The following is a 288,358-nucleotide window of genomic DNA, read 5'->3' as shown; positions in this document are numbered from 1 at the left end:
CAACACTCACAGTTAGGTTTTCAAGTGTCTCTGAGCAAACTCCCTGTCTGCTCTCCCAGGTGAGACACTCGGCCCTAAACACACAAGGCTTATATTGGCCACTCTCAGGTGGGAACCCTAACAAACCTGTTACCAGGCTGCGAGAACCAAAACCTGGAGTGGCCGTGGGTGGAGCCCTCCCTCTCCTCTCACCCGCAACCCCCAGGTCCCAAACCGGCTTTTCAAAAAGCCGAGACTCAAGCCTGCTACACTGCAGACTTTCTCCTGGGGGTTTAGAACACATAAGACAGGAATCTAGGACAAATGTACCTGCCACAGACCACTTTACCAGTGATCCTATCACAATACACAGATATATATATATATATATATATATATATAAAAGCACTGTACACATACACACACAATTCATTTTATGTGTGTAATCAAAAGTCAGGTTAGGGGTGCACTTGGTGTCAGAGTGTCAGGAATTGCAAAGCAGGAGCATTAGACAGTTTGCAGTGGACCTACCTTGGTTCCTGACGCTCTGCTGGATCTCATCAGTTGGACAGGTAATGGCCATAGATGATGAGCTGGCGGGGCTGAGCTACTCAGTGATTCAGTGCTGGCGGCATACCTGTTAATTTAGGCACAGAGGGGCGGCCGCTGCACATAGGTGACGTCGCACAGCGTGACGTCACGCGGCGCGGAAGAAGCGCTGATATCCTATGTGGCGCAGGGAGGGCTTGTGAAGTCCTTCACTGCGCCGCCATTTGTATTATTCTCAAAATTCTCGGAGCTCCTGTCGAATGGGCAGGAAAGGATGGGGGATGGTGGCGGGAATGTTGCTGCTGGCCGGTGGGGATTAAACACGCAGTGCCTTGAACGGCCGCTTAGAGGCTGTGTAAGGAATTTTTTTTTTCTTTCACCAGCTGATTATGTAGACGATGGGCTTATTTTCATTGGAGGCCTGGAGCTGAAGCTCCGTCCGCCCCATTGTTAATCCGGCCCTGGGAGCGGTAGTGTGAGGATGGAGTGTAGGGAGGCAGTGTAGTGATGTAGTGTGGATGGTAGTAAGTGTACAATGTATTGTGATTCAGTGTGGGGAGCTAGTATAGTGATGTAGTGTGGGGAGGTAGTAAGTGTATGATGTAGTGTGGGGAGGCAGTGTAGTAGTGTAGTGATGTAGTGTGGGGAGGTAGTAAGTGTATGATGTAGTGTGATGCAGTGTGGGGAGATAGTATAGTGATGTAGTGTGGGGAGGTAGTGAGTAGAGATGAGCGGGTTCGGTTCCCTGAGAACCGAACCCACCCATAATTTGGAATACAAGCTGAGATCAGAGTCGGCTCAGGTTTTCCTGCCTGACTCAGATCTCAAAACGAGGCAAAATGTCATCATCCCGCTGTCGGATTCTCACGGGTTTTGGATTGTATAAAAAGGTCCTGCGATTGCCGCCATTTTCATTCTGGCTGTGGACAGTGAACAGGAAGGAGGGGGCTGTGATCACCATGCTGAGGAGCTAGGAAGCTAGAGTGGACACTGTGAAGGAGGGGGCTGCCTGTGATCGCTGTGGGGGCTGGCTAGGCTAGTTGACACACTCAGTGAAGAGGGAGGAGGGGGCTGTGATTGTTGTGCAGATAGGGCTGGCTACTGTTGTCACTTGTGTCAGGGGCTGGCTGCTTAATGTCCATAGGGGCTGGCTGTCTGTTATACAACAATAAGGATGTGACACTCTGGGCGCACAACTCTGCTGCAGATGGAATAAATCTCGTCAGTATCACCAACCGACTACTAATAAATAATGTATAATAAAATTTGAAAAGAATTCCACCACTGCGCTGAGTACTGATAAAATATAGGTAGTGATGATAAACTATAACAATTTAATCAGACAATAAACAGTAAAATCACATAAGTACCATAAAGAAATGGATAAAAGTAAAGTGCAAATGCAATTGCACATAAATACAATGAAGTGCAAATGTAACTGCATACAAATAAAACACCACCCAAGAATGGAATAAGGAGTGTTCAATGAAATGCAGAATAGAGCATGCCGTCACATACCCAGTGAGTAAGCACTGGGACCCCTAGGTAACCGGTCCTGGGATCATCCGGAATCTCCTAAGGGGTCAGACACAGGGTCCCAATGCTTTCAAGTGAGGATATTTCTTGCTTCCAAGGCGAAGAATTATGCAGGCATCCAGTACCAACGTGTTTCGACCAGTAAGGGACTTTTTGAAGGCATATGGATGCATGCATAAAATAGAGTATTTATAGGGCAAAGATAATGTGCTTCCTGTTACACCCATGAAGGGCGGAAGTGTCAAAAATAATTCAATTACATAGATAATAACATAAACAATAATCCCAAAAACAATACTAATAATATATCCCATCAAATGACATAGAATCCATGATAAATCTCAGCCTCAGACACAATAAATGTTGTTCATATTTCACACACTCGCATACAATTCACAGGCATCGGAGATATTAATTCCTCTACATTTCCTGGCTGTCTGTTGTCCATAGGAGCTGGCTGGCTGTGCTGCTATGTTGTCCAGTGGGTGCTCACTGCTCTGTCCATCAGGGGTGCTCTTCATCTTCACCCCCAGTGTGAAAAAATGTGTGTGCGCTTTAGCCACACTTATATCAGCAACATAGCTGTGCAGGGGTGCTGCCTGTGTCATTTATCAAGGGGCTGGTGCCTTGTTCGGGGGTGCTCTCTCCTCAAGTGCCAAAAAAAAATGAATGAATAAAAAAATAAAACTTTTTTTTTCTGTGTGTGCATGCATGCGTTAGCCACAATTATTAGCAACATAGCTGTGCACAAGTGCTGCCTCTGTCGTTTATCAAGGGGCTGCTGACTCATTCAGGGATGCTCTACCCCCCAAGTGCCCAACAATTTTTGAATAAATAAAAAAAATAATTAAAGTTGTTTTTTCTGAATGTGTGTGAGCACGTTAGCCACACTTATTAGCAACATAGCTGAGCAGAAGTGCTGTCAGAAAAGTAGCTGCACAGGAGACAGTGCTGCCTGTGTCCATTATCAAGAGGCTGCTGCCTGGTTCGGGTGCTCTCCCTCCCAAGTGCCAAAAAAATGAATTAATCTATCAATCAATGTGTTTTTTTTCTGTGTGTGTGTGCATTAGGCACACTTATCACCAGCAACATAGCTGTGCAGGGGTGCTGGCAGTGTTGTTTATCAAGAGGCTGCTGCCTTGTTCGGGTGCTCTCCCCCCAAGTGCCAAAAAAAAAATCAATCAATCACTCCATTAGCATATGAAGCACACCAATAGTGTAAGAAGATCTGTTGGCTCAATGGGCTAGTCCACATGTTCAATAGGTTTACCGTGGGGCAGTCATAGATCATAATCCAATAAAATATATGTTTTTTATATATTGCTTTGTGTCTATTCACAGAAGTAGTAGTCAAGTGTTTTAATAGACTTGACAGTGAAACCCTATAGATTGTTTTTTTTATTATATTGAATTTTGCAGCATAATGGCTTAAAAAAATGACAAACTACCACATCATCATAAGAAGATCCTGTGGTTCAATGGGCTAGAGCATGTGTTTTGTATATTTGAGTGGTCCGGTCATAGGTTCTAATCCAGTGTTGGCTAACCTTGACACTACAGCTGTTGTGGAACTATATATCCCAGCATGCCCTGCCACAGTTTTAGCATACCCTAATAGCAAAACTGTAGCAGTGCATGCTGGGTTATGTAGTTCCATAACAGCTGGAGTGTCAAGGTTAGCCAACACTGCTCTAATCCAATGACCGATGTGTTCTGTGCACATTAACAGCAGCAGTAGTAGTCAAGTATTTTAATGGACTTGACAGTGAAACCCTATAGATTGTTTTTTTAAGTATATTGAATTTTGCAGAATAATACCTTAGAACTATGGCAAACTACCTTTCTATCATAAAAATATCCTGTGGCTCAATGGGCTAGTGCACATGTCCAATATATTTGGTGTGGGACAGTCATAAATTCTAATCCAATGATTGATATGTTTTTTGTATATTGCTTTGTGTCTTTTCACTTATGTAATGCATAGTACACATTAACAGCAGTAGTAGTCAAGTGTTTTAGTGGACTTGACAGTGAAACCCTATAGATTGTTTTTTTAAGTATATTGAATTATTCAGCATAATAGCTTAAAAGTATGACAAACTAACTTTTGTTCATAGAGAGGTTCTGTGGCTCAGTGGGTTTGTGCACATCTCCAATAGATTTTGAGAGGGACAGTCATAGGTTCTAATCCGGTGACAGATGTGTTTATTTTTTATATTTCTTTGTGTCTATTCACTTATGTAATGCATAGTACATATTAACAGCAGTAGTATTAAAGTGTTTTAATGGACTTGACAGTGAACCCTATAGATTGTTTATCTAATCTAATTAAATTGAATTTTGAAGCATAATGGATTAAATCTATGACAAACTACCTTTTTATCATAAGAAGATCCTGTGGTTCAATGGGTTAGTGCACATGTCCAATAGATTTGGAGCAGGGTTGGACTGGCCGACAGGGGTACAGGGGAAATCCCCGGTGGGCCCCACTGCCTGTGGGCCCACCCTCCTCCTCTAGGTGTCAGATTCCAGACCTCAAAATATAGATTGTTACTATATTGTTACTATCGTGACTGACCATCTACTATACTAGATGGTCCGTCACGAGGTGGAGCAGGACTACCGATCAACATGGGGGCTTGGTTCCCTTCAATAGTAACTACATCAAGATTTGTCTAACTTTAAGCTATTATTCTGTGGTGGCTGACCACTCCCCTTAAGCATGGACCCCTAGAACTGCATTCCCCCGGTGGGCCCTTGTCCCAGTCCGACACTGATTTGGAGTGGGACAGTTACAGATTCTAATCCGATGACAGATATGTTTTTTTGTATATTTCTTTGTGTTTATTCACTTATGTAATGCATAGTACACATTAACAGTAGTAGTATTCAAGTGTTTCAATGGACTTGACAGTGAAACCCTATAGAATGTTTTTTTAATTATATTGAATTTTGAAACTTAAAACTATGACAAACTACCTCTTTGTTATAAGAAGGTCATGTTGCTCAGTGGGTTTAGAGTGGTGCAATCATAGGTTCTAATCCAATGACATATATATTTTGTACACATTAACAGCAGTAGTAGTAGTGTTTTAATGGACTTGACAGTGAAACCCTATAGATTGCTTTTTTTACGTATATTGAATTTTGCAGCATAATATCTTAAAACTATGGCAAACTACCTTTTTAGCATAGATAGTTCCTGTGGCTCAATGAGCTAGTGCACATGTCCAATAGATTTGGCGTGGTGCTGTCATAGGTTCTAATGCAATGACAGATGAGATTTTTGCATATGGCTTTTTGTCTATTCACTTATGTAATGCATAGTATTCAAGTGTTTCAATGGACTTGACAGTGAAACCCTAAAGACAAATTTTTTAATTATATTGAATTTTGCAGCATAATAACTTAAAACTATGGCAAACTACCACTTTGCCAGAAGATGATCCTGTAGCTCAATGGGCTAGTGCACATGGCCAATAGATTTAGAGTGGGACAGTCATAGGTTCTAATCCGATGACAGGTAAATTTTTTGCATCTTGTTTGTGTCTTTTCACTTATACAAAGAAAAAAATAGGAACCGCACTGAAACAAAATTACTGCTAATGTATCTATAGAAAGTTATATATGTATCTCAATGAACCTATAGATGGACTTCATGAATGAACACGTGTATATCCTAAATATCCCAAATTGTTTATAAGACCTCAGTCTGAAAAAACTATTATATGGTGAGTCTGTGGTGCTCCCCAGAGTCAATATACAATATATGAGCTAACAAAAGAGAAAGAGAAAAGGACTCTGGGCCTGATTCAGAGCTGGACGCTATTTGCGCTCGCTCGTTCAGAAAAAGGGGCCGGCTATTTAAATTGAGCGCTCGCTCTTTGCGGTCCGTTGACGCCTCTATGTCTGAGCGAGCGAACGAAATATGCGCTCGCTACTTTGTAAAGACGCCCCCTGGCCGCTCGCATCCTACGTCATCTCCGCTATTTATTAGATTAATCGAGTACATCGAAAGGCGTCTGAACTGCTCGCAGTGCTTGTGGTTGGAATTTCCTACCGCAATCATGCGAACAGTTCAGGCTAAGAAACAACCAAGTGATGTGGCCGATGACGCTGCTTTGTTAATTATGGACACCCTTAAAACGCCCAATTTGACCGTTTGGCATGCCTGCGTTCGGATCTCCACTCCCCGTTTTCAAGAACCTTCCCCTGTTACCACCCACAAACGCCTCATTCTGTCACTCAAATTAGCAGGCATTCGCTATTTTGCAAGCACTCGATTTCCGACCACAATGACTGGTTCGCGCATGCGTATTACAACCCATACGCATGCGCAGTTGTGCGAACATCGCTCGGAGCGAACGAGCGGCCGCTTACGAGCGGCTCTGAATCAGGCCCTCTGTATGGGGGCACACAATAGGTGTAGAGATTATATGGTCAAATGACAAGAGCTAAAATGTAACTTTTATTACATAATATTTAAAAGAGGTAATCGGCGTGAATTCAACATATAGACAAACACACAATTAAACATAGATAAGAGAAAAATTAATTAGGATTGGTGGAGAAATTGCTGTCCAGAGAGAAATATGTTATTCTCCTAATAATAAACAATAGGGCGAATAAATCGATAATCGATCAAAATAAGTATCACATTGTATCATTGAATCCTCAGATTTCTCATATCGCCAAAATTCACAATTTTTGTCAGAAACAATGGAGATATACTCTCCAGAAAGAGATGTATTTTCTCCTAAATGGTGAAAAATAAATAACCAGGCGAATAAATCGATACTCAATCTAAATATAGCTGTGTATTATTACATCCACAGATGCATCATATTGTCACAGAATCACAGTCTGGGCATGTTAAGACATCCAAATCCAAAGCCTTATAAGCGGTGCCTAGAATCCAATATGGTGACCGCACCTGTCTCGCCGGAGTCTCAGACGGAGATGAGCTGCACTATACCACAAACCAGCGACATTCTTCCTGTAAACACCCAGTCTTCCTTAACATCAACGATTAAAACAGCCACAGTGAGTACACCTATTACTTATGAAATCATGGTGAAAGCCATACAAGACACCATGAAACCCCTGTTACAGGAGCAAACTGCACATTTTACACAAGCCATCAAGGACATTAAAAATCAAGTGCAGCAGCTTTCCAACAGAGTGGAGACTTCTGAATGTAGAGTGGGAGAAATATATCAGGATGTTTATACCTTGAAAAATACTGTTTCTCAAACCACAAAAGCACAGTACCAGATTATTAGTAAACTAGATGACCTGGAGAATATATCTAGGAGAAACAACCTGAGAATTCTAGGGTTACCAGAATCCCTTAAAGGGACAGAGGTATACTCCTTCCAGGGGTGTATCTAGGGGTCCGAGCACCCCTGGCAAACTAAGGGATTGGCACCCCCCTCCAATGACTGCTTCTACTAAAAAAAAAAAAAAAAAACACACACTGGGAGTAGTTTAATTCACACATGTGAAGATATAGGGAGAGTATAATTTTTATTTCTCTTTGTAATATATATATCTTTTATAGAACTTACTCCTTTGCAAACCACTATATATAAATTTATTTATGCAAAAAACATAGGAAAAGCTTAAAAACATTGAATCAAAACAAACAAAATGCATTATGGGTAACATAATTTACATATATTCAAATTGAGCTATCTATACTGCATTATGCTTTTTAACAACTGATATTTACACTCCACCTTTAATTTACTGGGATGATAGATCTTTCATATTTTCCCACATAAGAAGACAGTCCATATGGATCATGTCTTATTTCCAACATGGGGTTAACCACCACCTAAAAAGATCATAACCAATCCCCCAAAATGAGGAAAACATACATTTATTACACTTATACTGGGGGTAGTTCAATTTACATGCCTGTAGAAATAGGGAGACTATATATATATATATATATATATATATATGTATATATATATATATATATATATATATATATTTATATTTATTTTTTTCAGTTATAACACTTACTACATGAAAAGCACTGTTTATTAATTTCTATATGTCAACAACACAGGAAAAGAGGGCATCAATAACAAACAAGATGCATTGTGGGCAAGATAATTTGCATATATGCAAATTACCTTGCGAGTGGAGCCTTGTGATTGATGTGGTGCTTGCAATCTTTTCCTGCACATTTGACATATTGGAATTAGTGAGTGGTGATTGGTATGTGCTGGGTATTGTGGGGGATGAAATATTTTAGGGATAAAAATAAAAAAAAATTACTCTCCCTAATCTTAAATGTTTCTGATATAAAGGGACATATAAGAAGGCTAATATATAGTAACAATGAACGGAGAACACTGGTAAGAGCAGAGGTGACAGAAGAAGACAACACTGGTAAGAGCAGAGGTGACAGAAGGAGACCAGTGATCTTTGTTGCAGGACACTGCTAAGAGCAAAGAGAACAGGAAACCATGTGCTAGTGATGTCAGGCTGAAACAGCACCCCCACTTGGCTGGTGCCCCTGGCGAGGGGCCCTCCATTCCAATAGGAAAATACACCCCTGACTCCTTCCTCCAGTCATCACTCCCTGAGCTGTTGAAAATATCTGACACTCACCCGAAGGTCATTGTGGAACGTGCACATAGAGTGGGCCTACTTTGAGATAAGACCACGGGTTGTGATTTTTCGCTGCTTAAATTATGCACATAAGGATGCACTGTGGCTAGCATCTAGGAAAACCAGAAATTTGATGTGGAACGACAACAGACTCCTCATCTTCCAGGATTTTTCTGTTGAAGTTACTAAAGCACGCAAAGCTCTTTCATCTGTGTGTTCTAGACTTGTCAAAATAAATCGCAAGTTTGCATTGATGTTCCCGGCATGTCTTAACACTGGGCGATAAAGTGGACGACTGAACGATAACGATATCGTTATCGTTAAGTCGTCCACTTTATCGTCCATTTTTAAGCCCAAAAAGATGAACGATGACGACGACGCGCGTTCCCGCGGGTCGTTCGTCATCATCGTTCATCGGGCTGACATGCAGGCCAACCTGACGATCTCTTCAGGTTGCTGCATGTCAGGGAATGGGGGAGAGAGCCCAGCGCTGAACGATATCGTTAATGTCATGAACGACATTGAGCACAGCCTGCCGGGGACACACTAGATGATATCGCTCAGGGAGCATATCGTCTAGTGTGTATGCACCTTAAGAGTCTACAATGGCTCCTTGTTTATGGATTTTACAAGAGCTATAGACGCAGAGGCATACGTAGATGAGGAGCAAATGGCTGAAGAGGTAAACGAATCCCATGATGACTCTATACTAGCCTGCTCGTAATTCCTCTACAGTTACGTGTGCTGTTCATTATTGCAACTCGCCTTGTTGTGCGACACAAATGACAGAAGTCAGCGTTTTCTATCTTTCTCCCTGGGACTTTTGTCATCAACTTTTGACACCATATACCAGTTTGTATTGTTGTATTATTGTATAGTTATCTTACTAAAGCACCTGTGGTGTGCAACTCAACACAGTAAAATGTATTTTCTATTATACTATTTTTTGCATTAACTAGCACTGTTCATGACAATATCGCTTTTGATAATGTTATTTGTTTCCACAAGTGGAAAATTTTCTTATAACACTTAATATTTCCATGTAATATTTTTAAAAATGGAGTTGGATATAGTTTAGGAGTAGATGGCGCAGTTGTAGATATTACCCTACAAAATAACTTACTTCTATATTGGAAGTTCTTTATCTAGATAATCTCAATGTGGTTTTCTCCTTCAGAAACCATATCTCTATTGCTGTTTTTCTTTCACAATTTTATATTTTTTATGTTTATTACCATGGTATTTTTATGTTATTCAAACCCATTTTTATGTAACAGTCATGTATTTTTGCAAGAATTAATACGTGATCGAGAGGTTAATTTATCTATGCTTTGGTATTATCAATGTCACAAATTAAAATAGGAACCCTAAATGTAGGAGACATTCACTCACCCATCAAGAGGAAGAGAATCCTGACATATTTAAATAAGATGAAAATGGATATTGTGTGCCTACAAGAAACCCATTTATTAGATATAGAAATTCGTAAACTCAATATGCTGAGATGGTCGGTGATAGCTTCAGCTCCTTACTCGACAAAATCGAGAAGAGTGTTAATATTGGCACAACGACATCTAAATGTCCAATTGCAAAACTCAATCAGTGACCCAGCGGGTCGATTTGTAATAGCTGACATTAAAATAAATGACACACCCATTGTTTTGTGTAATGTTTATGCCCCCAATACATATGAGAAAACTTTTATGATGTCTTTACTAACGAAATTATACCCTTACTCCTCTACTTCTCTCATTTTGTGCGGAGACTTTAATATGGTATCTTCTGCGAAACTAGATCAAAAATCTCAGACCAAGAGTTGTTTACAAATACCAAAATACCGAACAACTTAATCTTATTGACACATGGCGTGCTAAACACCCAATTGATATGGAATACACTTGTCTATCGGCTGCGCTTGAATCTTTGTCCAGAATAGACTATGTTTTAATCTCGGAACACCTATTTCCACGGATTGAATCGGCGGAGATAGAGCCTATCTCTGTCTCCGATCATGCATTAGTATCGATCTCATTGTCAATGGCTGTCAACCTAGGATCGCACAGACAATAGAGATTTCCGTCCTATCTAGCATGCTCACTTTTGGGATGATTATAAGATGAACAATTCAACTCATGAATCTGACAATCCACTCCTGTTTTGGCAGGCTTCCAAATCTGTATTACAAGGAAATATATTATCAAACTCCACTTATACACGAAAGGAATTTTCTAAATCCTTTATAGCAACTCAGAGGGAATTAACTGAAGCTTACCAAAATTACAAAGACACTCCCACATCCAATCATAAAACTGAATATCTTCAGAAGAAAACACAATTTGATGAGGTCCTTAATTAGTTGGGAGATCGATCATCATTTAACTGAGATTTCCAATTTCAGAAGTTGGGAAACAAGTCAGGAAAATTATTATCCAATTTAATACGAGGCTCCCTTCCTTCCACTGTTATTAAACATATAAGCCAACCTAATGGCTCTATTACTTCAGATAGCCCACAAATTCTATCAGTTTTCTCCTCATTTTATGAATCTTTATATACCCAAAAACCCTTTTGACACTGCTAGCCAAACTTCTTTTTGGTCCAATATTAACATACCCCAAATACCTGATTCTTTAGCAGAAGAACTGTTAATACCAATCTCAGCCGAAGAAATTCAAAAAGCCATAAAATCTTTAAAACCAGGAAAAGCGCCTGGGCCCGACGGGCTTACAGGTGATTATTACAAAATCTTAGAAGCAAAGATCATAGATACTCTTGTCAAAGTTTTTAATTATATTTTGAAACATAAAACTATACCTGAACACTTTAACTCAGATATTATTAAACTTCTCCCTAAACCAGGAAGTGATGCCACTTTACCCGGGTCATATAGACCGATATCTTTGTTAAATATTGACTACAAACTATTCACAAAAATAGTAGCCGAACGTATTAAATCTTTAATGCCACAGTTAATTCATAAAGACCAATCCGGTTTTATTTGGCAGCGCCACTCCGTAGTCAACGTCCGTAAGATATTATCTGCGATTCATTATATAAAGTCTCATGCCTCTGAGGACCCCAATGTTCTTCTCTCATTAGATGCAGAGAAGGCATTCGACCTTGTGTTGTGGGACCACCTATTTGACACAATGACACGATTTGGCTTTCCCTCTACATTTGTCAATATTCTTCGATCTTTATACTCATCTTCATCCTCTGAAATTCTATGCAATGGTTTCTTATCCTCCCCTTTTCCAATTTCATGCGGAACGCGTCAAAAATGTCCATTATCACCTTTGCTATTTGCTTTGGCGTTGGAGCCCCTGGCGGTGGCCTTACGCCAATCTAAATTATTTAGTGGTATTAAAATTGGACAATTGGAACTAAAAGACAGCCTATTTGCCGACGACATGATGTTACTTATTTCCAAACCCTCACAATCTATCCCAAGTATTATTGACATGGTCTCTAAGTTTGGTTCCTTCGCCGGCTATAAAATTAATATTGATAAATCAGAAATTCTTACAATCTCTGGCTTTTCAATTCGCAACCCTTTACCCACCCCCCTCTCATCATTTAAGCGAGCTATCTCAAAATTCAAATATATAGGTACTTTTATAACGTCAGATGTTAAACATTTATATGCAGCTAATTTCACCCCACTACTCAAAAACATTTACCATCTTTTTTAATTATGGAAGCATCTTCCTCTCTCATTGTTGGGATGAATTGCCTTGATAAAGAGTATAATCTTCCCCAAAATAACATATATCATGCAAATGATACCCATATCACTTACCAAAGCAGACATTATATTATGCACACAAGCATTTACCAAATTTATTTGGCAGGGGAAAAAGCCGGGATAAACATGAATAAATTATGCCTGTCACGAATAAACGGAGGATTGGGAGTCCCAAATTTAAAAGTTTTTTTCACAGACAATTTTTTTCAGGTATATTTCAGACTGGCTTTTAGATAGAGATACTTACACCACTGTTTCTATTGACAAGGCCATATTAGCCCCCTTCTCACCTGCAGCACTATTACATACTCCCCATACACTAATTCCTAATGACATACTCCAGAATCCTTTGTTTCTTGATACGTACAATGCTTGGTTATCTATTAACCGCAAACTCAATAGAAAATACAGTAGTTCTCACTATACTACATTTTGGGGAAATCCTGCTTTCGCACCTGCCTTAGAAAACTTCAGATTCTTACAATGGAGAGATAAAGGAATAATGAAAATAAAAGACATTTTTGATCCTGGGGGGAATTTGAGATCTTTTAATGAGCTTCAGATTACCTCACACCCAATTTTTCATGTATTTACAAGCTCGCCATTTTGTAAATTCCCTTCCCTCGCCAATGTTGTCTACTGACTCTACAGATGTCTTACAAGACTTACTCACTTTTATTAGATACAACTCGTGTCATACCAGACTACTTTATGGAGATTTACTATATAGAGACTCGAAGAAGATGTGGAAAGTCACCACACCAAGATGGGCATCTGATATGACATGTAATTCAGAATCTTTAGATATATTATCACGCTTTGATTCTACTATGAAATATGTCCAATCGGCTCTGCTTCAAGAAGTCCACTTTAAATTTATAAACAGGGCATATATAACACAACAGCAACGTAAACATATGATACAGGAAGAATCCGGAATTTGCCCTAAATGCCATTATTATTCAGCTTCCTATTACCATAATTTTTGGGAATGTACAAAGATTAAACGGTTCTGGAACAAAATTGTGACATATATTGATTCGCTATTCTCTATTAATGTCCATCTTGACCCTCTGGCACTCCTATTTGCTATATTTAAAATTGGGATTTAGGCCCCAATAAGCGTGATATAATCCCTCTTCTTACAGTTATAGTAACATTAGCGAAAAAGATTATATTAAAGAAATGGACTTCTAAAGGCTCTCCACTTCTCATTCAACTAAAGACATGGCTTCTGAAATTACTATATTTTGATAGGAGATCCACACTACCTAATATAGAAAAGGAGTTAAAAAGTTCTATAAAAAATGGTCCTTCTTTATAGATCAGCTGGACAACAGTACTCAACAATCGGTTATGAAAATGTTTGAAGGTACCGAATGTTATTCAATACACCATCTTATTAATTAATCGTAGAGGATGTCATAATAATGTGTGTTACAATATAGTAGTTTCTAAACAAATTATTATCTCCACCTTCCGGGATGGGGTTGCCCTACCTAACTACCTCTTTTTCTCCCTTCATAAACTCTATATGTTTAGACATGCCATTCATATGACTATATATGATAATTTATGTCTTCTTAGTCAAAAAATTACTGTTAAGCATTGGATTTAGTGAATATATGACTGTTCTATTATAATTTTTCCCCTCTATTCCCCCTTATTAGTTCTCCCATTTTTATTTTCTTTATCATTATTATTACTATTATCCTTATTACTGGTATCTTCTTTTCTTTTTCCTATACCCTTGATGTAAAATGAAAATAATTATTTAATGGAATGACTACGATGAAGATTGATCTTGTACCATTTAATAAATTTCTTATTTATTGATGTCCGAAAAATTTAATGTTTGTATCTGTTTGAAATCTTGTCATCCATTAATAAAGAGATTTAAAAAAAAAAAAAAAAACGAAGGTCCTGCGGCTCAATGGGATTGTGCACATGTTCAATAGATTTGGAGTGGTAAAATCACTGGTTCTAATCCAATGGCGGATATGTTTTGGACACATTTGAAGAAATAGTAGTCAAGTGTTTTAATGGACTTGACAGTGAAACCCTATAGATTATTTTTTTAATTATATTGAATTTTGCAGAATAATGGCTTAAAACTATGATAAACTACCCTTGTATTTTAAGAAGATCCTTTGGCTCAAATGGGTTTGTGCCCATGTTCAGTAGGTTTGGAGAGGTGCAGTCCTAGGTTCTAATCCAATGACAGATGTGTTTTGTACGCAGTAGTAGTCAAGTGTTATAATGGACTTGACAGTGAAACCCTATAAATGTTTTTTTAGTTATATTTAATTTTGTAGCATGATGGCTTAAAACAGTGGCAAACTACCCCGTTGTTATAGGAAGATCCTGTTTCATTGGGCTTGTGCACATTTTCTATAGGTTTGCAGTGGTAAAATCATAGGCTCTAATCCAATGACAGATATGTTTTGTACACATTAACAACAGTAATAGTCATGTGTTGTAATGGACTTGACAGTGAAACCCTATAAAATGTTTTTTTAAGTATTTTGAATTTTGCAGCATAATGGCTTAAAACTATGACAAACTATCATTTTGTCATAAGAAGATCCTGTGGTTCAATGGGCTTGTGCTCATGTTTAATATATTTGGACTGGTGCAGTCATAGGTTCTAATCCAATGACAGGTATATTGCTTTTTGTCTATTCACTTATGTAATGCATAGTACACATTAATAGCAGTAGTATTCAAGTGTTTAATGGACTTAACAGTGAAAAGCTAGATTGTTTTTTAAGTACATTGAATTTTGCAGCATAATAGCTTAAAATTATGACAAACTACCCTGTTGTCGTAAGAAGGTCATGTGGGGCAATGGCTAGTGCATATTTTCTGTAGATTTTGAGTGGTACAGTCATAGGTTCTAATCCTATGACAGATATATTTTTTGTCTATTCACTTATGTAATGCATAATATGCATTAACAGCAGTAGTATACAAGTGTTTCAGTGGACTTGACAGTTAAACCCTATAGATTGTTTTTTTTAAGTATATTGCATTTTGAAGCATAATAGCTTAAAACTATGACAAACTTCTCATAAGAAGTTCCTGTGGCTCAATGGGGTTGTGCACATGATCAGTAGTTTTAGTGTGGGGCAGACATAAGTTCTAATCTAATAACATATTTGTTGTTTTTGTGTGTATTCAGTTATGTAATGCATAGTGCACATTAACAGCAGTAGTAGTCAAGTGTTTTAATGGACTCGACAGTGAAACCCTATAGATTGTTTTTTTAATTAGTTTGAATTTTGCAGCATAATAGCTTAAAACGATGACATACTATCTTCTTATCGTAAGAAGATACTGTGGTTCAATGGGTTTGGAGTGTTCCTGTCATAGGTTCTAATGCAATGACAGACGTGCTCTTTGCATGTGGCTTTTTGTCTTTTCACTTATGTAATGCATAGTGCACATTAACAGCAGTAGTAGTCAAGTGTTTCAATGGACTTGACAGTGAAACCCTATAGATTGTTTTTTTATTTTTATTGAATTTTTCAGCAAAATAACTTAAAAAAATAACAAACTACCAGCTTTGTCATATGAAGGTCCTGTGGCTCAATGGGCTTGTGCGCATGTTCATTAGATTTGGAGAGGTACAGTCCTAGGTTCTAATCCAATAACAGATATGTTTTGGACACAATAACAGCAGTAGTAGTCAAGTGTTTTAATGGATTTGACCTCTGAAACCCAATAGATGGTTTTTTACTTATATTAAATTTTTGTAGCATAATGGCTTAAATCTATTGCAAACTATCTTTTTACTGTAAGAAGATCCTGTGGCTCAATGGGGTTGTGCACAAGTTCAATAGATTTAGAGTGGGGCAGTCATAAGTTCTAATCTAATGAAAGATATGTAATTTTTGTATAATTCTTTGTGTTTATTCAGTTATGTAATGCATAGTGCACATTAACAGCAGTAGTAGTCAAGTGTTTAATGGACTTGACAGTGAAACCCTATAGATTGTTTTTTTAATTAGATTGAATTTTGCAGTATAATAGCTTAAAATAAAACTATGACAAACTACCTCTTTGTCATAAGAGGATACTATGGCTCAATGGGAGTCTGCACGTTCAATTGGTTTGTTGTGGTGCAGTCATAGGTTCGAATTCAATGACAGATATGTTTTGTAGACATTAACAGTAGTAGTATTCAAGTGTTTCAATGGACTTGACAGTTAAACCCTATTTTTTAAGTATATTGAATTTTGCAGCATTATAGATTAAAACTATGACAAACTACCCATTTATCATAAGAAGGTCCTGTGGCCCAATAGGGTTCTGCACATGTTCAATAAATTTGGAGTGTTTTGGTCATAGGTTCTAATTCAATGACAGATATGTTTTGTACACATTAACAGCAGTAGTAGTAAAGTGTTTTAATGGACTTGACAGTGAAACACTATAGATTATTTTTCTTAATTATATTGACTTTTGCTGCATAATGGCTTAAAACTATGACAAACTACCTCTTTATCATAAGAAGATCTTGTGGCTCTATGGGCTTGTGTGCATGTTCAACAGATTTGGTGTGGTCCTATCATAGGTTCTAATGCAATAACAGATGTTCTTTTTGCATCTGGCTTTTTGTCTATTCACTTATGTAATGCATAGTGCACATTAACAGCAGTAGTATTCAAGTGTTTCAATGGACTTGACAGTGAAACCCTATAGATTGTTTTTTTAAGTATATAGAATTTTGCAGCCTAATAGCTTACAACTATGACAAACTGCCCCTTTGTCATAAGGTCTTGTGGCTCAATGGGCTTGCACGCATGTGCAATAGACTTGGCATGGTGCAATCATAGGTTCTAATCCAATGAGAGATAAGTTTTTTATTTTGCTTTGTGTCTATTCACTTATGTAATGTATGGTACTCATTAACAGCAGTAGTAGTCAAGTGTTTTAATGGACTTGACAGTGAAACCCTATAGATTGTTTTTTTTAATTATACTGAATTTTGCAGCATAATGGCTTAAAACATGGAGACAAACTACCCACTATCATAAGAAGATCATATGGCTCAATAGACTAGTGCACATTTTCAGTAGATTTGGTGTGTTAACAGTCATAGATTCTAATCCAGTGACAGTAATGTTTCTTTTGTATATTTCTTTGTGTCTATTCACTTATGTAATGCATAGTACACATTAACAGCAGTAGTATTCAAATGTTTCAATGAACATGACAGTGAAACCCTAAAGATTGTTTTTGTTAGTTATATTGCATTTTGCAGCATAATGGCTTAAAACAATGACAAACTACCCCCTCGCTGTAAGACGACCCTGTGGCTCAATGGGCTTCTGCATGTTTTCCATAGATTTGGCGTGGTACAGTCATAGGTTCTAATTCAATAACATATACATTATGCAGATGTGCTCTTTGCATGTGGCTTTTTGTCTTTTCACTTATGTAATGCATAGTACACATTAACAGCAGCAGTATGCAAGTGTTTTAATGGACTTGACAGTGAAACCCTATAGATTGGTTTTTTAATAATATTGAATTTTGCAGCATAATGGCTTAAAACTATGACAAACTGACCAGTTATTGTAAGAAGATCCTGTGGATTGATGAGATTGTGCACATGTCCAATAGATTTGGAATGGTGGAGCCTTACGTTCTAATCCGACGACAGATATGTTTTGTACACATTAACAGCCGTAGTAGTCAAGTGTTTTAATGGACTTGGCAGTGAAAACCTATAGATTGTTTTTTTAATTATATTGAATTTCGCAGCATAATGGCTTAAAACTATGACAACTATCAATAATCCAATGACAGATATGTTTTGTAAATATTAACAACAATAGTAGTCAAGTGTTTTAATGGACTTGACAGTGAAACCCTATATAATTTTTTTTTTATTATATTGAATGTTGAAGCATATTGGCTTAAAACCACCCACTTATCGTAAGAAGATTCTGTGGCTCAATGGGATTGTGCACATGTTCAATAGATTTGGAGTGGTGTAGTCTTAGGTTCTAATCCAATGAGCGGTATGTTTTTTGCATATTGCTTTGTGTCTATGCATTTATGTAATGCATAGTACACATTAACAGCAGTAGTAGTCAAGTGTTTCAATGGACTTGACATTAAAACCATATAGATTATTTTTTACAAATATTGAATTTTTGCATCTTAATGGCTTAAAGCTATGGCAAACTACCTCTTTATCCAATGAAGTTCAAATAGCTCAATTGGCTAGTGCACATGTCCAATAGTTTTGCAGTGGCACAGTCATAGGTCATAACAGATAACAGATTTTTTTTTTGCATATTGCTTTGTGTCTCTTCAGGTGTGTAATGCTTAGTACCCATTAACAGAAGTAGTAGTCAAATGTTTCAATGGATTTGACAATGAAACCCTATAGATTGTTTTTATGAATATTGAATTTCACGACATACGGTATTGGCATAAAACTATGAAAAACTTATTTTTCATGCAAAGAAGGTCATGGTTCAATGGGCTAGTGCACATGTTAAATACATATGGAATAGGACAGTCATAGGTTCTTATCCTATAACAGATATGTTTTTTGCAAATTGCTTTGTGTCTCTTCATTTATGTAATGCTTAGTACCCATTAACAGCAGTAGTAGTCAAGTGTTTCAATAGACTTCAGTGAAACCCTATAGATTATTTTTAAAGAATATTGAATTTTTGTAGTCTAATGGCTTAAAGCTATGACAAACTTCCTCTTTTATCCAAAAGAATTTCACGAGGATTAATTAGCAAATGCACACATCCAATAGATTTGGAGTGGTATAGTCATAGGTTCTAATCCTATGACAGTTATGTTTTTTGCATATTGCATTGTGTCTCTTCAGTTGTGTAATGCTTAATTGCCAATTAACAGAAGTAGTAGTCAAGTGTTTCAATGGACTTAACAGTGAAACCCCATAGATGTTATTTTGAAAATATTGAATTTTGCGACATAATGGCTTAAAACTATGAAAAACTACTTTTTTGTCTAAAGAAGTTTATATGGCTCTATGGGCTAGTGTTTTATTCATATTGCTTAATGTCTCTTCACTTATGTAATGCATAGTACACATTAACAGCAGTAGTAGTCAAGTGTTTCAATGGACTTGACAGTGAAACCCTATAGATTGTTTTTAAAGAATTTTGAAACTTGCAACATAATGGCTTAAAACTATGACAAACTACCGCTTTATTCAAAGAAGTTTATGTGGGCTTAATGGGCTAGTACACATGTCCCATTTATTTGGATTGGTACAGTCATAGGTTCTAATCCTATGGCAGATATGGTTTATTGCTTTGTGTCTCTTCAGTTGTGTAATGCATAGTACACATTAACAGTAGTAGTATTCAAGTGTTTCAATGGACTTGACATTGAAACACTATAGATTGTTTTTTAAGAATATTGAATTTTGCGACATAATGGCTTAAAACTATGACAAATTTCCTCTTTAGCCAAGGAAGCTGATGTGGCTCAATGGGCTAGTGCACATGTCCCATAGATTTGGATTGGTATAGTCGTAGGTTCTAATACTATGACAGATATGTTTTTTGCATATTGCTTTGTGTAGTACCCATTAACAGCAGTAGTAGTCAAATGTTTCAATGGACTTGACAGTGAAACCCTATAGATTGTTTTTTAAGAATATGAATTTTGTAACATAATGGCTTAAAATTATGACAAACTACCTCTTTATCCAAACAAGGTCACATGGCTCAATGGGCTAGTGCACATATCCAATAGGTTTGGAGTGAGACAGTTATAGGTTCTCACCATCTCAGAGCAATGAAAAGTTGTGCAAAATCCCTAGGGGTCTATTTACTAAACCTTGATATAATGTAAGTAGAGACAAAGTTCCAGCCCCTAACTGTCATGTTGCAAACCAAGCCTGTTAGGAGCTGATTGGCTGGTACTTTATCTCCGTTCACTTTATCTCAATCCAAGGCTTAGTTAAAAAAAGACCCCCTATTTTTGGCTAAAAATGTCAGAGCTTAGTTCAGAAGCCCTTGGACTAATTAGGCAAAAAAATAATAATAATAATTAGCTTAATTTGGCCAATAATGACAGTATCATTATTGGGGTGAAAAAAAAAATTGTTAGGAAATGGGTTTAAAGTAGTGGGATTGCTATTTTTTAGGGGCTAATGGACACAATTTAAAACCCCCCAAACCCTTGGATTTTGGCCACTAATACACTGGTGCACTATTACCCTATCTAAGTTTTCCTTTGTTTGGGGTACAGGCAGATTTCCCCATTTTCACATGCACTTTTTGCCGTAAACGCCAAGGAAATTTTGTGAGCGAATGCTACATCCCGTCTTTTGCAATAGGATTGTGTGAAAAATGGCAGACACGATACTCGCAAAGTGACACATTTGGGAGCACAGTGCGCAAAGTTTTCACATGTGAAAAGAACATTTTTACGTCTAATTGGATACGGTCCCAAGTGTACTGATAGGGACAGTCCCGCTGCAGGGATGGCACATATATGCTAGTTTGTGTTTCCATGGCAATGATATCACCAATTTGCTTTCAACTCTATATCAGCTCTATTGTCTTATATTCAAAATATGTTTGAATCTTCATCCAGCTGCTTGGTACAACCGATCCCACAGATATAACATTGTCATTTAAGAGTTTGACTATCAGCAACTGAGCTGTAGAAAATGTGGGTCAATTGGCTTCTACAGAAGTGCTAGTCCTCATCGGGTATAAATCCTACTGCTTGGCCTCATATTTATCAGCATGAACTCCTGACCACCAGTATATGTATTTTCTGCAATTAACTTGTATTTGTTCATTGTGACAACACTGCCATCTAAAGGCTAAATTCATAGCTGTTTTGTTTTAGTTATTCATGATGTAAGAGGCAGAACTATTGGTATAATAACAGATGTTAGCCTGAGACAGATAAAATAAATGACCACATCTGTATTTTTTGTTCTTTGTTCTGAAAAATTGGTTAAGTAAATATGTTATCTTTGTGTCGAGTTTCTACTGTACTTGTAATAATGTATTCCTTCACATTTAGAAGGATAAAGCCTGCACCTTCAAACCTCACATCCCAAATCACAACAGGACCCCTGCAGTGTCTGGCTCCCGGAAGTCTGTATGGCAATAATGTAAAACAATGGATTGTTTCCCAGACAAAGGAGCCACTCCTGGTATCTGGGCATCTTAAACTGCCCTGGTTTAACCCTTTAACTAGGTGACATCTAAGAACTGTGCATCACCTAACATAAAATATACATTGTTTATATATTAATAATGCCATCAGCATAACACATACTGGTACGCTGCTCTGACCACATATACTAATTTACTATTTTTTACACTATAACTTATTACCGCATCAGTCACCACTCGGGTTGTAAAGGAATTGGTAGTAAAGGAATTGGTAGTAGTTCAAGTGCTAACAGCACAGGGCTGGTTTTCCATAGTGGGCTGCATTTCTTTTCAGGCCTGATTCCTCTGGGGACTTCAGACCCACACTGACCAGGCTGTCAGTTGAGCTGTGCCCAAATTTGTCAGGGGGACCCAACATTGCTAGTTCTCCTGTTACAGTTGGACCAGCCTAACTTGGTGTAGCGTGGTGGTGGTTGCAGTTCATGCTATGAACTCTGGTGCCGGATTCTTTTATAAGGGATGGCATGTTGTATTCACATTTTATATTACTTCTTTATTTCACTTTGTAAAGACCCTTGGTGCTTATCATCATCATCATCATCAGTACCTATCTGTGCACCATAGTTTGATAATGAGAGTTGGCCTTTCATTAAATTCTAGATCACGCCCGAACATTTTCCTGATTTGCTTTCAAGTGGAAAAATCATTCCTTAAAATATAATATGTCGGCTACAATACTTTACAGAGGTCCAGAACTGTTTGTTTTTTTAAATTATAATAGATAATACATTCCTCATGGACAACATAGCTAACAGCACACTAGTGGCAAGCATCAGAAAACATTGTCCCTCTGGTCACAGATTATTCAGGCCCTATTATGCTGCATAACTGGAACAGCAAGTCATATTCTGGCAAAGGGGACTAGGGGGAAAGCATAGAGACCACTGTGTGGGTGTATCATTAACTCTGGGGCATTATTATGGGGGTGGGGGCATATGGGGCACTATTGTAATATTTCACTTATATTCTTGAGACAGCTTCGTATTTATTTGTTTCTCTTTTGTGAATTTTAATTTAGACAAACAAATATTTTTTTCTGTTGCTAATAAAAGCATTATTTATAAACATAGTTGGATGGAGGGAAATGTGGGAGAAGCGATCCTAAAACTATTGCACAAGATGCGAGTAGTCCTGGGGCCGGCCGTGTTCCCAATAGCAGAGTGAAGCCCAAAATAAGGAACAGCTTGTATGTTCTGTAAACGAACGCTGGGGGGAAATGTGTGATCTGTTGAAGTTTGGAACAAATACACTTCTTATCATGTACTATGTGTATTACCTTGTAGAGAATAGAGGAGGGCTAGTCATAGTCAAGTTAAATAATTTGATATTTTTAATACTTTATTAACAGGAGGAGCTGCATAGTGTACTGTACTGTGTATTTTAGGCCTGTACATAGTAAACTACACACATTGGACCTCATTCAGAGTCGGTCGTTGCGGCCGCACGGTCGTACGGCCAACGACCGCAAATTGCGATCGTACGACAGGTCGATCGTTAACAAAGTGACGCCCATTCGTTAGCACTGCACCTCCTCTAGCTACCGACTGATCTGATCGAACGAACGAAACAATCGTAGTCAGGCGCTGTCATTCGTATGCTAATTATGTTCTGATGTTTGTGGCCGTATGTGCTGTTTTGATGGTCACATGTCATGTTTTCATGGACTATCGATCAGCTTGTTATGAGCTTGTTGTCAATTATCTAATTAATAGTATTTAACTCTTGCTGTTCTTTAAAACGAGTTTTTTATCATGTGTCAATAAACTTTATTGTTCATTTCGTGGTTGTTTTCTCCGTTCTCTTTTTTTTCACACAATTTAAAAAACAAAGTAAGATTTATTATCTGTGAATGTACTGTTGATAAGTGTGTTATCTTTATAAATGCATGTGCATTTTGCGTTAGGATCATTTGCACTCTTATGTTTGCAATTGCAGACTGCGTGTTGTAGCCAATCAAATGTGACCTTATTTTTCGAGCCACATGATTAAAGGATTGGCCAATAGTGGTTTTTTTTGGAAACTGTGTAAATATTTTAGCCAATCATCTTTTTTTTAGCCCATGTATATTTAATGTTTTCTTAAAAATCGGCCATTGCCATCATGAGAGCCGCGGCCTTTACCAGGAGAGAACTGCTTGTCCCGGTGAATATCCTGGACAGGCGGATTTCGTACGCTGTGCCGCCCATTTCCAACCGCATAAAGCGGGCGGCCTATGCGGAGGTGAGGCGAGCCCTCAGATCTGCGGGTTACAGGCGCAATATTGCGCAATTAGAAAGGCGCTGGTCTGACCTGCGCCGCCGGTCGCCTGCACTCCTGATGAATTTGTGGACGACACTACGCAGACGTAAGTATGCGTTTGTTTAAAAGTCATAATTAGTGGACGGTTAAAAATGTATGTTCCTTTGCCAATTATTTTAGTCAATGTTAAAAAACCCTCCTGTATGTTGTCCCTATTGTCCTGAATGTGTAAAGTGTACTTGTATTGTGTAGCCGAAATTCAAAACTAATCTTTTTTTTTGGTTTTATGTTTACATTTTAGAAGCACAGCAGAGACAGAGAAGGGCACGCAGAATGCAAAGAAATGCAGGTGCCAACCTGCAGCCCTCACCTTCACCATCTCCTCAACCCAGCCCTCCCTCCCCACCACCATACTCCCCCAGTAACCCTCCCTCCCTCTTCCAATCCTCCCCCGAGTATTCCTCCCTCCCCTGCCAACTCATCCCAAATTTCCCAAATATCCCCTCCCTTGGATCTTTCCTGCTCGATTTCCCCTTCCACCATTCCCCCAACTCCAGAATATTCCCCTTCTCCGGAAGCATCTCCGGCGACATCTGTGGTTGTGCCTGACCACTCTGAGGGTATGTGTTTGGTTTTTTGGGGGGTTTTTTTGGGTGTTGTTGTTATCCATACATTTGTACAACTTTATTACCGTTTTTTTTTTTTTGGTGTAATTTCAGTATGGGTGTCAAAATCCTTGCGCAGTAATGCTGTTTTTCACAATTGCGACCTTAGGTTTTGTGCCTGGGCCTTTTTTTTTATTGTGGACCACAAAAATATAGGCTTTTTGGGCTTTTAAAAATGTTTTGTATTTTTAGGAAATAATGATTACATTCGGATTAGTATTTTACAATGTAAAAAAACATGTCACACAACTTGACAAGGTGCTAGGAACCAGACTACCCTTGTTGATGTTGTGTACACTGTGTTTAAAATGTACTAAGATGTAACTTCATTAGGAAAAGTGATGTTTGCCATAGCAAATAAACACATTGTATTTTAGGATTATCAAGAACATTCTAGAAGTGAATACGTGCATTGTCTTTTAAGGATATGGCCATCATGACTTAAGAATACACCTCCCATTATTTTTAACATCATCAAAGTGGTTTTTGGCTTATGCCACATAGTTAGGGTTTCCAATTATTTTTACAATATAAAAGTATAAACCTATTAATAATGTAGTGTGGCTGATACTTTCAAACACACCGTAACATCATTGTGTTTAACCACTTTTTGGTACATTGAATAATGTGTAATGTTCAAATGTTTGGAATTTTAATGAAGTTTTTAATCCCCCCAAAAAAATTTCTGTCCACAGATCTAACCCACATCCTGAGGCAAATAAGGGAGGAGCTACGAGACACAAGTGGCTATTTAATGCAGGCCTACTGCTGCCTCCAAAGAATTGTGGGGACTTTGGAGCATTTAGAATTATTTTGTTTTCCTATTTTTCCATTATTCAGAAAATAAAAAAATAAATTTTTTGAGGTTCAAACATTTGTCCTCTGTTTTGCCAAACATTAAAGGGTGTAATTCTGCATTTTTAAAACTTGGTGAACAAAGGTGGGTGCCTTTCCTTAGTGTAAGACTGCAAAAATGATTAGTAAACCTTAAGAACATTTGCAGTAATGTTGTATATTTATTTTTTTAGGGGTTGGCATACATTATCCACCTCAAAATGGATATTATTTTTATAAAAAAAAACACCATTTGTATTTCATTGAAAACATTTATTAAATAACAAACATGTTGCCAACAGGCTTTTACTCGTAAAAATAATTTCATAACAGATTCACACGTAACAAATGTCCTCAGGGTTTGGCCAAATAAAACATCTGGCTTAGTAAGACATAAACAACTATAGTAAAAAACAAACAGATTTTTGAATGGGAAACATACAAATTAATAAAACAAAAGGCAAATTAAGTAAACCTGTTGGGGTATATCCGTGCAAAATGTGTTAGTTGTCCAAAAACATACAGGGTATTGCCAATGGGTTCCATTATTTTTGCAGGTTTTGGAAAGTGTTGTGATTTGGTTGGTAGGAAAAGAAAACAAAAGAAAAAGGTACACATTAAAATACATTTGCAAAAAGTGTTTTGTTTAAAAAAAAAATACATTCCTACCTAAAAAAACATGAAACAACATAATCGCGTCTGGCCCCCCCCGACAGCATCACAACACCTTCCTCCGGGGGGCCATCCTCTGGCAAGGCCTCCTCTGGCTGCATGGGTACTCGACTCCTTATTGCAATGTTGTGTAAAATCCCACACAGGACCACAATGCGAGAAACCATATCCGGCGAGTACATGAGTGCACCACCAGAGTGATGGAGACACCGGAACCGGTCCTTTAAAAGGCCGATAAAGCACTCCACCACCTGCCTGGTGGCAGTAAATGCGGCATTATAGTGAGTTTGGGGGCCTGGTGTGGGAATCAAATAAGGAGTCAGCAGCCAGGGCGTGCAAGGATATCCACTGTCACCTGATGGAAATGGGACACCAAAAGATACATACATTTACCATGAAAACATGTTTACACTATTACTAGAGATACATAGTGGATTTTTACTTACCAAGAAGCCACGCGTCACCAGCTTGCAGTGTGCTTAATTTTGGCCAAATCCCTGAATGCTGGATCACATACGCATCATGGCTGCAGCCTGGGAATTTGGCATTCAGGGAGAGGATCTGGAGGGAGGCATCACATAGCACCATTACATTTAGGGAATGGAAATGTTTTCGGTTCCTATATATTTGTTCCCTGCATGCAGAGGGCTGAAGTGCTATGTGAGTGCCATCCACTACGCCTATGATGTGTGGAAAGCCTGCAATTTTAAAAAACTTCTGCTTTACCACTTCAAGGGCTTCCGTATTCAAAGGCATACTAATAAAATGTGCTAGATGATTGAAAAATGCATCTAGCACACACCTCAGGATCCGTGAAAATGAGGGCTGGGAGAGGCCACCCACCAGCCCCACAGTGGTTTGGAAGGACCCTGAGGCGCAGAAATGTAACACCGCCAACAACTGTGTAAGTGGTGAGATTGCTGTTGGAATGTGAATCTGACTTTCTAGATCATTCTTTATTATTGAAAGAGTGTCTAGGATAATATTTGGAGGCAGGCGATAAGTGGTTACAACCACATCATCAGGCATTCCAAAAAGGGTGACACATGTTCTATATATCTTGGCCCTGCACACTTCCTATGCCTACGCCCAGGAGGAGGCTGAGGAAGGTTGGTGGGGGTCAACATGGCCACTATTAGCTGTCCAACATCGCTCTGTAAAGTTAAATTTATTTTTAAAATTGGTTCTACAGAGTGTTTTTTGATAATTTGTTAAAAAATACAGCTTTATAATAATGGTGCATATTCTTACAGGGTCGGGCAGTGCCATCTTCGGAAATCCCTACATGTGTATTTGTTGTACGGTTGTTTTTTTTATGGAAGAAAAAAATTTATAAGATTTTTTTAGTCCAAACCAATATTACTACTATTATTGTTAAAATAAAGCTTAACTTTTAAATTGGCCAATATGAATTGTTGTTAAATGTACGAATTTACATTTACCAAATAGATAAAAAAACATTATTAAAATAAAAAAAATATTAAAATAAAAAATAAAAACATAATTGTAGGTTTAAATAAATAGACACTTACCTGATTCAAGTACAAAATGGACTGTTAAACACCTTTAAGAAATTATAAATTAAAAAAAAAAAATAGTACCAAAAAATTTAATTTTTTTATGATTGTAGAACAAAAATAAAATAAACAAAAAATACAGTAGGCTGGCACACTTACTTGAGTCTTCTAATAACATAGTTTTTTTAAGGCTACAAAAGCCTGGCCACCCAAACAGAACAAGTAACCGGCTCAAACACAACAATTAACGGGGTTTGGTAAATGTCTGCACCAAACAAATTTGAAAAACAAAAACCACCACCAAAAAAAACCACCACCCAAAATAAAAGAAACACAAAAACCACCACCAAAAAAAATAAATAAAAAAAAAACCCCCACCAAAAATAAAGGAACAAAAAAAAAAACACCAAAAATAAAGGAACACAAAAAACACCCACCCAAAATAAAGGAACACAAAAAAAAGCAACAAAAATAAAGGAACTAAAAAAAAATAAAAATAAATATAGAACAAAAAAAACCCCACAACCAAAATAAAAAAAAAATAAAAAAAAAAACAACACACAAAAGCACCTTTCAAACAACTCACACAAGCACCTCTCAAAAAACTCACACAATCACCTCTCAAACAACTTCAAACAATGTAACTACTATCAAACACTTCCTACACCACAAATCACTCCAACTACAACCCACAAGTAAGGGAACATTTGGCTTTGCCTTAAGTAAAGAAAACAAACCCCAATTATTGAAACATGCAGGAAAGGTGTGCATTTGTAGTTAGGTAAATAAGGATGCACGGGTAACCAATCCAGGGATGCGTCACATCTAGCACAACCCACGCAGTGATTACGGAATGCAGGAAAGGTGTGCATTTGTAGTTAGGCAAATAAGGATGCACGGGTAACCAATCCAGGGATGCGCTCACATCTAGCACAACCCACGCAGTGATTATGGAATGCAGGAAAGGTGTGCATTTGTAGTTAGGCAAATAAGGATGCACGGGTAACCAATCCAGGGATGCGCTCACATCTAGCACAACTCACGCAGTGATTACGGAATGCAGGAAAGGTGTGCATTTGTAGTTAGGCAAATGAGGATGCACGGGTAACCAATCCAGGGATGCGCTCACATCTAGCACAACCCACGCAGTGATTACGGAATGCAGGAAAGGTGTGCATTTGTAGTTAGGCAAATAAGGATGCACGGGTAACCAATCCAGGGATGCGCTCACATCTAGCACAACCCACGCAGTGATTATGGAATGCAGGAAAGGTGTGCATTTGTAGTTAGGCAAATAAGGATGCACGGGTAACCAATCCAGGGATGCGCTCACATCTAGCACAACCCACGCAGTGATTACGGAATGCAGGAAAGGTGTGCATTTGTAGTTAGGCAAATAAGGATGCACGGGTAACCAATCCAGGGATGCGCTGACATCTAGCCCAACCCACGCAGTGATTACGGAATGCAGGAAAGGTGTGCATTTGTAGTTAGGCAAATAAGGATGCTCGGGTAACCAATCCAGGGATGCGCTCACATCTCTTAAAAAGTCTGCACAAGCAGTATTCTTCATGCTCTCTCACAGGTTAGCAAAATGTCAAGCGAGGAGCATGGTGAGCAGAGGCCAACTGAGGCAGGTAAGTGCGAATCACATTTTTTCAACAACACAAGAACTGTTCAGATTTGCACAAAAAAAAAATAATTATCTAATTTCAACAATTTTGTAGGTGCTGGGAATCCAATTCCACCAGTAGAGGAGGAGGAGGCGGGCCCAAGCAGGCCAAGGCCAAGAAACCATCCGTTTTCACGGATCGAGCTTGAGACATTGGTGACCAATGTTAATGCTGTGGGGACAACCTACAGAACCATGAAAGTCGTTAACAAACGGTAAGAAAATTATATTTTGAGTGTACTGAAGTCAAAAGCTTGGTCTAATTTAAATAAACTAACCGTTAAAATTTCAAAATTCACATTGACAGATGGACGGATTTCAAGTACCAACTGAAGAGGAAGCTACGGAGTAGGGTGGACCATGCTTTGGGGACAGATGGTGGTCCCATCCCTGAGGAGCTGGCCTTGACGAGGTTGGAGACGTTGGCTCAGGGATGTGTGACGGAAGAGGAGATAGTCGGCGTGTCCACTATGGACACTGACATGGCCGACTTCAACGCTCCACATGTGCAAGAAGGTAATTTTATTTTGGTAGCCAAAAAGTATAAAGCTCAAACGTCTTTGCGATTTTTTTTTTATGAAAACAAATAAAAAATTTGTTTTTTATATTCCAGACTCAGAGGAGGTAGTGCCTGCTCCTGAGGTCAGGTCTGGGTCCAGCACAGATGGGGACTCTGCAGGGGAGGATCCAAGTACTCCATCTGGGGACCCTGTGGAGTCTACTCCAGGGCAAACATCAGACCGAGCAGTGCCTCTCCTCACCAGGTTGGTCTCCCAAACTCAGGAGAACATGTGTGTTCTTCTGAGGATGGAGACCACTCTGGTGAGGGTGGCGGTGGCCCTGAAGACCATTGCTGGGGCCCTAGATCGTTTGGCCAATACCCAACCCACCTGCCATGATGGAGCAAGACTCTCTTCCTCCCAGGACCACCACCTCTGGCAGTCCAACAGCCACCCTCGCGAGTATGGAGAGCCCTATGCCTAGGCCAGAGGAAATCCCATCTATCTCTGGCCAGGCCAGTCGGCGTGTTACACGCCAGTCGGCTGTCCATAGCTTACCTCCTCCTCTGAGCCGGCCCAAACGATGAAAGTAGCCCTGGATATCTCCTCCCTCACCTGTTGTCCAGTCCCCATATTTCTTGTCAGCAATGTCTCAAGCTCTTTTTTTTTTGGGAAAAAAAAACAAACCTTTTTTTTTGTTATATTTTTATTTTAATTATATGCAAATGTTGTGGTCACAATTAATATTTTACTTGTGCTGAAAGGCAAATTACAAATAAAAAAAAAAATATTTACAACAAAAATGTCTATCTTTAACTATATCAATGTATACAAGGTTTAAAAAGTATGGTATCTGAAAAGGCTGCTACGCAAAACACAATGCTAGATGTTTTCAAAACTGTTTTCCCCAAAAAATGTTTAAAAGCACAAATCAACATTTGTGTGACGAATTCCCTAATGCACATGCAAGTGAAATGAGTTACAAGGTAATTAGCAGTGTTAATAGTTACAATGCAGCAATCTTAGCTGCTTGGTTTGTGTGGTTCAAAATAGAAACATCGCAGGTAACATCAGATTAACGATTGTACTGTTGTGGCTTACGGACGCTTCTTGCTTACCTTAGCCTGGACGATCATCCTGTTCGTAGAGTGACGTTGTCATGCATCCGCAATTCTTGGTCGTACGAAGCAGGTAATTTATGCACTCCCCTAAATTGCCTGGAAATGCTGAAGAACCTCTCCGTTTGCAGACCACCACCCCCGTATACTCCCACAAACGGTCTTACCTGTCAATCAACTTTAGCAATCCACTTCCGTGTCGGAAGCCCTACGACCGTCAGTATTTTTCATTGGTAGAGCTCGTACGCACATGCACACTGCTAGCCGTGCGCAGGTGCAGAAAGAAAAACATCGTATGCGTATGACCGTGCGGCCGCAACGTCCGACTCTGAATGAGGTCCTTTATGTGGTGTAGAATTGGGTGAAAATTTATGAACCATAGATTTTTTGGCAGGTATCAAACCACCTCACATCCCCAGGCGGTTTTCACTTTTAAATCCATATTATTTACTATCCAGCAGTTTGGAGGGTTCAAACTCAAACCGCCCACAAAAGCTGTCAGAAAAAAGGCATTTTTGTTAGATGAGATAGTTAAAACGAAATTATGTGTTAGATATCTGCCCATTCAGAATATAAGAGCAGGCAGAATACACTTATTATTTTTTAGGGCAATAATTACTTATTGATTAAGACAGCACAAATAATTAATGATTATCATCAGCAAAATTTTATAATTCTATTAAGGGGGCAATACCATTTGATCGTTAATGATTTTATGAACGGAAAAACACTTATTTCATGATGGGGACCCCATGTGAATACTGACATTTGTTGTGAAAAACCATTGATTACACTTAGGCCCACTTTAGTAAATGTCCCCCTGGTATGGCATTTGTGTCATATGTGCACATGTATAACCAATGTCAAAGAATTCCCTAGTCAAGCACACATGAAAAAACAGCTTGTACTTGGATGCAAAAATGTAAAATTTTATAAATATAATGAGCTTTGCCCTAATGTGAGAATGTTTTTATATGTATTTGTGAATGCCATATTATACTTTTATATCAATTTAAAAGTAAGGCATGTTAGTACTGTAATCCTATACTGTATATTCAAACTCATAAATCTTTTCAAAATTGGCACAAATGTACCAACAGTGCTAGATGACATATAAATCAAAATAAATTAAACATAGTTATTATAAAAGATTGATTTTAATCTCATACAATAGACAGATATTAACATATCAAACAGTGATAAAAGATGTATATAAAATGGCACACCACAAATTCCTTGAACTTGTACCTGAACCTGAGTCAGATGGGCACTTTGACACTACCACTTTAACTCCAGAGATTCTGTGCACCTACAGTATTGTGGATTTTCATATTTCCTGGTTAGCACCTTAAAAAGCACCAGCACCTTTCTATGCCATCTAAAGGAATATTCCAGCACTTTGGAGCACCAGCTCTTTCAACCTTGCATCGGAGGGGAATCCTCCATCTACGCTGTTAATTCACCGCTAATTACACCGGATTAACCCATTTTGGATTAGTAAATATCATCATGTTAATTATTGTAGCAGCTGCCTATATAAATAAATAGACTATCCTAAACTGAACAGTATACTCTAATACTTATGTTGTTTTGTCCACTAAACATAAACAATTACCCACATATAAGTTCAAGGAATTTGTGGTGTGTCAGTTAATATAGATTCTTTTTATCACCATTTGAAATGTTAATATCTGTCTATTTTATGAGATTAAAATCAATATTTTATTATAACTAGGTTTAATTTATATTGATTTATATGTCATCTAGTGCTGTTAATACATTTTGTGCCAATTTTGTTTAACTATCTTGGAGAGTGTCTTCATTTTTATACAGCCGCTTTTAGAGAAATACCCTAGGCAGCACCTGGCAAGTGATCTTGCATAAACCCTCTCTTTTTACTGATAAATCTTTTCACCATTCCTTCTCTTCTGTCATTTTCCCTTCCTCCTTCAAACATGCCCTTCTGTTCCCATCCTCAAGAAACGTATCTTGACCCCACCTCTCTCCTTCCCTTTACCTCTAAACTTTTGAGAGTTGTGTCTTCACCAACATCTTTTGCTCAGCTAACTCCCCTCCTTAACCCTCTCCAACCCAGATTTCACTCCTCCACCCTATAGAATCCACCATTACTCTAGTCAACAATGACCTCCTCAATGCTAACTCCAAGGGTCAGTATTCTACCCTCATACTTTTTGACATCTCTGCAGCTTTTGACACGGTTGACTTCCACTTCTTCTATTGTATCTTCACTCACTTGGTCTTAGTGACATGGTACTCTCTTGGTTTTCTTCCTATCTCTCAAATTGATCATTCTTTACCTCCTCTTCACCTCCCCTCTAGCTCCCTGTTGGGATTTCTCAATGCTCATTTCATGGCCCTTTATACTTCCTCACTTTGCAAACTTGTCAGCTCTTTTTAGTCTACAGAATCATCTTTATGATGGTGATACTCAAATTTACCTGTCCTTTTCGGACCTATGCCCTTCTTCTCATATATTTCAAACTGTCCACATTTTCTTTTTTTTCTTTTGGTTGTCTAAATGTTTTCTTAAGCTTAATATGTCCCAGACTGTGCTTTTTGTCTTTGATCTTTCTTGTGTCTCAAGTCCTCATCATCTCTCCCTAACTGTCGACAAACCAAAGTTTGTCAAGTCTGATGCTTAGATGTCACCCTTCATTCCACTCTCTCAATCAACCCCCACGTCTCTAACCCAGAGTTTCTCAAACTCCGCCATTATAGTCCACATTTTAAGGCTATCTTAATTAATACCTCAGTCAATTTGATATCCTTAAAACCTGGACTGTAATGGCGGAGTTTGGGAAACTCTGCTCTAATCAATTCCTGTTAGTTCCAACTGTGGAACATTGACAGAATTTGCACCTTCCTCTCCATTGATGCTATGAAAACTCTTAACCGCTCCCTCATTATCTCTCATCTCAATTATTACGATCTTCATAGCGGAGCATCATGGAAGAAATATGAGTCTAGCAGCAATGTTAAGGAGAGATTGCAGAGGAAAGAGGTGGCTGAGTGGAAAACCAGGTAATAATTAAGATTGGTGCACTACAGGTCCTCCTTTTTCTGCCAATCCCTCTGCATGCACCAAGACCGTTTTAAGAGAGAAGGGGGCCCATGTGCAGCATCCATCCTCTCCGACAGCACAGTAGACTTTGGCTTTGAGTTACAGTCTACTGAGGCCCACCTGGCAAAAAAAAAAAAAAAAGCAGCTGCTCATGGGCCAATTATCATGAGCAACCTAAAGCTTTAGCTAGCTCCAATCTCCCCATATTTAATCTTGATCTTTGAAGGGACTATATTGATATGTGGGCCTGAGCTGCAGTCCCATCAGCCCAATTGTTAATCCAGACCTGCTGCACTCTCTTGTCATCCGGTGACCACTTCCTCTACTCCCCGATTATAACCATCCACCCCTTACTACAGCCTACAAGACTCCTCATTCATTTTCCTAATCTATGGAACGCTCTCCCTTGCTCTATTAGAATCTCTCCCAACCTCTATTGCTTCACACACTCTGACGAAATTCACCTATTCACCCCAGCCTACCAGATCTTTCTTCATTCATACATTTTTAACCCTCCTGTAACTACCCACTCCTTCCCCTTACCTTCTAGACAGAATGTAAGCCTTTGCAAACAGGGCCCTCCCTTCACTTGTTTCATTCATCACCTCAAACTCGCTAAAGTTGGGTACACAGTATGCAATCCATCTTACGATTAGGGATGAGCGGTTCAGATTCTGTGGAATCCGTACCGCTCTGAACTTCGGGGATCCGAGGTCTGGCTCAGGTGTTCCCGCCTGACCCGTATCCCACTGCAAGGCCGAACGTCATCCTCCTGACGTCGGATTCTTGCGAAAGTGAATGAATAAACCTGTGTAAAAAATAAAAAAAAGGTGTGACCCCGTCCCCAAAAGAGTAACCATCCCCGGGCTTTAGTGACCCAGTGCTGGTTGTGCAAAATACGGGGGACAAACAATGTAGGGGTCCCCCGTACTTAAGCACAACCAGCACCGGGCTAGTCAGAACCAGCCCTGGTTGCCAAAATACGGGGGACAAACGACATAGGTGTCCCCAGTACTTTGAGCAACCAGCACTGGACTCTGATCCGGTTTCTGGTTCTGGAAATACAGGGGAAAAAAATGCGTAGGATCTGACTTTCTCTAGCGGGGGGGACTAATTCCACAGCCAGGGGAGCTCTTTCACCGGGCCCCCCAGCCGAAGCATCCATGACTGCTAGTCAGCCCAGGCCAAGGATCCCTGAGGCGCTGGGGACCCCCCAATAAAGGGGTTCCCCTCTCCGTGGCACCGCAGGCCTAGGCTCTGGGCGGTGGTTGGTGGGTTGATAGTGTAAGTGTAGTGTAAAAAAAGAAGAGTATAAACATTGTCTTTACAGTAGAACTGCAGGTCCCAGCAAGCCTCCCCTGCATGCTTGTACTTGGAGAACCACAAGTACCAGCATGCGGGGCATTAAGGGCCTGCTGGTACCTGTAGTTCATCTGTAAAGAAATGTTAGAATAAACACAATACACACATACACTGTGATAGTAAAGTTGTAATACATACTTACATACACACTCACACATACTCACCTACTGTACAATACCTGGAGTGGTCCCCTTCTCCCTGTAGGCATCCATGGTCTTGGTAAAACAACAAACTAAAAAAAGAGCTGGTTGCTCTTTTGGGGGAGGAGTCACAACTTTTTTGGGGGGGGTTTACACAGGTTTTCATTTTTTAAACACAGCAGCATGGACGGGTCTCACTGTCCCCGTCCGTGCATCTCTGTTTATTTTTTCACAGACAGATGCATGCATCACAGATATCACTGATCCATGCAGCATCTGTCTGCTATCCTGTTTGATCTAAAAATCGGCAAATCTTTAGATCATGCACAATAGATTTTGTGACACATCGTGCAGCTTTGCTGCACATCGTATCCTGGAGTGCCAGGGAGAGTTCAAGGGAAATTGCTCATGATATCGCATCGTGAGCACATCGCGTAGTGGGTAGTCAACTTCGCAAGTGGCTGTGCTGGCAAAGTGACTGTGTATAAGGGGCACACTGCACACTGATGTATGCTGCGCTATACTCTGCTGATTAAAGTGTCGAGACTCACAAGTGGCTGTGTGTACAGAAAAAAAGTTTTATAAAGTAAAAAAAAACTTTCAAGAAAGTTAAAAGTTTAAAAAGGTAAAAAAAACCCTTCTTTTTTGGTGCTGTACCCATACCTCCCAACTGTCCCGCATCCAGTGGGACAGTCTCGTTTTTCTGGGACTGTCCCACCCGCGGGCCGCAGCGTCCCGCGGTGGGGGGGAAGTTGGGGAGAGCACAAACTTGTTATCTTCAAATATTGGGAGGTATGGTTGTACTCCACAGTGTATACAAGTACTGTGACTCAATTGACCAATAGCCCTCTGTGTGTATAAGCACCGTGACTCTTTAGGCTGTAGCCTTCTGTGTGTATAAGCACCGTGACTCCTTGGGCAATAGCCCTCTGTGTGTATAAGCACCGTGACTCCTTGGGCAATAGCCCTCTGTGTGTATAAGCACCGTGACTCCTTGGGCAATAGCCCTCTGTGTTTATAAGCACTGTGACTCCTTGGGCCTTAGGGGCCGATTCAGACCCAGACGCTAAGCCACGTTCGCTCGTTTTGGGCGATTGTCGTCGGTCTGCGCATGCATATGTGGCAAAATACACATGCGTGAAACAGTCTGTGCGATGGGGAAGTGCTCGCTCAAAGCCCGCAGATGGGCCGCTCCTTTAAGTGACAGATAGTGCCATTTGTGGGTGGTAACGGGAATGTCCGGGAAAATGGGGGAGTGGATGTGCGAACGCAGGTGTGTCTAAGCATCAAAACGGCGTTCTTTGGGCATGCGCAGGCGGGCGACAATTTTTTCTAGCATGTCAGCGTCATTGTATAATTAGCATGTCAGCGTCATTGTACACGTCATCTGGTTGTATTTCAGCCTGCAGTGATCACAGTGCTTGCGGCGGGGTAGGGCCTTCCTTAAGGGCTGCGAGCAGCTCCGATGGCTCTCGATGTTACTGAATAATCATACGCTTCCTGGAGATGACGTGTGCTAAGAAAGAAAAATGGGCATCATTACACAGGTGAGCGTTCACTCTGCCGTCGCTCTCTAAGACAAAAATGGCATCCATTAGCCTGGCTGTGCGATCGCGGCATTTGCATATCTGCCCCCTGATGGCTGCGAGAGAGCGTCCGGGTCTGAATCAGCCCCTGAGCCCTCTGTGTGTCCATAACACACAAGTACTGTGACTCAGTAGTGAATGGCAGTGAGTGGCAATGTTTCATGGATGTGCTTTAAACTGCAGTGTCTGTCGCTTAGTAACCAGCCAGCTCATTGCAGCCTTTGGCCAATAATAGTGAAAACAATATTGTGAGCTGTGAGCAGGGCCGGATTAACAGGGGGGGCGACAGGGGCGGGCATCCCTGGGCCCCTATACGTAAAGGGCCCCTACACCCATCGGGGTTAAAGTGGGCCGGAGGAGACGGAATCAGTTCCGCCTCCTCCGGCCCACCTTAGTCCAGCGCCACAGGGAGGCTCTATTTGCCAGGTGCCCGCTGTGATTGTAACTAGCGAGCGCCCGGCTCCCCCCCACAGCGGCAGCCGGAGCCGGAGGCTGGAGCTCACTCCTGAGCTCCGGATTCTGGCTCCCGCAGTGCACTATGGGAGAGACGTCATGACGTCTCTCCCTTAGTGTAGAAGAGTAGCCGAGCGGACAAGAGTCGGATGGCAGCGGATGCGGGGCTTAAGGTAAGTACAGTATTCAATTTTTGTCATTTTTTTGTGCTTCACTACTGGGGGCAGTACTCGGGGGACATTACTACTGGGGGCAATATTCGGGGGGCATTACAACTGGGGGCAATACTCTGGGGCATTACCTTTGGGGGCTCTACTACTTTTGGCATTACTACAGGGAGAATTACTATTGTGAGCACTACTACAGGGGGCATTTCTACTGGGGCATTACAACAGGGTGCATAACTACTGTGGACATGACTACAGGGGGCACTAGCAATAGGGGTATTGCATAGGGGGCACTGCATAAAGGGCACCACTCCTGGGGGCACTGCATACGGGACACTACCACTGTGGGCATTGACACTACTGTGGGCTCTGCATAAGTTCCCCATTGGCATACCCCTAGTTCGTCCAAATTTAATAGGGGCCCCCACATGTTTGTTGCCCAGGGGCCCCCACAGACCTTAATCTGGCCCTGGCTGTGAGGTTGTCTGAATTGACTGTAAATGACTGGAAATGAATGTTATTGGGGTTAATAATATTCTAGGAACAAAAAATGCCCAAATTATGTGATTTTAGCTTTTTTTGTAAATTTTTGTAAAAAAAATCCAAATCCAAAACCAGTCACAGAAGGTTTGGCAAATCCAAATCCACCAAAAATGGTCCAGCGCACATCCCTACTTATGAACATATAGTATGCACGTCCAATCGCGCAAGCATGGTGGTCATTCATGGCACCGTCCCATATGCTGTACCAATGCAATGACTGATGCCATGCTACTAAATGCAGCATGGAATGATCTATCTTCTGATCGCACACTGGATCGAGTAGTGTACACTGCAGGGGCGATATATCATTCCATAGTGTCATGCCGTCGCTGGGTAGACACATCATGTAGTGTGTACCCAGCTTAACACAACCAATAAGTATTTATTGTGCCTACCTATGTAATTATGTATATATGTTATTTTCTTACATTGTTTACCCTGTTTTGTAAATCTGTAAGGTGCTGTGGAAATTTGTGTTGCGTAATAAATAAATAAACACTAATAATAATAATTAATAATAATAATATATTTTTACAATTCACTGGAGTCAATCCTATTTAGGTGCGAATTGTGAGGTGTGAGTTGCTATTTTCTCTTTGAATCGCACAGCGAATTCATTTTGCAATCCAATTAGCAACTTGCACTGAACCAGTGAGACTGAATTCACATTTTTCCATTCGCAACTCCCTGAGGGTGAGAGATGGAAAGGAAACTCTTTATTTTAAGGATAAAATGTCGGGACACTGTGCTGAATCCCTTGGACACCCCCTAATGACAAATTAGGCAATTAAATTAGCTTAATTAGTCCAATAATTACATGTAATTTTTGAGGGTAAAAAAATAAATGTCCTCAAATTACCCCCAGATCAACTTTTTCGTTAGTTTAAACATCCCAAATTTAATTACAATATTTTTTTAATTGAAAAACAATAGTTTATAATTTTTTTTCAAGGTGCCCTCATACCCCAAAATCACCTTTTTTCCTACTTTTTTTTGCATTTTTCATTTAATCTCAAACGAATTAAACAAAAATTTTTAGCTTTTTATAATTTTTTTGCATTTATTTAAAGCACAAATCAGCCATTTGACACCATTTAAAAACCTACAGTACCTTCCTAATGCCCACAAACAATCTTGTATATGGCCCTGCTACCGAAATTATCAATTTTGGGGGTCCAGGATGGCCTCCCCACTTTTTTATGCACTTTTTTATGCACTTCTCTCACATCTCATTTGGCAGTCAGTTTGCACCCCTCCGCTGCGAGTACTGCGAATAGGCATTTTTAATTGAATTGGAGAGTTCTCGGGAGCGCGCAATAGTGCAAAGTCTGCGAGTTTCAAGAAACAAACTCGCTGCTCGCAATTCGCACCTAATTGGATTGACCCTTAAATTTAAAAGATAATTGTATAATTGTTGCTTAAACTGGACAATTGAAACATTTGGGGTACTAGTCACATTAGTTTCAGGCTGCAGATTAGGTAAATATACCTATGCATTTATTCATATTTTAATAAACTACTCCCACTACTAAAACTTTGCACTTAGCTGAGTTGTCTTTTCTTTTATTATAGTGTAAACATAAGGATCCATTTTAACTTGGAAAGATATGGGTAGTTTAGTCATTCAGCTCCACTCCTGCTTGTTTGTACATGTAGTGTTCAAACATCTGTGAATTGAGGTCACATTTTTGTATTCCTTCCTCTAACTTCAAACATGGTTTGCCAAAGCCAGAGTGCAGCTAACAACACACAACACAGCAAATAACCTGCATTCTTTAATGTCCCTCCCTCTTTGCTTGGTGACAGGGCTGGTTTAAAGTTTTTCGTCACCCTCAGCAAAGCTTCAGCCTAACAATTCCCCCCACCCCTACAATACAGACTTACCTCCTCCAGGGCGGCTAATGAGGCTGTAGTCTAGAATGCTTTCCAGGTTCAGACGCAGGAATAGATAGGATACATAGGATCCTTAGAGAAGTTGAGCTGCATCTGCTGTGTGAGATAGAGGGGATCATAACTCGTGAGATGAAGGGAGAGATTGCAGGATATTTGGTCAGAGATGAACTGAGACATGCTTGGTGAGCAGGGGTATAGTGAGGGCATATGCTCTGGGCACCAGAGTGGACAGAGGGTGCCATCTAGGGTGCCAGAATTTGTGGGGCACTGCTCTGAATGGCGGCCACCTGTTAGTTTAACGGTATGCTCTATATCCTACATAAAGGATCAGCGATCCGTTTCTTTCTACCTTCCAGGCTCCCTCTAGCTGCCCAGATTGCCTCCCTTCCAGCCCCCCCTCCTCTGTGATCATCTCCTTTCACCTCACCTTTCCTCTCGGATAAGTTCCTTTCACTTCTCTCCTCTTAAGCCACATACACACGTAATGATATGCTCCATGAGCGAAATCATTAAGTGTTTCCCTGCATTTCCGGGCTCAATGTCGTTCCGGGCATAACGACATTGAGCATACACACTGAATGATATTTTTAGCGATATCATTCAGTGGCGGCACCCTCCCTTATCCCCGTACCATATCGTCAGGTTGCCCTGCAAGTATGGGCAATGAAAGACATCATTAACAATCCGTGGGAGCGCGCATCATTGACGATGATTTGAATACACACTGGATGATATTGAACTCGACGAACGATAACTATATCGTTATCATTCATATCGTCCAACTTATTATGTAGTGTGTATGTGGCTTAAGATTCCCTCCCCTCTCTACCCTGTGATCGGCTCTTTGCCCCTCCCCTCTCCATTCTTATTGGCTTCTGTCACCTACCAGGCTCCCCTCTCTTATCGGCTCTTTTCTCCCCCCACTTCTCTGTGATATCCTCTCCTTCTGCCTTCTCTCTACATTCAATGTGCTTCCATGGACATGTGATACATCTGAGGTAAAGTTCTAAACTATATGTAACTTCAATTATAAAGTATGAGATACATTTTTTTTTACTGATTTGTTTATTAAAGTAAGGCGGTGGTCCCAAGCATGACCACAAAGTGTTTGTCACCATCGTGGGATTTAGGAGCTGTGTTCCCGGACTGGGCATTGGATCTGTATTACTTGGCGCATACGCTCGCTGGAGGAGACTTGGCTTAATGAAGTTTCTCCGCATGAGAGGGTGCAGCGAACTGACAGGAGTTTGAGGAATGCGGCAGTAGCGTGGTAGCTAGGAAGCTACTTGGAGCGGCTGGATAGCCGTGGGTAGACGTTGGTAGCTGAGTGGCTACGTGGAGCGGCTGGATAGCCGTGGGTAGACGTTGGTAGCTGAGTGGCTACGTGGAGCGGCTGGAGCACAGTGGGAAGGCTTGCTTAGTTAAACTAAGAAACTAGTTGCACTGGCAACTTGTGTGAGCATTGGGGATCCTTTTGTAGTGGACACTGGGAGCTGACAGGCTGAGAGAGAAGGAGAAGGATCCTCATTGGTGGTAGTGGGGTCACATGGGCAATCCAAGATGGCCACGTCCATGGACCGGAGGACAGCGCTTCCTGGAGGTAGTCAGCGGGGACCAGCGGTCAGCAGGAACCGGCGTGGGAGCAGCACAGCAGCGGGACCCTCCAGAGGACAACAGCGGAGACTGCCTTGAGAGATGAGGAAGGAGCGTACAGCGCGGGAGCCGGAAGACAGCGCGGGTCAGCGCCCGCACAGGTAAGCGACGGGGTCTGATTCTGGGGTCTCCAGGCCGGCGTGTGACAGTGTTATTTGGGGGCTGTGAAACAGACCATTACATACTGTAATAGTGGTGGGTTAATATTAGGAGGCAGATAGTGTTTTGGGGAAGAGGCTCAAAGAAAGATACTGACAGTATTATAGGTTAATATGGGTTAAGACAGATAATAATTTTGGATTAAAAACTGTAAGGGCTCTATTTATTAACATTATTTTTACTAAAATAAAGTGAAAAAGGATGTTTTCACACCGTTTTCACATTATTTTAGTATCACCTATAGTTATTACAGGGCAATTGGAGTAGAATTCGTAAAATTCTACTCCAATTCCTAAGTATCACTTATTTTTAGCAAGCAGATCGCATTTCCCATAATTGTAATGGGAAATGTGATCCGACCAAAGTTAAAAAAATAAATTGTAAAAAAATACTGGGGAAAGCCCTGTGATAATAACGCCACCTGGAGGTTACCGGCCTCCTACCCTGCTATAAAAGGCAGAGCAGAGGCTGGAGCCGGTCCCAGTGATCAGCTGTGTGGTCTAAACAGCCCGCAAGCTGATACACTGAAAAAAAAAATGAAATAGTAAAAAAAAAAAAAATTAACTTACCTGACTCCAGGGACCGGTGGTCGGGGCTCCGGTGATGACTCCCCTCCGGTCAGATGGTCTCCCATGCTGCACTGCGGCCCGGTCATCAGGTGATCGGGTCCCAGTGCAGTATGGGATATCAGCTGACTGGAGGCATGGAAGACATCACCGGAGCACCGATGACTGCAGATAAGTGCTATTAAGGGAGGGGGGGTCGCGGGGGGTCCGCGATTGTGGGGGGCGCTAGTCACTGTATTTTAAAAAAAATAAATAAATATCGTGACTAGAGTGCGGAGGGGATTCGCAGGGACAGAGCTTTCTCGCAAGCTCTGTCCCTGCAAGGGATTTGTAGTAAATCCCTGCAATGCGAATTCAGTCGATAATATCACACTACAATCTGCATTACAAATGCGGATTGTAGTAAATAGAGCCCTAACAGAGATAATTATAGGGGCCTATTTATCAAGCTTTTTTTCATAAAATTACGTAGAAAGTGCAGTTTCTGCATAATTTTAAGAATTACTGCTATGTACTAATAGCCTAATGCAGGAGATTTCAACAAACAACAAAGTGCTAATTAGCGCTGCAGATCGCAGTCCCCATTATTATCAATGGGAACAATGATCTAACCCCGGTATACCCTTTTGGTCCCGTTAATTTACACCATCTTCAGATGGAGGCTTAGAAGCAGGAGAGAGATCTTCCGATCTCTGGACCTCATTCAGAGTCTCTCGCTAGCACTGTGCACTCGCAAGCGGCCCGATGGGTTGCGTATGCGCATGCTTCGTTCTGCGCGTGCGCGAAATACTCTGTTTGATCGCAGGCCGCTCACTTGCCCAGCAAAGACAGCCCAGTGAAATGAGTGACAGGAGAGGCCGTTTGTGGGTGGTAACGGGCAGGACACTAATGACGGGGAGTGAAGGTGCAAACGCAGGCGTGCCTGAGTGTTTCAACGCCGTTTTAGAGGCGTGCATAATTAACACGCAGCATCATAGTACACGTCACATGCCTGTTTTTACACTGAAGTCCACGCAGTGCTTGCGGTAGGGTAAGGCAACCACAAACACTGCGATCACTTCCGATTGTCCTCGATGTACCAATGTTTTAATACACTTCCTGGAGATGGTGTGTGCTGGTGGGCGGCTCTGCCTGTTGGTGGGCGTGCTTATGCCTTGACGAGCGATCGCTTCCCATGGCGTCACTTTCACAAATTTGCATACGCTGGATGCGAGCGATCGCATCTAGCGAGAGACTCTGAATGAGGTCCTTCTGTCCGCTGTCTCCGGACGGAGGCAGGAAGTGACCATTGTGCACATGTGCAGTATCAGCTTCCCCTGTAGAAGTCTTTCACAAGACTTTTACAAAATGCCGGGGATATAACTCGGAGGGACAGCAGTTACTGCAACCACTGTCCCTGCAAGTTTCCCTTAGTACATAGCAGGGATATTTTCATAAAAAATTTAAATATCCGCTGCAAAATGGATCCTTAATTATCACGGCAGTTCCACAATTATTAGTACATAGGCCCTATAGTGTGGTGGGTTAGTATTAGGAGACCTAATGATTTGGGGTTAGTGGCAGGGAGAGACAGTGACATAGGGGCATATTTCTTTATTATCAGGTTTTAGACCCTATAATTATATCTTGTTATTGCGGCAATAATAAATAAAGTAACGCCCAAGTGTATTAATGATCATACACAGGCATAGGGTCTCCAATAGGACCCCATCCCTGCAGTGTGTTAGAAGTGAAGTGATCGCAATGCCATCACTTCATTTCTCCTTCAGGACCTGAGTGCCATTCTGCAAATGCACTGTCTATTGACTACACATATGTGGGTGGAGAATGCCGGGGAGTGACCCATAATGCTGTGTACAGCATTATGGGTGCTTTAGTTACCGGGAACAAACTCCTGAATGCTTTACGTCCCAGGGAACAAACTCCTGAATGCTTTACATCCCAGAGCTTACTAAATCCGGCAGTAAAGCAGCCCCCATTGAAACCTATGGGGGACGCTTTTGCAATTGAAAACTGGGAACTGCATATCTGCTGTGGTCTCCTGTACATACATCCCGGGGAGACTTAATATTGCGAGAACCTCCGAAAACAGATGTTGTCTGTGGATATCCTGCACATATTACTTGATAAATAGGCCCCATAGTGTGGTTCGTTAGTATTACGATGCAGACAAAGTTTTGGAGTAAGAGGGTCAGAGAGAGAGACAATGATATATTATCATGAGTTTGTATTAGGAGGCAGGCAGTTTATGGCTGGAGGCTGGGAGAGATACAGTGACATAGCATGGTGGGTTAATGTAAAGGGAAAGTAGTTACTGCGTCAACATTAATGCTGTCAACAGTCAAAGTGTTGACAGCATTATGTAGATGGGGCAATGCCTATGTGGTTTTAATGTGCTGTGTACTTGCCCCCAGTGCCAGATTAAGGTTCACAAGGGCCTGGAGCTGAAATTTATGAAGGGCCTTTTGTGTGCCGCCGCAAGAGGTGTGTTCAGCACTGCGGTTGGGGGATGTAGTCAAAATACCGACGGACGCATGGGCAGAACTTTGGGAGACAATGGAGGCGCCTCCCACCGGGCACCAGCATTGAAGGGGCACCTCCTCCATTGCCTACAATATATTCCCCCCTCTTAGGGCTGTAGCTATGTACCCGGAGTGTACTGTCTCAGCCGCCCAATACATGACACCCCTTCCCGGCACCTGAGAAGCCACCATACACTAGTGGAGAGCTCCATGTCCGACCATCAGCTGCCGCCTTCATCTATCTATAGTCTGTCCCTACTCATTGGTGTCGCTGCTCCTCAGCAGATTTTTATGTCAGTGAGACACGTCCAGTGCCTCCCCTCACCCACAATTTCCATCGCAGTCCTCCCTGGCAGCCGCCCTAGCCTCAGATTTGTGCAGCAGTCCCGGTGCACCCCCTTACCTACAACTCCCCATCCCACTCCATATAGCTATGCTCCATGCGCTACAAGTCGCGTTACACATAACTTGTGAGCGCAGAGTATTTCCCTTCAAATGTGTCTTATTTGCACAGCAATGCAAATATGATGCACAAACAGCTTCTGCTGGTTAAAATGATATGTGGCATGCCTATATTCTGTGTGTAATTGCGGGTGCATCTGCATGCAAAATGCTACATTACAATGTCAGGGGCTGTGACGGGGGGCACCAAATTATAACTTGCCTCCGGGCATCTGGGATGAATTTACGCCACTGGACAGACGGGATTCCATCTGTTGAAATCCCAGCGTCGTAATCCCAACTCGGGACTAAACAAAGGCGGCTAAATCCCAAAGCCAGCCTACACATCGACGCCGGAATCCTGACTAGGGGTGAGCGGGTTCGGATTTCTGAAATCCGAACCCCCCCCGATCCGAATCCAATCCGAGTCAGGCTCGACTTTTCCCGCCTGACTCGGATCTGAAATCGAGGCAAAACGTCATCATCCCGCCTTCCGAGTCTCGCGGGTTTTGGATCCTATATAAGGTACCCGCGTCGGCGCCATTTTCTCACTCGGCTGTGGACAGTGAAGAGGGAGGGTGGGAGTTAGGGCTGGCTGGGCTGTGTAGTGTAGTGCTGCTGTTGTCCACTACTTCAAAGTCCATAGGGGCTGGCTGTGTTGTGCTGTGCTGCTGTTGTTAATAGGGGCTGTGTCCACTACTTCAAAGTCCATAGAGGCTGGCTGGACTGTGTTGTGCAGTCAGTTCTCCATAGGGGCTGTGTCCACTCCAAAGTCCTGTGCAGTGTCCCAGTCCTAAAGGGGTGCTGTAGTGTTGTCCAGGGGGTGCTCTGTCCATCAGGGGTGCTCCCCCCAAGTGCTAAAAAAATAATATATTTTCTGTGTTTGTGAATTGTGTGCGCAGTAGCCGCACGTGCATCAACAAAGTAGTGCCAAGCGTGCGCCTGTGTCATAAGTAAAGGGCCGGCTGGCTTGACCGTTAAAGGGTGCTGTAACCCCCAAAGTACACTCCAGTCCAAACCAAAAAAAAAATTATTTTCTGTGTTTGTGAATTGTGTGCGCAGTAGCCTCACGTGCATCAACAAAGTAGTGCCAAGCGGGCGCCTGTGTCATAAGTAAAGGGCCGTCTGGCTTGACCGTTAAAGGGTGCTGTAACCCCCAAAGTACACTCCAAACCAAAAAATATATATTTTCTGTGTTTGTGAATTGTGTGCGCAGTAGCCGCACGTGCATCAACAAAGTAGTGCCAAGCGTGCGCCTGTGTCATAAGTAAAGGGCCGGCTGGCTTGACCGTTAAAGGGTGCTGTAACCCCCAAAGTACACTCCAGTCCAAACCAAAAAAAAATTATTTTCTGTGTTTGTGAATTGTGTGCACTGTGGCTGCACTGTGGCTGCACATGCATCAACAGTGCACTACTCTCCAGCAAAAATAAAAAAATATTTTCTGTGTTTGTGTGCGCCTTAGCCGCACTTATATATCAATATAACATAAATGGAGGACCAAACTTTCTCCGATAAAAATAAAATAGGGAAAGATCAAGAACCACTTCCTCCTAGTGCTGTTGCTGCTGCTGGGAGTTGTTCATCATCCCAGAGAGGAAGTAGGAACATCACTACTTTTACTAAACAATTGACCCTCCAACAGTCCCTAGCGATGAGGATGAAGTACGACAGCAGTCATCCTGAAGCAAAACGTATAACTGAGGCCTTGACTGCTATGTTGGTGTTAGACGTGCGTCCGGTATCCGCCATTAGTGCAGTGGGATTTAGACAATTGATGGAGGTAGTGTGTCCCCGGTTCCAAATCCCGTCTAGATTCCACCTGCATCCTCAAAGCAGCAGCGACAAGCGTGCGTCTGTCTGTTAAAGGGTGGTGACACCCTCAAAGTGTGCTACACAAACAATGAAAATATTGTTTTTTTTTTTGGTCTTTGTGAAATGTGTGGGCTGTAGCCACACCTGCATCCTTAAAGCAGCAGCGACAAGCGTGCGTCTGTCTGTTAAAGGGTGGTGTCACCCTCAAAGTGTGCTACACAAACAATTAAAATATTGTTCTTTTTTTTTCTGTCTTTGTGAAATGTGCGGGCTGTAGCCGCACCTGCATCCTTAAAGCAGCAGCGACAAGCGTGCGTCTGTCTGTTAAAGGGTGGTGACACCCTCAAAGTGTGCTACACAAACAATTAAAATATTGTTCTTTTTTTTCTGTCTTTGTGAAATGTGTGGGCTGTAGCCGCACCTGCATCCTTAAAGCAGCAGCGACAAGCGTGCGTCTGTCTGTTAAAGGGTGGTGACACCCTCAAAGTGTGTATACACAAACAATTAAAATATTGTTCTTTTTTTTTCTGTCTTTGTGAATTGTGTGGGCTGTAGCCGCACTTGCATCCTCAAAGCAGCAGCGACAAGCGTGCGTCTGTCTGTTAAAGGGTGGTGACACCCTCAAAGTGTGCTACACAAACAATAAAAATATTGTTCTTTTTTTTTCTGTCTTTGTGAATTGTGTGGGCTGTAGCCGCACTTGCATCCTCAAAGCAGCAGCGACAAGCGTGTGTCTGTCTGTTAAAGGGTGGTGTAACTCTCAAAGTGCTCCAAAAAATAAAAAACTATTTTTTTAATGTGTTTGTGACTTGTGTGCGATGTAGCCGCACTTGCATCCTCAAAGCAGCAGCGACAAGCGTGCGTCTGTCTGTTAAAGGGTGGTGACACCCTCAAAGTGTGCTACACAAACAATAAAAATATTCTTCTTCTTTTTTCTGTCTTTGTGAATTGTGTGGGCTGTAGCCGCACCTGCATCCTTAAAGCAGCAGCGACAAGCGTGCGTCTGTCTGTTAAAGGGTGGTGACACCCTCAAAGTGTGCTACACAAACAATTAAAATATTGTTCTTTTTTTTTCTGTCTTTGTGAATTGTGTGGGCTGTAGCCGCACTTGCATCCTCAAAGCAGCAGCGACAAGCGTGCGTCTGTCTGTTAAAGGGTGGTGTAACTCTCAAAGTGCTCCAAAAAATAAAAAACTATTTTTTTTATGTGTTTGTGACTTGTGTGCGATGTAGCCGCACTTGCATCCTCAAAGCAGCAGCAACAAGCGTGCGTCTGTCTGTTAAAGGGTAGTGACACCCTCAAAGTGTGCTACACAAACAATAAAAATATTCTTCTTCTTTTTTCTGTCTTTGTGAATTGTGTGGGCTGTAGCCGCACTTGCATCCTCAAAGCAGCAGCGACAAGCGTGCGTCTGTCTGTTAAAGGATTACATCGGTGACAGCATCCAAGTAGGCATGTCAGACAGTCCGTACCTGTACTGGCAGGAAAAAGAAGCAATTTGGAGGTCCCTGTACAAACTGGCTCTATTTTACCTGAGTTGCCCCCCCTCCAGTGTGTACTCCGAAAGAGTGTTTAGTGCAGCCGGGAACCTTGTCAGCGAAAGGCGTAGGAGGTTGCTACCACAAAATGTGGAGAAGATGATGTTCATAAAATGAATTATCAACTCTTCCAGGGAGACCAGCCTCCAGAACGTACAGAGGGACCTGTGGTTCCAGCGGGGACGAATTAATACTCTGTGAGGATGAGAATGTACACACTGAAGAGGGTGAGGAATCGGTGGATGAGGAGGATGAGGATGAGATCTTGCCTCCGTAGAGCCAGTTTGTGCAGGGACAGATTAATTGCCAGCTTGTTTTGTGGGGGCCCAAACGAACCAATCATTTCAGCCACAGTTGTGTGGCAGACCCTGGCGCTGAAATGATTGGTTTGTTAAAGTGTGCATGTCCTGTTTATACAACATAAGGGTGGGTGGGAGGGCCCAAGGACAATTCCATCTTGCACCTCTTTTTTTTCTTTGCATTATGTACAGTTTGGGGCCTAGTTTTTCAAACTGCCATCCTGTCTGCCACTGCAGTTTCACGCCTAGATGGGTCACGTGTTTGTGCCGCCCACTCGTGTCGCTTAGCATAGTCATCCAGCTACCTCGGTGCAACCTTTTGGACATAAAAACACTATTGTGAGGTGTGAGGTGTTCAGAATAGACTGGAAATGAGTGGAAATTAAGGTTATTGAGGTTAATAATAGCATAGGAGCAGAAAAACCTACAAATTCTGTGATTTTAGCTGTTTTTATGCTTTTTTAAAAAAAAATACAGATCCAAAACACAAAACCCAGAACCCAAAACACGGAAGGGTGGTTTTGGCAAAACCAATCCAGATCCAAAACACGAAGAAAGATCCAGATCCAAAACACAAAACACGAAAAGTGGCCGGTGCACACCCCTAATCCTGACATATGACATTCAGATCAAAGGCAAGCGGGGTGCCCTTAGCTGTTAGTCACGGGAGGGGGGGGTTTAGGGTTAGGTGCCACTGGGGGTTAGGCACCACTGGGGGGAGTTATGGTTAGGCACTAAGGGGGGACGGTTAGGTTTAGGCACCAAGAGGGGTGGGTAAAGGTTAGGCACTAACTGTTAGGGTACAAGAAGGGAGAGTTAGGAAGAGAAGGGGGGAGGGTTTGTATACTTACCCCACCCCCTTCGGAAATCTGAGCATCGGTATGCCGCTGTCTGCATTTTGACAGCAGGCATCACGACTGCCAGGTAATCATACCCAACCCCTGCAGGTGTGACTAGTGATGTGGGGGTGTAACCAGTATTGTGGGGGTGTTGTCTGCACAGGGATGTGGCCTGTCCTGTGTGGTGTGACCAGCCCCTACCTTTAAAAACCTCAATCTCTTTTCCCTTTTCAATTATATCAATAGTGTAAAGCGAGATTCAGCAAAGGAACAACTTAAAATGGCACATGGTGATGACGTAAATCTGAAAGTATCTCTATTAAAGAGGACATGGGTCACTTAGAGATGTCATTAATGTAAGTTATAAGTGGGAATTCAATTCAATGCAAAGCTGAATAGCGGCGGGAGAGAGCTCCTGCAGCTATTCAATACACTGCGCTGTTTGGGCGGCTAAAGGATTTTTTCTCCCACCCCCCTGGGGATGCGAGGAGAAATCCGTCAAAAGTGCCGGGCATGCAGCTGTTTGCCGGCTTAGCACGATGCTAATAGCCGCGCGCCTGCCACTTTAGTTGGAGAATGTCGGTTGCAGCACCTTAACACCCAGGTTAAGTCGCGAGAACCGGCATTCTCTGACTTACCTGCTTCCCTACAAGGCATACAGCGATTGAATAGCTGTGGGAGCTCCCTCCCGCGGCTATTCATCATCGCGCTGAATTGAATTCCCCCCATACTGAGGTGTTAGATCTAGAAACCATGGTTAGATCCAAAACAGAGGGTCTGATTCAGACACGGTCGCAAGCGCTGTGCGCTCGCAACCGGGTCGATGGTGGGCCAGTGCACACGACGGGGCCGGCTCCGTCGTGCGCATGTGCGAGACCCGGATAGCGACGGGCACTCCATCGCTCCGGGTCTCGCAACAAAAGGGGCGTGCTGTCGATGTTCAGTGACAGCAAGCCCCCTTTGGTGGGTGGGCCAGGGGAGTGGCTGCCCAAACTGAGGCGTTCCCATGTGCTGCCCCACTGACATCGCTCCAATCGCCCCCCCCTGGATCTGCCAGTGCCTCCCTGCACACTAACCCTAACCCTTCCCCCTTAGTGCCTAACCCTAACCCTCCCCCTAGTACCTTACCCTCCCCCTAACCCCGCTAATTATCTTCGGGATTCCAGATGTCGGGTTGCCAGCACCAGGATTCTGACAGGTGTCAGGATTCCAGCGGCGGCATTCTGACCCCAGGAATCCCCGCAGCCAGGATATTTACCGCATCCCATTGCTTGTGCTGTGTGTAAACTGTGTATGCCCTGGACTGACCTCAAAAGATATTATATAATAGATCCTTAATTTAGTGGGAGAAAGGCCTCTCAATCCTCTACACTATATATAGAGAGAGAGAGGTAGGGGGGAGAAAGAGAGGGAGGGGGGGAGAGAGAGAGAGAGAGGAAGGGGGGAGAGAGAGTGGGGGGAGATAGGGGGGAGAGAGAGCGGGGGGAGAGAAGAGAGGGGGAGAGAGAAAGAAGGGGAGGGGGAGAGAGAAGGGGGGAGGGAGGAGAGAGGGGGAGGGGGGGAGGGAGGAGAGAGAGGTAGAGGGAGGGACAGGGGGAGGGGGAGAGAGACAGGGGAGGGGGAGAGAGAGAGGGGAGAGGGAGGAGAGAGAGAGGGGGAGGGGGGAGAGAGAAAAAAGAGAGGGGGGAGGGGGGAGAGAGAAAAAAGAGAGGGGGGAGGTGGGGAAGGGAGAGAGAGAGGGGGGAGGGAGAGAGAGAGAGAGAGGGGAAGAATCACCCTTATTTAGTAATATATGGCAACACCACAAATATGAGGAAAGAAAGGTAGCACTCTCCAATGTAAAGGTGAAAAAAAATTTTTGAATGTAAATTAACATCGGTACAGATAAGTCAACGTTTCAAATCCTACCGTCTTTTTCATCAGGACTGTACATACTTAAACAAACATCTGCGGGGTGTGCGCTGGCAGCGCAGTGCTGTGACGTCAATCTGGCATTGGAGCTCCCTTGAGTAATCCATGATGAGCAGGCAGACTGTGGACACTGCCCGCCGAGCCATGCTCCAGCCCTGATTCCCCCCTTCCTGGTGTGATCCACGGCAGGGGGAGGGGCGGAGCATCGGACAGCAACTGAAGACGGCCACTCGCAGCCTGCTGGGGTGGATGGGGGGCGTGTCCTAATGCTCCCTTCCTAGTGTGATATGCCGCAGGGGAGGGGCGGAGCATTGGACGGCCACTCGCAGCCTGCCGGGAGGGGGGGGGGGAGAGTGCCCTGACGCCCCTTTCCTGGTGTGATCTGCCGCGTGGGGAGGGGCAGAGCATCGGACAGCCACACACAGCCTGATTGGGGGGGGTGCTCGTGTCCCGCGGTCAGGGGGGGCGTGGCATCGGACGGCCACTCGCAACCTGGTAAGAAAAATCCTGATTACAACAGTCAACAGCGCAAGATGCTATGGGCCTATTTTGACAGGGGGCCTGGAGCTGTAGCTCCATCCGCTCCATTGCTAATCCGGCCCTGCTTGCCCCCAGCATAGAATTTGAGAGCCATTCACTATTGCCTAAATGCTGTCTTCACTGTGCTCTTTAATGACCTAATTGGACTGGCCATACGAAGCGGCAAACGCAGGATTTCTATAGAGGGGTTTCCAAATACTTGATTTTAGAGTGAGTGTGGCCAGTCCATGGGTAGAATTAGCACTTAACCAGCTTTAATATGCCTCAAACAAATTGTATTGTGTGTCATAATTCCAGCATATACAGGACCAGCGATCACAGTAAGACATTAATGCGGCAGTAGGCCATTCTGCCTGAGCTGAATGTTTTTATTTTAGATGTGAGCACCATTCCAGAGTATTAAAGCAAGCCCAGGAGTCTGGGGGAGCAGCAGAATAACCAAGCACTGCCCTGGACATATATGTACATATTGGGCTCTATAGCAGGACATCCCTAACAGAGGATGTTTTCCAGATCTCCTAGTTGGTGCACAGGTTATTTATTACTGACTGATGCATGTTAAAAGATCCACAGGTGGTGCTAATTATTTCATTTGTGATACTGTGAAGAGCATGAAGCATTAGTGAAATTCTATTACATTACTATTTATATTGTGGTTATGGTGTGGGCTGGGGAGGGGGGTTTCCAGGCAGACGGAAACCCCCCCTGTGTTTGCCTATGACACACCCTCTTGCGGCTGGATATGATCCTTCAGTGGCAGCACGCACACACACCATTTTGATGGCCCCTACCATTCCATTCCCCCCAAAGGGCCCTCCATGCCCAAGGGGTCTATTTACTAAGACACTGCGTTAATGCCACTCCTGCTTCGCCTGCTACTGCTGCGAAGCAGGAGCTGGCTAACGTAGTTACTAAAAGTAGACCAGCCGAGGAGGGTGAACGTTAAGTCACCCCCTCGGCGGTAACAGCTAATACTCCCTTCCCCTGAAAGCCCTGTGTTACTCACCATCTCCAGACTCCCTCCAGCAGCGGCAGCAGCAGCAGCAGTGACTTTTTTTTTTTTTTCAACAAACTTTATTTAAAAACGGCCAACCTGACACAGCTAAAGTCCTGCTTCTCCAGTGAGGAGAAGCAGATACCGGCAGCTACAGAAGGCGATATCGGCGCTGGAGAAGTCAGCAGACGGTAAGTGACATCTCCTCTTAGTAATACCTGGGACACTTAGCTCTGCCATTGGTGTATATGGCAGCGCTAAGTGCCCCAGGTGCAGTGTGATATTGTAGCCAGCACTTAGCACTGGCAGGCTGCAGGCAGAGAAAATCCCTTTAGTACATACTGAGAACCTGTATGTACAGGGATTTTCTCTGCCTTTAGCGTTTTTCCCCCCTTTTCTCCACTTTGTAAATAGACCCCCAAGTGTGATACTGCCACTGTTGCTGTTTTTCATTTCAAATTTCCACCACATGCATGGCATGCACTTGCTCCGGGAGCCATGGCTTCACACTACACCTCTGTTGGGGGAGGTGTACTAAGCACTGAAAAGTGATAAACTGAAGAGTGATAACTGACCAACCACTCAGCTCCCAACTGTCATGTTACAGGCTGTATTTGAAAAATTATAGTTGGGAACTGATTGGCTGGTGATTTATCACTCTCCAGTTTATCACTTTTCAGGGCTTAGGGCCTGATTCAGAGCCGCTTGCTAGATGCTATCGTTCGCACGATGTGTATGCAAATTGCGTAGGCAGTGGTACTGCACAACAATGTATTAGCATGCCCAATATTTCTTACACAGTGATCACATAGTGTATGCAGACGCCCACCAGCCTGTTTTAAGATACTTACTTGTGCACGTCATGTCCAGGAAGTGTATGCAACCATCAGTACATCTGATGCTATCGCAACGTTGAGGTTGACCATACCCTTCTGCAAGTACTGCGAGCACTTCAGTGTAAAAACAAGCCAGGTGATGTGTACTATGATGCGGTGTTTTACTTATGCACACCTCTAAAACGCCGTTGAGATGCTCAGGCACGCCTGCATTTGCACCTCCACTCCCCCATTTTTAATGGCCAGTCCCGGTTACCACCTACAAACGGCTTCCCCTGTCACTCACTCTGCTGGGCTGTCTATGTGCAGCGAGCGAATGCATTGTGAACATTCGCTAAGGTATGCGCATGCGCACAATGCATACACACTGCATACCATCGGCAGCAGCGAGAGTATGCATCTTAGCGAGCGGGTCTGAATGAGCTCCTTAGTACATTGGTGAGAAAGTATTGGTGAGACAGGACATGCTTGGTGGGAAAGTATGGGTGAGATGGGGGAGGGATGGTCTGGATGATAAAATATATAATGGAAATAAGTAAAATTGTTAACTGGGGAGGTAGAGAAAAACATATGATGGGAGAGATGGCGATGGGAGTGAGAGTATAATTAAGAGTAACTTAATTATTTAATGCAGATTTGAGGTTATTGTATAGACACCTCAAAACCTCTGTACCCACACTACGCTACAATATATATTTTCTGCATCCCTGTGGAATCGATAGTCAGTCACGCCTGGCACATCAACAACAGGAAAACTAAGAGGATAAGGTGGGCTGGGTCAGCAGAAAGGGACAACCCAAGATGCAGTGACATTGATGTCACCAGCACCATACCAAGCTGTGGGATTTTGTGGACACCACCCATCCGGCATGAGCAAGCCTCACACATTTCTCATAAGTACACATGATGGTACTTACCCTGTTCCTACTGTGCTGCCTCTACCCTGTTCCTACTGTGCTGCCTCCAGCCAGGAACACATTGGGCAGTACAGATTTCCCAGGAATGGGCCTCTGTAGGGACAAGGTAGGGGGAGGCATAACCATGCACCTGTGATGCCATGATGTAGGCCCCCATTGTGTGCACTGCCATAAGATGAGGATACATAACTGCGCCTCCTCTGTGACCAGCTTCCATATCTGTTCCACCACCTAATGCTAGTTTTATACAGTGTGTGCAGTAGGGCCAGATGGGGATGCCCTTGTGATGTCTCCCAAATATCTGAATCAGAGGTGTGGGCAATACTGATACTGACACAGAATCAGAGGTGTACGCAATACCAATACTTACACAGAATCAGAGGTGTACGCACTACCGATACTTACACAGAATCTGAGGTGTACGCAATACCTATACTTACACAGAATCAGAGGTGTACACAATACCGATGCTTCCACAGAATCAGAGGTGTACGCAATACTGATACTTACACAGAATCAGAGGTGTACGCAATACCGATACTTACACATAATCAGAGGTGTACGCAATACAGATACTTACACAGAATCAGAGGTGTACGCAATACAGATACTTACACAGAATCAGAGGTATACGCAATACCGATGCTTACACAGAATCAGAGGTGTACGCAATACTGATGCTTACACAGAATCAGAGGTGTACGCAATACTGATTCTTACACAGAATCAGAGGTTTACGCAATACCGATACTTACACAGAATCAGAGGTGTACGCAATACCTATACTTACACAGAATCAGAGGTGTACGCAATACCAATACTTACACAGAATCAGAGGTGTACGCACTACCGATACTTACACAGAATCTGAGGTGTACGCAATACCTATACTTACACAGAATCAGAGGTGTACACAATACCGATGCTTCCACAGAATCAGAGGTGTACGCAATACTGATACTTACACAGAATCAGAGGTGTACGCAATACCGATACTTACACATAATCAGAGGTGTACGCAATACAGATACTTACACAGAATCAGAGGTGTACGCAATACAGATACTTACACAGAATCAGAGGTATACGCAATACCGATGCTTACACAGAATCAGAGGTGTACGCAATACTGATGCTTACACAGAATCAGAGGTGTACGCAATACTGATTCTTACACAGAATCAGAGGTTTACGCAATACCGATACTTACACAGAATCAGAGGTGTACGCAATACCTATACTTACACAGAATCAGAGGTGTACGCAATACCAATACTTACACAGAATCAGAGGTGTACGCACTACCGATACTTACACAGAATCTGAGGTGTACGCAATACCTATACTTACACAGAATCAGAGGTGTACACAATACCGATGCTTCCACAGAATCAGAGGTGTACGCAATACTGATACTTACACAGAATCAGAGGTGTACGCAATACCGATACTTACACATAATCAGAGGTGTACGCAATACAGATACTTACACAGAATCAGAGGTGTACGCAATACAGATACTTACACAGAATCAGAGGTATACGCAATACCGATGCTTACACAGAATCAGAGGTGTACGCAATACTGATGCTTACACAGAATCAGAGGTGTACGCAATACTGATTCTTACACAGAATCAGAGGTTTACGCAATACCGATACTTACACAGAATCAGAGGTGTACGCAATACCTATACTTACACAGAATCAGAGGTGTACGCAATACCAATACTTACACAGAATCAGAGGTGTACGCACTACCGATACTTACACAGAATCTGAGGTGTACGCAATACCTATACTTACACAGAATCAGAGGTGTACACAATACCGATGCTTCCACAGAATCAGAGGTGTACGCAATACTGATACTTACACAGAATCAGAGGTGTACGCAATACCGATACTTACACATAATCAGAGGTGTACACAATACAGATACTTACACAGAATCAGAGGTGTACGCAATACAGATACTTACACAGAATCAGAGGTATACGCAATACCGATGCTTACACAGAATCAGAGGTGTACGCAATACTGATGCTTACACAGAATCAGAGGTGTACGCAATACTGATTCTTACACAGAATCAGAGGTTTACGCAATACCGATACTTACACAGAATCAGAGGTGTACGCAATACCTATACTTACACAGAATCAGAGGTGTACGCAATACCGATGCTTCCACAGAATCAGAGGTGTACGCAATACTGATACTTACACAGAATCAGAGGTGGGGTGTACGCAATACCGATGCTTATACAGAATCAGTGGTGTACGCAATACCGATACTTACACAGAATCAGAGGTGTACACAATACTGATGTTTACGCAGCTTGAAGGGAGGTGGCAACTCAATCGCAGATGTGTTGCGACTGTTTTCAGGCATGTCTATGCCTGCGACTGTGATCCCGTACACAGTAGATATTGCTCTGGCAATTAAATTCCCAAACCCATTCTATGCGACCATAGGGTTACTCAGAGTCTGATAATCGACTGATCTACGTCCGATTTGCATCTTTGTCCGCACTCCGCAGTCACTTGGATTTGCTAAGCTGACTGTGGGTGTCTCAATACAAATCTAGGAGGCTGTGACACAGCCACTGCGTACAAATTGGTGGCAGTCGCGGCATTAGAGCACATCTCTGTATCAGGTCCTTCGGTTTAAGCTGCCAACGATAGAGCTGGAGCTGGGTTGTAGCATATTTCTCAATTGCAGCTTCCTATGTGACACTCTTGGATTGGCCACCTGGTTCTAGCTAGGCCATTCTCACCTCAAGTCTCCATTTCTAAACAGCAAACAGTAAAGTACATAGTGGCATATTATCACAATCCGCATTTTTAATGCAGATGTGATAAATATTTTTTATGTAAATTTGCAAACTGAAGATGAGCATCTTCACGCAAATTTACTAAAATCCTTTTGCCAGGAGAAGGGCTCCAATAAGAGACCACCCTGGCGAAGAGCTGGAAGTAGTGTGATAGCGTAACCTTATCACGCTTCTTCCACGCCAGTCAGCTCCCTCTCAAATATAGCAAATTAGTAGCCCATAAGCTACTACAGAGTAACGCAATGTGAAGATGGTATTATTCTACTGGGGCCAAGTAGAGCAGTAACTAGACTTTTTGATGCCCTGTGCCAGAAAGAGCATTGGCACCCCCCCTTTATTTTTTAAATAGGGACATAAGAAACGCACCCAAAAAGGGCTATGGCCTCATGGGGAAGGGCCAGAGAAGAGATAGGTGAGGCCAGGAGCTGCTGGGGATAAAAGAAGAGGAAGCTACAGGTGAGAGTGATAATAAACAAAAATCTGACAGGCCCAAACAGCGCCGCCTGCCCTGCGGTGCCCTGTGCCATTGCACAGATCGCACTACCCTAGTTACAGCCCTGGGGCCAAGCTCCGGAATGTTTTCTACGCAATTGCTTGGATTTGCAAAACCGCCAATGGGTGTCTCAATACAAATGCATTTTTCGGTAACTCTGGCAGCTTATGGGGACTGTGGCTGCTGCCGGAATGGAGGCACCGCAGCAGATATTGGAGAAGGAAAATACAAGTAACCAGTCTTGTAATAAATGGATTCCAGATCATCTCTCATTATGAAAATAAATGAGGTAGACTTTATTTACATCTTCTAACTTCACACTCCAGCACAGATCATTAGTTACTTTAGGCAGTGTAGTTTCTTGACTTGAGAGCTAACACACTCTCAGATCTCTGTAATCCAGAGGTTTATGGGGAGGGGATTGGCTTCAAATCCATAAAACTCACAACATGCCCCTTTGAGTTGTGACACAGACCTATATTTTATAATGGTCATGGCACTGGGGATGTAGTTTGCCGGCAAACAGTAGGTGGACCCGGGAAGTAAGTGCCAGGATGTTGGCCAGTACAACTGCAAACATTATGAATTACCATCATGTTTATAGTTGTACTGTACTGCTGGCACACGTAAAATGCTTTAAGTTGCTTATCAACTCTGTGCCCGGAGTCTACCGCGGTGGCCATTTTTTAGGCATTTTGTGTAGTGCCTCTCCAGCCGACGTGGGACTTCTGATGTAAGTATTAAAAAGTATGAGTGCAGGGTGTACGGTGTGGGCCCCCCCTGACCCATGGGCCCGTGTGCACCGCATACCCTGCACCCATTATAGATATGCCACTGCCTCTTTCCAGTGTGCCATGCTGTCTGCTCTGTTGCTTCTTGATCACAACATCCACTAGCGTCCCTCGATCAGCCAACCAGCACTTTTCAGCGTGAGGTCAGTCCCAGGAATAATCCTGGTATCGACCAGAGTCGAGGATCCTGGACTTTGGACCCAGGTAGACCCTTTCACATAGAGAAAGGACCTGGCTTGCCCCGGCAATGTCCCGGGTCCAAATCTCTGTCTGAAAGGGGTATGAGTGGAAGTAAAAGAAATGCTAAAATATTCAATAAAACAGTGATCTACACAAAATATTGTTTTTCTTCTGTTCTCTAGATTCTACTTTCCTTTTGTGATCTCTTTGGAGACAGATAGCTGGCCTCAAATTATACACATACAGAGGAGTTACAGGGAGATGCATGCACCCCTATGCCAGTAATAAGACCATACGCTTCTTGCTGATAGTCTGTTCTGTTAAGTGAAGCACAAACCTAAAAGAATGTGAAAGTATTTTAGTACATGAATTTGATTGTATCTGAAAATACAAACACTCAAAGCTTCAACATAATCATTTAGAACTTTTATTAACCATCAACAGCATGGAGTGCCCAGAACAAGTGAATACAAAAAGTGTGTTGCACTATTTGGCTGTTAGAATAGGAAACCAAGCTTCTGGCACCAGTGTGTTTTCTATTCCCCCTTGTATAAAACAGGTCACCCAAGTAACTTTTCTGAGGTTCGGTATGAGCATGTCGACAGGTATGCCATGTTGAAAGAGTAGATATAAACATGTTCAAAATGTCGACACATGTCAACTTGGAACATGTTGAAATGTTGACACCTAGCACTAACACTTACAATAACACTAACATCCTAACACTAACACCCAAACACTAACCCTAACATCCTAACAATAACACCCTAACATAACCCTAACTTTAATATCCTAACACTGACATCCTAACACTAATACCCAAATACTAACCATAGTATCCTAACACTAACATCCTAAAACTAATATCCTAACATAACACTAACCCTAACATCCTAACACTAACATCCTAACCCTAACACTTACATTTGTACTGTCAATATTTTGATAGTGTGGACATGTCATACGTAACAGTATGTTCACATTTTGCCATGTCAATATTTTGCAGACAAGGACATGTTGAATGTTAACATGTTTACCATGTCCAGTGGGTAAAATTTGAAATTCTGGTGTCGACATATTGACAGTCTACATTGTGACTGCAGACATGCTGACTACATCCCCTTCTCAGATACCAAGATTATTGCGATAGACATATTAGGGGCCCATTCCATTTTCTCAGAAAGGGCACCCAACCATTGTTCTTGTCAGGATGCGGCCTGGGATCGGCCGCTACTCACCTCTGCGCTGGTGTCCTTGGGCTTAGGTGTCCAGACGCTGGGAGTAGAGGTGAGTGGTGACTGAGTATTCTCCCTGGGGTCCGTTAGGGCTTCCATGCATGCGTCCTGGTTTCCGGGGTGCCGGACATGGGCGCAGCCATGTTGGCTCATATCACCTGACTAGTCTCTCCCAGTGATAGTCCTGTGGTCACTCAGCTGATCCTCTGATCCAATGATCAGCTACCCAGGGGTAATATAGTCTGACTCCAGGAACAGGAAGCTGCTGTTCAACTTCGTTATTCCAGTGCCTGTGATACTCCCACTGTTGCTCTGTGCTAATTCCTTCAGCGTGTTGCTTCAGCCTGCTCAGTTTTCCAGTTTCCTGTATTAGCTTCCATGCTAACCCTTAGTCTGAGACTTTAGCTTTCTCACAGTACTTCAGTGTTTCATGTCTCTTTCCTTTGTGTCTTTGTATATGTGCTGCTAATTCTATTGCAGCTTTCTTGTGGCTATTACCCTGTGTCACTGAGGTGTCAGATTACCTGCTATTACTATTAGCTCCCAGCTGCACCTTTTAGCATTCCCATCCTGTCTACATCTCTGTGTTTCCTGTGCAAATCTGCACCTGCATATGTAACTATTGCCAATATATGCATGTGCCCAGTCTGCTCTGTTTGTCTGTGTAAGCCAGCACCTGCACATTTAGCAATCACCAGTACTTGCCAGTGTCCACATCTCCCTGTGTTGCTGTGCGAATCAGCACCAGCATTTCTAGATTTCCCAGAATAAGCATTTGTCCACTCTGCTCTGTGTTTGTCTGTGCAGCCAGCACCTGCATATTTAGCAAACTCCAGTACCTGCCAGTGTCCACATCTCCCTGAGCTACTGTGCTAATCAGCACCTGGATTTCTCAGCAATTCTCAGTACATTTCTCAGTAATCTCATGCAAGCCTGTGATCAGGATTTCTAATTGTGTTCCAGTATTATGTTCCTTTCTAATATTCAAGCATCCAGTTTACCTCCTGTACTCTAGCATTTGCTTCATTTAATATAGTTTCCGGTCTTCTGCCATTCCCAGGTACCTGTCCAGAGGGCCTGCGACCTGCTCACTTGGTGCAGCGGAAAACCAAATCCCAATTGGAGGGGTCACTGGAGAAAACCACCAAGTGATTTAGACTCTGCGCCTCTGGGCAGGTCTAGCCAAACCTGGGTTCGGCCGCAATTAGGAGACCTAGCTACAGTCACTTCCCTAGTCACCCGAACCCCCTGGCTCACCGTCCTCCACAGAGGAACACTTGCACCGGATCGTGACAGTTCTGTTCTGGGTGCCAGAACATTAGCTTGTACTGTGAATGACCTGCTCCAGCTTGTTCAACTGGCAAAAGATTTTCCGTGACATGTGAAACCTGGGATGTACTAGGTGCAGGAGCAGGTATCTAATGGTCTAGACACCTGAGGGTATATTTAGAAGTGGATTCTACCTAACATTTAACTAGCACCTCCTGGAAGATAACTAGAATCTGATTGGTTGCTATGGGCATCATCTCCACTTCTAAAAACACGCACTTTAGTAAATATACGCCCTGGTATTGATTTGGATTATATTTTTGTAACCGACAAGTGTTGTGTCTTGTGTACCCCATTCAGGAGTTTGACTTGTTCTGAATGCAGGAATGGGTTCCATATCAGACAGTTTGCACTGTGTATTACCATATCTGAGGCTTGGAATGGGAATAACACACATAACATACACTGGGTACCCAAAACCAGACGAGAGACAAAGATATTTCCATCATATTCCATTGCCCAGTTTTGGTTGCGGGTGACCTGTCACTGGAGGTGAAGCAGGCAAAACACAGGTTCCAGGAACTTGGTATACTTTTCCAGGTGCAAGGAAAGATCATTTACTCTGTGCGTGCTTTGGGCCTGATTCAGAGCCGGACGCTCTTTAAGAGCTGTCAATCACAATCGACAGCCGCCCCGTTTTGGTGCGAGACCTGTAGCGACGGAGTGCCCCCGGCGCTGGCCGGGTCTGGAGGCAGCGCATGTGCAGGGGGCAAACATCGACCCGCTTAAGAGCGCATAACGCTCGCGAGCGGGTCTGCATCAGCCCCTTTGTTCGGTGCAGGAAAAGGGACTTCATGCTGTTGTAACATTTAGCACCAATGGTGGCCTCTGCCAGGTGGTGTATTGGAGAAAACACTTAACACTGATTTTTGGTTTCAGAAAATGGTTTTGGAACATTTTTGTATTGTTCAAGTGACCTGATGCATTTGATGGGACACTCAAAACACAGGAGCTTGAAACATCTCTCCAGAGAGCAGAACATTCTGTTTACACTGTGACAGCCCTGTTCTAGTTAATTGAACAGTAATTTTATACTGCTGTCATTGTACTGTACCTGACCTATTTCTGCCTTCATATCAGATCAAAAATAACCTCAGTACCCCATTCCAGACACCAGCATGAGTAGTCAACATTGATTTTGCCCTGTTCTGGGTGCTGGAATGGGTACTTGGCCTCTTGGGTGACTTAATTCAGGTTATTTAACACATGGTAAAGCTTTTGCAGTATTTATATGTATATGTAATTATTTTGAACATGCAGGTACTTGTAGTTCAACAACAAGTATTGTCAAATAATTGGCTATGATCGTTGTACAATTATTATCTGACGATATAGTAGTCTATGGTCAGATGACGTGATACTAGGACGCTACTTTGCGTCGGTGCAATCCAATGCACACAAATGCAAATCCACAATACACACACACTGAAGCACATAACTCACACACATATATATATATATATACACACATAGACGTTCGTATGTATATTCACATACAAACACGTAGACGCTCATGCGTATGCACAAATTTACAGACACATAGTTGCTATTTCAATACACAGACGCACATATGCGAACGCATACATGTAGAATGGTTCCCACACATTATAGTTAATAACCAGAGTTATTAAAGGTATTTGTTAGCTACTAGTTATGATGTAATATGTACTTAAAAGAGATCTAAGGTTCAGAATACAGTGGACATGTCATGTTTGGTATCATACTAAATCCCTGTTTATTTGCAGACATCTGTTTCTATCGGCAAAGGAGTCGCATCATGCGTCCCTTAGTTATGGATGATAGGGAGTTATTGTATAGAATGTTATTACTAGTATGTAGTGTTGTAGCCAGTTGTAACCAGTTGTTCGGCGGGAAGCTACACAATGTGACCGTTAGAGGATTGAGCATACCCCTGATGACACCATATGAGCTGACCAAAGACCATATTGACCAGAAGCAAGAACCAATAACAACCTATCAATTTGTCGCTTTGTTAACTCTGAAACCTGTAAGGTATATAAGCTGTGTGCTGACCTCAGTGTACAGGTATCTTCTTGCGACCGCAGACATCCGGATTGATGACTGTATACTGGGACCAATGTGCATGCATATGTATCGGGCCGTACTATTTTCATTGCTTTTTACTCTAATTGTTAAATCTTACATCATGTTACCCCTCTATACATAAATAACTTTTTGTGCTTTGGAACCACATGATTGGACTGGAAAGCAATTCTTTCTTAAGCGACCTGCAGCGCTAAATAGCGACTTATAGGTATTAATAGATGGGGGCTTGCGTCTGATATCACGTTACCGGAGATCACGCAAAGCTTACGGATTTCGATTCCTCAACAAAGGGTGGACGCGTCATACACTGGTAAAAACACAATCTGTTTAAAGCCTGTTTAGCACTTTATGTTGTGAAACCAAATGTCCGTTTTTGTGTAATCTAAGGAGCGCTGATTAGAATCCAGGGACAAGAGAGAAAAGTCAGTTTCTTTTATTGTCACTTTTGCGCTGCAATAGGCGATTCGCAAATAGCATATGCGTCTTCCCTGCAATACTGCCACATGTTTAAGCAATTGTTTTGATAGATAGTCTTGTATTGCTTGTTAAAACCTCTGAATAGATATTGTCACAGAGGGAAAGCATTTTTCTGGCCAGAAAACAAAGGCATATGAGTGTGAACATGTGCTTGTGATGTGAAAAGGAAAAAGAAAAACGGAGAAGGTTTTTGCTTTTTGAACTGTTGAAATAGACAGGGCCGATAAGGTGTGCAAGAGGCGGGTAGGGCAGCCGAAGCAGTATACATAGCAGGTATAACTGGGCGAGAAAACGGAGGTTGTTTTCTCGGCCGAACCCCCAATAGTAATCGCAAAGTCCATTGTTAAGTTTTAGTGTCTCTGGGCCATGCGAATGGACCGCATGGTGGTGTAAACCGTGATTGTGACTTGGGAGTCGTGGGAGGAAATCACTGGCAAGGGTAAGTGTTATTGGAATACTTAAATTTTACCAGTGGAGAGTAACTCAAAGTAGGAAGCGGTCGGACAAAGCATGGTATAATTTGTCCGGAAAGCAGAATAATTGCATAGGCTATTTTCTGTTTCCTCGTTGTGCACACTAACGGAAAAACGCTTAGCGGTTGGCTGTGCACGGCGGGTGGAAATGAGTGGACGCAGCTTGTTTAATTGGACCGGTCGAAATCTCTAGCGAAAGTAGCCAAAGCGTTGTCCCAGATGGGTGCTAAGCAGTCGCTAGGTATGGTCGATGAGGTGCCTCTATAATGATATTTGTTCCTGGATCCCAGTACACTAGTTCTTATTCTGTGACTGTGACGCTCCTTGAGTACTAGAGCTACTATTCTCTCCCAGTACCTGTGTCTTCCTGTGTTTTTGTTTTTTTCCCACTAATACCAGATACCTGACCAAAGGGCCGAGACCTGCTTGCCGGCTGCAGCTAAGCCCAAATCCTGCTTGGAGGGATCACTGGCTAAGTTAGACTCCGCGCCTTTGGTCAGGTCTCATCAACATCCGGAACTAGTATATGAGGAGACATATATACATCTCCTGCTATCCCCTTTCCCCAGGGCCAAGGCTTCAAGCCCTGCGGCTGAGGATCCTGAGAACACAAGCGTGACACAGGGGCATGCTGGCGAAATAGACGATGGTTATTACCCCCCCTTACCCATCCCGGTGCCTCGACTTGCGCAAGCCAGTAAACCTGCCTGTTGTGTGTATTGCGACTTGCAATAAGCAAAAAAAATGTATTACCCCAGCTGCTGGCCGGCAGTGCCGGAAGACAAGAGACAGTGGTACCCTGGACCCACAAATAGATCCATCTTTAACCACCGCCTCGGCTGCTGCAGTGATCAGCAGGGCACAGGCACTGGATATAAATGGATTTATCTGTGTGCCCCTTATACCCCCGCTGTCGCCGGGCTTGCTCCTTGGTGCCCCTCTGACAGTTGGCACTTGGAGGAAAATTACTCCACTGCCTCCGGGAATTCCGCCACTGCACCAAGCGTCTCATCCCACATGGCGAAAAGACACTAGGGGGTAAATTTACTAAGAATTGTCTTTGGGCGAGATTGCATTCTCATGCGAGTTTAGCATGTTTTCCCAACTCACAAATTTACTAAGGGCAAACACGTGTGAACTTGCAGGAAATGAACATCAAAACTCACAAGAATTTACAAAACACGACCATACACCATCGGTCAAACTCGCAAATACTTTCCATAATACAACACAAATTTGCCAAGGATCGAGTTTTGAAACTCGCATGAGAAATTACCAAGCTCACACCTAAATATACTTTTTAAATAGACTACTGTACATCCTGAGGTGAATGTTTGAATGTGTTCACAGGTGCTTTAAAGGGCTAAATGAGCTGCATTGATTTGTTGACGCAAAAATGGCAGAATATACTATCATTGTATGTGGCTAGAATTTCAGAGGCTCTACTGCCAGGCTGGAAGGACCCAGGAGCAAGAAACTGAGCAAAAAATGAGGTAATGCAGGTATCACAAAGGCTGCTCAGGCCACGTTTTTTTTAGAAGGTGTTTGACTTGAACGCATTGGCTGATGGCGAGGTCATACAGATGTTCCGGATGAACTGTAACATCATATTTCATTTGTATAACCAAGTCATACTGGACCTAGACCCTGGCAGAGCACGTCCCCACTCTGTCTCAGGCCTGCATAAGCTTCTGTGTGCATTTCACTTTCTAGCTAGTAATAATTTTTAGTCTGTGACCGGTAGAGTTATTGTTATATCCCAGTCAACATTCTCACGGTACCGAAAGCAACTCTGGTAATGGCGGCATTTCAGCCAATAATGGATACCGGCATCTGCTTCCCTAGCCAGGAGTCACAGTGCTTCCCTAGCCATGCAGTCTGGGTAGCTTTTTTTTAACATTGCAGACATGCCAAATGTCCTGGGTGATATGGCGTTCTTGTGGCTGGTCAATGTACTGGCAACCTTTCGTCCAAACAGCACGTGGTGGGATTTCATGACCTACTGCACAAGGGCCATGTTCTTCTCCACAGAGAATTTCACATTGTGCCCCGTCTTGGTCTTGCCCCTCTGCCTGGGTGCCTCATCACTGCTGCCTGTACTGCTTAATAGGACCTCTTGAGATGCAACCTCCTCCACCTCACTCTCTACCTGCCTCTCCTCTGCCCTGGACATATTCCTGTCCCCCTCCCTATACAAACACAAAACACACAGAACACAATCAAGAAAGACAGAAAAATTTGACAAAAAGATATATGATAAGACAATAAATAAGCACAAAACAACTTCCACATACCAAGCAGCAATCAATTCCACTAGCCAAAACCTCTCCTCTCTGTCCCTCTGTAACTTCCAACCAACAAAACCCTCAAATGTTGGGCTGTTTGTGGCGTGTTTACATGCTTGGGCAGTGTGTACATGACGTGACTGCTTCAATCAGACCATGTTTCTAGGATAATGCATACATTGTTGTGTGTGCTTTATAAAACACATCCATTCTCGCACGTGTTTTGCCAAAAACTCGCACGACAAAACACGTTTGCATTCAACATTGAAAAACACGATTTTGCAGAACTCACTTCTTGGTAAACTTGCGGGTTTGGTCTGGAAAACTCGTGCGTGTTCGTGGGAAGCTGCTTAAGTTTAATCGCACCCAAACACGATTCTTAGTAAATTTACCCCTAGGTGTATGAGAACACATCTGTATACTCGACTATGCTATACATCGATGGGCTCTAAAATGTCATAAGAGCAGGTTTTCTATACAAGGAAAATATATTTACACTGTAGAGATGATTTGCAGAAAGTTATTTGCCGTTAACTAAAATGATTGTAAAACATTCTCAGCAGATATGGGCGAGACAAAGTATATTTTATTATGTTTCTAGCAGTCCTGTAAATAAAGGAGGAAAAGAGAGAGTAGGATAGGCAGTGGAAAGCCTGTCACTACTGAATATTCCTTTAGGGCAGTGGCAGCCATGCAAGTATATTTCCATGTCGGAATAATTTACAATAATATGGGTGGGCAGTGGAAACAATATAAAATTCCACATTTTGCAAACAATGAATACGCTTCAAGATGCAATTTTTACAAGTTAGAAGGGCAGTGGGTGTTTATTTTCTCACTACAGAATAAGATACTCCTTGTTCTTCTATGGTGGAGGCTTGGGGCGGCCTCACAATCACTGATTCTTGCATGTTATTGGTAAAGAGTGCAGCCAGCTGTAGGAGGGACAGGCCCCCTCTTCCCAGATGGGACAGTGAGTCTTCTGTCTGCTCACAGCTGCCTGCATTCTACCCCTGGATTCTGTGTAGACGTGGTACAGGGAGGGGGAGAGCAGAGGCTGCAAGTCTGTACATCAGAAGGTAATTGGGCCTGCTTTATCTCTACCTTATGAGCGTGTAGGGGGATAATATACACTTGTCATTTGGGAATTTATTCTGAATGCTTCTACTCTGTTACTTGTACCCTCTAGTACATTGTTTTATTTGTTTAATGGGAAAACTGTACTATCAACAGTGCACTTACAGTAATAAGTTATTGTGTTATATTTCCATATAGTTTGGAATGCAGATGGGTGTGTGATATAGTCACTGTTTGTATATATACAGTATATATTTGCTAGCTGTACTGGTCAACTGGTCATATATATGAGAACTACCAAATAGTTTTTGAGTGGACGTAGACATGTATATAATGTTGCCAATCCATGGCATAACTTTAGTGCATGGGTCTGGGAGGCAGGTCACTTTTTTGGATATTTTACCTGATCATTTTCTTCACATCCCTTTGTTCTTTGCCACGTTAACTCTGCATTCCTCCACCCAAATTCTTGTTAGATATTTGTGTACGCTACACTCAAATCAGAGCGTTAGTCACCAAGACAGCAGATTGCTTCACATTTTTCTATAACAAAGATATATATATATATATATATATATATATATATATTTAGCAAGCTAGCAGTATGTTACAGTACAGGGCACCTAAACCTAAAATACAACTTGATGGATATGTAAAAGTTTTTATATCATGAACAGATTTAGGGTGTTTGAATAAGAAATCCTGTTCCCTGCAAGCTGTTACAGTAGGGATAGTCATGTACTGAAAATGCAGCTTAAAGGACAAGTCCCTTTTAGGGACTTCTCTTTTTGTCTAGATAATCATTGTGATAGGATGGGCTTACACTGCCACAAGGTTTTATCTCCACAGATGAGACTACCAGCTATAAACTGTGGTGTTACTGTTTTTTTATTTGGGTTCCTTTCCATCAGTAACCTGCCGTTATTGGCCACTACTACTGTACAAGTGAGCACCAACTGCATACTAGTTGTAGGGGAGTAAGATGTGGCCAATAGGCTTTTACACAAGCACCTAGAGCTGATTGCTTCTGAGTTTTTGGTATACCTGCTGCAGCACCTCTTTTCTGGCCACTATGGTTGGTTCCTCCTGACCACTTACCTTGGATCAGGACTGCAGGGTAGCAGGCCGTGCTTTGACTCTGTTCATGTGGTTCAACACAGGGCAGACAGGGGAATGGATGAGAGTTAAGCTCTTATCTGGAGGTTACAACAGGGAATAGGCACCAGGCAGATTCTTGCAAGCAGAATGTTTATTTGCTTGAAAAGAGTCCTTACAAGGGCTGTTACGCACCAGTTTGTGGTGCTGGTGATTCAACCAGATGTTCAAGATGGTAAACACACATGGGCTGTTTTTATATAGTTTTTCCACAGAGATAAATCATCCCCTAGCACCACTAAACCTGCACTGGGATTTTACATATTTGTATTAAATAATGCATCAGTGGGCAGCATAAGAAGCAATCCATATATGTTTGGATCTAACCAGCAATCTACAATTCATTACAATAACTTCATCAATGGGATATTTCCAGTGGAACTGGAACACTCAGACACGCAGAACACACATCTGGCTTCATACCCTTCAAACAAGGTGCCAATGTCACACAATAGGGCTCATTTGTGGTTATCTATTAAATATATTATATATTTTCTTAATAAGACATGGGGGACCCGGCCACAACCACCATTAACCATTACAGTGCCAGAGCCTTACCCTCCAGGTGAAGGTTCTTGGTTAAACCAGGTTCAGAGCACATACAGGTGTAGGGGGACTGGCTACAGTGTGAGATAGTTTCACATTTGTTTGTTTTCTTTTCTGGAGAAAGTTGAATGTCTGGCCTCACATGTCCAATGGTATATCCAGGTCTGCATGGTCTACATGCTTCATAGACACAAATATATGCTTCATTTGGACTCCTGACACTTTGTAAGTATTCTAGGCAGAGGAAGATAGAGATATAGCAAACGACTGGAATTTATGCATTATGATGTGTTACATTTGCTACATCTGTATGACTATTTCTCTAGAAGATTGTATCATGTTCAGCCATAGGTGCGGATGCATCTATAACTTGGACAATGAGAGACAGAAAAATTAAAACAGCTCCAAGGTAAAGAAAAAGTTTTAAACATGATTCTAATTTAATATAAAGGTGCGGTGGCATCACAGTGATCCTAGATCCTTGGATATATGTAATTACTTCTCTAATTTTTAATTCTTAAATTTGACTTACGACACGATGTGGGGTCACTTTTCCTGAGCAACTGAACTTTGCCATTCCTGTGGTACAGGCATTATCATTTACCATCAGTAACCTGCTGTTACTGACTCCTCCTACTGCACCATAAGGGGTTAGTCACTGCCATCACCAGGCTCCTACACCGGTCCCTGAAACCACTTACTTCTGGGTATGTGTAGTTATGCTGCTGTAGCACCTCCTGGATAGTGATAGCTATTTCACCACCAGAAGCTTATGGAGAACCATTGGATATCTGTCATCGATGGCAAAACCATCAGCCATTGGTAGTTTACAATGCAGTACAGGCACACAGCATGGGGTCAGCCAGCGCAGTACAGGCACACAACATGGGGTCAGCCAGCGCAGTACAGGCACACAACATGGGGTCAGCCAGCGCAGCACAGGCACACAACATGGGGTCAGCCAGCGCAGCACAGGCACACAACATGCGGTCAGCCAGCGCAGCACAGCATGGGGTCAGCCAGCCCCCTGACTCTTTAGCCCCTTCACTGCTATCTTACCCTTGAGTGTTTTCTTGTGCTGAGATCATTTTCTGACGTTAGTGCTCATCACATTCCAACATCAATATGACTGATTTTCTTATACGGTACCCAAACAAATTATACCTTGTTTTTTTTCAGAAGATTTAGGGCTCTATTTACTACAATCCGCATTGGTAATGCAGATTGTAGTGTGATATTACCGAGTGAATTCGCATTGCGAATTCAGGCAATATCACAGGGATTTACTACAAATCCCTTGCAGGGACAGAGCTTGCGATAAAGCTCTGTCCCTGCTAATCCACTTCGGAGCCTTATCACTGTATTTTCACAAAAAATACCGTGATTAAGTGCCCGCACATGCGCCGACCGGTCGCCGCTGCTACCCCCCCCTCCGGCGCTAAGCCCCGTCCCCCGGCACTAAGGCCCACCCCCGCGATTGCGGACCCCCGTGACCCCCACCCCTCTCCCCCCCCGCAACCCCCCTCTCCCTTACTTACACTTACCTGCATGCTCCAGGCCTCCAGTGATGTTCTCCATTCCTCCGGTCAGGTGATCTCCCATACTGCACTGGGGCCCGATCACCTGATGACCGGGCAGCAGTGCACTGTGGGAGACCAGCTGACCGGAGGGGAGTCATCACCGGAGGCCCGATCACTGGTCCCTGGAGTCAGGTAAGTAATTTTTTTTTTTACAATTTTTTTTTCTTTTTTCGTTTTTTTTACAGTAATCAGCTTGCGGTCTGTTTAGACCACACAGCTGATTACAGGGACCGACTCCCGGCTCTGCTCTCCCCGTTAGAGCAGGCCAGGAGTCCGGTAACCGGGGAAGACCCTGGATAACGCCACCTCCAGTTGGCGTTATTATCACAGGGCTTTCTCCGGTATTTTTTTCACATTTATTTTTAGTAACTATGGTCAGATCACATTTCCCATTACAGTTATGGGAAATGTGATCTGCTTTACTAAAAAATAAGTGATACTTAGGGCTTGGAGTAGAATTTTACGAATTCTACTCCAATTGCCCTGTAATAACTATAGGTGATACTAAAATAATGTTTCACATTATTTTAGTAAAAATAATGTTGATAAATACTTAAATAGAGCCCTTAGTATTTTCAGAAAATTACCTATTCTAAAGGCTCATACACACTAGACTATGTGCTGTATGAAAGATATTGGTGAAAGATTTCCCTTGAACTTCCTGTAGTGCAGGTCAAACGATATTCGGTGTACACCAGTGGTTTCCAAACTGTGGGCCTGATTCAGACACGCTCGCGAGCGCTGAGTGCTCGCAAGCGGGTCGATGGTGCCCTAGTGCACATGCGCACGACGGAGGGAGCTCCGTCGTGCGCATGCGCGAGACCAGAATAGCGACGGCCAAGCCGTCGCTATGGGTCTCGCACCAAAGGGGGCATGCTGTCGATGGTGAGTAACAGCACGCCCCCTTTGGTGGGCGTGCCGGGGGCGTGGCTGCCCAGATGGAGGCGTTCCCATGGGAACGCCTACCGTCTGGGACCAATGACATCACTAGGGTCTCGTCGCAAGCCCGATGGTCGCGATGTCTTGACCATCGCGACCATCTTTTTGGCTGCTCGCATAAGCTGTGGGTGGTCACCCACAGCTATGCGAGCGGCCAGGAGGCCGCTCCAATATTAGGTAGGAGGGCCCAGATTCAGAGCGAGTGCTCTTGTCAGAGCGTCCGGGTCTGAATCAGGCCCAGTGTGTCGTGGCACCCTGGGGTGCCTCAGGACACTTGCAGGGGTGCCTCAGGTTGGTGGTCCAGCACTGAATCAAATTATTTATGGTCAATGTAATGTAAATATGTGGACAAACAAAAGCACAAACCTGTCCACCAACAAACAGCTGAACCTAAGAATGACAGGTCAGCACAATTTACTCCAATTTACTTATTTACTACATTTTTGAATTTCTCAAGAACACATTTTTGGCAGTGGGGTGCCATGAAAACAATGCTGATACTCTACAATAAAGTTTGGGAACCGCTAGTGTACACACTGAAAGATATCTTTCAGTGAAGTCATCCTGCCACATCTCTGAACAGGCAATTCTTGACGATATCATCAGATTGGCCTGCATGTATGGATGACAAGACATCGTTAACGACCCGCAGGAGCGTGCATCATTGGTCGTTCACTGCATACACACTGAATGATATGAACCATATATCGTTGAACGATATCTTTATTGTCCATATCCTTCATAAAAATTGTTGTTTTTGTTTGTTTACTGATTCAGTTATTATCTGGTGATCACCAAACAATGGGTCAAGTGTACTAAGCTCTCTAAGTGATAAAGTGGAAAGTGACAGCTGACCAACCAATCCTAACTGTCATTTTTCAAACACAACTGTAACATGACAGTTAGTAGCTGAGTGGCTGGTCGTTTATCACTCTCCACTATATCACTTTCCAGAGCTTTAACTACTAAAGGGGCACATTGTTTAATGACAGGGTGCCCCCATGTGTGTGCGGGCCAATATGAGGGAGATAGCGAACAACATGTCCTTCCTTCATCTACGGAAAAAAGAATTCCATAGCTCTGGGCCCTATTGTCTGCTGATCACAGGTGCTAAGGGGCCCACATAATTTGAAAGAGGGGACTCCCCTCATTGACCCCTCCATATTCACCACTACCTATCTGCACTATTACCTTGACCCTTCCATACCAAACACTATCGCTCTGCTGTTTGTACTATGCCCCTGGCCCCTCCATACCAAGAACTGCACTGCCTATATGACCCCTTCATGCCCCCCACAACCTCCCTTGCCCACATAACTGACTGTCATGCACAGGAGTAGATCACTGATCCCTCCCACTAGTATATATATTGGTTATTGGCCACACACCTCCAGTGACTGGCCACACCCCTTTGTGGGCCTATATTATTGCGTTGCCATGTGGGCCCTCCATGCTTCAGTCTGCCACTGGTGCTGGACATTAACTATTCCAGCACAGAAGTGCCAATCATTATATCTAACATATTCAAATACATTTTCCAACGTTTAAGAATTATTTCTAAAATATGAATTCTCTAGTCTCAATGCTCAATGATGGGACTTAACTCCTTTGGTGCTGCAGTTACAGTGTCACAGCTAACAGGTATTACAAATGTACATACTACAACATTATATTTCCAGTGCACATTAGGCGCATAGTGCTGGCATCTCAAATTGTTGGCCCACAGCAGTGGAAGTTTCTCTTTTCTGTACAGTAGTGGCCATCTTAGCCACATGGCTCGGGTCCACAACCATAAATATTAATATTTTCATTTGCTTTTATGTTGATAATTCAGCATCTACCTTTCCTCAACTACTTCTACACCTCTACACTAAACAATTAAGATTATTTATGTTTTTTTTTATTATGTGACTTACCTATTAGTGTTTCTTCACAATCCTTGGCTTTTTGTTCACTAGTGTCTCTTTTTTTTGTTCATCGTGTTACATCTCTCCTCATGTTCCCTTGCAGAATTCTCCAGCTCTCTTTCATATTAAGTCAGTCCAACAATGAGTTATCTGTTATGGATAAAATTCCTGACATTTTTAAGATTTTGTGATTTCATCTGCAACAGTCAGAGCCTGGAAAGAGGGTATGTGCGGTTGGAACAGAGACATTATTGATTAGGGGCCTGATTCATTACCGATCGCAACTGCAATTACGTACGCAATTGGCCGATTATTGCGTTCTGCACATTCGTATGCATCGCAATGCGCGAACTGGCCACTGCAATCGCAGCAACTGTGCAGACCCATCCAAGAGTGATTGACAGGAAGCGCCGTTTGTGGGAAGAGACAGGGGGCTAATCGGCGAAACGCAGGCGTGCCAGTGCATTTGAACGCTGTTGCATGGGCGTGCAAATATCCACTGCGATGCCTAGTGCAGCTTGAGTACTCATAGCGTGCAATGAAGTTATCAATTCCTGAGTAAGGTCAGAGCTTGTGCAAGTGTGCATGTGGCTGTGATTGTACTCAATGTTACCAATGGTTTCACAGTCTTGCTAAGGATTACAGATGTGTGCAGGGCCGTAGAGAGCGCCACCGGGCCCAGGTAAAGAGGGGGCGTGGCCTAATCGTGTGAGGCTTGGCCACGCCCCCTTGAGAGAAAAAAACCACTTTTGCGGCGCTGCGCACTGGGGAGGGGGCGGAGTGAGCCCCTCATCCCGGAGCAAAGCCAGGGGGGGCGCGATCAGTGTGATCGCTACCCCTCTCAGGGATAGGAGATTGCTCGCGGCTGCTAAGCAGCAGCCACAGCAATCTCCCACTGCATCCCAGGACACGCTGTGTGCTGGGCTGCTGCGAGGGAAAGAGGAGGGAGGGGGGGCGGCACCGGACCCGGATCCCACTGGAAGCCCGGGCTCGGGTAAATTGTACCCGCTCCCCCCCCGTCTCGGCGCCCCTGGATTTGTGTAAGGTAAAGTGGGCAGCCTTATGTTGTGCTGCGACGGTATAGCGATTGCAATGAATTAGCATACTATCGCAGTGAGACTGCGTACATAATTGCTTTTGCAATCGCAGTTGCGGTCCTCAATGAATCAGGCCCTAGGGTAGATAAAATGGCAGGAAGGAAGGGAAAGCAGACAAAACATGACAAAAAGGAGAAACGGTGCATTAAACAGAGAAAGGGTCCATAAAATTATATAAGCGGGAAGTGAGCAACTACTACTAATAATAATCACATTTATAAATACTGTAAAAACTGAAGTGCTGGGATTGAGCAAAAGAACTTAAAGTCTGGCACCCGGAAGCAAGCCCCTTCCCCCAGAGACAAGATCACCCCCATTAGCATAAAAAATTAGAGTTCTTGACCATTTCCCCAGTATCATGGTAGGGCACACTCATCATAATAATTTTGTCTCTTCTCAGGCGATGTGCGTCTCTTTGCCACTAACCCCATGGTCTGATTAGCTGACATCAAGGCAGTTCTCCAGGATTATTCTGCAGCCTCTTACTATAAGTTAAACATTTGAAAGTGTGAAGCTCTAGCAGTTGGGGTTGCACAGGACACTCTCCTTTCTCTTAAATCTGTTTATCCTTACAACTGGTAAGAAAACCTCTATAAACTGCTTTGATATTAGGATTCCCTGATATTTATAAATCGTCAACGAATACAACTGTACTACCCTATTCAAGCAGTTTGTTAATCTAACTAAAACGGGGGTCAATTATTAGGTCTCGTGGTTCATTCTGAGTATGTCGACATTTCACATGTCAACATTGTGGACATTCTGAGGATGTTGACATGGTGCCTGTTGATATGTAGGACCATGTCAACATTGGTGTGGACATTGTCACTGTCGACCATGTTATGCGATGCCTTTCCAAAAATATATATATACTAGAAACCCCCCGTTAAAAATCCTGCGTTTTCCCCTATGGTGTGTGTGTGGTAATGCTGTTGCAGCACCTCCTGGTTTGTGACAGCTAATTCCTCTGGATTGCTTAGTGCACAGGTTCTCAAACTCGGTCCTCAGGACCCCAAACAGTGCATGTTTTCCAGATCCCCTCGCAGCATCGCAAGTGAAATAATTAGCTGCACCTGTGGATCTTTTAAAATGTGTCAGTGAGTAATGAATACACCTGTGCACCTGCTGGGTTACATGCAAAACGAGATCTGTGTGGGGTCCTGAGGACAGAGTTTGAGAACCACTGGCTTAGTGTGGATCAGCACTGCTTTGGTAGGAGAAGAGGGTGGACTCCACTCAGGACTCTCAGAAAAAGGTTTGCACTTATTTGGTGGTCACAGGTCACAAAGCAGTCGTTTTGTTGAAGAAAAATTATGTTTAGCGGCTCCAGTCTAATGTCCTGAGAAGTAAAGTGTTCTCAGGTGAAGATACCAAGAGTGCAAACACCAAATCAAGATCATGCACTCAGGGCCGGATTAAGAGCCACATGGGCCTGGGGCTGAAAATTATCAAGGGCCTATTGATGACCAGTGCTGTGTGAGTGTGGCCAGTGCTGGGTGGGTGTGGCCAGTGCTGGGTGGGTGTGGCCGTGTACCACTCATCCCCCTACACTGTCAGCCCCAATGCTTCCCTAAATATGTAAACGTAGAAAAATTGCATCATTTTGTGAGAAAAAACAGAAACACAGTTTCAGTATATATGATTTCTGGCCAACAATGTGGCTAGCTGGGCGGCTGGTTATCAATCATCACCATGCTGTCATGGTGATGGGCCTATTATTACTTGGGGGCCTGGAGCTGTAGTCCCATCTGCCCCATTGTTAATCTGGCCCTGCATGCACTTTACATAGCGCTCTATATACAATTTTATAATGACTCTCTATTTTACTGTATAATTGCATGCATGGGGATTTCATTCTAGATCTTAATTAAGTTATTATTTTTATAGAATACTATTCTATAATAAGAATAATTTAAGATCTGGAATATTCAATATTGTTTTAGAATGTTCAATTCTGTAGATTTGTCCTAGTGAGGATTGTATTTATTGGCACCATGACAACCAGTATAAAAAATTACATTTTCATATTTAAATTCCCGTTGTTATGTTGGTACTGGGTCCCAATATATACTTTAGGGGAGCTTAGTATTATCCATAGTCAACTTATTAAAGTGCAGTGGAACTTTAGTTCCTAATATTTAGGACTGATGTGGCCAGCTATTATGGTGTGCTGATAATACTTCTGGTTTTGCATTTGGATTTGCAAATATCACTTCCAGTTACACAAGGAAAGGGGAAATTGCTTCACTTTTACAGTTTACATCTCCTTAGTAACTGTAATTATTCACTTCTCAAGGACGCCATCTGATTGGACAAGGGTATGAATTCCATTTTAGGGGAGATGTATAAGAAGAATGCTATTTTAAAAATTAACTATTTTATCAGCCCTACAAATGTGAAGCATGTGTTTTAATGTGGAATTTGTAAAACATTATTAATAAAGGGACAAGGATATGTTCCAACAGGCTCATTAAAAGGTGGCAGATTTTACTTGAGGATGCGACAACTCTGAAGCCCTTAGGTAAAATCTGCCCACTGCTCGTGAGAAACTCATATTAGCAGACAAAGTAATAAATGATCCTCTCTGATAATAATGTTCAGCATCAAAGAAGTTGTATATGGCAAACTGTCATTTCAAAACAGATGAGACCACTACATTAGATATAATAACATATAGGCATTTTAAATACTTCAAGAAGACTGAAACTTTAAAAGTGCAAATAGCGAGTATTTACTCTGTTTTTATCTTTGTTTTTATGGTTTATTTTTCTTTTTTCCCCACGTTTAAAGCCACTAAAGTCAGTTTTTCTAAAGCGTTTAAAATGCCTATATGTTATTATGTTTTAGGCAGTGGTCTCATCTGTTTTTAAATGACAGTTTGTCCTATTACAATTCTTTGATACTGAGCCTCCAGTGTTACATCATTGTCAGAAAGGGTAATTTACTACTCTGTTTGTCTGCTAATAGGAGTTATTATTTCTCCTCTCTTCATTGTAGTCTGTCATACATAAATGGCATGCTGTATATTGTATTTCTGTCTATAAATTAGGAGTTTTTGCTCCAGGACACAATCCTGTTTTTGTTGTATGAAACAAAAAAAAACTATTTTTTTCCGAAGGCGGGAAGCTGACACCCACCTGGCCAACTATGTGCCATTTACACCTGAATGGGTCGTTCTGGAAGATCAGAGACTTACCTAGGGCAGTAGGACATTATTGCTTCCTATAAGTGCTGCGGTAAAAAAGACCATTTTACAAGAGTGGATACACCCAACCCCTATTTATTTTCAACTATATGGGGAGAAACTAACCTTTATTTTTCGAATGGACTGGGTGGAGACGATGTTTGCTAAAGAAAAAAAAGGCCTCTTCCTTTTTTGATACATGGGAAAGTTTTATAGCAACGTTGTCAAGTTCAACACAATCCCAAATCCACCATAACATGCGTCTGAAACTCAAATTCTATTGGGTAATCCGCCCATTATGCTGCTCGACTAGTGAGTGCCAGACACCCATTTTTTTTTTTTTTTACTTTTGTTTTTAATTCTATCACTCACTTGCATTTATATCCAAGCATTATATATGTGTCTGTATTACACAAGTCTTGGGCTATATGAACGCCAATACTTTGCAAAGGATGTCAACGGAAATGAGCTGGGATATGTTTATTATGTATTGCTTATTAATGTGTGTAATCGTTTTTTTATGCTTGACTTACTTGCCTATGTCTTGCAGATTTGTCTGTGATGTTTTTACTTAAATAAAAAATATATATTTTTTCAAACTAAATACTAGTTAACATTAGGAATTTTGTACGAGTAACAAAGATGTTCCATATTGTATCCATATACATTAGATAATGTTTGTCTACACTATATTCTACCTTGATGAAAACCCATGGATCAATACACGTTGGAGGAGGGATTCTCTGAGAATAAAACAGTTTTTCTACTACCCAGACCTTGTTTCCTTGTTGTCTGGAGAGACTATTCCATGCAATCTATTATTATTATCCTTTATTTATATGGAACCAAAAGGTGCCTGCAGCGCCTTACATAGTACATAAACAGAAGCAGTGCTAACAAAATAAAAAAAAAACAGTGCAACAGACTTACAGTACTGCTGCATATACAGTCATAATACCTACAAAAGCTGTGCCGGCTGGGCCCAGAGGTTTAGTGCCATTGATGGTAATGAGGATGAGATGATGGCATACGTGAGGGAAGAGGGCCCTGCTCGTGAGAGCTTACTATCTAGATTGTAAGGCATGAAGGAGTGAGTTAGGAAGAGAGCTGGAAAGCTTTAATAAAGAAGTGGGTTTTGAGACCCCGTTTAAAGCTTCAAAGATAGGCTGAGTGTCTGAAAGGGAGGGAGAGAGAGTTCCAGAGGTGAAGAGCAGCACGTGTCAAATCTTGTAGGTGGGAGTGGTAAGAGGTTATCAGTTGGGAGAAGAGGTGGCAGTGGTAAGCAGAGAGAAGTGGGATTGTGGAGGGAGATGAGGTTTGAGATATAGGGGGAGAGGATTGGATGAGGTTTTTATAGGTGCATGTGCAGAGTTTGAATTCTGAATGGCAAGGGGAACTAGTGTAGGGCCTGGTGGAAAGAGGAGACAGAATCAGTACATCTGGAGAGAAAGATGAACCTAGCAGCAGCATTGAGGACAGGTTGGATTGGAGAAAGTGCCCAGATTCAACCTATTCTGTAGGCAGCCACTTTGGTTAATTGTAGGATATGCTTTGTGCAAAGTTTTCTGTGATTGCATTATTTAATATCTTCTTTACTTCTGGACAACATAGTTTGGCCTGAGAGCTATTGAGGAAGGATTATACTATCTACGCAGGGGCATATTTATAATATGTGCAGAGTGTGCGTTGCACACGGGCCCCTTGGTCCGCACCGCACACCCTGCACCCATATTATACTTACCTCTCCGGAGTTCCACGTCGGTTACGGTGTCTGCACTGTAAAAAACGGCTGGAAAATGGCCGCCGTGACCATTTTCCTGTCACTTGCGCATGTACAGTACATGGAAAATGGCCGCCGCCGTGACCATGCGCTATAGACTTCTGCATGCGCTATAGACTCTGTGCATGCGCTATAGACTCTGTGCACACTCTAGTGCCCAGAGTCTATAAGTGCGGCACTGGCCACGCACCGCTCAGTGCGCTACTGGCCGCCGGACGGAGAGGAGGGGGCCCGTAACGGAGAATGCACACGGGCCCCCTTCTTTCTAGAAACGCCCCTGTATCTATGCATTCAATAGCATCCAAATGAGACTCAGATACCAAGTTACCTGAGATATGCCTATTTGATGTACACATCTTGCAAGTTTATTACCTTATTGGATTATCCCAATCCAGATTTCTTTCTCACATTGGTAGTACCTGCTATTATTGGGTCTTTTGGTCCAGCTGCCGTCATTCGATTGGAGAACTTTTTGAAATTAATCACTATTGATGCTATTACATTAATGTGGTTTCTCCCCTTTATGTTATCCAAATGACGAGTTACTGGTTTTAAGAAAAATTTTCTGACTGTTAGAATTCATCCATCCATCCATCTACATATTGTATACTGACATTTAAGAACTTTTGAGTGCCAGGAGATGCTAATTTTAATTTTCTTACTTCAGCAACTGATAGAGTTGAATGTACGCCGTCTAGCTGTCTTGTGTGAATTTGTACTGGTTATGTGCCAAAAATGGGCACACTTAGAAGAATCAAATGCATTTAGATCGCAGCTATACTGAAGTGGCAGAATTCGGGTGTGATGGGGCATTCTCACGTAGATCAGTGAGGACGTTTTCATGCAAATGGATACTATGCAGGCCTGGAATAAGTGAAATAAGTGACTTAGGGGAAGATGTACTAGCAAATGTGGACCTTACACAATATGTGTCCCCAGTACAATTCTTAGTCATCACAGTGAATTCTTGCTTTCATTAATTTTGGATTTGTACACAGTAGTCAAAGTATTGTTTAGCATTGGGGGCACAGGATGACTCATAAATGGACGATGCATACCCAGGACAGCCGTGCCATATCAGAAGAGTGCCAAGAAAGAAGAGCCATATAATCAGCCACATCTGGGCTTTTTTGTAAGAATTCCTTAAAGGTGGATTACTCTCTATATATAGATCACCAATTGAATTGTGTCCAAGCTGAAGGCAATAGAAATGTTTATACATCTCTCAATTTTAGGGCTATACATGAATTGTGGTAGCAAATGTTTTCCTTGTGCATACAGGGCCTGATTCAGACCCGCTCGCTAAGATGCATACTCTCGCTGCTGCCGATGGTATGCATTGTGTATGCATTGTGTGCATGTGCATACCTTAGTGAAAGTTCACAATGCGTTCGCTCGCTGTACATAGACAGCCCAGCAGAGTGAGTGACAGGGGAAGCCGTCTGTAGGTGGTAACAGGGGCTGGCCACTAAAAACGGGGGAGTGGAGCTGTAAACGCAGGCGTGCCTGAGCATCTCAACAGCGTTTTAGAGGTGTGCATAATTATAAGACAGCGTCATAGTACATGTCACCTGGCTGGTTTATACACTGAAGTGCTCGCAGTGCTTGCGGCAGGGTATGGTCAACCTCAAGTGCTGCGATCGCATCAGATCTACCAATGGTAGATGTCCTCCTGGACATGACGTGCACAAGTGGGCGTCTTAAAACAGGCTGGTGGGTGTCTGCATACACTATGTGATCGCGTGCTAATGCATTGCTGTGCGGGAGTACTGCCTACGCAATTTGCATACACATCATGCGAGCGACCGCATCTAACGAGCGGCTCTTAATCAGGCCCACAGTATGCACATTACAGTACAGAAGTTGTAATGTGACCCCATTTCATATTTTTTTAAATTTTGCTTACAGATGGATGCCAAATACCCAGTAAACAACAGCAGACCAAAAGATCACCAGGAGAGCCAAGAGCAATATAAATAATCAGGCAAGTTTAAACTCGCTACATTGCGGTCCCTAAGTGTAATACTTATGTGTTGTATATTATTTAATGTTATAGGTCCCCAATTTATCCTTTCTTCATAATGAAAACAAGCTCATGTATGTCTTTATGACTAAATAACGTGTTGGAAAAGTGAGAAACTTTTATCCCTGTTCCATCCAGTTGCCTGATTGAAGTCTTGAAGACATCACATTTATGTCATCTGTTTATATATTGATATTCTTTTTCAGGGGAATTATTTTTCTGATATATTTATTGTTAACAATATAAAAATATCAGCAGTGTGTCAACCTCAGGGCCGTAACTAGGGGTGTGCAACCGGTGCGGCCGCACAGAGCGTAGTGCTCTTTGGGCAGCACCACTGCTAACCCACAGCTCCTGCATTTGGCTAACAGGGTCACTGTAATGGCACCCTGCTGCCAAAATCTCTGCAGCAGTGCCTCCTGGAGCGTCCACACCGCTGCCCTTACAGCCCCCTGGAGCATCCTGAGGATGCTCCGGGCATTGCTCTAATCGACTGCTCCCGGTGCCACGCCCCCCCGGCCACGTGACGTCATGCGGTGGGGCGTGGCCTGCCCCAGGCGCTGTGAGCGCTAGCTACGGCACTGGTTAACCTTAATAAACATGCTACACACATTGAGCCTGATTCTGAGTTGGATCTATGGTGGCCATGTGTGCGTCTTTTGCCCCTCCCTGGTTTACACTCTTGCGTCCAAATGTGTAAGGACTGAGACGACCACTTTGAGAAACATTAGATGCTCAAAAACCGCTTGGCACATCTTTAGACTCCACCATCGGTCACACCATCAAAACTTGCACCACCCCTATGCTAAGTGCAGATTCTCCATCTGGCTACGGCCTCCAGTGTTTAGCGATGAAGCGTCTTTGGGCCTGGTTCAGAGATGTAAGCAAACCCAATGGTATGCGTACATCTCCGATATTTTGGGGTCTGCGTATGTGCAGAACAGGTACTGAGATCTCGCTCACAGATCCCCCAAAAGGCAGCATGATTAATATGCTGCTGCGTTTGGGGGGCTGAGCAGGGGGATGTCCAGCATTCCTGGAAACGGGTGTGGCAGGCTGCCAGGAACTGGCCAGGATGAGTAAGTCTCAGGTTATGCAGCCTGGCCAAAGAAGCAACCATAACGGGTTGCGATAGTGATCTGAGGAAACGTCTACGAATGCTGCACTCGGATCGCAGCAAGGAGGTTTCTATTTCCTACAGACCTGAATTGGTTTGCGGGTTGAAGACTGGACCCTGATGTACACCTGCAGCCGTTATTTGTTTACATTATCCTCGCCTATAACCCCATTCCATTGAACCAGAAATGGACCCCACCGTTTGCTAACATGCATTCAAACAGTGGTGTAACTACTGTGGGTGCAAGGGGTGTGGCTGCTATGGTCCCCGAGTTGCCTCTGTGACCCGACACTCCCCCTGCACTCTAATGTACACAAGGTGGACCGGTCCAGTCAGGGCCAGTAAGGGATCCCCGGGTGTCAGCAATGTTGATTTGGTGGTGGCTGATTACAGTGGCGCACTGGCAGACAGTCATGGGAAGACAGCACTGACTGTCGCAAAGCAATCAGAGCTCGCGGACAGGCAGCCAATCAGCAGTTGCGACTTCTGATTGGCTCCCAGTCTGCAAGCTCCAATTGGCTTGAGACCGGAGCCAGATTCAAATTGCACCAGCACTCTCTGTCCATGTCTGTCGCTGCTTGCCGATGTGCCAGCTGTAATTAGCTGGAGGCCCGGCCCCAAATCCACTCCTGCTGGTTGTTGATGGCAGACGGGGAGGTGAGAGGCTGCTGGAGGGACATGGGAAGGTTAGTTGCTGTGGAGGCATAATGTGTAAGGGGCACTACTATTGTGTGGAATAATGTGTTAGTTGAGGCACTACTACTATGTGGCATAATCTGTATAGGTCATTACTGTGTGGTATAATGTGTAAGGGGCACTACTACTGTGTGGCATAATTGTGTAAGGGATACTACTATGTGGCATAACTTGAATGGGCTCTGTGTGGTATAATCTGAATGAGGTCTGTTTGGCATAACGTGAATGGGCTCTGTGTGGCATAATCCAAATGAGGTATGTGTGGCATAACATGAATGGGCTCTGCGTGGCATAATCTGAATGAGGTCTCTTTGGCATAACATGAATGGGCTCTGTGTGGGGGCAAATGTACTGTATGTGGGTTTTTTTTTACCACTAAAGGGCCCTTTTAAGATCTTGCTATATGGCCCACAAAGCTCCAGTTATGCCCAAGGGAGTTGAGAAAGGGGGGGGGGTGTGTACCAATTAGCCAGGCCCGGGCTTGTTGGGGGCCGCTCCCCCCTCCCTCTTACCTGTCAGCAGCCCAGCACATGCTGCTGTGTGCTGGGCTGCAATGCATACATGCCTACCCTCCCGCATCCCACGGGAGCCTCCCCCTTTGAGGTTATGAGGGTAGTAGCACAGCTCCCATCACACATATGTGGTATTATTAATATTATGTAGAGAAGAGGAAACTACACAATAATATATGACACATCCTGCACCACTACAACAGGAGTGAGACACCAGCCCACACAGCAACTGGACAGCAGTGACTCTTACCCACAACCCCCAGAACCTACATTCAGCAGTATACAATAGCGTTCCCGCTAGACTGTTTTAGCGGGGCACGGCGCCCTGCGCTCCTTCTGGAGGGCAAAAAACGCCCTGCCCTCACAGCCTGCGGGTGCCTGCTTCACCCGCGGGTCGCAGTGTCCCGCTGGTGGGGAAATTTGTGGTGACCCGTCACCACCGGTGAACAGATGCTGGGCGCATGCGCCCGGCATCTATTCTCCCCGTCAGCGGCGCTTGGGGGCTGTCCAGTGTGTCCGTAAGTGCCGGGCACGCCCCCAAGAATGACGAAAAGGGGACGTGTCTTATAGACATGCCCACTTTTCAATGATCACGCCCCCTTTTTGGGTGCGCGCGCCGAAGCGGCGCACAGGAGGATACCCTCTCTAGCTCCGGCGCCCTGCCTGCCCTGGAGCTAGAGTGAACACTAATCCAGTATCCAATGCCGATATCCCATTATTTCTGGCGCCCCACCCCTGAGTAGCAATAGATACGCCCATGGGTAAGGCTAGACACGCCCTTTGGGCAGAGCATGGTACGCCCCCTCGGTGGCACATACTACCATTGACTATAATCTCCTTGAAACTAATTTTCAAAAGTAGGCAAGTATGCTGTAATGGGAGACTGCTTGCCGCTGCAGAGCAGCAACAGCAGTAGTCTCCCCTGCCTGTGGGTGGGTGGCAGCGATCACACTGATCGTACCCCCCTTGATTTGCACCGGGCTGAGGGGCTCACAGCACCCCCTCCTCAGTGCGCATCACCGCAAAAAAAGTTGTTGTTTTTCCTAAGGGGACGTGGCTAATGAGGGTAAGAAATAACAGACATGTCTTATTTATTTATTTATTTTATTTGTAAATGTTTAAATTATATGTGTCACACTGTAGAGAGAATATGATAATTCCAGGAGCTGTGCACCTGATGTAGGAATATATATATGTGTGTGTGTGTGTACGAAAAATGTATCTTTATTACAGGTATTTTGAGAGGGTCACATTGTAAGACATTGGAATGACATTCCATATGAATCAATCATTTACATTGAGGCTAGCTAGGTGTTACACCAGAGCAAACACATTTTGTTAGCTTGAATGCACACCTGGGGGTTCACATGTCTCTGTGTGAGTTTCCTGTAAAATATCCCTACTTTGATGGAGAATTCAAATAGTTCTTTGTAAATGACAGAACCCCCACATTGTTAATCCTTCTGCAGTATTGCAGGTTTGCGCTGCCAAAGTCATAATGGCAAACTGACAAAGGTACTGTATACTAGCCTACTTTTGAAAAAGCATTTCAGGATGACTGTGAAAGCAACATCTATGAGCTTGGCTCTGAAGAGGGCTTGTTCTGCTCCATCTGAGAGGTGTCATAAAATTGACTTACGTCTTAAGCCAGGTACACACTGGAGCGATGTTGGCACGATATGTCGTTCCCGGAATCATATCGGCCGCATCGCTCAGTGTGGACGGCCAATATGCTCGCTTCTGCGAACGCTTGCGACATTGTCCGGTCGGCCATGCTGCATGTCAAACCAGATGATATCGCAAGCAGCCCCATTGCAGGTAATGAAGGACGGAACGAGGTATCGTTCTGTCGTTCATGACCTCGTTCTGATGTGTACCCAGGAACAGACATGTCGGCGCGTTGGGCACACATAAAGGACAGGGATGCCGAGAGGGAGGAGTGGGTACTAATTACCTGGGCTTGCTAGAGGGGCCTGGCGGTGGTTCGGATCCAACACCGCCCCCCTCCCTCTTATCACATAGCAGCCCAGCACACGCTGCTGTGTGCTGGACTACAGTGGGAGACTGCTTGCTGCTGCTGAGCAGTTTCCTATTCATGTGGAGGGGAGCAATCACACTGATCACAGCACCCCCTCCCCAGCGCGCAGCGCGCAGCGCTGGTGCTGCAAAAAATTAGAATTATTTTTTTTTTAAATAAGTATAATTGGGCGTGGCTACGCTGCCCGCGATTAAGCCAGACGTCTTTACCCGGGCCCGGCGAGGTTACACAGCACCTTAGTACGTAAAAAGAAAGTGCAAACAAAACAAGAAAAAGAAAACTTACAAGAACACTGATGTTTCTTAATTTTCTAAGTTGTATAACTGATCGATAATGTGGATGAATCAAAGCCAGTTTAAAAGGGAGGGCACAGGGGGCATGTGTCCCAGGCCCCCTTCCTCAGAGGGTCCGCAGGCCAAATATTCATGTTCTTACCACTACTGACTTTCTGATCTATTAGCAGCACAATCTACTTGCATTTTTCCATTTATGCTTAATAGGAGATGGATTACTATGGGGTGGGGGATGAGGCCGTGGGGACTGTCCCCATTCTTCCTTAATTCTACAACCACCAACTTTACATAGGGACTGCAGCATTGACATGTTGACCACCTCACTACTCTTCCTCCACTGAGCCATGTGCCTGTGGCCAGATTTAGAGATGGATGCAACGCCGATGTTTACGCAGTTGAGCGATTATTTGTGGTCTGTGCATGCATAAGACTCGCATTGCACATGCATCAAGTATCATTACAAATGTCACTCGCAGTGAGGATTTATTCCGACAGGTCGAGTCCATTAGCGACGTGTTGCAACTGTTTTCGGGGCATATCTACTGCAGTACAAATGGCTCCAGCATCTCAGTGCCCACGCTCATTCTGCATGACCATAGGGTTACTCAGAAGTCCGATAACTAACTGATCTGCGACCGAGCTGCATCTTTCTACGCAGTCGCTTGAATTTGCGGAGCCGCCAGTTTGCTCACAATACAAATCCCAACAGCTGTGACATTTGCATCTTTTCCCACAGCCTCTGCGTACTTTGCAGCTGCGACGCCATTAGACTACATCTCTTAGTCCGGCCCTGTGTCTCTACACAGACGACTGATTATGCGGTCTGCCTTTCCCTCTGGTGAAGGGGAAGGATGATGGATCAGACTGCAGACTTGCCAGGAATGCCAGGAATGTCTGGCTGCCACTGATTTACAGGTCATGCCATCAGATTGGAGACACTCACTCTGAGAATGCAAGAATCAGATTCATGACAGTGGATACCAGGTACTATAATAATATAATATATGTATACATGAAATTTTTTATTTTCTATCAAGTCAGCCAGCAGAAGAAGTCATCAGAATAGGGTATGTTCTCTCGTTCTTGCTCCACAAGGATAGTGTAATATTATTATTATTATCCTTTATTTATATGGCGCCACAAGGGTTCCGCAGCACCTTACAATGTACATAAACAAATGAGCACACAAGAAAACAGTTATTAACAGTACAAACAACGCAGGACAGATACATGATTAATACATTGCTGCATAACACTTAAATAAGCAGCATGGTGTCAGCAACCAAGGGTCAGATGTTGTTGTAAATGAAAGTATAATTAAGTGAAGGAGAAGCACATGAGGGAAGAGGGCCCTGCTTGTGAGAGCTTACATACTAAAGGGGAGGGGGCAGACAGACAGGGGTGACACAGATGGGCTGGATACAAGCAGGCCCGCCGAGAGCCGCGGCGGGCCCGGATAATAGGGGGCATGGCCTAATTGCGGGCTGCGTGGCGACGCCCCCTTCCCAGAATTTTTTTTACAAAAAAGCTTGCCCGCTGGGGAAAGGGGAGAGGGGGGGGCTGTGTGCTGGGCTGCTGTGAGGAGGGAGGGGGGGGCGGCGGCAAAAAAAGTTCTAATTACACTTTAAACTAAGCACTTAAAATCGAAGCACTCTTGCAAAAGCAGCCTCGGCTATAACAGCCTTATAGATAAGTGTATGTGTATATCTGGTCAAATAAATTAGGTATTTTGTCTGGTTGCTTTATAAAGGATGTGCCTAGCAATGACCGGCATCATATAGTGTGAATTTTGCAACCTTATTGAGAATTTATAAAATGGCCCATGGAATAACTGGGAACATGTTTACTTGTTTACCCAGATGTGGCACCTTCCTGGGTTTTTTTCTTTTGTGTATTCATTTATTTCTACATCTGTTCTTTGCTTGGATCACCCAGGAGGAGCAGCAGCTTATATATTCGGTATTGTTGAAATACTGTAAGTGACATTCTCACTAGTGCAAATTTAAGTTCTTTATATTATATAAGTCCTATTGATCTGGCACCAGTGCCAGATTAAGGCTCACAAGGGCCTGGAGCTGAAAACTATGAAAGGCCTATTGTGTGACGCCACAGGTAGTATGACCAAAGACGGGAGTGTGTGACTAGTGATGTGAGGGTGTGGCCTGTACAAGGATTGTGGGGCGTGGCTACCACCATGGAGTGCATAGCTAGCTCCTACCTTCAACCCACCTAATTTCCCTCGCCTCTTCACTTATAGCAATAGTGTATTGTGAGGGTCTACCAATGAACAAAGGGAAACACCCCTGGGTAAGGTGAACATAGTATAACTAAATAATAAGTGCACTTAGTGAAGTGATGACGTAAATGTGAATCCCTTCTATTAAAGACCATAAGAGTCACTTAGTGATGTTGTAAATATGAAATCTCCAGACTCAACATTATTGATAACTATAAAAAGATTTCATATATATATATATATATATATATATAATATATATATGTATATATAGTATATAAAAAAGGACACTGTACCCCTCACAGAACATAACCTCATAACTGACCTACTGAATTACCTCTCATCCACCATCACTCCTTGGAACCATACTTTACCCACAGACAGTAAATATCCTTTCCAAAATTGGTCAATTAAGGAAAACCACAAAACAAAATTGCATAGCATTTGTCCTACCTCTCATAGGCACTCGTCAACATTCATTCCTCTTTCCAATAGCTGTATTACTCACAAGCTTCTTCTCAAACTAAAGCTGCTATAATTCATCATTGGGGGGCTTAGGAGGGTTTAAGAAAGAAAAAAAACAAAAACAGAAAATAACGCAAATATAAAAATATTTACTCAAAGGTAAATACTATATATATATTAATATTGCAAGAGCAATGTTAGTATAAAGACTATTGCCTAAATATATCTATAGTTTATAATCCTTAAAATATTATATACAGTATATATATATATTTATGCCAATATTAATTTTACAATAATAATATATATTGTGTTTAGATAATTTTTTCCATTTTCCTTTTTTTTTGTTTTGACTTAAATCCTTCTATATGTCTGTATGTGTCCCTTTATCTGTCAGCATGACCATTATATCTGCATTTGTTGTACTAAGCCTGCCTTATATGTTTTGTATTGCGCTAGCCTATCATCTGTATGTATATTCTGTACTTAGGGCCTGATTCAGACCCACTCGCGAGCGGCTGTCCGCTCGCAAGTGGGTCGATGTTATGGACTGAGCATGCGCACGACGGAGGGAGCTCCGTCGTGCGCATGCGCCAGACGTGACGAGCGAAGGAAAGTCCTTCGCTCGTTGTGTCTGATCAAAGGGGGCGTGCTGCCGATGTTGATTGACAGCACGCCCCCTTTGGTAGGCGTGCCGGGGGCGTGCCTCCCTGACGGGGGCGTTCCCACGGGAACGCCTCCCGTCAGAAGCCGGCCCACTGACATCACTAGTGATGTCAGTGGGAGTGATTTTGGCTCTGATAGAGCCAAAATCACTCCGGAGCTTGCGGTTGAAAACCTCAACCGCAGGCTCCGGCTCGCAATTTCGATGGTCGCGATGGTCTCGACCATCACGGCCATCAAAATGCACGCTCGTATAGCCTGTGGGTGGTGACCCACAGCTATACGAGCGTCCAGAAGGACGCTCCATTTTTCATGCTCAGAGCGTACGGCTCTGAATGAGGGCCTTTGCCTTTTGTCTCCTTTCACCTACAGTATATGTCCATAATTGTGCTGTCTGTCCCTCTTCCCATATGTATATCCTGTACTGTCCACCCCCTTTTCATCCGTATGTCCAGCATTGTGCTGTCTGTCTCCGCAATGTGTATGTCTTGCATTGTGCTGTCTGGCCCTCCCCATCTGTAAACATTGCGTTGTGTTGTCCGCCCCTAGGAGTATGTCCTACATTGTACTGTCCCACCATCTGTGTGGCCCGCCCTCTCCCAATGTGTATGTCCTGCATTGTGCTGTTTATCCATCCTCATATATATGTCCTGCTTTGTGCTGACCTCCCCCTCCCCATTTGTATATCCTGCATAATGCTGTCCCCACATCTGTATGTCCTGTGTTATGCTATCTGTCCTTATCTGTATGTCCTGCATTGCTTTCCGCCCCCTCCCCATCTGTATGTCCTGCATTGTGCTGTGTGCCCCCTCCCCATCTGTATGTCCTGCATTGTGCTGTGTGCCCCCTCCCCATCTGTATGTCCTGCATTGCGCTCTCCATCCCTCCCCATCTGTATGTCCTGCATTGTGCTGTGTGCCCCCTCCCCATCTGTATGTCCTGCATTGTGCTGTGTGACCCCTCACCATCTGTATGTCCTGCATTGTGCTGTGTGCCCCCTCCCCATCTGTATGTCCTGCATTGTGCTGTGTGCCCCCTCCCCATCTGTATGTCCTGCATTGTGCTGTGTGCCCCCTCCCCATCTGTATGTCCTGCATTGTGCTGTTTATCCATCCTCATATATATGTCCTGCTTTGTGCTGACCTCCCCCTCCCCATGTGTATATCTTGCATAATGCTGTCCCCACATCTGTATGTCCTGCGTTATGCTATCTGTCCTTATCTGTATGTCCTGCATTGCACTTTCCGCCCCCTCCCCATCTGTATGTCCTGCATTGTGCTGTGTGCCCCCTCCCCATCTGTATGTCCTGCATTGCGCTCTCCATCCCTCCCCATCTGTATGTCCTGCATTGTGCTGTGTGCCCCCTCCCCATCTGTATGTCCTGCATTGTGCTGTGTGCCCCCTCCCCATCTGTATGTCCTGCATTGTGCTGTGTGCCCCCTCCCCATCTGTATTTCCTGCATTGTGCTGTGTGCCCCCTCCCCATCTGTATGTCCTGCATTGCGCTCTCCATCCCTCCCCATCTGTATGTCCTGCACTGTGCTGTGTGCCCCCTCCCCATCTGTATGTCCTGCATTGTGCTGTGTGCCCCCTCCCCATCTGTATGTCCTGCATTGTGCTGTGTGCCCCCTCCCCATCTGTATGTCCTGCATTGTGCTGTGTGCCCCCTCCCCATCTGTATGTCCAGCATTGTGCTGTGTGTCCCCTCCCCATCTGTATGTCCTGCATTGTGCTGCCCATATCTATATGTTATACATTGTGCCGTTCAACCCATCTGTATAATCAGTATTATGCACTACATCCCCCCTTCAATCTGTAGGCTATGTCCTGAAGTGTGTACTCCCAATTTTCAATGTATTATATATTGTGCTCCCCACCCTTATGTTTTGTATTGTCCTCTCACCCCTTTGTCTTGTGTTGTTCCCCCCTTTGTCTTCTATTGTCTTCAACATATGTCTTTTATTTAGGAGAGTATTTCTTTTATTGTCCTTGTTCCTCCCCATGTCCTCTATGTCTTGCCTTTTCTCCTATGTCTGTCTTCTCTTGTCCTCTTGCGCTCCCAAGTATAAAGCAGAAAAAAAAACAATATTGAAGGGGTGGGTGATTCTTTCCATTTGGAAGTAAGCAGCACTTTTTTCTTATCAAGTAACACAGCGTTAGCCTTCATTTATCTTTAGCCCTTCTACTCCGTCCTCTGCACTGCCGCTCCTCCAGGGTCCGTCTTTGCAGAATCACAGACAGCGGCTTCATGACGTCATCGCCTACCGTCTGCACCGCGGCTCTACAGATGGGAGATTTTGACAGGCGAGAGGGGAGACTGTCAGGATCCGGGGTGAGCACCTAGCTGGGGCACGCACTGCACTGTGGGAGGAGGATGGGATCAGTGTGTCCTACATGACCCACTACCTAGTGCTAGATGATGCGGCTCAGCTTACTGTCACTGACAGGCAGTGACTCGTACTGTGGGACAGCAGTCACCTAAGTGGGTAGTAAGAAAGGTGGTACGGCCGCTGGCCCGTACCACCATACTTGTAACAATGTTCTCCAGGAAATCCTGTGGGCCTATTTTATATGGAAGGCCTGGAGCTGAAGCTCCACCCGCCCCATTGTTAATCTGGCCCTGTCTGGCACCCTCAGGAATATTAGTAATTAGAAAATTAGTAATATAAAAGGTTTACGAACATAGCCGCCCCTCTCTACCACTCTTCCTATGTTAAGTGCCCCAGGTCCCCCAAAGCCTTAATCCTGGTCTGGGGTAAAGTGCAAATGTACAGGAGTCAGTGTTTTGACCCATGTAATTAAGTTTTGCAAACCATGTGCATTTGTCACAGTAAATTATAATTTTGTGTCCGGGAGATAGTCAGGGAAATCACCAATATTTCGAGGAGATTCTGAGAGAGTTGACATGTAAGCTGCAAGGCAAGTGCCCATGGCGAGAGTATGTTTTCACTGGGGAACTGGCAAGGACGTTCCAGAATGTAAATTATCCAAACTGATCTCGATGAGGATTTCACCTATAGCAACTCCCATTTCCCATGTAACTCAATATGTTCGCTGTACTTGGCTGTCCCCAGGACTTAGGACCTCATTCAGAGTCGGTCGTTGCGGCCGCACGGTCGTACGCCACCGATGTTCGCTATACTGCGCATGCGTAAAGTTTGCAATGCGCGTGCGCAAACTAGCCGCTACGATCAGAAATTTCTCTCTCCTTGAACACAGCCAGGTCGGTAGTTTGAGTGACAGATGGAGGCGTTTGTGGGTGGTAACAGGGGAAGGTGCTTGAAAACGGGGGAGTGGAGATCCGAACGCAGGCGTGCCTCATTATGCGAACGGCGTTTTATGGGAGTGCATACGGATTATGGGAGTGCATAATTAACAAAGTAGCGTCATGGCACATGTGACATGGGTGGTTTGTACACTGACATGATCGTAGAGCTTAAGAGAGGGTATGGTCAACCTTAAGCTCTACGACCAGTTCCGATGGTTCCCGATGGTCTCGATTAATCCTTATATGCCCGGAGATGACGTGCAATGTGTACGAGAAGGGGGCGTATTTTTTTGACTTCCGACCGCTTCCTCCCCTTGGTCGGCAAACTACCGATCCGAACTTAGGGACGCAACTTGCGAGGGAATCATTTGAATATCCAGCCCCTTTTCCGTACGACCGTGCAGCCGCTTCGACCGACTCTGAATGAGGTCCTTAATCTCAAGTACTGATAACTTAAGTGATATTTAGGACAATTAATTACAGGTTGAGTCTCCCATATCAAAAATATTCAGAAATACGGAATATTTCGAAATACTGAATATTTTTAGCATGACTGCGATAGTGAAACCTTTGCTTTTTGTGATTCAGTGTACACAAACTTCATTTAAGGCACAAAATTATTAAAAATATTCTATAAAATTACCTTCAGGCTGTGTGTATAAGGTGTATATGAAACATAAATGAATTTCATGTTTGTACACAAACTTTGTTTGAGCCACAAAATATTAAAAATATTGCATAAAATTACCTTCAGGCAGGTGTATATAACACATAAATTCATTCTGTGTTTAGATTTGGGTCCCTTTCCCAAGATATTTGATAATGGTATGCAAATATTCCAAAATCCAGAATATTCCGTTATCCAAAATACCCCTGGTCCCAAGCATTTTAGATATGGGAGACTCAACCTGTACTAGTAAATATTACAGACTGACCTGAGAGTGAGTACTACTTCCATATACAAACAGCAGGCATGGGTGTAACTAGAACTTTGTGGGCACCCCAAAGCGTCTAGAGAGACGCCTCCACAGTGCTCCCCTGAGTGGGCATGCATAGTGCTGCCCAGGGGATTTGCTTACTGCCGCATATACTTATAATACAAGCATTAAGCAGGTCCTACTTGAAACTGAATAACCCCATTAGTTGAACATATAGCTTTACACCCCAAGGGATAAACTAACTCACTGACCCCCTCCAAGCATTTACTGAACCACTCCCAACACACACTTGACCCCCTTATACACTCACCAACCCTCTCCCAGCACTCACCAACACCCTTCCAGCACACACTGACCCCCTCCCAGCACACACACACCCCTCCCAGTATGCAACGACCCCCTCCCAGAACGCACTGACCCTCTCCCAATACTCTCCAAGCCCCTCCCAGAACTCATAGACCACCTTCCAGAACGCATAGACCCCCCCCCGGCATGTACTCCCAGCTCTCACCGACACCCTCACAGCGCACACTGACCCCTTTTCAGCATGTACTGACCCCCACTCTGCAAATACAGATTCTTTCCCAGCATGTACTGAACCCCTCCCAGCACTCACTAGCTCCCTCCTAGGACTCACTGACCCACTCTCAGGATGCACAGACCCCAAGCCAGCACGTACTGAACCCCTCCCAGTACTCACTAACTCCTTCCCAGGACTCATTGACCCCTTCCAAGTACATACTGAACCCAACCCATCAGGCACTGATCCCATCCTAGCACACACTGAGCCCCTCCCAGCACTTACTAATTAGCTTCCAGGATTCATTGATCTCCTCCTAGTCATGCACTGAGCCCTTTCAAACTCTACTGACCCCTTCCATAGAAATGAATTGAATTGCATTAATTTTCATATGTATCAAAATCTGACTTTTTTTTTTCCCGCCTCATGGGTTCTGTAATTATCGGCATGATCTAAAGGGGTAAACTGGTCACAGAAGTGGGTTTTTTGTAACCTTATCCAGTATTATGAATGTAATTATTAATGTACAAAAATTGTAATATTGTTAAATGTATTGTGTATTAATTAAATTTGCATTTAATTTACTTTTTTGGTATTTTTGAAATTTATGTATTTATTGTTTATTTAATTTTTCCTTTACAATCAGTAATGGAGGAAATTTAAAAAATAAAATATATAAAATATCAGAGAGGACTAGAAATTTGAACAACTGCTTAAACCTGCCTAGCTTAGTACATGTGCAGAAATCAAAGTGTTGCATTTGCCTAAAGTGAGATGCGATAAAAATGCGGAAAAAATTGAAAAATACGCAAAATATATCATATTTTTATTTAAGCCAGCTCAACAATTATACATATGGCAAATAAAATCAAATTCAAAGGCGTTAAAAGTCTGAAAACTACAGGTCTCTCGCGAATAATGATACATATGCCCTGAAGGGGGAGATGTACTAAGCCTTGGAAAGAGATGAAGTGGAGAGAGATAAAGTAGCAACCAATCAGCTCCTGTCATTTTACAGGCTGTTTGAAAAATGACAGTTATGAGCTGATTGGTTGGTACATTATCTCTCTCCGAGATTTTATACATCTCCCCTCAGGTGTATTAATGTATCAAACTGCATAATCCTCCACTGTCAGTTTGTGCTGATGTTGGCAGTGGGGAGGTTAAATGCAGCTGCCACAGTTGTGGGGTGATTTGATTAGCGGTTACAATCTGAAGAGCTGTCAGGAAAGGTTAAGTCACCCATACTTTTATTATCTTACCATACTTAAATTAAACTTATCACTAAAATAAAGACACTGACAACGATATAGATTGCAAAAAAGAGGTCGCAGCCAAATTTATTGAGATCAGATTATGAATTAAGATTGTAATGATTGAGCATGGTGGCGAAAAAGCAGTGCTACCTCGGCTACAGCCCATCTAAGAGTATTACTAAGAAGGAGGTGGATAATCCACCACCCGATGTGAGCTGCCTTGAGTAGTACCATCCCCCCTTAATCTAGCACAGTGCTGATCCCTCCATAAGATGGAGACCTGGTCCTCCCCTAAGGCAGCAACCGACTCGCCTCTCTCAAAGGGGGGATGCTAGCCAAGTTCAGCTGCACTAAATTGAGCCGTCGAGGAGCACTGCTTTCCGCCAGCTGCGCCTCCCCTGTTGGAAGAAAAACATATAAAACAACATTCCAACGAAACACATCGGCCCAAGCCGATTCAATAAACCTAGGGTGGGTGGGTGGGATCACAACTGGAAAAGAGAAAGCTGACTCCTCCCAGCGCCCTAATATTCATAAACAGAGCCCGCCCAAACAGGTCACTGATAGGCTGACACAACTGATTGACCCACTAACCTAACCTATAACGAAACTGCAACCCCCCAAACCAGTTTTAACCAGTATTAGCACAATAAAAAACAGGGTGCTTATGTCCTCTCATGCTTATTCTAGCATTCGCGTGCTTTAAGTCACCCATAGTTTTATTATCTTACCATACTTAAATTAAACTTATCACTAAAATAAAGACACTGACAACGATATAGATTGCAAAAAAGAGGTCGCAGCCAAATTTATTGAGATCAGATTATGAATTAAGATTGTAATGATCGAGCATGGTGGCGAAAAAGCAGTGCTACCTCGGCTACAGCCCATCTAAGAGTATTACTAAGAAGGAGGTGGATAATCCACCACCCGATGTGAGCTGCCTTGAGTAGTACCATCCCCCCTTAATCTAGCACAGTGCTGATCCCTCCATAAGGTGGAGACCTGGTCCTCCCCTAAGGCAGCAACCGACTCGCCTCTCTCAAAGGGGGGATGCTAGCCAAGTTCAGCTGCACTAAATTGAGCCGTCGAGGAGCACTGCTTTCCGCCAAATGGTGTCCCTAGACAACGAACCGCCACCAGCTAACAGGACCACTAACCTCTAGCAATGCCCGACAAAAGAGCCGAAACAAACAATGTCAAACCTTCCCCTGCCAAATGCACTCCATCATCCCTGTAAAATTCAACCTCCTCGAAATGAATACGGGGGTGTTTAATGACGCGCCCCCCCAAACCCTCTACAAGACGAGACACTGCGGCATTCAATTTCCTCCTCACCCTATCCAAAGCCGCGCCACCCTGCTCCCCTCGCCAAAACCTACGAGGGATAACTTCCGACCACACCAAAAGCACCTGCGGCCAACGGTCGGCAATTACTTGGAAATCCTTTTTAATGGCCAGGATAACCTCAACGCCCTTACAAGTGCCCAAATCATTGCCGCCTAGATGTATAACTAAGAAATCCGGGGCACCCCATTTCCTCTCTGAGTCCCAAAGAAGAGACAAAAGACCACTCCAACGAAGTCCTCGCACCCCTATCCATCGCACATTACCGTGGCCAACACGAGCAAGGGGGTGCCTGCAAGCCCAAAAAACATACGAATGGCCTACGATCCACACCCTATCAAACACCCTACCACCACCTGTAAGGGGAAATTATTAAAAAGAACATTAGTATTTAAATTGCATCTCAAATAACCAACAACAGGTCGGGGAAACTGAGTTAGTTGAGTGACCCAGATGGAGGTGAACAACACCAAAACCTCAATGGAGGGCAAAAGGTGAAAAGAACTCCAATCCCCCCTAGCGGCGGGTAGCATAAGGCACTCGGTTTCCCAAACAACAAACTCGCCAGAAGCGCTGTCTAAGTTGGCAGCATGTCGCCTCTCACATAACCTTTATAAGCGGAAGACCTCCAACGACCAAACCGTTTGATTGCGTCGCTGGAAGAACCCGCTGCTGCCGCACAAGTAGCCGCGCCAATCCTAAACGAGTGTGTGCCGTAAAGCTCAACCGGCAGATCCAACGCCACCAAACATCGCTTAAAAATTGCAGCAAACTGAAAACGCGTCAGTGGCGAAAGGTCCTTATGAACAAGCCATTGCAAACCGCCCTGCGGCCGCTGTAAGTTGTATTGCCTAGCTATGCTTACTGGACATATACTCGGGTCCGGATGCGCAGGGATCGACAGCCAATGCCCCCTACCTAACTGGTCGGTCTTTGATCTTTGTACTTTTAGCAAGATCAAATCCGACTTAACCATCACGTTCTTAAGCAGAATCTCCGAGCCTGTTGCCCTCTTGCTAGCGGCCACTAACTCGCCTACCCGCAGCGCTCCGAAGAAAGCCAAAACAAAAGCTAATTGAAACAAAAATGCCTCATACTGTCCTAATGCTACTCCCGATACTGCCACCAGTAGATTTCCCAACAAACCGGTGTCAACCGGCCTCCGAGAATCACCCGGCCCTGCCTGTTCTCTAGCCCATCCTTTCAAAGCCTTGGTCAAAAGGAACGACTTAGTTGGGTCTACCAAACCCCGCAAGCGTGAAAAATATGAGATGCCGGCTAATGCGCCAGACATTGAGGCCCTAGACCGTCCCCTCTCATGCCACATCCAAACAAATTGCAACATGCTATCGACGATGTTCTTACCCCGCTCTACTTCGGCTAAGAAAGCCAGCCACGAATCCCACGCTGCCGTATACGACTTTAAGGTGCTTGGTGCCAAAGCTCTCAATGCGAGTCCATCGATGCCGGCCCGATGATCTGCCAGACATGAGCGGGACAAGGTAAGCCATTAACGCTAGCTGCAGGCGCCAATAACCTAAACCTAGTCCATTGAAAACGAGATAAAGCATCCGCTATCTCGTTGTCAACGCCCGGGACGTGCCGCGCCCTGAAATCGATGTTCCCCTGGAGATACAAGAGTATCAGATGCCTCAGTAAACTGAGAGCCTGAGGGCAGACTGACCTCTGATTGTTAATGGCCTGGACTACCCCCAAGTTATCGCACCAAAAACTTATGCTCCGATTGCTAAGCTGCGCAGCCCAAATCTCCACTGCCACCACGATCGGGAAAAGCTCCAAAAGGAGCATATTAGCTGTCCAACCGGCATCCTGCCAGCTTTTTGGCCATAGCTCGGCGCACCACTGCCCCTCGAATAAGGCCCCAAAGCCACAAGCCCCGGACGCATCAGTGTAAAGCTGGAGCTCGGAGTTGGCCACCAATTTGGGTAACCAAATCCTAACACCATTGAAATCCCGTAAAAAGGCACACCACAACCGTACGTCCTCCTTAAGGTCCCTGGTCAAACGAATTAAATGGTGTGCCTTTTTAACGCCCGCCGTGGCCCTCTCCAACCGACGGCAGAAGATCCTACCCATAGGGATCACTCGGCAAGAGAAATTAAGAAGGCCGAGCAATGACTGCAACTGCCTCAATGAAATTTTCTTTGTAGAGAGGCATAGCCCTAAGTACTCACGCGTCTTAATGACTTTATCCTGGGGCAACCGACATAAACCCGACGCGGTATCGATCTCGATACCTAAATAGGACAAAACTGTGGTAGGCCCCTCCGTCTTTTCCGAAGCAATGGGTACGCCCATGACGCGAAAAAGAGCCTGCACCGATAAAAGCAGCTCCCCGCAAACAATGCTATCAGCTGGCCCAACTAACAAAAAATCATCTAAGTAATGAGCTATCCCAGTTTCTCCCGAACCCGCTCGAATGCACCATTGCAGGAATGAACTAAAGCATTCGAAAAAGGCACAGGAATTTTTGCCAGTAGCGCTCCCCTACCAAACCCCTGCACCATCCGGAGGGCGTCCTCAAAAGACTGGTAAACGACGCTTCAGTCCTTTGGGTCCAAAGCGTCATTAACCGATCCTTCCTCCGGGTAGGACAGGTGCTGAATCAACCGGAATTTGCCCACCTCCTTCTTGGGAACAACTCCCAAGGGAGCAATGCACAAATCCGCCAGAGGAGGAGATGCAAAAGGGCCGGCCATGCGGCCCAAGTCCACCTCCGCCATTACTTTGGCCCTCACGATATCAGGATAGTCCCTAGCCGATTTAAGGTTCCTTTTTGCCAATGCCGCAACTGACCTAACTATTGGCAAACGAAAACCTTCCCGAAAACCTTGCAACAAAAAGGCTGCTTCCGTCCTAAACGGATAGCGGCCCAACCAACGCTCCAACACATCTAACTGTATTGGCGAAAGGGCTCTATTTAGCATTTCGCTGCTCGCCCTGTCCAGCTGCCTGTCCACCCGTGCGCTTGCACTCTATAACAGCGTGATTGCTTCCACACGACAGACAGATGTGCTTAAAACGGCAATTGGCACCTCTGTTACATTGCCCGTTATTAAAGGCAAAGCACTTTCCCTTTCCTGCCGTGTTAAAACCTGGACGTGCAACAAAGGGCTGCTTACGGCCCACTGGTGCCTCTGTGGTGGGTTTGTTCTGCTGAGTGACCTCAAGCCAGACCTCCACATCCTTAAAGCCGAGGCTAAGAATTTTCTGGCCGTCCTGTTTTTTACGGAAAGCCTCGTCGTACTGACGCAACACGTTATGCCTAGCGGACAACTGGATGCTGTGCACTAGGTGTAAATACTTCAGGACGTTCAGAAACTCTGCAGGCCTAGTTTCGGTATAGCAAGCCGCGAAAATATACATCCCGCAAAGCCAATTGGCGTAGCTGCGCCGCGCTTCCTCCGCTGCCACCCCCCCGGATTTAGCTGTATCCAACGCTTTTTTGGCGTCATGCGTAATGGCAAACATGTCTACGTATTTGCCTTTTCTGATACGCTCCCTCACTTTCGACCTAACTCCTCTTAAAATGGCCGTGTTAGAGCAGTGGACTGCGTCACCCGTCGCGTCCGGAACCGAGCTGCTTGCAGAACTACGCGTTCTATTCGGGCTTTTACGCTTCCCTTTCAACTGCTGAACGAAATAGCGCATTAGCTTACGCGGTTTATCAGCTGAACTGGAGGAGTCGGAGGAATCTTCCGAGTGTGACAACTCAATGTGGCTGTGGTGCAATGGTATCTCACCTGCTCCTGAAGTCGACGGGGTAGCTGACACCACGGCGGAAACCGCCTCCTGACTTGCGTTGCCCGTTCGATCCATCACGTTCGGGGTTGACGACGGCTGGGCATCCTCTGTAGGCACAGCGTCACCAGCAATCACGGCCGAGGTAGATGAACCCTGTGGACTTGGGACGACAGCGTTAGACACAATGTTGTGCGCAATCGCGGCCGCTGCAGGGGCTTGGGTTGGGACCACAGCTAACGGGGAAGCCCTCGCCTGCGCGTGGTTTACGAAAGGGGGGGTGGGTGGCCTAACCGGAGGGGGGGCCGCCGGCAGAGGGGGCTGCTGCATTGGTTCCCGCCGTACAACATAGTCCGGCGCCTGGTGTGAAACCGGATGTTGCAATTGGAACCATGAGGGGGCAGAATAAAAATGGTGCCCCGCATAGGGCGGCATCACCTGATGCGTGAACTGACCCGCGGCCTGGGACAGCCGCGGGTTGAAACCTTGCTGCGTAAACGCTGGCGGGATGGTTGGAAGCACCTGCTGCGCTAGGCCCTGAGCAAAATAAGGGGACCACTGCGTCCCCAATGCCGGGCTGTGCAAAGTCAAATTCTGCCGCGCCGTGCCATAAAACGCTACGCTGGGAGCCTGCGGTAATGGCGCAGCGAGAGGTAACCCATATTGTTGATTTATGGGGGTGCTGCGAGTGGAGACACCACCGCGTCCATCCGCCGCAGCACCACGCCTAATAGAAGGCGCCTACAGCCCAGCCGGGCTGGAAAAAAGCACCATACCTGAGGGGGTTAGCGCTCTGCCAGGGGTGCTGTGCTCTGTCCTCCCTGCCCCTAAAGCAATGGAGGTCGCGAAAACAGGGGTGCACAAATGATGTGGCGCCGCGGACGCTTGCGAACGAAAACCTGCGGGGCCGGGAAGTGGGGTCAGCGATCCCGCCCTCCCCACATCCTGACAGCCGGCGGCAATGAACTGCGGGCTCTGCTGTCCCCGCCTATCTAAAATGGCCGCTGCTGCAATGTGGGCGGGGCCAACGACGGGAGCCGCGGCTACCGCGATTGCGCTCCCGCCGCCAGCCCCTGGTGCATTAATAACTTGGGGGGAAGGGCCCTCCCGTCGGAACAGCCAGCCATGCGGGCCCGGCGGTGAGGGCGCAAATCCCCCTATTCCGGCGCTGCCAGCCGGGTCCTGTCGGCCGGCGGCCATTAACGCAGGGCTCTGCGAGCCCTGCGCACCTAAAATGGCCGCCGCCTCCACCAGGGCGGGGCCAGCGACGGGAGCCGCGGCCTCCGCAGCGACGCTCCCGCCGCCAACCCCTGAAGCCTGTGATGAGCTCGGGGAAGGCCCCCCACCGCGGGCCAGCCATGCCTGCAGGCCTGACGGTGAGGGCGCCAATACACCGCTGTCTACGGTGATAGCGGGCGGCAGAAGCTAAGGCAAGCGGCCTGGCTGCATCTGCCAGCCGCTGGGGGGGGGCATTGCGGCGCGGGCGCGGCATGGCAGATGGGACACAGGAGTGGGGATATCAAGAGCTGGCAAGGCCAAGGGCAGGCAGGGGGAGCTGACAAGCGTGTGGGGGGGAGGATACAGAGGAAAGATGAAAGGTAGAGGGGAATACAGGATAGGCAGAATATATAGGATAGCAAAAGAAGGTAGGCAGAATATATAGGATAGCAAAGGGAGGTAAACACAACAGTAGCAAGAATTACTGATAATTATTAAGACACTGAGGTACTTATCCAGAGGAGATCACAACTGGAAAAGAGAAAGCTGACTCCTCCCGGCGCCCTAATATTCATAAACAGAGCCCGCCCAAACAGGTCTCTGATAGGCTGACACAACTGATTGACCCACTAACCTAACCTATAACGAAACTGCAACCCCCCAAACCAGTTTTAACCAGTATTAGCACAATAAAAAACAGGGTGCTTATGTCCTCTCATGCTTATTCTAGCATTCGCGTGCTTTTAGTAGAGTTCTCTGGCTGTGGTGGGTTAGTGAGCAGCAGGACTGCAATCAGAAATTGTAGGGCCTGGTACTGACAAAATAGGCAGGGCCCCCTTAGTGGGGTGGGGACAGAGGGGGTGGAGCTGCGAATAATGGGGGTGGAGCTTCAGCAGGGGTGGGGCAATTGATGCATAAACCAGTTTAAAAATTCTCCAAGATTCTCCAAGAATGGGCTGTGGGTGTTATTGTACGAACATCTGCACCCATAAGGGAGATAAGGCCACTCACCATTTGTAGCACCCCTCTGTCACCTCTACAGTAAAGTTGATTTAGGTCCCCAGGGTGAGAGGCAGGGTATGTTCAGTTTGGAGGAGGATGAGATGTGCAGCTCACTCAGGATAAAACTCGGCACCCACAGAGCCAGGTGCCCCATTTCTGCCAGCAGGACTTTCCTGGTGTCTCCTCAGTCTTCCAATTGCCAGAAGCGCTGCAAGTACCTACTGAAATTTGTTATATACAATTTTCCGCACTCAGGACCTGATTCAGAGCCGGACGCTATTTGCGCTCGCTCGTTCAGAAAAAGGGGCCGGCTATTTAAATTGAACGCTCGCTCTTTGCGGTCTGTTGACGCCTCTATGTCTGAACGAGCGAACAAAACATGCGCTCGCTATTTTGTAAGGACGCCCCCTGGCCGCTCGCATCCTACGTCATCTCCGCTATTTATTTGATTAATCGAGTACATCGAAAGGTGTCTGAACTGCTCGCAGTGCTTGTGGTTGGATTTTCCTACCGCAATCATGCGAACAGTTCAGGCTAAGAGACAACCAAGTGATGTGGTCGATGGCGCTGCTTTGTTAATTATGCACGCCCTTAAAACGCCCGTTTTGACCGTTTGCCACGCCTGCGTTCGGATCACCACTCCCCGTTTTCAAGCACCTTCCCCTGTTACCACCCACAAATGCCTCATCCTGTCACTCAAATTAGCAGGCACTCGCTATTTTGCGAACACACGTTTTCCGACCGCAATGACTGGTTGGCGCATGCGCATTACGACCCATACGCATGCGCAGATGTGCGAACATCGCTCGGAGCGAACGAGCGGCCGCTTACGAGCGGCTCTGAATCAGGCCCTCAGTCAGTATGCGTAATTTCACTCAAAAGTAGAGTGACTCTGCGATGATCTCAGTAGCCGGCATCAAGTCAGTATGTGAGTGATCCGTGGCTGCCCGCCTGGACGGACTCTGGACAGCGCCCTACACTGCTGCTGGCGCCCAGGTGCTCCGCCCTCCCTACGCCCCTGCCTGAAATTACCCCCTCCCCAGTTGCTTACCCAGGCACAAAGCAGCACGAGTGCAGGAAGAGTGGGCATCTGATCTGATATCTGATATGCACCTGGTGCATCAGCAGCCCAGACATAAGAAACAACGCCGGAAGTATTTTGAATATGGCGCTGGCCGTGAGCCAATCAGAGCTCGCTGCTGCTCCTGAATGGCTCACAGCTGGCCCCATACTCGAAATGCAGCCAGTGCTGTGCCTGTCACTTTCTCCATGTCTGGGCTGCCGATGTGCCAGCTGCAAGATCTAAACTGCTGCCACCCGGGTCCCTCTATCTCCAGTCCTGGCAGTCCCCCCATGATGGCGGCCCTGGTGAGCAGCCTGAAATAATGGACAGGTGGAGAAGGTACTGTCATCTCTCCTACATGTGGTGAATGAAGTGTCCGAAGAGATCGTGTCCGTAGCTGTTGCTTCCAGCTGATTAATATATATCTGTGTTACAGCAGCTACATCGCTGTCAGTACCTGGTGAGTAGTTACTATAGCTCATATACTGTACACGTGTACACCCAGGGACACATACAGATGCCATACCCCATGTATCAGTGGCCCCTTGTTGCCCACATGATATCTATGACATGTCACGGTCTATATAATCCCCTGGTTACTCTGGAAGCCACCCTTTTGCTGCGATTCCCGGAGAGCAGACAGGGCTTCAGACAGATTCCCCAACTACAGGGTGCTCCGATAACGTGTTCGTTTTGCAGGGTGCATGCCCACAGTTACACACCGCCTGGGATAGGCCAAGCTGCCTGGCTCTTTCATTGATGCTCGCTTCTGATTGGTAGGAGGCTGCTCCCGATGCTGCCCTGGGTGGTATCCATAATCTAAAAAGTGACTGTCCTTAATCAATTTCGAAACAGAAACAGTTTGTTTCAAGGAATAATATACTTTCAGATTATTTTAGGAAAGTGATACATTTTCCCATGAACTGGTGTAATGATGTTGGAAATTGATGCAGACTTGGGGTGTATCCCATAAACACAGAAAAGTGGATAATTTCCAGAGGTTGAATGTGGTGAATTATTCTAAGCAAATTTGGCCTACGAAAGATGATCTACCCATTTGTCATGAGCTTCTTAGATTTAAGACCTTACATATTGTTCAAGAGACTTAAGCCGGGTACACACTACATGATGTATAGTGTGCCCGACATCGCCGGTGGCTGGGGAGCTGGCATCAGTGCATAAAATGACAGCAGAGCACCGGCGGGGACCATGCTGCATTTGGTTTTTAGAAGTGGAGATGTTGCCCATAGCAACCAATCAGATTCTAGATATTATCTTCTAGAAGGTGCTAGATAAATAAGTAGAATCTGATTGGTTGATTATGGGCAACATCTTCACTTGGTTGATTATGGGCAACATCTCCACTCCACACTTTAGTAAATATACCCCTTAGGGTGGGAATGTTTCATGCATCGCATATTGCATGTGATACATACAGCAACTTATCGCATGCATAACGACGTTTATTAATGCCGTATGCATGAATAACTGAGAATATAAAGACAAATGTCAGTTCTACCAATAAGAGCTGTCCTTTGCGTTGTGAGGAATTCCCGGTTTATGACCTGGGTGTTCAACTGCGCATATTCAGCCATCGGCCGCAGTGTGGTCAGAGAGGTTTCAGTTCTCACTCGGGAATTCTGCCTAAAAAAGTCCCTAGGCTCTTATAGGCAATGCCATCTATAGACGACGTGGCCTATCGGGTACAAGCTTTGTTTGATACATTTGGGGAATGTAGCGAACCTCTCTAAACTGCAGTTTTCCGAGTTTTGACTCCATTTTAACCTTAATACTTCCAGACTTAAATCACCCTTTCAGTTTGAACAATAATTTAAGGCTGATAAGCAGACGATCAGCAATTGTATGTCCGAATACCTACAGAATTATTTCCATAACAAGGCCAAACACTGATTTCCAGAATGACATTACAGAGTATTTCGTGCAATCTGAATATGAGCTGAGTGGATATCTGAGACAGAGCTTTCACTGATGGTTATTTGGAAAATGGAATAAAATTTGTAATTTTACTGAAACGGTTCCCTGTCACCCAAATACAGTCACAACCTTTCAACAAGGTTAATTCAGTTATAGATCCATGGACATTTGAATCATATGGGCACTTGGAATTGACAGAGAAACCAATTTACCCATGCGTTCCTCTCTCTGTATTCTGGAGCAAGTTTCACAAGTCTTTATGAATTCTTTCATTTCATTCTTTGATGAAAGCTACGAAGCAGAACAAGAGAGTAGAGTTATAGACTGAAGCTGGCCACACACTAGACCAACTTACATCCAACCGTCCAAGTAGTTGATTGGTTGGAATGAAAATCTGGTAAGGTATGAAAGCAAATGACAATCAGCAATCTGCTCCCAAACGCCGGAAATGGACAAAAACTGTTGTTTGAACAAATTGTTTAGATCAAATATTTAACAAACTTGTCTGATGACCATTTTCATCAGTTTTCTGGCATTTAGGAGCAAATTGCTGATTGTCATTTACTCCCATATGTTACCAGATTTTCATTCCAACCAATCAACTAGTTGGCTGGTTGGATGAAAGTTGGTCTAGTGTGTGGCCTGCTTTAGTGATACTAGGATGCCCTGACTCATGAATTGCAGACAAAATGGATTACTCAGTGACACAGGCACAAAGAGCAAGGGGGAGATGTACTGTATAAAAGCCTTGGAGAGAGATACAGTGGAGAAGTTGAGCAAAGCAACCGAGCAGCTTCTAACTGTCATTTATCTAGCAAAGTCTTTGAAATGACAGACGCTGATTGGTTGCTTTGGGCAACTACTGAACTTGATCTCTCTCCAAGCTTGATACATCTCTCCTCAGATGGGAGGCACGGAGGCAGGTGCTTGATGCTAAACAGCCTGCAGTTGACCTGACAAATACTGAGTAAAGCTGGGTACACACTATTCAATATATTGGCCAATCTTGCAGTCTGTGATGGATAGCAATGACCATTGTATAGTGTGTACCTACAAATTCACCCAATTCCTTGTTTGATGAATTGGGTGGTCTCATCTTCCCATGTGATGTGCTGCACATCAGATGGAACGTTGTGACGGATGACATGGTGTCGTTACATAAAGCATATAACAATATATTGTGTCATTGTACTGTGGATCGTGCAGTGTGTACGGTGATGTGATATATCGTTACATTGCATTGTCGTGTCTCTGGGTCGGCACATAGTTGAGACGTGTGTTTGGCTTAAGCTCAGACACAAAGGTTTCGGAAGGAATGATGGATGTATCGTAGAAAGGATCCATATGCTTTTGCATAATGCTTCTGGATAAGGCATCAGCCATAATATCCTTAGAAGCAGGATGTTACTTACTTAAATAATAATAAAATCAAAATAAAGAACAATATGGGTCAGCAGGCTTGTCTAGGTTTTAGTCTTTACACTGCTACAATATATTGAAGGTTCTAATGATAAGTATATTCAGTGACTGTATGTTTAGCTCCTTCTGTCCAAAACCTCTATTCTTAAAACGCCCATTTTACAACAAGTAGTTCCCGATTATTCATGATAAAGTTGATCTTGGCAAAAGATATTTTTTGTAAGAAGAAGCACAAAGGTGCAAGTTGGCATCACTTGACTGACACTTGTTCCATACGGTGCCCTCTATGCCACCCACCACTCCAGCATGTAGGTCCAAAATAAATGCGGCAGCGCTGATGGATTTTTTTTTTGTTTGGAGGAGCTTTATGGCTCCTACTTTATATGTCCTGTTGGCCAATCTTGCTGGATAACTTATTCAAAATGTCAATATTATTCCTATAATCAATACTAACAGCTTCTTTGTTGATCTACAATATCTCTCTATATATTCCTAAATGTTTCAGTGTGGTATTTTCCTGTTACGTCATAGAGAGTGCTTGCTTTACTCTTCCACTCCCAGTTTCCTGAGCATACAATGGCTCTCTCCTCCTTCTCTTCCTTTATCCATATCCTGTACTAGTCACAGGGAGAGGCAAGTGGCCACTCACAGGCATTGCAGCAGTTTAGTGACTTGCTATTCCTGCCTAGGAGAGGCATGGTGAGTGGCCCATCATACCTCCACACCTTGGTGGGGGAGATATGGAGAGGTGCTGCGGTTCATTGACTCAACTGTGCCGCAGAATTGTCCCTGCCTGCTGGCATCAGGGGGGCAACGAAGGACTGGTGAGTACAGCGCATAGGAATGAAGGGTTCTGAAAGGAAATGCTCATAGATGTTATTTCTGGCTGTGGGGATGCAGTTTTTGGCCTTTTTTACAGTCTCAGCACTATTTTTTTACAGTTATTTATGTGTCATTTAATGTTCTATGCCAGAATGTACAATATGCTGTGGGCTACAGTTGCTGTTTTATATGTAAATACTGAGAAAGTAAATTGCTTTGTTGTTAAATAAGAAAATAAAGTTAAAAGTACATTGAGGTCTAGTTAATACTATATAATAAACTATAACTTTATCCTGGCACACTTTGTAAGAGCCCCTATGCCATCTCCAACTGGAGAATAAGACACTAATTGCACCCTGGCTTCAGCTCACATTGTACGTAGTTGCTAATTGAAGGTTAAGAAGACTGCAGCTGAAAATACTAATTGCGTCCCAGTATATCTATGCAACTGTTCTAATGATTCACTGTTTTTCTTCCCTTTAGCAAAACCTTTTATACATTTGCTTGTTTTTACCTGTGAGTACAAAATGACATTGTAGTCATAAGAGTGCATCCCTGTTTTGAAAAGTATGATCCTTGTACTGTAAGTACAGTATGCACAGAAGCTTTGTATGCATTATTGTTCTACATTAGTGCAGGTCACAAAGTTCATTGGAGAACATTTAAATTACAGTGCTGTGCTGCACAGCAAAAGCGTGTACTTATTGTGCTATGTGTGGCATGACAAAATAATTATATAATATTGAAATCTGTGGTATGTGTGCTATGGTAGACAGGATATACTTAGTGCACTGCACATATTAAGGCAAAATTACAGCAAATTCATATGCATATTGACACAGTGGGCAGTAAAAGAAGAAAAAAAAATAGCATCCCCACTTCCCTTCAGTCATACCCCCTTTAAACCAGAGCAAAAACCTGTGTTTTTGCTGGGTCTACCAGGGTTGCAGCTCAGTGTAAAAGGTCCCTGAAAAATAACCCGGGTCAAGTGACCTGTCAATCCAACCCAGGTAGCTACCAGGGTCGGACCTGGGTAATGGTGCACTGTAAACGGCACAATCTGGGTTATCCGACCTGGGTTATGCCTAAAATGAGCTGATTGGTGGTTGGGGAGCAGTCACCTCCAACTTTTTATGACCTCATAAGTTTAGCAGGGCAGACCCAGGTTCAGTGTGAACGGGGCTGACCTGAAAATAACCCAGATCGATGGTGCTGTGTAAACAGTATCTGACCTGGGTCGGAACCATGTCTAAAAACCCAGGTCGAACCCGGGTTTTTGGTGGAAAAGAGGTATAACAGGCCCATGCCAGGTCTGGTCTGCTCTGGGGTGTGAGAGTGAACAGATATGAGGCTCCCTACCTAGATCCCGGACCAATGATGAATATCATTGTGCCCTTCCTTGTACCTGCGGCTACGAGGGTAATAAGGAATAATCTAGTCTACCCTTTTTAATTGGCTCATTTTTGTTTTACAATTTAGTGGCGTCACTGGGGTTGATGTCACTACTGGCTACTGAGGACTTTTTCTGTGCGCGCAAAAGTTAGCATGCCCTTGTGTTTGTGAAGCCACGCCCTTTAGCAAATTACATTTTGGGGTCGTGACCACGTGTACAATGTATAGAACATAGATTGTATGACCTTTATACAATGTATAGAACATACCGTTGACCTACCTATAATACGCAGAGCATTCTAGTGACCAATATACAATACAGGGAGCTATCTAGAGAAACCTATGCAATACAGAGAACATTATAGTAACCTCTATACAATACACATTAAATTACTGTAACCTCAATACAATTCAGAGATCGTTCTAGTATCATCAGTACAAAGAGCATTCTAGTATCATCTGTGCAAACAAAGAGCATGCTAGTGGCCATTATTTAATGCAGGGGGAATTTCAGTGATTGGCATACAATACATTGTATGCAGTCAGTTAGTCAACAGTCACTCTGTCGACAGCCATTATGTCGATACGCGATTGACAACAGTTATAATGTCGACATAGTAAAACATTTCGTTATCTAACAAGTCAATAGCTGGAAAATATCGACACGTATAGAATGTGAACACATGAAAAGTCGACATTAACATTAGGGTTAGGCTTAGGTGATAAGGTTTGGGTTAAGGGTTAGCGTTAGGCATACTTCTAAACTACATTGTTGACATTTCATCAGTTTCAACATTATGAATGTCGGCATGGTCAATGTCGACCTAATATACCCAGCCCACAGTTCACAGAGCATTCTAGACCAATTTACAATCCCAAAAACAATTCTAGTGACCTCTATACAAAATGCACAGCATTATTTTCAATGAGCATTCTAGTATCATCAACAGAAAACCGACTACATTCTAGGAACCGTTTTACTCTGAGTATTCTGTTGACCAATTTACAAAACAAAGAGCATTCTACTTGATATGCTATTAATCAGGCAATATTGCAATCCTCATATATCCATTAGAGAGGTATTTTTATTCAAATCAACCAATGATTTAAGTGTAGACAGAACCAAATGGACTTTATCTTACCTTATTTCTGGTGTAGCGGACATTAATACTGTTATGGTTATTGTTTGATTTGATCATTAGATGCATAGTATTGTCTACATTCAGTCTGCATACACAGGATTATAGTTTATATATACAGGGTCTTAGTGGGGATGGGCCCGGGTACTGGAGGGGTCATGGCCAAATAATGGAGGAGTGGACATGTCCCCTACAAAAAGCAGCCTCCCTGGATTCTCCGCAGACTACAGAAAGAGGCAGGTATGGTTACCGGCGAGGAGCTGCAGACCGGGTCCCTCCAACAAGCCAGGGCCTGGGTACCAACTACCCCCCCTTCTCGGTGCCCCAGTATATATACAAGATTAATCTACTTTTTTATATATTAAAAAGATTCAGCATGCATACACAGGATTATAGTATATATATATATATATATATATATATATGTACTGTATAAGTAATAATGTATACATGAAAAAGATTTAGTCTGCATACAGAGCATCATAGTTGATATACAAATAATAATGTACAGATCAACATGGTTCAGTCTACATACACAGGCCTATAATCCATATACAGATAATAAATTATACTCTGCATACACAGGATTGTAGTAGTTATATACAAATAATAATGTATAGTTGACAACAATCCAGTCTGCATAAACAGGATTATAGTTTTTAAACTATACATGTAATAATGTACACGTGACAGTTATTCTGTCTGCAAACACAGGATTATAATTTAAATACAAGCAACAATATTTTGTGACGATTCAGTCTGCTTTACCAGAATTATAGTTTATATAAAAGTAATAATATAAACATAACAACAATATTATAATAATTTAGTACAGATGACCTGAGAGAAAGGAAACTATTATGGCAGAAAGCAGGTCTTCAGTGGTTTTAAAATGCATAACCCCTTCCACTCTAAACCCCATAGGAACAAAACACGAGAACCCGGATCTCTGGTGGGATTATTATACACAGAGATCTCTGGTGGGATTTTTATACACAGACATTTTGGTGCCCTGTGCCAGAAAGAGCATTGGCGCCCCCTCATTTTTCAAAGGGACATAATGCACCCAAAAAAGGGCCATGGCTTCATGGGGAAGTGCCAGGGAAGAGATAGGGGAGGCCAGGAGATGCTGGGGATGAATTAAGAGGAAGCTACAAGCAAGAATGATAATAAACAGAAATTTGACAGGCCCAAACAGTGCCCCCTGACCTGTGGTGCCCTGTGCGATGGCACCGGCCACACTACCCTAGCTACAGCCCTGATTATACAGCCCCACTCCCGCCCAAAAATATTTTGAGCACAGGAGCAAAGTTTTCAAAATGTTTGGAGGTGATGGAAAAATGCAATACTAGACATGGATAGTGGCAGCACAAATATTAGTAGGACTCAAACACCCACACAGCTAGTTCCTATGATCTATAGCACAGGTTCTCAAACTCAGTCCTCAGAACCCCAAACACTGCATGTTTTCCAGGTCTCCTCACAGAATCACAAGTGAAATAATTAGCTCCACCTGTGGATCTTCAGACGGTGTAATGGTTAGCATTACTGCCTCACAGCACTGAGGTTGTGGGTTCGATTCCCACCACAGCCCTAACTGTGTGGAGTTTGTATATTCTTCCTGTGCTTGCGTGGGTTTCCTTCGGGTGCTCCGGTTTCCTCCCACACTCCAAAAAATATACTGGTAGGTTGATTTGGCTCCCAACAAAAAATTAACCCTAGTGTGGATGTGTATGTGTGTGAGCATGTGGTAAGGAACATAGATTGTAAGCTCCACTGGGGCAGGGACTGATGTGAATGGCCAAATATTATCTGTAAAGCGCTGCGGAATATGTGTGCGCTATATAAATAATAATAATAAATAATATTTTACAATGTGTCAGTGAGTAATGTATACACCTGTTTACCTGCTGGGTGGCCTGGAAAATGTGAACTGTTTTGGGTCCTGAGAACCAAGTTTGAGAACCTATTATCTATAGTAATAAGGAATCAGAATCTAATGCTGGGTACACACAGGACGATCTGCACAACCAATGATATCGCTGAACGATTTCCCTGTAGTGCAGGACAAACGATATTGGGTGTACACGCTGAAAGATATCTTCCAGTGAAGTCATCCTGCCACATCCCTCAACAGGCAATTCTTGACAATATCGTCCAAATTGGCCTGCATGTACGGATGAAAAAAGATATCGTTATCGTCCAGCGGGAGAGCGCATCGTTGGACGTTCATTGCATACACACGGAATGAAATAAACGATATAACGTTGAACGATATCATTATCGTTCATAGCGTTCAAAGATATCATCTTGTGTGTATGCACCTTAAATCTCCTCTGGCATTATAATGTATAAGCCCCCCCTCACACACACTACCTAATGTATGCAATGATCAGATCCTAATTCTAAGCTTGCATCACATGCATGTGATACAAGCATGTAATATCTATGTTTAAAAAAAAAAAAAGACTCACATCTCTGGTGACATAATTACACTCCCCTCCCCCAAGGTCTGCAGCAATAATAAATCATGGTGCGTCTGGCCTCTGTAAATCTCTCACTGGGACTTTGTAACTATGGGCCGCCTGGTTTGGAGTGATACGTTATTTACACAGCAGATGCCTCTTTGGACGTAACTGCTGTATGTAAATATGTTAATGCCACAGGAGGGGTCTTGTGTAAATAGACGCCTCCTGCAAGTTTCTGTGATTCGCTCCAAGGATGCAGTATCGGATCATTTGCGAAAACATCAGCCATCCGAGTAACCCTCAGGTAATGCAGGGTAGCCAGTGTTTTCATTCTGCAGGGGCCAGGAGATCTGTGTCGGAAGACGCAGACACTGGTTTCGGCATGCCTTGAAAATGATACCGAACCATTTTTCAAGAACGCTGCCCATCATTGCCTGTCCCCAAATGGTCACAGCATGTAAATCATGCTGCGGTTTAGGGGGGCTGAGACCGCCATTGCAGTACAGATCACGTGCATGCGATGATCATTAAACTTTCTTGTGTGTAAACATATATGTTGTTGATCATTGTTATCATACAGGTATATATTGCTCTTATGGAGCCAGTCAGGTTGTGGGTAAACCCCAGAGAGTGAGAGAGGAGGTCTTGCTTACATCTAAGGCCAACCCTGACCGAGCCCCTTAAGCATGAGAAAACTACTAGGATAAAGGGAGAAGAGACCCAGGGAGTTGTTGCTGTTTTTGTTTCATCTTGTAAATTACTCCAGCCTTGAAGTCTAGGCTTCTGCTGCACTGTGCATGCTGTTGTTACCTCTGCAGCTCACAGTAACTCAATGTGTTGTTACTCAAGGGCCTATGTATAAAGCAATTTGGTCCTGGAGATCATGCATAAATATCAGTCTATAATTCTCTATAAATTAACTATGGTTCCTATTTATCAATTGTCTAATGCAGGAGTTATCACAGACCGTATTGGACTGCCCCATACAATGTATGGAGAAAATGAGTTGGTGCAATTTATCAAGCTCCAAAAACCTAGAAATGTTGCAACTTGTCTACTGATAGCTAACATCAATCCTCAGAAGGCATTAGCTTGTTCTTTGCTATGGAAAGAGCCTATCAGGGTGTGAATAGGGATACCTCCAGCTCCCACTGGCTCTTTTAGTGTGCATGCATGACCTAATGCATGCTCAGGAACACTGCTGGGACAAAAGCTGACAATGTAAAATTTTCCACTGCTGTCAGTGGACTTTTCCATAGCTGTTTTCTGATTGATAAAACATTTTCCCTCTGTGTAAATATAAATGTTATTGACAAATGTAATCATACCGGTTTTCATTGTTCTTAAATGAAGCTAGTGTGTTGTGAACCCCAGGGGTAGGAGAGATGATAAATACCCATGAAAAAACTTCCACAATCACCACAATATATGGCAATAATTAGTGTTACTTTTTGGGGTCCTCACTGCATACTTAGCAATTTTTAGAATCTCCTCCCCAGGAGAAGACCGGAGCGGAGATGCAGGTAGCAGCTGATGGGGATCGGGGCATTAACTCTTCACATCATTAGGCCTTAACCCCTGGCTGAAACATGTTGTGAGTCAAATGCGATTTCATATAATTATGTCATAATGACCTCGCTCCTACCCCACCGACCTCGATTCCTGTCATTATTTTTCCCATCCTGCCCAATTCACTAGGAAATAGGTGGGATGCGGGAGACCACCCTGACTTACAGGAGCCCAAGGGACTTCCCAAAAATTAATTCTGGAATCTCACGGAGGTTTTGGGAGAGTAGGTAAGTATGCCCCACTGCCACAAACATAAATATGCTCCCTAGCGTTGGAGCCAGGGAAACCTAGGGACTGATTCCTACTACACTGGTAGAGGCGGAATTTATCAAGCCAAGAGGAGTAAGACATCCAGATATTGGTAACGAAGCAAGACATCCAGATATTGGTAATTCCTTAAAACACTGGAGTGAGGGACAGGTAATGTGGTAAACATGTCTGCCATTTATTATATGTATGTATTCAGTTTCTTAGTGATTATTTTTACTACAATAAATGTGCTCTCGTACCTTTCTAAAATCATTTGCCTGAGTGATTGCTGAACACTTAAGCGGTATTGGCTACCCTTCCTAGTATAGTAAGGCACCCCTGGTGGGTAAGAGAAACCGGTGTCTTCACACCCAGATCTTTGGTAGCATTATTATTATTATATGATTACCCCTAATAAAAAAAATAAATAAATTAGACTCCATGTTTCTGGCAGCATTATTATACACTAGTAAATGGTTTCCATTTGGAAGAGCGAGCTCTCATTGTGCATGACGGAGACGGGACAGATCACCGCTAATTATTATATACCCCTTACCCCTAAAGCCTGTAGTAACAAGAAAAATCAAACCACAGATAATTGGGATTATATTGCAGAATCGCCCTAAACTGTGTTACATGCAATTACATACCCATCTTGTGATGTACAGCCATGTGGCAACATCCTACAGTTTGATTGATGGATAGTTCCAAATATTCTTTAATCAGCATGGAGACCTCCCACTAATTAGATTGATTAGCCAGTATCATTCCTAAAAACAGTATGGTAACAACTGTCTACTAGGAATAGCCATCAGTAGATTAACCATCGCTGGCTAACTTCAATGGTATGAAGCCACCAACGGGGAACCATTGATGGTCATCCCTGCTCTCTGACTCCAGGAGCAGAAGACTAATCACAGTCAGGAGTGGGGCTTTGCGGGTCACATGTCCTGGTGCCAGAGAGAGAAAAAAATAACATTGCCGGGCTCTGTGCCACTGATGGGGGAAAATCATGGGTTCTCTCCCATCAATGGCAAAACCACTGTCCGTCGGTGATTAACCACTGATGGTTGTTATTCATCGATGGATAATGGCCATCCCTACTGTCTACTGGGTATGGTAAAAGCCTATCATGCAGAGTGACTGTGTGGCCAGACACTGCAAGGCTGCACCAGGTGGCTAAAAAGCAGGAAGAGATTACTACCCAGCCACTTTGATTGTGTTTAAATCACAGTAGAGGCAGCCAGGGAGCTTCCTTTGTCTGCCTCTTCACAGCCAGACACGTGCATACAGAGTGCTAAAATCATACTTGCCTCCCAGAATGGAAGTAGGCCACCGTCTCACTTCAACTCCCTTGAGAAGTGGGCAAGGTGGAGGTTTGATGAAGTAAACCACATTGTCCTGGACTATGTCATCATGACCCATGATCATATTTGAACCTTCACTCCAAGATCTCCAGGAGCAGAGGCCCATAAAGTAAGCAAGCATGGCTAAAATTGTGCCAGCCTGGGGGGCAGATGCCACCTGCACCCCAGCCCAGCAAGCCCCAGAGTATGTGCCAGGACTATACATTTATCCTGAGACAGTTACGATTTGGGCAGAAAGGGGCAGAGACTGTTGAAAATAGAACATGGATTTTTCCACGATGGACTTAGTTTGACTGGATCTAGGAGTAGTTTTGGTGTATAGAGGTATTTTGTTCCAAATTTGCAATCAGTATTGTTGGCAGGGGCACTAGTTAGGTTAGTGATAACATTGGCTGTTAAATAAGATATTTTTTTTACCCCTAAAATATGGATCAGGCATCTCTACTGGTGGTTACATCCACTGGTGTGCACAAAAGGGGGAACATAAGGCCACGCTCCCTGATGTGTGATGTTCTTGGAGCGTGATCGTGTTACCTTGTTCTTGTCAAGCTCCCAGCCTCTTCCAGCAATGCAACGCTGTTTGGTGACACCATCCGAGGGGGTGACACCAAAATAGCACAGCAGCAGCCCTGCTATTTTGGTGTCACCCCCTCTGATGGTGTACAAGATGCAGCCTACACCCACCTAGTGATGCCACTGGATCAAGGATGTCATTATTTTATTGTAAGACTGCACTCTCTCTCTATAATGAGCATGAGGTTTTTCAAAACTGATATTCAGAGCAGAGCAAATATATATCTGTATCTGTGAGCATAATGAAAACAAACAAAGAGTGAAAAGGAAATTGTTTTCTAAATTGGCAATGGGCTCCACAGACAGGTTCCAAGTGTTACATATATAGTAAGTAACAGAGGCTGACTTGCAACCAGTGACATGTGGCAGGAAATCTGCCCTTGAATCCTGCTGTTAGCACATTCCTATGTTTACGTGTGAGATTCCCTCCCTATACTCCATTACATGATACCATCCTCCCCAAACAGTGAGTTATATTACAAAGCCCTTGTATCCCAATAACCTAGTCACATAACTTTGTTTATCAGCACTTGTCTCAGCCTTTCCTGTTTATGGCAAAGATGACCTATACACACAGGAAGCCCCATTAATCTATTTTACTCTCTGCCACAGATTGTTGTCAGTGCTGCTACTATTTTCTTCTGCACCTCGTCTATATAAACTTTGGTGAACCTTCATTTGTGTCCCCCGTGATTTATCATGACAAGTTTATGGTCGAGTAAAACCTACTAAAACCTAATGTGTGTCATTTTCAGAATAATGTTGCGCTGTTACATTATTAAGGGCTCTATGTCCACATGCCTTTTTAAGCTAAATTCACCCATCAGCCACAGCATTAAACCCACCGACAGGTGAAGTTAATAACATTGATTATCTCATTACAATGGTACCTGTCATGGGTTGGGAAATATTAGGCAGCAAGAGAACAGTCAGTTCTTAAGTGGATGTGTTGAAAGCAGGAAAAGTGGGCGAGTGTAAGGATCTAAGCGACATTGATAAGGACCAATTTGTGGTAACTAGAAGACTGGATCAGAGCATCTCCAAAACAGCAGGTCTTGTGGTGGTCCCTGGTATGTAGTGGTTAGTACCTACTACAAGTAGTCCAAGGAAGTACAACAAATGAAACAGCATCAGGGTCACAAGGCTCATTGATGTTCGTGAGGAGCGAAGGCTAGATCATCTGATCCTATACCACAGAAGAGCTACTGTAACACAAATTGCTGAAAGCGTTAATGCTGGCTACGAGAGAAATGTGTTAGAGCACATAGTACTTCTCAGCTTACTGCGCGTGGGCCAGCGTAGCCGCAGACCAGTCAGAGTGCCCATGCTGACCCCTGTCCACCTCTAAAAGCTCCTATAATCAGTACGTGAGTGTCAGAACTAGACCATGGAGCAATGGAAGAAGGTGGCCTGGTCTTATGAATCACATTTTCTTCATGTGGACGGCCGGATGCGTGTGCGTCGTTTACTTGGGGGAAGAGATAGCACCAGGATCCTCTATGGGAAGAAGGCAAGTCAATGAAGGCGTTGTAATGCTGGTGGCAATGGGTCCTGCCATTCATGTGGATGTTACTTTGACACGTATCACCTACTGTACCTAAATATTGTTGCAGACCAAAAACACACCTTAGTGTTAACAGTATTCCCTGATGGCAGTGGCCTCATTCAGCTGAATAATGTGCCCTGTCACACTGCAACAAATGCTCAGCAGTGGTTTGAGGAACATGACAAAGAGTTTAAGGTGTTTACTTGGCCTCCAAATTCCCCAGATCTCAGTCTGATCGAGCATCTGTGGGAATTGCTGGAAAAAGTCCAAGTCATGGAGACCCAACCTCGCAGCTTACAGAACCTAATGGATCTGCTGCTAACGTCTTTGTGCTAGATAACAAAAGACACCTTCAGAGGGCTTGTGGAGTCCGTGCCTTGATGCTATTTTGGCACGAGGGGGACCTATATAATATTAGGCAGGTGGTTTTAATGGCATTGGTGATTGGTGTACACGCTATATACAATGCAGACATTGCTTGCTCTCAGAGACGGGTACTAATTAGCCCGGCTTGTTGGAGGGGCCCGGGTCCACCGTCCCCCCCTCCCTTCTTACCTCTCAGCAGCAGTCTCTCTCCCCAGCCAAGCACATGCAGTCTAATCTGCCTGCTGTGCAGGGGGGAGCGATTGTACCGATTGGTCCACCCCTAGATCTTACATTGCTTAGAGTCTTAAGGTGCCCACCTGTGCAGTGCCGCCACCGCTGATATTTTTCTAGGAATATTTTTTCTGAATAGCCGCTGGTTTAAATACCGACAGTGCAAGGCCGAATAGTGAAGATCCTGACTAAAGATGGTAAGTCCAGGATGACGTGCTGCAATATGAATCGCAGCATCAAACTCCCGAGCCCCTACTGCCTAGGAAATGTGAGACACCGGCCCTCTCTTTCAGGAGTCTGGGAGAAACCCCCAAAATGTGGGACTCTCCCAGACATTCCAGGAGTGTTAGTAAGCATGCATTAGCATAATGTATGACTTCACTTTTCACTCTTTGCCCGGACAGGTTCTCATTGGAGCTACTGTCCCAACAAGAGAATATAAATAAATAGCTCAGAAAATATATTGCTTTTCTCTATGTAGGATAAGCAATTACTCTTTTTGGGGCTAAATTGTGAAGGGTCACAAAAGCCTATTGCTAGGCTGTAATATATAATATGGGGATAATACACAGCACAATTTCCCATGTTATGTATGCAACAGTATTATGGAATTCAGGGTCTGCACTATGTATGGAGAACTGCACTTTGTTAGATATAGTTCTGAGCACTTCTATATGTTCATATTTAAACATGTATTTTTTAAATATGCGCATTGTTAACATTCCACATTTCATATAAAGGAGTAAACATTCCCACGTTGTGGTAAATGGACATCTGACACTGTAGTGTAATGTAAATCCCCAGTTGTTTTACGCCTTGTAAAATACATGCCATATTTTTAAATATTTGCACAGAACTTTAACTACGCACACTGACCCGTTCACTATACACATCTCACCCAATACTGGGTATTTGGTTGTTGCTTGTTTGAAATGTCTTTCAGTACTTTCTACTTTATCCTGTAAATGTAGATTACTGTGCAGCAGAACCAGAAACACTTTGTTCTGTATGGTTTTGTACTGCGACTTTCAGCATCTAAACTTTGTATGTAAAATCTGTGCAATATCTCTTTCCTTGGGGGCAGTTAAATTCAGCACGATGCTGAATAGCCCCGGGAGGGAGCACCCAGAGCTATTCAAATCAGCACGCTGTTTAGTCCGACTAAAGGATTTCTTCTTGCACCTTCCTGAGCGTGCAAGAAGAAATCTGACTAAAGTGCCAGCAGCGAGGCTGTTTTCCAGCTTAGTGTGACGCTAACAGCCTCACGACCGGCACTTTAGTTGGAGAATGCAGGTTCTCGCAAATAAACACCCAGGTTATGTCGTGAGAATGTCTGACTTAACTGCTTCCCGACAAAGTAAATATCGTGAATTGAATAGCTCCAGGAGCTCCATCCCGGCGCAATTCAACATCGCAATGAATTAAATTGCCCCCATTGCTCTTATACATGGGGTATTTTTAAGTTGGGAAGTATGTATTTATGTATTAAATAATTCATGAAAGCTGTAAGTGGGTAACTTTATTTCATGTGGCATAGCATTCATTTGTATTAGATTGTTTATATGCACATAGGGCCTGATCAGAGTTGTACGCTATGCTGATGTTTTCGCAGTTGAGCGATAATCGGAAGTCTAAGTTGCATTGTACATAAATCAAGGTATATTACCGTAGTCGCTCGCAGTGACTTTTTATTCACAGTGTGATTGACAGTCAGAGATTGTTTCGGGGAGATAATGAAGAGTGGCAGCAAATAAAGAAATGCCGGCATGACGCAACCATTTCAGGAGAGTATCATATCATATCCTGCAACTGCGATACTGGATGCAAGAAATATTGCTCCAGCGTCTCAGTTCTCACGGCCATTCTGCGGAGCCATAGGCTTACTTAGGACTGTGACAATGAAATGATCTGAGACCGATGCTGTAACTTTGTACACTCTAAGCAGATGCTTGGAGGGCGTCTCAGTTTACCTCCTGGCGGCTGCGACATTTGTATATTTTTGCATAATAGCTACGTACACATACACAGCAGTGGTGGCGGCTTTACCGTACAGGTCTGGGTTGGGACAGGCTTATTTTTTAATGTGTCTAAATATTCTATAATATAAAGGTAATGCCTGATGTTTACTAACCACAACCTCTGTGTGGAGATGGAGGGCAGATAGGAGTGAGATGTGTGTGTGTGGGGGGTGGGGAGGGGGGAGTATGGTGCTGTAAGTCACACCATCTTTGACTCACTCCCTTTGGATGAATCTCCACCCATTGTACAATTTGTATTTTACATTTATGAGCAGAAGTGGCACATTCATGTGCCTATTATGCATGGAATGACTGTACATGCCTATGCCTCAGGAGCTCCACTTACTTTAAAGAATTCAATTCAATGTGAAAGAGATGTGCAGTAAAATTACAGTAGCAAGCAGTAATATGAGCAGCTGAACATCAAGATGAATTTAATTCCCCCCATTGAAACAAACATTTGTGATAGAGACAATCTTGCCACACTAACCTAAGTGTCCATAACATGGCAACTCAAGTCCCTAAAAGCCGGGGAGAAAGAGCATTTGCGCCTTGCCTGTTTGTAAGTCATATAATGTAATATTACATTGCACTACCCCTCTGAATATTTTGGGACCCGTGTACCTGAATTGACTATATTATCTCTTTACAGGATCATTTGGAAACAGAATTCCTTCCGGAGACAGAGGCATTAGAAGTGATGAAAGCACTAAAAAGGGATATGGCAAGTCCCTGCCGGAAAACTCACGCACTCACACAGGTAATGTAAGAATATACCTACCAACATTGCTCAAGATGTTTGAATGACCTGCATTGAAAGTAAAAACTGTGCTTTGCTAACTGGCTTTGTACTATGCAAAAGGCCTTCGATTCACAGTTGCCCAACTGTTGGTGATAATCATTAGTGTAAATAGAGTTCTCTCAAATACATAAATCTGACACAAGAAATAAAGGCAGTCCCCTTAATGTCAAGATTCTTAATTATTACTGATTTTAAGCTGTTGATGCTGATTTATCCATACTTTGAAACATTTATTATTCCCCCTCCGGTAGACTTCCCGGAAATGAAATGCAGATGGCTACTCTGTTTGTGGTGGGAAAATCGCATGATTTGGCCACATTACCTGCGATGCAATACCATGAACCATGGAATAAAGCAGATGGGAACAAGCATTGATGATGTGATTTGCTGAGAATGGCATAATGCCCCCATCTAGCCTATTTCACTAGGAAGTGGACGGGATGTGGGAGAGTGACTGTCTTTCCCAGGTCATCATCACAACTCCCAATTTCCAATGTTGTATTTTTCTCTAAATGTCTCCTTCTGGAATCAGCTAAAGTTTATTTATAAATAGTAATTGTTTTTACTAATGAAGCCACTTTTTGTATATACATATGGTAACTGTGAACTAACAATCAAAAGTGTCTGCAATATGGGCTGATTGATCAGCTATTTAAACCTTCAGGTAGCAAAATCCCTCAGTCCTTTGAGAAAGTGGACAAGATCCACAAAACATGTTAGGAGTGGCCGCTATTTTCATCTCCGTTAGAGACTTTGCAGCTTCCATATTCCCACAGTGTTCCATTGGTGCCAGTGTGTTCCAAAGGCCAGGACACTTTATTGGCATGGAGCTGCTTCATAGGTATCTGCAGTGAACTATCGGCACACACTGGGAATTTATTAGAATAAATTGTTATATATTTAGAAGGCAGTACATGGTTTATCAATTTAACCATTCTTTTCTGATGGCTCTCAGCACTGAAAAGTTATTTTCACTGCAAAGTATCTATTTTTAGATTTTTATTAGTAACATTTCTCTTTTACAACTTGCATTTCCGCCTACACGCCTTCATCCAACTTAGCCAACATACGAGCGCCCCTTGACCATACAGTTACGCCATTTAGTCTCAAGTGTGTTTGTGGTTGAGTTGCATTCAGAATAACTGTAATTATTCATAGTTCATATGCTCTGCTACAGAGCCTGATGCATCCAAAAAACTGACCCAATCCCAATGTCTGGTGCTCCTGTTCCGAACTATTTAAGACAGTCAGTATAAAGTGTCGTTTTTGAGTTTCGGTAACTTGCCATTGTTGACTGGTGTTAGCAGAGGTGTTAGTTACCAGATCAGAACTTCTTTCCTAGGCACACAATGGCAAGCTCTCTTTGTGGTAAAACTATGTAATACAATGGTTTTGTTTAACTGATATGACAGGATTACATGAATAACAGACATTACTTCACTACATCTTCTTCTTCTAGAACAATCCAGTAACAACAGAGTACAGTACTGTTTACAAAGTGATAACACACGAACACAGTGTAATCACTCAAACAAGTCTCAGGGGGAGATGTTTCAAAGTTTGGAGAGAGATAAAGTGAAGAGACCAACCAATCAACTCCTGACATTTTTTCAAACACTGGCCAATCAGGTACTAACTGTCATTTTTCAAAGACAGCCTGTGACATGACAGTTAGGAGCTGAGTGGCTGGCAGTTTATCACTCCAAGTTATCACTTTTCAGAGCTTAGTACATGTCCCCCACAACCTGTAACATGACAGTTAGGAGCTGATTGGTTAGTACTTTGGGGTCTATTTACTAAGCCTTGGATGGAGATAAATTGAACAGATAAAATACCAGCCAATCGGTTAGCTGGTACTTTATCTCCGTCCACTTCATCTCCATCCAAGGCTTACTAATTGACCCCTTTATCTTTCTCCACTCCACCTGGAACTGCTTACTTCTTGGTGTCAGTGTACTGTAGCTATTGCAGCACCTCTTTCCTGGTAACTACTGTATTGCTGGTTGCTCCTTTCCACTTACTTTGGAGCAGGCAAAGTGTTTTACAATGGTAAATGGGGAGTGAATACGATGCTAGCTCTTATCTGTAGGTCACAGGTAAAGCAGACATGAGATTCCAAGCAGAACCTTGATTCATAATGATGATTATTTGCAGAAGTCTCCCTGCTGCCTCTGTTGGAGCCCTCTGGGCTTTAGTGCGAGACTCTGCAGGCTTGGACTACCCAATAAACCAACAGGGTAACTGAAAACTTACTAAACTAATGTTTAAATATAATAATAAACAGGTCACAAGATTATGCGCTACAAATAGGGTGCAGCTAAAAAGCAGGTGTTCGCATGCGGACGCTTATACGATAATGTATATATGAAAGTTTGGATAAAATGTATTTTCTTTAAAAAAAAACAACCACGTTTTTCCTTCAGGGTAAACACAGTACCATATAATCCATCCAGGATTTCTGATCCAACCGATAAATAAATCTCATTCGCCTTCAATACGTTGTAGAAACGCACAAAAGCCCAGGTATCTTCACACACTCATAGATACATCACGGTCAGTATACTTCTGAGGGGTCTATTCAGCATTGATTTTTTTTACATAAAAAATACGGAAACTATGATTTCCGTATTTTTTATGTAGCTCCCCTATTCAGCAATGGGATAATGGAGAAGATAGAGAAATTATCTTCTCCATTGATTCCCATCTCGCTGAATACCGCACTGTAGGGATCAGCCATTGATCTACAGTGCTTTAACACTTTTTTGCTATTCAGCAAAGCAAAAAGTGTTAAATCACTTGATATATATTTCCTTTATATAACGCCGTTTCAGAATGGCGTTATATGAAGAAAATACTTATATTTCCCGAAAACTGCAGGAACAGAGGGAAATTTGCCCATAAGTCCCTGCAGCATTTTCTAAGCCCGCCCAGGCTTCATCCCTGCTTCCCAGTGATCGGCGGCAGGTAAGTCACTTTAGCGCAGTGGTTCTCAAACTCGGTCCTCAGGACCCCAAAAAGTTCTTGTTTTCCAGGTCACCTACTAGGGGCACAGGTGTATTCATTACTCACTGACACATTTTAAAAGATCCACAGGTGAAGCTAATTATCTCACTTGCGATTCTGTGAGGAGACAAGGAAAACATGCACTGTTTGGGGTCCTGAGGACCAAGTTTGAGAACCTGTGCATTAGAGGCTTTTAAACCCCCAAAAATTGATTGATATGTGTATACAAGCTTTATACTAGCCTGTATACATATATATTTATGTGCGATTATATTTAACATTTATATATAAACGTTAAAAATATAAAAGCACATAAATATACACAGCTTAAACGAGCGACCAGGATGATGGTGGCGGTGGTCAAGACCATGGCGACCATCGGGGCTTGCGACGAGACCCTTGAGGTAGGGTCTCGGCTGCCGCAAGCCCCAGAGAGCTTTCGGCTCTAATAGAGCCGGAAGGTCTCCCACTGACATCACTGGTGATGCCCACAAACGACAACCGTTCGCTTGGGAATGCCTCTGTTTGTGAAACCACCCCCCTGCCACTCCTACAAAATGGGGCGCGTTGTCGATCAACATCGACAGCCGCCCCTTTAATAGTGAGCCCCGGAGCGAGAGAATTTCTCTCTCGCTCCGGGGCCTGCGCACGCGCAGTGCGGCCGCTGCGCGTGCGTACAGCCAAACATCGACCCGCTTGCGAGCGGGGTCTGAATGAGGTCCTATATGTTATTCTCCTTTGAGCTCAGCACTCAAAGGAGATGGTAGAGGGAAGTAGGACCTGGAGGAGTATTGGTGGCATCTACATGGGCCCGGCAGCTTGGGGACAGCAATTAACGTCATGAAGTCTCCGAAGTCACCAAACACCCAGACTGGCTATGATGGGAGGGTATCCTGCTCTCCCTGAGAATTGGATGTCTTCTGGACATTCCAGGAAGGTATGCAAGTACAGTTTTAACATTTTCTACAACAGCCAGTTCTTCCCATTAGAAGGAATTATATATTTAACCCTTCAGTCACTACAATCTTGTACAAATAGGTGCATGTGCTTTCACATACAAAATACATGCATTTGCAGATTAATTATTACAGCCCAAGATAATTGGATTTATCTAGTGAATAATAGTTCTCGTGGAATTAACAGTTAATCTCATAAGTAGATAAAGAAAGAGAGCCAAGAGTCAAAGTTGACATTACAGGTATCTCTATTCCTTGTAGTACACCAAAATATAAGACAAAAAAATATATACAATTGTTTGTTTATACAGGGGTTTTGTCTGATATCCACTAGAGCAACTGGACCCTATGTTTATGCAATACCAAGAAAAAATATTAACAGAAGCGCTGATAAGGTCTCCATAGACATGATTTAGGGGTAGATGTACTAAGCCGTGCAGAGATAATCAGCTCCTGTCAGTTTAGAGGCTGTGTTTTAAAAATTACAGAATCTGACTGGTTGGTACTTTACCTCTATCCACTTTATCTATCTCCAAGACTCAGTACATTTACCACTTAATAACTTAAACATTTGTAATATAGCAATACACATTACAAAAATAAAAACCTTAATTAACACACACAATATCAATCACGACTGCCTCACTAAGTACGGATTCAAGAGGATACATAAATTCTTCTTTTATTTCCTGTATTGAGAATAGAATCCAAATGTAACAAACTTTGAGTTACACCAGAGGTTCCCAAACTAATTTGAACCACGGCACCCTAGTGTATCAGCATTGTTTTCACGGCACCCCCCCCAAACCAAAAGTTTGTTATTGAGAAATTCAGATAAAAATGTAGTAAAGTGAAGTAAATTGTGCTTACCTGACATGCTTAGGGTCAGTTATGTGGTGGTGGACAGGTTTGTGCTTCTGTTGGTCCACTTATTTACATTACATTGATTCCTGATGCAAGTGTCCCGAGGCACCCCAGGGTGCCACGGCGCACAGTTTGGAAACTACTGAGTTACACCTTAATAGTCTGTTGTATCGGTCAACACTTTTGTGTGCTGTATAATTATACTTGAGAATTGAAAACTGTGAAATGTTGTATTCGCTCTCAATAATGAATACAGTAGTAGTATAACCCAATGTTATTCCACATAGGGACGTTAGTCCATCAATACTATGGATATGCAGATTAGATAACATTTGATTCAACTTTGTTGAAGAGTTAATGCATAAGCCAAGCTCCAGCACTCATATAAATCCAGACCAACAATTCAGTTTTCTTGCTGTGCTTAATATTATTCATAGTTGATACATGGTAAATGAAGACTGAACCACTTACAATGAGAAGTTCCCAGCATCTGCCAGGCAAAGCAATAGTATAATTTAGTATAATTCTTAGCCACTGTTGCAGTGTGCTATAGTGTTGGGCTGAGGTAGACTGTGTAGTAGATCCAGATCCATTGGTGAAATAGTGCTCTATGCGTTTCTCTGCCTATCGGGGCAGTTTCATCAGTGACAGAAATATGGGCTTAGAAGGCAATTTAAAATCGTATAGGTTAACCAAAATGTTATCATTGCATACATTAAATTGCACATAACAATAAAATCTCCTTCAATTAAAAAACTTTGATATAGTAAAATCTTTAAAATGTATAGTATCTAATAATTACAAAGTTTGTGGACAACTGGTCATGATGTATATAAGGACAGATTACAGAGATCCAGACTTCATCCATGTAGCAACAAATTCTGACCAACTTTGTACTATTGGATTCCGATTGCTCAGGATGGTTATTTAAGCAAAGATGATTCAAGTTTGGACAAAAATAACCCTCATCCGGACATCCAGATGTGTTAAATCTAGCTACTTATATGTGTAGAAATGGTCACAAATCTGAACATTCATCAATTGAGCGAATGGATGGCAGCATGTGTGGCCAGTTTGAGATTTGGTGAGAAACCACCAAATGAGTAAAGCCTTACATTGGTAGAATGTATAAAAACATACACTAGCCGACACCTTGCTTTTAGTAATATTGATTAATTTTCATAGTCCCCAACTGATGAGCAGTGTACAGAAGTATTTCACTATAAATGCATCACATGGCATCCACCTCAAAACAAAGGGAAGTGTTAGCTCCTGAATAGTATATCTACAAAGGACTTGTTTTATCTCTCTGTATTATGGTAGATTTCAATAATTGAAAAAATAATAATAATAATAATAATAATAATTAAAAAAACAAGAACAAATCTGCACCCAACAAACAGTATCAACCACCATTTTAGATACATTATGTGACTACTGCATACTTTCTGATACTCCCTGAGTGCCAGGGGGTGATCCCTGGTATAGTAGTTATTTCCCTGACTCCCTGGACAGTCTAGCCATCTCCCTGAGGCCAGGCAGGGTGGGTGCAACACAGTAATGACATCATCACTCTCCATCCACCATGGAGTAATCACTGAAAGAATGTGTGCTACAAGACAATGTCCATCAGTCTCCAGCAAGATACTGATTTACTAAAGATGTGTGTTCCATTACATTCATTAGAGGGCGTTTGTGTTTCATTACAGGGGGTGAGAGCTGCATTACTGGGGATATGTGCTAAAGGATGTGCACTGCATTACAGAATATATGTGTGATCAATTCATGAACCTGTTGGAAAGAAGAAAATGAGTGTGGGCCATTTAAGATGCTAGAAAATAGCAGAGTACAGCATATTATTAAAGCCTATGGTAAAACATCCTGTATTAGTGGATTTGTGGGCTAAAGAGCAGACTTATTGACCATCTCCTCACTACATTTTAAAGAAGAGATGCGGATCAATGAATGAGTCCTTCGCCCAGCAAATTGACAAATAGATACAAAGAAAAATATATTTGTCTGTGCATAATATTGTCACTGTCTACCATATAGTAACTATGTCACTGTGTGTCACACGCAGAGCACTCCTCTGGATTTCATAGACACAGGAAAGGCTCTAAAGGTACAAACTGAGAAACCACATCTTGTGAGTCTTGGAAGTGGGAGGCTGAGCACCGCCATCACTCTTCTGCCCCTGGAAGAAGGTATTTATACATTATTAAAATATTGGAATCTCCCCACGGCTATTTCCTCTACCACATTAATGTAGATTTCTATTATTCCATAGAGAATACTGTATTTTTTGGTGTATGGCCTAGCAGTTATAAATGAACTAAGCATTACAGTGGATAGCAGTGCTTGTCCTTGATGCATAGGGGTTAATTTAATAATATATAAATAATCCCAAAGGAAAATAAGGAGTTAATGTATTCTATGCTGTAGATGATTTAGGATTTTAGAAATCATCAAGGATTTCTGTGAATAACATATATAGGTAATAGGTATCTTAATACTAAAATAAGTAGCCGGAAAACAGGACATTGGCTCTTCCAAAAGACCATTAGGCCCAGCTACATGACCTGCCTGCACACACACTTTCACAGACATGCTGAGCATCATAGCAGGCAAGTGTGGTAACAGCAGTTTTGCCAGGTATCATTGAAATCAGGGGCGGCATCCAGTCTCTTACAGTCCTTAAATGTCACCAAGGGGCCCGTGTACACTGCACACCCTGCACCTATTATAGATTCAGCAATGCTCCCATCAGATGTGGCCACCAGGGCACCCAGCCCACCAAAGACACCCTTAGAAACTGCGCTAGTTGCTGGCCAAATACTATGTAGGTCTACCTTCGATAACCGTTGCCCATGTTTCGCGGCAAGTGCCATTTGACAAGGAGACAAAGGTATTGTTCTAAGAAGCAAAAACCAAATTATGAATGAACCTGTTATCAGCATGACAAAATAAGAAATAATTGAATCTAGTATATATAGAACTGGCACACTGAGATTATCCAGATCTTAGCTGGAACACGTATAGCAAAAGGTTGCCGACTCTTATTTCATACTGTCTTATATTCTTCTCTATCATTATTGTACATAGATGTGAACGCTGCACTGTGATTTATACAGTGGGCTCCATAATATTTGGCACCCAAATAAAAATGAACAAAAAAGGCAGTATACAATAGCTTTTTTTATTGTATCCAAAACCTGAGTTATTGTGTCCAATACCTGATTTGTTCAGAAAAACAATCAATTGTTTTTTTTCAATTTGTAGTTTTATTTGCCCTTCTCATACTCTTGTAGTACACAAACCATTATTTGTATAAGCTATATAGTCATGCATATTTTAGTATTAAACAAAACCTAAGGGATGCGATAATTTTCAAACTATTTGAGGACAAAGTACATTACTGTTACTTTTAATTAACTGAATTAGAATAATATGAGATATGGTAAGAACTTACCTTTGTTATCTCTATTTCTACCTGTCCACCAGAAGTTGAAAGACATCCTGGTGCAGAGGCCACTCCTCTGGATGAACGTCCTGGCGACTGACAAAGTCCGCCTCCCAGTTGAGGACTCCCGGGATGAATACCGCTGATATGGCCGGGAGATTGCGCTCTGCCCAGACCAGAATGCGGGACACCTCTACGAGTGCCGCCCGATTTCGGGTTCCTCCTTGCCGAATTATGTAGGCCACGGTGGTGGCGTTGTCCGACTGGACCTGCATGGGTTGACCTTGGAGAACTCGATGTGCCTGCTGGAGAGCCTTGAAAACCGCGCGGAGTTCCAAGATGTTTATTGGAAGCTCCTGTTCTGCCTGAGTCCACCTGCCTTGGAACAAGTGTGGACCCGTGACCGCTCCCCAGCCCCGAAGACTGGCGTCCGTTGTTAACAGGACCCAGTTCGCCACCCAAAACGGACGACCCTGGTTGAGATGGGTCGTCTGCAACCACCAGGCTAGGGACAGCCCAACCTCCGGAGTGAGCACCATCATCTGGGACTTTAGACTCTGAGGCAGTCCATTCCATTTGGACAGGATCAATTGCTGCAAAGGTCTGGAGTGAAACTGGGTATATTCCACCATGTCGAATACTGACACCATGGAGCCCAGTAACCTCACAGTTGAAGGTGCGCAGTTGTCTGCAGAGTTGCCGAGTGTCTCTGCACTCGGCGACTCTGCAGACAACTGCGCACCTTCAACTGTAAGGCAGAGATCTTTTCTCCCGTCACAAAGATCCTCTGCTGACTGGAGTCCAATAAGGCTCCGAGGTGCAGAATCCTCTGAGACAGGATCAGGGTGGATTTTTGCCAGTTTATTAACCAGCCGTGACATTGCAGAACTGCAATCGTCAGGTCCAAGTGGCGTAGAAGGAGCTCTGGAGATCCTGCTACCAACAGAAGATCGTCTAGGTATGGCAACAAGCGGACTCCTTGCAGCCACAGATAAGCCGCCATGACCACCATGACCTTGGTGAACACTCGTGGTGCTGTCGTCAGGCCAAAATGTAATGCCCGAAACTGGAAGTGATCGTTGCGGATTGCAAACCTGAGGAACTGTTGATGGCGTAAAAGAATAGGGACATGCAGGTAAGCGTCCTGTATGTCCAATGACACCATGTAATCCCCAGGTTCCAGAGCCAGAATGATGGACCGTAGGGTCTCCATCCGAAAACGCGGCTCCCGCAAGGACTTGTTGAGGGCCTTGAGGTTGAGAATCGGACGGTACGACCCATTGGGTTTCTGCACCAAAAATAGATTGGAATAGAAACCCTGGCCCCTCTGGGAGAATGGAACAGGCACTATAACTCCAGCCTGGAGCATAGTGTGCAAAACCTTCCGCAGTTCCACGGCTTTGTTCCGGTGTAATGGAAGGCCCGTGGTGAAGAATCGGGATGGAGGCCTGTGCCGAAAGGAGAGAGCATACCCCTGAGAAACCACCTCGTGAACCCAAATGTCTGTCGTGGTTATCGACCAACACTGGGCGAACTGCAACAGGCAGACTCCCACTTTGGGATCCCCCAAAGGGAGGCCCGGACCGTGAGGCCGCAGGCTTGTCTTCTGACTTAGGGGCCGGACGTCTGGTACTCCAGGCCTGTTTCCGGGGCTTGGCCGATTTTTTGGGGCCAGCCTGACGGGGAAACGACTGTGCTTTAGGCCTACCCTGGGCCCTGTAAGGCCGAAAGGACGGCGTACCTGAACTGGAAGGGACCGCAGCAGACGGGAGACATGCAGATTTGGCTGCCGCCAGTGTGGCTACAATTTTGTCCAGATCCGGACCAAATAGGACTTCCCCATTAAAAGGCAAAGCTTCCAAGCCCTTTTTGGAATCAGCGTCCGCCTTCCAAGATCGCAACCATAAGGTGCGATGAGCAGCTACAGCTGCCGAAGAAATCCGAGAAGTTAGGGTACTGATATCCAAGGCCGCTTCATTGATGTAAGTGGCCGAATCCCGGAGATTGCCTACCAACTCGGTCTGTTCAGCCGAACAGTCGGAATCCAAAGACGCCTCCAAACTATCGGCCCAGCGCTCCATAGCTCTGGCTACCCAACATAAGGCCATAGCCGGTCTGGATACCCCCCCGCAAGGAATAAATGGACTTTAGGCAGATCTCCACCTTATGGTCCGTAGCATCCTTCAAGGAGGACATGGAGGGCATGGGCAATGTGGCACTTCGGACTAGGCGTGTCACATGAGAATCCACCTGTGGAGGGTATTCCCACTTAGAAAAGTAATTGTCCGCAAATGGGTAAGCCACCGCTAAGCGTCTTTGAAGCTGATACCGTTTACCAGGATGTTTCCACGCCTCCTCTAAATGGTCTACTAACTGACCCGAAAGAGGAAACACTGTGGCGTCACCCTTAATATCCTTAAAAGAGGCATATTTGGACTTGGAATAACTAAAGCTGTGCGGACTGCCCGAATAAGGCCAGGAATATAAACCTTGGACTTAGCGTCCGACTCTTTAGTACGGAGAGGTTCTTGGTCAGATAGATCCAGAATCTCCCCAACATCGGACGTCACGTCGTCATCCTCATAAGGAGCGTACAGAGACGCCACCAGCCGCTTATGTGGCCACAACACAGACTCCCCTTGTAACACGTCCGACAAATGCTGTACAGAACTTGTCAGTGAATTAACCCACGCAGGCTCCTGAGAGACCTGAGGAGGGGAAATAGGGAGACTGTAGGGTACCATCAGTTGTCTCGGGAAACCCTGCATGTGTGACGACACCACTGACTGCTGGGACAATCCCATCTGTGAGAACGCAGATTGCGGAGTTAACTGGCCCACTAGGGTTGTAAGCGCTTTGGCGAAACAAGCCCAGGGCGGTTCCTGTACCGGAGCCGTGACAGTAATTGGCCGCGTCAATAAAAAACACTGCCGACATAGCCCCTCCGCGTTACCCTCTCCACTATTGGTACCTTGCACGTAGTACACAGAAGCTGGAGAGGAAATTCACTCTCAGACATGATGGTAAGTATGTGTCCCCTCTCACTGATACTCGTTAGTATAGTGGGAGAACCACCCTGCAATCACCGCACAGCAAGGGCTTTAACAGAAGAAGAGCAGGGACAGTGAAATGGCTGACAGTAGAAAGTGAAAGTACAGGCAGCAGATGCTAGCAGAAGTCACATACAATGCAAAGAAATTAATCCCTGCACTATCAGCACTGATCCTCAACTACGCAGACACAGAGCCTGGTAGGACACAGTGCTGCATACACAGACCTGTTTCAACGGAGGAGAGGTATGCCGGGGGACCCAGACCACGATGCCACCGATCAGCAGCTTCCAGCAGCGTTCACCATGCTTCTGTAAAGATGGCCACCGAGGAGCAGAGAGGAGGCCGGCCTGGGGGAGGAGCGCTGCCACAGGGCCAATCGGCAGGTGCAGAGAGGGCTGTGTGCAGCGGGGGAGGCGCCGGCTGTGTACAGGGAAGGCGCGCTCCCCTGGCATGCAATTAATCCCTGGGATGCCGCAGTGCTACCGCTCAGCTGCGGTCCGCTGTCCAAGGGGGGTAGTGGAAGCACAGCTTGTTACCTGGCTCCACGCTGCAGCCAGTCCCCAGGGAGCCCCCTGCCTGGGGACTCTGGACCATGTGTTCAGCGGGGACTCACTGCGGGACCCTGCTGCTTACCTGCTGCCCCCTTGAATCCGGCCATGGTCCAAAACATCTGGGGTCACCGCTAGCTGTGACCCCAGATGCTTACCAGCATCCCCGGATCAGTACCGGCGTTCTGGTACCGGCGGGGTGTAGGGGAGACGGCATGGACGGCAGTAGTGACTGTCCATGCTGTACTTCCAAATGGGCAGCCACAGCTGCCTTGAAGAAAACTTCAGGGGCTATCCTTAGCCCCCCTCTAAACAGGTGCTCCGACTCCGAGCCGGGCACCAACGAAACTGAGATGCCGTGGCTCGGGGGCGGGGTATAGGAGGGGGACCCTAGTGCATCCTGGGAGGCTGAAAACTTAACTCTATGGTGCCCGATGCCTGACGTCATCACCTATACCCCAAGGTATCCTGTGGATACCCTATGGACCGCTGATGTAGAAAAAGCAATTTTCTAATCACATGTAGGACTTTTTCTGTGCTTTATTTCTTTTCTTTTTTCTTTTTCAGATTGCTTTTTTGTTTACCTTTAAACCTGGTAAATTTCTTGAAACAATGTTAAACATCTTTTGGAGTATAGTGGTGTAATATACAGTCAGGTGCATAAATATTGGGACATTGACAGAATTTTCAGATTTTGGCCTCTATTCACCACCACAATGGCTTTGAAATGTGCTTTAACTGCAGACCTTCAGATTTAATTTGAGGGTAATTACATCCAAATCAGGTGAACGGTGTAGGAATTACAACGGTTTCTATATGTGCCTCCCACTTTTTAAGGGGCCAAAAGTAATGGGACAAACTATACAATCCTAAATCTAACTTTCAGTTTTTAATACTTTGTTGCAAATCCTTTGCAGGCAATTACAGCCTGAAGTCTGGAACGCATAGACATCACCAGACGCTGGGTTTCATCCCTGGTGATGCTCTGCCAGGCCTCTACTGCAAATGTCTTCAGTTCCTGCTTGTTCTTGGGGCATTTTCCCTTCAGTTTTGTCTTCATCAAGTGAAATGCATGCTCAATCGGATTCAGCTCAGGGGATTGACTTGGCCATTGCATAACATTCCATTTTTTAGCCTTAAAGAACTCTTTGGTTGCTTTTGCAGTATGCTTCGGGTCATTGTCCATCTGCACTGTGAAGCGCCGTCCAAAGAGTTCTGAAGCATTTGACTGAATCTGAGCATATAATATTGCCCGAAACACTTCAGAATTCATTCTGCTGCTTTTGTCAGCAGTCACATCATCAATAAATACAAGGGAACCAGTTCTATTGGCAGCCATACATGCCCACAACATGACACTATCACCACCATGCTTCACTGATGAGGTGGTATGTTTTGGATCATGAGCAGTTCCTTTCCTTCTCCATACTCTTCTCTTCCCATCACTCTGGTACAAGTTGATCTTTATCTCATCTGTCCATAGGATGTTGTTCCAGAACTGTAATGGCTTTTTAGATGTTGTTCAGCAAACTCTAATCTGGTCTTCCTGTTTTTGTGGCTCACCAATGGTTTACATCTTGTGGTGAACCCTCTATATTCACTCTTGTGAAGTCTTCTCTTGATTGTTGACTTTAACACATATACACCTTCCTCCTGGAGAGTGTTCTTGATTTGGCCAACTGTTGTGAAGGGGTTTTTCTTCACCAGGGAAATAATTCTTCTGTCATCCACCACAGTTGTTTTCTGTGGTCTTCCAGGTCTTTTGGTGTTGCTGAGCTCTCCGGTGCGTTCTTTCTTTTTAAGAATGTTCCAAACAGTTGATTTGGCCACACAATGTTTTTGCTATCTCTCTGATGGGTTTGTTTTGATTTTTCAGCCTAATGATGGCTTGCTTCACTGATAGTGACAGCTCTTTGGATCTCAAATTGAGAGTCAACAGCAACTGATTCCAAATGCAAATGTCACACCTAGAATCAAGTCTAGACCTTTTACCTGCTTAATTGATAACGAAATAATGAGGGAATAGCCCATACCTGTCCATGAAATAGCTTTTGAGTTGATAGTCCCATTACGTTTGGCCCTTTAAAAAGTGGGAGGCACATATAGAAACCGTTGTAATTCCTACACCGTTCACCTGATTTGGATGTAATTATCTTCAAATTAAATCTGAAAGTCTGCAGTTAGTTTCAAAGCCATTGTGGTGGTGAATAGAGGCCAAAATATTAAAATTCTGTCAATATCCCAATATTTATGCACCTGACTATTATAGGTCCTCTAATATACATTTTGTTTTTGTATTAACACAGATTCTTATGTCTTAGTTCAGTAGAGAACAAAATATAACAAAATTGGTAAATTGCAAGTCTAAAACATTGGTAGAAAATGCATTCCTCACAAGATTAGTCACACTAGGACAGAGGTTCCCAAACTCATTCCAGAGGCACCCCAACAGTTCAGGTTTTAGGGATATCCATGGTTGAGCACAGGTAACTTAATTAGTACCTCAGTCAATTTGATTTAACTACCTGTGCTCAAGCATGGATATCTCTAAAACTATAACTGTTGCAGTGCCTTGAGGACCGCGTTTGGGAACCTCTAGGGGGTAAATTTACAAAAGGTCGATTTCAAAGTCGACTTCGATTTTAGTCAGATTTGGCAGGGGTAAATGCATTCAGTTTTGAACATTCCGATCAAAATCAAATGTAATAGAACCTAAGACATGAATACAAAAAAGAAACATTAGTAATAATAATTTTTTTTTTTTAAAACGGTGTGGGGCTCCCCTACATCCAAACTTTCCATAAGTCTGAGTCTTAGCCATTCTTAGTCAGTCTACGGTTAGTCGGTGCGCTACGCTGTATATTCAGTATAGCTGTCCATTTGGGATGGACAGAAGACCTTGGAGAAGGGGACAGACCACCTCCAGGAAGAAGGTAAGTATGTAGTGGGAGTGTGCTTGAATGTATAATGAACGAACAAATCATTCAGTGTGTGTTGTATTTTTCTTTTATACTTTCTTCCCAGTGGGGGAACAGGTGCCACAGACCACTTACTGTCCGGGCCTGCTGGCACCTGTGGTTCTCCAAGTGCTCACATACAGGCTTGCTGAGACCTGTAGTCTTGCTGGGATCAGGGGTGCAGTAAATAGCCTATTTGGCAGGGGGGACCCCAATTTATTTTACTAGTTTGGGGTTGGTTTACATTATGGCAGGAGACCCCGCGCTGCATATCTCCCTGCTATAGTGTAACCCCCCAGCTGGTTCAGTCCGGTGCTGGTTAATGGAAAATAGGGTTCTTTTCCCATGATTTTCTATGACCAGACTAGGCTGAATGGCCCAGCTTGTTATGGATTTAGGGAGGGACCGTACTTCATTTTAAAAAAAAATTTTTTTACTTCTTCATTTGCTTTTACCCCCAAGAAGCCTTCACAAATCACTAGGGTTATATTCATAACTATTGCTTGATTCAAATTTTCAGATTTATCAGTAGTTTTTTGTACAATTTGTGTTCATTTTAAAACCGACCGATAGTAAATCCGGGGATCCTGTAGTCATCTATATAAAAGGATCGATGTTTGGGAGATATTCGGTTTTGGTCGGGATTCGGTTTTATAGTCTGTATTATAGTCGGCTTTGCCTTTAGTAAATCACCGATTTGCAAAACCTAATGAAAATTTACTACAAAACAAACAAAATCGACCTTTAGTAAATATACCCCTAGACCTGCATAGAGGTATACTAAGATGACTCTGGAAGTGTAGTAGCTTACTAGAGAAGAGCATCATGTAGAATTTTTTTTTCAATAAGCAAATCACCAGATTGGAACTTCACACAGACAAATCATCACTGGATCAGGTTTCGCAATCTCAGCAATTATCTGTTTATTCACAAATTTCATGACTGAATACAACAAATCGATTCCTTAACACACTTCAGTATATGAGGAACACCTCAACAGCTATATAGTAAAAGTGTACGTTGCAAAAGAAGTTTAATAATAAAGGACAGAGATAATAGATGTTATAGGAGGGAAATTCAATGCTGTGGAAAGTGCCTCTGGGCATTCCTGCGATGCCTGGCTGCTCACATATCGGCCAATTACAGTAAAGCCTCTACTGGGCTGCAAGGGAAAATTTGCGATGCTCGCAGGATTCGATGTGCTGTTCCAGATCGACACATCATGTCAATGTCGGGAATTGTATTCCCCCATAGTAAGTAAAAGCTGCATATTTCTGTCAGATATGTGTCTAGCTATACTGCTAAACAAGGTTGCAGCAGAAATGGTACCAATAACCCCATGATAGTGATTTTCCTGTAGTCTCAGTATTTGTCTTCTATCACAGGGAGGACCACTTTAGGTCATGCATCCAAGGATATTCTCCTACGAGGTCCTGGTGTTGCTGCTGAACATTGCTTCATTGAGAATATCCATGGCGCTCTCTCCCTTCATCCCTGTGGGAATCCTTGTGCTATTGATGGGCTTTCAGTTACTCAACCCACCCGACTGACACAAGGTAAGCTTGAAAGCCATTACTTCAATTTAACAATTGATGATAAAATCTGATGACCTCTTTAAGATCTATGTGATCATACTTATTTTATAGCTGTACTCTGGGGCAGTTTCACCGGCAATTACTTTTTAATTTATTTTTCAACCCAATACAATTTTATATTATTTTTTTGGGACACACATGTTTTTTTTTGGTAACATATTAATATGATAGCAGGGAAATCCCAGGTGGGCACCTCTTTTGGGATTCTCTCCAGCTCCTTCCATGTGAGATTTACTAAAGAAGTCCATCAATCTTTGGTTTACCTCAATCAATGTTTCCCTCTGCATCCCTCTATAAGGAAGCATGAAGAAATCTGTGTATAGCTGGGTACACACGTAAAGATTTTCTGTCCAACCATCCAACTAGTTGATTGGAATGAAAATCTGGTAAGGTATGAAAGCAAATGACAATCAGCAATTTGCTCCCGGACGCCAGAAAATGGACAAAAAAATTGTTTAGATCAACCATTTAACCATCTTAACTGACGACCATTTTCATCTGTTTTCTGGCATTTAGGAGCAAATTTCAGATTGTCATTTACTCCTATACGTTACCAGATTTTCATTCCAGCCAATCAACTAGTTGGATGGTTGGACAGAAAATGTTTACATGTGTATTATTATTATCATTATTATCCTTTATTTATATGGCGCCACAAAGGTTCCCCAGCGCCTTACACAGTACATAAATGAGCACACAAGAAATAACAGTAATAGTAGTACAAAACAATGCAGGACAAGGACATGGTTCATAAACATTGCTGCATACCACAAGCAGCAGGGCATAGGCAACCAAGTGTTAGGTGCCAATTGGGGAGTTAGGAGTACATGATACTATAACTAAGGGAGGAAAAGCACATGAGGGATGAGGGCCTTGCTCGTGAGAGCTTACTTTCTAAGGGGGGGGGGGGGGAGTATGCACCTTAAGACTTATCGAGTTGTGAGACTTGGTCTAACCAGACATCCATACAAGGCCCCTGGAAGCAATCCGTGTACTCATCTCTAGAAATATACCTGTGTGCAGAACTATCAGATTCAAAGTTTAGTTAAGAATATATGCTTGGACTGTAGCTATGTAATTGGGGTCAAGGCCTCCACCCCAATTTGCATCCCTGGGCCTGCGAGCACCCATTGTACATTATACTTAATACACTACTTTACATTTCTAAGGCACAATCATGTCTCATTGATTGCGCCTGTAAAGAATTACTATCAGTATCATGTTTGTATATTTACCCTGTTGGCTATTTGTTTTGTGCTTTTTTTTCGCTCTACCTCTATTATAATTGATTTATGTATGAAATGTGAATGCTCCCCATTGAATTTTTTTTGTGAACAATACAAATAGAAAATTGCAGCGCTAAATAAATTACACAATTTATTCCTTTAAAAAATCACGTTAAATATAGAAATAAAAACAAATAAATTAATTTCTTGGCAAAATTCAATAGACAACTATAAATAGCACTTGTTAGTTAAAAAATTAGACATGCATGTCAAAAATTAAAATGCTCATATATGTAAGCATACAGCCCGTTCAGGCACCGTCACTGTTCATGATACCGCACAGGTTTACTTGTGCATAGACAGTTCCATTGAAATTACAACTTTACCAGCATAAAGTGATTCCAGTATGTCCTGTATAGATGGTGGTCTTAGTAGTGGAACCGTACAGGACTTTCTGTGATGTTAAGGATAAATCTTCAAACAGCTGCAGCTGAGAAGTAATCCAAAGTGTCTTGTGGTGGTAGCGGACTTGTAGTGGAAGTGATCCCAGCCACACTGAATCTGTCTGTTGAACCTTGGATCAGCTGGAACTGCTGGACAACTCAGTAAATGATTCCAATAAGAACAAGTTCCAAATGGATTGTCCCAAACACAGTGAGGATGCAGATAAGAAAAGGTGCCTGAAGTGGGGTGCTTCACCAACGCGTTTCACTGCCAAACTGGCAGCTTTTTCAAGGTGACCATACTGTTCCCAGTAGAGCTCTTATATAGTGCCACGCATTTGTAGTTAATTGCCTCCAACTGTGTCTAATCAAAGCAATCACATAAATGAAACGTAGTATACAACCACAACATACATCAAATTTAAAACTTACAATTAAAAAGAACAAGAATGGAGGCAAACCAATAACCTCTATATTTTGCAATATAAACTCAGATCACTTACTTATAGTCCGATCACGATTAAATCTCCTTATTCCAATGCAGAAACAACCAGTCTCTCTCCCATTGGTTAAGGATCACACGTGGTCTGGATCCGTGTTACCATGGAGCGCGGCGTCTCCCCGACGTCGCGTCCCAGGCCTCATTTCCATCATCTCAGCTTGATAACAGATGGAACCGGGGATACTAGTATCAGATGGAGTAAAGAGGAGGTGTTTGAGACATGGAGCGCAGCGTCACTCTGCGCTGCGTTCCACAACCAACGTCCCTCTCTCCTTCTGTGACATTAGTTTAACTCACTGATTAGAATTGTAACATATAATAAAGGAATGAAGTATATAATGCATGAGGAAAACAAACTCAACATCTACAGAAGAAATAAACTTTCCGGTGTATCTAAAGACAGGATCCAAAATATAAAACTAGACAAATTGAATCTATGAAATATACCTATCTTAAAGTTATATATAAAAGAACCTATTATAGCGCAAGGTCATTATATAAATCTATTTACCTGGTAGTGTATCCAAAGTTTGTCTATATATCCACAATACATAACATTGGTATTATCCAATTACGTTTATAGATGTGTATATATATATATAGACCAATAATTCAATAGAGACACTCCCAGGTATCAGTTGGGTCACAAGCTAGATCGTACTTCGAAGTTTCATGAATCTAAAATCTGTTTTTCCATAATGGGCATACCCAGTATTTATAAATCACATATAATTCCCTGATATCCTAATAAATAAATAAGTAACATAGTTCAACTAATAAAAAATACAAAAAAGGAGTCATGCAAGGAAGGTATAGTACATCGACTTATCTCATTGCCCCTAATAACCAGATTAAACCTTTAGAGACATAGATCTTACATCTCTCCATAGGTTAACACACTAGGTGGGTTATCTAATCGTATTAAGTTCCAGTGCTTCGTTAAGTCCGCTGGGAAACAGCGAATTTAACTGGAAAGTCCAATAGATTTCCTGTTGGCACAACCTACTGAATCTGTCTCCCTCCCCTCTTGCTGTCGATTTAATATGTTCCAAACCTGTAATCCTTAAAGAACTGGGGTCACTTTGATGGTGAGTCAAAAATGTTTCGGAATACTATGGTTGTGGATCCTATTCAAAATATTTCTGTGGTGTTCTAAAAATCGCACTTTTAGTGGTCTTGTTGTTCGCCCGACATAATTCAGACCGCAGCCACATTGAAGAAGGTATACCACCCAGTTAGTATTGCAATTAATAAAACTGGATGTTTGCATGTAATACATCTGCCATTACCGCATTTATAAAAGGATCACACTTTAGGATATTTCAAAATTGAATAACCAATCCACTGAAATTAAAAGAATTATTAGGTCCAATTATCATATCCTAAAGTGTGATCCAATTCTTATGAACATTGTACCTATGAATTCTAACTTTATATTTAGAAAGAATCGATCATTGAAAACCCTTCTTGCCCCTAGCTTAATGAAACATGATCAAAATCTTGAAGAAACAAAAAAGTCACCTTGGTTAAATTCAAAATTAGTGGGCTTTTATAAATGCGGTAATGGCAGATGTATTACATGCAAACATGCCCAGAATAAAACTAAAACAGTACTCTCTGCGGCAGGTAGTAGAACATTACAGATATCCAGTTTTATTAATTGCAATACTAACTGGGTGGTATACCTTCTTCAATGTGGCTGCGGTCTGAATTATGTCGGGCGAACAACAAGACCACTAAAAGTGCGATTTTTAGAACACCGCAGAAATATTTTGAATAGGATCCACAACCATAGTATTCCGAAACATTTTTGACTCACCATCAAAGTGACCCCAGTTCTTTAAGGATTACAGGTTTGGAACATATTAAATCGACAGCAAGAGGGGAGGGAGACAGATTCAGTAGGTTGTGCCAACAGGAAATCTATTGGACTTTCCAGTTAAATTCGCTGTTTCCCAGCGGACTTAACGAAGCACTGGATCTTAATATGATTAGATAACCCACCTAGTGTGTTGACCTATTGAGAGATATAAGATCTATGTCTCTAAAGGTTTAATCTGGTTATTAGGGGCAATGAGATAAGTCGATGTACTATACCTTCCTTGCATGACTCCTTTTTTGTATTTTTGATTAGTTGAACTATGTTACTTATTTATTTATTAGGATATCAGGGAATTATATGTGATTTATAAATACTGGGTATGCCCATTATGGAAAAACAGATTTTAGATTCATGAAACTTCGAAGTACGATCTAGCTTGTGACCCAACTGATACCTGGGAGTGTCTCTATTGAATTATTGGTCTATATATATATATATATATACACATCTATAAACGTAATTGGATAATACCAATGTTATGTATTGTGGATATATAGACAAACTTTGGATACACTACCAGGTAAATAGATTTATATAATGACCTTGCGCTATAATAGGTTCTTTTATATATAACTTTAAGATAGGTATATTTCATAGATTCAATTTGTCTAGTTTTATATTTTGGATCCTGTCTTTAGATACACCGGAAAGTTTATTTCTTCTGTAGATGTTGAGTTTGTTTTCCTCATGCATTATATACTTCATTCCTTTATTATATGTTACAATTCTAATCAGTGAGTTAAACTAAAGTCACGGAAGGAGAGGGGGACGTTGGTTGTGGAACGCAGCGCAGAGTGACGCTGCGCTCCATGTCTCAAATAAACACCTCCTCTTTACTCCATCTGATACTAGTATCCCGGTTCCATCTGTTATCAAGCTGAGATGATGGAAATGAGGCCTGGGACGCAACGTCGGGGAGACGCCGCGCTCCATGGCAACACGGATCCAGACCATGTATGATCCTTAACCAATGGGAGAGAGACTGGTTGTTTCTGCATTGGAATAAGGAGATTTAATCGTGATCGGACTATAAGTAAGTGATCTGAGTTTATATTGCAAAATATAGAGGTTATTGGTTTGCCTCCATTCTTGTTCCTTTTAATTGTAAGTTTTAAATTTGATGTATGTTGTGGTTGTATACTACGTTTCATTTATGTGATTGCTGTGATTAGACACAGCTGGAGGTAATTAACTACAAATGCGTGGCACTATATAAGAGCTCTACTGGGAACAGTATGGTCACCTTGAAAAAGCTGCCAGTTTGGCAGTGAAACGCGTTGGTGAAGCACCCCACTTCAGGCACCTTTTCTTATCTGCATCCTCACTGTGTTTGGGACAATCCATTTGGAACTTGTTCTTATTGGAATCATTTACTGAGTTGTCCAGCAGTTCCAGCTGATCCAAGGTTCAACAGACAGATTCAGTGTGGCTGGGATCACTTCCACTTCAAGTCCGCTACCACCACAAGACACTTTGGATTACTTCTCAGCTGCAGCTGTTTGAAGATTTATCCTTAACATCACAGAAAGTCCTGTACGGTTCCACTACTAAGACCACCATCTATACAGGACATACTGGAATCACTTTAAGCTGGTAAAGTTGTCATTTCCAATGGAACTGTATATGTACAAGTAAACCTGTGCGGTATCATGAACAGTGACGGTGCCTGAACGGGCTGTATGCTTACATATATGAGCATTTTAATTTTTGACATGCATGTCTAATTTTTGAACTAACAAGTGCTATTTATATTTGTCTATTGAATTTTGCCAAGAAATGAATGTATTTGTTTTTATTTCTATATTTAACGTGATTTTTTAAAGGAATAAATTGTGTAATTTATTTAGCGCTGCAATTTTCTATTTGTATTGTTCATTGAAGAGACTGACTATCTCTTATCTAGCAGCTGCTTGGAGCAGCAACCTTTGTCAGCGCCGTGTTTTTTAGTACCCTTTAATTTTTTTTGTGAGTCTGTGTACTCTGTGTGTATTTAAAAGAAACAATACAAAGTGTTTAAACAAAATAATTTTAGATATGTATCAGTAAAGCATTTGTCTAGGAAGCACAACTGATTGATTCCTCTTTCCAGGGGCATAACTAGGTATTTGAAGGCCCTATAACAAAAGTTTGTAAGGGCCCCTATGTACCACCAATGGTAACAAATGTGTATAACACACGTAACTCTGACAAGGAAGATGGGCTCCTTCAGGTCTGGGCCCCGTAGCAGCTGCACCCCTTGCACCTATGGTAGTTACGTCCATGCCTCTTTCACTACTATTACCCAATCTGTAAGATGGCACCATTCAATGTATTGAGAGGTTTTCAACTATGAAGCATCGATTTTCTCCACAGTGTTTTTAGATTACTCTTAGAATGGTTTAAGGATTTAGGTGCCTGTATTGATATCTGTGATGTTGAACTTTTTATTAAGCCTTATGTGTAGGGAGGGGGCTTGGACTGCACACCCTAATTTTAAACATAATAGGTGTAATTAAGTCTGCATGGCCAATTTTGACATTGAAGCGCAGGGTATATATTTGTTTTTATTGTTGTGACATGGTACCAGAAGGAAAGAAGAATTACTCTGGTGAGGTGACTGGGCTTATGATTCTTCATTCCTTCCAGTTAAACAGCCAATAAGCCACGGCACTTGTCAATCTGGTAACTGAATTATCCATCTGATATTGTTGATCAACATTTAGACAGAGTAGGGGATAGAGAGCAGATTGCATTTTATGGTGACTGTATCCCACCTAGGGGGAGATGCACTAAGCCTTGAAGAGTGATAAAAACGAGCTGATTGGTTGGTACTTTATCACTCTCCAAACTGTCATTTTTCAAACACAGCTGGTAACATAGCTGTTGGGAGCTGATTGGTCGGTACTTTATCACTCTCCCCTTTATCATTCTCCAAGGCTTGGATCTTGCAACAGCACCTCCTGAATTTTAATGAACTCAAGAGGTGCAGGGCAAGCAGGGAGTGTCAACTGGCCAATCACTATCTTAAAGCTCCGAGAGCTCTAGCAGCAGCCAGGGCTCTGCTGTCACTAGACCTGGCCACTCTCCTTCTAAAAAACAATTTCGGTTAGAGGGGAGACGTGAACCAGAACGCCGAAAAAAGTCCAGACGGACAGGTGCCTGTGAGGAGAGTAGACACTGCCTCCCTCATTCTGGTAGCCTTGTGCGCAGAGGGGAAAACATTCCTTCTGTCCACTGGTTACAATGGTTACTGTACAGACGCACAGAACATATCTGTAGCGTGGTAGTTTCCTAGTCACGTAGGCTGACTCCTGTTCTCATTTGTAATGTGCAGACGGAGGTGGCACGTCTGTTTCTGCCGGATCTTTTGGACCAAGTATATGGTGTGTGTAGGTCCCAATATTAATTATGATGGCTGCAACTGTGGAAAGAAAAGCAGTGGGCGCCATGGATTTCCGCATAAAGACAGATGGATAATCATCATAGTCGGGAATTAGCAGCCCAATGGAAAAGCGGCTGCATGTGCACCTGACTCTAAATCCGGCCATTGATGTTATGTAAAACAGCATGACAAGTTTCTCAAAGACACCAAATGGGTATCTGGGGCGCATTTATCATTGCTAATATACCTGCAAAAGTTAAGCATCCAAAATATGTAAGAAGGGGAGACCGCAGCAGGTATCTTTGTTTTCCTTCGCAAAAACAGCCCTCATAGTCAAATGAACCAAGCTCCAGGATAGTTTAGCCTAGAAGGTGTTAGCGATTGTAGTCCAAAGGCTACATAATGCTAATTTTTTCCCCTGGTGCTGTTGGCTTGTACAAGCGCTGTAGCGCAGCGGGGTTCCGAACTAGGAAGTAAAGTCATTGTATATGCGGTCAGTTTATTTCTTACTGACCACTGGGATGGGCTCTCATTGGAGCCCCTGGCCCGGCGACTCAAAAATTATATATTTAGGTTAACAAAGATTCCTTATTGCCGCATGTTACCGCAGTCCCCGTAGTCTGCTATTGGGACTGCGCAGAGGCTCAATTTATCAAACAATGATAAGCATTATCTATACTCTGCAATGGGGAACCAGCAAAGTTAGAGGCTTCGGGTTAAATCTGCGCTAGTAGGAGCATATTGCTGGAACCCTTTGCTGGTAAAGTTAAGCTGATGGTGAGAGGGTGAAAAGCGCTTAGGACCCCAGGTTGATAATTTACAGGTAAAAGGCATCCTGTCTTGCTGTGATATACAGCAATGCAGAACACATCCACTGACCCACCAATGATAGACTCATATATACCTTAGAGCAGGGGTTCCCAACCACAGTCCTCAAGGCACACTAACAGTCCAGGATTTAAGGATAGCCATACTTGAGCACAGGTGACTTAATTAGTACCTCAGTTATTTTGATTTAATCATCTGTGCTTTAGCATGGATAACACAAAAACCAGGACTGTTAGTGTGCCTTGAGGACCGAGGTTGGGAATCACTGCCTTAGAGCCATAAGCCTCTAGGGCAGTGGTTCCCAAACTGGGTGCCTCGGGGCACTTGCAGGGGTGCCACGGGTTGGTGGGTCCGGACCAAATCAAATATTTACAGTCAATGTGATAGGCAAAGACAATGGTGGTGGCTGCCAATAATAAAATATGTGAACAAACCCTGTCCCCCACCACATAACTGAACCTAAGGAAAGGAAGTAAGCAACATGTACTTCATTTAATATTTTTTTCTGAATATCCCAAAAAGAAACATTTAGTCTAGGGGTGCCATAAAAAATGCTGAAAGTCTGGGATTGCTTCAAATTGTAATTGGGTTCAGTTGTTGGTTCTGCACATCAGCATCACAGGTATGTGATAAGCTTTATATATATATATATATATATATATATATATATATATATATATATATGTCTGTATCCTAACCCTGTCTGGATGCCGGTGTTGGGATTTTGACTGCCGGGATCCCGAGCACTGGCATCCCATACCCAACCCATATTAAGTACATACAAATGATAATCTAATCTCCATAGCCAAGTTATACACAAACTATAATCTAACCACCATATGCAAGGTATACACAAACGATAATCTAACCACCATATGCAAGGTATACACAAATGATAATATAACCATATATACAGGGACATGCAGTCAGGGCTCTGCCTCACCTATCATACTCCCTGTCATGCTCCAGAGTTTTGCTTTGGAATGGGAATCATTTGATGTTTAATCGGAAACATCGGTCAGATGGTTCCAATGTTCGATGTTTAACCCTGCAATGGTGAGGATCCAATGTTTCATCACCATCGCTAGATTTCTGTCCTGATGTTTCCCAATGTTTTTTTGTTTTGTTTTATTTTAACTCTGGGGGTCATTCAGACCCGCTCGCGAGCGGCAGTACGCTCGCAAGCGGGTCGATGTTCCCCACTGCGCATGCGCACGACGGAGGGAGCTCCGTCGTGCGCATGCCCGAGACCCGGGGAGCGACGGGCTTTCCATCGCTCCGGGTCTCGCACCAAAGGGGGCGTGCTGTCGATGTTGATTGACAGCACACCCCCTTTGGTGGGCGTGCGGGAGCGTGCCTGCCAGATGGAGGCATTCCCATGGGAACGCCTGCCGTCTGAAGCCGGCCCCACTGACATCACTAATGATGTCAGTAGGAGTGATTTTGGCTCTGATAGAGCCAAAATCACTCCAGGGCTTGTGGCAGGGAGACCCTACCGCAGGGTCTCCGTCGCAAGTCCGATGGTCAAGACCATCACGACCATCTTTTTGGCCGCTCGCATATGCTGTGGGTGGTCACCCACAGCTATGCGAGCGGCCAGGAGGCCGCTCCATTTTCATGGAGGAGGGCCCTGATTCAGAGCGAGTGCTCTGGTCAGAGCGTTCAGCTCTGAATCAGGCCCTCTGTGTGGCTGCTGGCAGCTGCAGTTACTATGTGTATGTGATGCTGCTATTTCAATACAGTTTACATACACTGCTGCATTCGTGCATGCTGCTGGGGGCTGTGACTAACATAATGAAAGACACTCTGGACTGCCAATCACCAGCAGCACATAAAACAGCCCCGTCCCCGGGTCACTGCCACTGGTGCTGCTCTCAGTGGATCACTGGTTGCAGGGCTGGGCTTGCTGCATGTGTGCTGCTGGGGGTAGTTGCTGACAGTGAAAGACACTCTTGTCAGCCAATCAGCAGCTATTGGTAATTGATCAGTGAGTGTCAGTCACTCACTGTATGTGCAGTGTGTGTATATATATATATATATATATATATATATATATATATATATATTACACGTGTGTGTGTATGTATATATCTAGGCACAAAGGTAAAGCGCTCCAATAAGTCTATTTAAACCACCATTAATACTTACAGACAGTAGTGTGAGTCGATGTTTTGGTATTTATAAGGAATGTACTCAGGACAAAAATGCAGCAAAATAAAAAACCCGCAGCCACAAATAGATGCTACTTACCCTGATTTAAATAGAGAAGATACCGACCCAGTGAGTGACCGCCGGGACGGACCGTCTGGGACGGAAGGGGGTGGCATCTTATCACTCCCTTTCCTGCCCCCTGCACGGGGGGACAGCAGTGTGTGCTGGGCTGCTGTGATGTAAGATTGCCGCACATGTACCCAATTTAGTGCCAATGTTGCAGAGGGACTGCTTGTAGTATGCTGCCTAAGAAGTACCAGGTCTTTACAGATCTTATAAAGGAGTTTTGCATTTTTTAAATCCTCTGAGTATTATTATTATTATTATCATTTATTTATATGGCGCCACAAGTGTTCCGCAACGCCTTACAAAGTACATAAACAAATAGGTTGATTTACAGTGACTTGCAGTACAGTACAATACAATACTGGACATGGATAATATACATTGCTACATTTGTGACAATAACACCCAGATAAGCAACAATGCAAAGCAACCAAGTGTTAGGTGCCCTGGTAGAGAGTAAGAAGTAGATGAAGGTAGAGTAAGGAGAAGCACAAGAGGGTAGAGGGCCCTGCTCATAGGAGCTTACATTCTAAAAGGGAGGGACAGGCAAACAGGTGTGACACAGATGGGGTAGGCATGGAGGAAGGAGTATGTACTGTTTTGTATTCAATGTTAAAAACATCTGTACTGCCAATGTTTTCTTTCGATGTCATATCCCTAGTCAACTTTTGCTATAAAAACTGTTTTTATACATGTGTGCCTCCCCAGTCATTGACCTCACCGCATATATACAAGGTATACACAAATGATAATATAACCATCAATACACAAGTGTACACAAATGATAATATAACCATACATACAGTGGCGTATCTACAATGGGTGCAGTGTGTGCGGGGCACACGGGCCCCCGGGTCCAGAGGGGCCCTGCACCGCACACCCTGCACACATATTATTTTAAACTTACCTGTCCGTGGTCAAGTGGCGGGTCTCAGCGTTGCTTAGAACACCGGAAAATGCCCCTGTGGCCATTTTTCCGATGTTCTGCGCATGCGCAGTAGACTCCGGGCACACTCTAGTGCCCAGTTTACTGTGCATGCACAGAACTCTGGAAAATGGCCGCCATGGCCATTTTCTTGGCGTTCTGCGCATGCGCAGTAGACTTCGAGCACACTCTAGTGCCCGGAGTATACTAACGCTCCGGTGGCTGGCCAGCCACATCAGGTCGGCTGCCGGCCACCGCGGAGAGAGGAGGGGGCCCGCACAGGGAGTGCACATGGGCCCCATCCTCTGTTAAGACGCCCCTGCATACATACAAGGTATACACAAATGATAATATAACCATGTATACAAGCAGGGGCATATCTATAATGGGTGCCTTGGTCCATGGGGGCCCCGCACCACACACCCTGCACCCATAGTATTACTTACCTCTCCGAAGTCCCACAGCGGAGCGGCCATTTACCCGCTGTTAGCGCATGCGCAGTACAGGGAAAATGGCCACCGCGCCCATTTTCCCAGTGACTTGTGCATACTCTATAGACTCTGGGCGCACTCTAGTGCCCAGAGTCTATAACTCCGGCGCTGGCAGCGCACAGCTCAGTGTGCTGCCGGCCGCCGAACAGAGAGGAGTTGGCTCATGTTGGAGACTGCACATGGCCCCCTCCTCTCTTGAAACGCCACTGTATACAAGGTATACACAAATGATAATATAACCATATATACAAGATATACACAAATGATAATATAGCCATATATACAAGGTATACACAAATGATAATATAGCCACATATACAAGGTATACACAAATGATAATATAACCATATATACAAGGTATACACAAATGATAATATAGCCATATATACAAGGTATACACAAATGATAATATAACCATATATACAAGGTATACACAAATGATAATATAGCCACATATACAAGGTATACACAAATGATAATATAGCCATATATACAAGGTATACACAAATGATAATATAGCCACATATACAAGGTATACACAAATGATAATATAACCATATATACAAGGTATACACAAATGATAATATAGCCATATATACAAGGTATACACAAATGATAATATAGCAAAATGTCAAGGTATACAGAAGTGATCATCTAAAAGAAAGTACTGTACATTGCCGATGGTGTTTGCATAATGTCGGACTCTACGTAATGATTACCAGAGAAAGAGATAAAAATACAAAGAGGCCCGGTGGGAAGAATGAGTCAGGATAATGACACCCATTTACACACAGTACTAGCGGCCAGATGTATGGGTGGGACGGAAGGGGGTGGCATCTTATCCCTCCCTTTCCTGCCCCCTGCACAGCGGCCAGAAAGCCGGGATTGGTGTATGGCAGAGCAGCACAGATCGGGGGATCCCCTCCCATTGTATCCTTGCCAGCTGCGAGGAAAGAGAGAAAAGAACAAGGGAGAGGAGAGTGAGGAGAGGAGAAATCCATTCCAGCCCTGTTATCCCGGTGCAGGGCAGGCAGCCAGGAGAGATTCAGCCCTGTTATCCAGGTGCAGGGCAGGCAGCCAGGAGAGATTCAGCCCTGTTATCCCGGTGCAGGGCAAGCAGCCAGGAGAGTTTCAGCCCTGTTATCCCAGTGCAGAACATTGCAGGAAGCCAGGAGAGATCCTGCCCTGTTTTCTCTGGGCAGAGCAGCACAGTCACCAGGAGAGATTCAGCCCTGTTATTCCGGTGCAGAGCAGTGGAGCAAGCCGAGCGGCAGAGATCCAGCCCTGTTATCCCGGTGCATAGCGGCGCAGCCTGCTTTGGGTTACTGGTCGTGACATCGGCCCCTAATGTGCTGCACATAATACATGGTCCATTTCGGATGTACATACAAGCAGAGATGCCACTTAGAACCTGATTGGGTACAGTCACAATCTTGTGGAGCCACCGTTGTACATATATGGATGAGGTAAAAATCAGTTTGCCTGCCTGTTCCTGAATGTATAGGGTTAAGTTTCCCAGGAAGACTGGTCCATAAATCTGTCCTAGTTACTGGCACACACGTAGGTCTGGATCAGAGTGATAACTCCGGTAAGAAGGGAGAGTGATACAATACACAACAGAACAATACCCACTACATGTATCATATACTATAAATGATTTCCCAGCCATGTGCACACTAACATATCAAGTTACAGTAATGTCTAAATATACCGACTTGCAAGTATGTATGTACACATGGAAAGCATTAGTGCCTAGAATAGGCTGTTTTACCCTCATGTTTCTCCAGACTTCGGGGCTTATTTATCATTGGTGGCTGTGGCCCTGAAAAGTATTAAAAAAGCAATAAAACATATATACAGGCGCTATGGATGCTCAAAATTCACAGTGAATCTCTATATGGATACTTGTCAAAATAAATGAGTCCTATCTTTTTCCATGATTTTATGCTGTGTGTGTGTGTATGTATGTATATGTATGTATGTGTGTGTATGTATATATATATATATATATATATATATATATATATTAAATGGAATCTTCCTATTGGTGAAAGTCTTCTATTGTATAACGATTAATCAGCTGAAGGAGAAAAAAATAAACACCATATAGTGTAGTAGATTAGGAGAAATGGTAAAAGCATATAAAAGGGGAGCTCCAGATATCTCCACACCGTCCTTCAGATTGAAATTAGGACGCCTGCAGTTACCATTGGTTCCTTTTCACCAGCTGTCAGGGTAATTTTGGGTAATCTGCCTTGTGATGTGGACACAGTTGGAACCTCTAAATCACTGCTGACACGTTTTGAATCCAACAGGATTCTTCCTCAGGGCTATATGTGCCCATCTGCGTCCAAATCCCCTCTTATATAGGTAGAGGATAGCTTCCTCTCCACCCCGTAATGTAAATATGTGGACAAACAGAAGCTCAAACCTTTCAAAAACCACATAACTGAACCCAAGGATGACAGGTAGCCACAATTTACTTCCCTTTACTTTACTACATTTTTTCAGAATTTCTCAGTAAAAGTTTGTCTTAGGGGTGCCATGAAAACAATGCTTTTACTCTAGGTGCCGTGATTCAAAAAGGTTTGGGAACCACTGGATTATACCTTTGTGCTGGAGAGCAGTGCCCATTTTCTTGTAGCACACACAACATTGGCAAATACACTTTTTTTTCCCCAATAAGAAGGTGTGCTACAAGACAATAACGAACACTGTATAGCCCAGAAGCTTGGTCATTATTAATATTTTTCCCCAGTGTTTGGAACATGGGCTAATTTCCTGTTTCTTAATAAGTACAAATAAACTGTCAAGGAGGGCAAAATTACCCTGGAATGAGGAACATCTTAGCAGCTGTGTAGTGAAGAAGTTGACATGCAGAATAATTTATTAATTTGTGAGTTCTGTTTTAACAACTCAATAGTTACAATACAATTGTACATACCGGACTTATGCAGAGTGAGACGTAAACACAATTGTGACCTTTTTTGGTTGCAAGTTGCATATATTTTTAATGTACAAAGCTTTGTAATGTGCATTTTTTTTAATGCATGCGCACTACCTGCGTACGAATAGGGGACCGCATTACTACCTCACATTACTGAGGTTGTGGGTTCGATTCCCACTGCGGCCCTAACTGTGTGGAATTTGTATATTATCCCCGTGCTTATTTATTTATTAACAGTTATTTATAAAGCACAAAATTATGTAGCGCTTTACAGAGAATATTGCAATCATATACATCAGTCCCTGCCCCAGTGGAGCTTACAATCTATTTCCTATCACACGAACAGATATACACACGTGGGTTCATTTTTATGTCAGTAGCCATGTAGCAATTATATTGTATGCCTGAATTGTAGTTTACAAAACATATTAAAATGTAAAATCTGGTTTTAATGCTGACTTTCAGTATTAAATATTTCCTGTGTTTAGTTACGTGGCATCATGTTCATCCAGTGATGCTGTATAAATTGTGCTATCTGAACTTGAATCTTGTCTGAGCACATTTTCATAGCCCCAGGAAAAGGCTTGTTAGGCTGTGTCTAAAACAACATTACAGAGCAGGTTCTCTTCCTACAAGGAAGAAATCCAAACAATCTGTGTGACTGTTACGATGATTCAAGAATGACTCCCTGTAACTCCACCTAAGTTCTATGCACTTACCATAATTATTTTGTTTCTTCGATGTCTGTTTTTATTAATAATTTATTAATTTGGTATCACCCTTATTAGTTTATTTGCCACTATCTATAGGAAAATTGTATTGACAAGTTTCTTGTTATACCATTGGCTTTTATAGTTGCGCTAGCTCTTTTTCTTTGCATTGTTCTTTTTTCTTTACAATTTTATTTTGTTATTGTATGCTGTTACCTAGATTATATTACATTAAGTGCAAAACATTTGGGAAATGAGTTTTGTATAGTACAGTAATAGAAGTTATGTACCAATTACTAAATTTAGGTGGTAGTTTTGAGTGTTGCTAGGGTATTATGTATGTGGCTCTGTGCTTGTCCTATAATTAGCAGAGAAGTTTCATTGACTCTGACAGGCGGATTCTAAATCTGAACAATGGACGCTAGCACTCTTTAAACGCCAGTAGGTTTGTGTCTAAAAATCTGTATTGGCTCCTTGGTTTATATTCTACCTTTTTTATTTTTAAATGTTTTCTTTCTACTTTGATTGTCATTATGACTCTTCATAATATAACACTATATGGCTGGATCCACATCCTCTAGGAGATATTAGGATGATATCATTTATTGCATTATATTATTGCTGTGCTGCGTCTGCTATTCTAGTAAATGTATTGCTTTGTAAGGTATTGCCAGTGTTTGAGGCGGCGTATTGTGTAACACTGAGAGAATGTTTGTGTAGCATTTGAGACAGGATGTGAATTAAGCCTTTAGCCTGAGGGGAAGGTTTTACACTGACCACCACCTACTTTTGCTTGAATGCACAGCACTGCTTGTCCTGTGTGCCCTGGGAAGTGTCCTAATGATGAAGTTTACAAATGAATCTTAAAGTGCCGATTGCTGTAAACTGTGTTTACATCCAATTTTGAATGATGCATAACATTGCTTCTTGTGGCTAGAGTTACTTCTTGGTGTTAAACATTGGATGTGATGTCTCAGCCCAGACTTAGTGGTGCCATGATGGAGAGGGGGTGGGTTACCCCCTGCTCGCATGTATGTAGACACTGTATAAAAAGACTAGTAGAACCCATTCTAAAGTATGTGCCATTTTGTACTTCTGATTTGTTCATTCCTACCGAGGAGGGATGATCAACAGTCCATGTAAGAACTCTTCTAAAGTAGTAATTCTGCTTACAAGATCCGGCATGGTGACTTTTGCCTTCTGTGATCTACAGATAAGAACTAAACTGTAATTTGTTACCCTGCTGTCCTGTGTTGAACCCAGCACCCTGAGTCACCGTTCTGCCTGCTACCTGATCCAAAGTAAATTGTCAGGAGGAAACAGCCGCAGGGCATAATTCTGAGTCGCATTTGAGACTGAATGCAGACTTTTGTTTTATTATTTGCAGGCCATGCATGCGCTGCAGTGATCAGACCGTATATTTACATATCAATGAGCGATGCTGAGCTGTACGCATTACGTTAACTTCATGAAATGGGGGCTGCTGTGTGTGAAGCGGACGGTGACTGGGCTGGACATAAGGGAATGATATCGTGGAGTATAGCCAGAGCTATAGTGTTCCCGCTTGGCTGTTTTAAAAATGCTAAAATGCACCCTGCCCTTATGGCGGCGCTTCGCTAAATTAGCCTACCGGGTGCTGTCCCCACCCGCCGGCCGCAGTGTCCTGCAAGGGGGAAAGTTGCGGTGAAACAATCACTGCCCAGTGAATTCATGTGGCAACTGTTCACACTGCAGGGAGACCCTGGTGGCAGACCAGCATCTCAGTGAGTACTGGGCATGTCCCCACAGTGATGTAAAGGGGGCAAGTCCAAGGACATGTCCCCTTTTTGCGTAATCATGCCCCCTTTACGGGCATTCAAAAGTGCCCTTTTGCCGGCCAGACGCCCGTCCCTGTGCCCCTCTAGAATTAAATTATACTCTTTTGTGTCATGTGTCTGCCAAGGTGGCACCTGTTTCAGTCGTATGTGTTTTACCTACCATGCTAGGTGAAAAAGTCCTTGGATTGGTCGAACCTCTACATTGGGACTCACTTGTTGCCCCTTGGATTTATCCGGACATCCAAGGAATCGGTAGTCAAATGGTCCCAGTGCATGCATCCATGGTATGGAGTACCTACGTTATTTTTACACCTGCATTCATGAAATTTCTTCTGTTCCCTTATTTTAAGGGGTTATATTTAAACTTCACTTGTTTTAATCTTTGTTTTATCATATGTCTCATTATTCCCTCCTTGGGGGTAATTCTGTGGAAACGTGTTTATATTCATTCTCCCTTTGAACCAAAGGGTAATTATATGTCTTTCTTCTATTATATTGACTAAATTGTATTGTTTTACTTTACCCAGCTTTGTGTATATTTATTATACAAAGTGTGCAGGGTGACATTACCTCCTTCATCCAAATGCTATTTTAGTTTAGAACATTTACCGCCACCCATCATTCGCCACCCATTACCTCCCACCTACCATGGTGTAGGTATAAGTGTGAATAATGGTGATGATGGCCGCTCTAGCATACAGGACTGGGATCGGAGCAGACTCAAGCTGGCCACAGATATAGTGATGTGCTGAAGATGAGCCGATGTGTAAGATTTCCCTCCAAACTCTCCCGGCAGCTCAGCACGCGATCTCCACACGATCTGCACACAATTTGGTGTCCAGTCTTCAAACAATCTCTCCTGCATCCAGACTTTCACAGTTCATCGCCTCCTAGATTGTCAGATCTGCCCTACTGCATGGCAGATCTGAAGATGCGATGTGCGACCAGCGGGGACGCGCATCGCATTGTGATCGTGAATGGGGACTCACAATTTACTCTGTGACTGTTGGTCCAATGTGTCGGAATCGGCCAGATTGGGTAAAATATCGCTGTGTGTGGCTAGCGTCAGAAATGGGCGGATACTTGCATTAGACTTCTGTTCATGGCTGACGTACAGAATTTCAGCAGAGTTGTGTGCGACATGCCCACAGGCATCTGCAAAGAGGTGCTGCAGCAACTATATACCACACCCAGAAGTAAGCTGTTTTGGAGAAAAATGCAACCAGATACCTGTGCACCAAATGCATTGCTGTCAGTGAAAGTTGTACCCATTATCTTAGCACCAACAGCCCAGGCCTTTTCAGCTTTTTCTGGCCTATGTCAGATAACTCTTAGGCCTTAAGGGACGGTTCTAGGGGCGGGCTAACAGGGAGCGTCGACCCCTGGAGGGTGCCTCTCAGTGGCGGGTTGGGCCGCTGGGATGGTGCCTTTTGTTCTCTTTAGTGGCTGGCAGCCACCCTTTACTCATCTCTCCTGCCGGCCCCCAGGTTAAGCTGTCGCGATCGGAGCTCTGCTCTGAACGGGCAACATTACAGCTTGAGCATAACACTGTAGATAAAGAAAAATGGCTGATGGGGGAGCTGCTACGTATGCCTAGCCGCAGGAGCTCCTCATAGGCCTTTGCGGACCCCCTTCAGTCACCACTGACGGCTCCGTCTCCAGCCTGTCCGCGGCCCACCTCACTGTCTGCACTCACAGTGCACTCTGCATCTGCAATGCCAACCAGCCTGCACAGCAGCGCAGCCTAGACAGAAGAGAGATGGTAGAAAGCTATATAATATAGTGAATAAAGTATGTGCAAGTAACACCCTGCTCTCTCTCCCTACCTCGCACAGTTCCAAACACTTCCCCCCCCCCCCACACACACACACTGGTACCCTTTCCAGCTTTCTTCACAGCTCCAAAAACCTCCCTCACCCCATCCATGGCACCCCTGACCCCCCCTCCCCCTCTCACACAGGTCCCCTTTCCTGCTCTCTTCACAGTTCCAAACACTTCCCCCACCCCCATCCACCAGAACCCCGCATTACCTGACACCGTCAGCCCAGTATATACCGCCGGTGCTGGAATGCAGGTAAGCCGGCAGCGCAAAACCTGGACCCACTTCTCAACATTCTAATCAGGTCGACATGATCATTTTTGACATGATGCAAATCACATTAGGACCATCTTAACATCATGAATGTTGACAAAACACACCCAGCCACAGTGATTTTACATCTATTTCCCCTGTGGAGACTCCCCTGGGCTATCCGTTTACAGCGCTTAGCACAGAGCAGAGAAATCGTGCAGCCGTTTTCAAGGAGCCGAACACTGAACACTGCTACTTCCAGGAACCGTTGCCTCAGTCTGGGTGCGGCGGTGAAGGAAGAAAAGCACGCCGGCTGTCTGCATCGGCCGTGGGGAGAAGATCTTTCAGTAGGGTTATGCTGCCCATCCACTTGTAGATGCGGGGACGACGGCACGATTACGACATCTTAATCGTGCCGTCGTCTCCCTAGGGGTGAAGTGCATACACTGAACGTTCAGACGTTCAGTGTATGCATATCAATCATCCCTGAACATGGGCAACCTCACAACGGTCGTCAGGTTGACCATCATGTTCGGGCGATGATAGATGTCGAAAACGACCAGCGGGCATGAGCCTCACTGGTCGTTTTAGACATTTAAATGCCCGATTTGCAGCTGATAGCTGAGCGATTGCACGATTACAATGTCGTAATCGTGCAACGCTCAGCATTATCGGCAAGTAGATGGGCACTTTAAGGTAGGGATAGTATTCAGATCTTACTGTGCTGAAGTCGGGAGGAAAATCACTACAATATACTTGAAAGGGACTATAAACATCTTAAGAGTGTGCATTTTATGTGTGTCCATTTAACTGATTAAGGACCTCATTCAGACCCGCTCGCAAGCGCTTGAGTGCTCGCAAGCGGGTTGATGTTTTGGCTGTGCACACGCGCAGCGGCCGCACTGCACGTGCGCAAGCCCCGGAGCGAGAGAGATGTTGATCGACAGCTCGCCCCGTTTTGTAGGCGTGGCGGTGGGGTGGTGGTTTCACAAACGGAGGCGTTCCCAAGCGAACGCTTGTCATTTGTGGGCAGCCCCACTGACATCACCAGCGATGGCAGTGTGAGAGCTTCCTCCAGCTCTATTAGAGCCGAAAGTTCTCTGGGGCTTGCGGCAGACGAAACCCTACCTCAAGGGTCTCGTCGCAAGCCCCGATGGTCGCGATGGTCTTGACCATCGCGACAATCATCTTGGTCACTCGTTTAAGCTGTGGGTGGTAACCCACAGCCTAGCAAGCGGCCAGGAGGCCAGCTCAGAAAATGGAAGCGGCCGCCCTCATTCAGAGCGAGCGCTCTCATTTTGCGAGCGGCTCTGAATGAGGTCCTAAATCCTGTAGATACGTCTTTTACTTTTAATCTTCTTTTTACTTTTATTTCTACTCTTACATATTGACAGCCTTTCATCAGAATTTTATATAAGGTAATTTTTTGGCATTTCACATTAGCGCTTTCTGGTCACTATACATAATTGACAATGAAGGGTCTATGTACTAAGTGAAAAGTGATAAGTCTGTGATAAGATGCCAGCCAATCAGCTCCCAACTGCCATCTCACAGGCTGTGTTTGAAAAATTACAGTTGGGAGCTGACTGGCTGGCACCTTATCACAGACTTATCACTTTTCACTCTGAGGGGTATTAAATATGAAAAGTAAACTTCGCTGTCGAAGTTTACGTTTCATATCGGAGCTTTTACCTGCGTTAAAGTATCGGGCGCGTGCCCGCTTATCCCCGTATTCAATATGAAACTAACGAAAACGGGAGCCTGCGAAGTGGGATTTGAGTAAAGTTACGAAATGTTCCTTAAAAAAATTGTAGGACCCCCCTAAAGTTGTAAAAACATGGGGGATCACTATGTGTACCCCCGTTTTAGCCTTTAAATGAAAGTCGTGGATTTAAATAGCCGCAGCAGGTGTTTTTTCCCGATATTGAAGAAGTGTTGCAGAAGAGCACTTAGGTTATTTTTTTCGTTTTTTTAAGTAGTCCCCTTCAAATTTGGGGTACATGAAAATGGGTACTAGCATATTTTGATGTCCCTAAGGTATGTTTTTAAAAATTCTGCATACTTGCAGAATAGCCCTGAACCTATTTCCCTATTGTTAAACAATTTTTTCCCTTTTTTTTTTTTTTACCCCAATTATTAAATGAATTTTTTTTGGTGTCCCTATTTTTTTTAAAAACTTTTTGACACAGTTCTTTTTTTAAATGTCATTCCCAGGGGTGCAGGATATTTTTTTTAAGCCTGCACCCCTAAACCCCAGTTCTGCACTTTTTTTCGACACCTATTCAGTGGTGAAAGTTATCCCCGTTTTTTATCAAAGAGTTTTCGAACCTGTGAAAAGTCTTTGAAATTGAATACGGTGTAAAACTAAAACCTGCGATAATGACGTCATAGCTCCGATATTAACGCAAAAACTGAGTTTTCGCTCCCTTATTGAATACCCCTGTCTGTCTCTTATCACTGCTTAGTACATAGACCATTTCATTTTGTTTATGAAAGCTGCTTTGCTGATAATCTAGAAGTGCTTGACCACATTTTATACTTAATTGAATTCCTTCCACAGACAGTCATACACTGTTTGCTCTTAAGCAAGTGACTAAAAAGACCTTTTTTTTTTTTTAAATGTTAACCTTCTGCTTTCATAATCATCTTGATATAATCAAGATACCTCCCTACAACGTGATGAGTTTACTCTGACACCCTGTCGTTTATCTCATCACTGTTGCCACTAGTTATAAACTGAATTTAGGGTTGCATTACAGTCTGTAACCTACAATTAATCAGGTGCGCCGAAAGGGGAGGGGATGGAGGGGAATGACTAGGGCCCAGGCCAACTGCCAATGGGCTCTGCTTCCTGATGTGGCGCATAGTATTTTCAGTTGTTTTTTTTCCCCCCAGAAGGTGCGTGGTCACACCTCAGTGTAGCCACACCCCCTTCAGTACCCGGACCTCACTGCCACTCATCAACCACCAGACACTCACTGACTGTCCATGCCATCTGTGTAGTACAGTAGTTGTACATGTTGCTGCCGTTACTAGGCTTCTTCACGAGCACCTGGAACCACTTGCAACTGAGTGTTTGACATTGCTGCTACCTTTTCTTCTCATAAGTGTGGGTGGTGCCTTCTGCATACCTACTGTGGATCAGAACTGCAGGATAGTAGGCTGTTGCTGGATTCAACACAGGAAGGTTTATCTCTCATCTATATGTCATAAGTTCTAGTAGGCAAAGGGCCTTAAGAGGAGTCTTGAAGGAGATAAGTATTATTTCTCAGAAGATAGTCACCAGTTTGTGGTACTAGTGGCAATCTAGGAGACGAGATGATCAACTGTTTACAATGGGGATCTGCTGGCTCTTTAAATATAATTTTCTAAACCAATGTTGGCAGGATTAATTAAGTCCCCCTGTACCTTTAACCAAACCTGGCAAATTCATGCAGCTGGCACAGAATCCGCCTAGAAGATTTCACACCTTATAACGTATCCAGCGGCCAGGCAGGTGTTCTGCTCCCCTGTCCACATACTGCCGGGGGGAAGTGGGTACAGCCGGCTTCTACTTCTCGACATCTCTAAGTCTGGGTGGGAGATGTAATGTTTATTGTGTTTCAAAAATACAAAAGATGTACACGCACTGAAATAAAGTAATTTCCAATTATGAATTATTACTCCATACATTTTGTCATTGGAGATTTTTTCTTATATTACTTTCACGAAATTACAGCAAGCGGAAACAATCTAAAACAAATAGATTCCCGCCCCATAATAAACTCTTGGATATAAAATGTATTTTTAGACATGGGTGGTGCCTTTCTAAATGCTGTTATTATACACTAGAAAAAGCAGAAAAGAGTACTGTATTTGCATATTGAGGCACTAAGATTCAAAGCCTACTGTAGACTCTAGATCAGCGGTTTTCAAACACTGTGCCGAAGCACACTAGTGTGCCGTGGGCGGTTGTGAAGTGTGCCGCAGCGGTCAGAGCCGCCCGGCACATTTTACAGTACTGCAGCAGCCTGGGCCGCTGAGCTCCTCTGGGAGACTCAGACGTGCTCTGCCAGTGACCTGCAAAGACGCGGAGTGTGACATCACAGGTCACTCACGCCGCGTTTGCCGCTGCCCTCTCTGCCAGCCAGCTCCCTGCGCCAATCAGCAAGCCTGCGCTCTCTTTCTCTGTTTACCTCCCGCCCGGCAGCCCGCCTGCACGCTCGCCTGCTGCAGTGTGTCACTGACAAGGTGGGGAGCAATGTTTTTTTTTTTTTGTTTTGGTGGGGTCCAGTCATGTTTTTTTTCCTTAGTGAGGACCAGCCATGATTTATTTTTTAATGGGGAGCAATGTGTTTTTTTTTTTTTTGTCTTTGGGGTCCAGCCATGTTATTTTTTTTAGTGAGGACCAGCCATGTTTTCTTTTTTAGTGGGGAGCAGTGTGTTTTTTGGGGGGCCAGCCATGGGGTTTTTTTTCTGTTGGGAGCAATGTGAAATACTTGTTTTATTATATTTGGTAAAAAATAAAAAGGAATGTGTGCATCGGCAATTTTAAAATCTTGTGTAGTGTGCCCCCAGTTGAAAAAGGTTGAAAATCTCTGCTCTAGATATAACAGTCAATTAAAGGTTGTATTTGTAGAGTGCTTTTTAAATTGGTAAGATAGAAGGGCTATTTTAGGAAGTGAAAAAAGTGTTCTTTAATTATAAAGTAAATGATTTCCCGTACTAACTTTTCCCAATAATTACCTTTCTTAATATATTCCGGGTTCTATTTGTTTGCCTGATATGCATTCACTATGTCGGCTATCACTACATCAACAGTCATATTGGGCCTATTTATCAACGAGTTTTATCATTCACAAAGAGTGATTAAACTAGTTGCATATGATAAATGGTGCTCCAGCCAATTGGCTCCCAACTGTTATTTTTCAAACGGATGACAGTTGGGAGTTGATTGGCTGGAGCACCATTATCATATGCAACAAATGTTATCACTCGTTATGAATGATAAAACTCGTTGATAAATAAGTCCCGTAAAGTTGATACCAGAATGTTGAATGTTATGATGTTGGCATAGTGAAAATGTTGAATTTAAAGTTATGATTAGATGATGACCTTGCCATATTGTCAATATGTTCACAATCTCAACATGTTACAAGTCGACATTGTACATGTTGACATTTAATATGTCAACATATAGTCCATGTTGACATTGTGAACCTACAGTCGGTAAAATAAGTATTGAACACATCAACAATTTTCTCAGTAAATATATCTGTAATGCAACAACCCATACAATCCACACATGCAAAGAATTCAAACCATAGACATCCATAAATTAAGTTATGTGTAATAATGTGAAATGACATAGGGAAAAAGTATTGAACATGCTTACTGAAATTTATTTAATACTTCGTACATAAGCCTTTGTTGGTAATGACAGTTTCAAGACGCTTCCTGTATGGAGAAACTAGTCGCATGTATTGCTCAGGTGTGATTTTGACTCATTCTTCCACACAAACTGTCTTCAAATCTTGAAGGTTCTGTGGGCCTCTTCTATGAACTCTGATCTTTAGTTCTTTTCATAGATTTTCAATTGGATTCAAGTCAGGTGATTGGCTGGGCCATTCTAGCAGCTTTATTTTCTTTCTCTGAAACCAATTGAGAGTGTCCTTGGCTGTGTGTTTGGGATCATTGTCTTGCTCAAATGTCCACCCTCGTTTCATCTTCAGCATCTCAGTAGATGGCAGCAGATTTTTGTCAAGACTGTCTCTGTATATTTTTCCATTCACCCATCCTTCAATCAAATGAAGTATGCCAGTACCGTATGCTGAAAAACAGCCCCACACCATAATGTTCCCACCTCCAAACTTCACTGTTGGTATGGTGTTTTTGTTGTGCTGTGCTCTGGATGCCATAATACACACCATGTTTGGAGGAGAAATGGCACTATTTCTCCTCCAAACATGGTGTGTATTATGGCATCCAGAGAGTTCAATTTTGGTCTCATCTGACCAGACTATATTCTCCCAGTTTTTCACAGGCTTGTCCAAATGTTGTGCAGCAAACTTTAAACAAGCTTCAACATGCTTTTTCTTCAGCAATGGAATCTTGCGTGGTAAGCGTGCATACAGGCCACGGCGGTTGAGTGCATTTCTTATAGTTTTCTTTGAAACAATTGTACCTGCTAATTCCAAGTCTTTCTGAAGCTCTCCACAAGTGGTCCTTGGCTCTTGGACAACTCTTCTGATAATTATTTTCACTCTGTCAGAAATCTAGCGAGGAGCACCTCATCGTGGCCGGTTTTTGGTGAAATTATGTTCTTTCCACTTCCGGATTATGGCCCCAACAGCGCTCACTGGAACATTCAGAAGTTTAGAAATCCTTCCTTAACCAATGCCATCAGTATGTTTTGCAACAATAAGGTTGTGAAGGTCTTGAGAGAGCTCTTTGCTTTTACCCATCATGAGATGTTTCTTGTGTGACACCTTGGCAATGAGACACCTTTTTATAGGCCATCAGTTGGGACTGAACCATTTTATATTAATTTGTACTGACAAGGGGCAGGATTGCTTTCTAATTTCTGATAGATTTCAGCTGGTGTCTTGCCTTTCCATGCCTTTTTGCACCTCCCTTTCTTCATGTGTTCAACACTTTTTCCCTGTGTCATTTCACGTTATTACACATAACTTAATTTATGGACATCTATGGTTTGATTTCTTTGCATGTATGGATTGCATAGGTTGTTGCTGACATTTGATGAACATTTCATTACAATAGCCCCATTACAAATCTATTTACTGAGAAAAATGTTGATGTGTTCAATACTTATTTTACCTGCTGTATGTATCCCGTTTGCCTTATTTAATATTACAGATAGTTGTATTATACAGATAACATTTATTTAAGGCACAGGTTCTCAAACTCTATCCTCAGGACCCCAAACAGTGCATGTTTTCCAGGTCTCCTCACAGAATCACAGGTGAAATAATTAGCTCCACCTGTGGATCTTTTAAAATGTGTCAGTGAGTAATGTATGCACCTGTGCTCCTGCTGGGTGACCTGCAAAACGTGAACTGTGTGGGGTCCTGAGGACCGAGTTTGAGAACCACTGATTTAAGGGACTCATTTACCACATATTGGGGTATATGTAATAGCCTGCGGACTGCAGGCATCGGCGAGTCCTGTGCAAGACTGCCCAATGTTTTAAAGTAACAGTCATTTAAAAGGCAAAAATCAAACTGGTTTTGCCTTTTAAACGACTGTTACTTTAAAACATTGGGCAGTCTCTCAAAGGGACTCACCGATGCTTGAAGTCCGCAACCTATAACCTATACCTCTTTATCTCATATTTGATTCACTGACCCATAATGTGATTTTACATTAATAAACAGTAAATCACACATATATTTAAGGTGTCCCTTGTATTTAATAGCAGGTAGACAGGGTATCAGAGTTAGCTTGTATTGTTACAATGTTGTATTGCTCATTACAGCACTGTTTGTTACACCTGAACGAGTTGCAATGATTATGCTATTATTTATTTGCTATTGTCAGCTCTCAGCACATATAATGGTATGCATTCATTCTGCTTTTTCATTTTACTTTGTGTGATCAAAATCTTGTAGTGCTCCTTACATCTTAGATGATTCACATAATTATACTTATTTATTAATTCCAGCTCTTAGCATACGTTGTGATATTCATTAACAACAATGTATGTATGCACTAGTAAGTCCTCTTAATTTCGTATGCCTTGTTAACAATTCCGCTGGGGTTTCCTGGATGATATGTGCTTCTCTGAGTTTTGCAGCTGCCGTTGTAAAACTTCCTGTGTTGCTGAGTCAATCGCTATTCTGATTCTCTAATCCTGCAGACTCTGTTGTAGAGAATGTCACCTGTCATGCTGTCCAGTTTGTGTGGCAGCTAAGTGAGTATCACAATGTGAACTGACAGCTAGTATCAACCAAGTAATAATGGCATAACCATTTAAAACAGTATACATATGTAATGAACAATATTATAAAAGCTGACAAAGATACAACATCTCTAGCAAGTGTGATTATTAGGGGAAAATGCAATTAGCCACGAGTCTGCTCACGGCACGAGTAACTGTTGGCTATATGCTGCACTTATGGTACATCCAGACTCACTGATGTTTGTCGGCATCTCCATAGGGGTGGCGCTCAAAAATCTGTGAGTCTGGGGTGCGAACGGGCAGTGGGGGGCAAGCTGGGGTACCGTTGCCAGTTTTCATGCCATTGCAACGGGAACTTGCCCCCCTGCAGATTATTTAATTAACCTGTTAGAATTAAGGGTATGATTTATTATTTGAAAATATGCAATCATATATTAGTTATTATTGAATGACAGACACCCAATTTGAGTTAGTGGGCCTGATTCTGAGTTGGACGCAAAGCTGCTGCAGACAGACTAGCTACATTATGCCATGCGGCTTCATGTGTATAGTCACACCGACCAGTCATTTTGTGTCGTCAGTCGTATTATTATTATTGGCATTTGCACCACCCCATTGCTGAAACAGGCATATCTTCATCATACACAAGCCACAGACCTCTGGCTACACAAAATACATCACTTGTGTCTGCACGTAAGGTAGCCGCCAGTCGACACCCTGAAATGAACACTACAGACAGAGAGACCCGGCTGTCCATGCTGTCCCTCGTCTGTAATGGAGGAAATCTATTCTACAACATTGAGAATAAATATTTTCCTCCTGCTCTGGCATCTGGGAGTGACGTTGCATTCTGTGGCTGCTGATATCACTCCCGAAACTGCGCCCCAGAATGCCGTGTGAACAGCACTATAGGGTGCATGCACTGAAACCAAAAGTGCGAGGAGGGGAACATAGTTCCCCTCCGAGCACGAATATGCTGATCTCTGAGCTGCAGCAGCCACCTACCCCACCCTCCGCTGCGCTCTGCAACAAGGTGAGGGGGCGATTGCTATGCCGGAGGGGGTAATGGGGGGGAGGGGGGGGAATTGCTTATGCTCCACAGAAAGGGATTTGGCTGGGGGGGGGGGAATATTTAAAATATATACAACTACATGATTTTAGTCAGCAATGAAATATTTACTTAAATAATGTGGAAACGATTTTTAAGTGTTTCAACTATTCAGCAAAGGGTTAAATGAGAAGATGACACAATTATCTGCTCTGTTAATACCCGTCTCGCAGAGCATTGCACTGTAGAGAGCAAGCCATCGCTCTCTAAAGTGCTTTATCGTTTTTTTGCCATTCAGCAAGCAAAAAAACCATTAAAATATACCATAAATCTTTACCTTACATAACGTCATCTCCGAATGGCTTTATATGAAGAAAAACATATCACGGAAACTAGAGGAACAGAAAATTTTCCCATCACTCCTTGCAGGATTTTGAACGACACCTCAGTCTCCTCCTCTGCAGTGTGTCCAGCGGCAAGAGTATGTCCAGCTCCAGCCTCCCAAAAGTGTTTAAATTGATTAAAATGTGTACATAAGCTTTACATTAGTAGTGTTCCCACTAGTGATAAAACTCGTTGCATATGATAAATGGTGCTCAAGCCAATCAACTCCCAACTGTAATTTTTCAGACAGATGACAATTGAGAGCTGATTGGCTGGGGCACCATTATCATATGCAATATCTGTAATATTACATATGACAAAGCAGAGAACTTTAAAAAAAACTTAAGAATAAACACAAAAGAAAAGAAAGAGGAAAGGAGAGTGAGCAGAGAGTGAAGTGGGTAACTAGAAGCTTACACTCTTTACACATAGGATAGAGATGCTACAAGGGCACCTGAAAGGGGTATCAAATGTAGGTACTCAATGATCCCAATATAAGTCCCTACTCATCAGTGTTCTACCATTGCCCACAAAGTGCAGGCAGCGGCTCTCACATAGTGGAGGCGGCTAAGCTTTGTACCCCCTGCACTTGGGGAGGCAATCAAAAAACATTGATGCCATCGATGGTGGAGAATCATCTACCATTTTTGGCAGCCCATCAATGGTTGATGGCCATCCCTAGTTGGCAAATGTGCACATAATAACAATTGACAAAACTTACACAAATGCATTGCATTCTCGCAGTCTCCTGTCCTACAGTCATACGCCACCTTTTCTACAGTCACTGTTTTTATTTTTTTATTTTTTTTCAAGACATACAGTAGTTTAATTATTAATGTTAAATTCTAGTTTCCCAGGGACAAATGTTGTCATGCACAGGCAGTTAGAGATAGCTGCGTTAGATCAGCTCTGTGTCTACCTCCCACATAATAATTTTCCCACAAATGTAAAACTGCTAAAAATGTGTGAAGGCGGAGGGAAATTACATGGTAGCACTGAGGAGTCATCACACCAAGGACAAGGTTATTTAGAAGATCTGCTGGATATCGCCTTTGTTCAGCAGCTGGGACCCAGTGGTCTAAACTGTCATTGTTGCTGCCATTTCTGGGCCTTTTTTGTGTCTATCTACTGTCAAACTTCAAGGGAATCAACTATCCTGGTTCCCTTTCTAGCAGTGAGAATGATAGTAAAGAATAACTCCAAGCACACAGCTGCTCCAGACTGGCAGATAACAAACTATTGGGCCTCCTGTATCAATGAGTTTTATCATTCATGAGTGATAACTCATTGCATATGCTAATGGTGCCCCAGCCAATCAGCTCCCAACTGTCATCTGTTTGAAAAATGACAGCTGGGAGCTGATTGGCTTGAGCACCATTTATCATATTATAAAACTCGTTGCGAATGATAAAACTTGTTCATAAATGAGGCTCTGTGCAGAACAAAATCCTCTTATAGAACAAAAGGTTCAGTTGGGGTAAATAGTGAAGGGCAGTTATAGTTATCAGCAGCTGATTTTTAGTCTAGACTTGTTTGTTTCATGTCTCCCCCTTTCTGCTGTCCACAATGACACATGACCGGTAGCGGCACAGAAATACCAAATGCCAACAACTGCTTTATTATTGCTTTAGTCTTACAAGTGCCACACTGACTTTCCTTAGCAGCTACAATTGTTACTGCACTACTCTATGTATCTAGTGTTCCTCACGCCTATTGGACTGTAAGCTCATTTAGGGAGAGTCATTTTTATGGGATGCGGTTAATATACCTATGGCCGGGATGCCGGCTGCCGTAATCCTGGCGCCGGAGTCCCGTTCAGCGTTAGAAGACCGGCGCCGGCATCCCAACATGGCAGGAGATGTTGACGCCGGGATCCCGACAGCTGGCACCTAGATTGTGCCTTGGAAAAGTATTCACCCCCCTTTGCATTTTTCATGTTTTGTTGCCACACGACCTGGAATTAAAATGGATTGTTTGAAGGTGTGCATCATTTCATTCACAGAACATGCCTACAACTGTGAAGTTGTGTGTGAATCAAACAACATTTAGGACAACATAAAACTTCAGCGTGCATAAGTATTCACGCCCCAAAAGTCAGTACTTTGTTGAGCCACCTTTTGCGGCAACTACAGCTGCAAGTTGCTTTGGATAAGTCTCTATGAGCTTGCCACATCTGGCCCCTGGAATTTTTGCCCATTCCTCAAGGCAAAACTGCTCCATCTCCTTCATGTTAGATGGTTTCCACTTGTGAACAGCGATCTTCAAGTCTGACCACAGATTCTCAATTGGATTGAGATCTGGGCTTTGACTAGGCCATTCCAACACATTTAGATGTTTCCCCTTAAACCACTCGAGTGTTGCTTTAGCAGTATGCTTCAGGTCATTGTCCTACTGGAAGGTGAACCTCCGTCCCAGTCTCAAATCACAGGCAGACTGAAACAGGTTTTGCTCAAGAATATCCCTCTATTTATCACCATCCATCTTTCCCTCGACTCAGTTTCCCAGTCCCTGCTGCTGAAAAACATCCCCACAGCATGATGCTGCCACCACCATGTTTCACTGTGGGGATGGTGTTCTTGGGGTGATGGGATGTGTTGGGTTTGCGCCAGACATAGCGTTTTCCTTGGTGGCCGAAACGTTAAATTTTAGTCTCATCTGACCGGAGCACCTTCCTCCATACATTTGGGGAGTCGCCCACATGCCTTTTGGCAAACTCAAATCATGTTGTCTTATTTTTATCACTAAGTAATGTTTTTTTTCTGGCCACTGGGCCTGATTCAGATCCGCTCGCGAGCAGGCCGATGGTGGGGCATTGCGCACATGCCGCGCGTGTGCGCAAGCCCCGTAGCGAGTGAGAAATTCACTCGTTACGGGACTCGCTACAAACGGAGCGGGTGTCGATGTTGATCGACAGCTCGCCCCGTTTTGTAGGCGGGGAGGGGGGGTTGGCTGGACGAACTGAGGCGTTCCTGAAAGAACGCCTGTCGTTTGTGGGTGGCCCTACGGACATCACTCGTGATGTCAGTAGTGAGCTTCCTGCTCTATTAGAGCAGGAAGCTCACTGGGGCTTGCGGGAACGAGACCCTACCACAAGGGTCTCGTCGCAAGCCTGATGGTCCCGCCCCATCACCTGGCCGCCTGCTAAAGCTGTGGGTGGTCACCCACAGCTTAGCGAGCGGCCCGGAGGCCGGGCAAAAAAAAAAAAAGGCTGCCCTGATTCAGAGCGAGCGCTCACAAAGAGCGTCTGGCTCTGAATCAGGGCCACTGTTCCATAAAGCCCAGCTCTATGGAGTGTACGGCTTATTGTGGTCACATGCACAGATACACCAGTCTCTGCTGTGGAACTCTGCAGCTCCTTCAGGGTTACCTTTGGTCTCTGTTCTACCTCTCTGATTAATTCCCTCCTTGCCCGGTCTGTGAGTTTTGGTGGACGGCCCTCTCTTGGCAGGTTTGTTGTGGTACAATGTTCTTTCCCTTTGATGATGATGATGGAAAGATTTCATCATCATCATCAAAGATCTGGATATTTTTTTTATACCTCAACCCAAAATTGTACTTCTCAACAACTTTGTCCCTGACTTGTTTGGAGAGCTCCTTGGTCTTCATGGTGTGATGCCTCTTGCTTAGTGGTGCTGCAGCCTCTGGGGCCTTTCAGAAAAGGTGTGTTTTATACCGACAGGTCATCATACCGACTTAGATTTCACACAGGTGGACTTCATTTCACTAATTATGTGGCTTCTGAAGGTAATTGGTTGCACCAGAACTTCTGAGGGGCTTCATAGCAAAGAGGGTGATTACATATGCAAGGCACTGTGTGTGTGTGTGTGTGTGTGTGTGTGTGTGTGTGTGTATGTATGTATATATATATATATATATATATATTATAAGCAATTTTAAATCTTTTTAGTAATAAATTGTTTAAATTTATTTTATTTTTCTATGGTTCACATACAGTTTGAACTTTCAAATGATATACTGTATATAGAAATACTGTGTGTCTATGTGTATATGTATATAGATATATAAAAATGTATAGGAGAGAAACTCCAGGTTGCACTCAGCAGTCTTCTAAAATGTAACTTTTATTTAGATATCCATAATAGTTAGATACAGCAAATGAAGAATCGCTATATTATGATACTGCGGAGTCCTGGATTTAGGAGAGTCAACTCCGATTATATTTCAAATTGCATAGCAAATAGCCAACGTTTCGGGCTATTTGCTATGCATTTTGAAATATAATCGGAGTTGACTCTCGTAAATCCCGGAGTGCCGCAGTATTTTTCCCTTTATATGCCTGCCTTTATCTGAGGACACCCGAGTACTTGTGTACCTCACTGTCTTTGGGCCTGATTCATTACACTTCGCAACTGCGATTACGCACGGAGACGGACAATTGTTGGGTACTGCAATCACAGACATCACGCTGACACAACGCAAAGTGATTGACAGGAAGTGACCACTTGGGGGTGGTCGGCGAAATGCAGGCGTGCCAGTGCGTTTGAATGCCATTACAGGGGCGTGCATAAATTATCCGCTGTGATGGCATACACAGCTTGAGATCTCACTGTGAAGATTAGCAATTTCTGAGTAAGGTCTGACATTGTGTAAGTGTGCGTGAGGCTCTGATGTTACTCAATGTTACCGATGTTTTCGCAGACTTGGGGAAGTGGGCATCCTTATGTTGTGCTACGACGGCATAGCGATTGCAGACATTTGCATATTTTCACAGTGAGACTGCGTGCGTAATCGCAGCGGTGATCAAACTTACAATCCGTAATTAATCAGCTCCTTTAAGTATTGTATTTATGAATAATACAACAGAGCAGGCTCTGTTGTAAATTTAGCTTTTTATTTCCCCTTTCTTATGCTCACGTGCGCCCACATGTTGGCCATGCCCCCAATTCAGTACAGGGGAGGGGGGCGCTGAAACATATCTTTGCTCTGGGCGCCATGGCTCCTAGGTACACCTCTGGTTGGAGCTAACTGGGCATCAGTCAAAGCTTCAGCTCCCAGAATGCCCGGTCCTCCTCCACTAATAAGCCTGCCCCCAGCCAAAGGCAGACAGTTTTGCGTTTGATGCCAGCAGGAGTCAGTTGCACATTTAGACAGGGGGTCTGCATTATGCAGCCCCAAGCTTTATTTTTATTATTTCTTAGTTTTTTTTTTTTAGTTTCTTAGAGCATGCAGCGCTGGGCGTCCTAATGGGCACCTGCGCTGCTTCTCCAACAACCTCTGCTGCAACACTGGTAAACGGTCCGGTGATTACGGCGGGTGCCAGCGGGGCTCAGCTAGCCACTCCACTGGGGACCCAGGGCTGCAGCTGGACAAACAGAGAGACGGGTAAGGCGATTCCCCGCATGTGGGGAATCGCGTCTTTTGTCTTTTGGCAGTCCTTACCTCCGACTATTGAGACCAGCCAGAGAACGCTGCGGTGGGGCATCCGGTTCATCCGCACCCTCACTAGACCACCAGAGCTCTAAAAGTCTGGCATTGGGGATTTTTTTTTTGCAGAAAATAACTTATCCCAGCAAATTTGGGGTACTTGAAAATGGGGGCCAGCATACATAAAAGTTGCTAAAGTTAAGTTAAAAAAATCGTGAAAAATCCACCTGCCGCAAGCACCTGCAATGAAAAAAACACCTGGGGCATACTTGGGGACCCCCCTGGAGTCTAGTTCGCTAGTTTTGTACTTTGTCCCCCAACCTTTTTTTTTTCGCCCCCAAATTCAAAGTGATTTTTTGGGGAGTTCTTAAGTTTTTTTTTTTTTTTTTTACGCAGTTTACCTTTGGGGGACTGTCTGAAGGCTGCACAGTGGTTCCCGCAATGTTGCACCCCAAAACCCCAATTCTGCACTTTTTTCCGCCTCCTATTCATTCATAGGCGAAACTTTTCCGCCTATTACATTGCATTGACTTTCAGCCTAGGCAGAAAGTCTTTCAAATTGAATACGGCAATACTTTTCCGCCCGGCGAAATGACGTCATCAGCTAAACTCTTTCGCCGATTCCGGCTTTTCGTCTCAAATTGAATACGGGCCATGGTCAGAAGCTCTACGCTTCATATACAGTTTGCATCCTCCCTTAAAGAAGCCACGGATAGAAAACTGTTACAAGTACGTTTTCTCACTTTCTGGTGCTATTACTCGGCCGGCTATGGCCACGGCCTGGGTAGCTAAGGCTATCGAAGGATGGACGGATGAAGACAGCCTGCCATCAGACGCTGCCAGGGAGCAACTGGCTGACATCTCCCATATCTGGGAAGCAGCCTCTTATTTTGGAGAAGCTTTGTTGGATACTGGACTCCTTGCCTCTAAGGTATCCAACTGTTCCTATGGTTTGCTGTCCTGCAGCAACATTACCAGTTTCAGGTGCTGCCCTTTGGTCTGTCAACGGCCCCTCGGTCTTTACCAAAATAATGGCGGTTGTGGTGGCCCACCTCAGATGTCAGGGAGTCGGAATCCTGCCATACCTAAACGACCTCTTAATTTTGGCTCATTCACCGGCTGTTTTACAAAGCCATCTCCAGCTGACCATTGCTTGCCTGCAAGCAAACATCTGGCTCATCAATTGGAGAAAATCCTCCCTCTCTCCAACACAGGTGATGGTAGATCTGGGTGCACTCCTGGATTCTCTAGCACAAAGGATCTTTCTGCAAGGGGACAAGATTTTGGTACTGCACTTGCGCAGTATATACATTAAAGGGGTTATATTCACTCAGCAATGCAGGTCCTGGGGTCCATGGTATCTACCTTAGATATGGTGGAGTATGCCCAGTTCCACTACATTCCCCTTCAACAACTGATTTTCTCCCGGTTGAACAGGCAGTATCATCTGATCCGGTCCCAGACGATCCTCCTCCCTTCGGAAATTTGGCTTTCCCTCAAATGGTGGCTGCAGACGCCCCTTCTGGATCCCATATTGGGAGCTCCTCACTACGGATGCCAGCCTTCGCAGATGGGGTGCGGTGACCGGTCATCATACCTTTCATGGATGGTGGATAACCCAGGAAAATCGCCTGCCCATAAACATCCTGCAGCTTCAAGTAGTGTACAGAGCGCAGGCCGGGGCAGGCCGGTCCAAATCCAGCCCAACAATGTGACTGCGGTAGCCTACCTCAACAATCAGGGAGGAACGCAAAGTTGGGCAGCCATGCAGAAAGTTGCACAAATCCTGGTCTGGGCATAACATCATCTACTGGCAATCTCTGCAGTGTTCATTCCCGGAGTCCTCAACTGGGAAGCGGACCTACTTAGCTGTCAGGATGTACACGCCGGAGAGTGGACTCTCCACCCGGAGGTCGTTCAACTCCTGGTGAATGGGGCCTACCAGATGTAGATCTCATGGCCTCACATCACAACCACAAGGTCCCCAGCCACCTTTGTGGACGCTCTGGCAGTATGGTGGGCCTTCAGTCTCGCATACTTCTTTCCTCCGATCTCCCTCCTGAGGGTTCTCCGAAAATTCAAGCAAAAAGGTAGCTCCAGCCTGGCGCAGGCACCATTGGTTCACACACCTACACAGTCTCTTCATAGACACTCCTTTTCCACTTCCTCTACGACCAGATCTGTTAGCGCGGGGCACTTGTCTGCTCTTAAGTCATTGCTCTTAAGATCCAAGGGTTTCTCTCGCTCTGTGGTCCAGACGATGTTCGTGGCGCATAAGCTTTCCTCAGCCCGCATCTATTACTGAGTTTGGCACTCTTACTTTCAATGGTGCTCCCTAGAGGCTATGACCCTACGGTTTTTAGGGTTTCCCGGGTGCTTGCCTTTCTCCAGGCTGGATTAGACCTTGGCCTCCGCCTGGCCTCCCTTAAAGTTCATGTTTCTGCGCTGTCAGTCTGGTTCCAGCGCAGGATCGCTCCCCTGTCTGATTTTAGAACGTTCCATCAGGGTGTTCTCCCCCTTTAACCTTCCTTTGTCCCTCTGGTGGCCTCGTGGGATTTGTCCTTGGTTCTCCGGGCTCTACAGGCTCCTCCGTTTGAACCTCTAGACTCAGTAGACCTAAAGTGGCTGACGATGAAGACTCTTTTTTTCCTTGCTGTCTCCTCTGCCCGCAGGCTATCTGTCTTGGTAGTGCCCTCCTGTCGCTCACCCTTCTTGATTTTTCTTTCGGACAGAGCTGTCCTCCGTACCCGTGCTGGGTACCTCCCAAAAGTGGTATCCCGGTTCCATTTGAATGAAGAGATTGTGGTTCTGGCCTTCCAGTCCTCTGACCTCTCTGCAGGTGAAGCCTCCCTGGATGTGGTTCGTGCTCTTTGGATCTACATGGATTGTACCAACCCCTTTAGAAAATTGTATACTCTCTTTGTGTTGTTTGGCTTTCACAAACAGGACTGGCCAGCTAACAAACAGATTCTGGCCCGATGGCTCTGCATGACAATCTCTGTTTTACATGCAAGCTGATGTTCCTGTTCCAAACACTGTTACAGCACATTCTACTCGATTTGTGTGACCCTCGTGGGTGGTTCGACGTGGCTATTCTGCTGAACAATTGTGCAGGGCGATCACGTGGTCTTCCATCCACACCTTCCTCAGGTTCTACGCCCCGGATTCTACTTTCTGCTCAGGAGCATCCCCAACCTTAGGAGAAACTGCTGTAGAGCATCCCCATGGTTATCCCTGTGGATCCCTATGGACCCTGAAGAAGAAAATAAGAGTAATGGTAGACTTACCTTTTTTTACTCTTTTTTTTTTTTTTTTTCAAGGTCCATTGGATCCACAGAGCGCCCACCCTGACGCACCTGGCTTCATTGTGTTTTTACCTCTTGGTAACTGATTCCCTCATCTTCTGTGAGAGTGTTTCTTGTGTGTACTGTTCTTCCTTCTCCTCTTTCCTGCTCCTGCCTTGGGCTTGTTCACCAAAACTGTGTACCTTTGGCTGGGGGCGGGGTTATAGTGGAGGAGGACCGGGGCATCCTGGGAGCTGAAGCTTGGTGATGTTTGGCCTTTAGTATGCTTCATATACATGACTTTCGAGTTGCTCAACAATTTGATGTATATTGCAATTACGTATATGTTAGTTATCGTGAGCTTGCTTTTATTATTGAACATATCTTTACACCAGCTTTTACAGTTGTCTGCAGTGGTCCTTGTGCAGATACAGGGCATAGGTTGCCCACTCAGTGCTAAATGGCCTGCCTAAAGGTGCCATATGTGCTGGCTGAGGGTACCCAATGCCTCTATGTGCTATGAGGAACTTTAATTTATTTCAACTAATCTGGTTTCTCTCCGCTCTAGGTTGTATGATCTGCTTGGGCCAATCAACTTATCTGAGATTTAACCACCCAGCTGAGGCTCACTGGATGAAAACCATGATTCCATCCACAGGGAGGAGCCCTACATCAACTTTGTACTCAGCTGGTAAGAACTGTATGTGATAGACCTAGCCTTACAGTACTAGTGGGATAGGACCAGGGGTTGTGATCTGCATACATACTGTATTTTAGGAATAATATTTCATGTTGACAACAGTCATAACTGGATAAAATTACAATGAGCACTGTCATTAAATATTCTGCTCAATCGAGGTCTTTTAATAACCACAAAAAATATATATAAATATATATGTGAAAGTGCCAATTATTGTATCCCTTTTTCACACAAAACAGCTGTTTAGTCAGTATTTGAAGAATCGGCCAGGATGTGCAAGTAATGGCAGAAACCCTGCACTAGGTTGCAATTTGCTTTATTTCGAGGGCAAAACACTTAAAGTATCCAGTATTAATCTTCCACCTCATAGATTTTTATTATTATTGTGGCAGACCCCCCTCCCCTACTTCCATGTGGAGAAAATGGCTACCACCAGACTGTAGGGCCTCAGGGATCGGCTTACTGGCACTCTGAAGCTAATTTTATACAGTCAGAGCCGCCGAGGGGGGCCCGAGTGTCGGAGATGTTGATTTGGTGCTGGTCCACCAGCTGATTACAGCTGGGTCTTTGGCAGCCAGACATGGAGAGATGGCACCGCCGGTCACGAAGCAATCAGAGCTCGCAGACCAGCAGCCAATCAGCAGTGACTGCTGCTGATTGGCTGCTAGTCCTTGAGCTGCGATTGGCTCGATACTGGCGCCAGATTCAAATTGCCCCAGCGCTGTCTGTCCATAACTGGAGCTGCCTGCCGGTGCGCCTTCTGTAATTAGCTGGCAGCTCTGCCCCAAATCCACACCTGCTGGGTGCTGATGGCACACAGGGGGAGGCGAGAGGCTGCTGGAGGGACATGGAGAGGTGAGTTGCTGGGTGGGGGGGGGCATAATGTGTAAGGGCAAAATAGATATACACTGCGCTCAGCTCAAATAATGTAAGTTCAGTGTGAAATTGAATTATTATCAAACTTTACTTGAGTAAAAAACGTCTGATTGAGTACAAATACGTATAGTAATGCAAATGAAATTCAAATGCAGATTCAATGTATGCAGTTGTTATCCTGCATGCACATGTGTTACCATATGGTGATGGTAAACATAAAAGTCAATTCTAAACAGTGGTTGATATACATATGTCAAACTGTATGACCATGGGTGAGACTAGCTGGACGCCACGGTCTCATCTCCTGGTGCCAAATTGACTCTTAGGATTTGATCCTCATACCCTTTAAACTCACCCATGGTCATACAGTTTGACATATGTATATCAACCACTGATTAGAATTGACTTTTATGTTTACCATCACCATATGGTAACACATGTGCATGCAGGATAACAACTGCATACATTGAATCTGCATTTGAATTTCATTTGTATTTCTATATGTATTTGTACTCAATCAGAGGTTTTTACTCAAGTAAAGTTTGATATTAATTCAATTTCACATTGAACTTACATTATTTGAGCTGAGCGCAGTGTATATCTATTTTGTATTTATGTTGATAGTCAGCTATCTTACATAGCAGCTTGCTAACCCCAGGTGTCACCATCTATACTCAGTGCGCAGTTACTCTCTATCTCTTTTTGATAATGTGTAAGGGACATTTACTGTGTGGCATAATGTGTAAGGGGCACTACTATTGTGTGGAATGATGTGTAATATGGGGCTCTACCACTATGTGGTATAATCTGTAAAGGGCAGTACTGTGTGGTATATGTGTAAGGGGCATTACTGCGTGGCATAATGTGCATTTTTTTTTTACCTATGGGGGGGTCCCTTTTTAAGATCTTGCTATGTGGCCCACAAAGTTCTAGTTACGCCCCTTGCATGCAAACACAGAGGGCTGACTAACATATACTGTATGGTCACTTTTAAAAGGAATAACTCTACATTTAATATGAACTTGCATGCAGGGGCTGGCTGGCAACTTTTAGCCTGGGGGGCAAATGCATGCAGGCGGCCCTGGCAGAGGAGTAGCGTGTAGCCAGGGTGCCCCGAGAACGTGCGTGCTACGGCGCCCCCCCTCCCCCTCAAGTGTTCCAGGGAGGAGGCGGGTCCATATGGGATTAATGTAAAGTAAAAATAAAGATATGGGACAGCCCCGTCGTGGTGCCCATATGCAGTGCCCCCCTGTGCCCCAGGAGAGAACCCCCTTATGCAGGCCTCCAGTAGTGCCCCCAGTAGTGATCCCTTCTATGCAGTGCCCCTTATACAGTGCCCCCAGTAGTGGTCCCCCCTGTGCAGTGCCCCTTGTGCCCCCAGTAGTAAGCCCCTTATATAGTGCCTCCAGTAGTGGTACCCCCTGGGCAGTGCTCCTTATATAGTGCCCCCAGTAGCAGTCCACACCCCATGCAGTGCCCCCAATAGTGGTAACCCTTATGCAGTGCCCCTTAAATAGTGGCCCCAGTTGTAGTCTCCCCCCTATGCAGTACCCCCAGTATTGCCCTTTTTATAGAGCCCCCAGCAGTGGTCCCTCGATGCAGTGCCCCCAGTGGTAGTCCCCTCCCCCCTATGTAGTGCCCCTAGTAGTAGTCCTCTCCCCCTATGCAGTGCCCCTAGTAGTTGTCCCCTCCCCTTGTAAAGCCCATAGTAGTAGTCCCCCCCCCTTGTAGTGTCCTAGTAGTTGTCCCCCCCATTGTAGTAGTAGTAGTGCCCCCAGTAGTAGTCCCCCCCATTGTAGTGCCCCCAGTTATAATCCCCAGTAGTCCCCCCTTGTAGTGCCCCCCCCTGTAGTGCCCCCAGTAGTAGTCCCTCCCTCTTGTAGTGCCCCCAGTAGTAGTCCCTCCCTCTTGTAGTGCCCCCAGTAGTGGTTCCCCCTTTGTAGTGCCCCCAGTAGTAGTCCCTCCCTCTTGTAGTGCCTCCAGTAGTGGTTCCCCCTTTGTAGTGCCCCCAGTAGTCCCCTGCCCTCACTTTCTTGCTTATTATATAGATGGCTCTCACACAGAGGCTCTTAAAGTACATTTTGAAACTCATACTTCCATTATTTTTCTGCAGATTCATTGAACTAGTATTTTGGATCTCTCCCCATCCTCTCCTCTCTCTCTGGCCTTCTCTTTCTGTCGTCTCCTTCCCCACTGTCTCTCTATCTGTATTTTCCTCTTTATGTCTCTGCACCTTTCCCCTGTGTCTCTGTTCTCTTCCTCCCATATCTCTCTTTTTGCCCCTTCTTTCCCCTGTCTCTCTCTATCCCCCCTCCCCCTCCCCATCAGTCCCTTCCCTTCTACGCTCTACATCAGGGGTTCCCAACCATGGTCCTCATGGCACACTAACAGTCCAGGTTTTAAGGATAGCCATAATTGAGCAGAGGTGACTTAATAGTACCTCAGTTATTTGATGTGCTAAAGCATGGATATTACTAAAACCAGGACTGTTAGTGTGCCTTGAGGACCGTAGTTACGAATCACTGCTCAACATGGTAGCCCTGCTGCTTCTTATGTGGGATCTTTCAGCTCCTTAAATTTTTCCTTCCTTTTTTTCTTTGGGGCGAGACTCTTTCATAAATGGGTCACATTAGCCCATCCCCTACTGGCTAAACTTAAAACCCGGCCCTCCTCTCCTACATGATTGCTGTCCCATCTTCTATATATAGATTCTTTGAAATATATGTAATATATATCCTTGTTTTATTTATTTGTCATGTTTTTTCGTTTCATTTATTTTTCACAATTTATATATTTTTTTTTCTAGAATCTTCTCCTGGTCTTCTGAATGGTTCTCATGATGGCTACCAATCTAATTCCCCTTCACATACTTCACTGGTGAGCTCTATTGAGAAAAACCTTCAAGATATCATGGACTCTTTGGTCCTAGAGAGGCCTACACCTCTGGCCAGGAAACTGTCCCAGCCTTCCACTTACAACCTTTCCTCTATGTCTAATGGAGGAAGCAGCCGTATGGTTTCACCACCTACAAGTCCAGTCTCCTCCAATTCTGGTTATGAAAATGCCTTTCAGTCTCCATTGTCCTCTCCTGGCAGTGGCAGTCTCATAAGTCCCTCTTCAAGGCAAGATGCAGTAACCTCAACAGTACCTCCAATAGTGCCTCTAAGAACATCCAGTTTTAGCCACTCGTTGCCACGTCCCTTGCCCACTTATGGAGGAAGCAATTTAGAATTACGGTCTACACGGGGAGCAGGTGGTAATTATCTGCATAGCCCACCTAGTCCAGGAGCAGGAATCCGAATGGGTGGTGTCAGTGTTCCCAGCAGTCCACTTCTGGGCAGCAAATTTCAACATTCACTTATGGATAGACCTTTGAGTCCTTACAAGCAGATGGTGGGAACAGCAAGGAGTTTGCCTCCTGAGAGTCCTAGGATGGTGCGAAAAAACCCAGAGAGTATGAGAAACCTTCCTCCACTGAGTCCTTCTCTGTCACGAAGAGGGATTCCCAGTTCTTCCAACCCTGCCCCAGAAAGTCCATCAAAAGTCCCTGATAGCCCCCGTGCTCCAGCCCGTCGTAGAGTGGGCAGTACAAGTTCTCATGGCTCTGAAGATAACGTCTTTTCCAGGCAGATGAGGGATCGTAGCCCATCACCCTCCGCGTTTCAGGAACCCCGCCGACTGACTCCAGCCTACAGCCTTGGATCTCTAGGAACTCCTTCACAAAGTCCCAATGCTCAAAGGAAGGTGCACGGACTGAGAGAACGCAAAAATAGCATCACTGACATCAGCGACAACCAGGAAGAATTATTGGATTACCATCGAAGACAGCGTGAAGAGAGACTAAGAGAACAAGAAATGGAGAGACTGGTAAGTGTATCAGTTTCCTTAAATGCATATGAATATGTAAGGATTCCACATGTGTAATGGAGGAACCGGCACAGAATGTATGTGTGTATGTGTGTATATATATATATATATATATATATATATATATATATATATATATTAGAATGGCTATTATTGGTCATGATTAAGGGTAGGCATTTGTTGCCTATATTAAAAATATTTCTGAATAGACAACATATATCTAGAAATGCTTGTGTGTGTTGAAGCCTAATGAAAAAAGTCACTTCTATGCATACCTCCCACAGGGTTCTCAATCTTCATCTGATGTGCAGTCAGGATCATAGCCACTGTGCTTTCTTGAGAAAGCATTTGTAGAAAATATGTGAGCTATTAGCATATTGGCTTTTGTACTTTGTGATAATTGGGAATGTATGCGTGCAGCAGTAACACGCCTACAAAAAGGAGTGTGCCACATCCGCTAGGGGTATGCCTACTGCTTCTGAAGAGATATGCCATGCCCCTCCCCTAAAACACCACCCTATTGCTGCATGCACCAGAGGATGAGGCAGTAACATAAGGAACAACCTCTTTTGTACTGAAAGGTTTAGAGGCACGAGACTGTTTTCAGAAGTTATGGTGGGGACTCGTACCGTAGAATAATTCAGAATAGCATGTGTAAACGGATTGTACACTCTTCACCTCTCTACTAATCTTCAAACGGGCTTTCAAGACCCACTTCCTCATCCAAGCTTTCCAGCTCTCATCTTAACCTACTGCTCCATTCTCCTTCCTCGCTATTTACCCCATCTGTGTCACCCCTGTCTGTCTGCCCCTCTCCTTTAGAATGTAAGCTCTCACAAGCAGGGCTCTTTTATCTCACGTGCCTCTCCTTCCCTTACTTATACTATCATCTACTACTAACTACCCACAGCCGCACCTAACACCTGGTTGCTTACGCCCTGCTACTTATTTAAGTGTTATGCAGGAATATTTATAAACCATGTCCTTGTCCTGCATTGTTTTGTACTGTTAATAACTGTTTTTCATGTGTGCTCATTGTTTATGCACTTTGTAAGGCGCTGCGGAAACCTTGTGGCGCCATATAAATAAAGGATAATAATTATTAGGTAAACCATTACCTCCAAATACAGTTTGTGCCAATTTCAGCTGTTTAGGTAACTGATCACTGCGCTTAAGTTACAGTAACTATCTTCTCTTTGGCACTATTTCAATAGCTAGACATTGCAGAACAGTACAATATGAGACTGTTATACTGGACATTGGGTTATCATGCTTTACAGTTGGGACTATTTAATTAGCTGGACATTGCAGAGCAGTACACTATGAGACTGTTGTACTGGACATTGGGTTATCATGCTTTACAGTTGGGACTATTTCGTTAGCTGGACATTGCAGAACAGTACAATATGAGACTGCTGTACTGGACATTGGGTTATCATGCTTTACAGTTGGGACTATTTAATTAGCTGGACATTGCAGACCAGTACAATATGATACTGTTGTACTGGACATTGGGTTATCGTGCTTTACAGTTGGGACTATTTAATTAGCTGGACATTGCAGACCAGTACATTATGATACTGTTGTACTGGACATTGGGTTATCGTGCTTTACAGTTGGGACTATTTAATTAGCTGGACATTGCAGACCAGTACAATATGATACTGTTGTACTGGACATTGGGTTATCGTGCTTTACCTTTGGGACTATTTCATTAGCTGGACATTGCAGACCAGTACATTATGATACTGTTGTACTGGACATTGGGTTATCATGCTTTACAGTTGGGACTATTTCATTAGTTGGACATTGCAGACCAGTACATTATGATACTGTTGTACTGGACATTGGGTTATCATGCTTTACAGTTGGGACTATTTAATTAGCTGGACATTGCAGAACAGTACAATATGAGACTGCTGTACTGGACATTGGGTTATCGTGCTTTACGTTTGGCACTATTTCAATAGCTAGACATTGCAGAACAGTACAATATGAGACTGTTATACTGGACATTGGGTTATCATGCTTTACAGTTGGGACTATTTAATTAGCTGGACATTGCAGAGCAGTACACTATGAGACTGTTGTACTGGACATTGGGTTATCATGCTTTACAGTTGGGACTATTTCGTTAGCTGGACATTGCAGAACAGTACAATATGAGACTGCTGTACTGGACATTGGGTTATCATGCTTTACAGTTGGGACTATTTAATTAGCTGGACATTGCAGACCAGTACAATATGATACTGTTGTACTGGACATTGGGTTATCGTGCTTTACCTTTGGGACTATTTCATTAGCTGGACATTGCAGACCAGTACATTATGATACTGTTGTACTGGACATTGGGTTATCATGCTTTACAGTTGGGACTATTTCATTAGCTGGACATTGCAGACCAGTACGTTATGATACTGTTGTACTGGACATTGGGTTATCATGCTTTACAGTTGGGACTATTTCATTAGCTGGACATTGCAGACCAGTACATTATGATACTGTTGTACTGGACATTGGGTTATCATGCTTTACAGTTGGGACTATTTAATTAGCTGGACATTGCAGAACAGTACAATATGAGACTGCTGTACTGGACATTGGGTTATCGTGCTTTACGTTTGGCACTATTTCAATAGCTAGACATTGCAGAACAGTACAATATGAGACTGTTATACTGGACATTGGGTTATCGTGCTTTACAGTTGGGACTATTTAATTTTCTGGACATTGCAGAGCAGTACACTATGAGACTGTTGTACTGGACATTGGGTTATCATGCTTTACAGTTGGGACTATTTCGTTAGCTGGACATTGCAGAACAGTACAATATGAGACTGCTGTACTGGACATTGGGTTATCATGCTTTACAGTTGGGACTATTTAATTAGCTGGACATTGCAGACCAGTACAATATGATACTGTTGTACTGGACATTGGGTTATCGTGCTTTACAGTTGGGACTATTTAATTAGCTGGACATTGCAGACCAGTACATTATGATACTGTTGTACTGGACATTGGGTTATCGTGCTTTACAGTTGGGACTATTTAATTAGCTGGACATTGCAGACCAGTACAATATGATACTGTTGGACTGGACATTGGGTTATCGTGCTTTACCTTTGGGACTATTTCATTAGCTGGACATTGCAGACCAGTACATTATGATACTGTTGTACTGGACATTGGGTTATCATGCTTTACAGTTGGGACTATTTCATTAGCTGGACATTGCAGACCAGTACATTATGATACTGTTGTACTGGACATTGGGTTATCATGCTTTACAGTTGGGACTATTTAATTAGCTGGACATTGCAGAACAGTACAATATGAGACTGCTGTACTGGACATTGGGTTATCGTGCTTTACGTTTGGCACTATTTCAATAGCTAGACATTGCAGAACAGTACAATATGAGACTGTTATACTGGACATTGGGTTATCGTGCTTTACAGTTGGGACTATTTAATTAGCTGGACATTGCAGAGCAGTACACTATGAGACTGTTGTACTGGACATTGGGTTATCGTGCTTTACAGTTGGGACTATTTCGTTAGCTGGACATTGCATAACAGTACAATATGAGACTGCTGTACTGGACATTGGGTTATCATGCTTTACAGTTGGGACTATTTAATTAGCTGGACATTGCAGACCAGTACAATATGATACTGTTGTACTGGACATTGGGTTATCGTGCTTTACAGTTGGGACTATTTAATTAGCTGGACATTGCAGACCAGTACATTATGATACTGTTGTACTGGACATTGGGTTATCATGCTTTACAGTTGGGACTATTTAATTAGCTGGACATTGCAGACCAGTACAATATGATACTGTTGTACTGGACATTGGGTTATCGTGCTTTACCTTTGGGACTATTTCATTAGCTGGACATTGCAGACCAGTACATTATATGATACTGTTGTACTGGACATTGGGTTATCATGCTTTACAGTTGGGACTATTTCATTAGCTGGACATTGCAGACCAGTACATTATGATACTGTTGTACTGGACATTGGGTTATCATGCTTTACAGTTGGGACTATTTAATTAGCTGGACATTGCAGACCAGTACATTATGATACTGTTGTACTGGACATTGGGTTATCGTGCTTTACAGTTGGGACTATTTAATTAGCTGGACATTGCAGACCAGTACAATATGATACTGTTGTACTGGACACTGGGTTATCGTGCTTTACGTTTGGGACTATTTCATTAGCTGGACATTGCAGAACTGTACAATATGATACTGCTGTACTGGACATTAGGACTAATAGGTTGCACCCACAAACCACTAGTGATAGCGGATGGAAAATGGAGAGAAGAAAGCATGAGCTGTAGTTGTGTATGAAATTCATACATCATACATCTATCCCCGGTGGCAGTCTTGTCTATGGCGCCTTTTAATGGTCGTCTGCCAACTATATAATATGCTTTTAGTTTATACAATTTATAGAGAAATTGCATAGAGCTTGCACCACCTGCACCAAAGTGTTTCCGTGCCAGTTAATGAATCCGTGCTTTTAAACAGAATATATTTTCTTGAAGTGCCAGATTGTTATTAGAGCAATAGAAGGTATGGCTGTAGAAATGACAGTAGCAACAAGGATTTCACACTTAAGAATCATAACACCCTTTAGAATGTAAGCTCTTACGAGCAGGGCCTCTACCCTCTTGTGCTTCTCCTTACTTTAATTTCACCTACTTCTTACCCCCCACCAGGGCACCTAACACTTGGTTGCTTACGCTCTGTTGCATATCTAGGTGTTATGGTCACTAATGTAGCAATGTACATTATCCGTGTCCTTGTCCTATTTTGTACTGTAAGTCCGTTGTCAAATTATTTGTATATGTACTGTGTAAGGCGCTGCGGAACACTTTTGACGCCATATAAATAAAGGATAATAATAATAACACCACATATTGGAGACATTTTTGGCAATTATACAATCTGTATACTGAGGGGGTTAATTCTGCACCTCTGCCTGTAAAGTGTTGTACAGCAAGCTTGGGGAGTGGTGTAGGAAAGATATTTATGGACTTTTTGCAACACTCAGCTGCTTGCTGAAGTATTTTCCTGAGGGTCTCCTGAGTGGAATGAATCTTTGGCTTTCTTCAACTCCTGCTTTAGGATCATCGATGATCAAAATGGAAAATATATGATTTGTTTCACTATTACGGTAAGATTTAGCCTTCTGTGATCTAAAACATTTGTTTTCAGTATTTTTTAGTAGGAGTGTTGCTATAGTTTTCTCATACATGTTTTGACTGTTATTGTGATCACATAGTTTCAGTTAATTTTTAACGGCATGCTGTGTAAGTGAGAATAGCTTCCTATTAGACATGTAGTTGGGTGTAGATACAATAAAGATAGCATGAATAAAAGAGCTACTAATTATATTATTAAATATATATGTAAAGGTTTCATGTGCTTATTAGAAGTAATGCTATTTCAGTAATATTGGGTATTGTGCGGGGAGTTATTTGCTATCACATAGCACACCTCCTGTCACTGGTCTCTTTGTAAGACCCTGCAGCCGGCCACTTGTTGACACGTATTGCTGAAGAAGGTTTGCACTCAGCCACACAATGAATGTAATCCGTAAAGTTCTGTATAGGTATTGGAAAGTCTACATTTGTGTGATTAGTAACAATATATTATAACTTGTGTTTAGCTGTAGTAGTAGTACTTTAAATAAAATTATTGTTAGATATGCTGGATTTATTTGAATCATTTTATTTCACTATTATTTTACTTTCGTTGGTGATTACAGATGTGTCCTCATACATCTAGCCTCCGTACGCCATGCAGCACGACCTCCCTGGTGTGAGTGAGCCTCCAGGTCCCGTGAGACTCTGCTAGTGCCGGGCGTCTTTTTTCACCAAAAATGCATATGTCGCAATACGATGTGACTAGGACGCACGTGCAGACTGTGCTGATTAATTTGATATAAGACACAGGTATATCTGTGCGCCCCTGAGTCTATATATGAACCACAACGAAACTGGGAAAGAAAAAAGCTGCAGCCGCTACATTGTAGCATTTAGTATAGAGATTCTGTCGCACTCAGATATATGTGTCACATATCAAATGAATCAGCACAGTCTGTTCGTGTGTCCTAGTTGCATCGAATTGTGACTTAGGTGCATCTTCAGGAAAGAAAATGCAAAAAGATGCTGGGCACTAGCAGTCTTACGGGTGTGCCGAGAGGGGCTTTTTGATGCGACAGCAGCAAAGATGTGTAAGGACACATCTATACATCTGTTTAGTGGAACGTTTTATATCTGCTAAGTGTTCTATGCAACATCCTGAAGATCTTGGCAAAACAATTCAGCTAGCCAAATAGTTTTTGTTTTTAAGCCTCTCTACAAATCAGAACATAGGGCCTGATTCAGACCCACTCGCGAGCGGCTGTCCGCTCGCAAGTGGGTCGATGTTATGCACTGAGCATGCGCACGACGGAGGGAGCTCTGTCGTGCGCATGCGCCAGACGCGACGAGCGAAGGAAAGTCCTTCGCTCGTTGTGTCCGATCAAAGGGGGCGTGCTGTCAATGTTGATTGACAGCACGCCCCCTTTGGTGGGCGTGCCGGGGGCGTGCCTCCCTGACGGGGGCGTTCCCACGGGAACGCCTCCCGTCAGAAGCCGGCCCACTGACATCACTAGTGATGTCAGTGGGAGTGATTTTGGCTCTGATAGAGCCAAAATCACTCCGGAGCTTGCGGTTGAAAACCTCAACCGCAGGCTCCGGCTCGCAATTTCGATGGTCGCGATGGTCTCGACCATCGCGGCCATCAAAAAGCACGCTCGTATAGCCTGTGGGAGGTGACCCACAGCTATACGAGCGTCCAGGAGGACGCTCCATGAAAATGGAGCCCGGCCCTCATTCAGAGCGTGCGCTCTGCTCAGAGCGTACGGCTCTGAATGAGGGCCTTACAGTATATAGTTAATTTGCACATAGAGATACCAATACAATGAAGCGCACAATCATTTGTGTTGTGGAGCATAATTTATGTGTTTTTGCCATTCGTACGCTCTGGAAGTAAGCGTACACAAGTACGGGTGAATGCAAATCCCTACGCATTTCAGTCTTGCGACCAGAAAGTTGTAGCCGGGTGGCAGCTGTGCATTATCAGATAAGGTAGGTCAGAAAGAACGTGCTGGTGGAATTATGGGTTGTGCAGAGTTCAATATAGGCATAGATATGCCTGGTGTATCATTTGCAACTAGTATAGGACTGATACAAGTGCATACTGGTGATGATGGCTATCACACTAAGCATATGCATTAGAGCAGTTTGCCTATAATGATGCATACAACTCTGCATGTAGGTGAATATATGGGTTTGGTATGGGATGCCGGCGGTCAGAATCCCGACGCTGGCATCCCGACAGGGTTAGGATACCGACACCTGACCTCGCTACTTACCATCGGGATTCTGGCGGACGGGATGCCAGCACCGGGATTCTGACCGGTATCGGAATTCCGGGATGCGGTCGGGATATTATGGAGAGACCTTTGAGTCCTTACAAGCATCCCGATTATATGCCTTTATTTTCATGTACGCAAAGCAGGAGAAATGATAGACTATTTGTCTGCGTCAGCCCCAATGTCTGTTAGGTAACTGGCAAAGATTACATTGAATCATGTTACAAGGCGAGGGTGTCAGGATGTTGAAAATAGGGGTTAAGTCTGCTGGTTTTAAAATTCCAAACTCCTATATATTAATGCAAGATGCTGCTGCCAAAAATCATGCTGACATTACATAGCCTTTGTTTATACTTGTCCTTATCCTAGAGGTGAAATTGCAGCAACATTAAATACCATTGCTTGAGCCTTCAGGAATATATGCAAATTAGTGATACATCTGGGTAGTCCAAGCATTAACCAATAGATAATAAAAATATCACATTAAGCTTTCTTTTGGATCTGGGTTTAAAATAACAGTGAGACAAAGGGGAAGATGCATCAAGCCTTGGAGAGAAAGCGTCTAATGGTGGGTACACACCTGACAGATATATCTGCAGATGATGGTCGTTCATACACACTGAACGACCATCATCTTCATGCTGCAGCAGCTTGGGCCAGGCTGGGTGCGTGGCCTAATCGCGGGAGGCAGGGGAAAAAAAACAGAACACATCTACAACATGGTACTGCGCGCTGGGGAGGGGGGCGATGTGTGCCCCTCAGCCCGGTGCACCGCCAATGGGGGGAGCGATCAGTGTGATCGCTCCCAACTTTGGCATAGGAGACTGCTCGGGCTGCTGTGGATGGGGAGCTGTGCCGGACCTGGGTAGGTAGTACCTGCTCGCGGCTCCCCCCCCTCTCTCTGCCCCCCTGTGTACGGGCGACACACTTGCTGATGGACAGATATGTCTATGAACGACGTTGTTCACAGACATATCGTCTGTACACACTGGCCGACGGAGGCACTATATATTAGCCGATCAATTGCAGAATTTAAAGGAGAAATAATATTCAATACAAAGCAAGGCATGTTTTGTATTGTTTAGAATTGCCCCTTTAAATCTAGCAGCAGAAACCACTGAAGACATGGTGGCTTTGACTATCACCACATGGAAATGTTAGCCCCTTGTGTGCCGTCTCCTTCCTGTCACAAGCACAATGTATTGTCCGTTTCTTTCCTTATCCATAAAATTCCTGTATATCTCGTGGAATAAAAATATCAGGTACTGTTCTGTGTTCTATGTTTCAGTGAACACCTGTAATCTCGTAACTCTTCTTCGGCTCATCATTTCCTCTACCCGGACATATTACACAGCACTGTACAGGGAATATTTGTCATTAACATCAGTTTCTGCTCCATTGGCGCTTACAGTGTAAATTGTCAAACAAGCACACACGTTAGTAGGCCTGATGCAGAGTTTGACGCAAATCGTTCATATATGCTCCAGCATTGGGTTGGGAGCACAAGAAACAATAGCCTGTTTGCAGAGTGGTACGCCAGCCTCCTAATTGTACGCTTGGTTCCTAGCAGTCATCCGCATCAGTGCACACTTGCACCAGCTCTATACTAGGTACAAAAGATAAAAAGATATACACAGAGTATTTACACTTTCTTCTGCTTAGCCTACAGTTCCGACGATACTCACTGAACTTTTCCTATGTGAGAATGCCCCATTACATACAGCCCCATTACACCTTGTAACTGTAAATGCACTTAAAATGTAAATTGGCCGGTGGACGAGATAGATGTGTGGCGTCTGAGCTCCGGCTGTAGCGGGATTTGTAACGCTGTTTACGGGTTGACTCCCGCCCTTCCCACAATCTAACTGCCTCCCGCAGCCTTACCTGAACTTGGCGCTGCTCTCCGCGAGCTCCGCAACCTCCAGCGCCGGAAGTAAAGATCGGGGCCTACCCCGTGTAGAAGCCGCGGCCTCTAGTAGCGGCGTTTCTGCTCCCTGCCGCTGGGACCTCTCCTTGCCCGCTGCTGCATATCACCAGCATCCGGAGGGGAGAGCGGAGGGCAGATTGCTCTCACAGCAGACTCCTGTGGACACTTTCACTGGGCTGCGCAGACAGCCCCAGCTGGGAAGGTTACTGACCCTGCAGATATAAACCCCTGCCATTTTGCCTGCACATGTGAAGAGACAGGCAGTGTGTCTCCTAGGAAATACTACAGGCTCCCTCAGAAATCGGAAACCCTGCTCACTCACTCAAGTGGCTTCCCCATTACAGCCTCACAGTTAGCCAGTACAGCAGGAAAGTGAATCCTTTTATATTTTGTATCTCACATTTTTACATTTTGCTGGATATCTCATAACTGACTTTTTTCTTTGGGGACTGTCCTTTATTTGGAGATTAGTGCCCCATCTAGTGGTTGGCTGCTGTAATTGTTCTGGACATCTCACAAAGCTCTTAGTTAATAGATATATGAGCCTGCTTTTGATTTCACACGCCAATTCTTAAGCCCTAATGATACCCAATTTTTCTGCGGGCGCTACCAACACCCAATGCTGGAAACCACCCCGTTACGCTTAATGATGCCGGCCTAGCTGCTTTTTGGGGGAAAGGTGGCAGCGGCGTCCCTGGTGACCTTACACTCTACTTGCGCAACTCTTCACGGATATCGTATATTACTCCTACGTGCTGCCTTACTGTTATCTAGTCTCTTGATTATAATTGCTCCATGGTGAAAGGCAAGCAGAGCTCCCAAAAAACAGGGAGAAAATCCCAAAGACAAGATTCTACCCATCATTCGGACAACACGTCATCCTCTATTTTACGTCAGTTTCTCCTCCCGCAGGGATCGGCTCCTACAGAGGACGCATCGGCTCCTTCCACACCCGATATATCACAGGCCCCTGATTCACCGTCTCAGATGGAGGAACAGTTTCCTGATCATGCTCCTTTTGCGGATTCAGAGGGGATTTCTCAGATCCTGACTATGCTCCGCTCCATGCCTACGAAACAAGACTTTGAGCAGTTGGAGAACCGACTTCGTGATACTGTCCGATCAGAGATTGCCTCTATCCAATCAGAAATGTCCCAGCTCGACACTAGATTAGTCTCCCTGGAGGAATTTACTTCTGATTCGGCAGCTGCCCACAACGCTCTCCGTTCGGTTGTCCTCCGTCAAGCTTCTGATTTTCAACAACTACATGATCACTTAGACGATTTGGACAACCGTGGAAGACGGAATAACCTGCGGATCAGAGGAGTTTCGGTGGATATTCCACCTCAGGGTATTATTGACTTTCTCACTACCTTCAAGGACTCAGCAGATCTTGCTTCCTTCTGTTCAAACCTGGGCCTGCCTTTGATTGTCTTACCGGATTGGCAGGAGCCTCTACTACGCTCCATCCCAGAGGAACTTGCCCACCCAAACAATGATTGGCAGAGGGTGCATCGTAACCCTAAACCTCCTAAGGTCCCACGTGCTCTCAGGTCCCTTACCTAATTACGACTGGTCTCCTCCGAGCAAGCTACTTGATTGACCTTCTTGCCAGAGGGCAATGAATACTACATTCTGACTCAGGTTGGAGTGGTTTGGTTCCATTCTTCTATTGTCTCACAAAAATGCCTTTTTTCCTTAGTGAAAATTATTTGTTAATTCTTGCTCAGTTTAATGTTCTGTGATGTGCTTAATTTCTAACTGACGTAACATACTATTAGGATATGTATCTTGTTGATAGCGATATGCCTCATTTCTATAATGATGTTCCGGCTATATAAACCCATTGACCTGTTTTATCATAGGCCAACTACCATAGATAATTTGTTTAGTTATTGTATATTATATTGGGTTGCGTATATTTGAGTGTACTCATTATATATCAGTTTCGTTTAATGTTCAGGGATGCTGTGGTCACTGACCCCCGGTGACCCCTTACCGCCTCCTATATCTTGGTCTCGGGCGTGTCTTTCACACCTGAGCTCCCAAGTGGCGGTTCTATCATATTTGTTTATGTGTTTGCTTGATTTTCTCTCTTTTTTGTTCATGGCGCCCCCTGGGATACTCGACATGTATGTGTTCGGGCTTTCAGGTGGTGCCGTTTATATGATTCTTTGCATTTTTAGTTTATTGCATTGTATGATTGTTCATTTCTGTATGTTATGTGGGTTGTATGTTGTCTGTCTTGTTTTCCCCTTGTACTTTCCTTTTGTGTCTTTCCCTCACCTTGTCCACATAGTGTTTTTTGACTTTTATGATGCTGGCTAATGCGCGAATGCAGACTATTAAAATAGTCTCTGTCAAAGCCAAGGGACTCAATATTCCAGAGAAACGTTCTAGGGCTCTCCGAGACTTTTATGCAGCTAAGGCGGGGGTGGTGTTTGTTCAGGAGACGCATTTTAAAACAGGTTCAACTCCTCGATTTTCAGATCGTAATTATCCCAATGTTTTTCTTAGTAACAATAGTAGTTCTAAATCGTTGGGAGTGGCCATGCTGTTCTCAAAGACTCTCCCTTTTCAAGATTTTTCACATACTGTGCTGATAGAGGGTAGAGTGCATATGGTTAGATGCTCTTTGTATGGCCAGTCGTACTCTTTTATTAATGTTTATGTACCCAACCAGAACCAGCTAATGTTTCTTGCTCAGATTCTTGATCAGATAGATCCTCTGGTGTCTGATATCCCTGTCATTGGTGGGGATTTGAACTGGTCTGTCCAACCTGAACTTGATATTTCAAGACCCTCCATTAGACACTCCACAAAGAGACATAGGCAAATAAGACGTACCCTGCATGAACATCAGCTGATAGATACCTGGAGGCTCCAGCATCCCAGTGATAGAGACTATACGTTCTTTTCAAAGCCACATAATGTATATTCCAGAATCGATTACTTGTTTTTACCGCATAGGTTCCTTCACCTTCTTCAGCATTCTGACATTGGGCCCACTACATGGTCGGATCATTCTCCCATCTCCGTGACGCTGTTGACCTCATACCCCTTTGTTAAACAATGCTTATGGCGATTGAATGAACAAATTCTAGTTGACCCTCGTTGTAAGACTCAACTGGAGTTGGCCCTACAGGAATATTTTTCCATTAACGAAACTCCGGAGGTCTCCAGTGTTACGGTCTGGGAGACTCATAAATGCGTCCTCAGAGGTAAACTGATCCAGTTGGCGTCAATGCTGAAGAGGGAAAAAATGAAAAAGAAAGAGGCTCTTTTGCAGAAGCTTAAGGCATTAGAGACTTCTCACAAGGGGTGTCCCTCTCCCCAACTTCTCACTGAGTTGACAGCTACCAGAGTAGCCCTGAATAAACTTCTTTTTGATTCAGTGAGACGCGATTTTCGCCTTTGTAGGGGTCGCTTTTTCCAGTGGGGGAATAAGCCAGGCAAGTACTTAGCTAGGGCCCTCAGAGCACAAAGAGCCTGTCTATTTATACAATCTATTAATGCTCAGCTCAGGCGAGACTCGCACACTCGGGATATCGCATCTGATTTTCAATAATACTATACTAAGCTATATAACCTGGGAGACCCTAAGTCCCCAGATGAGATTAACACGTTTCGAGGGTTGGTAGCACAATATCTTCGCGACGTACACTTCCCAACTATCACGGATGAAAATAGGGCCTGGTTGGAATCACCCTTCTCCCTTTCGGGGCTAGAGGGGGCACTTAAGACGACCCCACCTGGGAAAAGCCCAGGCCCAGATGGTTTCTCTGTTGTATACTATAAATCGTTCCAGAAAATATTGCTTCCCAAAATGCTCCTAGCTTTTAACGCTATTACAGACAGCCGATTCTTTTCGCCTCAAGCCCTTGAGGCACACATTACCGTTATCCCTAAGACGGGAAAAGATCCAGCCCAATGTTCGAGTTATCGTCCCATATCATTGCTCAATGTAGACATTAAACTATTTGCTAAACTCCTGGCCAATCAGCTTGAAACTTTACTTCCGAATCTTATACATTCAGATCAGGTGGGTTTTGTCCCGGGGAGGGAGGCTCGGGACAATACCACTAAAGTAATAGATCTGATACATTTGACCAACGGGTTGAGTGGTTGTTTATGCAGGGTGTTCTAACGCACATAGGTCTGGGTCCTGAATGTCTACATCGAATAATGGCGCTTTATCACTTCCCTTCGGCTCGGGTTCGGATTAATGGGGTATTATCTGATACGGTTAGGATTAGTAACGGTACTAGACAAGGCTGTCCTCTATCCCCTCTTATCTTTGTGCTCTGTATAGAGGCCCTGGCGTGTGCTATTAGGATTAATCCCAATGTGACGGGTATAAAGGTTAGGGAAAATGAATACAAATTGGCTTTATTTGCGGATGACCTCTTAGCGGTGCTTTCCAACCCGGTTACTTCCGTCCCCAATTTAGTAGCGGAATTTAGTAGATTTGGTGCTCTGTCTAATTTCAAGGTTAATTACTCAAAATCTGTAGCAGTTAACCTAACAGCCAGCTCACACTCCATAGCCTCGTTGAAACATACATTTGCATTTTCCTGGCACACATCTAGCCTTAAATACCTTGGAGTTTCACTAGATAGAGAACTCTCTAAGCTATTTGACCATAATTTTAAACCATTACTCCAGATTCTGCGATTAGAGTTAAAGACCTGGACAAATAAAACCTTCTCTTGGTTGGGATGGGTTAGTGTGGTTAAAATGAATATTCTACCTAGGGTCTTATATTTACTTCAATCTTTGCCAATACATATACCTAAACAATGGTTTCAGGAGTTACAAAATATAGTGAGGGATTTTGTATGGGGGGGTCGCAAACCCCGTTTTAAACATGCCATATTATTTAGACGCAAGACAATGGGGGGGCTTCAACTTTCGCACTTTCCCACTTACTACGATGCAATTATGCTTGGTCGCATAATGGATTGGACGAGGGCTGGAGATGCTAGACAGTGGGTTCAGCTGGAAAGCTACTCGGCCTCTAAGGTCCTCTTTACATAACCATGGAGGTCCAAGGTTCCTGGTTTGTCTCATCCCACAATAGGCCCTACCCTGGTTCGATGGAATAGACTGAGGAGATGTTCATGGATATCTTCTCTATGTTCGCCCCTGACACCGTTGTTTGACAATCCCGACTTCCCCCCAGGTACTTCTGGACATCTATTTCACAAATGGATTGAGCGGGGAGTCTCCCGGGTTGGGCAGTTGGTGGAATCAGGTAGGGTCATATCTTTTGGCTCTCTCATCTTTTGGCTCTCTCCAGAACAAATGGGCCCTGCCAGCAGCAGAAATTTGGCGTTACCTCCAGCTAAAGCATTTTGTTCAAAGTGGAGCAGTGCGAGTGGCTTGCAATAGACCTTTGACCTCCTTTGAGAATATGTGCTTGAGGGATACTCGTCCGACCCATTCTCTTTCTTTATGTTATCGATTATTGATTGAGAATATATACTCTTTACCCCCCAAGTTTCTAGATGATTAGGAAAGCGATTTAGGAGTTTCTTTCTCCCCTCAGGACAGACTTAAGATTTTTGACAATTCTTTTGCCAGTTCAGTCAGCTACTCTGTTATTGAAACTCATTATAAAGTGATCCAACGCTTGTATAGGTGCCCTCAAATACTAGCTAAAATGTTCCCTACTGTATCTAACTGTTGTTGGCAATGTAATTCCGCAGAAGGCTCGCCCCTACATATCTGGTGGGACTGCCAGGCATTGCGCCCCTTTTGGGAGAAAGTGACTTCTGTTTCTGCATTAATTTTAGGACAGGTTGTTCCCCCAGATCCTTCCTTTTGGCTGCTAAACCTGTATCCTGGGCCGTTAACATTATATAAAAAATCTTTCCTCAAATTCCTTAACAGTGCAGCGAAAGCTGTAATACCTATTCACTGGAAATCAGTAGCTCCTCCATCACTTAAGGAATGGTTTGCCCGAATAGACCTCTATATGGATATGGAGGATTTACGTCTTGGAGTGGAGAAATACGGTGAATTTGCTGCCACTTGGCTCCCTTGGATTGAATTTAAAACTTCCACTGAATATGCCAATGCCACAGTTTTGACTTGAATATTTGGTGTTCAAGGTCTCCCTATTCCCCCCATTCCCAATGTGTCTTCCCCAGTCTGGTCTTTTTCGTCTATTATTTTGGTGTATATATGAATGTGTGTTTGTTTCGTATATATATAGAAATATATATATATATTTTTCTGATAGTGAATTATTCATTGTATGTTTTGGATTTCTAATATAGGTTTCGAAAATATATATCAGTGTATAGCTTTATTCTATATAGCAATGCTGTATAATTTGTTTGCATTTTGGAAGTGCTGTCTGTTTTCTCATTTAAAACCAATAAACATATATTGCAAAAAAAAAAAAAAATGTAAATTAGTGAAACATCTAAACACTATGCATTGCCTGTACTTAGGTGCGCACAGTTGCGGAAGGCAGTTTGAAAACACGCAAGACACGCTTCACAAACAGACATACATTGACCTCTGAATCAACCCCACGATATCTACATATCTACATATAATAGAACTTGCTTTCTGCCATTATTTATGTTTTAATCATTTTGTTTTTTTATTGGTTCATGTTGAAAGGGGGATTTAAGCATTAGAAATGCAGTAATGTATAGTAAAATTGTGACATTTGATGCTCCTTTCAGACCAGTTCACCCTAATATTATTGGTTGCACTGTATGGGTTTGCTATAAAGGGTGTGGATTAACAGAGAGATAGTAAAAAGGTTGACAGTCTCTAGATAGACACCAGATGTTAGACAGTCAATAGGTCGACTGGGGCAATAGGTCGACATGTAAGAAGGTTGACGGTGTCAAAAGGTCGACACTAAAATGTTCGTCACATGATTTTCTACTTCAGGGTCCATAGGGTATCCACCAGGATACCTTGGGGTATAGGTGATGACGTCAGGCATCGGGCACCATAGAGTTAAGTTTTCAGCCTCCCAGGATGCACTAGGGTCCCCCTCCTATACCCCGCCCCCGAGCCAAGGCATCTCAGTTTAATTTGGTGCCCGGCCGGAGTCGGATGCACCTGTTAGAGGGGGGCCAAGAACAGCCCCTGAAGTTTTCTTCTATGCAGCTGTGGCTGCACATCTGGAAGTACAGCATGGACAGTCAGTCCTGACGTCCATGCTGTCTTCCCTACACCCCCGCCGGTACCAGAACGCCGGTACCGATCCGGGGATGCTGGTAGGCATCTGGGGTCACAGCTAGCGGTGACCCCAGATGTTCAGGACCATGGCCGGATCTAAGGGGGACAGCAGGTAAGCAGCGGGGTCCCGCGGTGGTTCTCCGCTGAAACATGGTCCAGAGTCTCCAGGCAGGGGGCTCCCTGGGGACTGGCTGCAGCGTGGAGCCAGGTACTAACCTGCGCTTCCACTACCCCCCTGGGACAGCGGACTGCGGCAGAGCGGTAGCGCTGCGGTGTCCCAGGGGTTAAATGCATGCCAGGGGAGCGCGCCTTCCCTGCCTCACAGCCGGCGCCTCCCCCGCTGCACACAGCCCTCTCTGCATGTGCTGACTGGCCTTGTGGCAGCGCTCCTCCCGCAGGCCGGCCTCCTCTATGCTCCTCGGTGGCCATCTTTACAAGCGCATGGTGAACGCTGCTGGAAGCTTGGAATCGGTGGCATCGCGGTCTGGGTCCCCCGGCATACCTCTCCTCCGTCTGGTTCAGGTCTGTGTATGCAGCGCTGTGTCCTACCAGGCTCTGTGTCTGTGTAGTTGATTATCAGCGCTGGTAGTGCAGGAATTGAATTTCTTTGCATTGTATGTGACTTCTGCTAGCGCTGCTGCCTGTACTTTCATTTCTACTGTCAGTTTTTTCACTGTCCCTGATCCTTTTCTACTAAAGCCCTTGCGGTGCGGTGATTGCAGGGTGGTCTCGCACTATACTACAAGTATCAGTGAGAGGGGTCACATACTTACCACATATTTACCATCATGTCTGAAAGTGACTTTCCTCTCCAGCTTTTATGTACTACATGCAAGGTACCTATAGCGGAGGGGGACGGTAGCGCGGAGGGGCTATGTCGGCAGTGTTATTTATTGACGCGGCCGATTGCTGTCATGGCTCTGGTACAGGAACCGCCCTGGGCCTGTTTCACCAAAGAGCTTACAACCCTCGTGGGCCAGTTAGCTCCGTAGCCTGCCTTCCCTCAGATGGGATTGTCCCAGCAGTCAGTGGTGTCGTCACCCATGCAGGGTTTCCCGAGACAACTGATGGTACCCCACAGTCTCCCTATTTCCCCTCCTCAGGTCTCTCATGAGCCTGCGTGGGTTAATTCGTTAACAAGCTCTGTACAGCATTTGTCAGACGTGTTGCAAGGGGAGTCTGTGTTGCGGCCTCACAAGCGGCTGGTGGCGTATCTGCTCCTTATGAGGATGACGACGGGACGTCAGATGATGGGGAGATTCTGGGTCTTTCTGACCAGCAACCTCCCCGTACTAAAGAGTCGGACGCTAAGTCTAAGGTTTATATACCTGGCCTTATTCGTGCAGTCCGTACTGCTTTAGTTATTGAGGATGAGGAGCCTCCGGTTTCAAAATCCAAATACGCCTTTTTCAAGGATTTTAAGGGCGATGCCACAGTGTTTCCTCTTTCGGGGCAATTAGTGGACCACCTAGAGGAAGCGTGGAAACATCCAGGCAAACGGTATCAGCCTCAAAGGCGTTTAGCAGTGGCGTATCCGTTTGCGGACAATTATTTTGCCAAGTGGGAATCTCCGCCACAGGTGGATTCCCATGTAACACGCCTGGTCCGAAGTGCCACGTTGCCCATGTCCTCCATGTCCTCCTTAAAGGATGCCACGGACCATAAGGTGGAAATCTGCTTAAAGTCCGTTTATTCCCTTGCAGGGGGGGCAGCTAGGCCAGCTATGGCCATTTGTTGGGTAGCCAGAGCTATGGAGCGCTGGGCAGATACTTTAGAGGTGTCCTTCGATTCCGACTGTTCAGCTGAACAGACCGAGTTGATAGGCAATCTCAGAGATTCAGCCACTTACATTAATGAAGCGGCTTTGGATATCAGTACCCTGACCTCACGGATTTCTTCGGCTGCTGTGGCGGCTCGTCGCACGTTATGGTTGCGATCTTGGAAGGCAGGCGCTGATTCCAAAAAGGGCCTGGAAGCCTTGCCCTTTAACGGAGAAGTCCTATTTGTTCCGGATCTGGACAAAATTGTGGCCACGCTGGCGGCAGCCAAATCGGCATGTCTCCCGTCTGCTGCAGTTCCGTCCAGCTCAGGTGCGTCGTCCTTTCGGCCTTACATTGCCCAGGGTAGGCCTAAAGCACAATCTTTTCCCCGACAGGCTGGCCCCAAAAAATCGGCCAAGCCCCGGAAGCAGGCCTGGAGTACCAGGCGTCCGGCTCCTAAGCCAGATGACAAGCCGGCGGCCTGACGGTCCAGGCCTCCCTTTGGGGGATCCCAAAGTGGGAGGCCGCCTGCTGCAGTTCGCCCATGTTGGTCAGTCACCACGACAGACACTTGGGTTCTCGAGGTGGTTTCTCACGGGTACAAACCTCTCCTTCCGGCACAGACCCCCGTCTCGATTCTTCACCACGGGTCTGCCATCAGACCGGAACAAAGCCTTGGAACTGCGGAAGGTTTTGCACACTATGCTCCGGGCTGGAGTTATAGTGCCTCTTCCATTCTCCCAGAGGGGCCAGGGTTTCTATTCCAATCTCTTTTTGGTGAAGAAACCCAATGGGTCGTATCGTCCGATACTCAACCTCAAAGCTCTCAACAGGTCTTTGCGGGTGCCGAAGTTTCGGATGGAGACCCTGCGGTCCATCATTCTGGCGCTGGAACCTGGGGACTATATGGTGTCGTTGGACATACAGGACGCTTACCTGCTTGTCCCTATTCTTTTGCGCCATCAGCAGTTCCTCAGGTTTGCAATCCGCAACGACCACTTTCAGTTCCGGGCGTTGCCTTTTGGCCTGGCGACAGCACCACGTGTTTTCACCAAGGTGATGGTGGTCATGGCGGCTTCCCTGCGGCTGCAGGGAGTCCGTATGTTACCATATTTGGACGACCTTCTCTTGGTGGCAGGATCTCCAGAGCTCCTTCTCCGCCACTTGGACCTGACCATTGCGGTACTGCAACGGCACGGCTGGTTGATAAACTGGCAGAAGTCCACATTGATCCCGTCTCAGCGGATTCTGCACCTCGGAGCCTTATTTGACTCCGGACAGCAGAGGATCTTTGTGACGGGGGAAAAGATCTCTGCCTTGCAGTCGAGGGTGCGCAGTTGTCTGCAGAGCCGCCGGGTGTCTCTGCACTTGGCGATGAGGTTACTGGGCTCCATGGTGTCGGTATTTGACATGGTGGAATATGCCCAGTTTCACTCCAGACCTCTGCAGCACCTGATCCTGTCTAAATTGGATGGACTGCCTCAGTCTCTAAAATCCCAGACGATGGTGCTCACTCCGGAGGTTCGCCTGTCCCTAGCCTGGTGGTTGCAGACGACCCATCTCAACAGGGGTCGTCCGTTCTGGGTGGCGAACTGGGTCCTGTTGACAACGGACGCCAGTCTTCGGGGCTGGGGAGCAGTTTCGGGTCCACACTTGTTCCAGGGCAGGTGGACTCAGGCAGAAGCAGAGCTTCCAATAAACATTTTGGAGCTCCGCGCGGTATTCAATGCTCTCCAGCAGGCACATCTGGTTCTCCGAGGTCACCCAGTGCAGGTCCAGTCGGACAACGCTACCACCGTGGCCTACATAAATCGGCAAGGAGGAACCCGAAGTCGGGCGGCTCTCATAGAGGTGTCCCGAATCCTGGTATGGGCGGAGCGCAATCTCCCGGCCATATCAGCGCTATTCATCCCGGGAGTGGTGAATTGGGAGGCGGACTTTCTCAGTCGCCAGGACGTTCATCCGGGGGAATGGTCTCTGCACCCGGACGTTTTTCAACTGCTGGTGGACAGGTGGGGTCTTCCAGAGATCGACCTCATGGCGTCCCGGCACAACAACAAGTTGCCGGTGTACGGGTCTCGCACAAGAGACGAAAAGGCGTCTCTGGTGGATGCTCTGTCCGTCCGGGGACGTTCCGGTTCGCTTATCTGTTTCCTCCGGTTTCCCTTCTTCCGCGAGTAATCCGGAAATTCAAACAGGAAGGAGGGACGCTCCTGTTGATAGCTCCTGCATGGCCCAGACGGCACTGGTTCTCAGACCTTCAGGGTCTGTCCGTGGACAGTCCTCTGCGGTTGCCGCTGCGACCGGACCTTCTGTCTCAGGGTCCCTGTCTTCACCCGGACCTGAATTGGCTGTCTTTGACGGCGTGGCTGTTGAGACGGCCATGTTAAGGTCCAGGGGTTTTTCCAGCTCTGTAGTGCGAATCATGCTCAGAGCTCGGAAACCGTCTTCCGCGAGAATATACCATCGTCTGTGGCATACGTTCTTCCAGTGGTGTAGACCGAGAGGTTATGCACCTCGGGAATTTCGTCTGTCTAGAGTGCTAGCCTTTCTACAAGCGGGACTGGACCATGGGCTTCGCCTTGCTTCTTTGAAGGTGCAGGTTTCTGCCCTGTCTGTCTGGTTCCATCGTAGGATTGCTACAATCCCTGATGTGCGCACCTTTATGCAAGGTGTTCTACGCATTCAGCCGCCCTTTGTTCTTCCTGTGGCGCCTTGGGATTTGGCTGTCATCCTCAGGGCTCTCCAGGGACTGCCGTTTGAACCACTGGGCTCAGTGGATCTTAAATGGCTAACAGCTAAGACTGTTTTCCTTCTGGCCATCGCTTCGGCCAGACGTGTCTCTGATTTAGGGGCTCTCTCTTGTAGACCCCCTTTCTTGATTTTTCATGGGAACAGAGCAGTGCTGCGCACTCGTCCTGAATTTATTCCCAAAGTTGTTTCCCGGTTTCATATTAACGAAGAAATCATTGTGCCGGCTTTTAACTCACCTGGTCTTTCAGTGGGTGAGGCCACTTTGGATGTTGTGCGGGCCTTAAGGACTTATGTTGACCGCACTTATTCATTTAGGAAGTCGGACGCCTTGTTTGTCCTCTATGGCTTCCGTAAAAAGGGTTGGCCTGCTTCAAAACAAACTTTGACAGCTTGGATCTGTATGGCCATTTCAGAAGCTTATCTTCATGAAGGCCTGCCGGTTCCATCCTCTGTGAGGGCTCATTCCACTAGGTCTGTGGGTCCTTCGTGGGCAGCTCGACGTGGTGCCTCTGCAGTTCAGATCTGCAAGGCTGCAACGTGGTCCTCTGTCCATACCTTTGTGAGGTATTACGCGTTTGACACTTTTGCCTCTCAGGATGCTTCCTTCGGGCGGCGGATTCTCCTTTCAGCACAGGAGCGTTCCCACCCTTGAAGGATACTGCTTTGGGACATCCCCAAGGTATCCTGTGGATACCCTATGGACCCCGAAGTAGAAAATATGAGATATGGTAAGAACTTACCCTTGTTATCTCTAATTCTACGAAGTCCATAGGGTTCCACAGGACTCCCGCCCTGTCGCACCTGTGCTGCAGATGGGCTTTACTCTGGTCACCGGTTTTTCCGTCTCCCTCTGGTGAGAATGTGATTCTTGTGTGTGTCCAGCTCTTTTTTCTCTCTCTTCCTTCTCCTCCTCCGGCCTATGGCTTTGTACGTAACTGAGATGCCTTGGCTCGGGGGCGGGGTATAGGAGGGGGACCCTAGTGCATCCTGGGAGGCTGAAAACTTAACTCTATGGTGCCCGATGCCTGACGTCATCACCTATACCCCAAGGTATCCTGTGGAACCCTATGGACTTCATAGAAATAGAGGTAACAAGGGTAAGTTCTTACCATATCTCATATTTTTTTGTTCTTTAGCCCTAATCTTCACCCTAACCCTCCCCTTGGTGCCTAACCCTCCCTCCTGGTACCTAACCCTAACATTGGGGTAGGCGCCGAACCCTAACCATCCCTTCTAGTGCCTAACCTTAACCCTCCGGTAAGTGCCTAACCCTAACCGTCGGGGTAGGTGACTGACCCTAACCTTCTCTTCTATTCTAGTGCCTAACCCTCCCTCCTGGTGTCTAACCCTAGCCGTCGGGATAAGTGTGTAAGCCTAACGATGGGGGTAAGTGCATAACCCTCCGGTTAGTGGCTAACTCTAACCCTGACCCTAAAAAAATGAAAAAAATAATAAAAATCATGTGCCGACCATTTTTGTGTTGTCCTTTTGACCCTGTCAACCATTTGTACCTGTCGACCTTCTTACATGTCGACCTTTTGTCCCTGTCTACCTTTTGTCCCAGTCGACCTACTGACTGTCTAACATTTGGTGTCTATCTAGACATTGTCAACCTTTACTGTCTATCTATAGTCTGGAACCCTGCTATGAAGCCTAATCTCTGGCAACTGGTATCTTGCACTGGTGAGGTCTAAATAAGATTGAAACAGCTGTATGCAAGGTTGATATGACTTTGTATATAGCTACACCTGTATTATTAACCAACAGTTCTGAATGAACCGTTGGCCAAATGAGACGAGTGAATCACAGAAAATCAATGTTTATAGTCAAAGTTGCACAAGGATAACACTGTACAACGAATTAATACTTTTAATTTGTTTCCTTCCTAAAAATAGTCATACATTACTAATTTGAGGTCAAGAAACACTAAAATGATTTCAGAATGTTTTTACTAGCTATATTTTTTGAGCTACACTACTTGCACTATACTGTATGTACATTAGTAATATAGTCATAGTGAAAAGCTATTTTAAAATAATCTGATATTTTCTTGATTGAATTAAAACAACTGTCATTTATTTTCTATCAATCACAAATAAGAATACAAAATGAAACAAACATACAGCATATGAAAGAAACATACAGCATACGAAAGTACTATGTAATATAGTGGCCTATTCATGGGGGTGCTTTCTCTTTGCTTGTCGCTTGTACTCCTCTTCTGGGGCATCTCTTGTCACTGTCCAACAGTAGTGATTCATCTACCCTGATATCTTTGTTCCATTGCTGAAATGTCTTGGTGGAATCGCTCACTATGCTTGTCACTCAGTGCACCACAGTTATCTTGTGTGGGTAATCCCGTGAATCGCATATATTTGAATAGGGGAGGAGACAAATAACTGATTCATTTAATTGGGTAATTAGGCCCCGCCCCCTCTGCGCGGAACGCATTTTGCTGGTAAGATTCTCTCCATTCTGCCCACTTCACTAGGAATGCCCTTACATCGTCATAAATGGGCTATATCTCAGAACTCAGAGCTAACTGAGAGTTTTAAATGTCATATTCATTCTTTGCAGGCTAAAATCAATTAGAAGTAACTGTTTTCACATCGGAAACATTTTCATTGTTGTGCAGTGAATTGATGGTGCCTCAAAGTGAAAAGATCTTAAACACTTAAGTGCTTTAGCCATAAATCCTATGTTGGGACTGCTAAGGGTTGAATGTGGCACAAACGTATGCTAAACTGTTCATGTCTGAATTAGAGGACAGGTTTGTCTATGTCTCGGATGCATTCATGGCTTCAAATTTGACAAAGCTTTATAGATCAATTGAGATTGTTGTTCAATGATTTTTATTTTTTTTTTAACTACTTTTTCTCTTTACACTTACACTAGAGTGTCACACTCGGGTTGTGGGGAGATTATGCAAAAAAGGAAAGGTAGCGTCCCTTTTATTTGTCAGCTGGTCACTTGCTCCCTAAATCTTTGAGACAAGTGTGGTTTGAAAAATTTTCCATCCCCAATAAATTATGGGAATAAATAATTTATATAAATGTCAGTGCATATATCAGAGCAGTGCACCGTGCATATATTGTCCATGCAGAAAATGTAAGGTACTGACATTTTTTAGGCAGATGCCTACAGCATGTTTCTGTGATTCTGTGGCCCAGGATATGGCTAATTGTGTATCTGGTATACAGTAATCACTAGGTAAGGGGATGGTGTTACCTTGATCACCACAATACTTTGCTGAAGGAATGGCCATAAAGCTACAGGGGGAGATGTATCAAACCTTGGAGAGTGATAAAGTGGAGGAGTTGCCCAAAACAACCAGTCGGCTTCTAACTGTAATTTCGAAGACTGGGTACACACTGGCAGATACTGTATATTGGCCGATCAATCGATCGGCCAATATATATCGTGTGTGCGTCGGCCAGTGTGTACCAGCGATAAGTCTGTGAACAACGTCATTCACAGACATATTGCGACGGCTGTGCTGCACAGCCGATGCCCAATATATCAGCCGCCCGCCCATATACTGGCAGCATAGGCAGCGAGCACCGCGGCCAGATGACAGATGATGGTTGTTCAGTGTGTATGAACAACCATCATCTGCAGATATATTTGCAGATCACTTGATCTGCAGATATATCTGTTAGGTGTGTACCCAGCTCCCACAGGGAACTATCCTGTACCAGTAAAGTCTACCAGTGAAAATTGTTTTTATTGGTAAAAGAAACCGGTATAGGCATATGCAGCTATGTGGAATCACAGACTACTGTAAATTATATTTAAATCTCAATTTTCGACAACCAATTGTTCCGTGTGCCCAGAAAACAGTCTATTGCCAATCCGCAACCAATAATATGTAATATTGCTGTATTGATAAAGGAGTAGTCTGTGTCAAGTACTGGTGTTTAAGGGCTCCTGTAGTTGGAACATGGGCCAAGGGCAGCGGGTAATAAGAAACAGAAAGGCAATATATAAGTCCTCTTCATATGTCTCTCCCAGGTGTTGGCGAGACCTACCCCAAGGCGCGGAGTCTAGTCCACCTGATGGTCTTCACCATTGACCTCTCCAATCGGGATATGGGTTTTGCTGTACCAGGTGAACAGGTCGCGGCCTCTGGGATAGGTACCTGAAACACAGAGATAGACATGGGAGGATTATATAAGCACAGACAATGTTGGAAGAATAGTTATAATAGATCCCGAAACCAATGAGCGGAGTAAGGTACTTTGGAAATCTATATGCTAGTAGTGAGGTTAACCAGTGCTTGATATGAGTTGCTGAATAGCGATGGTAAGCTGTTCCTGATATGAACACAGAATAAGAATGATAACCAGTACTTGATATGAGATACTGAATGATGATGGTAAGCTGTTCCTGATATGAACACTGAATAACAATGATAGCCAGTACTTGATATGAGGTGTTGATTAGGGATGGTAAGCTGTACTTGATATGAACACAGAATAACAATGATACCCAGCATTAGCTGTGAGACGCTGAGTAGTGGTAATAACCAGCACTTGATGAGAGACGCTGAGTAGCGGTAATAACCAGCACTTGATGAGAGACGCTGAGTAGTGGTAATAACCAGCACTTGAGAGACGCTGAGTAGCCGTAATAACCAGCACTTGATGAGAGATGCTGAGTAGTGGTAATAACCAGCACTTGATGAGAGACGCTGAGTAACGGTAATAACCAGCACTTGATGAGAGACGCTGAGTAACGGTAATAACCAGCACTTGATGAGAGACGCTGAGTAGCCGTAATAACCAGCACTTGATGAGAGACGCTGAGTAGCGGTAATAACCAGCACTTGATGAGAGACGCTGAGTAGCCGTAATAACCAGCACTTGATGAGAGACGCTGAGTAGCCGTAATAACCAGCACTTGATGAGAGACACTGAGTAGTGGTAATAACCAGCACTTGATGAGAGACGCTGAGTAGCTGTAATAACCAGCACTTGATGAGAGACGCTGAGTAGCCGTAATAATCAGCACTTCATGTGAGACGCTGAGTAGTGGTAATAACCAGCACTTGATGAGAGACGCTGAGTAGCGGTAATAACCAGCACTTGATGAGAGACGCTGAGTGGCAGCAATAACCAGCACTTGATGAGAGACGCTGAGCAGCGGTAATAACCAGCACTTGATGAGAGATGCTGAGTAGTGGTAATAACCAGCACTTGATGAGAGATGCTGAGTAGCGGTAATAACCAGCACTTGATGTGAGACGCTGAGTAGTGGTAATAACCAGCACTTGATGAGAGACGCTGAGTAGCCGTAATAACCAGCACTTCATGTGAGACGCTGAGTAGTCACTTGATGAGAGAAGCTGAGTAGTGGTAATAACCAGCACTTGATGAGAGACGCTGAGTAGTGGTAATAACCAGCACTTGATGAGAGACGCTGAGTAGTGGTAATAACCAGCACTTGATGAGAGACGCTGAGTGGCAGCAATAACCAGCACTTGATGAGAGACGCTGAGCAGCGGTAATAACCAGTACTTGATGAGAGACGCTGAGTAGCTGTGATAACCAGCACTTGATGAGAGACGCTGAGTAACGGTAATAACCAGCACTTGATGAGAGACGCTGAGTAGTGGTAATAACCAGCACTTGATGAGAGACGCTGAGTAGCCGTAATAACCAGCACTTGAGAGACGCTGAGTAGTAGTAATAACCAGCACTTGATGAGAGATGCTGAGTAGTGGTAATAACCAGCACTTGATGAGAGACGCTGAGTAACGGTAATAACCAGCACTTGATGAGAGACGCTGAGTAGCTGTAATAACCAGCACTTCATGTGAGACGCTGAGTAGTGGTAATAACCAGCACTTGATGAGAGACGCTGAGTAGTGGTAATAACCAGCACTTGATGAGAGATGCTGAGTAACGGTAATAACCAGCACTTGATGAGAGACGCTGAGTAGTGGTAATAACCAGCACTTGATGAGAGACGCTGAGTAGCCGTAATAACCAGCACTTCATGTGAGACGCTGAGTAGTGGTAATAACCAGCACTTGATGAGAGACGCTGAGTAGTGGTAATAACCAGCACTTGATGAGAGACGCTGAGTAACGGTAATAACCAGCACTTGATGAGAGACGCTGAGTAGTGGTAATAACCAGCACTTGATGAGAGACGCTGAGTAGCCGTAATAACCAGCACTTGAGAGACGCTGAGTAGTAGTAATAACCAGCACTTGATGAGAGATGCTGAGTAGTGGTAATAACCAGCACTTGATGAGAGACGCTGAGTAACGGTAATAACCAGCACTTGATGAGAGACGCTGAGTAACGGTAATAACCAGCACTTGATGAGAGACGCTGAGTAGCTGTAATAACCAGCACTTGATGAGAGACGCTGAGTAGCCGTAATAACCAGCACTTCATGTGAGACGCTGAGTAGTGGTAATAACCAGCACTTGATGAGAGACGCTGAGTAGTGGTAATAACCAGCACTTGATGAGAGACGCTGAGTAGCCGTAACAATCAGCACTTCATGTGAGACGCTGAGTAGTGGTAATAACCAGCACTTGATGAGAGACGCTGAGTAGCGGTAATAACCAGCACTTGATGAGAGACGCTGAGTGGCAGCAATAACCAGCACTTGATGAGAGACGCTGAGCAGCGGTAATAACCAGCACTTGATGAGAGACGCTGAGTAGCCGTAATAACCAGCACTTCATGTGAGACGCTGAGTAGTCACTTGATGAGAGAAGCTGAGTAGCGGTAATAACCAGCACTTGATGAGAGACGCTGAGTGGCAGCAATAACCAGCACTTGATGAGAGACGCTGAGTAGCGGTAATAACCAGCACTTGATGAGAGACGCTGAGTAGCGGTAATAACCAGCACTTGATGAGAGACGCTGAGTAGCCGTAATAACCAGCACTTCATGTGAGACGCTGAGTAGTCACTTGATGAGAGAAGCTGAGTAGTGGTAATAACCAGTACTTGATGTGAGACGCTGAGTAGTGGTAATAACCAGCACTTGATGAGAGACGCTGAGTAGTGGTAATAACCAGCACTTGATGAGAGACGCTGAGTAGCGGTAATAACCAGCACTTGATGAGAGACGCTGAGTGGCAGCAATAACCAGCACTTGATGAGAGACGCTGAGCAGCGGTAATAACCAGTACTTGATGAGAGACGCTGAGTAGCTGTGATAACCAGCACTTGATGAGAGACGCTGAGCAGCGGTAATAACCAGTACTTGATGTGAGACGCTGAGTAGTGGTAATAACCAGCACTTGATGAGAGACGCTGAGTAACGGTAATAACCAGCACTTGATGAGAGACGCTGAGTAGTGGTAATAACCAGCACTTGATGAGAGACGCTGAGTAGCCGTAATAACCAGCACTTGAGAGACGCTGAGTAGTAGTAATAACCAGCACTTGATGAGAGATGCTGAGTAGTGGTAATAACCAGCACTTGATGAGAGACGCTGAGTAGCCGTAATAACCAGCACTTGAGAGACGCTGAGTAGTGGTAATAACCAGCACTTGATGAGAGACACTGAGTAACGGTAATAACCAGCACTTGATGAGAGACGCTGAGTAACGGTAATAACCAGCACTTGATGAGAGACGCTGAGTAGCTGTAATAACCAGCACTTGATGAGAGACGCTGAGTAGCCGTAATAAACAGCACTTCATGTGAGACGCTGAGTAGTGGTAATAACCAGCACTTGATGAGAGACGCTGAGTAGTGGTAATAACCAGCACTTGATGAGAGCCGCTGAGTAGCTGTAATAACCAGCACTTGATGAGAGACGCTGAGTAGCCGTAATAATCAGCACTTCATGAGAGACGCTGAGTAGCGGTAATAACCAGCACTTGATGAGAGACGCTGAGTGGCAGCAATAACCAGCACTTGATGAGAGACGCTGAGCAGCGGTAATAACCAGCACTTGATGAGAGACGCTGAGTAGCCGTAATAACCAGCACTTCATGTGAGACGCTGAGTAGTCACTTGATGAGAGAAGCTGAGTAGTGGTAATAACCAGCACTTGATGAGAGACGCTGAGTAGCGGTAATAACCAGCACTTGATGAGAGACGCTGAGTAGTGGTAATAACCAGCACTTGATGAGAGACGCTGAGTAGCCGTAATAACCAGCACTTCATGTGAGACGCTGAGTAGTCACTTGATGAGAGAAGCTGAGTAGCGGTAATAACCAGCACTTGATGAGAGACGCTGAGTAGTGGTAATAACCAGCACTTGATGTGAGACGCTGAGCAGCGGTAATAACCAGCACTTGATGAGAGACGCTGAGCAGCGGTAATAACCAGCACTTGATGAGAGACGCTGAGTGGCAGCAATAACCAGCAATTGATGAGAGACGCTGAGCAGCGGTAATAACCAGCACTTGATGAGAGACGCTGAGTAGCTGTGATAACCAGCACTTGATGAGAGACGCTGAGTAACGGTAATAACCAGCACTTGATGAGAGACGCTGAGTAGCGGTAATAACCAGCACTTGATGAGAGACGCTGAGTAGCCGTAATAACCAGCACTTGAGAGACGCTGAGTAGTAGTAATAACCAGCACTTGATGAGAGATGCTGAGTAGTGGTAATAACCAGCACTTGATGAGAGACGCTGAGTAGCCGTAATAACCAGCACTTGAGAGACGCTGAGTAGTGGTAATAACCAGCACTTGATGAGAGACACTGAGTAACGGTAATAACCAGCACTTGATGAGAGACGCTGAGTAACGGTAATAACCAGCACTTGATGAGAGACGCTGAGTAGCTGTAATAACCAGCACTTGATGAGAGACGCTGAGTAGCCGTAATAAACAGCACTTCATGTGAGACGCTGAGTAGTGGTAATAACCAGCACTTGATGAGAGACGCTGAGTAGTGGTAATAACCAGCACTTGATGAGAGCCGCTGAGTAGCTGTAATAACCAGCACTTGATGAGAGACGCTGAGTAGCCGTAATAATCAGCACTTCATGAGAGACGCTGAGTAGCGGTAATAACCAGCACTTGATGAGAGACGCTGAGTGGCAGCAATAACCAGCACTTGATGAGAGACGCTGAGCAGCGGTAATAACCAGCACTTGATGAGAGACGCTGAGTAGCCGTAATAACCAGCACTTCATGTGAGACGCTGAGTAGTCACTTGATGAGAGAAGCTGAGTAGTGGTAATAACCAGCACTTGATGAGAGACGCTGAGTAGCGGTAATAACCAGCACTTGATGAGAGACGCTGAGTAGTGGTAATAACCAGCACTTGATGAGAGACGCTGAGTAGCCGTAATAACCAGCACTTCATGTGAGACGCTGAGTAGTCACTTGATGAGAGAAGCTGAGTAGCGGTAATAACCAGCACTTGATGAGAGACGCTGAGTAGTGGTAATAACCAGCACTTGATGTGAGACGCTGAGCAGCGGTAATAACCAGCACTTGATGAGAGACGCTGAGCAGCGGTAATAACCAGCACTTGATGAGAGACGCTGAGTGGCAGCAATAACCAGCAATTGATGAGAGACGCTGAGCAGCGGTAATAACCAGCACTTGATGAGAGACGCTGAGTAGCTGTGATAACCAGCACTTGATGAGAGACGCTGAGTAACGGTAATAACCAGCACTTGATGAGAGACGCTGAGTAGCGGTAATAACCAGCACTTGATGAGAGACGCTGAGTAGCCGTAATAACCAGCACTTGAGAGACGCTGAGTAGTAGTAATAACCAGCACTTGATGAGAGATGCTGAGTAGTGGTAATAACCAGCACTTGATGAGAGACGCTGAGTAACGGTAATAACCAGCACTTGATGAGAGACGCTGAGTAACGGTAATAACCAGCACTTGATGAGAGACGCTGAGTAGCTGTAATAACCAGCACTTGATGAGAGACGCTGAGTAGCCGTAATAACCAGCACTTCATGTGAGACGCTGAGTAGTGGTAATAACCAGCACTTGATGAGAGACGCTGAGTAGTGGTAATAACCAGCACTTGATGAGAGACGCTGAGTAGCTGTAATAACCAGCACTTGATGAGAGACGCTGAGTAGCCGTAATAATCAGCACTTCATGTGAGACGCTGAGTAGTGGTAATAACCAGCACTTGATGAGAGACGCTGAGTAGCGGTAATAACCAGCACTTGATGAGAGACGCTGAGTAGTGGTAATAACCAGCACTTGATGAGAGACGCTGAGTAGCGGTAATAACCAGCACTTGATGAGAGACGCTGAGCAGCGGTAATAACCAGCACTTGATGAGAGACGCTGAGTAGCTGTGATAACCAGCACTTGATGAGAGACGCTGAGTAACGGTAATAACCAGCACTTAATGAGAGACGCTGAGTAGTGGTAATAACCAGCACTTGATGAGAGACGCTGAGTAGCCGTAATAACCAGCACTTCATGTGAGACGCTGAGTAGTGGTAATAACCAGCACTTGATGAGAGACGCTGAGTAGTGGTAATAACCAGCACTTGATGAGAGACGCTGAGTAACGGTAATAACCAGCACTTGATGAGAGACGCTGAGTAGTGGTAATAACCAGCACTTGATGAGAGACGCTGAGTAGCCGTAATAACCAGCACTTGAGAGACGCTGAGTAGTAGTAATAACCAGCACTTGATGAGAGATGCTGAGTAGTGGTAATAACCAGCACTTGATGAGAGACGCTGAGTAACGGTAATAACCAGCACTTGATGAGAGACGCTGAGTAACGGTAATAACCAGCACTTGATGAGAGACGCTGAGTAGCTGTAATAACCAGCACTTGATGAGAGACGCTGAGTAGCCGTAATAACCAGCACTTCATGTGAGACGCTGAGTAGTGGTAATAACCAGCACTTGATGAGAGACGCTGAGTAGTGGTAATAACCAGCACTTGATGAGAGACGCTGAGTAGCCGTAACAATCAGCACTTCATGTGAGACGCTGAGTAGTGGTAATAACCAGCACTTGATGAGAGACGCTGAGTAGCGGTAATAACCAGCACTTGATGAGAGACGCTGAGTGGCAGCAATAACCAGCACTTGATGAGAGACGCTGAGCAGCGGTAATAACCAGCACTTGATGAGAGACGCTGAGTAGCCGTAATAACCAGCACTTCATGTGAGACGCTGAGTAGTCACTTGATGAGAGAAGCTGAGTAGCGGTAATAACCAGCACTTGATGAGAGACGCTGAGTGGCAGCAATAACCAGCACTTGATGAGAGACGCTGAGTAGCGGTAATAACCAGCACTTGATGAGAGACGCTGAGTAGCGGTAATAACCAGCACTTGATGAGAGACGCTGAGTAGCCGTAATAACCAGCACTTCATGTGAGACGCTGAGTAGTCACTTGATGAGAGAAGCTGAGTAGTGGTAATAACCAGCACTTGATGAGAGACGCTGAGTAGCGGTAATAACCAGCACTTGATGAGAGACGCTGAGTAGTGGTAATAACCAGCACTTGATGAGAGACGCTGAGTAGCCGTAATAACCAGCACTTCATGTGAGACGCTGAGTAGTCACTTGATGAGAGAAGCTGAGTAGCGGTAATAACCAGCACTTGATGAGAGACGCTGAGTAGTGGTAATAACCAGCACTTGATGTGAGACGCTGAGCAGCGGTAATAACCAGCACTTGATGAGAGACGCTGAGCAGCGGTAATAACCAGCACTTGATGAGAGACGCTGAGTGGCAGCAATAACCAGCAATTGATGAGAGACGCTGAGCAGCGGTAATAACCAGCACTTGATGAGAGACGCTGAGTAGCTGTGATAACCAGCACTTGATGAGAGACGCTGAGTAACGGTAATAACCAGCACTTGATGAGAGACGCTGAGTAGCGGTAATAACCAGCACTTGATGAGAGACGCTGAGTAGCCGTAATAACCAGCACTTGAGAGACGCTGAGTAGTAGTAATAACCAGCACTTGATGAGAGATGCTGAGTAGTGGTAATAACCAGCACTTGATGAGAGACGCTGAGTAACGGTAATAACCAGCACTTGATGAGAGACGCTGAGTAACGGTAATAACCAGCACTTGATGAGAGACGCTGAGTAGCTGTAATAACCAGCACTTGATGAGAGACGCTGAGTAGCCGTAATAACCAGCACTTCATGTGAGACGCTGAGTAGTGGTAATAACCAGCACTTGATGAGAGACGCTGAGTAGTGGTAATAACCAGCACTTGATGAGAGACGCTGAGTAGCTGTAATAACCAGCACTTGATGAGAGACGCTGAGTAGCCGTAATAATCAGCACTTCATGTGAGACGCTGAGTAGTGGTAATAACCAGCACTTGATGAGAGACGCTGAGTAGCGGTAATAACCAGCACTTGATGAGAGACGCTGAGTAGTGGTAATAACCAGCACTTGATGAGAGACGCTGAGTAGCGGTAATAACCAGCACTTGATGAGAGACGCTGAGCAGCGGTAATAACCAGCACTTGATGAGAGACGCTGAGTAGCTGTGATAACCAGCACTTGATGAGAGACGCTGAGTAACGGTAATAACCAGCACTTAATGAGAGACGCTGAGTAGTGGTAATAACCAGCACTTGATGAGAGACGCTGAGTAGCCGTAATAACCAGCACTTCATGTGAGACGCTGAGTAGTGGTAATAACCAGCACTTGATGAGAGACGCTGAGTAGTGGTAATAACCAGCACTTGATGAGAGACGCTGAGTAACGGTAATAACCAGCACTTGATGAGAGACGCTGAGTAGTGGTAATAACCAGCACTTGATGAGAGACGCTGAGTAGCCGTAATAACCAGCACTTGAGAGACGCTGAGTAGTAGTAATAACCAGCACTTGATGAGAGATGCTGAGTAGTGGTAATAACCAGCACTTGATGAGAGACGCTGAGTAACGGTAATAACCAGCACTTGATGAGAGACGCTGAGTAACGGTAATAACCAGCACTTGATGAGAGACGCTGAGTAGCTGTAATAACCAGCACTTGATGAGAGACGCTGAGTAGCCGTAATAACCAGCACTTCATGTGAGACGCTGAGTAGTGGTAATAACCAGCACTTGATGAGAGACGCTGAGTAGTGGTAATAACCAGCACTTGATGAGAGACGCTGAGTAGCCGTAACAATCAGCACTTCATGTGAGACGCTGAGTAGTGGTAATAACCAGCACTTGATGAGAGACGCTGAGTAGCGGTAATAACCAGCACTTGATGAGAGACGCTGAGTGGCAGCAATAACCAGCACTTGATGAGAGACGCTGAGCAGCGGTAATAACCAGCACTTGATGAGAGACGCTGAGTAGCCGTAATAACCAGCACTTCATGTGAGACGCTGAGTAGTCACTTGATGAGAGAAGCTGAGTAGCGGTAATAACCAGCACTTGATGAGAGACGCTGAGTGGCAGCAATAACCAGCACTTGATGAGAGACGCTGAGTAGCGGTAATAACCAGCACTTGATGAGAGACGCTGAGTAGCGGTAATAACCAGCACTTGATGAGAGACGCTGAGTAGCCGTAATAACCAGCACTTCATGTGAGATGCTGAGTAGTCACTTGATGAGAGAAGCTGAGTAGTGGTAATAACCAGTACTTGATGTGAGACGCTGAGTAGTGGTAATAACCAGCACTTGATGAGAGACGCTGAGTAGTGGTAATAACCAGCACTTGATGAGAGACGCTGAGTAGCGGTAATAACCAGCACTTGATGAGAGACGCTGAGTGGCAGCAATAACCAGCACTTGATGAGAGACGCTGAGCAGCGGTAATAACCAGTACTTGATGAGAGACGCTGAGTAGCTGTGATAACCAGCACTTGATGAGAGACGCTGAGCAGCGGTAATAACCAGTACTTGATGTGAGACGCTGAGTAGTGGTAATAACCAGCACTTGATGAGAGACGCTGAGTAACGGTAATAACCAGCACTTGATGAGAGACGCTGAGTAGTGGTAATAACCAGCACTTGATGAGAGACGCTGAGTAGCCGTAATAACCAGCACTTGAGAGACGCTGAGTAGTAGTAATAACCAGCACTTGATGAGAGATGCTGAGTAGTGGTAATAACCAGCACTTGATGAGAGACGCTGAGTAGCCGTAATAACCAGCACTTGAGAGACGCTGAGTAGTGGTAATAACCAGCACTTGATGAGAGACACTGAGTAACGGTAATAACCAGCACTTGATGAGAGACGCTGAGTAACGGTAATAACCAGCACTTGATGAGAGACGCTGAGTAGCTGTAATAACCAGCACTTGATGAGAGACGCTGAGTAGCCGTAATAAACAGCACTTCATGTGAGACGCTGAGTAGTGGTAATAACCAGCACTTGATGAGAGACGCTGAGTAGTGGTAATAACCAGCACTTGATGAGAGCCGCTGAGTAGCTGTAATAACCAGCACTTGATGAGAGACGCTGAGTAGCCGTAATAATCAGCACTTCATGAGAGACGCTGAGTAGCGGTAATAACCAGCACTTGATGAGAGACGCTGAGTGGCAGCAATAACCAGCACTTGATGAGAGACGCTGAGCAGCGGTAATAACCAGCACTTGATGAGAGACGCTGAGTAGCCGTAATAACCAGCACTTCATGTGAGACGCTGAGTAGTCACTTGATGAGAGAAGCTGAGTAGTGGTAATAACCAGCACTTGATGAGAGACGCTGAGTAGCGGTAATAACCAGCACTTGATGAGAGACGCTGAGTAGTGGTAATAACCAGCACTTGATGAGAGACGCTGAGTAGCCGTAATAACCAGCACTTCATGTGAGACGCTGAGTAGTCACTTGATGAGAGAAGCTGAGTAGCGGTAATAACCAGCACTTGATGAGAGACGCTGAGTAGTGGTAATAACCAGCACTTGATGTGAGACGCTGAGCAGCGGTAATAACCAGCACTTGATGAGAGACGCTGAGCAGCGGTAATAACCAGCACTTGATGAGAGACGCTGAGTGGCAGCAATAACCAGCAATTGATGAGAGACGCTGAGCAGCGGTAATAACCAGCACTTGATGAGAGACGCTGAGTAGCTGTGATAACCAGCACTTGATGAGAGACGCTGAGTAACGGTAATAACCAGCACTTGATGAGAGACGCTGAGTAGCGGTAATAACCAGCACTTGATGAGAGACGCTGAGTAGCCGTAATAACCAGCACTTGAGAGACGCTGAGTAGTAGTAATAACCAGCACTTGATGAGAGATGCTGAGTAGTGGTAATAACCAGCACTTGATGAGAGACGCTGAGTAACGGTAATAACCAGCACTTGATGAGAGACGCTGAGTAACGGTAATAACCAGCACTTGATGAGAGACGCTGAGTAGCTGTAATAACCAGCACTTGATGAGAGACGCTGAGTAGCCGTAATAACCAGCACTTCATGTGAGACGCTGAGTAGTGGTAATAACCAGCACTTGATGAGAGACGCTGAGTAGTGGTAATAACCAGCACTTGATGAGAGACGCTGAGTAGCTGTAATAACCAGCACTTGATGAGAGACGCTGAGTAGCCGTAATAATCAGCACTTCATGTGAGACGCTGAGTAGTGGTAATAACCAGCACTTGATGAGAGACGCTGAGTAGCGGTAATAACCAGCACTTGATGAGAGACGCTGAGTAGTGGTAATAACCAGCACTTGATGAGAGACGCTGAGTAGCGGTAATAACCAGCACTTGATGAGAGACGCTGAGCAGCGGTAATAACCAGCACTTGATGAGAGACGCTGAGTAGCTGTGATAACCAGCACTTGATGAGAGACGCTGAGTAACGGTAATAACCAGCACTTAATGAGAGACGCTGAGTAGTGGTAATAACCAGCACTTGATGAGAGACGCTGAGTAGCCGTAATAACCAGCACTTGAGAGACGCTGAGTAGTAGTAATAACCAGCACTTGATGAGAGATGCTGAGTAGTGGTAATAACCAGCACTTGATGAGAGACGCTGAGTAACGGTAATAACCAGCACTTGATGAGAGACGCTGAGTAACGGTAATAACCAGCACTTGATGAGAGACGCTGAGTAGCTGTAATAACCAGCACTTGATGAGAGACGCTGAGTAGCCGTAATAACCAGCACTTCATGTGAGACGCTGAGTAGTGGTAATAACCAGCACTTGATGAGAGACGCTGAGTAGTGGTAATAACCAGCACTTGATGAGAGACGCTGAGTAACGATGATGACAGCATACACGAGAGAGTACACAGGAAAGGTACACTGCGAGCCTGGGACGCAGACACTGTAGAAAACCATTATAGGAGCGCAGTTGTACAGGCAACTTCCTGCTGCAGGAAGTTCCCTAATATACCCCTTGGTAGCTGGTCATTGGCTAGAGACGACAGCAGGTGACCGACTGCAGAATTAACATAGGAGAATACTGAACACCCAGGACCGCAACGTGGCAACCAGGATGCATACCAGAAGGCTCTAGCAGACGCTGGGCAGAATAATCTGCCATCACTGTCTCTTCGGCTTACGTCCGGACTCTTTAGGAGCCCGAAGACACCATAGCAGACGTGAGTAACGGCCGATCCCAGGTTGCATCCTGACAGTCTGCCCTCATAATTAAATAGAGTAGAAATGAAATTCACATAAGCAGAAAGTTATTTTCCATTAACATAATTGAATCTAGTTCATATTGAGTTGCTATGTACTGTCTACCATCATGTTACATTGCCATGGCATTGCTGAAAACAGCACGGCCATTTTATGCAGTTTTAGAATTTAATGCTCTATATATAAAATGGCAAAAAAAAAATACAGTAAGATAGCGTTGAATGGATCTCTGAAATGTATGTACACTGAATAGAGTGCCAGAAAATATATAAAGCATTAGGCTACTTTAAATATGTTTTGAGTCTCAATTAGCAACTGAAACTCCCACTTTAACCGGATTGCTTAATTCCTCTCTCCGGTATAGAATACGATAAGGTAATTCTATTACTTGAGCATATGAATGGGTTTACTGCGCCATTTCTGTGGTATAGGGACCCAATGTCAGTATCCATACGTTATTCACTCCTCCCACTGTCACAGGAAGGAAGCTCGCTTCACCCTCCAGGCTTCTACACTGGCACCTGGAACCGCTTACTTCTGGGAATATCTGGTCACGCTGCTGAAATACCTTCTGGTTGGTGTCTGCTAATTCCCCAGTGCCCACTTACTATGGACCAGTGCCGCACAGGTAGCGGGCAGAGGACTTGAGCTTGGAGACTCTGGAATCAACTGCAGCACAGTCAGAACTGATAAGCAGTTTGTAGTCACAGGATAAAAGCAGATGTAGGCATCTTTAAAATCATGAGAACTTTTTGATCCATTAACATGTCTTTAAAAAGATAAGTTATTCTAAATTGAAATTACTGCATACAGATGTTTTTGGAAGTTTAGATGATACACAGGTCCTGATTCAGCTTTGATCGCAGTTGCTAATACACATGCAGTCGGGCGATTTTTGCGATCTGCGTATGCATCGCAGTGCGCGAACCGTCTGTTGCGATGGGGCCTGCGATCGCAGAGGCTATGCAGATCCATGGCAGAGTGATTGACAGGAAGTGCCATTTGTGGGTGGTGATGGGGGATTTGGGCAAACGCAGGCAAGCCTGTGCGTTTCAATGCCGTGGCATGGGCGTGTATAAATTATCCATAGCGATACCATACGCAGCCTGAGGCCTCACCTCAACAGCATACATGGCTGTTAGCAATTCCTGAGTAATGTCAGGGCTTGTGCAAGTGTGCGTATGGGTCCGATGGTACTCGATGTTACCGATTGTTTCGCTAGATTGCCTAAGTATACGGATGTGAGTAAGGGGAAGTGGGCATCCTTATGTTAGGCTGCAATCGCAATGGGAATGCAATCATCTACATATCTCCCCTGATATTAGCAGCCGCCGATTGTGTGCGTATAAGCAACTGCGATCCAAGCTGAATAAGGCCCACAGTCCTCAAGCTGGCCAAGAGAATACACACACAACAATGTTCAATATGTTATATACTCTGCAGGGCTACAACAGCCATTTTCGCAACACCCATGTTGGCAGGGGGTAAACCAGCCCCCCTGCTTCTTTAAACCAATAAAACTAATTCACATTTAACTTCTAGTATCAGGAAACAATGCCTTCCATAATTGGACCAAAACTGAAATCTGTCAAATGAATTTCATTCCATGCTGTAAATATTGTGGATGAACTATTTATTTGGGTTTTACTAAATTAATTGACTTCATTAATGGAAAACTTGGATTTACACAGTCATTTGTTTTTGTAGAATAACTTCATCAGTGGGATATTTTCACACTGGAATGCGTTCAAGGTAAAGAAATGTGTTTGCTAAATGAACTACTAAGATAATTAAAACCTTACTTACTATGTCAGAATGTCACACAGCAAGCGTATTATTAAAATTGCCAATAACTTATAAATCAGATACTTATCAAACATATTTCTACAAGCAAACATGGTGCCAAGACTAAATCATAATCTGAGCTGCAGCGTGGACATTGATCCACTGTTCTCCTCCTTCTGTGTGTTAAACATTAAACAAATAATTATTAAAAAATAAATAAAAATGTGTGGGGGTTTCCTCCAATTTTAAACCTCAATAAGCTGAAATTGCCAGTGCTAGTTAAAAATTGGGGGGTAACATCCCCACACACTTTTTTTGTTTTTTTTAAGTATACAGAAGTTGATGGACACTGTCCGTGATATCAAAATTCTTCAGTTAAGATGCCTATCCATTAGGCGATCTGAAAGTCTGAACATCTAGCATTCAGACCTTCAGGTCGCCGAGGTGCGGTGTCCGCACTGAACGGTGTTCACTGAACGTCATTCAGTGAAGGAGCCCGCCCTCCTATCTCTGAACATGCCGAACCTAATGAGCATTGTCAGGTTGACGGGCATGTTCAGTAGATAGTCGTGAACGGCAAGGACACAGCGTGCACGCACATCGCTGGTCCTTGCCGGCTATCCATTACCCGACTTTGTGAACAATGCGACCAAAACCTCCTGGTTTTTTTCGTCGGAGTAATGGATAGGCCCCGAGGGAAAGTTGAACTCCTGTGGTCAGAAGTCTGATGAAAACGTTGGTTAGTGTATGGAGCTCAAGTCAAATAGTTAAGCTGGACAGACAAGTTGTCCAGTTGGATGATAAATTGGTTAGTGTTTGGCCAGCTTAGAATGATACTGTTTCAAAATACATTCATGTGCCCTTAAATCTGCATAATCCTTGTTTGTTTAAGCTCTCCATTGTCTTCCTTCCTCTTTAGTAAATATGAAGCGGTATTGGGTCTTTTTTGCTTTCCAGAAAATGGGTTTTCCGCAATTTGAATCCCAAGTTTAAAATGTAATAAAACAAACAGAAAATAGAATAATACTAATTCCCTGTCTGTCAGTCTACCATTCTGTAGGCATTATACAGTTGGGACATAAGAGGATCAATTATTTCCTCTGTCACTTAATTGCACAGATTTCTTGTCACTTGAACCCTACCAGCATATACAGTATGTATAATTGTTACTCTGAATTTGTGTTTTAACAATAATAATTTACATTAATGCAAGGTCCCCACTACAGTATTTTAATGATTCTATTTCTCTGTTAGGAGTAAAAGGAGAGGAAATGCACATTACAGCCTATAAAGAAAGATAATTTTGAACCTTAAAATGACTCAAGTTTTTATTTTAATATTAATATTTTAAAACCGTGTTTAAAGAGTAGGTAGCCATCTTCAGCTGTACACACAACTTCATATTAAATAGATACATTGTATAGGTTATATTTTTTTTCCATTTGTGTAGTGTCTCATACATTTACCGTCTTACATTCTTGTTGGAAGTTACTTGTTTTATGGGCAGCTATATTAAGTATTATGTTTGAAGTGCTAATTTACTAGCAGAAGCATGGTTACGATTTTCCAAAATACACTGGATATGGAAAAACAGAACAGTGTTCAGCCCACTTCATCCACTTTTGTGATAATGAGCATAATAGTTAAAATAAATCAATTACAAAAAAACCTTGTGCATTGCTATAATGTAATCTCAACAAATATACTAAAAATACAGTGTTGTATAATAGAGATCAGCCAATGTAGAAACTTCATAAAACAATAAAAGGCATCTATAGAACTACTGTTCAGTACATAAATATTTATGATCTATATAAGCTCAGTGTATATTTCTATACAAATACCTATGAAATGTTCATTATAGGTAAACTCAATGTTTTCCAATGGTGCAGAGAGAATTTACAGATCAAATCATGCATAAAAAAATAACCACGTACTCCCGCAGCTCATAAATCAGATTGTATAATCCACTGAATTTCACAATATAAAAGTACTGTGCAGGTTTAATATCCTGTTCTCTGATGAGGAGATGGGTACTTGGATAAGCTTTGTCTATATAGTGCATCTGGAGGTCTGACTCTTGAATTATCCTGCATAGAGAGTACAGTTCCAACCCCCATTGAAGAATGACTGAACTGTATTATTTATTTATTGCCAGCTATTTTTATAGCGCGCACACGCAGCGCTTTACAGAGAATATTTAGCCATTCACATCAGGATACTCAACATCGATAGCACGCCCCCTTTGGTGCGAGGCCCCAAACGACGCATTGTCCGTTGCTATCTGGGTCTCGCGCATGCGCATGACGGAGCCGGCTCTGTCGTGCGCATGCGCTCTGGGCCACCATCGACCCGGTTGCGAGCGCTCAGCACTTGCGACCGGGTCTGAATCAGGCCCTCTGTTCAAAGTCTCAAAAACCTTAACAAAATGTTATATGAAAGAGCTTTAACCTAATCATTAGGTCAGAGCCTGCCCTAGGCAAAGGCAAACTAGGCAAATGCCTAGGGGCATGCATTCCAAGCCTTGGGCCAGCTCAGCTTGACAGCAGGCAGTGGCAGGACCCCGGTGGGCGGATGACGCTGACTGCTCTGCTCTGGCTGCCTTATCGCATTTGGAGCTCTCAGGTTCTATCCACAGCAGCTTATACAGCCGGCAGGAGCGGGGAGTAGAGACAGTGGGGGCAGGGGTCAGTAACAAAAATGGCCGCTGGATGAAGGCTGCTGCACATGTCCAGCTGCAACAACCCCTCTTCCCATGGGCCTTTGTGGAGTACAGCAGGCAGAGCCTGTCTGCAGGGAGACACACAGTGCTGAACTGAGCATAGAGTGAGTAGTGCAAGCATGGGGCTTCAGTATCTGCAGAGTCCAGGCAGGCTGAGGTGATGAGGTCACAGTTTTATTGGCCGGGTTAGTGCTGTGCAGGGGGTGTGGGGAGGTTGAGTTGTAATAATGTGTGGCATAATGTGTATAAGGGCTAATGTGGGGCATTATGTGTAAGGGGCATTACTAATGTGAGGCATGTGTATTAGGGCATTACTAATGTGTGGCATAATGTGTATAAGGGCTAATGTGGGGCATTATGTGTAAGGGGCATTACTAATGTGAGGCATGTGTATTAGGGCATTACTAATGTGTGGCATAATGTGTAAGGGGCATTACTGTGTGGCATTATGTGTATAAGGGGCGCTACTACTCTGTGGCATTATGTCTGCAAAGTTCACTACTGTGTGGTGTGGCGTAATTTGAATTGGGGGTACGATTGTGGGGCCAGGCCCCTTTTTTTGCTGTCCCTATTTAAAATGAGGAGGCACCAATGCTCTTGCTGGCACAGGGCATCAAAATGTCTAGTTACAGCTCTGTGGATGAGGATTGCTGTGGGTGAGGGGTGATGGGTATTGCTGGCTGCTGCTGGGTTCTGTGCCGGAAGAGGGGTGCTGGGCCAGAGGCAGAACTAACGGCGGTGCTAGGGGCACCAGCCAAAATCTTGCCTAGGGCATCAAATTGGTTCGGGCCGATTCTGCAGTAAGTCTAATGTCTTTGCCAGAATGATAGATACACATAAAGAGCCTAACATTACTGCAAAATAATAAAATAATATTAAATGGCTATTTAAGAACATAAACCAAAAAAAGAGCACAAAACAAGTTGATACTGGTAACACACAAAAAAAAAACCCAATGTGCCATCCAAAAGGCTACTCTACAAGGACAATTGATCACATTTTCTTCCCAGACCAACGCTGCGCCACCACCATCAAACAGACACACCACCAACACAACCAGGAGACCAAGGTAAACCATTTATTACATTTTAATCCCACAGCATCGGCAACCAATGAACAACACAGCAAACACCCCTACTTAGATAGAGTGGTGTGCTCTAGCCCTGTAATTTTCCATTCAGAAGCTCATGTGGGAAACATTTTTGTGATGCTATGTTGCTTTGTGAACATTAATTAACTTGAGTTGTTATTAACATTACTACTTCTCTTTGGGATAAGTAACCTGTGTATATTATAGTAAAATAGATCAACAATGATTGCTATATAACAGTATTCCCTGCTCTAAAGTCCACTTTATTTATTTAAATGTTTTTGAGTATGTGGTCCCTATAATGGATTTATCAAAATAGTAAAAATTATTATACATATTGTCTGTCTATTTCTGTGTTATTCATTAAACTCCTCTATACTGTGTGTATAAAATCACACATCACTATATAAGAGATGTTATTAGTAGCTTTTTTTTTTTTTTTTGACTTTCAAGTGTTCAGAGAGGTTGATCTATCTATGAGTGCATTCACCAGATACCTGCGGATTTCTGTTATTTTCTACATTGCACGAATTGCACCTTACAGTCCTTTTCATGAACGATCAGCAAAAGCTGCTAATGACACTCTGCTTTGTCTTTGGTCGTAGGAAACCAATCAATACCATTCCAGCAGAGAGGGCAGGAAATACTATTAGCACTTTTGCTCAATTGAATTTGACAGTTTGGTTGTGTATTTACAGTTGCACACATACATCTTACCTCCGTGCGCTACAAGGCGCGTTAAACATAACGTGTGAGCGCCGAGCGTGTTTTCGTGCAACTCTTTACCTTCAAGTGCATTTTATTTGCAATGCGATGTAACACACACAAGCAGCTTCTGCTGATTAAAATGATATGTGGCATGCCAATACTCTGTGTGACTGCGGGTGTATCTGCATGCAAAATGCTGCGTTCGTGTTAGCGGCTGTGTCACTGTAACGTAGCATTTTGCATGCAGATACACCCGCAGTCACACAGAGTAGTGGCATGCCACATATCATTTTAATCAGCAGAAGCTGCTTGTGTGTTCTATTCACTCCACATTGGAAATAAGACTCCTATTAAGGAAAAGGCTAGATGTATGTGGACACATCTGTATATGTATAATCTGTTAGCTTTGTCTCTATCTGATGTACACTTTTGAATATTTTTCGCATTTCTACATAAGGTGTGTTGTTAATATGTTGTGCATGGTATGAAAGGATATTCCTGTCAGGAAAAGAAGCAAAGGTGCATAGCCATATTGCCAGCATTTGTTATTAGGAAATTGTTTACTTCCTTCATTGCTGGTTCTTACTAAGAAATGTGTCTAAATCTTTTTTTTTATTTGTGCAGGCGGAATATACTGTGGGTAGGGGATAATTAATTTATAGGTTTATCCACATAATTAACCTGATTGAATTAAACATTGGAGGCAATTCAATAGTTTTTTGGGCAGGAGTGTGTCCCAAAAGCACCGGGTTTAGTCGCCCAAAACGGCTAAACCTGTCTAAAGTACTGCTTTGGGCACCCAAAGTGTCGACTTATCGCACATTTTTGCTCGCCACCTCGGGAAGTCGCGTGCAGAAATGTGTGCAGCCGCAGCTAATCGCGCCTGAACGGAGCGACAATTGAATTACTCCATCGGGTGCTCAAAAGAAATAGCCATGGTAAAAACAATTGAATCGTCTCCTTTGTGTTTTTTTTTTTAAGGTAAATGGATAGAATACCCTTGAAGTAGGGACACTCAACCAATACAATTAAAAATATCTGTAACAACCAAGATGACAAACACAAATAACTGATACAATGGATGCCATAGACATTAAAATGTCACCAGAATAGGGTTTTGGGTAACAGGTATAGTATTGTGGTCACAAAGATTGGTGAAGGTAAGGGTAGTATTCAGTCCTTATTAAGTGTTTGTGGTGAAATATGAGGGGAGACAATAGAAGGAAATAAGTGAGTAAACAATCAGTTTAAACTTGTCCAACGTGGTGTAACGTATGAGATAGTTGTATACTACTGCCCATTGTGCGCCTATTTGCAGTGAACAATGGGTACTGTTCACTGTATATATCTGCACCTGGTTAGATAACTATTTTAAGTGATTTAAATATATGCATACACCATGAGGTGTGCCAAAAAGGTTTAATATTTTTAATTGTATAATAAAAATTATATTTTAGCTTCGGTTAAGTGCCCCTAACTCAAAAATACTCTATTCACTTTACCTTATGTGTGCAGGTCCCATTTAATAGCAAATTGGAATCAATTAGAACATTTTTACATTTTATATAAATCTCCAGCATAATCCAGAAATCTTTCTTTGTTGCACAGGAACGCCAGAGGTTGGAAACCATCTTAAATTTGTGCGCTGAATACAGTAAAACAGATGAAAGTAGCTCTCCTCCTGCTCGTCTAGAGGAACTATGGGCTTTTCCTTCAGTGGGGACTAAGGTGGAAGGCTCTGCGTTCCTGGACACCAGAAGACTGTCGTGGGAGAGTGCTAAAAATTGCAGCCGTGCAAACAGCGGGAACCAAATGAAAGTGAAAGGAGAAAATGAGGAAGAAACCCAGAGGGAGGAGAATAGCAGCACAGAGAGTACCCAGCACGAGGTGAGTGCTTCTGTGTATTCCAGTGTGAGGCTTCCCCTTCAGGGCGTATAAAGAGGTGAGCGGCATAATCCTCAGCAAAGAACACAAAGAGGGGCAAAGTCTAATACACAAATTACACAGATGAGGGTGTAGCTCAGTACTGGGGACACACATTATATGAAAGGCTACATGTTATTTAAATAAATAATATTTATTGACGTAACATATTTTATTGGATTTTGTAATTTTATTAATTTTATTACTGTTATATTATTAAATGACATTTGCCATTTAAATTTGTGCATTTACCTAAATAGACCCTAGATGTATATCTGGTTGGTTCTATATAATGATTAATTTGCTTTAGGAACACTTCCAGAATGTTTGCACAAGATACAAACAGGATAAATTTTTTCTTTTAGATAGGTAATGGTAAGTAAATCTATCTATGCTATTTCTCTGTCTATTGCCACATATATACAATATTAGTATAAATAGTTATATCACGGCCGCTGGTCTCTATACCAACGCTGGAATCCCGACAAAGGAGTTAAGATAGACGTTGAAATACCGACACCTATCTTAATCCCGACACCAGAATCCAGGAGGACACGTGCCCGAATGAAGGTAAGACGGGGCGCCCGTAGTTATAGCCACGGGGAGGGGGTTAGGTTTAGGTCAGATAGCAGGGATAGTGTTAGCTTTTGGGGGGGGGGGTAGGTTAGGGTTAGGCACCCGTAGGGGGGAAGTTTAGGGCCAGGCACCACTGGGGGGGTTAGGTTTAGGCACTAAGGGGGGAGGGTTAGGGTTAGGCACGAAGGGGGAAGACAGGTTTAGGAACTAACGGGGAGGGTTAGGGGGTGGGGAGGGTTAGGGTTAGGCTACAAGAAGGGAGGGTTAGAGGGAGAAGAGGGAAGGGTAAGTATACTTACCAGACCCCTGTCTGAATCCCAACCATCGAGATGCCACTGTCGGTATTGTGACAGGAGGCATCCCGACAGCCGGCATTACATACCCATTCCACACAGATACATACTGAACACATCAGCAAGCTATATCAATAATTAAACATTTTAGGGATGTTCCTCAATGGAAATGTCACCTTGTGAGGACACACATAGAGGTAATGCTAGCCTTGACATTGCTTAAAACTTCTGATTTTGGCCCAGGCAAAGTGAGAAAATCAGTGCATTGTATGTGTGGGTATTAGGTACTGTATGTGTGTAAGCATTTCTACACCTCCTCCTCTTATAGACATTTACACTTTTCCACATATACCTGGTTACATCAGGGTTTAGAGCGCAAGATCACTACTATATACCAGAGCACACAGATAGTAGTGAATGGGGGGACTCTGAATCTGTACTACTCCTAACAAGGTTATTGGAGCAAGCCAGACACACAAACACTATCAAGGGCAATGCATGAGTGCTGTTGACTGCTTTATAAACCCACCTGAGGGCCAATCCACACAAGTCAATCTGTCCAGCCCTCACAGGAGTAATGAATGAATGCTTACCACCTGTGGGAGTTAGTGAAGGTGTCAAGGCAACCATTAAGCAATGTAATACAATGGTATAACTGAGGCCGTTGTAGCATCTATCCCGGACTCTGGCGTTACTCTTGACACCCAATCCATTTTTTTTTCCTTTTTCGTCTTTCAGCAGGAAGATGCTGTTTCACCTGGTGATACAACTGGTGAGCTGCTCACTTTGGAGGAACAGCGTAGAGCGACTTTAAGCCGTGTGGATCAGCTGAAGAACAGAGTGACAGAACTCGAGAGACAATTACAGGAGAGTGCACGAGAGGTTAGAGATCACCCTGGTTAGGAATGAAGGATTTCGTGCATGTACTTTCAGGCACAAAGAAGGCAGTCCTGTGTTGTGACCATCGTTTTGCTGTTTTGTTCAGAGGAGGGATGCTGTATATGTCTATGCAGAGTGCAGGTGGTAGGAAGATATAGAAAGTGATGAAGATTCAGCTTGTTATTAACCAGGAGAAATTCAATTCGCTTTATTTATACAGTGGAAATCCCAGACCCACCTGTTGCTTGTGGTTCCTTCTCCTATACAGGCAGAGATGGAGCGTGCCCTACTTCAGGGAGAGAAGGAGGATGAGCTCTCCCAGCTGCAGCAGGAACAGAGGATTATTCAGCAGCTACAGGACAGTCTAAGTGCCATGGAAAACAACATGCAGAAGGAAAAAGAAAAGGTACCAAATATCCTGTAAGATTGCAGGGCGTATTCACCCCCATTGTTCTTTCCCTCTCCATCCTTTGTTTCCAGCTTTTTATTGTTCTCCTACCTCTCTGACCTTTACATGGGAAGAGTATTTATATTGGCTGAAATACTAGGTGCAAAATTCTGATAAAGAATTTAATTTGGATATACAATGCCTTTTTGTATGCTTACATTGCCAGAGAGGCCTGCAAACAACACTTCTTTTAACCACATATGTTAAGAGCCTGCCTCCCTATGACGCCTCTGCCTGTATAAATGACATGTAATGTACAGCTTTCAGCTGAATGGTCCTCACCAGGGGGTTATTTTCAAACTGGAAATAAAATGTTATTATGTGAAATATAGTACATATAAGCCGTTATTTTATATGGAGTAGTTAAAGTATTTTGTTTTTCCTAAAGACAAATTCCAGACATTAGGTCATTTAACCCTAATCCCCTCCACCAGCCCAACGTCAGGGAACAACTGCTTCAGTTCAGTTATTCCGGCTGAGGAGTTTAGGGATAAAAATGACCTAATAATTTCAGTTTCTCATCAGTCATTAGGATAACTGGTCCCCATCTTGCCTTATGCAGTGTGCCCCCACCACTTCTAAACCCAGCCCTGCCTTGTTATTTGCAATCTTGTCGGTTGGATGATGGTTTTCAGACAAATGGACATAATAATTATAAATTAAGCAATGTTACTTTTGTAATGGTTCCTGTCACTCCTTTGGTTTCCTACTGTTTTTTATACACTTTAGTCTAGTCTAATACGTCCCAGCTGGCATCAATGATAAACTAAAGCCGGTTGCTATGGATTATTGTGCTTCCCTGCACAGTTACTTCTGCTCTGGTATTCATTTCCTTATTTGTGGATTCCATACATATTATCTAGTTGGTTGTAGCTAATGCAGCTATTATGACAAGTCAGGGTTATATATTTCCTGTGATTAACCTGACCTTCTAACTATACTAACATCCCTTCCACTTTCACTTTGCATGCTGTAGTTGCTGTAGGTAAGTAAAATACACCTAAAGTAATATCATACTGAGATTCTAGATCTTCTAAAATGAAACGTTGGCAATGGTTCCCAACCTTTTTACATTTCTATGAAAATAGGAAAAATACATAATTTATACAAAAAAAAATTACAGACTTGGATGAATCTTATTAAATTCTTTTGATTGTCTATAAAATATATTTCACATATAGACTCTTGCGTATAGAGTATTTTTTATTTTTAGCCATATTTATCCCTACATACTTGTGGCACATTCAGTCTAGGACTGTTGCACTATTTTTTCTGACACCTTGGTTGGGAACCACTGCTATATATAATCATGCAAAGTAGCTGTCAAGCGATGATTGTTTCACTGTTCTAGAACAAAGCTGTGTTTAATGATCTATGTTATTTTACATTTGACGATAATTGTCATGTTCCGTCTTTTTTAGTGTTTTGTGTATATTTAATCTTACTGTAGATCATGAAAATGGGTTTTTATACTTCCGTTAAATTTTTTTCTCTGAGTCCGGAGGGTGACACAGGACTGTGTAGTAGTATAGTATCCTTTTTGATGTTGGCACTTTAAATAATTCTAAATATTTGGTGCTCCTCCCTCTTATACTGCGCCATCCTGGAAGATTGCGCAAATTAGGAGCCACCTTAGGTTGCAAAGATGGTTTAGTCTGGAAAACAGCCTTATCCTCATGAAAAATCAAATAGGGAGATTTGCAAGATCTGTTGCTGTCGTCACACTTGTTAAAATCCATATGGTGAAGAAACAGATCATGTTGAGGTTGTTGTCTCAGCTACCAGATAAATGACCAAAGTTTTATTGAAGTAAGACAAGCGTGCGGTCTGGTCAAGTAAACATATGACTTGTCCCATTTTTAAAATGAGCTCATTTTGAAATGCCCTTCAATGAATCCATGCAAACTGCACAGGTTTGAGTGTCAAGACCAGAGGTCCCCATACTTTATTGAACCATGGCGCTCTGGAGTGTCCATATTCTTTCACTTTGCCAAAAGTTTCTTATTGAGAAATTCTTGAAAAATTATTACATATATATATATATATATATATGTATATATATATATATATATATATATATATATATATATACACAGAGAAATTAATCGGCACTCACCAAAAATATGAAAAAAAACTTTTTAATGTAAGCAAAAAACAGGATTTGAAATACCCATAGCAGCAAGATACAAGGGTTCAGTCCAGTCGACGTTTCGATCCCAATCCAGGATCTTTATCAAGACCTCAGCAACCATGCAACAACAGATTCTGATAAACAACCAAGTGCAGAATATGCTGCCTTTAAATTGAGCACCCCGCCTGTACTCTTGCTATATTGGAGTGTAGACATCTCGGAATATATATAATATATATATATATATATATATATATATATATATGTTATCCTTCGGTTCAGTTATGTGGTGTTGGACATGTATTTTATGATTGGCAACCACCAGCACTAGTGGTGGCTGCCAATCATAATGTGGTCGTGGACCTCCAACCTGCGGCACTCCTGCAAGTGCCCCGCTACACCCCAGAGTGCCACAGCACCTAGTTTGGGAACCACTGGTCTAAACCAATAGACTCGTTACTTTTTTTTGTAAGGAAACTATTTTGTTCCCTGGAATAATCATAATCTGCTGTTGAGCATCAAAGAGCAGGATCCCAAGAGACCAGCTCCCAAGTAGAAAACATATTCAATTTCTATAAGTTTATAATTCAGCCTTGGCACTTCATCTTCATGCCATAGAAGAAGGATCTCAAAGATTCCAACTGGTAGTGTCCACCTGAATATGTCTGTTGAGTTGTCTTGAGATTCAAAATGGGCTGAAATCACCTGGTTTTGTGTTTGAACCAACAACCGGTTTAAATGGAAACCTCTCACCATGTTTTACTGGCACTGAAATAAGGTGTGACTAATTCTTCTAATTGCTGGTAAGAATTAAAGGAAGGCATTCACTCCCTGACTCTGCCTTGCTGTACTACATGTGAAGGTCCTCTTGAACCAACAGCAGTAAATTATCTACCCCATACCTTGGAGAACCCTCCTCATGACACACAGAATCCTCAATGTCTGAATTCTCCACTACCTCACTCACTTCTTGTGAACAGCACTTAAAATCAGACTCTTTTCAAGACCAGACTAATACATATGTCTGATGTGTATGCGACTTCGGTGTCGAGTTCTTTAGAATCCCATCTAACTTTTACTCTGTTCCAATTTCGTCATACATTGAAATGGCTCTTCTAGTGGCATCCCTAAGGACTTTGCTGACCCCTGGCTGAACGCACTAGGTGACTCGGTGGAGGGTTGAGGTCCCTTTACCTACAACTAGGTGACACGTACATACAGTAGCTCTCATTACATTTATTTTATTCTTCCAAGCAATGACAGATGAAGCACCACCAGTCCAAGACATCCCTTTAGCCAATACAATTGGAATGAAAGCAGTAAAATAGACAGATACGGAGTACACAATAAGGAAAAGTGAACCAGGTATCCAAAGGCAAAAAAATTAACTGGCGGGGAAATAATACACAATTTGAAGTGCAATTTTCTCCCAGCTTTAAGTACTTTCCTGTAACTATTGACACAGACTAAAGCAGGAGTTGCTCGTGGCTCAGTGTCTGCTTTATGCTCATTGTTAGTACTTCGGGGTGATGGATCCTTTATCTAGTACATTCTTTGAATCATTTGGTAGAATCTGGTTGGTTGTTATGAACAACTTCTCCACCTGTCCTCTTTAGAAGCCTTTTATGCTCCCCCAGACTCCAGCACGTCAGCAGACCCCGTTTTTAGGAAGAAAGCAACCAATGTGCTACATTACCAATCTTTTATGTTGCCAGACTTGCTCTGTCTTGCTAGGTCCCCAGTCACTGTCTGTGTTGGCAGTGATGAGGGGCCATCCTGTTTTGGGAGTAGTGTGTGGGAAGTGGCTTGGTCCAACTTATCTCCTCAACTTACTTTTATTTGCAGACAGCCCAGTGAAGTCTGCTCCATGTGACCGCCATAGTGATAAGTTCAAGCAAAAGATACAGGCTTCCAAAACACTCTGCAGAATATGAGGGTATAAGAGGAGCACAAAATAGTCAAAATTATTTAGTGCCAACATCCTAATGGAGGCTTTATACCCCATGATCCAGTATCTGCAGGTGGCTGAAAGAGAAACCATGTTTTGTTACATTCTTATTGAGTGCTTCTAATAAAGTGCACAGAAATCTGTTGCAGTTCCCTCTGGCAGTGAAGTTGAAATTACTGAATGCCTCAGTCCCTCTGACACTAACACAGGTTGTGTTCTCTGACCTACTCTTCCTACTTTTCTTCTTTCCTGACTTGTGCCTATATTCTTATTCCTGATATCTTACCCTTTCGTTCTCTCCTGTTTCATTTTCAACCTTCTCTGCATCCTCTTTATCTAGCCTTTTCTGGCTGTGCATGGCTGAGGTTACAGTGCAGTGTCCTGTTCCCCATTTTGTCTTTTGGATAACCCCACGGGATTAAGGTGCGGGAGAAGCTGGAGCAGCAGAGGATGGAAATACAGAGTGTTCAGCTTTCTCACCATGACCTGCAGAGGCAACTCCATAATTGCCCCGAAGCTTTAAGGGAGCAAGTGCAATGCCAGCTCACACGGGTCAGTCTGCAGATAGTGGACCCTTCCTGGCACAACTTTCTGTCACATACATCAATCTTTTCATTATATATAAACACATACCTTCCCCTCTCTCTCAATACTTGTCTGTATTTATATTACACACCCAGTTTTGTAACCTGTTCATACGTTTCTTACCTGCACACTGTTTCTTTATTCCTCATCATCGGCTAATGCAATTTTTATTTTCTTGATTTATTTGCATATTAATGCTCAGCTTATGTTTCTCTCCTCCCATCATGTATACATTGGTGCTTCTCAGATGTGCTTGAACCTCCTTTTCTCAAGCATGATGATTTTTTTGCTCAAAACACTAACAGTTACGTATCTTATTTTTTTACCCTTAATAATTGTGGCACCCTCAGCAGCACATCTTTTTCTTTCATTCTTCAAATGAACCCAACAATCTTGCACATCCCATTGTAAAGCACCATAATAGGGTCACCATCCTAAAATATGTAGGTTGATAGACATAGAAAAGAGTAAAATCAGTTGGTGCGGATGGTTCAGTAACTTTAAACCCTTTACCACTGAGGCTTCTTAAACCTCTGTGCTGGGCCTATTTTGAACATCGATGTCCATAATTTAGGTAGTACCCACACAAATTATACCTTGTTTTTACAGAAGACATTGAATTTTTAGAATATAACATTAGTTTGTTTATATCTCCTCAAATGCCAATGAAATAAAAACAAGTGTTTTTTTCTAATGGTCACCAAGAAATACCTTGTGGTTTTTGCTTTGGTATTAATCCACCTTTCCAAAAAAAGCACAAATCTGCATTCTTCAAATAGATTTTCAAAATAGAGTCTGCACTTGAAACAACAAAAATGTGTATGAATAATATGGTAGCCCAACAAAGCATACCATTGTAAAAATTAGATAGCGTACTTCATCAAATGAGGGCATCATTGAGTTTATTGAAGCCAGAATACGGGAGATCTGGCAATTAGAACCCTTACATCCCTGGATTTGTTAAACATTTCTGTAGTATCGAGTGTCTGTTTATTATTTATCAACAATGATATATATTATAGCAGCAGCATATTCTGTTGCACTTTACAACTGGGCACAAAAGTATTAAGATGAAACTGGATAATAACAGACTGACATAGAGGTAAGAGGGCCCTGCTCGCAAGATTACAATCTATAGGGAAATTGATACACAAACAGAAGTGCTACACATTGCATATTGCTTCATCCAAATTCTAGGACTCTTGGTAGGCTGCATGACCCACTCACAAAGCAGTGTTGGCCATGGGTCAGTGGGATGTGAAAGTGAAGAAAGAGAAAATATGTAAATTATATGTGGACTTTATAGAGGTGATGTAATTGGGTAGGAATGCTAATGGAGGTTTTGTAGGTGGTTCTGGAACTGCTGCTTAAAGAGATGAGTTTTCAGGGAATGCTTGAAGGTTTGGAGTCTAGAGGAAAGTCTTATTGTGCGTAGGAGGGCATTCCAATGCATTATGTGCAGCCCACACAAAGTTCTGTAACCATGAATGGGAGCAAGTGATGCGTGAAGATGAGAGACGCAGATATTGTGCAGAGCGGAGAGGTCATGTTGGGAGATATTTTGTGGTAAGAGAAGAGATGTATGTTGGTGTACTTTGGTTAATAGTCTTGCAGTATGTGCCTTGGATTATTTACCGTGGGTGCAGAGGGTGCCGTTGGGATGGGGCCGGCAGCGCCTACGGGGCCTCCTTCCTGCATCCACTCTTGGTGGCGTGAGTACTGGATGAGAGGAGGGACGGGGCTGACAAGTCTTGACAGAGGCCCGCAGCGCTGATGATACCACCTGCGAACTGCTTCTTAGTCACAGGCACACTTAAGCCTTTGACTAAAAAGCAGTTTGCTGCAGGGGATCATCAGTACTGCTGGCCTCTGTCAGAGTTATCATATCTGTCCCTCCTCCCATATTACTCTCCTCATCAACATCAGTGAGGAGAGACACTGCTACGCCCCCCTCCCCTTCCATAGAAATTTTGCTATGGGGTCCCCATAGGTTTAGCTATTCCCTGGCTTATGTGTGTAAGTAAAAGTACTTTATATTGAATTCTGTGGAATACAGGTAACCAATGGAGGGACTGACAGAGTGGAACTGCAGATGATGAACATTTAGCGAGAAAGATCAGCCTTACAGCTGCATTACAAATAGATTGTAGTGGTAAAAGTCTGTTTTGGGGAAGCCCAATAAGGAGACTATTGTAATAATCAATGCGGGAGATAACGAGCGCATGAATAAGAGTTTTTGCAGTAATTTGTGTGAGATATGAGTGTGTTCTAGATACGTTTTTTAGATGTATATAACAGGATTTGGAAACAAATTGAACTGTCCTTTATTCCCTACTTTCAGTGTCAAGGATGAAATTTAGGTAGCAAGCGTGAGGGGTGGGGTTGATTGTTGAGTTATCAACAGTGATAGAGATATGAGGTGTTATTGTCTGGTAATCACAAGACAATAACTTCTAAGAGGCTACATTGTTTGAATAATCACCAGAAAATAACCACCAAGGGAGCACATAATTTTAATGAAGAAAATGCCTCTCTTTTAAATAAGCATTTATTAAAGCCAATATGGGGAGGTGCGCCCCTTGCCTAAACTTCTGATTTCTGCAGTGTAGAGGATCCAAATCCTTTGAAAGGGGGCACTCCTCTCCTTCAAACAAGGGAACCTTTGGGTCTGGGTTCCAGGATTTAGGAGAAAGTACAGCTTGCGGTGCACACTATTCTTTTGTACTTTAAATTTGACAGCAGTATTTTTTTTGCTGTGAGCAGACAGGGCTTAGTGACATCATGACCCATGTGCAGTAAGTCATGAAAGGCCTTTTAAGTATTTATCCCATTTTAAGTAGCAGTTCTTAGGACATGTGATGGTCCTTTATTTATATTTTGAGAACAAGTCCCACTTGTCCTTAGCACTGAAGTGGTTACAGTTCTCAAACTGTTATCCTAGGTGGGTACTCTTTTATAGACAACCATCTATGGGGAATAATCAATTACATGCGTAAACTAAAAGTTTTCGCTGTCGACAAGTTTTTGCACCTATCACCTGAATGTCACTTATCGCAGCTATGCGCGCTCCCATTTATCGGGCTGTCCTGTTGCAAAGCCGGCGATAACCAATTTGCACGATAATTCCTCCATGGAAGACAGGCGAGAAGTACAGGTGAAAATGAGGAAATCGGCTTGTACCCTCAAAAAAGTTAAAACTAATATTGGGTAATAGTATAGAAGTCTGTTAGTGGCCATAATAAAAAGGTTTGGTGTTCTTAAATTGTCTCAAATGGCTGTTATAAGTATTTTTGGCCAAAATAAATGTTGTTGTAGGTAAATTAGGGATACACTAAAATGGGAGTAAGTATATATTTTTTAGTTATTTTAGGGCACTTTTAAATAAAAAAAAAAAAAATACACCTGTCACTGTTTCCTGCAATGTTTAAAACACCTGTCCCATCCATACAGCCCCCAATAAACCTGTCCCACTATTTTAAACCCCTTTTTCTTAACTTTTTACTTTTTCACTCCACAAAATGACATGTCATTTTTCGACAAATTAAGCCATTTACTATTTTTTAACCTAAATAGTCATTAAAGAGGGTGTCCCAGAGGTTCTGCACCGTCCCGACATTTTTAGCCAAAAATAGTGGTTTTGCCCAACTTGTCACCTGCTTCAGGGTCCCGAATAATGAATTGCGATAACAGCAACGCAAGAAGTTACACCCGCAAAAACGCCGGCTAATTTTTGGTGAAAAGTTTTGACTGGTAAAAAAGTTTTGGGGAAAAACAGGTTATCGCGTCTAATAGGATATCCCCCTATGGGTTGGGTTCGGGGTCCCGACACCAGTATCCCAACAGGGTTAGGATACCAACACTTGTCTGTCAGTATCCTCGCCCTCCCCCACAACCTACCCTAACCCTCACTCTCCGGTGCTTAAATATAACCTCCCCCGCTAGTGCCTAAACCTAACCCTCCCCGCACCCTAAATCTAACCCTCCCCCCCTTGTGCCTAACTCTAGAACTGGTAGAACTGCAAGCAGAAACAAGTGTGGTTTTCTCTTCTGCAATTACCCGACAGAACCTTCCATTTCATCGATTATCGGTGGGTGTTACTGTGCTTGTTGTATCTGTTTAGATAAGGGTAGGAGGGAGCTGCCAAGTCACAAAGAAGGTGTCCAGCCTTCAATACATGTTTTACAGGTAAGAATAAAGGGGTTGAAAATGCGCTAAACCTATGTTTTGTTTGTATTTCTGTATTAAAATGATGCTGTGATTAATGTGTCATGAGGCTGTTTGCATGCCATCAGAGACCCAATTGAAAGAAGATACAGGCAGCTTAAAAAAGATATATTGTAACAAAACCTTGATACAATATCATGTGAAATTGGGGTGCACATTATTCGCTCCATAGCCGCATACATGGTCACTTACAGTGTACCAGGCACAATAGATTCATTCTTTTATTTCAAAGAAATTGGTCTAAAGACGTAGATTAAGCATAACAATGCGTACCTCAAGCCATGGCATGGGTCACTCGTATTGGAACTCTGTCTTTTGACCAAGATTAGCAAATAAGTCACACACTTAAGCTATGTGTAATACCAGCGTCAGCAGTCCATGTACCCTTGCATTGTACGTACTTTTGTTGCATTAGTGATGAGAATAAGATGCATATTTTAAGAAGTTGTCTCTGGCAGGAAAGTACATGGCACACCAGACGGGGCTGTTTGGCACGATTTGAGCCAAGGTGTATGTGGGCACATCTGTAATACAGAATCATGCAAACACAACATAGGTGCAGTGCAGGGTCTACCCCTATAGTCTTGCGCTTAATTGAGATAGTAAATGAAATCTCTTGAGACAATCTTCAAACCCAAATGCTAATGGTTTCACTAATCCATTGCCAGTCTTTTTAATTAATGCATGGGTGTTGTTTGATATTTTATTAAAGTAGTATATATCCTTATCCTCAGTGGATTATATAATATTAATGTTTTATATGTATACCTATTTCAAATATTCTGCCTCAGCCCTGTCCATTTCTTTGCATTTTTAATGAATGCACTATACAAAAGCCATACTGATATTTTGTAGTGTGGAATTCCTTAAGGGTACACTTCTCGTCTGTCCTTGGATAGCACCTGGCTCCAGACAATAAAGTGTTCTTCAAGTGAGTAGGAGAGAATCCACAAACCATAGAGGGAAAGAGAATATGGAAGAACAGACATAACTTGTGAAGCATATGTTAGGAAGCTATTCATCTAGAATATTGTAACAAAGAAGTGAATTGGACACCTGATGGGATTTTTAAAAAAAAGTCAATGTTAATTTAAATTCTTTCCACTAAGCTTTAAATATGTGAAACTGCATATTTTAGGATTCATGATTTGAATTCTAATGCACAATTAACTTGTTTGCTGAATTTTATTGACTGAAACAAATTAATCTGTGCCTGTGCCTGTGCCGTCTGCAGTAAGTTGGGCACAGATCAGTCAGTACTTGGTAAAACCTCCTTTTGCAGAAATCACATATTGCAGCCAGATCGGTGTTTCCCTTCCTCCTTCAGGTATATTTTTTCTCTTTCTTCCTAAATATTTTTAGGTCGCCTTGCACGCTCTGCATGCCTGAGATCTCCCAACAGATTTGAGGTGTGTTTTGAATGGTTTGCTTGCTGAAATCTCCAACCTTTCTTCAATTTAATTTTCTTCTTAATCTGGGACATGTTGGTCATTATTTGAAATCCACCTGGACAATAATTCCTGCCCAACTTCAAAGCATAATAAACCCAACACCAAAGGGGTTGATTCAATAAACTCACACGACTATATTCCGTACTTACAGTAGCTCCGGACTTGCTGATTTTTGCTTGCAGCCTTAATAGGGCTACGTACAAATATCAGCGTGTCCGGGATGAGATCGGGCCACGAGGGTGGCGAGAGATGCTGTTGCCGATGTTTCCAAACAGTTGCAATGGTAATTCGCCCCCTCACAGCTAATTGAATTGAGCCCCATAAGCATAATGGTCAGGAATAAAATCTTTTCTTCAAATGCTTCCCTTGTTTTTATCCAAATGAATCATTCTTATATCTGCCCAACAAGTTATATTTTGTGTTTTATCAGTACACCAATACGTTTTCTGGCTTATCTAAGTATTCTTTTGCATACATCAGATATTGACTTTTAGTGATGAGATCCTAGACAAGTGTCCCTTCTGACAACTCTGTGTGGAATTGAGCTTGTAGGAAATTTAGCTGACGATGGAGTAGTCTGTCCACCATGCAGCATTATATTGTGGACCAGCTATGCCAATGTTAGCTAAACCTTCCTCTGGTTCTCTTTGATGATGTGTAAGTTCTGCTTTGTTTATGTCAACAGATTACAAGCAGTTTTTAGGGGGTTTGTTTGCCTTGGTTTAAACGGATCCAATTAATTTGTTAAGGCTGGCACTATGTTTAAATAAATGATGTGGATGCTGATGTTTCTGGTGGAAATGCCAAGTCAGAAGTGTAGATAGCTTTTTATAGCCTTCTTCTTTGTACCAGTCAGTTCTCTTCCTTTTCAGTTCAGCTGCTTAGAGGAGCCCAATATCTCCGTATTCAAATGCAAACACTTTTCGCGTACGCGAAAACGCAATGCTATGCAATAGGCGAAAAAGATTTGCCTCTGAATAGGTGGAGAAAGAAAGTGCAAAATCGCTTTTTTTGGAGTGCAAAGGTGAGGAAACCACTCGGCACCCTTGGGACAGCCCCCCAAATGATAACTGCATAAAAAAACCTAAAAAAAAAGTGAGGAACACCCCAGAAAAGCACTTTGAAAATGGGGATGAAAAAGTGCAAAGTGGGATACAAACTTAAAAACTAGCAAAATATACTTTTGCATTTACATTCTCTCCCCCATAAAACCTTTTCTGCAAGTATAAGTGAGGTGTTTATTAATTGCAGGTGTTTGCTCAGGGTGCTTTTTTTATGCTTTTTAAAACTTCACTTGAGCGACTTTTAAAGATGCTTGCACCCATTTTCAAGTACCGAAAGTTTTACAGGAATACTTATTTTCACCAAAAAATACTGCTCTATGCCATTCTTTACCACTAGTGCAACGCTAATTAGAGGCAATTGTACAAACTTAAGTACCCCAAACATTTTCATTAGGGCTAATCGGGCACTACTACATTGATCCCCAATGTTTCTGCATGTTTTTGGGGGTTCAGGCTGATTTCCCTGATTCTGACACCACTTTTCGCCTGTTCTGACTTCGCGTGTTGCCGTTTTCGCGTCTTTTGGAATTAAATTGAGCGAATCGCGGGTATGCACGCGATAAGTTTCCGCGGCTAAAATACGCAATGTAGGCGAAAAGTACGGCATGAGAAGCTTTATCGCGTACACGACACTAATTGAATACGGGCCATGGACAGGAATGGAGATTTATTCTTTTTTTGCAACATATCTTGTTGTACTAATTGACTGACTAAATGCATGCATATCTATAACCTTTTCATTTAGATAATTATAAGATATATATTATATACCATCTGATTTTCTCATAGGCTTTTATTTAATTTTTTTCATTTTTCAAGTTGGTGAGGACAGAGCAGCCATTAGCCAATTAGATTATCAGAATATTCGCCACAGAAAAGACTATTTCGGTAGTTACGAAAATAGAAACAGAAATGATTCTGTTGTACAACAATATGTAAAAATGTCTTATGTACATGGGAATATATTGTGGCATGATAGGTTGATTCAATTATGCTTCTCCTATGCTAAACATATGGTAGTCCTTAAATTGCATCATTTAGTACTCAACCCTATGGTGCTGTGAATGAAACTGTGGGCTCTATTTACTAAGCAGTGTTAGGAGACAGAGTGAAAAGTGATAAGGTGCCAGCCAATCAGCTCCCAACTGTCATTTTTCAAACACAGCCTGTGAGATGACAGTTTGGGAGCTGATTGGCTGGCATCGAAGTAGGCTGTACATCGAAGTACAAACTGGTAAACATAAAACATTGTTCTACAGCAGGTTTGTGAATGGAATGTTCCTGGTGGAAAGCCTTTGACTTCCCATAAAAAAGCGTATACATTCTTTCCTCCCATATAAACACATTTACATTCTTTCCCCCATAAAAAAGCGTATACATTCTTTCCCCCATAAAAACACATTTACATTCTTTCTCCCATAAAAACGCGTATACATTCTTTCCCCCATAAAAACGCGTATACATTCTTTCCCCCATAAAAACACATTTACATTCTTTCCCCCATAAAAAAGCGTATACATTCTTTCCCCCATAAAAACACATTTACATTCTGTCTCCCATAAAAACACATTTACATTCTTTCTCCCATAAAAACGCGTATACATTCTTTCCCCCATAAAAACACATTTACATTCTTTCTCCCATAAAAACGCGTATACATTCTTTCCCCCATAAAAACGCGTATACATTCTTTCCCCCATAAAAACACATTTACATTCTTTCTCCCATAAAAACGCGTATACATTCTTTCCCCCATAAAAACACATTTACATTCTTTCTCCCATAAAAACACGTATACATTCTTTCTCCCATAAAAACACGTATACATTCTTTCCCCCATAAAAACACATTTACATTCTTTCCCCCATAAAAACACATTTACATTCTTTCTCCCATAAAAACGCGTATACATTCTTTCCCCCATAAAAACACATTTACATTCTTTCTCCCATAAAAACGCGTATACATTCTTTCTCCCATAAAAACGCGTATACATTCTTTCTCCCATAAAAACACGTATACATTCGTTCTCCCATAAAAACGCGTATACATTCTTTCTCCCATAAAAACACATTTACATTCTTTCTCCCATAAAAACGCGTATACATTCTTTCCCCCATAAAAACGCGTATACATTCTTTCCCCCATAAAAAAGCGTATACATTCTTTCTCCCATAAAAAACACAATATACATTCTTCACCCCACATGAATTGTGTGTGCAGTTGTATAGATAGCATCACATGTAAGTCATTTATAAATACATATCTTTATATTCTTTTACTGGCCAACTTTACTGTTTCTTTGTCTGCACTGTTTCATGAACATGTCTCTTTTGCAAACCATGTTTGTGCTTTCCCATTGCACACACAATTTTCTCTCTGCACATACATTCTATTACACATGCGACTGATACTGGGTAAGTTAATAGATGTAAGTATATATTAACTGATATCTACCATTAACAATTACTAAACTCTGATCTAGATTCTGTGTGGTAACCATGACACAATGAATATGCCATTTGTTTTTACCTGAACAATAATTTATTATGGGTTTGACTTTACCAACTATAAACATATTGGCATAAATACTAAATCCAATTATCATATGCTATAAAGCAATGATTATTTTCATATACGTACTTCTGGGTATTGGTGTTGAGGTTGAACATGTGGATAAACATTGGTATAAACCATATATTAAAGTTCAGAAAATGTGTAGTCCAACAATTGTTTTATAAAAAAAAAAAAATATCCTGAATGAATAGTGTAAAGTCGAAGAGTCTACATTTTCAACTATTGAGTCCATTTTGGACATCTTGAATCGTGGAGAGGTTTGTATGTATTATATGTATTAACTTAATATGCTTTGGTTATTGGTTTCTGAACAACTCTTAATACATTTTTATGTGTATATATACATACAAACCATCTCTTGCTTTGTGTGTGTTTTATACTGTTGATAGCTTTGGATCCTCTGCCTTTAGGAGTCGTCTTATATTTGCATGTTTGTTTATTCTATGTGTTCTCTTTTGTTGGCTCTTAATATCTGGTTTTCTGTTAGACTGAAGTATGTATGCTTGCCTGTTATCTTTAGATTTTCCCTGTTGCTTTCTTTTATGCACCTTTTTCACTATCGCTGACGCTGTGATCTAGTACTATATGCTCTGAAGTTTTCTTTTGTGTGTTTTATAATGTGTTTGTATTTTTGTGGACTAATTGTCCTTATTTGGTAAGCTGTGAATAATGTCAGATCCTTGTATGGCTTTCCCCAGGAGTCTGAGCATCTAGAGACACAGATGAAGCTATTTGAAGATCTGGAGTTCCAACAGCTGGAGAAGGAAAGCCGTTTGGAAGAAGAGAGAGAAACCACAAGTCAGCTGCTACTAAAGAACAAGGGTGATTGCCAAAGGAGTATTGCTCACAGGAAGGTAATTGGTTTGGTATACAGGAAAGCGAATAATGAGTGTGCTATACAAGAGAAACGCCAGGAAAGTGATGGTGGAGTGGTAAAGTATATGGTATAGGTAATCTAGAATATAAGAGCATATGTACCAAACTGTGAGGTTATTTCAGTATGGAAGTTGTGTTTACATGGAAAAAGATCAATTATGCACTTACAGTGCCTTGCAAAAGTATTCACCCCCTTGGCTTTTTACCTTTTTTGTTACATTACAACCTGTAATTTATTTTATTTTTTTAATCTGAATTTTATGTGATGGATCTGCACAAAATAGTCTAATTTGGTGAAATGAGAATAAATATATATAAAAAATAATCTTTATAAATAAAATTCTGAAAATGGCATATGCATATGTAATCACCCCCTTTGCTATGAAGCCCCTAAAAAGTTCTGGTGCAACCAATTTCCTTCAGAAGTCACATAATTAGTGAAATGAAGTCCACCTGTGTGAAATGTAAGTGTCACATGATCTGTCAGTATAAACACACCTTTTCTGAAAGGCCCCAGAGACTGCAACACCACTAAGCAAGAGGCATCACACCATGAAGACCAAGGAGCTCCCAAACAAGTCAGGGACAAAGTTGTTGAGATGTACAATTCTGGGTTGGGTTATAAAAAAATATCCAAATCTTTGATGATGCTCCAGAGCACCATCAAATACATCATTATCAAATGGAAAGAACATGGTACCACAACAAACCTGCCAAGAGAGGGCCACCCACCAAAACTCACAGACCGGGCAAGGAGGGCATTAATCAGAGAGGCAGTACAGAGACCAAAGGTAACCCTGTGCATGTGACCAAAATAAGCCGTACACTCCATAGATGTGGGCTTTATGGAAGAGTGGCCAGAAAACAGTGATAAAAATAAGAAGACACGATTTGAGTTTGCAAAAAGGCATGTGGGCGACTCCCCAAATGTATGGAGGAAGGGGCTCTAGTCCGATGAGACTAAAATTTAACTTTTCTACCACCAAGGAAAATGCTATGTCTGGCGCAAACCCAACACATCCCATCACCCCAAGAACACTATCCCCACAGTGAAACATGGTGGTGGCAGCATCATGCTGTGGGGATGTTTTTCAGCAGCAGGGACTGGGAAACTGATTTGAGTCAATGGAAAGATGGATGGTGCTAAATGCAGGGATATTCTTGAGCAAAACCTGTTTCAGTGTGCCTGTGATTTGAGACTGGGACGGAGGTTCACCTTCCAGCAGGACAATGACCCGAAGCATACTGCTAAAGCAACACTCGAGTGGTTTAAGGGGAAACATCTAAATGTCTTGGAATGTTATTTAAATCCAATTGAGAATCTGTGGTCAGACTTGAAGATTGCTGTTCACAAGCGGAAACCATCCAACATAAAGGAGCTGGAGCAGTTTTGCCTTGAGGAATAGGCAAAAATCCCAGGGGCATGATGTGGCAAGCTCATAGAAACTTATCCAAAGCAACATGCAGCTGTAATTGCTGCAAAAGGTGGCTCGACAAAGTACTGACTTTACGGGGGTGAATAGTTATGCACGCTGAAGTTTTATGTTGTCCTAAATGTTGTTTGATTCACAATATAAAAATAACCCACAACTTCACAGTTGTAGCAGTGGTGTAACAACGGCCCCCGCAGACCCTGCGGTGGCTTGGGGGCGCTGGCAGGCGGGGGAACATAGTGATATAGATCAGAAATATACTGTATAATGGTACTATCAAGGCATCCGCGCACCCTTCTTGGCGTTACAGCAGGTGATTGGGTGAAAGCTGCTGTCCCCACCCCTAGTGATGCTCTGCCCCCTCTGATTGGGACTGCTCGGCACTGGCAGTTAGTTGGAGCCCGGCCTGATACATTGAGGCGGCCAGCAACCCTGGGGACTGTGTATAGCGGCTCAGTGCGGGTCCCGGCCGGCTGTTGACAACAACGTCTGCAGGTACAGCCAGGGCCAATCGTGTTCATGCTGTGGGATACGGGCAGCAGAGAGGAGGCAGGTAAGACGGCGCACTGCTGCCGGGGCCATCGGGTTCATGCTGGGGGATACGGGCAGCGGAGCGGAGTGGAGCGAAAGAGAGGAGGCAGGTGAGACGGCGCACTGCTGCTAGCCCGGTGACGTCTTGTGCTTAGCCTGCCCATGTGCTTCCCTGCTCACCTCAGTGACTGGCACTGCCCAGCCCGGCAGAATCCTAACTCCGCTGCTGCTCTTCCTGCTCGCCTCCAGACACCACCCTGTCAGCTCTGCACCCTCACACACATCCCCTTCCTCACAACACCCTGATGCTCTGCACCCTCACACATCCCCCCTCACACCAACCACCCTGTCTGCTCTGCACCCTCACACACATCCCCCTCCTCATACCAACCACCCTGCCTCATCCCCCCCTTACACCACCCCCCACCCTGTCTGCTCTGCACCCTCACACACATTCCCCCCCTCATACCAACCACCCTGCCTCATCCCCCCCTCACACCACCCTGTCTGCTCTGCACCATCACACATCCTCCCCCTCACACCAACCACCCTGCCTCATCCCCCCTCACACCACCCTGTCTGCTCTGCACCCTCACACACATTCCCCCCTTCATACCAACCACCCTGCCTCATCCCCCCCTCACACCACCCTGTCTGCTCAGCACCCTCACACACATCCCCCCTCATACAAACCACCCTGCCTCATCCCCCCTAACACCACCCTGTCTGCTCAGCACCCTCACACACATCCCCCCCTCATACCAAACAACCTGCCTCATCCTCCCTGCCTCATCCTCCCCTCACACCACCCTGTCTGCTCTGCACCCTCACACATCCACCCCCTCATACCAACCACCCTGCCTCATCCCCCCTAACACCACCCTGTCTGCTCAGCACCCTCACACACATCCCCCCCCTCATACCAACCACCCTGCCTCATCCCCCCTAACACCACCCTGTCTGCTCAGCACCCTCACACACATCCCCCCCTCATATCAACCACCCTGCCTCATCCCCCCTAACACCACCCTGTCTGCTCAGCACCCTCACACACATCCCCCCCCCTCATACCAAACACCCTGCCTCATCCTCCCTGCCTCATCCTCCCCTCACACCACCCTGTCTGCTCTGCACCCTCACACATCCACCCCCTCATACCAACCACCCTGCCTCATCCCCCTAACACCACCCTGTCTGCTCAGCACCCTCACACACATCCCCCCCCTCATACCAAACACCCTGCCTCATCCCCTCTAACACCACCCTGTCTACTCAGCACCCTCACACACATTCCCCCCCCTCATACCAACCACCCTGCCTCATTTTCCCCTCACACCACCCTGTTTACCCTGTCTGGGGGAGGGGGGGGGGCGCCAAAAACTTTTTTTGCAGGGGGGAGCAAAATTTATAGTTACGCCACTGAGTTGTAGGCATGTTCTGTGAATGAAGTGATGCACACCTTAAAACAATCCATTTTAATTCCATAATGTGAGGCAACAAAACATGAAACATGCAAAGGGTTGTGAATACTTTTGCAAGGCACTGTATTTGCAGGTACTGTTTCGAGGCAAAATAAGTAACTTGTATGCTTACAGTAATTGCTGTATTTTGCATGTGTTCATCCTGTTCTCACAGCTAATGGTAACAGCTGCTTTGCTTCCTGGGAGAAGTGGTGTTACTGTAGAGTTCTACAAGACTTGGCTTTAAGTATAGAGGGGGTCATTCAGACCCGCTCGCGAGCGCAGGACGCTCGCAAGCGGGTCGATGTTACCCCAATGCGCATGCGCACGATGGAGGGAGCTCCGTCGTGCGCATGCGCAAGACCCGGACAGCGACAGCCAAGCTGTCGCTTCGGGTCTCGCACCAAAGGGGGCGTGCTGTCGATGGTGAGTGACAGCACGCCCCCTTTGGTGGGCGTGCCGGGGGCATGGCTGCCAGACGGAGGTGTTCCCATGGAAACGTCTACCGTCTGGGTCCGGCCCCACTGACATCACTAGTGATGTCAGTGGGAGTGATTTTGGCTCTGATAGAGCCAAAATCACTCCAGGGCTTGCGGTCACCGAGACCCTACCGCAGGGTCCATTCGCAAGCCCGATGGACCATCTTTTTGGCCACTCGCATATGCTGCGGCTCTGAATCAGAGCGGCCGGCTCTGAATCAGGCCCAGAGTTTGGATGTCTCCAGTTTAAGTAGCAGCCGTAGTAGTAGTTCAGTCATAGAAAAACAGATGCATAAAATAAAGCAACAGGGAAGGATCTTAAACAATATGGCAAGCACATATATTTCCATCTAACAGAGAACCAGATGTAGAGCCCCAACAAAACACAATACAAACATGAAAATACAAGAAGACATCTTAAAACAAAAGATCTAAAAGTATTAAAAAAAAAAAAAAAAAAAGACAAAGGGGCTAAAATGTGCACACTGCCTGGGCCAGTTGGTATTTTCTTCTTTTTTTCCAAGAATGTATTTATTTTATTTTTGCAAGAACAAATGGAGGAATTGGGGAAAGGAAAAAACAGTAAAAGAAAAGGGGAAATGTTAGGGAGGGAATAAGGGTACAATACAAAATGCACATACAGGCGTAAACTACAAGATTAAACACACTGCATACCTGATATCAAGTACAGAGCACACCTAATCATTATTCAAATGTAACACGTTTATACGACTGTTCAAAATATAAAGTCATAGAACTCAGGGGGTCATTCAGACCCGCTCGTGAGCGCAGGACGCAACGATGTTACCCGCACGACGGAGGGAGCTCCGTCGTGCGCATGCGCGAGACCCGGCTAGCGACGGGGTATCCGTCTCTCCGGGTCTCGCACCAAAGGGGGCGTGCTGTCGATGTTGATTGACAGCACGCCCCCTTTGGTGGGCGTGCCGGGGGCGTGGCTGCCAGACGGAGGCGTTCCCATGGGAACGCCTACCGTCTGAAGCCGGCCCCACTGACATCACTAGTGGGAGTGATGTCAGTGGGAGTGATTTTGGCTCTGATAGAGCCAAAATCACTCCAGGACTTGCGGCAGCGAGACCCTACCGCAGGGTCTCCGTCGCAAGCCCGATGGTCGCGATGGTCTTGACCATCGCGACCATCATCATGGACGCTCGCATAAGCTGTGGGTGGTCACCCACAGCTATGCGAGCGTCCAGGAGGCCGCTCCATTTTCATGTAGGAGGGCCCTGATTCAGAGCAAGCGCTCAGGTCAGAGCGTCTGCTCTGAATCAGGCCCTCAGTGGATAATCAGTAGTAGATCGGCCCCCTACCCGTCAGAAATGAACTCATGCCAACTCAAACATTTCATTATGGTAAGGAAGCAGACGTAGAATAGGGAACATAAAGGGTTTCCATTAAGAAGGCATAGTGAACTTTATGAACAATCCTATAAAGAGACGGAAGTTGAGGGCATTCCCAAAGTCGGGCTATCGCTGTTTTGATAGCATGAGAATATGACGCAAAGTATAGCTGTCGCAATTCTGCAGTTGGTATTATTCTGTATTAGTATATTTCAGGGTCCTGTAGTCATGAAGTGATTTTTTTTATTTACATGTAGTTTGAATATATTTGTGATTAGTCTATTTCTTACTAAGTCCTTCCTGACTCTGCATTTGATGGGGATTATCATAAAGACAGCATCACAAATAAGGCATAGTTTGGCATGGGCCTAAATGACAACTACTTTATTTAATGTAGGAAATCCTTTGTCATTTGTATCAGGAACGCGTGGCTGCACTGGAGCTTCAGGCCAATCAAATCCGTTTTCAGGCTGTACAGGATGCTGAGCATCTGGGTCAGGAGAGAAGCACGGCCCTACTGCAGCTACATAAGGTAAGCTACAGCTCTGTTTTTCATTAGAAATGTTGGGCTGTAAAATGTTCATACTATTTGGGCTATGATTGCATCCTTTGGTAGATAGTTGCCCAGAGCCACCTCTGTTTGGAGCCTGTGCATAACTGTAACTTCTTGAACATTTTTGGCAGGTCCCCAGGTCACACATACCCTAGCCACGGGGACAAGTTCTTCTGCCGCTGTAATTTAGCAGTGTAACCTTGCTATACTGCAGCAGGTTCAACATTGTCTGATCTCAGTTCAGCAATTGAGGACACTTGAGTTTCTCAGTACTTCTCCCCACAGGCGTCCCACTGACTGCATATGCCTCCACTCCCTCCACATATTTTTAAGTGTCCTTTTGGCCATACTTTTATTGAATTGTATTCATGAAGTGTCTGAGACATTATAGTCCTTTACGCAGCAAAGCTATGAAATACATGCGACTATACTATCTCATATTTGTTTTACTCTGGGAGAACATGTACACGAATAGTCAATTAAATAAGTCCATCAAACAAAAATATCTTAATATGCAATTTAAACTTACAAAAACCACATTTCAGGAACTACTGGATGTGTATAGTTACCATGGAGACCATCAAGAATTGTGACCATGATTGGATATTACATAAATTAACGGGATTGATCACTGCTATTTACTATTTAAACTGGATCCACCCACTTCACCAAACCATAGCGAAATGTGCGCTGGGGCATTTCAGATATATTGCTTTATTATATTGCTTTATTACATGAACTGCTGCCACAACAGCTTGAAGAACACTATGGTGCTCAAGAATAGCAATGAGGGTGATCTAGACTAATAACCGCCCTAGACCAGAGGTACATTACAGTCCACGTTTTAAGGATATCCATGCTTGAGCACAGGTTATTTAATTAATACGTCAGCCTTTTAGATTTAACCATCTGGACTCAAGTAGGGATATCCTTAAAACCTGGACTGTAATGGTGAAGTTTAGGAACCTCTAAACTAAACACTTCCTAAATCTTTAGCTGCATACACACACAACGATTTTGTTACCAACGATTTTATGAACGATTTTCTGTCAGATTATCTGTCAGATTTTTTAAAGTGTAATGAACGATTTTTTGAACTACAAATGATTTTTGTAACTTCCCTTAATGAAAATCGTTCAGTTGGTCAGTCAGAATGAACTACAAACTACATATGGGAACGTGCATGAACGATAATCGTTCATCGTTATAACTCAGAAACTGAACGATTTTTTAAACGATAGAACGATAACGACGTCGTTATAGTTAAATCGTTCAAAAAATCGTTACTTGTATATGCACCTGTAGGAGTACTTCAATACCGTGGCTGATTGTTTCTGTGATTATTATTATATAGACAACTGACTACATCTGTAGCAGTGCAGATAATCTGCATAATCAGTGGGATTATGTTAACGCCTGCTACAGTTGGTTCATTCATTAGCCGTGCTGAAGTGGAACAGTCCGTGCCTTCTTCATTGTACAAATAATGCTTATAGATGGATCAATTTATGCACGGACCTATAGAACATCTGCATGTATCTTAAACTGTATTAATAGCCCAGTAGCTAAATACAACTATCCATCTGCATTAGAGGAAATTTCATATAAACATTTTTTTATTACACATATAGTACATTGTTGCATTTTGACAGTTATATACAAAGTTTCATTTAAAGCAGCTATCTATAGTAAAGAGCTTCTCCTTTGAAGTATTGTGCTGCAATGACTAAATTCCCTTATTTACTCCATACTTGCAAGATATAGAAGCGAGTGTGTATATGCCAGCTATTACTGACATATAAATGTATCTGTGTTACAGCTGACAGTGTCTGCTTATATGTATGGAGTGTATTCCACAGTATAATCTAGAGATGAAAGTACACTCTGATACAGCAGTCATATTATTCAAGATATTGAAGAGTATATACAGTAGGTGCAGTATTGTATATAAACGTGATTGTGCACGTATAGGCTATTAATGGCATATGTTAATCAACCATGCCATAGCGAGTGAGTCTTCTGCGCTTTCCAATATAGCCGAATACAAGCACAAACCGCACAGTGTTCTAAATCCCAGTTGTCTTACATACTTCGGTGTAACTCATGGAGTTTACAGGTCATTATATTGGTCATGTTCTACCCAAATACGTCCCCAGTATACCTAACCATACCCACCATTTTCTAGTGCAGTGCCCTCACTGTGCTAAGCCCTATCCTCTTTGAATGCTGAAAATGAGACGGTTAGGCGTTAAGGTCCCCTAGTCCATTTACCTCAGAATTATCACATTACTTGTATTCCATGTAATCTATTATTAGTATTGTGATTGTGTGACATCCAGACGGGCAAGATTTGTATAGAGGTTGCTTTTCTGGAAGCAACCTGATTTGGGCTTACTTCACTTCTCCTTTGGTATAGGGATTCCCTTTCACCATCAACTGCTTGTTACTGACTACTTCCACTGCATCATGGGCTCCCACACTGGCTCTTGGAAACATTTGTTCCAACAAACTTCTAAACCTGCACCTGTAATCGCTTCTCCCAGGCTCCTACCACCGGCACCTGGAACAAATTGCAGAAATACCCCCTCTTGTAAAAGTTATTATTATTTTTTATAGATTTTTTTTTTTCACCAACATAGTTTATGTATACATTGTGCCGTATTGCAAAATATGCTCATGATTTTCTCAAATTGTGCATATGTTATCACAGGAGAAGGAAAAGCTGGTTCAATTGGAGAGAAGATACCAAACACTGGCAGGGCGACGGGGTTACTCCACTGGGTCATCTGCTCTCCGAGAGGTAACAAACCATCTGGCATCTTTTTAATCCAATAAAATTCTCATGGTTAAGTAGTTATCACTCTGTGTGTCCTTATAGTGGCTTATTTAACACACATGTACCTGCTCCATAATATGCATGTGTGTTTATGTGGCGCAGGAATACTGGATCTGGTACTTGTGGTTTAGTTCAGGAATTAGTGTCAGAGAAAAGTGTCAGAACACTTGATTAGGAAAATCATAATTCAGCCCATGAATAAGGGAAGAGTGAGCGAACCAGCAAGCAGGACCAGGATAACAGGAATTACTGTGCTCTTGCATGTGGATTGCTGTGGTACTACTTTAAGATGAAGTGTTAATGTAGATAGATGGGCATGTACTTTAACTGGAGGCAGACTCTGCTCTGTCATGTCTACTGTCAGTGATAATTTGGGGCACTAATGCCTACCCAATGCATGAATGCTCACACCACGCCCCTCAAACTAATGACTTCTTACTCTCTAATGCCAATCTCTCTCCCAATAACCTCTTTCTTTCCTCAAACACCCATGCCTGCTGAAAGAAGCAAATTGTCCTACATAATACAATCTAGGGCTTCCTCATTCCTGATGTCACCAGCACTCCCACAAGCCCATTCCTGATGTAGCCATCATTCTTCCTATATTCCCATTACTGATGTAGCCAGCACCCAAAAAATGTATGGTTCTGTATTACATGTATATGATTCATCTCAATCTAGTATTTTATTATTTATACTCTTTCGGGGAAACTTGGGTTATAGAGGATGCTGCGCAGGTTTTGGCAGGTATTCTAATACAACTTGTATTTATTAATAATCCTCCCCCTCTTATACAGTACCCACATGCAGTTGCTCCCCTGTTGTTTCTAGGTGCCTTGCAGGACAGGTGTTCTTTTACTTGACTGCTTCAGTAGCCTTTACCTGTTCATTATTTTTCTGATGGAGCTTGCAGTTGGGCATCCATCTCTTCTTAAAGAAGGACCAGCCTGGGTCTTTTAGTTATTTGTAGCGTCAGGTGTTCTCAACTGTTGGCAGACTTCTTTTAGGGCCATTGAGGGGACTTCCTTACGAAGATCTTTAAAGACATTCTCCACCAGAATGAGATCATCTGGGTCTTTGTTCCCAATGCTATACTTGTAACCTTGTTTTCAGGTACGTCAAATGTATGGTCTTGTCTGGAACTCAAGCATATTGAATTCTACTGAGGTCCTGGCGATTTATTGGAGGTTCTTTATCTTCTTCTTTGAACCCTTAGAATTTACTTATGTAGATTTCTTTAGGTGTGATCTTTGTGATAGATCCTCTGTGTTTAGCTTGAGGCATAAGCAATCTGGTTGACAGGTCTACCTTTTTTTTGTCCTTTTTGGGTGTGATGGTGGCCTTGTGTATTGTTCCCTCTAGCTGGTTTAGGGCTTGGCGTCTCCTAATAGAACCACAGCCACAGTTCTTCAGGTCCAACGTGATGGCCACAGTCTGGTCAGTCATGGACAAGCAGATTGATATTGTATCCTGACAAGATTTCATACAGGTGTTACTTCTTTTTTGTGTTCAGTGTATAAGTGGATGATTGAGAAAATAGGATTTTTGTACTTAACATTGACTCCTTTTTTTTCTGAATCCCTTTGGGGACACTGTGTTCCCACACTTCATGTGTTTAGCTTCTGTTTTACTGGCTGATTCTTTCAGTCCTATCCTGTAGACTTTTGGGGCGATTCAATTCAACGCGATGTTGAATAGCCGTGGGAGGGAGCTTCCAAAGCTATTCAATACACCACGCTGTTTGGACGGGCTAAGGATTTCTTCTCGCACCCCCCCTGGGGATGCGAGGAGAAATCTGCCCAAAGTGCCGGGTGCGCAGCTATTTTTCTGCATAGCGTGGCGCTAACAGCCGCTTTAGTCAGAGAATGCCGGTTACTGCGCCTTAACACCCTTGTTAAGGCGCGAGAACCGGCATTCTCCGACCACACATCACACTGAATTGAATAGCTCCGGGAGCTTGCTCCTGGTGCTATTCAATTTGTGTTGAATTGAATTGCCCCCTTTGTTAGAAGACAAGTGTGGAGTTAATGCATGTTGATGTATGAGAGAAGACGAATGTGAATACAAACAAATTGTACTAATCTCTGCTTCTACAGTGGTTCACCTATTCCTGCTTCCCTTCTCTTGTACAGTGTTCATAGCTGACAATGTTTACAGGGCGCTCACATGCTTCAGCAAAGGTTGTGCTCATTCATATTCATCCACATCTCGCTGCTCGAGGCATAGCTGAGATAAATAAAACATTACTGTTTTGTGGTACCATCCATCCTCAGGTGCACAACATGTAAAAGGACACAACCGCCCAAAACATTCCTTATATCATATCACCAGTATAAGTGCTAATTGAGGAAGTCTGAACTCTCAAACATTTTTTTTAACATGGACTTACTCTCCCACCTACTCTTTAACATGGGCTTACTCTCCCACCTACTCTTTAACATGAACTTACTCTCCCACCTACTCTTTAACATGGGCTTACTCTCCCACCTACTCTTTAACATGGGCTTACCCTCCCACCTACTCTTTAATGTGGGCTTACTCTGCCACCTACTCTTTAACGTGTTGTTTACTGTACACTTCACCCTGTCTCTCCTCTCAACATTGTGCTGGTAGTTTCACCTCTTTGACTTGGGGTATCCTTATAGTCAAAAACTTGTCCTTACTAGCCACTCCTGCTAGTGCCACTCTACCACCAGATGTGAGTGCAGGCTGCACACTATTTGCTATGCAAGCACTCGCTGCCATGACTAGACTTCTTCAGTGACTTCTGGAACCACTTCTGGATGTTATGTCTTTGCTGTGACACTGTCTGGTTTCGCCTGACTTCCTACATTGTATCAGGTCTGCTGAGTAGCAGGGTTCAACACCAGCCAGACGGAAAGTGGATGAGTGTTTAGCTATTATATATAGGTCACAGTTTACAACAGACAACAGGAGGCATGCAAGATCCTGTAAATAGAATTTAGTTTATTACTTAAAAGTAACCCTGGCAAGGGGTGTTACACATCATTCTATAGTTCTGATCACCCAAAAGTACCAGATGGTACACACTTACACTAGTCAATTCTGCCCCTTTTATATACAGTTTATGCTTAGATGTAGGCAGGGGGCTTGATCCAGACTGATATATTACCTATTAATATTAATGTATCAGTGTTAGCATTGGAATTAATTCATTATCTAAAATTGGATGTAATCTGTAATTTTGATTGCAGAGATTGCTTCTAAAGGTTGGACAACAAAATATTGGGTTTAGGATCCCATCATTTTTGTCCATGCCATTTTAATTTATTTTATTAGTTAAAATATTATTTTCAATCAAAAATCAAATGCAAAGTCTGATTTCTATTAAATATGGATAAACACTGATGGATGCCAATTGCTTTTGTCACTTTAAAGTTTTTTCAGAGAAAAATATGTTTTTTCTTTTCTATGTAGAAAGGTACCAACTAATTTGATCACTGTAGTTCCTCAGGGCACACACACAGACAGACAAGGGAGTAGAGTCATTGAACTAAGAATTATAAAAATCACAGATTTTAGGAAATTTTGCCTGCATTTTTTGTAAAACAACAATGTTTTTAAAAAAACAAAAACAGCGTATTTTGTCATTGATAACATTGCCATCTTAAAATTGCTGGCAAAATTGTCAAAAATCTGTGATTTTGCTGAACCACAGTTTGATCCTTTTACGCCCCTGGTGTGCATTGAGGCTACTTTTGTAATACCTTCCTGGCTTTAAATTAGATGTTTAATTAACATGGAATTTCTTATCTCAAATTTATATACAGTATGACATACCTGTAACAAAAATACATACTGCACTTCTATACAATAATATACACAAGCTGTTGCCACCTCTAGCAGAAAGCACCTGTACAATAAGTTCTTTCTGTGTGATACAGCAACAATCCATTTTATAAAATTGAAAAGAAAAAATGAAAGAACCCCTACTTTATATATTTTATGCCAGTGGTTCCCAAATTCTATCTTCCGGGCACCCCAATGGTCCATGTTCTCGGGATAACCATGATTGAGCACAGGTAAATTAATTCGTTCCTCAGTCATTTAGATTTAACCCTCTGTGCTCAGCCATGTTTTTCCATAACATCAGGTCTGTTAGGGTGCCTTAAGGCCTGTGGGCCTAATTCAGGTTTGGGAATAGAGTCAAGGCCCCCATACATCTACTGACGGATCCTGCAATGGGATCGGAAACGCCATCAATGTTCCGGGATCCATCAAGAGGATTGGTGAAAGTCTCCATGTTAAATTTCACCGATTTGCTAATCACGATTATAATCTGATCGTGATCAGCAAATCATTGAAATCCACATGTTGGATTTCACCGATCCTGAGATGCCGGGTTGCAGGATAACAACATCGCGGCAATCAGTTGCTAGTGTATGGTCCCCTTATGATAGAGCAAGTAACTGTGTATCTTGGTAAAACTGTGTTGCACTGCAGGTGGGGCAGATGTAAAATGTGCAGAGGGATTTAGATTTGGCAGGGGTGTGACCAAACTGATATCTATATTGCAGTGTAAAAATTAAGCTGTCCAGCATTCGTGGTCTACAGGCAAAAGCAGCCAGTATTTACCCCTCATGCAAAAAAAAATAAAAATAAATGTTCTGTATGTATTTGCACCCCTTTCATTGCTACATGGTTTGTCCAGGTGCACATTTACTTGCTCTATCTTACTTTATTTCCAAGTCTAAATCAGATTCTGTGTTTGCGAACCACTGGTTTATGTATTATTTTAATAGTTCAGTGCTATACTGGTGATCCATATAAGGTTTTAGCGCTAGTACATGTTTTTTACGCCTTGATGAAGGAAGTCGCTCTGAAATTGTTGTGCATTTTGTTTATCTCAGCTATACCCCAAACTGTCAAACACAAATACATAAGGGTATATTTGCTGAAGCCTGGTCCTGGTTCTTCTGTGTTTTTCTACTATTGGATAGCTCTATGCCAGAGGACCTATGTTCCAGTAGTGCACTGCAGAAAAACTATTTCATATCATTTGAGAGTGCCAGGTGGAATGTTTATATAGGGCTGTAGGACTGAATGATGCCATTTAGATTAATTAACTGGTGGTCTAGCAATAAATATCTATCTTTCTGCCTTTAAAGTTCAGTCACCTCTCTGCTTAACTTCTAAACTCTTGTCCATGAAGCAGTGCTTCCAGTAAATCCACACGGTCTTAGATCTTGTAAATCATATCTGCCATGGCTGTTTTAGGTCATCTGAATCTGTGGCGGTCCAACTGTGGGCAGCACAGTGGCGCAATGGATAGCTTTCCTGCCTCATGGCACTGGGTTCATGTGTCAGGGTCCTATCTGTGTGGAGTTTGTGTGATCTCTTCGTGTTTATTTGTTTCCCTCGGGTGCTCCGGTTTCCTCCCACAATTCATAAAGATTCTGCTAGATTAATTGATTTATGAAGAAGAAATGAACTCTAGTGTGTATATATGTACATGTGGTAGGAAATATAGATTATAACCTTCTGTGGGGCAGGGACTACTGTGATTAACTAAAATATTCTCTATAAAGCTCTGCAATGTGTGTATGCTATATAAATATATGTTCCTATATAACTGTGCATTATGCAGTAAGCATCCTCTTGGGCTGGCGAACTGGGGGAGAGTAAATGTTTGTTATGCAATAGGCTTTGCACTTATTAGGAGTAACAGGTTTTTCAACGTAATTTCAGTAATATTCAAGTATGTTGCTTCCATATTGTTACCCTTTAGATCTAAACTCCATTTTCAAATCATCCAAAAGTGTTTAGCAGCAAATGGTGTACAGCGTTATGACATTGTGGTTCAGGCTAATAACTTACCTGCTTCACATTTTGTGAACTCTAGTTCATACAGTGTTATCAGCACAATGGTGAATATTTTTCCTAGGGCAGCCATGTGACCCATCTGCAATAGCGACTGTAAAAAAACTGAGCAAAACAATTATTTAGTCTGCAGTTTATTGTCCCATTTATCATAATCGCTGTGCAATATTCTTGCTTTCCGTGTTTAGTCTCTCTCTCTCTCAGACTTTATATACTTGTTTATCTTCATCTGCTAGGATCTGTCTTTGTTGATGCACAGCTCGCATGATTCTTTGTAGCAGAAGACACAAACTTGATAAAGATATTTTTTCTCTTTCTTTTACTAACGTTTTGGTACAGATCTCTGTTACCTTCCAAAACTGCATGTTCTAGATTATGGCACTGTTCATGCATGTCACTCTGCTAAAATCTATTAAACACTCCCATAAATGTTTTTTTCTTCTAAGAGGAGAAGTATCAAATCTTCAAAATAACTAAAATGGGGATGTTTCCCATAGCAACCAATCTGCTTCTACCTATCATTTATCTAGCACAGTCTATGAAATGACAGAAGCTGATTGGTTGCTATGGGCAATATCTCACCTCTATCTCTCTCCAAGGTTTGATACATCTCCCAAACACTGGGCCTGATTCAGCAAGGATCGCTATTCTGCTTATACACACGCAATGCAGTTGCTAATATCAGCGGTGACATGTAAATGTTTGATTTCTCATTGCGATCGCAGCCTGACATAAGGACGCCCACTTCCCCTTCCTCACATCCGTATACTTTGGCAACATAGCAATATAATAGGTAACATCGGACCCATACGCACAGTTAAGGCAGGTCAGACCTCACTCAGGAATTGCTTACTTCAGCGCACGCTATGAGGCCTCAGGCTGCGTCTGGTATCACAGTGGCTAATTTATGCACACCCATGCAACGCCGTTGAAACTCACTGGCATGCCTGCGTTCACCTGACCCAAAGGGCCTCACGAGTGATAAATGGTGCTCAAGCCAATCAGCTCCCAACTGTCATTTTTAAACAGATGACAGTTGAGAGCTGATTGGCTGGAGCACCATTATCATACACAAGGTGTTTTATCTCTCGTTGTGAATTTGTGAATGATAAAACCCGTTGATAAATATGGCCCTCATTCTGTTATTTGGTGTGGGGCTGGGAAGATACAGGGAGAAATATGCCACATTTGTGTCCCACATGGAATGTTTTGTGGAGCAGTTATAAAGATGGTGCTCATAGCTTGTGTGATCAGTGCATGGAGATAAACCAGCAGTCAGCTGCACAGTTTGTCCAGGTATATACAGTATACAGTGGGGCAAAAAAGCATTTGGACAGCCACCGATTGTGCAAGTTGTTGCACTTTAAAAGATGAGAGAGGTCTGTAATTTCCATCATAGGTACACTTCAACTGTGAGAGACAGAATCAGAACAAAAAATTCCAGAACTCACATTGTATGATTTTTAAACAATTTATTTGTATATTCTTTCTGAAAAAAAATATTTGGACAATCAAAAAGTTTAACTCAAGACTTTGTAAAGTAATCTCGGTTGGCAATTACAGAGGTCAAACGTTTCCTGTAGTTCTTGACTAGGTTTGCACACACTGCAGCAGGTATTTTGGCCCACTCTTAAATGCAGATCAACTCTAGATGTGTCATGTTTTGGGGCTGTCTTTGAACTCCCTCCACAGATTTTCTATTGGGTTGAGGTCTGGTGACTGGCTAGGCCAATCCAGGACCTTGAAATGCTTCTTACGGAGCCACTCCTTAGTTGCCCGGGAGGTGTGTTTGGGGTCATTGTCATGCTGGAAGACCCAGCCACATTGCATCTTCAATGCTCTTACTGAGGCTGAGGAAAGGAGGTTTTTCCCCAAAATGTCACGATACATTGCCCCATTCATCCTCTCCGTAATACAGATCAGTCATCCTGTCCCCTTTGCAGAAAAGCATCCCCAAAGCATGATGTTTCCAACCCCATGCTTCACAGTGGGTATGGTCTTTTTTGGATGCCACACATCATTCTTCTCCCTCCAAACACGGCATGTAGAGTTTATATCAAAAAGTTCTATTTTGGTCTCATCTGACCACATGACATTCTCCCAATCCTCCTCTGGATCATCCAGATGGTCACGGGCAAACTTTAGACGGGCCTGAACATGTGCTGGCTTAAGCAGGGGGACCTTTCAGGCGCTGCAGGATTTGAATCCATGACGACATAATGTGTTACTAATGGTAACCTTTGTGACTGTGGTCCCAGCTCTCTTGAGATCATTAACCAGGTCCCCCCGTGTAGTTCTGGGCTGATCCCTCACCGTTGTCAAGATCATTGATACCCCACGAGGTGAGATCTTGCATGGAGCCCCTGGTTGAGGGAGATAGTCAGTGATCTTGTATTTCTTCCATTTTTTTATATTTGCGCCAACCTTTGATCTCTTCTCACCAAGCTGCTTGCCTATTGTCGAGTAGCTCATCCCAGCCTTGTGCAGGTCTACAATTTTGTCACTGGTGTCCTTAGACAGCTCTCTGGTCTTGGCCATGGTGGAGAGATTGCAGTCTGACTGTTTGTACTGGTTAACTGTACAAAAGACACCTGTCCACACCCTCAAACAGGTGCCATTAATACAGGTAACGAGTGGAGGATAGATGAGCCTCCTAAAGAAGAAGTAACAGGTCTGTGAAAGCCAGAATTCTTGCCGGTTAGTAGGTGTCCAAATATTTATTTTCTGCAAGAATACACAAATAAATTGTTTAAAAATCATACAATGTGATTTCCGGAATTTTTTGTTCTGATTCTGTCTCTCACAGTTAAAGTGTACCTATGATGGAAATTACAGACCTCTCTCATCTTTTAAAATGCAACAACTTGCACAATCGGTGGCTGTCCAAATACTTTTTTGCCCCACTGTATATAAATGTGGGTGTGTATGTAATTACGTTTTTTTTCCTGTTACACATTTTTGTCTGAAGATCCTCCACCTTCAGGTGAAATCAAATTTAGCTAATAATAAAGACTGCTTTACTGTATCTTCTTCAGTACATCACTTTAGACCAGCTTCATGATATACTGGGAAACATGACTGCAAGCGATGCTTCTATTGCTGGCTTTGGTGTCAAATCAACCTCTTGTGCTCCTTCCTGTGAAGAGCCCCCTCCTGCTCCTTTATTCTCTTCATCATCCTCTTCTGCCTCCATCTCCCCGGAGGTTTGTTCACTCCATACAAAGCTGTATTTATTTATTTATTTATTTATTTATTTATCAATTTCTATATATTTTTGTCTTGTTTCTTTATTATTCTTTATGTTTAAAACATACAAATGGTCCAATCAGATATTATATTTGTGATTGCATTAAGAACTATAAACATCTTTGATAGGTTCAAAAAAATTGTTAAAAGCACATTACGTTTTCCCTTGTATTTTTGCCCAAGGTTCCACAGTTACCATTACTGCTCTTAAAGGCCACACAAACTAAAATGCAAGTTTGTCAAATATTAAAAGTGATAACTGAAATGATCAAATTGAAATCCTCTTTTATCCTTAATTTTAGTGCACATGTATGTAGTGTCCACAGATGGACTGATCCTACCCCCTGTTATGTCTGGAGACTGATAATGGTGTCAAAAGATTTCCAGATTGTATGATCTGATTAATGTTGAGTCCGTTATTATGGGACATTGCATTTACTGTTAGGCCATACATGCTGCAATATTGAGCCTTGTTCACTATTCTCTGCAATATTGCCATGTGTATGGCCAGAATTAATGAGTTACAAATATACAGGCAGTATATTTAAATCTCTGACCCTTTCCCCTGAAGATGCATAATAGTCTTCTCTCAGTGGTCTGTGTACATCTCCGATGGCGAGGGGACGCCTAATTTTGCATGACCCGTTCTCCACATGTGCAGAACGGTTATTTCAAACTCACACGCTGTGCCTTCAACCCGCAGCATGTTGGGGATGTGTCGGCGCTGCCTGCATTTCAGAAAATGAGGCTGACATGACCCTGTTTTCTGGAGAGTGCCGAGGCCATCTTCCGGTACAGATATACTGGCCTCGCAAGTGGGCCATTATGAGTAAGCTTAGACTTACTCGGATGGCCGAAGCTGCAAACATCGCAACCCATGGTCGCGATGTTGATCCGATCCTTCGTCTTTGGATGTAGGCATTAGATCTGAAATGCCAGCAGGAGGCTTCTTTTTCCCTCTGACGCCTCTGACAGGCTGTAACATATTTTTGCAGAGTTTGGATGCAGCTGCTGTATATAAGCGTACAGCTCTAAATTAGGCCCAATGTCCGTTATATGAGTGAGTAAATAACTTTCTTACATTTCCTCTTGGCTAGCTTCTGAAGATAACCAGGACAGTAGTTTTTACCAGTACTTGAAATTTTGAACGTGTATTATTATTTAGCTTGAGCAAACAAATAACTTGTGCATCATGCCCTTTGTGGGTCTCGGATACATGTGGAGGTACCATAAGTTACCATAAATATTGTCAAAATGGCAAGTTTTTGGGTGCTTCAACATGAATCTATATTTTTCTTCTTCCTAATCAAAAGAATCCACTAAAAGAAAGGCAGAAGTTGTTTGATTAAGCAGGAGGTAAAACCCCAAAACCCTCCTAGGGCCTTCTGCCAATCGAGACCCCTTTTGTGAGGGGAAAAAAATGAAAACCTCTTAGAGCCCCCAAAACAACATTGGCAAACAGGATCAACTTCAATGCAATCCAACCATGTTCACACTTTGGATGACCTGATGTAAGTGTTAGCTAGGCTCATGATTCCCTTTTCTGAATATTCTGCTTCTAATGCTGCTGTGGTTGCTCTAATTCTCAGTGAGTTTGCCATTATCTTTTCCCGGTAATCTTATTGCAATGGCATATTATTTGAAAATGACTTTAAATTGATATATTGCTAAAGTAAATGTTATACTGTAGGAGGGAAATGTGAACTTTACGTGATATTGTAATGAAGCACGTTTCCAATTCCCAAACAAAATTATTAGAAATGGTCCATCAGACAATCCACACTCTCCAGCTAAACTCATGATGCCTTTAACTAATCCCCCCCCCCACACAGTTTTCATCGGCTGTTCCAGAATTCTCTCTGTACTTAATTTCCTCTTATATATATTTATAATATTATATTTGTGGTTTTGTCATTTTGTTTTTAGGCCTCATAAAACACAACTTGCATTTTAGTTTGAGTGGTAATTTTAATAATGCAATTGGTAACATATATACAGGTTGAGTCTTCCATATCCAAAATGCTTGGGACCAGGCGTATTTTGGATATCGTAATATTCCGTATTTTGGAATATATGCATACCGTAATGAAATTTCTTGGGAATGGGACCCCAATCTAAACACAGAATGCATTTATGTGTTATATACACCTTATACACACAGCCTGCAGGTCATTTTATACAATATTTTCAATAATTTTGTGGTTCAAACAAAGTTTGTGTACATACATGATATTCATTTATGTTTTATATACAACTATTACACAAAGTCTGAAAGTGATTTTATACAATATTTGTAAATAATTTTGAACCTTAAACAAAGTTTATGTACATTGAAACATCAAAAGCAAAGGCTTCACTATCTCAATCATGCTAAAAAATTCGGATATGGGAGACTCAAAGAAAAAAAAAAAAAAGAAATAAAAAAATTATATATATATATAAAAAGCACTAATCCACGGCACTCACCATTCCTAGATTTGGGGTGCAACATGGTATGTGACCACATTGTTTAAATATATATTTCTTCAAAGAAACCAATTGGCACTTCTAAATTTAACAACTCCATTTTGGTGTTATTTTTCTTGTTTTGCTTGTTTCTTAATAACACTCCTCTCTCACCCTGTTGTGCTGCCTTTTTCGTCTTTCCGTTTCTCCTTCTCCACTACTTCAGGTAGGCTCCGTGTCTAATGAGGGTAACTTTACACCTGTTTCCAATTTGGAAGACCGGCACCAGGAGTTTGCACCTGATCCATCTAGCATTACTCCTTCCCCTCCGCCCCTCCCTGCTAAATCTCACTCCTCTCGTAAGGCCCAACAGGTAATCCCCCCCACCCTCCCCTTCTCTACTTCCTCACCCCAAATGTCTGTTATTGGGCTCATTTTGAAGGCTAATCAAATCTTTTGACATTCTCAGGAAGCAATTTGTTGGTTGACATTCACCTAATATAGCGGCCTTGCGAGCTGTTCGGTAGTTGCTTTAAACATTGTTTATTTTTAAGCAGTCCACATTGTAAGAAAATACAACTTAAATTAATTTAGCAGATAGTGATCCAAATGTCAAATACCATAACTATCGTTTCAGATTTCTTACTCTCGATCAGAAATTGAGGGTGGTGCCACATTACCACGGATGAAAGCAGCTTCTCCTTCTTCCCAGTTTTCGGTTGCTACGCTTGGCCGGAGCATTTCGCCAAAGGTAAGTGAGTACAATACCCATTTGCCCTAATATATTCATTTGTTCCTTTCCAAAGTATTTACTGTTTGTTGGCCCAGAAATGTACTCATGTTTTCCTCCCTTAGAATGCAATAGTGACACAGAATGGCTCAGGCAGCCTTTCCCACGGCTTAGCAGTCACACTGCAGGACATACAGAGCAAGAGACAACTAGCCCTACAACAAAAAGGTGATGTAGCCATGCCACATTATGCAGCGTGTCAGTAGTTCCTGTGTACTACATGTGATGTTATTTCTGCACATGCGTTACAGGCATCCTGTGTATGATTCAGCTCTTCATTCTTTGTGTGATGTTTTTCTTGCATCTTTCATTTGTTGTGAATTCTTTTTATTGTTGTTGTTATGTTTAAATTGGCCGTTTAAAAATCGGGTTCCGCCAATAGAATATGTATTTGTGCCACTTTTCAAAGACTTCTTCTCTTTCATGTCCTCTTTTACTTTCCTCACACTTTGTGTCATCCTGTCTCTCAATTTCCAATCTGTGTGTCTTTTTAGCCGATGGCCTGAACATAGAGAAGTCCCTTCTATCTGAAGTCACAGGTAGCCAAGACGTTTGCTGTGTGTTTTTCCCTGTATGTCAATAAATGACATTATTGGGATAATAGGCTTGATCACTTTACAAACTTCAGCACATGGATTTAATTATAAATGACTGTCCTGTTTGGTTGCACAGTGCGGTTGAAAGATGACCATGCTCACTAGCCAGTAATGGTCATCTTTCCACTGCGTTTTCCAGTATGACTGATTACGAACTGGTCAGTATTGCTTATATTATTTTAGGACATTGCTGTGGTTTTCAGGCAACACACTGCAGTATCGGGATAATTGTACTATATTGGCATCATAATTGTAGCTTGTGAGCAGCAGAAAGTGATCTTTTCATTATATCTTGAAAAAGCTTCCACACGCTGACATACTTAAAGAGCTTCACAGGACCTATGTACCATATTAGAAGGGAAAAGATTAGCGTTATTTTGTTTGTTTGTTTTAATGTAAACTACGTTTTCCAACATATATATATTGGTTTTCCATGTGTATGTATCTATATATGTATGTATATATATATATATATATATAATATATATATATATGTATGTATATATATATATATATATATATATATATATATATACACTCCCCAGTAAATAAATGGCTCTTAGCTGCTCTGCCCCCTCCATCACGTTATACTTACCCCATTCCCAGTCTCGTCCTTTTCTTTTCCATCACTGCAGTGTGCACGGGCGCGCTGCAGCCATGATTAGGTCATCACAAAAAGCTAATTTCTGCCAGGCTCCAAATACTTTTATCTATCTTTCTTCACTGTATGTGGGACAGCAGGGAACAGGTTACAGTATGTATAATTTCAGTCACATGATTGTGAGATTATCACACAAAGGGAATGCAAGCTAAGTGCATTCCTGCCTCATATGGTGTCCTTTACAACTTTTTTTTCTCTACTACAGGTCAGCAAGTAATAGAGGAACAACGTAAACGTCTTGCAGAGTTGAAGCAGAAAGCTGTGGTTGAGGCCCAGTCGCAGTGGCAGTCTCTTCATGGCGGCTCGCCTCAAGCTTACTTTCCAATCATACATCACTCCATTTTACACCACCAGCGACCTCTGCATTCTCACGAAGATGATCCCTCACATGGATATGACACTTTAAGCTTGGAGAGCTCGGATAGTCTGGACACTAGTGTATCCACAGGGAATTCGGCCTGTTCCCCTGATAATATGTCTAGGTGAGCACCTCTGACTACTCTTGTCTCCTAGTCTTCCTGTTTTAGTCAGTCTACTCTTACACAGCCTCTGAATTGTTATTCCAGTGCCAGTGGCTTGGACATGCTGAAGATTGAGGAAATGGAGAGGATGCTTTTAGAGGCTCATGCAGAGCGAGCACGACTTGTGGAATCCAGGGTGAGTTGACACTTATGATTGCAGATTAGATGTTTTTGAATAATAATGATGAGTGTAATTTTATAAAAGTAAATTATGTTTATAATGATATAGAAATCCAGACATTTATGTTGGAACTAGTATAGCGAACCCATCATTCTCCGGACAGCTAGCTATCTTGTCTGGCGTAGCAGATTTTTTCCCTCCCCCACTATACCGTCTGCAAGCTGAAACCCCCTCACAACTACCCGGTGCAGACTGGTCCATAGTGAGGGACCAGTGGGAATTAGCTAATACCACCCAGAAAGTGTTGCAGCAGCGTGACCACACATACACAGAGGTTGGCGGTCCCTATAAATAACTATGCAATTGGAACATTCAAAAACCAACACTTAAAGTTCTCAATGTAAGTTTATACTTAAACTAATGAAAAATGAATGAAAGATCCACTCCAGTCTCTTTATCTAATGGCCATGACTACTTTGGTATACTTTGGAACTGCCGGATTACTCTAGTAGATGATGCCTATAAACTCCTCTTGACTGTTCTACTCTTGGCAGCAAAAACTGAGTATTGACTATCTATCTATCTATCTATCTCTCTATCGATCTGCTTATCAAGCAATGCAGCATATAACTATGTGACTGTAAGACAGAGGATTTTATCATTTGCTGCGTGTGTCTCTAAATCAGGTTGCAGCACTTTGCATACAAATTTTTGTACACTGAAGCGACTGCTGAACAGAATATTTGGTACCTCACTAAAATCTCTATCCTGCGAATAGGAAACACTTTACTTACTCACTAAGGGGTATATTTACTAAAGGTTCTAAAACAGCCAAGTACTAATGTTGCCCATAGCAACTAATCAGATCCTGTGTATCATTTTCTAGAATGCAATAGAGAAATAATAGCTAGAACCTGATTTGGCTACATCATCACTTGTCTGTTTTAAAAGCTTTAGTAAATCCATCCTGAAATGTCTCTGTCTGATATAATGTAATTGCTTAGGTCCAGCAAACAACATAAGTCTGCGTTCAGGTATCAATTGTGGGGATCAGTGTGAATTGCTTTGTTCCTCATTAGAATGTTTCAGACCTGTGTCTACAGGTCCACTCTCATTAATGACTGTAGCAAATATACATCCATACTTCTCCTGCTGGCATTGTCCTGGGAATAATCTGCTGGATCCCCTCAGATGGCGATTCTACCACCTCTGCTTGCATGGTCCTGCTGCAGCTCATTCTCTGATTTACTGAATTATTTTCAGCTGTCCAAGGTTATCCTCTCACTTACTGCAGTCACAGACTACAGATCCTGTTGTAGCTGTTTTATATTTTTCGTCCCAAGCCCTCCGCTTTTTCCTGTTCACACTGTGAGCCAGTTCCAGACTCTTTGGGGCTCATGCGGTCATTTCTACAGTTTACCAGTGTGTGCCACTTAAAAGGCAGGAGAAGCCCACACCACACCATGCCTGGTCCTTGAGCTACACAAACAGCGATAGCCCACAATAGGCAGTGGGGGTTACATGTATTATTTATGAGTTGTTTATTTTTCAGGAGCGTGAGGTTGAGGCACGCAGGAGAGCACTGGAAGATGAAAGGAGGAGGAGAAAAGAACTGGAGAGACGTCTGCAAGATGAGACCTCTCATAGACAACGGCTGGTGGATAAAGAGGTGAAGATGAGAGAGAAACATTTTTCACAGGTTAGTTCCCCAACTTTCACTGTATTATCCAGACATAGAATTAGAGTCTTATGATTTACTTTACTATTTTTCTGTACTCGACCCTCCAGGCCCGTCCTCTCACCCGCTACCTCCCTATTCGAAAAGAAGATTTTGACCTCCGCACTCACATTGAGTCTTCAGGTCATGTAGTGGATGCATGTTCTCATATTATTTTGAGTGAAAAAATGTGTCGTGGTTTTCTGACGAAGATGGGTGGTAAAATAAAATCTTGGAAGAAGCGATGGTTTGTGTTTGATCGTTTGAAACGCACTTTGTCCTATTATGTCGGTAAGTAGTCCGTTGGGGAGCTGACATAACCTAGCTTTACTTGTGGATAATGGCATATGGTTCATAGAAGTATTACGTTTGTGCTGTTCCAGAAATATAAAATGTCAGTAACTGACATATTGTAGTATAGTCTACCTTTCACTCTAGTATCATCCTTTTCATTACAATAAAATTGTAGTCTCATCTATTACTTAAAGCAGAGGTTCCCAAACTCAGTCCTCAAAGCACTCTAACAGTCCAGGTTTTAAGGATATCCCTGCTTGACCAAGGGTGACTTAATTAGTACCTCAGTCAATTAGATTTAGCCACTTGTGCTCAACATGGATATCTCTAAAACCTGAACTGTTGGGGTTCCTTGAAGACCGCGTTTGGGAACCTCTGACTTAAAGTAATCATGAGAGTGATGGAGCTGTTATGTGGACATTTTGTGAGTCTGAAACTATATATTGTGTGTAAGGCACCTAACATTGTACCTCTGCACACCTCACTGATACATGTGCGAAAGGTAACCTTGTTTTTGCATTGCTCAGCCAAACTAGGCATGGTGTTGTCGTCTCCATGATTTCTAAGGAATTCCCTTACTCCAACCAGTTCCACCCTCCACCCTGCGCAAGCACCCATCATTCTGCTCTGCAAACCAATGGCTTTTGGCGTACATCTAAATGCCTTTGTACATAGTGGAACCAAAGCTGATTTTGGAACTGTGTGTTTGATTTTTGGGGTGGCGTAAATCAAATAGCTAGATTGCCACAGATGACAGAGAATAATATGGCAGGTTGTCCCGCACATCTCCTGATTCATCAACTGTATGGAGATGTTACACTTCTGGGACAGTCTTTATTAAATACAAACCAATTTCCCAGAGCACTGTAAGAACATAATGGACACAATAGGAAATGCATGTATAATAAACTCTGCCACATTGCCATGTAATATAGTATTTAAAAATAAGGTTTACAATATGAATGTCCATGTGACACGACATTATGACCTTTCTCAGATGGCCACCTACTCTAAAAGTCTACTTCTCTAACTGGAAACTTATCACTTTCCTTTTTCAGCAACATTTGACCACATACTATACTACATACAATATAATGCTAATAGGAGCTTGGCTATGTTCTACGCTAACTTAAAATCACCTATGGATAGATGGGTGAGGAACAAGGCCAAAATAACACGTAAAGGAGTTTGGTCCATGCAACTCTAATTTATCAAATGAAAGCAACAGTGGTGTTACTTATATAACATACAAACCACAGTGTTTAGATACCTTGCTGGCACCATTCAAATAGTGCACGGGTAGCCTAATTCGATCCTAAAGGACTCCTAACAGTTCATGTTTTCCAGAACTCCTGGCTGGTGACTGTTAGGGGTCCTTGAGGAATGAGTTTAGCGCTCTGATAAGGCAGTGAGACCAGTGTGGAATTACAGCAGTTCCAGAACTATTTCTGATTTTTCTTTCTTGTAAACTTCCCCAACCTGATTTCCCATCCAGACAAACATGAAGCAAAGCTGAAAGGTGTCATCTATTTCCAGGCTATTGAGGAGGTATATTACGACCACCTTAGAAGTGCAGCAAAGGTGAGACTTTCCCTTATTTTGTTCCATACACAATCAGCTTTTTTATTGTCTCTTATTTCATTGGTACAGCCTCTTTAATCATATACAGAGTTTCTTCATTTCGTTTTTCGCCCCAGTGATTTATTCTCTATCCTTACAGAAAAGAATTTTTAATCTGAGTCTGGCTTCTGTACGTATACTGCATCCCAAGCGGTTTCATTACTTCTGATAAATCTGACTCCTCTGTGTTAATAACAGTAATAACATCACTCTAGCAATAACATCACAGTATATCAGGACTTGTGTTAAGTTCACTTTTCATGTTATGATGCTTTATAAGAAACACATGTAATGCTGTGGCCGTTTGGTTGAGAGACAGTTGTCTCGATGTGTTGATATTAACTGCATGATCAGTTTCTAATTAACTGTGGGCTATTCTATATGTGCAACATCTGCTCACCCATTGATGGTCTTCCTTGATAGGTACACTAGCTATATAGGACATGTCCTGTGTCTTGACCGTGCCTCCTCCAGAGCCTTTATCCTCTTTTCAGTAGATGGGAGGTTTATCGGCTCTGGGAAACACCTATGGCCCAGGCTATGGGTGTGATGATCCTTGGGCCCACTCCTTCCAAATAAACAACCCACTGACAAAAATATGAACAATTAATAAGCCCAATGGATTTTGGTAGTTTATTTAAAGAGATGAACACAGGTTTGTAGTGCAAATTAGAACAATTATAAAAAGTAATCCCAAGCCAATATTAATTACTTTCTCTACCATAGAGGTTTTATATATAAAAGATCTGTAAAAAGGTCAAATTCATCTTAAACCAATATGAAGCAAAATCAATAGCCTCAATGTATGTGAGTAATACTTAATTCCTATGAGGTTATAAGAGACAATTAAACCATAGATTCTCATTTAAACCTAATGAATGTACAGTATTGAGCCGAAAGGTCCACTTAGAGCAAAAGCGCTCTGCAGTATGAAGCTGTCACCATGGGTGGAATCAAATCGACCATATTGTATCGAAACGTTGCCAAGTTGTGTTTAAATAGAGAGAAATAGCTGGTCACCTCCTTGGAGCATGTCAAATTGTCAATGTATAATTTGTCATTGTTACATTGACATTCTCCACCAGATTTATTCACTTGCTGTGTTTTTGTGGCCCTCGCTGCCATTAGGCAGCTTCCTATAGAACACTTTGCCTAGGAAATCTCATGCCTGGGAACAAGTGGATGGATTTTGGTCAGTGCACGGTGACCAGGGACTGTCACTGACATCAGGATGCCTATGTACAGTCTGTAGAGACCAATGCAATAGGTCTGACAACCAGCTTTCTGACACTATTATATCTAGTTATCATTTTCTTTATTACATTTATGTTTTACTTATGTAAGGCCCAAATGTTAGCATATTGATGGTGCAAAAATGTTGTAGTAAATGTTCTGTATGCAGATTTTCCAAATAATTTTAATTGTTTTTTTTAAATACTACTTGAATTGCAATGTATTTGTATGTATGAGATCAGTGGTTCCTTGTTAACCATGTACTTCTGATGGGGAACAGTATTTGGTTTGTTTTCTTCTTGGCTGAGCCAATGCATACAGGGCCTGATTCAGCTTTGGGAATAGAGTGAGAATTAGCACTTATCTGTGTACCTGGACAAACCATGTTGCAATGCAAGGGGTGTAAATACATAAAAATGTTTGCATGTAGGGTAAATACTGGCTGCTTTTGCATGTAGCCCACAAATACTGCACAGCTTTATTATTACACTGACTTTAGATGCCAGTTTGGACACCTCCCTCCCAAATCTAAACCTCTCTGCACCTTTTAAATCTGCCCCACCTGCAGTGCAGCATGGTTTCACCAAGATGATCAGTTAAGTGCTAAATCTCAGTCTATTACCAAAACAGAATCAGGCCCGCAGAGTATGACCAAATGTAGGAATAGCATATTGAGATACACCCGTGGAACTTGACCATTCTACTGGCAAGTGTTAGGAAAGGTGACAGTGAAGTGGATTTGAAATGGGGATGCTGCATATATAAAATGTTGAGTGGGCCTAATTCAGAGGTGGACACAAGTGTTGTTGGTGCTGTGTCTTTGGCCACAGCGGAGCAGAAAAGTTATGGTAATGCTAAAAGTGGCGTCTTGTGTAATGAGACACCCCCCTCCAGCTTCTCTGATCTGCTGCCTGCATCCGATGACGCAGCATCAGATCACCATCGGTAACATCGCACTGTACATTAGACCATCTCTGCAACCCATAGTGTACTCAGAATGTCCCCGGCAAGACAGCTGCTAAGACCAGTGAATCTGCGTCGTAGGACACAGTCGCTGACTCCAGCACACCTCTAAAATATCGGCAAACTGCGACTGGAGCCGCAACAGCATTGCAGCACATGTGCACTGCGTCTCCGGCGCAGCAAAGAAGCCATCGAACAGCTGCGACCAAATCGGCATAGCGTTTTAGGCCGAATCGGGCCCAGTGACAGCAACTGTTATGGCAAACACACTGCAACCCAAAGCTTGGAATGTTGCTGGATCCCTTAGTAAACAATGAGAAGTTGTCTCATCCCGTTGTGAAAGTCTAGTTGGTCAGCAGCGCTGCTGGTTCTACCAATGAAAGTAGAATCTTTATGTTCCCACATGTAGAATGGTTCCAGCATCTTGTCACTTTCTCCTCTCCTGTAGTTTGAAGTTTGCGTGGCTGTTTCTGAGTTGCACACAAAGTGGCTGTAGTTGTGGGTAACCGCTGAAGCCTGATTTACTACCTTATGCTAATGTGAGATTCCTTAGGACTAATGTGGGGGTTTGTTTGTCTGCAAGAAGAAAGCCGGGGCACCAAATGATTTGACGTCAGACTCTGTAACTATCATCATTAGTATCAGCACTTGCATCAGCCCCATGCTAGGTGCAAGAGATACATCAGGAATAGGCTTCCCTTTCCCATACACACGACGTACGAATCACACGGAGCTGTAGATACACACCCACAAAACGTCCAACTCAAATAGGATGGACTTGCGTAAATTAATCTGCAATCATGCATAATCTGCTGTGTGCTGGGTACAGTGGGGCGAGGGAGGCTGCTGTTGCTTAGCAGCAGCAGCCTCCTCTGCGGGGGTGGGTGCGATCACACTGATCGCGGCCCCCCTGGATCAGCCCCATCCTCAGCACGCCATTTTGTTTTTCTAAGGGGGGCTAATTGAAATTCCCCCTAATTGGATTACAGTGTTTATATTTCATCACTGTCTGTATTAATTAAGATAAAGAATGGAAAGCTTTGGTTAGTGAAAGGAGTTCTTCTAAGGGTATCCGGATGGTAGGTCTACACTAATAAAGTAGACCATCAATTGGTTGACACCAGAAAGGTAATTGAACGACAGTGACTTAGGTCGATGGCGTTAAGAGGTTTATAAAATAAAATAAAAGGTTGACATTCGAATGGTCGACACAAAAAAGGTAGACCCATGGTTTTTCCTGAATTTTTAGGGTTAGGCTAAAATAACAAAAAAAGTGTCAATTTAATTGTCGGCCTTTTAACCCTGTTGACCAATTACCTGGTGACCTTTTAACCCTGTTGACCTATTGACTTTTGGCCTTCTGGTATTGACTGTTTTATGCTGATTACACACTGGCTGATATATTGGTCGATCAATTGATCGGCCAATATATCTTGTGTGCGGCGGCCAGTGTGTACCAGCGATATGTTGTTCAGACATATTGCGTCAGCTGTGCTGCACAGCTGATACCCCAATATATCTGCAGATATATTGGGGCATCGTGCTGTGTGTTCGGGCAGTCAGGCTACCACCTGTACACTTGCAGCAGGGGCTGCGTAGCACGACACGCCCCCTGGCCAGCGGGACCCACAGCAGATGACAGATGATGGTTGTTCAGTGTATATGAACAACTATCATCTACAGATATATCTGTTAGGTGTGTACCCAGCTTAACTTAATGTACACCTATCAATCCACACCCCTTCTAAGTGATAGGAAGTAGTTTTTACACTTTTGTACAATGTGTCTGTGGCGGGATGGGCACAAGTTACTACAGGAAAAGGGCATCGGGCTGCGTTTTGCAAGCAGAATATTTACAAGGACTGATACATACTACTCGGTGGTATGGGTGATCATTCCAGGTGTACAAGTTGGTACAGTTACAAAGGGCTCAATGTAGACGATATTAATCAATATATTAGTGTGTAGCACTTATGTAAAGTCTGATGTAAACACAATTTACAATAATTCTGGACTGCAAAATAACAGTTTGTATACTTCACACAACCAGACAGACGGCACACATGACACATCCTGTACAGCATTCAACTAAAGATTGTGTTAATTTAACACCTACCACCTGTGTTGTCACTTTAACACTTTCCTATTATATTGTTAATGAAACACTTTCCATTCAGATCAAATGCTTAGTCAGCATGCATCCTCCTGTCTCTCAATGCTAGACAGACCATTTCTTTCAAAAATACCAGCAACTAAAGTGCACATTTTGCCTTTAAAATAATATACCTTTTAAATACAAATATGTTCATAAACTCAGTGCAGAGCAAAAGGGTTTAACCCATGCATTGCCAAACTCCAGTGGCACCGCAGCACAACATATTAAGTATGGACATTTAATTAGCCATCTATAATATTTAACTTACAGTAGAATACAATGTACAATATGCATAAATATACAGAATTACACTTCGTACATAGCATTGCAAATAACCGATTCAGTGCCGCAGTGCCGATCATTAACCTTTTGGGACCAGGTAACATCTGCCTTGACCACCAGCAAATGATATGGCTTTGTCAAACATATATGTGTGAGAACCATGTGGTTGTTTCCTAGGCTGTATCTGGTTACATTTGTGGGAACACACCGTTCCTGTACATATCCTACAATAGAACGCCCCTTTCTCTCTCCGTCCCACTCAAGCAAATGTTAGTGCAGAGTCGGCATGTGTGCATTTATGCGCAACTATTTTCTGGGCATGCGCACAATTATTTCATGCAAGATTTGCTCTGCAAACCAGCATAGTAATAATCCATCTGCACCAGAAACTTTATCTTTAAACTTTCAGCAGCCAGAGATAATGGAGCTAAAATGCTTTGCTGGGACTCCCAATTTGTAATACTCCTTCTTGGTTCATTATTACACTCCTGAATCTGCTGCGAGGATCTCTGGTCCGGAGGTACAGCAGCCTAACATCGCTGTGCCTTCCGTATACCTGGAGCCTTTAAGGTGTGTTTATTCCGTCCTCAGACTATGCAAAATAAGTAATGAAATGATCTCCAAAATTTTGTCTCTTTGGATGAGTGGGGGACAGTCACAGAGCGTCCTCCAGATTTTTCCACATCTCCTCATGCCAAGGAGAGCTTCTAGCCTGCAGAGACACCTCCTAAGTGCAGAGCGTAAGCTGTAGATGTGCACGTGGCGGACCATGTAAGCGACCGGTCCCGAATGCATGAGTGCATGCTGATAATGAGGTCCACTGTGTTCTTTCACCTTTGGACCTTCTCCTAATTCTTGCTTTTCTCTTTGTTCTCAAAATGTTCCACTCTTAGGTTGAAGTTGTATTGCATTTCTGTTTTATTACATTATGGCGCGAGTGTGCATTGACGCGCCTCTTCTCAAGTTATCTGGTTACATGTTGTTGTTTGTTTTGTTGCTTATGTTTTAAGCGCATTAGTCTGTATTTCTATGTAATTGTCTTACTTTTAAATGTGTTTTTATGTGTGTCTGTATGTTAAAAGGCTCATTTATGAACTGCAGAAGTATAAAATCGCTTAGTGTATTATCCTAGATGTGCACGATTGCCCCAGTAGCGCATGAGACCAAGGTGGTGGCATCTTCGAGTGGGAAAATTTTTGCACCAGGCAATGGTAGTATATAGGCAGATGTAGGGTATTTCTGGCAGTGTGAGAATGAGAGTAACAAACACTTTACGGGAGGAAGCACAGCCTTTTCTTACCTGAGACTTCAGTTCTCCTTCACTACTGAGGTCCTGGAGAATGGGATGTTCTTCTACTGTTGCATGAAAAGGCATTGCCTGTTCATGCTGAAATATTTAAATTAATAAGGGGGGGTAGTTCTAAACCGGTAGTCGGTTAATTTTTCTACCATGCATATTTTCCAGAACATTGTTCCAGACGCTGTGCAAAAAATGCATGGTGCAAGAATATTATCTTCAGAGTCAAACTCTTTGGGGTGTTTCCAAAAATGCATTTTGTGGATAAGAAGCCGCACTTAAACTTGAACATAAATAAACATTGCAGATGTGCTGTTTTTGTGGTTCATATATGACTCTTCGTATTTGGTGTTATGCTATGACCTGTGCATCTATATTATTATTATTTTGCACTGAACTCCTCTCTTGTCCTCTGTAGCAGATATCCGATTTTCTCTCTGTACCCCTGTTGAAGGAGGTGGGTTTGAATGTGTCTACACCGCATCTAATGTAGTGTGTGGCATGCTGGTTTGCTTTTACAGCTGGGTAATCGCATCCTCTTTAGAATTTTATTTGTTGACATTTTCTTTGTGAACCTTTTTGAGTTTGTGTGCACTGCACATTCCAGTAATATCTAGTATATACAGGATGTTCGAATAATAGGGTTAATGTGTCTAATTATTTTTTTTATCTCTCGCAGAGTCCCAATCCAGCGTTGACCTTCTGCGTCAAAACCCATGATCGGCTGTATTATATGGTAGCTCCTTCTCCGGAGGCCATGCGGATTTGGATGGATGTAATCGTAACAGGAGCTGAGGGTTACACACAGTTCATGAACTAATGCAGAGAACAGTCCAAACTTTAATTATTCAGTCAAACGCTCCTCAGGAACCACAACAGAGAAAAATAAATATATATTTTTCATTGTTAATGACACTATAATCAAAACTGTATTTACTTTTTATTTGTTTATACATATCTTTAAGTAGTGTATAATTATCTATATTGTCAAGCTGAAATGACCTTTTATGATGTTTTATTTTTCCCATACGATAGCTTGTCATTTCTCACTACAAAACTATAGGTAACTGCCTTATGTTACCAGTCATTATTTCATTATTATGTATGTAGTTATGCACCAAACTGAGTGTAAGACTAATACCAATAATACTTATAGCCAAGTAAGATGTAGCTCCTATGCAAGGTTCATGTAAAGACAAAAGATTATTTTAGAACATTGGTAATTGCATATACTCAACACAACTGGCTTTTTTATTTTGAATTGCCATGTTCAATGCTTTGCCCACTAATTTCCATTTCTACGGGTATAAGATTGGAGGAGATCGCTGGATTGGTTCATCGATAGAACATTTGGGTTAGTCAGTAACTTATGATGTGCCTAATTTTGCACCAAAATGCAAAACGGAGATTTCATTGTTATAGAACTAATGGGTGGAGGCTGCACATTGCAGAGGCGTTCTTGTTTAGCACACAACAGAGTGCTTCACTGGCTCATGCACCTTTTATTTACACTAGTTCAGCTATATTTTGGCTGGGGTGCATAGCCTTACAGAGCAGGTCTGCAGTGCATCAGTAGGTTGCACAAGCCGAGGGCAGGAGGTAGGTGGAGTGCAGGTCTCCCGAGGAGCTACACCAATCTGCATCATTTTGCGGAGCAGAATGAGATTTGATTTTTAAGTAGTGATGAGGTGCCCTATTTGGAGGTCTCATCCTATACTTTAACTGGGGCCTGATTTGAGCCTGCATGTCTGCATAGATGCACATTTCTGTGCACACTGAGCAATGTAATAAAGAAAGAGTTCAACACACAATTGTTACATGTAATAAAGACCATCATGATGACTCTTCACAGTTACGATTTAATGTAAGCTGTAAATGAGACTAAACCAAGCAGTATTTTAGGTGAAAAATAAAATAGTTTATTTTATTAAAAGAATATATTCTAAAGTCGTGTTAGATTGTACTTTAATGTGACATTTTAAGTTTTATAGTTTGCCTCTACAGATTTTTCCGCACCTTCACACCCCTAGGTTGCGGAGTCACCAGTGGGTAGACCTGCACCTTCAGCTGGGCTAGGAGAACCATTCAGGCAAGCAGATGGAAAGCCGTGGAGTTTTGGTGTGTGTGTTAGGCTTCCAAAGCCTTTACAGAAGCTCAAATTCGTCTGATTTTTCCTTGTAAATCAGGTGGTGCAAGTCAGGTGCTCATTAGTACTTCTATTGGTACAAGGAATGCTATATCTGGGCACATTGTTTTATGGGAGCGTGTGCTTATAATGCACTACATGGCCAAAAGTATGTTGACACTGGAACATGATACCCATATGTACTTGTGGAACATCTCATTTATGAACCATGGAATAGCTTCCTCCTTTGCTGCTAGAACAGCCTCCACTCTTCTGGGTATGCTTTATACTAGATTTTGGAAGATGGCTGCAGGGATTTTCTTCCATTCGGCCACAAAAGCGTCAGTGATGTTGGGCATTGATGTTGGAGAGATAAGACCTGGCTCCCAGTCAGCATTCCAGTACATCCTGAAGGTGTTCAATGAGGTTGAGGTTTGGGCTTTGTGCAGGCCAGACGCTGCAAACCATTTTTTTAGCTGGCACTCACATTTTGCTCAGGGGGCACTGTCATGATGAAACATGAAAGGACATTTTCCCAAACTGTTGGCACAATGTTGGAACCATAGAATTCTCCAGATGTCATTGCAGTAAGACACCATTATACTCATCCACATAACTTTGCAGCTGTCAGTACGCATTTATGCATCATGCATTCTCCTGGCATCTGCCATACCCAGATTCATTTATCAGACTGCCAGATGTAATGCTCGATTAGTCACCACTGACATTTGTCATTGAATATTTGTATGGCTGCGCAGCCATAGAAACCTGATCCAGGAAGCTCTGGGGGAATAGTGTGTGAGGGGTACACTTTTCGGCAGAGCTGTTGTTGCTCCTAGACGTTTCTACTTCACAATAATAGCACATACAGGTGACTGGAGCAAATCTAGCAGGGCAGAAAAAGCCTTGTTGGAAATGCGGCCTCCTATGACAGTGCAACGTTCAGTGTCACTGAGCTCTTTTGTAGGACCCAGTCTACTGCTGATGTTTGACTTAGGAGACTGTATTGCTGTATGCACCTGTGAGCAATGGGTGTGGCTGAAATTGCCAAACACTAATTAGATGGAGGGGAGGGGCCACATACGTTTGGCAATGCAGGGTATTAATCAATGGGCTTCACAACACAAAAAATGCAGACAGTGGTGGAAGCTCAGTGCACAGTTTTCTTTTGTGGTGCTGTGTGCCTCCATTTAGGCCGGCACATCTGGATATTCAATGCAAGGTATGGGTTTGGTGGAGTTTGTGGAGAAACGGAAATTTGTACCAGCTGCTGAAAAGCGTTTGGCACAGTCTTTTCGCTGAGAGGTGTATTTTGGTGCAGTCTTTGTTGTGTGGAGGGGTATCCAGACATTTCACTCAGCAAACTGACACTTTTTTTTGCACCAGCTCTGATCTGATGGCGTTTGGGTCACATTCTGTACTATTAATGTATTTTATGTAATTCAATTGAAATTTGGCTTAAAAGGGCATTTGTGTTCTTTGTGTAGTGCAAAAAAACAACACATACACGTGCCATATGCATTAAAAGTAGTTCTGATGTTCATCACTCTGATTAGTTAAACCATATCTGAGGCTAAACCAAGCAGTATTTAGGAAGAAAACCTAAAGGTTTCATTTACTGAAAGGGGACTGAACGAGCACCTCTGTGTTCTTGAGATGATGATCTCACTGGTCCAGTGTACTCGTACGTCTTCAGATTTATCCACCTTTCTGGTTTGCAGAGGCATCTCCTAAGAGGTAGACGTTATATAAAATTAGAAAGTTCATTGCAGTCAGGGTGCTTCATATAAGAGTCTGTAAATAAGGTGTAATGTAGTAAATTGCGACCCATCGTTTATAAATGATAAAGATGTTGGCCGAATTATAGTAGGTAGCATTTAGAAATGTATTTTATTCTTTTACAATGACAACATTTCTAAAGTAGGGTGGGGCAAAGTCTGTGTGGGCATGCCACTAAATTAGGCACATTTACACATGAACATGTAATATAAAAAAAACACTTTTTCATTAAATCCATCAGTGATCCAAAGGGACAATGTAAAATGCGTCCCATAGAAGTAACATCCAAGATAATGGAGGATGGCCTGTGTTTTCATGCAGCTAAAGTACAAGGACGCAGCCACTGGCTTCAGCACGCCCGGAAAACTGCGCCGACATGCCCCCGTTTACTGGGACGATGCCTGATGCTACCCCCCAGTATCCGCAGCCAGTCAGTCAGTCTGGGCGTTGTGGGTGAGCTCGCAGAAGGAGTTCTGCGTATACGCAGTACAGATATATAACATGCGCAGATCTTCAAACATTGGACTTGTACGCAAATCATCGTCTAATGGTATGACCATCTCTCCCACATTTGTAAGCCTTTTTAAAAATGCCTGTAGACATCATATTGGTTGCATATACTGTTTTACTAAGTGGACAAAGAGAACTATACATCGATATTGATTTACAAAATCAGAGAGGTATTAATACTGTTTTGTTCAATCTGCCTTTATTATTTGACTATTTGTATCGTGCTGCGATTGTATCCGGTCTTTTTATCTTTTTATGACGAGCAGGCCATTTTGACGATCTGGGCCAGCAACAGAAAAAAAAATTATATAAATATATGTGTGTATATATATATATATGTGTGTGTGTGTGTGTGTATGTATATATATATATATATATATATATATATATATCGTGTGTGTGTGTGTGTATATATATATATATATATATATATATATATAGTGAGTTAGTTAAACCTTGGCTATATAAGCTCTTTTGCCAAGGGCATCTTTGTTGTGTTAATCCTGTATGCCACTTGTGCCTTTACATTGTTTCCCAATGAATAGAATACTTTTTCTTCATTTGTACGGTATGTGGAACCAGTGTTTCTAAACAAAAGCCTTATACACATTCAGGAATGAAAACTCCTGTGCATCAGAATAACTGTGTGATTCAGTTCATAAGGAAGCATTGGCTTCCATCAGAGATGTTCTTTCTGGTCTGACCGGAGTTCCATCATGGCCTGTGAGAATCTCTTAATGAATGGCTTAACCGATAGATTGTTTTTTACTTTACTCTGGGAATTTATGGCAGTACAGTGTAAATGTATCATACTTTTATGTCCAATATCGTAATCATATCACATTTATTATAAATAAAAGGGAGGTGACCAAAGAAGCTGTCATGTGTCTTGGTTATTAGTTGCAATACATGATAAATATTCTATGATAGCCTTGAATTCGAGAGGCAACACTGAATATATTTCCCTGCTGGCTAAATTAGTTCTATATGACTGGCTTTATATCTGCATTGCTCACTGCGCTGGGGCCATGGCTTTTATTCAGGCTTAGATGTGTGTAGTTTGTGTGTTCTCCCACTGCTTGTGTGGAGTCCTCCAGTTTTATTTCACATTCAGGGGTTTATTTACTAAGCAGTGTTAGGAGACAGTGAAAAGTGATAAGGTACCAGTCAATCAGCTCCCAACTGTAATTTTTCAAACACAGCCTGTGAGATGACAGTTGGGAGCTGATTGGCTGGCACCTTATCACTATTCACTCTATCTCCTAACACTGCTTAGTAAATAGACCCCTCAGTATGGTAGATTCATTTTCTTATGCCTTAGGTTGTGTATGTGTCTCCCTGTCTGCATCGGGGAACTAGATTTAAGAATCACTGAGGCAGAGACAGTGAGGTGCACTGTATTAGTACTATAGGCCTGATTCAGAGATGGACGCAAAGCTGATGTTTATGCAGTTGAGCGATTATCGGTGGTCTGTGCATGCATCAAGTTTAATTACCAATGTCGCTCGCAAGCAGGGTGGAGGTTTTCGGGGCATGTCCCTGCCTGCGATCCCTTACGCAGTAAAAATTACTCTGACATCTCCTATCCTACAGCTGTTCTGCGCGATCATGGAGTTACTCAGATGGCTGATTATCGACTGATCTGTGTCCAATGCCGCGTCTAGGTATGCAGTAGCTTGAATTTGTGGAGCTGCCGGTGGGGAGTTCAATATAAATCCCATCAGCTGTGACATTTGCATATTATTGCACAGCCCCTGTGTACAAATTTGCAGCTGGGGCGGCATTAGTGTACATCTCTGAATCGGGCCCTATGTAAATAATAATAATAACCTTTAATTATAAAACACAAAGTAAATATGCAGTTAAAGAATGAAGTGACTAATCTGTATATCCGCACTTAGCATTCCATCTATAGTAGCAGATCTATACTAATGACTTTCCTTTTATTAAGAAATTTAATGAGAACAACAATGAAATTGTGTTATGATCAATGTGCCGTGCTCTTCTCAATAGGCCATGGTGAGAGGTCTGATGTTACGGACCATATTAAATCAAAGAAACACAGACTTGCATCTCTGGCTTCTTTGTGGGTAAGTGACCATTTGTTTTGCACCTGCTAAAGCGGATAATGAGTCATATGAATTTCCTGCATGTAAGGGAACCACGCGGCCGGCGTTTCAAATCCTGACAGCGGCAGGCCGACAGAGGAGGAAATCCCGATCGTCCTAAGGTAAGTACTTACCTATTCTACCCCTTAACCCTCCCAAAGGGGTGCCTAACCCTAATCCCCACTCTGAGTGCCTAAATCTGACCCCCCTTTCCCCGCCGCCTAAACCTAAGTCCCCCGGGAGGGTACCTAACTCTAACCTCCCCCAGGGGGTGCCTAACCTTAACCCCCCATCTCCTAGCCTAGACCTAACCTCCCGGGGGGTGCCTAACCCTAAGTCCCCCCCCCCCCGGGAACCCTAAACCTAACCCTCCCACCCCCCACTGCGGCTGTCTGCGACCGTCGCCTGGCTTACCTTCAATCGGTAAGCCGGGTGTCGGGCTCTCGGCGTAGGGAAAATGACAGGCGTCGGGATTTCGATGCCTGTCATTTAACCCTTCCCTTCCGTCCATCGGCTTCCCGACTGTTAACCAGGGAACCATGGATTTCCATATGGTAAAGCATAATCATAGATTCAGTTCAATATACTGCACTTTGGAAATTGAAAGAAAACTCTTTGGAAAAATGAAATTGACATAAAAAATCAAGAGAAATTGGTAATGTTTTGGCACTGGGAGCAGGACTTTGCAGGTTGTGTCCCGTAACATGGAGGAAAAAAAAACATTGGCTCTATGTCATCGATTGCAAAGAACCATTGGCAAAACCATAGGTGGTCAACCATCAATTTCCATCACTACCACTGCCTGGTGAGTAATAGAGCTGAGCAGGGATGACTATTGGTGGGCGAAACCATTGATGGTTCAATACCATCACTAGTTAACTTATCAATGGCCATCCCTAGAATACAGGTGAATTCTAAATACAGTATATGCAGATTAAGAAGAATAGAGAATTCAGGATGCCGAATAGTCAAATTTGAAACTGGTGAATTCTAAATACAGTATATAAAGCTGAAGCAAGTCATTGGCCAAAAGCTGAACTTTTCCTCTGCATTGGTTGACATTAAGTAGGGATGGCCATCAACCATCGCTGGTTAACGACCATTGATGGCGGAGATCCATTGGCTCTCCACTATCAATGGCAGAAAGCCACGCAATATTTTTATTTCCATGTGCACAGACATGGAGCCTAGCTCTGCCCCCCAACATGACCCACAAAGCTCCAACCCCTTCCTGATTGTCCCACTGCCCAACAAGACTTAAAGCAGAAATAACCAATGGTGGATGAAACCATCAAAGGTTCCCAGTCGATGATTTCATACCATTAATGGCTAACCCACTAATGGCCATCCTTAGCATTAATTTCTACAAGGGCAGAAACAAACGTAATGCACAGCTGTGCACTGAGGCCTAAATGGAGTGTTTGGGGCGTGCTGCTGTTATCCAAAGGTTGCCCTCCTTTTACATATAAAACGTAAAAAAATTATATATACTGCGCTCAACCCTTTTGCATATAATACACTGTGTGGTACATTCAAATTATGTAGGGTAGGCAAGTTGGATATGACATTTGGGGGCATATTCAATATCGGGTGAAAAGTCTGTTATCGGAAATAATTTATCGCCGATGATGTCATTTTCGCCTGTTTCAATTATCCCCATATTCAATTTCAAAGACTTTTCGCCGGGGCGAAAAAATGTGCAGAATTGGGGTTTAGGGGTGCAGAATAAAAAAAATAGCTTGCAGTTTTTGGAATGTCCCCTTAATGTAATCTGTGTCAAAAAATAATATTCCTTAGGACACCCCTAAAAAGATACTTTAATTTTGGGGGCGAAAAAAAGAAAGTTGGGGGACAAACTTTAAAACTAGCGAAATTGACTCTGGGTGTCCCAAGGAATGCTGTAGGTGTTTTCTAGGTAGCGGCAGGTGGATTTTTGAAGAATTGTTAGGGACTTAAAAATATGCTTGCACCCATTTTCATGTACCCCAAATTTGATGGGACTAGTTATTTTTCCCCCCAACAAAAGCCTAAGTGCTATTATTCACCACTTCTTCTAAAGCCGCATTTATGCACCTGCCGCGGCTATTAAAAGCCCCGACTACCTTCAGCAGGCCAAATCGGGGGTACCCATAGTGATCCCCCATGTAAAAGACATCTTTTGGGGGGTGACAGCGTGATTTCCACAAAAACTGACAGGACTTTTCAATACTTCCCTTTCTGCCGGGTCCCGTTTTCGACCTCGGACTTTTCACCTCAAATTGAATATAGCCCATAGTTGCAATACAAATGAACATGCATATGGAGTGCAGGACTCCTGTACCGACAATTTCTTGTAGCTGTTGTTGTTAGCCAAATCTAATGGGCAAAGTAGTTACACAAAGGTATGGGGATGTAAACGTATATATATAGAGATAAGTCAGTGTCAGTAGTGGTGAACTACGACGTTCAACCATTTACCTACAGAAAAGGTTAATGTTGTGCATGTATGTAATTAGGCAGGCCAGTCTTCTGGTCTGATCACACAGTAAGGATGCCCAGTCTGGAGTCCCTGTACATACTCTGGCAGCCCAGCTCCCATCCCATGTCTTGTAGATACCTAGGGCGACCAAGACTGACCTGCCTAATTACCTAAGTGATCATCTCTGGGATCGCAGGGGGCAAAGCTGAGGGTTATGTGGCTGCTTAAATAAGTAATTGTAGGTAATCTGTGGCTGGCCTACTCTTACCCGATCCACCACTGGAGCTAAGCCAAAGACTGGACCACAATTACAGGAAAGACACTGGATTGGTGCAGGGTGCTGAACCGGGCATTTGCTCCCCATGTAACGCCTCTCTTCACATAGAGCACCAAGGTGATTTGCCTCAGGCAGCTGGGACCCGCTCTACCTACACAGTAGCTGTCTGGGGTTTTTATAGACACTTGCATATGACTACCTCACGAGTCACAGATGCTCTTGCCTGAGACCTGAGTGAGCCCAGATGGCTCCTCCCACTTTTCCTTTTGTGCAATCTTTACACCAAATATCTGCCTAGTACAGTAGCATCAACTCCCATTGTAACCTGCAGAGCAGCCATAGCTCTACTTATAATTCTTTTGTTAAAACGTTAAACAAAACACTCCCCAGATGTACTCCTAAGGCACTGGACTCAATTCCCCAATTTCTCTAGCCAAATATCGGGGCATTACACTGCCAACAGATGTCAGGTACATGAGAGTACTTTTTTATCATGTCAGGTACATGAGAGTACTGCTGTAATCTCAGACTTCTGCCCACATTCTGGAAGCCATTTCAGCACTTTCCTCTGATCCTCCTCGTGATGTAGTCAGGAAGCTGACAGTCTAAATGCCGAACGCCAAATTCCCGACTGTGCAATCCCAACAGGGGACTAATGATAGGCATCGAAATCCTGACGCCTGTCATTATCCCTATGCCGGGAACCCAGCATACCGAACGAAGGTAAGCCAAGCGGTGGGGTGGGGGAGGGTTAGGTTAGGGGCTCCCGGGGAGGGGGACTTAGGGTTAGGCACCCCCTGGGAGGGTTAGGTTAGGGGAAGGGGGTTACGGTTAGGCCCCCCTAAAGGTGGGTTAGGGGGGGAAGCTTAGGGATAGTTACCTTGTCGGGATCGTCACTGCTGCCTGTCTACTGGCGTCGGGATGTGAACCGCTGGACAGAGGTCATTCATACCAATCCCCCCCTCCTCCTGCAGGTCACCACCCCTCTCATTCACATATCTATTTTGCTGGGACCTGTTCCCTCACCCTACAACTGTGGCAACTGCATTGTCATGACTGCAATAACGTACATCTCTGAATTAGGTCCTGTATCTCAATCTAGCAGTGGTAGCACACCCTAGTGACATATTGATCTTTGATAAATACTGTTTTAGGTTCTTTTTTATGTTATATAGAATAAATGAATTTCCAGTGCCTTAGATCTTCTCCTTTTGTATAACCTGGTAAATACATAAGCAGGAGAGGAATCTTGCTCACCAGCTCACTGGCCCATTACATGATTTATCTGTATGGATAGACTTACTTGCTTTTCACTTCTACATTAGCAACTAAAGATTATCATCTACAGTACACAGTATATTATATCTGGATACAAGTGACATGAGACTATTAGCGACTAGGCAGATTAATAGGGTTTTTTATCTCAATTTCCCCAAATAATAATTGCAGGTTAAATATCACGTTAATGTATATAAAAGTGATGATTTGGACCTTTGTACATGCTGCATTGTGTTGGTTGCGACTCCTGATGAAGGGCTCTGTTGAGTCCAAAAACGTTTGAACATTGTATTACCCCTATCCATATGTGAGTAATAAACAGCAGCT

General features: G+C 43.4%; 2 protein-coding genes across 19 annotated transcripts; one reads left to right on the top strand and one right to left on the bottom strand.

Annotated features, from left to right (window-relative positions):
• Nucleotides 1–68,277: 68,277 nt before the first annotated feature.
• Nucleotides 68,278–279,443, top strand: PHLDB1 (pleckstrin homology like domain family B member 1). Of its 18 annotated transcripts, XM_088443833.1 has the most exons (27): nucleotides 68,278–68,344; nucleotides 82,439–82,514; nucleotides 122,694–122,801; nucleotides 129,747–129,870; nucleotides 139,070–139,240; nucleotides 177,326–177,448; nucleotides 181,140–182,200; nucleotides 227,697–227,975; nucleotides 229,619–229,762; nucleotides 230,028–230,165; nucleotides 234,710–234,838; nucleotides 244,887–245,042; nucleotides 250,747–250,857; nucleotides 253,589–253,678; nucleotides 262,591–262,758; nucleotides 265,473–265,619; nucleotides 265,884–265,997; nucleotides 266,102–266,204; nucleotides 266,531–266,575; nucleotides 267,499–267,775; nucleotides 267,860–267,950; nucleotides 269,488–269,634; nucleotides 269,724–269,943; nucleotides 271,442–271,527; nucleotides 271,667–271,696; nucleotides 277,915–277,953; nucleotides 278,176–279,443. In XM_088443833.1, the coding sequence occupies exons 3-27, from the start codon at nucleotides 122,742–122,744 to the stop codon at nucleotides 278,314–278,316; spliced, it is 4,194 nt and encodes a 1,397-aa protein (XP_088299959.1). In that variant the 5' UTR covers nucleotides 68,278–68,344; nucleotides 82,439–82,514; nucleotides 122,694–122,741; the 3' UTR covers nucleotides 278,317–279,443. The 18 variants fall into 18 exon arrangements, with proteins under 18 accessions (XP_088299959.1, XP_088299960.1, XP_088299951.1 ...); XM_088443834.1 differs by lacking the exons at nucleotides 68,278–68,344; nucleotides 82,439–82,514 and adding an exon at nucleotides 88,172–88,193; XM_088443825.1 differs by lacking the exons at nucleotides 68,278–68,344; nucleotides 82,439–82,514 and adding an exon at nucleotides 108,952–109,125 and having other exon boundaries at nucleotides 229,622–229,762.
• Nucleotides 98,480–99,388, bottom strand: LOC148508942 (uncharacterized; the record flags this gene model as incomplete). The annotated part of the gene is made up of 1 exon (XM_088443793.1): nucleotides 98,480–99,388. A coding segment is annotated over one exon (909 nt), but the record flags the coding sequence as incomplete, so codon positions are not given.
• Nucleotides 279,444–288,358: the final 8,915 nt, after the last annotated feature.

Source organism: Taudactylus pleione, unplaced genomic scaffold (genome assembly GCF_031769625.1).
Source record: "Taudactylus pleione unplaced genomic scaffold, aTauple2 ptg000334l, whole genome shotgun sequence".
Lineage (NCBI taxonomy): Eukaryota > Metazoa > Chordata > Amphibia > Anura > Myobatrachidae > Taudactylus > Taudactylus pleione.
The sequence above is the reverse complement of the archived record's forward strand: the minus strand, read 5'-3'. Positions and strand labels throughout refer to the sequence as shown.

Excerpts from the sequence above, each read along its gene's own strand:
- PHLDB1 (XM_088443823.1), top strand. The coding sequence starts at position 109,042 with ATGGAGAGGTGCTGCGGTTCATTGACTCAACTGTGCCGCAGAATTGTC. Across the intron at positions 182,201-227,696 it reads AACAAGAAATGGAGAGACTG|GAACGCCAGAGGTTGGAAAC; the intron begins GTAAGTGTATCA and ends TTTGTTGCACAG. Across the intron at positions 269,635-269,723 it reads GAGAGAAACATTTTTCACAG|GCCCGTCCTCTCACCCGCTA; the intron begins GTTAGTTCCCCA and ends TCGACCCTCCAG.